We start from the raw sequence: 281,708 nt of genomic DNA on the forward strand, positions 1-281,708 counted from the left end.
TTCACTATGATTGTGGACTGTTCAACAAAACCAGGCTCTATTCTCAGAGATTGACTCATAATACTCTCATAATGGAACTTCAATATGCTGATGACAAAGCAGCACCTGTGCATACATCTGAGCTTGCTTCAAACATCCACCAACTGTTTTAAGGAAGCTTATAAACGATTTGGTCTGACCAACAGCACCCATAAGACTAAAGTACTTGCACAGCCAGCTCCAGGTGGTACTGTCCTTGAACTAAATGTCACCATAGCAGGAACACCTCTTGATCAGGTAGACCAATTCACCTACCTTGGTAGTATTCTAACTACACGCTGCAACTCGGAAAAGGATGTGGAAAATAGAATACGCTCTGCCCATGCAGCTTACAGCCGCCTCTCCCACCAAATTCTTTGAATATGGATTTCAAAATATATACCAAACTAATAGTGTACCGAGCTGTAGTCATAACAACATTACTATATGGATGTGAAACCTAGACACTATACCGTCATGACATATAGAAACTGGAATGCTTCCATCAGCAGAAACTTACATCTATCATAAACATCAAATGGGATGACTACATAAGCAGTGTGGCAGTTCTTGACAATGCACATATGAAGAGCATAGAATCCTTCATGATCACTCAGTCTTAGATGGGTTTGTCACATTCAGCGTATGAATGTTAGCAGACTGCCTAAACAACTGCTCTACAGTGAGATTGGTCATGGCAAAAGGCCTCAAGGTGCTCCTTTGAAACATTACAAAGACCAGCTTAAGAAGACTATGAACAGCACCAGCATAAATGCTAATATCTGTGCAACAACTGCACAAAACTATGTTCTTTGGTGCAAAGCTACTGCAGAAGATGTCTCACTCTTTGAGCAGGCACGTTGCAGGCAAGAAATTGAAACCCATGAAAAGCGGAAACTACTTCAGATCCAACTGCGTCCTCCACCCACCTTTACATCTGACGTGTGGCCGCATGTTTCCTGCAAAGATTGGCTTGATCAGTCATCGGCAACATCTCCACAGAGCCAACAGACTTTAAGAAGAATTGTAGTTGGCCGTGCGCGTAGAGGCGCGCGGCTGTGAGCTTGCATCCGGGAGATAGTAGGTTCGAATCCCACTATCGGCAGCCCTGAAAATGGTTTTCCGTGGTTTCCAATTTTCACACCAGGCAAATGCTGGGGCTGTACCTTAATTAAGGCCACGGCCGCTTCCTTCCAACTCCTAGGCCTTTCCTATCCCATCGTCGCCATAAGACCTGTCTGTGTCGGTGCGACGTAAAGCCCCTAGCAAAAAAAAAAAGAAGAATTGCAGGAGAAAAGCGTATTCTCGGAAACGAGCAGCGGCCGATGACAATGATTATTAGGGTAATATGGATGGTCTGGCCGCATCCGCAATTGTGGGTCGCTCGGCTGACTTAAGCTGAGCTAACCTCACACCTCAGCTAAGAGAGGGGACTTAACCTCACACCTTCACTAAGAGTAGAGCGTACACCCTGACAGGGCTTAACCTCATGCTGACCATGCGTTAACCTAAACCAATCTAACCCAACCATTACTGAGCGAGTTGGCTGTGCAGTTAGGGGCATGCAGCTGTGAGCTTGTATTTGGGAGATAGTGGGTGTGAACTCCACTGTCGGCAGCCCTGAAGGTGGTTTTTCCTGATTTCCCATTTTCACGCCAGGAAAATGCTGGGGCTGTGCCTTATTTAAGGCCATGACCGCTTCCTTCCCACTCCTGGTCCTGTCCTATCCCATCGTCGCCATAAGACATATCTGTTCTGTGCGACGTTCAGCAGATAGCAAAAAAAAGAAAAATCTAACTCAACCCAACCTAACTTGACGTTAGCTAAGATTTGCAGAGTTAACTTCACAAGCTATTTTTTATGCCTGGCTGCCCTTCTCGACTGCGTTTAACTTCACTAAGGCTGAGGCTAACGCTGATCTAACCTGCTGCTCAAAAAGTACTTAATGTTAGTGCGGAGTTAACCTCACTGGCACTTTTTTTTACGTCAGGCTGCCCTTCCTCACACCAGGTTGCCCTTCTCTACACTGTTTTAAAGTTTTGAAGTAAAAATGGACAGGTGGATTCTAAATATGAAGTTTGGTAGAAATATATCCAGTAGTTTTCAATTTAGAAGAACTCAGACAAACAGACAGACAGACACCAAAACTAAAAAAATATGCAGATGGTCATTGTTGTTTTTTTTTTTTGTTTTTTTTTTGCTAGGGGCTTTACGTCGCACCGACACAGATAGGTCTTATGGCGACGATGGGATAGGAAAGGCCTAGGAGTTGGAAGGAAGCGGCCGTGGCCTTAATTAAGGTACAGCCCCAGCATTTGCCTGGTGTGAAAATGGGAAACCACGGAAAACCATTTTCAGGGCTGCCGATAGTGGGATTCGAACCTACTATCTCCCGGATGCAAGATCACAGCCGCGCGCCTCTACGCGCACGGCCAACTCGCCCGGTGGTCATTGTTGTTATTTGAGTTGTCAGTCCATAGATTGATTTGATACAGTTCTCCATGCCACCTTATCTTGTACTAACCTTTTCATTTCTAAATAACTGATGCATCCTACATTTGCTTTAATCTGCTTGTCATATTCATACCTTGATCTACCCCTACCGTTCTTACCCCTACACTACCCTCAAAAACCAACTGAACAAGTCCCGGGTGTCTTAAAGTGTGTCCTATCATTCTATCTCTTTCTTCTCATCAACTTCAGCCATAACGATCTCCTCTCACGAATTCGATTCAGTATTTCTTCATTTGTGATTTGATCTATCCACTTCACCTTCAGCATTCCCCTTTAACATTATCATTACACCTGAAATGGATAACTGAACGCAAATTTTGCCAAAATAGTCAATGTACAGACACACGGTCATTACGATTTTATTTGTATTAATAAGGAATCTGCTCCATCTACAACACCTTTTAGACTATGCCCTCTGGACTTAGGCTGTAAAATCGTCTGTTATTAATCATCTTATCGAAAAAGTGCACATAAGAAAAACTTTTAGAAATGGATTTCCATCAAGGTTGTCGATTCCCATCCACGTTGGTCTGATATTTTTTGTGGGAGAGTAAAATCACTGTTTCAGTTCCCTAAAAAACCCCAGTCCACTCCGGGAATTTTAAATGCTACGGACCTTAAAACCTACCTTTGGACAGAGGGATGCTAAATATGAAATTTGGTTAAAATATTTCCATTAGTTTTGCAGGAATATGCTATACATGCACACACTTTTAGGCTAAGTCTGCTCAAACCTAGACTGAAAAATGGTCCATTAATGATGTCTCCCTTATTAATTCTCATATCGAAATGATGCACATGTGAAAAAAGTTTTAGAAATTGATTTCCATTAAGGCAGATAGATTTCCATTGAGTCTGGTTGTGAGTATTTTGTGGGAGTGCAAAATCAGGCATTCTAAACATGAAGTTCAGGGATTTAGAAACAATATTGGCCCTAAAACCTATCCAAGGACAGGTGGATTCTAAACATGAAGTTTGGTAGAAATGTATTCAAGTTATAAGAACTCAGACACCAAAGCTAAAAAATATGCAGATAGTCATCACACCTGAAACGGATAACTGAACGAAAATTTTGCCAAAAAATTTGATATACAGACACACGGTCATTAAAATCTTATTTATACAGATTGTTTTCTGTGAACTGACCATTATATGGTATAGTTATAATTTTAATTTTGACATCTCTCACAGTTTTAACTCCACTAAATATCAAATATAACTGACCATGGCTAAAAATACACCAAGATAAGTAAATACCTATTTTGTCAGGACTTTGACTCTGTGCTTTGTTAATGGTCATTGCAAAAGCAAGATGTAATGGGAACTGCCTCCTTTTAAATTTGACACCAAATCAATCCTAGGTAGATGAATTACCTGATTCTTGGAAGCACCTGTAATGGTTTCTAATTTTATAGTTTTGTCATACATTTCTCTAACTATCATACACATTTCATTTCTTAAACCAAAGGCCGTGTGCATATTTCTCATAACCATTACATTTACACCAACTTTCAATTTTAATACATGCCGGGCTGAGTGGCTCAGACGGTTAAGGCGCTGGCCTTCTAACCCCAACTTGGCAGGTTCGATCCTGGCTTAGTCCGGTGGTATTTGAAGGTGCTCAAATACGACAGCCTCATGTCAGTAGATTTACTGGCACGTAAAAGAACTCCTGCGGGACTAAATTCCGGCACCTCGGCGTCTCCGAAGACCGTAAAAGTAGTTAGTGGGATGTAAAGAAAATAACATTAATTAATTTTAATACATATGGAGGCATTCCAGATGGCATAATGGAGCGCAGGTATTCTGTGGGTATGTTGCTTATGAAATCTCTGTTAGCATTATCATCTGACAACAGAGTATCAATACTGTTGTATTCCTTAAAACTTTCATGGATTAGGTGAGCATCTTCCTTATTATATCATTTCCTATTTCACTTTTAGTTTAATTATTTCCTAATTGCAGTAGCCATGCTGCAAATTCCTTTTTGGAAGTCTTTGCACCCATATTTGTTTTCAAGTGCAATACTTTTATTTTTGGCCATATTTGAGCATTCTGGATATATGTCTCAGTTATCTGAGTTTTTTCACCTTTGGATACCACAGGAAGAACTTGGTGAAAATCTCTCTCAAATATAAAAATCTTACCACCCAGGAGAAGGTGGTAGTGTTTCACATTGGTACCAACAACGGAAGGCAAGCTGATATAAGTACCAACATAGTTGGAGATGTGTGGGATCTGGTAAATGAAGCACGGGTGAAGTTTAAGAAAGCGGAGATTGTTATTAGTGGAATACTGTGTAGGAGGGATACTGACTGGAGGGTGATTGGGGATTTAAATGAGACTATGGAGTGGGTATGTGGGAAACTGGGAGTGAAATTTCTAGATCCTAATGGGTGGGTAGGAGATAGGGATCTGCGCTCGGATGGCCTTCATTTAAACCGCAGTGGTACGTATAAGTTAGGAAATTTGTTTGGAAGGGTAATAGGGAGGTACATTCAGGGAAACGGGATGGCCTAGGGAGCGGTGATAAGGGAACAGGGAACTGGAAATCAAGTAGGGATGACATAAAATTGTTAGTGTTGAACTGTAGAAGTATTGTAAAGAAAGGAATAGAATTAAGTAATTTAATAGATATATATTTACCAGATATTGTAATAGGAGTTGAATCATGGCTGAGAAATGATATAATGGATGCAGAAATTTTCTCATGGCACTGGAGTGTGTATCGTAGAGATAGGATAGGAAAGGTGGGAGGGGGAGTTTTCATTCTGGTGAAAGAAGAATTTGTAAGCTACGAAAAAGTTAAAGATGAGACACATGAAATTCTAGGTGTAAGGCTCATTTCTAAAGATAATAGGCAACTTGATATATTTGGAGTGTACAGATCGGGAAAGGGTAGCACTAATGCGGATTCGGAATTATTTGATAGGATAGTCAGCTATGTGGGAAATGACATGGAAAGAAATGTGATTGTAGTGGGAGATCTGAATTTGCCAGATGTCAATTGGGAAGGAAATGCGAACGACAGGAAGCATGACCAACAAATGGCAAATAAGTTAATATGGGAAGGACAGCTGATTCAGAAAGTGATGGAACCAACCAGAGGGAAAAATATTTTGGATGTGGTGCTGATAAAACCAGATGAGCTCTATAGGGAAACTGAAGTAATAGATGGTATTAGTGATCATGAAGCTGTTTTTGTGGTAGTTAAAAATAAATGTGATAGAAAGGAAGGTCTTAAAAGTAGGACTGTTAGGTAGTACCATATGGCTGATAAAGCAGGTATGAGGCAGTTTCTAAAAAGTAACTATGATCGGTGGAAAACGGTAAATAAAAATGTAAACAGACTCTGGGATGGGTTTAAAGAAATTGTTGAGGAATGTGAAAACAGGTTTGTACCTTTAAGGGTGGTAAGGAATGGTAAAGACCCACCTTATTATAATAGAGAAATAAAGAGACTAAGAAGGAGGTGCAGACTGGAAAGAAATAGAGTTAGAAATGGCTGTGGAAGTAAGGAGAAATTGAAGGAACTTACTAGAAATTGAATCTAGCAAAGAAGGCAGCTAAGGATAATATGATGGCAAGCATAATTGGCAGTCATACAAATTTTAGTGAAAAATGGAAGGGTATGTATAGGTATTTTAAGGCAGAATCAGGTTCCAAGAAGGACATTCCAGGAATAATTAATGAACAAGGGGAGTGTGTATGTGAGGATCTTCAAAAGGCACAAGTATTCAGTCAGCAGTATGTAAAGATTGTTGGTTACAAGGATAATGTCGAGATAGAGGAAGAGACTAAGGCCAAAGAAGTAATAAAATTTACATACGATAACAATGACATTTACAATAAGATACAAAAGTTGAAAACTAGAAAAGCGGCTGGAATTGATCAGATTTCTGGGGATATACTAAAGACAATGGGTTGGGATATAGTACCATATCTGAAGTACTTATTTGATTATTGTTTGACCGAAGGAGCTATACCAGATGAATGGAGAGTTGCTATAGTAGCTCCTGTGTATAAAGGAAAGGGTGATAGACATAAAGCTGAAAATTACAGGCCAGTAAGTTTGACATGCATTGTATGTAAGCTTTGGGAAGGCATTCTTTCTGATTATATTAGACATGTTGGTGAAATTAATAACTGGTTCGATAAAAGGCAATTCGGTTTTAGGAAAGGTTATTCCACTGAAGCTCAACTTGTAGGATTCCAGCAAGATATAGCAGATATCTTGGATTCTGGACGTCAAATAGACTGTATCGTGATTGACATGTCTAAAGCATTTGATAGGGTGGATCATGGGAGACTACTGGCAAAAATGAGTCCAATTGGACTAGACAAAAGAGTGACTGAATGGGTTGCTATATTTCTAGAAAATAGATCTCAGAGAGTTAGAGTAGGTGAAGCTTTGTCTGACCCTGTAATAGTTGAGAGGGGAGTTCCTCAGGGCAGTGTTATCGGACCTTTATGTTTTCTTATATATATATAAATGATATGAGTAAAGGAGTGGAATCGGAGGTAAGGCTTTTTGCGGATGATGTTATTCTCTATAGAGTGATAAATAAGTTACAAGATTGTGAGCAACTGCAACGTGACCTTGAAAATGTTGTGAGATGGACAGCAGGCAATGGTATGTTGATAAACGGGGCTAAAAGTCAGGTTGTGAGTTTCACAAATAGGAAAAGTCCTCTCAGTTTTAATTACTGCGTTGATGGGGTGAAAGTTCCTTTTGGGGATCATTGTAAGTATCTAGGTGTCAATATAAGGAAAGATCTTCACTGGGGTAATCACATAAATGGGATTGTAAATAAAGGGTACCAATCTCTGCACATGGTTATGAGGGTGTTTAGGGGTTGTAGTAAGGATGTAAAGGAGGGTGCATATAAGTCTCTGGTAAGACCCCAACTAGAGTATGGTTCCAGTGTATGGGACCCTCACCAGGATTACCTGATTCAAGAACTGGAAAAAATCCAAAGAAAAGCAGCTCGATTTGTTCTGGGTGATTTCCGACAAAAGAGTAGCGTTACAAAAATGTTGCAATGTTTGGGTTGGGAAGAATTGAGAGAAAGAAGAAGAGCTGCTCGACTAAGTGGTATGTGATATAGATGTTGATTCCCATAGGGAATCTGAAATATTTGTCCTGAATGAGCAAATTTATAATACCAATATACCAATATAAATGGTCCTACGCAGTGGCCTCCACGGTATGCACTAGCCAGCGTGTTGGTGGGTGTGCTAGGTACCAACTGATGAGCCCACCCTAGCACACGAGGGCGAAACGCTGGCAACCAAGAATGAGCTAGCTGGAAAATTTATAATGTCCAATAACGGACCATTTATATTGGTATTATAAATTTGCTCATTCAGGACAAATATTTCAGATTCCCTATGGGAATCAACATCTATATCATCTGATGGCCAAGCAGGCATCAATTTTTAGTGATGAGACGAAGTCTCTTAGTGCATTGGCACTGCCGGTGGCTCCAGTTAGCCTACGCAGTGGCCTCCACGGTATGCACTAGCCAGCGTGTTGGTGGGTGTGCTAGGTACCAACTGATGAGCCCACCCTAGCACACGAGGGCGAAACGCTGGCAACCAAGAATGAGCTAGCTGGAAAATTTATAATGTCCAATAACGGACCATTTATATTGGTATTATAAGTGGTATGTTCCGAGCTGTCAGCGGAGAGATGGCGTGGAATGACATTAGTGGACGAATAGGTTTGAATGGCGTCTATAAAAGTAGGAAAGATCACAATATGAAGATAAAGTTGGAATTCAAGAGGACAAACTGGGGCAAATATTCATTTATAGGAAGGGGAGTTAGGGATTGGAATAACTTACCAAGGGAGATGTTCAATAAATTTCCAATTTCTTTGAAATCATTTCAGAAAAGGCTAGGAAAGCAACAGATAGGGAATCTGCCACCTGGGCGACTGCCCTAAATGCAGATCAGTATTGATTGATCTTCTTTCTCACATGTCATAGTGTCCTTTAATAGGCGATCAGTGCAATTTATTGCTAATGCAGGAATCATTAAAACTTCATCAATAATAATAATATTGGCTGATTTCCACTAAATGTCTGCTTCTGAGCTGTTATATTTAATACATGAAACTGAACTTTCTGTTACTGGAACAGAAAGATCAGCAGAGACAACTTTCATGGAGCCATCTACTGGTGAATACAGTTAACTGCAATGACATAAACATCGAAGGACTTAATAAAATAAATATTTTTTAAATAATTGTGAGATGGAGACCTTTCTTTTGATGTATAATACATAGGTGTTAGTATCGCAATTTTCTCACAATATTGTGCTACATATTAAAATTTTATAGGTACATATAGATTTTAAATGATACAAAATCTTACAAGCTACCCAAATCATTTATTATATAATGAAGCAGTCAGACAGAAACCATGCCTGTCTTCGTTTGCCAAAACTGCAGCATCTGGAGGTTCAGCGAATACCTGTTCTTTGCAAGTGCAGTATCCTATGAATTAATCAGAACAAGATATTTTTTCACAGTTTTCTCTATGGTTGGCAACAGTGTGCTACACATTGTTTATTCTTAGATCCTTCATCTTCTGTGCATTCTTTGCACTGTGATTCACTGGTAATTAATCTGTGTGATGTTTGTTTTAAATTAAAAATATATTTATTTTGATGTGTGTCACTTTTGAGGAATTTTTGAGGTTTTCTTGTTCAAGTCGTAATACCTATGTCTTTAATGGATGGGACTCCCAGAAAGTATAGTGCAATACTAGCATTATCTCAGAATACTTTTGTGATACAAGTAGAGTTAGCTACTAAATTTGATGTTGGTGTAGGTACTATAAATATAATTATTTAGTTATAAAAACAGACTGGCTGAATTTCACTGAAGAAAAAGGGAAACTATGGCAGAAAAAAAGAAAATGATGCCAACTGATGAACATTTTCTCTTCAGAAGAAGCAAATCAAGCCCCAGGCTCACTGCTGTAGACGTGGCTTGTGAACTGGGGGGGAAAGGGGAGTGAATCCACATGTTTCTAATGTTTGTCATGGCTTCTGGCAGCTGGAAAGAAAAGCCTGCAAATCTGTAAATAAACATCTTCTAGATGAGGTTTCCAGATAGTGACAGGATTTTTCAGCAAGAATTGGCTCCTTGCCATACTTCAAAGAAAGTGAAAAAATTCTTCAGTGAGAACAATATGTGTATCATAAAGAGGCCAGGAAACTCCCCTGACATGAATCCAATAGAATTATGGGTTATTTGCAAAAGGAGACTCACAAAACTTGACTGTTCCACAAAAATACACATGATAGAATCTGTAATTACAGTGTGGTTTCATGATGAACTTAAAAATACGTGCTTAAAGCTTGTGGAATTTATGCTAGATCATATAAAACAACTTATAAAATAGAAAGGACAACGTATTAGCTATAAGCAAAGATTAAAGGTATGTATATAAAATGTGTCTGTTATTGTCATGTTCTGATTAATTCGCACAGGATTGTGTATGAGTGAACAGATAAATAAGCCATGCTATGCTGGCAGGGTTCATGTTCTGGATTCATTCTTAACAGATGTTGTTGGGGCCAGCTATCTTGTCAGTCTTCCATTTTATACTGTGCCTGAGATCAGTGTGATTTTACTTTTTGTAGTGTGACACTTCCCTCTTAGCTAGCATGACTTCAATAATTTTGTTGACTATGGAATCTGGGCTAAGCTAAGTGCATGATTCTTTTAGGTGTTTCTTACCAGTAAGTGCATGTAGTACTCTCCATGCTTTTCTGCTTGTTGTTTCGAAGCCCATACATTCAAGAATTGATTGCCTTCTTACCCATTCCTGTAAAGAGCCTAGTAGCTGTACCCACATCATTGCTGCCACTGTTCTGGTTTTCACAATTCCAGCCTGGCACATATTCCTTCAAAAACCTCTGGGTATACTGGATTTGCATATATTCTTTCCTGAAACCTATGGGTATTCTGGACTGTTCAGCACAGTTAAAATTCCACCTGGGTAAGGGCAATGAGTTCACTAGAGGAATTTTCAAACCAACTTCTTTTTTTTTTTTGCTAGGGGCTTTACGTCGCACCGACACAGATAGGTCTTATGACGATGATGGGATAGGAAAGGCCTAGGAGTGGGAAGGAAGCGACCGTGGCCTTAATTAAGGTACAGCCCCAGCATTTGCCTGGTGTGAAAATGGGAAACCACGGAAAACCATCTTCAGGGCTGCCGATAGTGGGATTCGAACCTACTATCTCCCGGATGCAGGCTCACAGCCGCACGGCCAACTCGCCCGGTAAAACCAACTTCTAGCAGGATTGGCCGGTGTTGGCTGTTTGGGGGAACTAGACAAGACAGTGTATGTGTTACTGAGAGGTTGATTAAGGTCATCTTTGGAAACTTAAGCCAGATCTGGATGATAATCCCTGTTCCAGCATGCTGATTGAAAAGTGCCTTTATCTCTATCATCAAAGACCAGGTACAGATCAGATATTTCAGCGCACAGAACCAATGCCGTTCCATTGCCATCTACAGATTTATCAGTTCTTAATCTGCTAGGATCTCAAGAGGGGTATTTGTCAGTGAAATATGCTTCCCCCATTCTTGTTCATTTCGTACTCTGCCAGGATCCCAAGAAAGTAGCAGAAGGCACAGAAGTATAAGTGAAAATAGAGTACATGCAGATGACATTGGTAACATCCAAAATAATTTCCTAAGGTGATTGTCTCCCAGAAACTCTATAGCAGCCTTTTTGTCTTTCCTCAAATTATTATATGGAGGATGTGGTACATTTTGTTCTCTCAACATAATTTGACACTGTCATATGCTTAATCTCTCAACATAATTTGACACTATCATATGCTTAATAGCTGTTAGCAGCAGAGTTGGTTCAATGACTGGTTTTGACGTATGGAGAAGTGTATTGAGTGTGCTGGAAATAATTTTGAAAAAGTCTAAAGCGTTCATTCACATTGCAAAACTTTCGTAGTGCCCTTTGTACAATTTGTTTGGACCACTCAAACAAGACCTAGGAGGACAGCTGTTCGATGATGATGCAAGTGTAGAAGAGTTTGTGCGCAATTGGCTCCGCACACGTCCCTCTTCTTTCTATCAGGATGGCTTCAAAACTTATCAATCCAATGGAAAAAATGTGTACCGAAGGCAGGACACTATGTAGAAAAGTGATATGTATATGTGTATTTTTTGGTTGATCCAATAAATGTTTTAAAAAATTTCCTGCTTTTATTTGATCCACCCTCGTATTATCAGGCAAGAGAACAATGTCATCTGCATATTAGAAAGGATGCACTTCCAGAGTAGATTTTAGTTGCTAGCATACTACTGAAGCATTTACAATCTGGAACAACAGTATCCAATGTCTGAGAATCCTCACTGACGTAATAATATCCAGACTTACCTTGGTGCATGATGTATGTGAATATTCTTGTTTGGACTGGAGTTAAACCAACAGAGTATATATTTAGCACTGCAAACAATAGACAGACATTGATCACATTACTTTCCAATGTCAGGTAGACCTGATAGGACATTCTAAATAATAATAATAACTCCACCACTGCCGGTACTGGGTGAGTTGGCCGTGCGGTTAGGTGCACGTGACTGTGAGCTTGCATCTGGGAGATAGTGGGTTCGAATCCCACTGTCGGCAGCCCTGAGAATGGTTTTCCGTGGTTTCCCATTTTCACACCAAGCAAATGCTGGGGCTGGACCTTAATTAAGGCCATGGCCGCTTCCTTCCAACTCCTAGGCCTTTCCTGTTCCATCATCGCCATAAGACCTATCTGTGTCGGTGCGACGTAAAGCCACTAGCAAAAAACCACTGCCGGTCCCAAGACCATGGCCTGATCTCGCAAGTGATGAAGAAGGAGGAGGGGAGGAGTAACACCTTGTTGAAAAATCTGGGTCCATCTGGCTCTGGATGGTAGTACCCTGTAACGGCCCCTGCCTAGGGTTACTAAGTGAAACCTGGTCAACGATCTCAAAGGTGGAAGAGGAATTTAAGATTCCCAATGGCGTAGAGAGTGGAAGAGCTGCCTCCAGGACTCATGATCTTGGTTGTATTTATATGGTCTTTGGGCCACTCCACAAATAACTTTCATCAGTCATGGAAGTGTGTGATGTCAAACAATTTACCCCAGGTATACCATCTACCGCACACCAGTACGTCAGCAGACATTCAGATTCTGGGGTGTCTGCAATGTTACACAAAGACAAGTCTGAGTGTCTTGAAATCTCATCCAAATTTCAACATAAACAACCAATATACACTGACTGACAGAGCAAATGCAACACCAAGAAGGAGTGGTTCGAAAGGGATGAAAGTTGGGGAAAAAACAGAGACGGCACGGACGAATAATTGATGTTTATTTCAAACCGATATGCAGGTTACACAATGCGCACGGCATCGACTCAGTAGGATGTAGGACCACCGCGAGCGGCGATGCACGCAGAAACACGTCGAGGTACAGAGTCAATAAGAGTGCGGATGGTGTCCTGAGGGATGGTTCTCCATTCTCTGTCAACCATTTGCCACAGTTGGTCATCCGTACGAGGCTGGGGCAGAGTTTGCAAACGGCGTCCAATGAGATCCCACACGTGTTCGATTGGTGAGAGATCCGGAGAGTACTCTGGCCACGGAAGCATCTGTACACCTCGTAGAGCCTGTTGGGAGATGCGAGCAGTGTGTGGGCGGGCATTATCCTGCTGAAACAGTGCATTGGGTTAGCCCCTGAAGGTACGGGAGTGCCACCGGCCGCAGCACATGCTGCACGTAGCGGTGGGCATTTAACATGCCTTGAATACGCACTAGAGGTGACGTGGAATCATACGCAATAGCGCCCCAAACCATGATGCCGCGTTGTCTAGCGGTAGGGCGCTCCACAGTTACTGCCGGATTTGACCTTTCTCCACACCGACGCCACACTCGTCTGCGGTTACTATCACTGACAGAACAGAAGCGTGACTCATCGGAGAACACGACGTTCCGCCATTCCCTCATCCAAGTCGCTCTAGCCCGGCAACATGCCAGGCGTGCACGTCTATGCTGTGGAGTCAATGGTAGTCTTCTGAGCGGACGCCGGGAGTGCAGGCCTCCTTCAACCAATCGACGGGAAATTGTTCTGGTCGATATTGGAACAGCCAGGGTGTCTTGCACATGCTGAAGAATGGCGGTTGACGTGGCGTGCGGGGCTGCCACCGCTTGGCGGCGGATGCGCCGATCCTCGCGTGCTGACGTCACTCGGGCTGCGCCTGGATCCCTCGCACGTGCCACATGTCCCTGCACCAACCATCTTCGCCACAGGCGCTGCACCGTGGACACATCCCTATGGGTATCGGCTGCGATTTGACGAAGCGACCAACCTGCCCTGACCCTTCTAAGCCCGATCACCATACCCCTCGTAAAGTCGTCTGTCTGCTGGAAATGCCTCCGTTGACGGCGGCCTGGCATTCTTAGCTATACACGTGTCCTGTAGCACACGACAACACGTTCTACAATGACTGTCGGCTGAGAAATCACGGTACGAAGTGGGCCATTCGCCAACGCCGTGTCCCATTTATCGTTCGCTACGTGCGCAGCACAGCAGCGCATTTCACATCATGAGCATACCTCAGTGACGTCAGTCTACCCTGCAATTGGCATAAAGTTCTGACCACTCCTTCTTGGTGTTGCATTTGCTCTGTCAGTCAGTGTACTTAGCAACTTTTAATGTAAACTCGTTGTTAAAAATCAGAAAACTGATACATCCAATGGATACACTAAGGAACCACAACATACTCGTAACAGCCATTCAAGAAACAAGATACATAGATACAGATGCCTTCGATTCTGAAGGTTTTAGGATATACAAAGGGAAAGTGGGACCAAGAGTGATGAAAAATGTACCACACCTTGGGACAGCCTTTATAATCAACAAAAAAATTGAATTCAATGGTTGATTTTGATTCCCAATCTCAAGTCTTACATTCAAAAGCACAAACAAAATCTATACAATTATCAATGCACATGCCCTCTTAAATGAGGATAATAGGATAAACAAAGAAAAAGTGGAGATTTTTTGCAATCAACTAGATGACCTTATTCAGAAAATTCCAGATAGAAATAACATCATCCTTCTTGGAGACTTTAATGCATAGATTGGTAATAGAAAAAAATATAAGAAAATCATTGGAGATTATCCTGCCTACAATAGAACAAATAGAAATGCATCAGGCTAATAGAACATTGCAAGGCATACAATTTGATTCTTAAATCTAGAGCTTTCCAAAATTACCTTGAAAACAAAAGATGTGGGTATCCCCAAATCCCAATCTAGGGGAATTCCAGCTTGATCATGTGGTAATCAAGAAAACCTTTCACAAAGAAATCATGACTGTTAAGGTACTCAGGGGTGCCAATTTGAATTTGGACCACTTCTTCTCTGATGTTAAGTTCAAAGTCATCCCAAACAGCAAATAAAGGGTCGGAAGTACAGTACAGAAAAAATGCTAAGTTCAGATGACTTCACAAAAGCAACGGAAACAATTCAGACCCAAAGATGGGGGAATATCAAGGAAAACCTACTTACTAAAGCTGAACAGATCGCACCTCAAATAAAAATTAGAAAGCATGCTTGGTGGTCGCTAGAATGTGATGCACACCTTGAAACAAGATAACAGGCATGGAAAAATTGGCAAACACAGAAAACAGAAGAAAACAGACTAAATTCCATTACAGTTAAGAAACCGGTAGTTAAAAATACAAAAAGGCATAAGAAGGCACATGAAAACAAAACTCTCCTCCACACTGATGAAGAATTTACCAAAAACAACACAAGAAGCTTCTAAAGAACTTTCAAGCAAAAGTTATCAAGATACAAAGCACCCACTCTCCAATTTAGGGATGTAAATGGAGCCATTTCTCACAATAATATAGAAAATTTCAAAATACTAGCAGAATGCTTTGAGAAACTATTTAATTGTGAACCAATCCTAGAAAAATTTGAATCAATCCCAAATAACTTTGAAAAGCCAGATTCAGAACCACCAACAATTGAAGAATTATAAAAGATCATTTCAGAACTTAGAAACAACAAAGCATCTGGAGAAAACCAAGTAGTAGCCAAATTGTGGAAGAAAGCTGACAAAAAATAATTACATCCCTTCAATGTGTGAAATAATCTGGAAAGAAGAAGAAATACCCATAGAGTGGAAAGCAGCTATCATTCACCCTATTCACAAGAAAGGCTTGAAAACAAACCCAAACAATTATAGAGGAATATCATTGCTGGATGTAACATACAAGATTCTTTCTGAAGTTCTTTTAACAGGGCACAGTCACAATTGGACCCACAACTTGGGGAATACCAGGGAGGTTTTAGAAAGGGTAGGTCATGCTCTGAACAAATACTAAACCTCAAAAACATTATGGCATACCAAAAATCAAGGGCAAAGACATGTGTAATGTCCGTCATTGATTTCAAAAAGGCATATGATTCGATTGATAGAGAATCCCTGTTATCAGTCCTGGAGGAAATGGGTTTGGATAAGAAAACAACTAAAATCATAAAAGCGACTATCACGAATATGTTTTCGAAAGTTAAATTCATGGGTGAACTATCAGATTCCTTCGAAATAAGAACGGGAGTACAACAGGGAGATGGGCTCTCACCGTTGTTTTTCAACTGTGTGCTTGAGAAAGTAGTTAAAGAATGGAACAAAAATATGAAGAGTGGAATTAGACTCGGTTGTAAGAAGAAGAACCTTAGAATCAATTGTATTGGTTTTGCAGATGATATATAACAGGGTAGTGAAGGAAACGATGTTCGCCATACTGGGGGACTATGGAATTAAAGGTAGATTATTAAAATCAATCAAAGGCATTTATGTTGACAATTGGGCTTCAATGAGAATTGATGGTAAAATGAGTTCTTGGTTCAGGGTAGTTACAGGGGTTAGACAAGGCTGTAATCTTTCACCTTTGCTGTTCGTAGTTTACATGGATCATCTGCTGAAAGGTATAAAATTGCGGGGATTCAGTTAGGTGGAAATGTAGTAAGCAATCTAGCCTATGCTGACGACTTGGTCTTAATGGCAGATTGTGCAGAAAGCCTACAGTCTAATATCTTGGAACTTGAAAATAGGTGCAATGAGTATAGTATGAAAATTAGTCTTTCGAAGACTAAATTGATGTCAGTAGGTAAGAAATTCAATAGAATTGAATGTCGGCTTGGTGATACAAAGCTAGAACAGGTACATAATTTCAAGTATTTAGGTTATGTGTTCTCCCAGGATGGTAATATATTAAGTGAGATTGAATCAAGGTGTCGTAAAGCTAATGTAGTGAGCTCGCAGTTGCGATCAACAGTATTCTGTAAGAAGGAAGTCAGCTGCCGGACGAAACTATCTTTATATCGGTCTGTTTTCAGACCAACCTTGCTTTACGGGAGCGAAAGCTTGGTGGACTCAGGATATCTTATTCATAAGTTAAAAGTAACAGACATGAAAGTAGTGAGAATGATTGCTGGTACAAACAGGTGGGAACAATGGCAGGAGGGTACTCGGAATGAGGAGATAAAGGCTAATTTAGGAATGAACTCGGTTGATGAAGCTGTACACATAAAACGGCTTCGGTGATGGGGTCATGTGAGGCGAATGGAGGAGGATAGGTTACCTAGGAGAATAATGGAATCTGTTATGGAGGGTAAGAGAAGTAGAGGGAGACCAAGACGACGATGGTTAGACTCGGTTTCTAACGATTTAAAGATAAAAGGTATAGAACTAAATGAGGCCACAACACTAGTTGCAAATCGAGGATTGTGGGGACATTTAGTAAATTCACAGAGGCTTGCAGACTGAACGCTGAAAGGCATAACAGTCTATAATGATAATGTATGTATGTATGTATGTTGCAGATGATATGGCCTTGTTTGCTGAAACAATGGAGGAAGCAAGGGAGCAAATCCTTGAACTAGAGAAACAAGCAGCTAAAGTAGGCCTTCACATCTCCTTTGAAAAAACAAAATTATGGCAAACAACAAACACCCACATAAATACCTCAAAGTCGAAGAACAAAAGTTTGAAATAGTAAAAGAATTCAAATATCTCAGAGAATGGATTAGTTGGAATGCTGTGGAATGCAAAGCAATGGAATCCAGGAAAAATAAACTTGAACTGGCCTTCCAACTAACAAAAGATACAGACAACAAAAAATCCATTTCATGGGGGTCCAAAATTAAACATTGTAAAACAATGATCAAACCAGAAGCACTATACGCAGCTGAAACACTAAACATGAATTTCAAAGGCCAGATGGAGAAACTCAAGGTAAAAGAAAGGAAAATTTTAAGAAATATCATAGGACCAAAATTTCAGGACAATAAGATAACATACATTAAGAATGAAACGGTCTACAAAAAAATTGAAAAACTCTCAGATACTATGCAAAAAAGAAGGGTGAATCTTTTCGGTCATCTTCTCAGAGTGAACTCTAATAGATTAACCTAACAAATCTTTGACTTCTTCTGTAACTGCAAAACAAAACCCAACTGGTTTAAAGAAGCTGAAAAAGGCCTAGTAGAATTAAAAATAACAGAAAATTCACTACTCGATCTAACAGCTAAAGTAATAACTAAAGACAAAAATATAATATGGTTCCAAGACAAATGTACATTAAAAGCCAAACCTGTTATCTCCGAAGACGAGAGGAAACGAAGATCAGAAAGAATGAAGAAATACTGGGCACTAAGAAAAGAACAGCACACACAGAAGTGATTGATTCAACGTACTCCAAAGAGGGTGAAACAAAAGAAGAAATTAATAATAAATTAAAATTAATGTGCTGAAAGAGGTAGCAGAACAAACAGGCTTGCAGATATCCTTTGAAAAGATGGAATTAATGTCAAACATCAAAGACAACACAACACAACTGAACATCAAATACGGAACAATAAATCGCATGTATAAGTTTAAATACCTTAGTGAGTGGATCCAATCAAACGGACTAGATACAGAGGCCTTAGTGGCCAAACCACCTGGAACGTATATAACAAAAGGTGCTTTTTTATAAATACCAAAATTCACAATTAAAACACTGTCATCAAACTGGTATCTCTCTATGCGTCAGAATGCCATATCCTCTCTCAGAAGTGTGCACTCGCTAAGTTAGAACAAAAAGGGAGAAAGATTCTCCACAACATTTTTGGTCCAAATTATAAAAATGATATGTACATAAGAAAATCCAGATAAGAATTCTACTATAAGATAGAGAAGATCACAGACACAATGCACAAATGCAGGACTTGCTTCTACGGTCACTTACGATGGATGGACGACTCTCGATGGACGAAACATATTTTTAATAATTTTGACTCAAAACCAAAAACAACAATTCCCTGGTACATTTACGTCAAAAAAGTCTTCGAAGAAATGGGTCTACAACCAGATGACGTGCACAAACGAGATCTTTTCAGAAAAAGCATTGTGACTTTTGGGACTTCCTGGAATGTGGAGTGGACAACTGGTGCAAAGTGGTCAGATGAACGCCATGCTTGACACACCAAGCTAACTAAAACCTACTGGACCAATCGAAAGCTGAGTAAACGTCAGAATGTATAATGAAACTTCTCGTGGTCTCTAGTTTGCCAATTAGCGAATAATAAATATAAAAATAAATAAATAATAATAGGTTTAAAATAGATCAAATTAACAAAATAAGATTAATTTATTGTATAAAATTCATATAATTTCATTTACATATAAATGAATCTTTACAAAACAACACCTAATTCACAGCTGTGTTTCTAGGAAGTCATGATACTTGAAAACTCCTCCAGTTCACACACAGGAAATTCCTTCGATTGTTACTTGTAGCTTGCTACCACAGTACTGAAGCAATTGCGATCTGGAATATCAGCATGCAATGTCTGAGAATCCTCACTGATGTAATGATGCCCCGACTTGCCATGGCGCACGATGTATGTGAATGTTTTCCCCGTCATTTCAGTCCTGCCAACAGAAAAATTTCAGTACATAAAGTTGTTTGAAAGTTTGTTTAATAGGATGAAATAGAACTCGATCACGTGTGTAGTTCCTGAGATAGTAATAAACCTAAATTTTGATTCAACATTGATATTCAGACACTGTTAAGACTTTTTATCAATGGCTTTCTAATAAAATTATGGGATAAGAGTTATCTATCTACACTATAGTTTAAAAAACAATCTTATATATATAAAGCCACAAGGCTAACTGACTCACTCACTGACTGACATTAATGTTTGCCCACTTCCAAGTGAGCTAGGAACTTGAAATTCGGCAGTCTGATAGCTATTACGCTGCAACCCAAGGAAAAATTCAAAAAAGTTGAAATTTTTCATATTTAGCCCCCCTTCCGTCCAATCAAAATATCGGTCTGAAATTTCGTGTTCGACCCTTCCAGATGAGCTAGGAACTTGAAATTCGGCAATCTGATAGCTATTAGGCTGTAACCCAAGGCAAAATTCCAAAAAGTTCAAATTTTTTATATTTAGCCCCCCCCCCACCGAATCAAAATGTCGGACTCAAATTTCGGGTTAGACCCATCTGTTCCAGATGAGCTAGAAACTTGCAATTCGGCAGTCTGATAGCTATTATTCTATAACCCAAGGAAAAATTCCAAAAAGTTCAAATTTTTAATATTTAGCCCCCAACCGAATCAAAATATCGGGCCCAAATTTCGTGTTACACCCTTCAGCCCAATCAAATAATTTTACTCAAAATTCATCTTAGACTCTTCCAGCCGGCAAGCCGATACCTATTAGGCTGTAACCCAAGAGAAATTTCCGGTATATTCAAATTTTTCATATTTAGCCCCCCTCCACCGCTCAATCAAATTATCGGACCCAAATTTTGTGTTAGACGCTTCCAGCCGGCAATCTAATACCTATTAGGCTGTAACCCAAGGAATAATTCCAAAAAAGTCAAATATTTCATATTAAGCCCCCTCCCCTCGCCGAATCAAAATATCGGACTCAAATTTCGGGTTACACCCTTCCAGATGAGCTAGGAATTTGAAATTCGGAAATCTGATAGCTATTAGGCTGCAACCAAGGAAAATTTTCAAAACGTTGAAATTTTTCATATTTAGCCCCCCTTCCGACCAATCAAATATCGGACTGAAATTTTGTGTTAGACCCTTCCAGATGAGCCAGGAACTTGAAATACTACAATTTGATAGCTATTAGGCTGTAACCCAAGAGAAAATTCCTTAAAGTTCAAATTATTCATATTGAGCCCCCCACCGAATCAAAATATCGGATGCAAATTTCGGGTTAGACCCTTAGATGAGCTAGGAACTTGAAATTCGGAAATCTGTTAGCTATTAGGCTGCAACCCAAGAAAAAAATCCAAAAAGTTGAAATTTTTCATATTAATCCCCCCTTCCAACCCATCAAATATCGGACTGAAATTTCGTGTTAGACCCTTCCAGATGAGGTAGAAACTTGGAATTCGGCAATCTGATAGCTATTAGACTGTAACCCAAGGGAAAATTCTTTACGGATCAAATTATTTATATTTAGCCCCCCACCGAATCAAAATATCGGACTCAAATTTCCGTTTAGACCCTTCCAGATGAGCTAGGAACTTGAAATTCGGAAATCTGATAGATATTAGGCTGCAACCCAAGGTAAATTTCCTAAAAGTTGACATTTTTCACATTTAGCCCCCCTTCCGACCCATCAAATATCGGACTAAAATTTCTTGTTTGACCCTTCCAGATGAGGTAGGAACTTGAAATTCGGCAATATGATAGCTATTATTCTATATCTCAAGGAAAAATTCCAAGAAGTTAAAATTTTTCATATTTAGCCCCCACCGAATCAAAATATCATATAATAATAATGTTTTTTTTTACGTCCCACTAATTACTCTTTTACGGTTTTCGGAGACGCCGAGGTGCCGGAATTTAGTCCCGCAGAAGTTCTTTTACGTGCCAGTAACTCTACCGACACGAGGCTGACGTATTTGAGCACCTTCAAATACCACCGGCTTAGCCAAGTTCGAACCTGCCAAGTTGGGGCCAGAAGGCCAGCGCCTTAACCGTCTGAGCCACTCAGCCCGGCAATCAGAATATCGGACTCAAATTCCATGTTACACCCATCCGCCAAATCAAATTATCGGACTCAAATTTCGTGTTAGACCCTTCCAGCCGGCAATCTGATACCTGTTAGCCTGTAGCCCATGGAAAAAATCCGAAAAGTACAAATTTTTCATATTTACCTCCCCCCCCGCTGAATCAAATTATCGGACTCAAATTTCGTGCTAGACCATTCCAGCCGGCAATCTGATACCTATGAAGCTGTAATCCTAGGAATAATTCCAAAAAGGTCAAATTTCTCATATTTAGACCCCTCCCCGCCCAATCAAAATATCTGACTCAAATTTCATGTTAGGCCCTTTCAGATGATCTAGGAACTTGAGATTCGGCACTCTGATACGTGTTAGGCTGCTTCCCAAGGAACAATTCCCAACAGTTCAAATTTTTCATATTTAGCCCCCACCCCACCCAATCAAATTCCTCTGCCCCCTTCCCCCAAGCAATACGGCGGACGCCATGATGCAGTGCCCTACAAAATTAATATTTGGCAATGCTCTAGATCCAAGCCTGTAACCGATGAAGAAATTTCAACAAGTTCAAATTTTGAATATTTAACCCACTGTAAAATTGAAATATGAAGCCAAATTTAATGACGTTGCAGACTTTCGTTTCGAGCAATCTTGTGTGTGAAGGGCTATTGCTATCAATGAAGGGATTGAACTTTCTTGCTTAAAATGTTGAGTTCTTCAACTTTGGTCCTATGACGTTTTATCGTATCTCGATCCCTTCTACCTTAGATTGAGCTTCATTTCCCCGGTTTTGGTCAATTTTGTTAAATTTCCACATATTATTTTACTGATTAACACACTCATAAGACAGATAGATGCACTAAGTTCTGCACGATCCCTGGCACAACCATTGGCCATATGTAGACCGACTTTCATTATTCTACTGCCTTGAATGCATGGGAAACTGAAGGAATATGTAGAAACACTAACCTAATTTCAGCATAATGTATGTTACTTAATCAATTTATGGTGAAGACGGTGGAGATACGGCAAAACCTCAAATAACCAAAATTGTAGGTCGTTGCATTGTCGTCCAACGTGGCAAGTTTCAAAGCTATAGCTGTCTGCTAAGTTGGCAAAATCATTTTTCAACTTGTTTAAAGCGGACGAAATTTGACATGAATCGAAATGTTCACCTCTTTTTTTGGTATACGTAGGCAAGATACCAGAAAATGCCTAAGAGAGTAATGTAGACGACTAAAGGGGTCGTCTGATGGCGCAATCCGTACTTTGATAGGACGTACCGTTTTGCCGCAATAAATTTCCAAATGAAAGTCTGCACTATTTAGCGTGCACATTGCCTGGCTCTATATCTTATATATATAAAGCCACAAGGCTAACTGACTCACTGACTGACTGACTGACTGACATTAATGTTTGCCCACTTCCAAGTGAGCTAGGAACTTGAAATTCGGCAGTCTGACAGCTTTTAGGCTGCAACCCAAGGAAAAATTGCAAAAAGTACAATTTTTTTATATTTAGCCCCCCTTCCGCCCAATCAAAGAAATTTCGTGTTAGACCCTTCCAGATGAGCTAGGAACTTCAAATTCGGCAACCTGATAGATATTAGGCTGTAACCCAAGGAAAAATTCCAAAAAGTTCAAATTTTTGTGTACGTAGCCCCCCACGGAATAAAAAAATTTCGGGTTAGATCCTTCAGTTCCAGATGCGCTAGAAACTTGAAATTCGGCAAGGTGATAGCTATTAGCGTGTAACCCACGGAAAAATTCCAAAAATTTTAAATTTTAAAATTTTGCCCCACTCCCCCCAAACGAAATGGCGGATACCGTGATGCAGTGCCCTACAAAATTATTATTTGGCAAAGTTCTAGCTCCTAGCCTGTAACCGACGTAGAAATTGCAAAAAGTTAAAATATTTAATATTTCATCCACTAAAAAATTCGAAATTTTAAGCCAAATTAAATCACGGTGCAGGCTTTCGTTTCGAGCTCTCTTGTGGCTAAACGGTAATTGTTATCAATAAACGGACTGCACTTTCGGCCCCTAAAATGAAGAGATCTACAACTTTGGTCCTATGACTTTTTATCGTATCTCGACTCCTTCTACCTTAGATTGAGCTTCGTTTTCCCGGTTTCGGTAATTTTTGTTAAATTTCCATAAAGGATTTTACTGATTCACACACTCATAAGATGGATAGATGAACGAAATTCAGGACGCTTCTTGGCAACGTCATTGGCCATATGTAGACCGACTTTCGTTATTCTAGCTGCCTTGCAAGTATGGGAAAACGGAGCGTACATGTGGAAACAATATTGAAATTTCGGCCTAATTTATGATTCTTAAGTAATTTATGGCGAAACCCGTTGAGATACGGCAAAACCTTAAATAACCAAATTATAGGTCGTTTCATCGCCAATCTGCCTGCAAAGTTTCAAGACTGTAGCTGTCTGTCAAGTTGGCAAAATTATTTTTCAACTTGTGAAAAGTGGGCGAAATTTGACATGGATCGAAACGTTCACCTCGTTCTATGGCATAAATATGCGGGATAGGAGAAAGCGCTTAAGCCAGTAATGTATACCACTAAAAGGGTCGTCTAACGCCGCAATCCGTACCTCGATACGACGCACCGTTTGTTCGCAATCAATTTCCAAACGAAAGCCTGCACTATTTAGCGTGCACATTGCCTGGCTCTATCTTATCTTATCTTATCTTATATATATAAAGCCACAAGGCTAACTGACTGACTGACTGACTGACATTAATGTTTGCCCACTTCCAAGTGAGCTAGGAACTTGAAATTCGGCAGTCTGACAGCTTTTAGGCTGCAACCCATGGAAAAATTGCAAAAAGTACAATTTTTTTATATTTAGCCCCCCTTCCGCCCAATCAAAGAAATTTCGTGTTAGACCCTTCCAGATGAGCTAGGAACTTCAAATTCGGCAACCTGATAGATATTAGGCTGTAACCCAAGGAAAAATTCCAAAAAGTTCAAATTTTTGTGTACGTAGCCCCCCACGGAATAAAAAAGTTTCGGGTTAGATCCTTCAGTTCCAGATGCGCTAGAAACTTGAAATTTGGCAAGGTGATAGCTATTAGCGTGCAACCTACGGAAAAATTCCAAAAATTTTTAATTTTTAATTTTTGCCCCCTCCCCCAAACCAAATGTCGGATACCGTGATGCAGTGCCTACAAAATTAATATTTGGCAAAGTTCTAGCTTCTAGCCTGTAACCGACGTAGACATTGCAAAAAGTTAAAATATTTAATATTTCATCCACTAAAAAATTCGAAATTTTAAGCCAAATTAAATCACGGTGCAGGCTTTCGTTTCGAGCTCTCTTGTGGCTAAACGGTAATTGTTATCAATAAACGGACTGCACTTTCGTTCCTAAAATGAAGAGATCTACAACTTTGGTCCTATGACTTTTTATCGTATCTCGACTCCTTCTACCTTAGATTGAGCTTCGTTTTCCCGGATTCGGTAATTTTTGTTAAATTTCCATAAATGATTTTACTGATTCACACACTCATAAGATGGATAGATGAACGAAATTCAGGACGCTCCTTGGCAACGTCATTGGCCATATGTAGACCGACTTTCGTTATTCTAGCTGCCTTGCAAGTATGGTAAAACGGAGGGTACATGTGGAAACACTATTGAAATTTCGGCCTAATTTATGATTCTTAAGCAATTTATGGCGAACCCCGTTGAGATACGGCAAAACCTCAAATAACCAAAATTATAGGTCGTTTCATCGTTAACCAGCCTGCAAAGTTTCAAGACTGTAGCTGTCTGCTATGTTGGCAAAATTATTTTTCAACTGTTGCTAAGCGGACGAAATTTGATATGGATCGAAACGTTCACCCCTTTATATGGTATAAATAGGCGAGATACGAGAGAATGCCCCACACAGTACTGTAGGCGACTAAATGGGACGTCCGATGGTGAAATCCTTACCTCGATACGACTTACCGTTTGGACGCAATGAATTTCCAAATGGAAGTCTGCACTATTTAGCGTGCACATTGCCCGGCTCTATCTTATATATATAAAGCCACAAGGCTAACTGACTGACTGACTGACTGACATTAATGTTTGCCCACTTCCAAGTGAGCTAGGAACTTGAAATTCGGCAGTATGACAGCTTTTAGGCTGCAACCCAAGGAAAAATTGCAAAGAGTACAATTTTTTTATATTTAGCTCCCCTTCCGCCCAATCAAAGAAATTTCGTGTTAGACCCTTCCAGATGAGCTAGGAACTTCAAATTCGGCAACCTGATAGATATTAGGCTGTAACCCAAGGAAAAATTCCTAAAAGTTCAAATTTTTGTGTACGTAGCCCCCCACGGAATAAAAAAGTTTCGGGTTAGATCCTTCAGTTCCAGATGTGCTAGAAACTTGAAATTTGGCAAGGTGATAGCTATTAGCGTGCAACCTACGGAAAAATTCCAAAAATTTTTAATTTTTAATTTTTGCCCCCTCCCCCAAACCAAATGTCGGATACCGTGATGCAGTGTCCTACAAAATTAATATTTGGCAAAGTTCTAGCTTCTAGCCTGTAACCGACGTAGACATTGCAAAAAGTTAAAATATTTAATATTTCATCCACTAAAAAATTCGAAATTTTAAGCCAAAAAATCACGGTGCAGGCTTTCGTTTCGAGCTCTCTTGTGGCTAAACGGTAATTGTTATCAATAAACGGACTGCACTTTCGTGTCCTAAAATGAAGAGATCTACAACTTTGGTCCTATGACTTTTTATCGTATCTCGACTCCTTCTACCTTAGATTGAGCTTCGTTTTCCCGGTTTCGGTATTTTTTGTTAAATTTCCATAAATGATTTTACTGATTCACACACTCATAAGATGGATAGATGAACGAAATTCAGGACGCTCCTTGGCAACGTCATTGGCCATATGTAGACCGACTTTCGTTATTCTAGCTGCCTTGCAAGTATGGGAAAACGGAGGGTACATGTGGAAACACTATTGAAATTTCGGCCTAATTTATGATTCTTAAGCAATTTATGGCGAACCCCGTTGAGATACGGCAAAACCTCAAATAACCAAAATTATAGGTCGTTTCATCGTTAACCAGCCTGCAAAGTTTCAAGACTGTAGCTGTCTGCTATGTTGGCAAAATTATTTTTCAACTGTTGCTAAGCGGACGAAATTTGATATGGATCGAAACGTTCACCCCTTTATATGGTATAAATAGGCGAGATACGAGAGAATGCCCCACACAGTACTGTAGGCGACTAAATGGGACGTCCGATGGTGAAATCCTTACCTCGATACGACTTACCGTTTGGACGCAATGAATTTCCAAATGGAAGTCTGCACTATTTAGCGTGCACATTGCCCGGCTCTATCTTATATATATAAAGCCACAAGGCTAACTGACTGACTGACTGACTGACTGACATTAATGTTTGCCCACTTCCAAGTGAGGTAGGAACTTGAAATTCGGCAGTCTGATAGCTATTAGGCTGCAACCAAAGGAAAAATTCCAAAAAGTTGAATTTTTTTATATTTAGCCCCCCTTCCGCCCAATCAAAGAAATTTCGTGTTAGACCCTTCCAGATGAGCTAGGAACTTGAAATTCGGCAACCTGATGTATATGAGGCTGTAACCCAAGGAAAAATTCAAAAAAGTTAATTTTTTTTGTATTTAGCCCCCCACGGAATCAAAATATCGGACTCAAATTTCGGGTCAGACCCTTCTGTTCCAGATGAGCTAGGAACTTGAAATTCGGTAATCTGATAGCTATTCGGCTGTAACACCAGGAAAAAATGAAAAAAAACTGAATCTTTTCCTATTTAGCCCCCCTCCACCCAATCAAAGTATCGGACTAAAATTTCGGGGTATATCCTTCCAGATGAGCTAGGAACTTGAAATTCAGCAATCTGATAGTTATTAGGCTGTAACCCCTGGAAAAAATCCGAAAAGCTAAAATTTTTAATTATTAACCCCCTCCCACCGATTCAATATATAGGACGGCGCAGACTTTCGTTTCGAGCTATTTTGTGGCCGAACGGTAATTGCTATCAATGAACGGATTGCACTTTCGTCCCCTAAAATTAAGAGATCTACAACTTTGGTCCTATGACTTTTTGTCGTATCTCGACCCCTTCTACCTTAGATTGAGCTTCATTTTCCCGGTTTTGGTAATTTTTGTTAAATTTCCATAAATGATGTTACTGATTCACACACTCATAAGATGGATAGATGAACGAAATTCTGGACGCTCCTTGGCAACGTCATTGGCCATATGTAGACAGACTTTCGTCATTCTAGCTGCCTTGCAAGTATTGGAAAACGGAGGGTACATGTGGAAACACTACTGATATTTCGGCCTAATTTATGATTCTTAAGCAATTTATGGCGAAACCCGTTGAGATACGGCAAAACCTCAAATAAGCAAAATTATAGGTCGTTTCATCGTCAATCTGCCTGCAAAGTTTCAAGACTGTAGCTGTCTGCCAAGTTGGCAAATTTATTTTTCAATTTGTGACAAGTGGGCGAAATTTGACATGGATCGAAACCTTCACCTCTTTCTATGGCATAAATATGCGGGATAGGAGAAAGCGCCTAAGACAGTAATGTAGACCACTAAAAGGGTCGCCTAACGCCGCAATCCGTACCTCGATACGACGCACCGTTTGCTCGCAATAAATTTCCAAACGAAAGCCTGCACTATTTAGCGTGCACATTGCCTGGCTCTATCTTATCCTATATATATAAAGCCACAAGGCTAACTGACTCACTCACTCACTCACTCACTCACTCACTGACATTAATGTTTGCCCACTTCCAAGTGAGGTAGGAACTTGAAATTCGGCAGTCTGATACCTATTACGCTGCAACCGAAGGAGAAATTCCGAAAAGTTCTAAATTTTCACAATTGCCCCCCCCCCCCACCAACTACAAATATCGGATTCAAATTTCTGGTAAGACCCTTCCAGATGAGCTAGGAACTTGAAATTCGTCAATCTGATACCTATTACGCTGTAACCCAAGGAAATTTCCAAAATTTCAATATTTTCATACTTAACCCCCCCCCCCCGTGATTCAAAATTTCGGACTCTATTTTCGGGTTAGACCCTTCCAGATGAGCTAGGAACTTGTAATTCGGCAATGCGTCCATAGCCTTTATTAAGGTACAGCCCCAGCAATTGCCTTGTGTGAAAATGGGAAACCACGGAAAACCATCTTAGGATCTGCCGACAGTGGGATTCGAACCCACTACCTTCCGGAGGCAAGCTCACAGCCGCGGGCCTCTAACCGCACGGCCAACTTGCCCGGTACAGTGGGATTCAAACCCACAATCTCGCAAATGCAAGCTCACAGCTACGCGACCCTTACCGCACTGCTAGTTCACTCGGTTCCGTTTGGAAACCTATAATCTGCAAAATAAAGTTTGCCACTGGGAACACGACCACAACGTTGCATACTTTGACACCATGCCTACGGTTTTGATCATCTCATAACCGAAGCCGGGTCATACATAGAGTTCATTCATAACTCAGTCTTTATTTCCTTGTTCTGAATACCCTCCTGCCATTGAAGACATCAGTTTTTACATATAGTTGTTCCAAGGCATTCCCTTGCTGTTTCTACTATGCACGGAATAGCCTACCTGTATGTTACCCATCCTCTTTTCATATCCTGAATTATACTAGGTAAAATTCTGTGAAGTATTACACATTGTCCCACTGAGTAAAATGCTTCACTGTAACGGGTTATGGGACCAACGGTGGCCACTTAACAGTTGCCCGTGGTTCATGCATCAGCAATAACGACAGGCAGTCATACAATCTACAACTTACAAGAAACCGCACGGCCAACTTGCCCGGTACAGTAGGATTCAAACCCACAATCTCACAAATGCAAGCTCACAGCTACGCGACCCTCTCATATTTACCCCTGCACCGCCCAATCAAAATCCTCTGCCCCCCTAGCACCAAACAAAGTGGCGGACGCCATAATTCAGTACCCTAAAATATTAGAATTTGGGAAAAATCTAGCTCCTAACCTGTTAGAGACGTAGAAATAGCAAGATGTTCAAATATTTAACCTTTTACCCACTCAAAAATTCGAAATATTAAGCAAAATTTAATGACGGTGCAGACTTTCGTTTCGAGCTATCTTGCGGCTCAACGGTAAATGCTGTCAATAAACGGATTGCACTTCCGTGACCTAAAATGAGGAGATCTACAACTTTGGTCCTATGACTTTTTGTCGTATCTCGACTCCTTCTACATTACATTGAGCTTCATTTTCACGGTTTTGGTAATTTTTGTTAAATTTCAAAAATGATTTTACTGATTTACACACTCATAAGATGGATAGATGAACGAAATTCAGCACGCTCCTTGGCAACGTCATTGGTCATATGTAGACCGACTTTTGTTATTCTAGCTGCCTTGCAAATAGGGGAAAACTGTGGGTACATGTGGAAACACTATTGAAATTTTAGCCTAATTTATGATTCCTAAGCAATTTATGGCGAAGCCCGTTGTGATACGGCAAAACCTCAAATAACCAAAATTATAGGTCGTTTCATAGTCAACCTGCCTGCAAAGTTTCAAGACTGTACCTGTCTACTAAGTTGGGAAAATTATTTTTCAATTTGTGTAAAGTGGACGAAATTTGACATGGGTCGAAACGATCACCTATTTCTATGGTATAAATATGCGGGAAACGAGAAAGCGCCTAAGACAGTAATGTAGACGACTAAAAGGGTCGTATCACGCCGCAATCCGTACCACGATACGACGCACCGTTTGCCCGCAATAAAATTCCAAATGAAAGCCTGCACTATTTAGCATGCACATTGCCTGGCTAAATGTTGATTTTTGTTATTTTTATTTCCTTTCCCTTAAACTAAATTGTGGACGATGTGTTACCGTGCGCAAGAAAATTAATATTTGTCGCAGTTACAACTTTGGCCTGCAACCAACGGAGAAATTTGAAAGAGTTGCATTGTTTTACGTTTTTATCTCCAGAAATTATCTAAATCTGGAAGCAATTTTCATGATGGTGATAACTAACGTTTCGAGGATTTTGGTGGCTAAACTGTAAGTCGTACCGCCAAATGGACAAGATGTGTTGATCCCATCATGAAGAGATCTACAACTTCGGTCCCGGGAATTTTAGTCGTGTCTTGATCCCTTATGCCTTGGATAGAGCTTCTTTTTTCAGATTTGACATCCATTTTTTTTTACGTTTTCCATAAAAAATGTTACTGTTTTACACACTTATAAGACCGATAGAATCATGAAATTTGGCAGGCTCATTGGACGTTCGTGGATCATATGTGAGCAAAATGCATGATTCTAGCAACCTGTAAGAATGGAAAAACGGAAGTAATACGTAAACACTGTACTCCTAATTAAAGGTTCTCAACCAATCTTCGCTGAACTCGATGCAGATACGACAGAACATCAATGAATGTAAATATAGAACGCTTCAACCACGATAAACCTACCAAGTTTCAAGACTATAACTCCCCGTTACGTTAGGAAAATAATTCTTAACTTGTGAGATTCGTACATAATTTGCACCACGTCCAAACGTTTAACGCTATCCCTGCAATAAATCGTGAATATACGGTACGATAAAATATCATAGGACCAAAAATATATGCAAATAAATGGGCCTTCTGGTGGCACAATCCGTTTTTAGTAACGAAGTACCGGTTCCTCACAGTAATTTTCCATGGGACCACTTCTAATGTAGAGGAATTGGGGGTTTGGGGGCGCAGCCCCCAACGAGCGAAAGCGAGTCTTATATATATAAAGCCACAAGGCTAACTGACTCACTCACTGACTGACATTACTGTTTGCCCACTTCCAAGTGAGCTAGGAACTTGAAATTCGGCAGTCTGATAGCTATTACGCTGCAACCCAAGGAAAAATTCAAAAAAGTTGAAATTTTTCATATTTAGCCCCCCTTCCGTCCAATCAAAATATCGGTCTGAAATTTCGTGTTCGACCCTTCCAGATGAGCTAGGAACTTGAAATTCGGCAATCTGATAGCTATTAGGCTGTAACCCAAGGCAAAATTCCAAAAAGTTCAAATTTTTTATATTTAGCCCCCCCCCCACCGAATCAAAATGTCGGACTCAAATTTCGGGTTAGACCCATCTGTTCCAGATGAGCTAGAAACTTGCAATTCGGCAGTCTGATAGCTATTATTCTATAACCCAAGGAAAAATTCCAAAAAGTTCAAATTTTTAATATTTAGCCCCCAACCGAATCAAAATATCGGGCCCAAATTTCGTGTTACACCCTTCAGCCCAATCAAATAATTTTACTCAAAATTCATCTTAGACTCTTCCAGCCGGCAAGCCGATACCTATTAGGCTGTAACCCAAGAGAAATTTCCGGTATATTCAAATTTTTCATATTTAGCCCCCCTCCACCGCTCAATCAAATTATCGGACCCAAATTTTGTGTTAGACGCTTCCAGCCGGCAATCTAATACCTATTAGGCTGTAACCCAAGGAATAATTCCAAAAAAGTCAAATATTTCATATTAAGCCCCCTCCCCTCGCCGAATCAAAATATCGGACTCAAATTTCGGGTTACACCCTTCCAGATGAGCTAGGAATTTGAAATTCGGAAATCTGATAGCTATTAGGCTGCAACCAAGGAAAATTTTCAAAACGTTGAAATTTTTCATATTTAGCCCCCCTTCCGACCAATCAAATATCGGACTGAAATTTTGTGTTAGACCCTTCCAGATGAGCCAGGAACTTGAAATACTACAATTTGATAGCTATTAGGCTGTAACCCAAGAGAAAATTCCTTAAAGTTCAAATTATTCATATTGAGCCCCCCACCGAATCAAAATATCGGATGCAAATTTCGGGTTAGACCCTTCGATGAGCTAGGAACTTGAAATTCGGAAATCTGTTAGCTATTAGGCTGCAACCCAAGAAAAAAATCCAAAAAGTTGAAATTTTTCATATTAATCCCCCCTTCCAACCCATCAAATATCGGACTGAAATTTCGTGTTAGACCCTTCCAGATGAGGTAGAAACTTGGAATTCGGCAATCTGATAGCTATTAGACTGTAACCCAAGGGAAAATTCTTTACGGATCAAATTATTTATATTTAGCCCCCCACCGAATCAAAATATCGGACTCAAATTTCCGTTTAGACCCTTCCAGATGAGCTAGGAACTTGAAATTCGGAAATCTGATAGATATTAGGCTGCAACCCAAGGTAAATTTCCTAAAAGTTGACATTTTTCACATTTAGCCCCCCTTCCGACCCATCAAATATCGGACTAAAATTTCTTGTTTGACCCTTCCAGATGAGGTAGGAACTTGAAATTCGGCAATATGATAGCTATTATTCTATATCTCAAGGAAAAATTCCAAGAAGTTAAAATTTTTCATATTTAGCCCCCACCGAATCAAAATATCATATAATAATAATGTTTTTTTTTACGTCCCACTAATTACTCTTTTACGGTTTTCGGAGACGCCGAGGTGCCGGAATTTAGTCCCGCAGAAGTTCTTTTACGTGCCAGCAACTCTACCGACATGAGGCTGACGTATTTGAGCACCTTCAAATACCACCGGCTTAGCCAAGTTCGAACCTGCCAAGTTGGGGCCAGAAGGCCAGCGCCTTAACCGTCTGAGCCACTCAGCCCGGCAATCAGAATATCGGACTCAAATTCCATGTTACACCCATCCGCCAAATCAAATTATCGGACTCAAATTTCGTGTTAGACCCTTCCAGCCGGCAATCTGATACCTGTTAGCCTGTAGCCCATGGAAAAAATCCGAAAAGTACAAATTTTTCATATTTACCTCCCCCCCCCGCTGAATCAAATTATCGGACTCAAATTTCGTGCTAGACCATTCCAGCCGGCAATCTGATACCTATGAAGCTGTAATCCTAGGAATAATTCCAAAAAGGTCAAATTTCTCATATTTAGACCCCTCCCCGCCCAATCAAAATATCTGACTCAAATTTCATGTTAGGCCCTTTCAGATGATCTAGGAACTTGAGATTCGGCACTCTGATACGTGTTAGGCTGCTTCCCAAGGAACAATTCCCAACAGTTCAAATTTTTCATATTTAGCCCCCACCCCACCCAATCAAATTCCTCTGCCCCCTTCCCCCAAGCAATACGGCGGACGCCATGATGCAGTGCCCTACAAAATTAATATTTGGCAATGCTCTAGATCCAAGCCTGTAACCGATGAAGAAATTTCAACAAGTTCAAATTTTGAATATTTAACCCACTGTAAAATTGAAATATGAAGCCAAATTTAATGACGTTGCAGACTTTCGTTTCGAGCAATCTTGTGTGTGAAGGGCTATTGCTATCAATGAAGGGATTGAACTTTCTTGCTTAAAATGTTGAGTTCTTCAACTTTGGTCCTATGACGTTTTATCGTATCTCGATCCCTTCTACCTTAGATTGAGCTTCATTTCCCCGGTTTTGGTCAATTTTGTTAAATTTCCACATATTATTTTACTGATTAACACACTCATAAGACAGATAGATGCACTAAGTTCTGCACGATCCCTGGCACAACCATTGGCCATATGTAGACCGACTTTCATTATTCTACTGCCTTGAATGCATGGGAAACTGAAGGAATATGTAGAAACACTAACCTAATTTCAGCATAATGTATGTTACTTAATCAATTTATGGTGAAGACGGTGGAGATACGGCAAAACCTCAAATAACCAAAATTGTAGGTCGTTGCATTGTCGTCCAACGTGGCAAGTTTCAAAGCTATAGCTGTCTGCTAAGTTGGCAAAATCATTTTTCAACTTGTTTAAAGCGGACGAAATTTGACATGAATCGAAATGTTCACCTCTTTTTTTGGTATACGTAGGCAAGATACCAGAAAATGCCTAAGAGAGTAATGTAGACGACTAAAGGGGTCGTCTGATGGCGCAATCCGTACTTTGATAGGACGTACCGTTTTGCCGCAATAAATTTCCAAATGAAAGTCTGCACTATTTAGCGTGCACATTGCCTGGCTCTATATTATATATATAAAACCGTTTGGCTCACTGGCTGACATAAATGTTTACCCACTTCGGCATGAGCTAGAAACTTGAAATTTTGGCAATATGATAGCTATTAGGCTGTATTGTGGAAAAGCTCCAAATGTTGATTTTTTGTTATTTATACTTCCCTTCCCTTAAAATAAATTTTAGACGATATGTTGCAGTGCGTCAGAAAATTAAAATTTGTCGCAGTTACAACTTTGGCCTGCAACCAACGGAGAAACTCGAAAGAGCTGCATTGTTTAACGTTTTTGTCTCCAGAAAATATTGAAATCTGGAAGTAATTTTCATTATGGTGCTAAGTAACATTTCCAGGATTTTGGTGGCTAAACTGTAAGTCCTACCACCAAATGGACAAGACGTTCGGATTCGATCATGAAGAGATCTACAACTTCTGATCCGGGAATTTTAGTCGTATCTTGCTCCCTTATGCCTTAGATAGAGCTGCATTTTTCAGATTTAACGTCAATTTTTTTACATTTTCCGTAATTAGTTTTACTGTGTTACACACTTATAAGACCGATAGATTCATGAAATTTAGCAGGCTCACTGGAACGTTCGTGGGTCACAGATGAGCAAAATGCATGATTCTAGCACCCTGTAAAAATGGAAAAACGAAAGTAAAACGGAAACACTGTACTCCTAATCCAAGGTTCTAAACCAATCTACGGTGAAAACAATGCAGATACGACAAAACATCAAATAACGGAAATATAGAGCGTTTCAACCACGATAAACCTACCAAGTTTCAAGACTAAATCCCCCCGTTACATTAGGAAAATAATTTCTTATCTTGTGAGAATCGTACGTAATTTTCACCACGTCGAAACGTTTAACGAAATCTTTTCTATAAAACGTGAATATACGGTACGAGAAAATATTAGAGGACCAAACATGTACGCGAATATATGGGCAGTCTGGTGGCGCAATCCATTTTTCGTAACGAAGTACCAGTTCGTCACAGTAATTTTCCATGTGACCACTTGTAATGTAGAGGAATGGGGGGTTTGGGGGCGCAGCCCCCAACGAGCGAAAGCGAGTCTTTTAATAAAGTTAAATGTGTTGCAAGATTGGAGACAGCTTTACATATGTAAAGCATGAATTGAATTGAATAAACTTATGAGAATACAGACTGGTACTCAGAAATGAATGATAATTCTGCTAGATTATAGTTAGGCTACATTTTCTATTGTCAGGCCTTGCAGAAACTTTCCATGTACTCTGTTCAGCAGTGAGTAATTATTTCCCTTTTCCTCCCTCTCCTAACTTCAATAGCTGTAAAACATTTGCGTGGTCAGGAAGCTGTTAGCTTGCATTCAGGACATCGTGGTTTGAACCCCACTGTCGACAGGAAAGGTGGTTTCCCATGGTTTCCTATTTTCACTACAGGCAAATTAAGTCCATGGTTGCTTCCATCCTAATACTAGACCTGTCTTATTTCACTGCCTCCATAAGACCAAATGTGTGTTAATGTGATATAAAACAAATATAAAAATATCTGATTCAATTTACATATATCTGAATGTAAATTGTGGATAGTTGTGCTCCTGGATCAGGGTTGTCAGGCTTTTTCTGAACTCAGTTAGAACATTTTCCTGAGCGAAACTAACATTTTGAAAGGCAGATAATAAACATAATACAAGACATTAGTTTCTGGAAAAGATCATGTTTTTATGATTTCTAATTGCTTTCTGAAAATGTCAAGTAATATGCATAACACCAACACAACTTATATACAATTTTACAATTAAATAAAAGCACTACATCATACCCTACTGATATTTCTGCTCACTTTTCAATCTAGTCTTGCCTCATGAGGAAATAATGGAACTCTAGGCATGTAAATGAGAAGTGTGGCTTCACCATCAATAATTTATCTTCAAATGTTGCCACCAACGATGATTGTAATAACAAAGAATGGAAATACTGTACATACCAATGGTTTTTTAAGTGTACGTCTGGCATAAATATTGTGTACCTGAAGTTCCCTACTACGTCAGTTAGCCATGCAGTCTGGGTCACATAGCTGTGAGATTGCATTCGGGAGATGGTGGGGTCGAACCCCACTGTCAGCAGCCCTGAAGATGGTTTTCCCGTAGTTTTCTGTTTTCATACCAGACTAATACTGGGACTGCACCTTAATGCTAGTCATCAACATACGACCTATCTGAGTTGGTGGTTTCTTATTAGATAACACAATATGTTTAATGCTCTTCTACCTCAGTTATTAAGCTTATTTTTATTATTGTAGCTTGCCAATAGATCCTCATGAGGCTAAAAATTCTTTCTAGAGCATTATGCGAATGAGGTATAGAAAACAGGTTTCATGAAGGATATTCCAGGAATCATTAATGAACAAAGGAGGTGTATATATAAGGATTTAAAGAAGGCAGAAGTATTTAGTCAGCAGTATGTAAAGGATAATTTACAGGTAGAGGAGGTGACTAATACTAGTGAAGTACTAAAATTTACCTGTGATAACAAAGATATTTACAAAAAGACACAAAAGTTGATAACTAGAAAATTAGCTGGAACTGATAAGATTTCTGTGGATATAATAAAGACTGTTGGTTAGGATATATTAACATATCTGAAGTACTTATTTGATTAGTTTGCAGAAGGAGCTATACCAAATGAATGGAGAGTTCCCATCCTAACCCCAGTGTACAAAGGAAAATATATAGCTGTTATTTACAGGCCATTCAGCTTGACATGTGTTGTATGTAAGCTGTGGGAAAACATTTTTTTCTGATTATATTAGACACATTTGTGAAATGAATAACTGGTTTGATAGAAGGCAGTTTGGGTTTAGGAAAGATTGTTCCAGTGAGGCTCAAACTGTAAAATTCCAGCAAAGTATAGCAGATATTGTAGATTAAGGAGGTCAAATGGTCTGCATCACGCACAGGTGCTAACTACGGATATGCTCAGTCACTTCAGTCGCTCAAGCACATCCTGAAATAAAAGTGGGTATGCTCAGCATAGATTATTATTATGCGTGAATGGTACCTTTCGGAACACACAAAGCTTTATTTATGATTTTGTTTGCTGTTGACTGAAGATCCTCTTCCTTTCTTCCATCCACTTGGTACCTGACCAAAGATCCTCTTCCTTTCTTCCATCCACTTGGTACCTGCTCTTTTTGGTACTACGTGCCGGGCTGAGTGGCTCAGACGGTTGAGGCGCTTGCCTTCCGACCCCAACTTGGCTGGTTCGATTCTAGCTCAGTCCGGTGGTATTTGAAGGTGCTCAAATACGTCAGCCTTGTGTCGGTAGATTTACTGGCACGGAAAATAACTCCTGCGGGACAAAATTCCGGCACCTCGGCGTCTCCAAAAATCATAAAAGAGTAGTTAGTGGGACGTAAAGCAGATAACATTAACTTTTTAGTACTTCATTCTCTGGAGTAACTTCCCACTTGTCAATTTTCTTTCTATATGTATTTCAATTCAAAATTTCTTCAGGTTGAATTTATGTATTCTTCATGTCCACTTTTGTTTGTTGTATCCAAGGGAAATTCTTCAGTTTATCAACTCTTTCAAGAACTTGGTGGATTAGTCTGGTTTCTGGAAGCCTCTTAACATGTCCATAAAAATGTTGCCCTCTTTTCCTGAGGTCTGCCACAATATTAGATAATTTTTCTGTGGATTTCCGGGTTTGGGGGCGGTACCCTTCTTCCTCGTGTCTTAGTCCTAAAATTTTCCTTGTGATTTTTCGCTCTTCTTTTAGGATATTTTCTAGCTTGCCCTTTTTATGAAGCGTTAGAGTTTCCCCTGCATATAAAGCCTCAAGTTTGATTACAGTATTGTAATGTTTAATCTTAATGTGGAGAGATATACATTTTTTGTTGTAGATTTCTCTTGTTCTCCCATGTGTTCCTCTGAGTTTTTGGACATGGTTGTTTTGGGCTATTTTTTCGTGTCCAGTTGGTTCGAGGATTTCGCCCAGGTATTTGAAGTGAGCGACTCTGTTGATTTGTCCGTATATTGTATTGAGACTATGGAGTCTAGTTTTTAACAGAAAAATTCAGTTTTCTGGAAGGAGATATGAAGTCCAACCTTTCTTGGAGAATTTCAACTTCCCTTATCGCTGTGACTTCATCGCTCGACAAAAGGGCCAGGACATCGGTGAAGGCTAAGCATGGAATTTCAAGCTTGTTCTTTTGTATCACAATGTTTACTGGGTTCCAGCTATTTTGTGCTTTCAGTTCTTTTTCCCATTCCCTCATCACCTTATTTAGGATTCCACAATCCATCTCCTTGCCGGACACGAGTTTTTATCAGAAATTTGTCTGAGATTTCTCCCATGAATTTCATTCTTGACTTCGTGTCAGTGAGGGTCTGTTTGGTCAAGTTTAGCATTTTGGAGTCTAGTCCCTCTTCTTTCAGGATGCTGAACAGAGATTGATGATCAATTGAATCATAAGCCTTCTTGAAATATACGAAGGTACAGATGATTGGAAGGTTTCGGAGAGCCCTGAATTTAAGAGCGGTTTTGAGGTTGAAGATCTGTTCAGTGCACGATCTGTGAGAGTGGAACCCAGCTTGATATTCACCAATCTTATGCTCGAGTTGTTCTTGTATTCTTTTCAACAGGGATGCAGAGAAAGTTTTGTAGCCGACTTCAAGGACATTCCCCTATAGTTGTTGACATCAGTTTTGTCTCCTTTTTTCTGAAGTGGGTGAATCAAGGCACATTTCCAGTCTTTGGGGAGTTCTGGGGTTTTATCGTGGATTGCAGAGGTGAAAGAAGGTGCTGGGGTGAATGGGTCTAACTACAATGTCAAGAATTGAATTTAAAACTTAAACTGAAGGTTATATTTTCCAAAGTCAAACTTAACAATTTTTTCATGACAATATTACAAGTACAAGTAGCAATCATCAAACAAGATTGGGAAAAATCCAAGATTCAGAACCTTAATTCTTTGGGCTTTAAGCCCCTAGCTTTACATTTCCTGAGCTACAAGCTCAAATTTACAAAAGAGCCCAAATTTACTCAAGAGCAGAAATCCCCTAACACATGGAGCACTTGGTCTGTAAATTACAATATCAGGCCTCCCAGAGGCACTTTTACAACACTTGAAAAAGAGCTAACGTGCTCTCAGTTTTCCAAGCGTACTCAAGGCAACATAGCATGAAACTCAAATAAACACTGGCCTTACAAGGCACAATTTAGAAATAGAAATCTTATTACACAGAGGTATCTAGTACCCAACCTACAGGGCCTTAGTGAAAAAGAACAGGTTAAATAAACGGCCCGAGTACAATTTGAATGGAGTCGAAGACTGAGCTCCAAAAATTTAAAACCAATAGGGCACTTGGCCGATGAACAGGGGCTATTCCCAAACTACTGAGGTAGCATGCATGGAGATAACTTTAATACATTGCCGAAACGAAAGGTTACAGAAACGTGGCACCTCATACCAAGATGAAGGGGAGCTCGAGAGGGTACTTCACTCTCTATCCCCGATTTACAGTTAAAGATTTATGAAGTTATTACATTAGCCGGCAGAAGTTATATTATTAGGAAAACTAGGTTACATACTTAATGATTCGGTCCTTTCCCTCGGGTTAAACTGTGGATCTAGCAAGAAACAAAGATGTTATATGGCCATTACCTGGTAATGTACTGCTGCCTGATGAAAAAGGCCTCCTGCCTCCTACTATGACACACACACTTAGTAAGATGATGATCAAATGGCCAAGAGACGTGAAAATCCGCAGTTTATAAACCCTCGGGGAAAGTTCTAAACCATTCAAGATTAAACTAGCCACCCCATCTCATTTTATTGGTTAATTTAAAAGTTACACTCAAAATCGAAGAAGAAGAAGAAGAAGAAGAAGAAGAAGAAGAAGAAGAAGAAGAAGACGACGACGAAGAAGAAGAAGAAGAAGAAGAAGAAGAAGAAGAAGAAGAAGAAGAAGACTGTGATTGGTAGAAAATTAATTACAGAAATTATTGATTGGTTGGATTCAAAACTGGCGGAAAGAAAAGATAAATATTGCCAACCCAAAAATAAATGAACATCAATTAGTAAAAAAACTTATGAATACAAAATTTCTTTAAATCGAAAGTTCTTTCACTTCACACCAGGGTGCATGATCATAGTTTTTAGTAGTGACATCTGTGGAAGAATGTCCAAACTTCTTGACGAATGGCAAACAAAACAAGTAGAAATACAGTCAGTTCAGGAAACTTCACAATAACAAAATTACATCAGTTTTTAGTGGTGACATCTTCTGAGTAAAGTTCTAAGTAGGTATAGCTTCAATTTCACTGTTTCACCAGTAGAGGAGTTCTTTTACGTGCTAGATATAAATGCGCGGCATTGGGGTGTACCTCCCAGTACAGACATCCCCCCCTCCCCAAATGTCCTTCCTAGGGGTGACACAGAAGAATTTAGAAAAAATACCGGTATTATTTCACTTTGAAGAAAATTTTCTAAGTTTTTTTATTTTTTTAAGTTGATAGGTAGAAACTTGTTAAACTCCGGCTTTAGAGTGTCCTTGTAGTCATAGAAGGTTAAATACATGTGAATATTTTTTACGGCAGGTCCTGCCGCCGCAGCCGATGTCCAGTTGAGGTCGCCTGGACCCCTCAAGTACCCTCAGATACACCTCTCCCGCTACTATGAGAGGGGTAGTCGTGGTGATGGACGCCGCAGATTAGAAGTATATATACAGTCCCCAAATGAGTTGGCGATAGGGGCACCGCACTTCAGCCTTTGCAGGGAGATTGACTCCAGCGCGCTGTTCACAAGGAGTGGAGTGGGCCCGTACCCCACTTCAGTTGCAGTACGGCGGCGAACGGCTGAGGGGGCACTGAAACAGTAAGATCTCAGCGACAGAAAAGTGTTGTTGGAGATTTGAGAGTACGATCTTTATTGGTAATGCTGAGGGGCGGGTGGCGTGGGAGGTGCTTGTTTGCCAATGGTGTGGATATGCAGGAAACGGGAGCTTGGTAATGGCCACAAAGAAATTGACAGCAGGAAAACCAGAGGGGAAGATCGTACATACAGATCATATACAAAATATAATACGATAATCTGGGAAGAAGGCCTCGAGAGATTATTTAAAAAAAAAATTAAAATAACCTTCAAACTCCTGCTAAATATTAGCGGTTATGAATATAAAAAAAAACTAATTATACAGGTTTCATCTGAGAGAGGTGGACTCTAAATATCCTCTCTGTGGCTGGATTGCTCACTAATAATGTAACGGGAGTCAGAAAATCCAATGTAATGCAAGGCTCATGAAATCTGGGGGCAAGCTTGCCCGCGGGAACGAAATTCCTAACCATGACTTGATCTCCGACTTTTAAATTGGTGGGCCTCCGTCCACGATCATATCTTTCCCTAACCTTTTCATAAGAAACCTTCAGGTTGTGCTTAGCCTTTTTCCATAGATCTCTAATATTATCGGGATCTATTGTCTCTGGAAGGATATCATTAAGTGACCAAAGGTTAGAGAGCGGCGTGTTAGGCACAAATTTAAACATCAGAGAAGCTGGAGTGAACTTATGGGACCCATGAACCAACGAATTCAGAGCAAAGGCCAACCAATGTAGGGTCGTATCCCACCTGGAATGATCTTCATGGCGAAAAGCGATGAGAGCTGATCTAAGATTTACGATTGACCCGCTCAGCCAGAGATGGTTGAGGATAATACGCCGAAGTAGTTACATGTGATATAGACAGATCAAAGCAGAATTTACAGAAGAGGTTGGAGGTAAAAGCTTTAGCATTATCAGAAACTATGTATTGACAAGGACCAAAAGAAGCAAATATGGTATTCAAACAAGAAATAGTGGACTGAGCGGTTGCCAGCTTAGTTGGAAATAACCAGGAAAATCTTGTGAAACCATCTACACACACGAGAATGAATTTATTGGCGTTCCCCTTTGGTTGGGGGAAGGGTCTGACATAGTTTATATACAGGCGCTCCATGGAGCGCGACGTTTGATGAGAAGATAATAGACTTAGGTTAGTGGACAAGGTGGGCTTACTAAGCAAGCAAGATTTACACGCTTTTATCAATTCACGAATTTCGCCATCCATACCTTTCCAAATAAACATCTCTCGGATCTTTTCTCGAATTTTGAAGATGCCTAAATTCCCCCACCCCCACCCAATGGGGTCTCGTGATAATACTTGAATATCATAGGCACAAGAACAGCTGGAACCACTACTTTCATCTTTTGGTCATGCCCTGACGGGCAACAAAAACCCCGTTCCTCAATACATAAGGGACGACATGTTCCCCAGAAGAAAGGTTTACACGACCAGTACGATGCGGCCTAGCTAAGACCCACCTTAAGGCTTGGTTATCTGTTCCCAAGTTGAACTTGACATGTTCCAGATAGAGGCGGAACTTCTCTAATGCAAATAAAACTGCCAACCCTCAAGTTCATAGATAGAATATTTGGCCTCTTGAGCTGATAATGTCCTAGATGCATAGGCAATGGGTCGCCTTCCGAGTTCAGTTTCTTGAAGAAGCACAGCAGCCACCGCTGACGACGAGGCGTCGGTTTGAACAATGAATTTCTTCGAGAAGTCAGGCATAGCAAGGACAGGGGCGTTGCAAAGAGCTAATTTCAGGTCTTCAAAAGTATCAACGCAGTAATTAAAACTGAGAGGACTTTTCCTATTTGTGAAACTCACAACCTGACTTTTAACCCTGTTTATAAACATACCACTGCCTGCTGTCCATCTTACAACATTTGAGGTCACGCTGCAGTTGCTCACAATCTTGTAACTTATTTATCACTCCATTGAGAATAACATCATCTGCAAAAAGCCTTACCTCTGATTCCACTCCTTTACTCATATCATTTATATACATAAGAAAACATAAAGGTCCGATAATACTGCCATGAGGAATTCCCTTCTTAATTATTACAGGGTCAGATAAAGCTTCACCTACTCTAATTCTCTGAGATCTATTTTCTAGAAATATAGCAACCCATTCAGTCACTCTTTTGTCTAGTCCAATTGCACTCATTTTTGCCAGTAGTCTCCCATGATCTACCCTATCAAATGCTTTAGGCAGGTCAATCGCGATACAGTCCATTTGTCCTCCAGAATCCAAGATATCTGCTATATCTTGCTGGAATCCTACAAGTTGAGCTTCAGTGGAATAACCTTTCCTAAAACCGAACTGCCTTCTATCGAACCAGTTATTAATTTTGTAACCGCGCTTTCGGGACAAGTACGGTTACCATAATAATAATAATAATAATAATAATAATAATAATAATAATAATAATAATAATAATAATAATAATAATAATAATAATAATAATAATAACATTAATATAGAAATAACCAGTAATAAATAATAATGAGATAGGAAAATAATATGACAAAGGAAATAGTTGTAAATAAAGCAGTGGCAGAGTATTGACATCAAAACATAGAAGCGTGACGAGTATCTTTTAAATATGCAAAACTAAAGCAAATAAGTTATATGAAACACTACAGGCCTAAAACTGACAACTAAGACAGGATGTGGAAGCTGCGGGAAGCCCTTATCGAGGTACATGGAACGTATGACGTTATGGGGGAGAAAAGATTTACAAGAAACACCCTCTAGCTCAACTATATTAAAAATGACAAGAAAGTTTTACAAAATACAGTTCCACGACACGGAAACAAGACATACTTAAGTAACTTAACATAAAACTTGTTTTAACAATGAAGGTGATGCTACATTAAAGGTATAGTTTAAAACGAAAGTATTTAATGGATGAAAGACTTGAAACTACGGCAATTGGAACCTAGGGTAAACTCGGACACATCAAATTAAACTTTAAAATGACATTAAGCGAAGAAATAATGAAACACAAAAGGAATTAAACTAAATGAAACGAAACCAGAAAACATTGCAAAAACACTGAAATAACACATACCTCGGAAAGGCAGGAGCTCCCGAGGGTAGCCCTCGAGCGCGAACGCTCGCTAGGGCGGTCGGATGGAAAAGACGCCGAGCTCACGCATCATTTTTCCCAAGCCGGCAAGAAGACCGGAAATGGCCCGATTACAATCAACCAATAAGATCAAACTTACCCTAGATTCCTGGACCTTTTGCCAATAGGAAATCTCGTTACCATATATGGTAATTTTAACATCGTTAGCAATTACACAAGTTCTGGAACATTACGATTACAACACCAAAATTTCATCATAGGAAACCGCACGTGTGGTACAGGTACAGGATGCTCCAAAATAAATCACCTTACAAATTTTACAACAGATTACATAAAAACTACATTTAAAAAAATCACTTCAAAACACTTTTGCATGTTGAAATGTTCATACAGTTCAATGTTTCTTGATGTTTCCATAATTAAAAAAAAAATTTACAAACATATTTCAGTTACACAAAATTCCAGTAGAGTCCAGAGTTGCAAAAAAAATTAAATCCTTCAGACAAATAAAAAAATTAAAATTTACATTTCCAAACACACAGTAGTTTCAGTTCTCCGTCCCACCAACCGGTGACAAATTTCACAAACATGTCTAATATAATCAGAAAGAATGCTTTCCCAAAGCTTACATACAATGCACGTCAAACTTACTGGCCTGTAATTTTCAGCTTTATGTCTATCACCCTTTCCTTTATAAATAGGGCTTACTATAGCAACTCTCCATTGATCTGGTATAGCTCCTTCAACCAAACAATAATCAAATAAGTACTTCAGATATGGTACTATATCCCAACCCATTGTCTTTAGTATATCCCCAGAAATCTGATCAATTCCAGCTGGTTTTCTAGTTTTCTACTTTTGTATCTTATTGTAAATGTCATTGTTATCATATGTAAATTTTAATACTTCTTTGGCCTTAGTCTCCTCCCCTATCCGACATTATCTTTGTAACCAACAATCTTTACATACTGCTGACTGAATACTTCTGCCTTTTGAAGATCCTCACATACACACTCCTCTGTTCATTAATTATTCCTGGAATGTCCTTCTTGGGACCTGTTTCTGCCTTAAAATACCTATACATACCCTTCCATTTTTCACTGAAATTTGTATGACTGCCAATTATGCTTGCCATCAATTTATCCTTAGCTGCCTTCTTTGCTGGATTCCATTTTTTAGTAAGTTCCTTCAATTTCTCCTTACTTCCACAGCCATTTCTTACTCTCTTTCTTTCCACTCTGCTCCTCCTTCTTAGTCTCTTTATTTCTCTATTATAATAAGGTGGGTCTTTACCATTCCTTACCACCCTTAAAGGTACAAACCTGTTTTCGCATTCCTCAACAATTTCTTTAAACCCATCCAAGAGTCTGTTTACATTTTTGCTTACCGTTTTCCACCGATCATAGTTACTTTTTAGAAACTGCCTCATGCCTGCTTTATCAGCCATATGGTACTGCCTAACAGTCCTACTTTAAAGACCTTCCTTTCTATCACATTTATTTTGTGACTTTGAGAAAGAATTGGAGAGACAATTGAATGGACAAAATAATGTGGTAATGGGGGACTTGAATGCCCATGTAGGCTTGGAAAGGGTTATGAGAACATGCTTGGAATGGAAGGATGGGGAAATAGGAATAAGGAAGGAGAAAGGCTACATGATCTATGACTGGGAAATGAAGAGGAATGTTTTAGATGTAAGGGTAATACCATCAGAGGCCCTACATAGTGACCACAGACTACTGGTAATGAAACTGAGAACAACGACGGAAAGAAAAAGAACAGAGAAGCAAGAAAGACTCATCAAAATATGGAAACTGAAGGAAAAGGAAACCAAGGAAGAATACCAGGAAAAAATAAGATTGAACATACCAACAGATGATACAAAAAGTGTGGGAAAGGTTCAAGAGGACACTAGTAAAAACTGCAGAGGGAGTTTGTGAGAGATCTAGTGCCAGGAAAAGATGCAAGGAGACCCCATGGTGGAACGACAGAGTCAAAGCGGCAGTTAGGGAGAAGAATAAAGCTTTCAGAGTGTGGTTTCAACAGAGGACACCAGAGACAAGACAAGAATATAAGACGAAAAAGGAAGAAGCTAGAAAGGTTATCATAGAGGAGAAGAAAAAATGGATGGTAAAGTGGACAGACATAATGGAAGAGGATAGCAAAGGAAATTAAAAAAAAGAAGGTATAGAATGGTCAAGAGGAAAGGCAAGAGGGAAGATGTTATAATGATGGACAAAAATGGAAAAGAAGTGCAGGAAATGGAGAAACTCAAAGGAATGTGGAAGGAGTATTTTGAAGATTTACTAAACCCAGAAGGATGCACTGAGGAGGAAAGTAGAAGCAGGGAAGAAGTAAGAAATATGGAAGAAGAAAAAGACTTAACGTGGGCAGAAGTGGAGCTAGCACTGGACAAGATGAAAGGAGGGAAAGCCCCTAGGTTAGATGAAGTGAGTATTGAGATGGTGAAGGCAGCAGGAGAGGTAGGAAACAGTGGCTTTATTGTGTGTTGAAAGTAGTATGGAAGGAAAGGAAGACCCCCTGAAGATTGGAAGAAGGGGGTAATTATATCCATTTTCAAGAAGGGGAATAGAAAATTTAAGTACTATAGGGGAGTCACATTGATATGCCACTATGTAAAGGTGTTTGAGAAGATTTTGGAGAACAGAATCAGAAAGAGGGTGGAAGAAAAGTTAAGAGAAGAGCAGTATGGTTTCAGATCAGGAAGGTCCACAGTGGACCTTATATTTGCAGTAAGACAACTACAAGAGCATCATTATGAATGGGGTAAGGATCTTGTGATGGCCTTCGTAGACTCTGAGAAAGCTTATGACCGTGTGTGTAGAGAAAACATGTCGAGGAACAGACCGAAGAAAGAGTGAAGGAGATGTATACTGGGAGTGTCAGTTGTGTGAAAATAGAAGGAGAGAGAACAGGCTGGTTTGAGCAAAAAGGTGGATTAAAACAAGGAAGTGCTCTGTCACCTTTGCTCTTCGTAGTAACAATGGACGAGATAATGGCAAGGAAAATTGGAGAGGGAAAAATGAAAGTGATGATGTTTGTAGATGACCTGTTAGTCTGGGGAGAAAAGGAAGAGGATATCCAGGAACAGTTAGATGCTTGGGTAGATGAGATGGTGGTGGTGGTGATTATTGTTTTAAGAGGAAGTACAACTAGGCAACCATCCTCTACATAACACTATCAGAGAGAAAAAATGGAAGGGGTCGACACTTCAAAAAATGAAGGTATCGGCCAAAGGAAGACAAGGGCCATGAAGGTTATGAAAATTTAAAGACTCCCTAGGCCTCCATACGTAATACCGTCGGGGTCTGAAAAGAACAAGAGTTGACCAAGGGAGGTCGGATAGGATAGATGAAAGTGAGGAGCTGGCACAAGTAAGTGGAAGCAATGCCATGACTCGGCTAAGGGCCCTGTGGTCGCCAGCCCACGCTCTGAAGTTGAGAGCCCCTGAGGCCCATTTTAGTCGTCTCTTACAACAGACAGGGGATACCGTGGATGTTATTCTACTGCCTCCACCCACAGGGGGATTGGGTAGATGAATTGGAACAATATGGAATGAAATTTAATGCCGAAAAGAGTGAGATAGTGATCACAACTAGAAAGAAGGAGAGATCTACAAGAGGGATAATGCTTGGAGGGGAACTGCTTAGGAAGGTAGAGAGTTTCAAGTACTTAAGAAGTATCATACAGGAAAGTGGAAGAAATGATAAGGAAATAATCGAGCGTGGTAGACAAGCAGGAGCATTCCTGAAAAGTGTCAGAAGCCTGGTTTGGAGCAAGGATGTCCCTCAGAGAAGCAAAAGGGTGATATACAGGTGTACTATATTACCTATTCTGACGTATGCAGCTGAGACTTGGGTAATGAGGCAGAGAGCCGTGAATAGAATACAGGCAAGTAAAATGGAATTTCTGAGAAGCAGGATATGAGTGACAAGATGGGATAAGATGAGAAATGAGAAGGTTCGAGATATAGTACTGTAAAAGAAGAGCCACTACAGAATAAGATAGAGGCATCTCGACTTAGATGGTATGGATGCATGAAGAGAATGACAGAGGAAAGGATACCGAGGAGGATGCGCGAAATGGAGATAACAGGTAAACGGCCAAGAGGAAGACCAAGAGACAGGTGGATAAAAGGAGTGGAAGAGTGTGTACAGAGAAGAGGACAGGACTGGGCAAGAGTGGCTAGGGAGAAGTGGTGGGAAGGCAAGAGGAGATGGAGAGGCTTACGTTCCAAGCAGACCTGGCCAATAGCTGGAAACTGCAGATGATGATGATGATGATGATGATGATGATGATGATGATGATGATGAATATAATAAAAGGAGTTCCCCTCTTTAAAAATCAATTAAGTCTGGTCACTTGCTAGGACACGAGGAATTTAGAAATTCTGTAGGGTAATTATTGGTTTCTTCGATATCTTCTGCTGTGTATTTTGAGCTATAAACTTGCATCTTGGCACTGAATTTGGAGAGAATAGGTTGTTAACTTTTCCAACTTATTCAGTCATGGGTGATATTGCCCTTTCTTTAAACCAGAAAAGCAACTTGTTTGAAAGGTTATGGATTTCAGGATGAACATTATCAATCAATTCTAGAATGTTGATCGCTAAAACACATAAATCTTGACAGAGATTGATTTTTCCTTCACATATCAGTAGTTCCCTATTCCTGATCGTCAGTAACATCAACAAAAATGTTATTATCCTCTGAACATAAGAGTACTTTAATGTTTGTTCTAAGCACTAACTTTTTTACAGCTGACCACATGTACATTTGTTTCAGAGAAGCATTCAACTCATCAGTTCTTGTTCCTCTCATCACAATCGGTAAAGCTTTACAAAAATCTCCGGAAACAAAACTGTGCAACCAACCATGGGTGTGTTAACATTTCAAAGATCATGCATGTTTCTGTCTAGGGCTTTGTATGAAGCTTGTGCAACATTGTAGCCTCATCCTAAGCTAGTAATTATTATTATTATTATGAATATCCAATACAAATGAACCCTACTTTACAAAGTATTGTACAGTTATAGTTGAAACATACAATTATAAATTAAACATAATGACAGTGATTTATCAAACCAGTTTACAAAATATGTGATGAATGAAAATGAGTGACAGATGGACGCGTTGCCCCCTACACTGCGGGGCCGGACAGTGGCAGGAATAGTCAAACTTAAAGAACAGAGTTTGCTTACTTCAAATAATGCCACAGTTTATCCTGAAGAGGTGTTGGTTTTTTCACATTGGTACAACAACATAAGGCAAGCAGGAACAGGTGCTAACATCGTTGGGGATGTGTGGGATCTGGTTATGGCAGACTGGAGAAGTTAAAGGATTGGAGATGGTTATCAGTGGGATACTGCATAGGAGGGACTTACTGGAGAGTGATCAGGGATTTAGATGAGACTATGGAATGGGTACATGGGAAACTGGGAGCAAAATTCGTAGATCCTAACGGGTGGGAAGGAGATCTGCACTGAGATGGCCTTCACTTGAACTGCAGGGTTTAGGAGGTTTGATTAGAAGGGTGCTGGGGAGGTACATTCAAGGAAACAGGTGGACTAGGGAGTGATGATGAGAGTACAAGGAATGGGAAGTCAAGTAAGGATGAAAGTTGTTAGTGTTAGGAAAGGAATAGAATTAATTTAATATATATATGTTTTCCAGATACAGTACTGTAATGGGAGTAGAGTCATAGCCGAGAAGTTAATGTTTGCAGAAATTTTCTCTTGGAACTGGAATGTTTATCCAAGAGACATGATAGAACTGGAGTGTTTATCATAAAGACAGGATAGAAATGGTAGGAAAGGGAATATTCATACTGTTGAAAGGAGAATTTGTGAGGTATGAAAAGTTAAAGGTGAGAAACATGAAATTCTAGGTGTAAGGATCATCTCTAAAGATGATAAGTAATTTGATTTTTTTCGGGGTGTTAAAGGGACGATGTTAAATTTTTTGATAATAAGCTCTGTGGGGAATGACACAGAAAGGGACGTGATAATAATAATAATAATAATAATAATAATAATAATAATAATAATAATAATAATAATAATAATAATAATAATAATAATAATAATAATAATAATAACAATAATAATAATAATTTATTAACAGTAATACCATTTTACAACACAAGAGAAAAAGAAACACAAGGTAAAATGAAAGGAAAGAATAAGTGAAGTATAAGAAGAAAATGTATAAATTATATCATATAGGTTATAGTGCAAATAAGCACAAGAAAACAGTAATTCATGTATGGGGAATGTGTAAGTTATTTCTCAAATTTGACACTGAACAATTAAATACAGCACATCTACATCCACTTTGTTTAGGGATAATGCCATTCTTTTAATAGAGCCATATGTAATACATAGTTAGTTCTATGCCAATTTGTGGGGGGGGCCGATGACCTAGATGTTAGGCCCCTTTAAACAACAAGCATCATCATCATCATCATCATCATCATCATCATCATCATCATCATCATCATCATCAGCCAATTTGTGGACGGTGTATGATTAAACCTTGTATGCAGGTTTGGAATGTGAAAGTTTATTTTTTTTTCTAGGAGATGTGAGCAGTTCACCAAGGAATGGAACAATTTAAAAATGAAAAGTGTATCCATGAATTCATGGCATTGTGTTAAGACTAGGCAGGTTTGTAATGAATCTTCTAAGGCTATAAACAACATTTTCATAAGAGAGGCCTACTCTAAATGAATATAAACTACTGTAAGAAATTTATGTTGTACTGAATCTTATCTATGATCTGTTAAGAAGGGTTCCATATAGGCATACATTATTCATGTGTAGGAGTACAAAAATGTAGATACAAACAGCAAGCGAAATGTAGCTAAGTTGGAAAACTATTGAATATCTAGTAATGCAACTCCGTCTTTGTAATGATCAAGTATGAAGGAGATATGTCCAATATGTTCATTAAATGATAGATTATAACTGAATAAAACAGCAAGGTTGTTAACTTCTGAGACAGGCAATAGAATATTATTGTCACTAAATTTGTACTGAAATTATATACACATTTTTAAAAATATTATTTTACATTTGTCATGATTTAGTTTCAACTCATTTTGTGTGCAATACTTTTCCAGATGATGTAAATCTTCTTGGAGTGTTAAACAAGCTAGTGGACAATTAACTTAAATATTATTTTTGCACTGTCAGCAAACAAAAGCAATTCTGAATTCTTATGTAATTGTTTTATGTTATTTATGTAGAGAGTAAAATTAAGGGAGCAAGGTGAGATCCTTGAGGAACTCAAATGGTAACAATGATGGGCTCAGAAAAATGATTCCTTATTTAAATGATCTGGATGCAGTTTTTAAGATATGCTGCAAACTAGGAGTGGAAAGGAGAGGCCCACTAATTCCATAACCTGTTAGTTTTTGCTGCAAACTGAGCGAGTGGCTGCGCAGTTTAGGTCACATTATTATTTCATATTTCATATTTCCAAAGTTTTTGACTCAATAATTCTTGATAAGATCACAGCTCTTTTTGGAAATATCATCTTGCATTTGGAGATAGTGGGTTAGAAATCCACTTTTGGTAACCCTGAAGATGGCTTTCCTATGTTTCCCTTTTCACACTAGGCAAACTGGCATAACATTTTTTTAAGCAAAACATTGTATAAATGAAGTTTACCTGAAAATGATTCTCTACTGCATGCCTTAATTAAGGCCATGGTCACTTCCTTCCTACTCCTAGCCCTTTGCTATCCCATTGTCACCATAAGACCTCTCTGTGTTGGTGTGACGTAAAGCAGATTGTAAAAATAAATAAAAAATCTACTGTGTCTAAGAGGAACTGATAGAATAAAAGTAGATTGCTACAAATTAACCATCCTAAAAAGAATTCATGTTGCTCATCAATGATGACAATTGTTTATTTTTACAGTTTGATTTACGTCGCACCCACACAACTAGGTCTAATGGTGATGATGGGATAGGTTAGGGTTAGGAGTAGGAGTAGGAAGGAAGAGACCAGGACACTAATTAAGGTACAGCCAGCATTAGCCTGGTGTGGAAACGGGAAATCACAGAAAACCATCCTCAGGTCTGCCGACAGTGGAATTTGAACCCACTATCTCCAAATGCAAGATGATATTTCCAAAAAGAGGTGTGATCTTATCAAGAATTATTGAGTCAAAAATTTTGGAAATATGAAATGAAACTGTAACAGTTCTATATTGTTTTATGCCAGTTTTATCACCATTTTTGAATAATGGGAAAATTAATCCTTTCTTCCATTCTTCTAGTAAAACACCTTGGTTCAATAAATGAGCAGTTGTTGGGTAGGTAAGTTGAAACACCACAGGTCCTACAGCTTTCTTCAAGAGATTTCAGTTAGTTATACATTTCTGTCGTACTGATGTTGATAACAGATAGAATGACCATAAAAGGATAACCAAATGCCATATTATTATTCTGATATGGACAGTGTTAAGCAAAAACATTGACAATGTTCTTACCAATATCTGTTGTAATTTCATTAAGATGCAATGATGAAGGAATATTACCTGATCTTTCAGAACTTGGATATTGTCAGAACTTCTGGGGGTTGGAACCAGTGGCGGCATATAATGCTTATAAGAATGTTAGCACACGAGTTGTTGAAACATGAATAAAAATAATATTTATGGGTATTAGTGCTTAAATAGAAGCATGCATTTTTAAACTTACATAAATTGATCCTTCCCATACTTCTTCAGATGTTACATCTTGTAACACAGCTCCATTGGGGGACTTTTGGCACTAAAAGTATCTATAACAGAATCATGAAACCCCATATTCTTCTTACAGCTTTTCAGGAGGTTGTTCCCAGTTGAAACTAATTACAATTTTGATAATCTTTCTTGCTTCTGTGCACTTCTTAAATAAGTTTTATCCATTGCATTGCTGAGAAAGATAATTTTTTTGATAGAGGTATTAGTGGCAGGAATTTTTTTTTAAATGCTATTTGTTCAGGGCGTCGACCCATGTGGATCTTTTGCCCCTACTGGCACCATATTGTATGAACCTGCATGTAATTGGAAAGCTGGTAGTGTGGAATGTTGTGTGTGAGGAAAAGAAGATTAATGACGTCACAAACACCCAGTCCCCAGACCAGGGATGTTAATAATTATGATTAAAAAACTCTGACCCAGCTGGGAATCGAACCCAGGGCCGCCGGGTGACAGGTGGACACGTTGCCCCCTATACCGCGGGGCCGGACAGTGGCAGGAATAGTCAAACTTAAAGAACAGAGTTTGCTTACTTCAAATAATGCCACAGTTTATCCTGAACATGTTAAATATTTATAAAGTTCTAATATGCATGACTTCTTAAATTCTGTTGAGCATAGATGGCTAGCAACTCTGTTTTGAGTACCAGGATGTAGAAGTAACTACTTTGTGCTTTAACCAGGGACTTGAATGGCTGTGCAAAAAAAGAGTATGTATAGTTCAAATAAGTCAAAATTCCAAAGAGCAAGAAATTCCAGCTTATTCAGTTTGTAAAAACAGTTAATTATATGTCCGGGCATTGTATCAATTACTTCAGAATACAGTCTGCAGTATGATTTCTTTTCGTCATTTTCCACATCACTAATATGGTACCTTTCAGCGCAACTTCATTTTCATTTGATGAAACTGATGAATGTTCGTCTGTGCACTGCTTCCAAAACAAATCAAATTTATCACTTTTTCATTCAGAATTCTCTTGAATTCACAGACCTTAACAGAACAGTATCTCATGTAATTATTTTTGGTTAGTAAAATGTTAAACAAGAATTTTGCTTGAGATGAGAACAAATTTGTTTAAAATCCCAAAACCCCATGGCACAACATGCCTGGAGGGCCATGGCCTATCAAGTGACCGCTGCTCAGCATGACAGCCTGCAGATTATGAGGTGTCATATGGTCAGAATGACAAATCCACTTGGCCATTATTCTTGGCTTTCTAGACTGTGGCCGCTATCTCATCATCACATAGCTCCTTGATTGTAATCACGTAGGCTGAGTGGACCTCGAACCCGCTCTCAGATCCACGTAAAAGTCCCTGACCTGGCTGGGAATTGAGCCTGAGGCCTTCAGGTTAAGAGGCAGGCATGCTACCCCTACACTGAAAAGAAAAATAAATTCAAAATCTTGTACAGTGGCAGAGACATCTCTTGAACAAATTCTTTTCAGTGTCCCAGTCTTTGGTGTTGCTCATGGCTGATTTGAAGAACTTCTTCAGATCCTCTTTTACTTCTGATATCACTTCAGTCAAACACTCTATATACAGGGTGAAGCAAAATTTGCGCACTCGGGAGTCGCAGAGCGACTCCTCACATGCCAGCCATAAAAAATGTCTCTCACGAAAGTTCGTCCTGCGAGTATATCCGGCAGAAAAAGAACGTTGAAGAGTGGCAATCTGGCAACACTGTAAACACATGTAGGGTAACTACCTCTGTCAGCACGTACTAGTCATGCTGTATGGTTGGTGCAGTGAATAGAGTTTTGGGTTAGCATGCAGGGGGTTGAGGGTTCGATCCTGGGTTGAGGTGCACTTTTTTATTTGCTAATTTCCATTGGACATTACATACTGTAACACAGTAAGACATCGTTTCTTAGGTCACATGTATCCTACATTTACAAAATTTAATAACACTGAACACGTTGTAACGCATCTAGTAGATGAAGTGCGAATAAATTCACGCCCACGGCGTGGAAAGGGCGTTTTTCAAAGCTGACCAATGAAAACGAATGTTCGTGCATTTCTAGGATCGTGGTATGTAAGTGCAAATGGTTTCTAGAGGACGCGCTGCAATCGCTGTTGACGATCAAGATGCCAGATACCATACCACCTGGACTACATTTACGAAATAAAAAACATACACCTCAAATCAGGATCGACCCCCTCGACCTCCTGCATGCTAACCCAAAACTGTATCCACTGCACCATCTGTACGGCACGACTAATATGTGCTGACAGAGGTAGTTACCCTATATGTGGTTACAGTGTTGCCAGATTGCCACTCTTCAACGTCCTTTTTCTGCCGGATATACTCGCAGGACGAACTTTTGTGAGAGACATTTTTTTATTGCTGGCATGTTAGGAGTCGCGCTGCGATGCCAGAGTGCGCGAACTTCGCTTTACCCTGTATAACCAGGAGGTCAGGGCAACTGATGGCAAGTGTTTAGTAATAAAAGTGTCAAATACAGCTTTTCTCTTTGAAGATCTTGAGAAAAAAGTTGTAAACCCAGATAGAGTTTCAAAGAATACTTTACATTTCTTAATACCTGTAACAGATTATTCAATACTGGGTTTAGCTTGTGTGCATACCAGTGCACAAATAAGGGTGACTGATATATACCGTATATTTTTTCTTGCTTATTTGCTTATGTCGCACAGACAAAGATAGGTCTTATGGTGACGATGGGATAGGAAAGTGCTAGGAATGGGAAGGAAGCGGCCACCCTCATAATTAAGGTACAGTCCCACATTTGCCTGGTGTGAAACTGGGAAACCATGGAAAATCATATTGAGAGCTGCCGACAGTGGGGTTCAAACCCACCATCTCCTGAATGCAAGCTGACAGTTATGAAGCCAAGCTCTGCATTTGGCAGACACGTATATAGCTATAAAATGAGCACTTTCACCTCAATAATAGTAGCTGTTTCCTTTGATAAGAAGAATATTTTGTTTGCAGAAGACATAATTAGAACTCATAGCCATCACTCAAGTTCAGATTCACGCATGATAAATCGCAAAGCAAGTATAAGAAAGAGGAAAGTTATTGCTAGCACATGCTTTCAGTGTCTTAATACCACACATTTTGTATCAGCACCTGCGTCGTTCAATTATTAGGAAATGATCATGGTGTTCTTTCCTCTGGTGCTCGTTGGTAACTTCAAGCAATAGAAGTCAGCATCATCACTTTATAGGTGTTCCTCATTTGTACTGAATTATTTTTGTACATTTTTGACAGAATTATGGACCATCTAAAGAAGTTCCTTTACCTGCGGCTGAGAATCCAGCATTATTCATGCATAACTTTTATAATCAGTATATGCATCCAGAAAAACATCCAAGTAATATAAAGGTGTGAATAAGTCTTAATATAAACTTTTACCAGAATCATTAAAGATAAATATCATGTACTTCCCAAGAGAAATAGTATGATCTACTTCTTCATTACTATGATTTATAGCAAAGTCACTGCTGTCAGCTTGTCCACATTCTGACACTGAACCAGTAAAATCACTGAACTTAAGAGGCAAAATTTAATCTATGGGGTCTGCCTCTGTGGTGTAGGGGTTGGTGTAATTAGCTGCCACCCTTGGAGGCCCAGGTTCGATTCCTGGCTCTGCCACAAAATTTGAAAAGTGGTACGAGGGCTGGAACGGGGTCCACTCAGCCTCTGGAAGTCAACTGAGTAGAGGTGGGTTCGATTCCCACCTCAGCCATCCTGGAAGTGGTTTTCCATGGTTTCCCCACTTCTCCTCCAGGCAAATGCTGGGATGGTACTAACTTCAAGCCACGGCCACTCTCTTCCCTCTTCCTTGTCTACCCCTTCCGATCTTCCTATCCTCCCCACCCCTCCCCCGCAAGGCCCATGTTCAGCATAGCAGGTGAGGCCGCCTGGGTGAGGTACTGTTCATCCTCCCCAGATGTATCCTGATCCAGAGTTTGAAGGTCCAGGATACTGCCTTTGAGATGGTAGAGGTGGGATCCCTTGCTGAGTCCGAGGGAAAACCGACCCTGGAGGGTAAACAGATGAAGAAGAAGAATTTAATCTATGGGATCTTCAAAGTCTTCATCACCAGAATCTGCATCTCTTTATCCTCCTCTGTCTTTTGGCAATCATATAGAAATATTGAATTCAGAGTCTGGGTTGTATAGGGGAAACAGCTATTTCAAGCTTCTTCAGAATTTCTTTACCATCAGCAATTTTTCTCTGCTATGTAAACAAACCAAGTAGCAAATTCTAAGTTTATGCAAACATGTATAATCACTATTCATTGAAACTGTAAGTGAATGATAGTTCTTGGGGAACTGCCTAATGGGTCTTTTTTGACCCACACGATATAATAAAAATACTGGAAATTTTGAATAAAGCAAAACAATTAACAGATCTTTTATCTATGCTACTCAAGTTTTAACAGTCACAACAGCAAAGTCAGAAACCTTAACGTGCAGTACAAATAATTCTACTAATATTCTTCTTCCTAGTGCAGACAGCTGATAATCCATATTTATTGTATGGATTCCTGTGCCTCTTCATTGATGCCTAGGCTATCTATAACAGCTGTTGGTGGAGCTGTGGAGGATTAAACCAGCCTTCAGGCTGAATACCTAACATACATACCTAATCAAGAATGATAGCAACAATTAAAGAAACTTCCATGTAATTATCTTCAGATATATATCGAGGGGCACTGGAGTTGACAATGCAACAGGTTTATATGAGACAGCAAAATTAGATAGGTCAAAAATGACCCACCTCGGCATACATGGATTAACAATTACAGAAAATCCCCTTTCCTCGGTAATAACCTTTCACCAAAAGTTATAAAACTTCATAAGAAGGAAAGGGGACTCACGTTTGTTTTGGCAAAGAATTGAGCTCACGAGTGGCCTCCTTGCCCCATTCATCATTGTACTGACGACCATGAGCATTTGTGACAAGCTCTGTGACGGTTACCCCTGGACAAAGTGAGCACACTCGAATTCCAGTCCTCGACTGGTGAAAATCTGCCTGCAAGGAAGGATACAACTTGATTAGCAATCAATGATTATGATGTACTTGAAACAGAAAACAGATAACAATCAAGTTCAAGGGGCTCAACTTTCAAGACATATAATAAGCAAAAAGGTTTGAGCTGATTTTGCAACTGCTTCTCATTTCCTGTGTTTAACTTCCCTTGGACAAATCTTGATTGTAAAGAAAGTAAGGCTTAGATAGTGAAGACTCAAGAATAAAGCTAGATCCCCCAACAAGGCATGAAGTTAGGTTAGCATTGAAATAATTAAAGAATGTTAAAGCAGCAGGTATAGATAATATAGATCCAGAAATACTAAAAGTGGATGTAGAGGCCACCATTAATTTGCTGCTACCATTACTGGGAAAAATATGGAAAGAAGAGAAAATTCCAACTGATTGGAAAGAAGGCTTGATCGTGAAACTTCCCAAGAAAGGTGACACCACAGTGTGTAAGAATTGGAGAGAAATAACACTACTGAGTATACCAAGTAAAATTATTTCTAGAATAATTCTAAACTGAGTAAAGGACTCAATTGAGCAGCGTCTTCAAAAAGAACTGGAACTGGTTTCCATAGACAATGCAGCTGCATTGATCTAATAAATACGCTAAGAATAATTCTAGAAAAAAGTAATGAATGGCAGGCCACATTGTACTTTACATACATAGACTCCGAAAGAGCATTTGATTCAGTAAATAGGACCGAATGTGGAAGACCTTGGTGAAATATAGAGTACCGGATAAGTTCTTGAATCTCATGAAGGGAGAGTGTGAAGGGTATAGATGTAAAGTAGTACATGAGGGAAAACTCTCAGATTATATGAATGTCACAAGTGGAGTTTGCCAGGGATGCGTTCTTTCACAAATAATCTTTTTAGTGGTGCTCAATAATGTTATGGGAAATATGTTGGGTGGAAGGAAAAGAGGAATACAATAGGGAATTGGGGAAAGACTGGAAGATTTAGAATTTGCAAATGATATTTGTCTTTTGTCTTCAAGAATTAGTGATATGAAACACAAGTTAGAAGGATTATGGAAGGAAGCAGAGGTTGGAAGACAAAATATAAATGTTGTTAAGACTAAGGAAATGAGAGTAAATGCTAAAATTGATGAAAGATTGTTTGTGGCAGGAGAAGAGATTGAAGAGGTTAAAACATTTACCTACTTGGGAAGTGTAGTGATGAGAGAAGGAGGGTTGGAAGAGGATGTGAGAGCCAGAATAAGGAAAGCAAATGGAGCCTTCATGCAGCTGTATACAGTATGGAAGAATAACAACATTTCAAGGAAAACAAAAATAAAAATTTTCAATACAAATGTTAAATCAGTCCTTCTGTATGCTTGTGAAACTTGGAAGGTTACACGAACTATCACTAATCTCTTGCAGACATTTAGAAACCATTGCTTACGGTGCATTGTAAACATCAGATGGTCTAAAATTATATCCAATGACGAGCTATGGAGAACAACAAACCAAGTTCCAGTCGCAGTGGAAATCAAGAGAAGGAAATGGAAATGGATAGAATGCACAGCATTGGAGTGGAATCTGCAAGGGGCACGGAGGAGAGGTCGTCCTAGGAAGACCTGGAAGAAGACTGTAGAGGAGGAGGCTCTTGAAGCAGGGAAGACTTGGAAGGAAATTAAAGCATTGGCAAGTCGATGACCACAATGGAGATGTTTCACAGATGCCCTATGTTCCAGTGGTAATGAGAGGATTTAAGTCAAGTCAAGTAAGTCAAGTTCTGCCTCTAGCTACCTCGCAAATGTTCTCATTATAACAGTTATTTGTGTCTAGGTTCCTCCTAGTCAATACAATTCAGAATGTATTATTATTTAAACTATCATTTACTTATATACACACTTATATGCAAACACAAGTACATGTTTCGAGAAAACAAATTCTCTTCTTCAGCTTGTTAGTAAAATCACATGTATCAAAGATTTTATTTATAATGAACTATGTGCTGACAGATTGCAGACAAAATGACAATACAACAATATTAGAAAATTAAAACATGAAAATCCTTTCATAATATATCCCAATTTTATGAAATGTCAGCATTCATTGACCTTATTTAAAATGAACTATGTGCCAACAGTTTGCAGACAAAATGACAGTACGACAATACAACAATGTTAAAAATTCTAACATGGGAATCTTTCATGTTATGTCCCAAATCTATGAAATGTCTGTATATGATGTATTAAAATATAGCTGGTTGGCTGTTGGTCCATTGTATTTAAATGTGGCATTATTATGGTCTTTTATAGTCCCACAGTTTAGTGTTGAGACCGTCTGCTTATTTTATAATATCTTAATGGAAAGTAAATCTGTTAATATGTAGGTCAAGCTTGCCAGGTTAAAGTGGACTTTTTCATTTGTCTGTAAGAAAAAAGAAAAGAACTAAAATGTAATGGTAATAAAGGCAAACATGACAGGCTGAGAAACCAACACTGAAATAGAAAGTAACTTACATAAGATGCAGAGGTCTTGCAGGTGGGAGAGGTGGAGTGGGAGGAGTCTGCAGCATTGGGAGGGGAGTCGTCATTGCACTTTCCCTTTCTTTCTCTTCCTAGGATATTGGATTGCAAGCTTAAATAACTGATTATCATCTGCCATTTGTTCATTTAAACTATTTTCGTTGTCAAGTTTCTGTAATTTATAAATTTCTAATTTCTCAAGAATGTTCATTTGTTTACCCTTATTTAAGGGGTGTAGCAAAACCATGTCATTTTCTATGTTCGTGAACTGTTGATTATTATCATGCATATGTTCACACATGGCAGAGTATCTAGTGCATTTCTTGCGTTGACATACTCTATATAGCATACTGCTACACTTCTACCTGATTGCCCTACATACTTTTTATCGCATTCTTGGCATGTCAACCTATACACTCTCGATTTACTATGAATACTGCTTGTGTTCATGCTATTAGAATTGAACAGGATTTTATTATTATTATTATTATTATTATTATTATTATTATTATTATTATTATTATTATTATTATTATTATTATTATTATTATTATTATTATTCCTAAAAGACATATTAATGTTATGTTTCGTGAACAGTTTGGCCAGACTATATGACTGCCTACTGATATAAGTAAAAGTCACAAATTTCTTCTTTCCTTCCTTGTTTATGAGGAAAGTTTTAGGTTTATTCTTGATCTTATTCTTGATCCTACTGATGTAGCTTTTGGAGTAACCATTTCTTTTGGCTATGCTGTATATGATATTAATCTCTTTATTGAATTCATTTTCCTCTGGTGGTATGTTGATAGTTCTACTAATCATGCTATAGAATACCACCTTTTTGTGTTGTCCTGGGTGGTTAGAACTCTTGTTGTTTATGATATCTGTTTGTGTGGGTTTCCTATATAATTTGTATATCATATTTTAATTTTTTCTAGTTATTGTTACATCTTAGTAATTCAAACTTTGGTTCTCCTCATTTTCCATTGTAAACTTGACATATATACACTACCGCTCATTAATTTCAATACACCCAATAATTGACATCTAGTTCTCTGTAGATAAGATCTATTACCATGGGTACGGTTGAGGAAGCAAAGGAATAGTACAACAGTTGTAAACATGTCATGATTTTTGTTTGTGGTCATCGAGATACAATAGTATCCAACAAACAATGTTGTGTACATAAACGTTATGCATTTATCAGATATGTTTGTTTACCTATTTGCTGACGGATGCTGCATTTGGTGCACCTGTGTTGTGCCCTGTAGGGATGTGATATCTGTAGCGAATGGCAAGCTTTGCTACGATATATAACATGTGGTTCCTGCATGTCAGTTCCTTCATGACATTTGAAGTGTGCACATCTCTAGTACTGTTTGGCAACATGATTGGAGACATTCATAGAAGAACTGCAGCATTTGTAGCACTTAGCCAAGCAGTTTTATCTATTCGCCAAATTGTGAAACAGTGTAGTGTGTCTATAGGGGGAGTTCAATACACCCATCACTGCCAGAAGACTACAGGTAGCAATAAGGACATACCACAACAAGGACGACCTTGTAAAATAACTATAAGCAATGATAAATATATCAGAATTACCAGTAAGAGAAAAAGATTCAAAACAGTGCTCCAAATTCATGCAGAATTGGTAGAAATGAACACGACAACAATATCTGTTGCAACAGTAAAAAGGAGACTGATCGAAGCCGGCTTGTAGGGATGTGTCACAACAAGTAAACCCCTTCGAAGCCCCATAAATAAAAAGAAGAGACTTGAATGGGCTAGAAAACATTGTAACTGGACATTGAAAGAGTGGACGAAGGTGTTATTCACCAATGAATCGAAGTTCGAGATTTTTGGAATCAGAAGGAGAATATTTGTTTGCTGATTTGTAGAGGAAAGGGTAGCCCAGCAGTGTGTTCTACCTATAGTTAAACATGGTAGAGCTTCTATTATGGTTTGGGGATGTTTTGCCGGAGATAGAGTTGGTGACATTGAGAAAATAGAAGGATGTATGGATCAGAAGCAGTACCACTGCATACTTCAGTATCATGCAATACCAAGTGGATTGCTCTTAATAAGGAAAGGGTTCACCTTACAACAGGATAATGACCCAAATCATCGGTCGGCATACTGTACAAACTACATTGCATCAAAGGAAAAACAGAAAGTACTGAAAGATATGGTATGGCCGTCCCAAAGCCCTGATTGTAATCCCATTGAAATGGTCTGGAATGAAGTGGACAGACGTATCAGGGAAGTTAATATATCCAGCAAGGAACATCTCTGGAATATTGTAAAAGGATGTGTGGAATCATATAGATTCACGATACCTACAAAAACTGGTTAACCGCATGCCTCAAGTTTGTGAGGCAGTCATTAAATCCAAAGGAGAATACTTTGATGAAAGTAAAATATAATGATTGTGATTGTATTATGCACTTAAGAGAATGGAAATTGCAACACCATGAAGGCACTGGTTGTTTGTGTTAATTTTCAAGATATGAAACGATGCCGTGCAGGTATGTAAACGATCAAAGTTTCAGACCCATTGGATTGTTGCTACAGGCCTCCCCACGTGATTGGTCACGGAGGAATCAACTCCAGTACACGGAATCTGGTGTAGTGTAGTTGACTTGCAGTCTGTGCAGTGAAGTGTTCCCCGTCAAACATGCCTCGACGACAGAGAAGAGCACGCTATCAACAACTGTCGCCGTTTGAAAGGGCTCGGATAATTGGGCTGTGTGAGGCTGGATTATCGCTAAGGACTGTCACTGCATGTGTTGGCTGACAGGCATCTACGGTACAATGTGTATGGCAGCAGTGGTCAAATGAAGGTACCCACACTCGTAGACCTGGCACAGGCCCAGTGCGACAGACAGCTGTGAGAGAGGATCGCTGCATCATTCGGATGGCCCGGATGGAACCCCCATGCAACAGCAGCGCAAATTCGAGCAGCTGTGGCACCCCACATTACACAACAAACAGTTGGTAATCGCCTGCGTGCAGCTGGCTTACGAGCCCGTGTCCCATTGACCCCACAACAGCGACGTGTAAGGCTGGCCTGGTGTCGAGAAAGATCGACGTGGGTCGACGAATGGTATAGGGTCGTCTTTAGTGATGAATTGCGCTTCTGTCTTGCCTGCAGTGATCGCCGGAATTGTGTGCGCCGACGTACCGGGCAGAGGGGCCACACAGATCTTATTGTCGAGAGGCACACAGGGCCAACACCAAGCATTATGGTCTGGGGAGCTATTGGCTTTAATGTGAAATCACAATTAGTGCTTGTTGAGGGCACTGTGACTGCTCGACAGTATGTTGATAGGGTACTCAATCCAGTGGTTGTCCCTATGATGGCGAACATGGGATGTTTCAGCAGGACAATGCCTGGGTTCACACTGCACGCATCTCCAGAGAAGCTCTCCACGACATCACAACCTTAGAATGGACCGCCAGTTCCCTGGACCTCAGTCCTATTGAGTATGTGTGGGACATGATGGGTCGACAACTGGCCAACCGTCCTCAGCCACCCACAACTCTGGAACAACTGACCCGTGCAGTGCAGCAAGCATGGGCCACAATTCCTCAGGAAGCGATCCAGGGCCTTATTGACTCTATGCCTCGACAAATTCATCAATATATTGCAGCTCGTGGTGGGCACATCCTGTATTGATTGTTGTCCAAACTTGCTGTCAGAGGGACCTGAAAGTATAATCATCGAATCACAACTGAACACTCGTCCTGCATGTTCAATTGCAGCGATGTAGCAGCACTCCTTCTGGGTGTTGCAATTTCCATTTTCTTCAGTGTATATGTGTAAGTTAATATAATTATCTTTTGTGAGAAATAATGTTTGATATGTGTTGTAAATCTGAAATACCAGGGTGTATTGAAATTAATGAGTGGTAGTGTATCTATATTATTCAACTTGTCAAACAAACTATCCAGCTTAACCCTGTTCATTGATGATAACAAATGCATCATGCACCTACCTTAACCAAAGATCTAATCCTTTTATAATGTTTACTATTTTAGTTGATTCTAGGTAGTCCATATATATATATCTGATAGGGTACCAGATGCAGGTGATCCCATAGCCAAACCTCTTATTGCTTATAGATATTATTATTAAATGCAAAAATGTTATTTTCAAGTATGGACTTCAGTAAATTAATAAATTCATTAATTTCCACTTTGCTTAGAGGACTGTGTGTTGTTAAATTTTCTTTGACTATGTTAACTGTTTCATTTATCGGAATGTTTGGATACATATCCTTAACATCGAAACTATGGATAGTATTGTCCTTACACAATGTTATGTTTTTGTTTCTATTACAAAAATCTGTAGTATTACAAAAACTCGTGTTTGCATTATACTGATAATATTTCTTTAAGAACATATGTATGAATTTTGCTGTTTTGTATGTGGGGCAGTTCCTAAAATTGAGTACAGGTCTAATCAGTATTCCTTATTTGTGTACCGTAGGCAATGCCCTCAATGTAGGCAATCCTGGGTTCATGTTTACTAAATAAAAAACTTTGCTTCTTTTGATTCCATCAAAAAGTTGGTACCGGTATTTGCCAAAATTTGTTTTTATTTTGTATCATATTAGTAGGTGCTGAAACCGTTGGAGAATAGGAGGAGGAGCAGAGGATGGTTTAACAATAGGTGCAAAGATGCTATCAAGAAGAGAAGAGCGACCAAAATGTCGTGGCTGACAAACGAAGAAGATGAAAGAATGAGGTTGAAATACATGGATGCAACCAGAGAAACAAGAAAAGTCCTCTGAACAGAAAAGCGTGGGTATATAAACAGAAATATAACCCTAGCAGAAGAGTACAAAATGTTAGGTAATACAAGAGACTTTTACAGAACTGTCAGATACTTCAAGAAAGGATATACCGCAAGGGTTGTTATCATCAAAGATCAAGCAGGACAAACAATAACAGATGAGACGAAACTTATGGAGGAATGGAAAAACTATTTCAAAAATCTCCTGAATGTGGAGGAAAACATCAATAATGCTACAAGAATAGAAGAAGAAGAAGAAGAAGAAGAAGAAGAAGAAGAAGAAGAAGAAGAAGAAGAAGAAGAAGAAGAAGAAGAAGAAGAAGAAGAAGAAGAAATATACAGAGAAAATAGAGCAACAATACAAACAGGGTAGAATAAATTGCCTAGTAGGGAAGAAGTAGGAGAAATCATAAAGATGCTGAAGAAAGAGAAGGCACCAGGAACAGATGGAATACTTGCAGAGATGTTGAAAGAGGGAAGAGATATCTTAAAAGACAGAATGCACCACCTGATCTCTATAATTTGGAGGAAAGAAAGGATTCTGGCAGAATGGAAACAGTCTATCATCTGCCCAATATTTAAGAAAGGAGACCCAATGAGTTACAGCAATTACAGAGGAACCACCTTACTATGTACAGCATATAAAATCTTGAGCATGTTAATGCTAAAACGATTAACACCGTACGTCAAGGAAGTACTTGGATTCCAGTAAGCAAGGTTCAGAAAGGGAAAATCAATAATTGACCAACTGGATATAATAACGCAAGTATTATCAAAGAGCTGGGAATTTGGCAGAGATGCACACTGTCTATTTGTGGATTTCCAGAAAGCATATGATAGTGTGAACAGGCAAGCAATAAGGCAGGAACTGGAAAGGGCACAAGTTCCCAGGAAACTAATAAAAAACTAACACAAGCATATATACAAGAAGCAACATGCTCAGTGCAAGTGATTGGAACGAGGTCGGAGAAGTTCGAAGTGAGGACTGGAGTGTGACAGGGAGACTGCCTCAACCCCCTTCTGTTTAATCTGCTACTAGAAAAAGCACTGAGGAAAGTAACAAACCTAGAGACATGAATTCAACTGGGCAGAAGAATCAACACCCTGGCATACGCGGATGATGCAGTCCTGATAGCACAGAATGAGCAAGATCTTGTTAAAATGTCAAGAGTTTTAAGGGAAGAAGCAATTTGCTTAAAGATGAATATGGAAAAGACCAAATAGTGAGCAGAGAAAACAATAACAAACCCTTAGATGTGGATGGAGAAATCTTTGGAAGAGTGAGAGCATTTAAATATCTTGAGGCAGTACTCAGTGAGAGGAATGAGATAGATCAAGAAATAATGGCTAGAATTCAAGCAGGAAACAGATCAAAGTTTGCAGTCGGAAAGCTGTTCAAGTCCTGGCTTCTATCGAGACACATGAAGTTAAGGATCTACTGGACTGTAATACAACCCGTGGTCCTATACGGAGCAGAGACCTGGACTCTGACCCAAAAGACAGAAAGAAAACTCATGACATTTGAGAATGCTCTGCTGAGAAAGATTTTTGGACCAGTGAAGGACAGAGGGGAATGGAGGAAAAGGAAAAACCTAGAACTTCAGATATTGTACAAATTGTTAGACATTGTGGCATTGATTAAAGAGAGGAGGATGAAGTGGTATGGACACGTAATGCATCGAGAAGGTCAGATAACCAGGCAGGTGGTGGAAGAAAACATCAGAGCCAAAAGACCAAAGGGAAGACCACAATTGAGATAGATAGATGGGGTTAGAGAGGATATGAGCAGAATGGGACTAACCGAAGAAGAATACGCGGATCGGAAAAGGTGGAGGAGGCTAATTGACGAGGCCAAAAACCAACTACGGTTTGTGTGGCCAACCTGGTAAGTAAGTAAGTAAGTAAGTAAGTATTAGTAGGATCCCTTTTTACTTGACTAAATTTATCCCCTGTTAAGAAATCATTCGTTTTCTTAACGCAATCATCTTTATTAATCAAAACTATGGTGTTGCCCTTTTCAGCCCTTTTAATGTTATTGTCTTTAATTTTTATTATTCATCAATTGTAAATTATTATTGATATTAGCATCTGTAGTAGTTCTTTGTTCCATTCTTTTGCAAATTTACTTTCTGGCCTCGAACCTGATTACTTCCTGTTTGCCTATAGGGATCTCTGCAAGTGCAATCTCGGTTTCTGCTATCAATTTTCCTAATTCCCTAGTATGCAAGGATTTATTACTATGTGGCCAATGATGTTTAGGACCTTGTTCTAGAATCTCGACTTCATCTCTATTAAAATCAACATTAGTAAAGTTTATTACTGGTGGCTAAAATTGATGTATTGTTGTATTCTGCATTTCTACTCTTGTGTTATATTTGGCATGAATCAGATTCTGATATTTTTATCTCAAGTTTCTTATTTTTTCTTTAATTTTTTGTTTTTCTTTAATTTCTTTAATTGTGTGAACAATGAGAATTCGATATTAAATTTTGCCTCCTCTCATTCCAAAGCCGAGATTGTTTTGGTGATAAGTAAATGAAGCTCGTAAAGTGAGCTGTTCAGCTTTGTTTTTTTGAGATGCAAGAACATAATTTCATCTCTAATCCAAAGGTGATTAACTTTACGTTGTGTTATCGCCTTGTGATGTTGCAGTCTACCTTTCCTCTGAACGGATTTCAAATGTTTAGGTGTGACATTCTCTTTAAGACAATTAAAAAAAAAAGGTCTTTTGAAATACTAAGGATAGTAACCTTCATGTTCTTATATTTATTAATCAATTTTCTTGCCTGGCTGGCATAATCAATATCTATTAACTTGACCATGATGGCCACTAATGGTCAATACAATTCAGAATGTATTATTATTTAAACTATCATTTACTTATATACAAACAACAAGTACATGTTTCGAGAAAACAAATTCTCTTCTTCAGCTTGTTAGTAGACAAGTATCAAAGACCTTATTTATAATGAACTATGTGCTGACAGATTGTGGACAAAATGACAACACAACAATACAACAATATTAGAAAATTCAAACATGAAAAATCCTATCAAATAATATCCCAATTTTATGAAATGTCCGTGTTCAATGACCTTATTTAAAATGAACTATGTACCAACAGTTTGCGGACAAAATGACAATACAGCAATACAACAATGTTAAAAATTCAAACATGAGAATCTTTCATGTTATATCCCAATATGAAATGTCTGTATATGATGTATTAATACACACACACCCGCAAGACCTCTGCATCCTTCAGACAGAGCTAATAAAATAGTCTCCTTGTTTAACATTTTCACGTTGGAGTTTATCTCCGCAGAAATTGATTTGTGGCACCTTCCTGCGAGATGTGGACTTAATCGTTAATGTAATTTAAAATCATGATCTGCTTCCACCTTTTATATACATATATACATACATACATACATACATTATCATTATAGACTGTTATGCATTTCTGCGTTCAGTCTGCAAGCCACTGTGAATTTACTAAATGTCGCCACAATCCTTGATTTGCAACTAGTGTTGTGGCCTCATTTAGTTCTATACCTCTTATCTTTAAATCGTTAGAAACCGAGTCTAACCATCGTCGTCTTGGTCTCCCTCTACTTCTCTTACCCTCCATAGCAGAGTCAATTATTCTCCTAGGTAACCTATCCTCCTCCATTCGCCTCACATCACCCCACCACTGAAGCCGGTTTATGCGTACAGCTTCATCCATCGAGTTCATTCCTAAATTCGCCTTTATCTCATCATTCTGAGTACCCTCCTGCCATTGTTCCCACCTGTTTGTACCAGGAATCATTCTTGCTACTTTCATGTCTGTTACTTCTAACTTATGAATAAGATATCCTGAGTCCACCCAGCTTTCGCTCCCGTAAAGCCAAGTTGGTCTGAAAACAGACCGATGTAAAGATAGTTTCGTCTGGGAGCTGACTTCCTTCTTACAGAATACTACTGATCGCAACTGCGAGCTCACTGCATTAGCTTTACTACACCTTGATTCAATTTCACTTACTATATTACCATCCTGGGAGAACAAACAACCTAAATATTTGAAATTATCGACCCGTTCTAGCTTTGTATCACCAATCTGACTTTCAGTTCTGTTAAATTTCTTACCTACTGACATTAATTTAGTCTTCGAAAGACTAATTTTCATACTATACTCATTGCACCTATTTTCAAGTTCCAAGATATTAGACTGCAGGCTTTCGGCACAGTCTGCCATTAAGACCAAGTCGTCAGCATAGGCCAAACTGCTTACTACATTTCCACCTAACTGAATCCCTCCCTGTCATTTTATACCTTTCAGCAGATGGTCCATGTAAACTACGAACAGCAAAGGTGAAAGATTACAGCCTTGTCTAACCCCTGTAAGTACCCTGAACCAAGAACTCATTGTACCATCAATTCTCACTGAAGCCCAATTGTCAACATAAATGCCTTTGATTGATTTTAATAATCTACCTTTAATTCCATAGTCCCCCAGGATAGTGAACAACTCTTCCCTCGGTACCCTGTCATATGCTTTCTCTAGATCTACGAAACATAAACACAACTTCCTATTCCTCTCGAAGCATTTTTCAATTACCTGGCGCATACTGAAAATTGATCCTGACAGCCTTCTCTGTGGTCTGAAACCACACTGGTTTTCATCCAACTTCCTCTCAACGACTGATCGCACCCTCCCTTCCAAGATGCCAGTGAATACTTTGCCTGGTATACTAATCAATGAGATACCTCGATAGTTGTTGCAATCCTTCCTGTTCCCTTGCTTATAGATAGGTGCAATTACTGCTTTTGTCCAATCCGAAGGTACCTTACCAACACTCCATGCTAATTTTACTACTCTGTAAAGCCATTTCATCCCTGCCTTCCCACTATTCTTCACCATTTCAGGTCTAATTTCATCTATTACTGCTGCCTTATGAAAATGGAGTTAATTTACCATCCTTTCCACTTCCTCAAGCTTAATTTCACCAACATCATTTTCCTCCTCCCCATGAGCTTGGCTGTTTGCAACACCACCAAAATGATTTCCTTTTACATTGAGAAGATGTTCAAAACATTCCCTCCACCTCTCCAGTGATTCCCTGGGATCTATTATGAGTTCACCTAAATTACTCAAAACACTGTTCATTTCCTTTTTCCCTCCCTTCCTAAGATTCTTTATTACTGTCCAGAAAGGTTTCCCTGCTGCTTGACCTAGTCTTTCCAGGTTATTACCAAAATCTTCCCATGACTTCTTTTTGGCTTCAACAACTATTTGCTTCGCTCTGTTTCTTTCATCTACGTATAAATCCCCGTCTGCATCAGCCCTTGTTTGGAGCCATTTCTGATAAGTCTTCTTTTTACGTTTACAGGCTCACTTCATCATTCCACCAAGATGTTCGCCTTTTCCCATCTTTACACACAGTTGTTCCTAGGCATTCCCTTGCTGTTACTACTACAGCATCCACCCATTCACTTTCTATATCCTGAACCTGCTTACTGTCTAGTGTTCGAAACTTCTCACTAATCATATCCATGTATTTCTGTCTAATTTCCTCATCCTGGAGATTTTCTACCCTTATTCGTTTGCAGACAGATTTCACTTTCTCTACTCTAGGCCTAGAGATACTTTTTTTTTTTTTTTGCTAGGGGCTTTACGTCGCACCGACACAGATAGGTCTTATGGCGACGATGGGATAGGAAAGGCCTAGGAGTTGGAAGGAAGCGGCCGTGTCCTTAATTAAGGTACAGCCCCAGCATTTGCCTGGTGTGAAAATGGGAAACCACGGAAAACCATTTTCAGGGCTGCCGATAGTGGGATTCGAACCTACTATCTCCCGGATGCAAGCTCACAGCCGCGCGCCTCTACACGCACGGCCAACTCGCCCAGTAGAGATACTTAGTTCACTACAGATCAAATGGTGGTCTGTATCATCGAAAAATCTGCAAAAAACTCGTACATTCCTAACAGATTTCCTGAATTCAAAGTCTCTTAAGATATAGTCTATTATGGATCTGGTACCCCTAGCCTCCCATGTGTAGCGGTGAATAGCCTTATGCTTGAAGAATGTATTCGTAACAGCTAAACCCATACTGTGACCGTAAGTATGTCACAGCTGACTGTGTATGTGTTAGTGTGCGGCCCGAGTTCACTTGTCGGCGAGGGTGAGCAAGCGGCCTTGACTCGGTGACAAAGAACTGGTTTCTGACGTGAAGAGGGTGGCAATTCGGCCAATAAAAGAAAACAAAAAGAAAAGTGGACGAGAGATAAAAAGCAACCAGCGCGTGTCACCTGTAATTACATGGAACAAAATGAATTAAATATTTATAATATCTCTGGTGGCGTAATGTGTATAACTATGGAATGCTCATGGATCAGATTATAATAAATTGGATTAGTAATTGCACATATAGATTATATAAATTAAAAACTAAAATTTTTGAATTGATTTCCACGACATTTGGCTAAAATGATGATAAAATGATATAATCATACCGCTGAAGAAAGCAGTACTTAAGCTGACTTCACTTCCGTTCACGAGCGCCGGACATGATATTTTAAGTCAAGTCATACGAGTACATGCACACATGTTGACGTGTTCCTGAACTATTATCATCAGTTACTTCGGAGACCTTGCCAGTGGATTTTCAACACAGAACATCTTGGAATACAATCATCTGGGATAGTGGCTTCGTGTCTGTGCTCTACACTTCTTAAAATTATGTTAACCTACGACTTGGAATAGTTCTGTGATCAGACGTCGAATGTGCAGATATTAATTCTTAATGTACGTGTTATTTCCAGCATACAATTACGTGTGTGTTTAGAATTTATTGTAACACGCTTTGTGTAAGTTTCAGCAATTTCATGAGTGAACGTGAAGGAGGACCTCAACGTAATCATCTCCAAGGAAAGATGGAATTTCATGCTATTGACTACAAGGGTGTCACCATGAAGTTTTAAACCATCGACCACCGTCAGGGGCGGCGGGATGCAGAGTCTTTCACCCTAGAATGGCAGATTGAGGATCCAGACTTCCTGACGTGAAGACATCTCCTAAGTTAAGTCGATTACGTCTTATTTAAATCGGTTCTATGTAGCTTTATTCTATTCTTTCTTTCTTCTTAGATTTATCCTTCATTATCTAGTAATTTATTTTTTTAGGCATTTTTCTGGTTGTCTCTTCTGATAGGATATGTCATAAAATTAGTGCACTTGGATGATTAACGACCACGTGGCAATGAGTTTGACAGCGAGCGTTCTGATAGAGTTATCCATGTGTTATCGAAACCATCCTTGCTTATGGTGTGAATTTTGTTATGAATGTGAGCTAATCTATGTCTGGCGAATTCGATGAAGTAATATTTGCTAATATTTTCGACATTTTTATGGAAATAGGACTTCTACTTGTACCTCACGTTTGAGATAACTTGTCATCAGGATATTAATTCTGGAGTACATGTATGAATTTAATTGGAGTACGTGCATTGTAGCATGTGATAATTAATTGGATTAATTAATCATCGAGACGCATTTGAGGAGGATATGATGTATTTTAGGACGATGGTAGGTCCTTATGTTTCGTGACTACACATGTGTGATATTGGGATACGACAAGTTAGAGTCGTCATTGTGATGTACTGTATGTGTAAATTAGGTGGAATAGTTGCATATGATATGAATCTTCGTGAAACTGAGTTTTTCACATGTTAATGTTGTAATACTGTTGTGCCTGATGCCGATCAGGATGTAATGAAAATATGGTATCTTCCAGACGTTATGCAGTGTGGTTAAGATGATAGTGTCTTCAGATGATAAAATAAAGTCCATGTTTCTTGAGGTACTCCCCAGATTCGTGATAATATTCCAACCGTGTTTAGGAAATGTAATAATTTAAAGTTAAGGTACGGGTTGATGTTCATGAAGACCTTAGGTCTGCGAGAACAGATCTTCAATTAAATATTTTAATATTATTCGGTTCGTAACCAGGCATGCTCATTCTTCAAAGTAGTATTTCGCACTCATGTGGTAACTCGATCTTGTGGAACATATTGGAATGTGTTAACAGAAGAGTGATATGGTTGATCGACACTCGACGACGTGTACATATTGTATATATTTTCTTCTTGATAATTTCAGTAGTTAGCAGTAGCTGTAGTGATTTTCTAGTTGTAGATAATTATTTTCTATGTGTTTGATGTGCTGATGTGTGAGACTTTGACAGTATTAATGGATGATGGATAGGATTTCCACACTGATGATATTTCTCCATTTATTAATTTTTGCAAGCCCAGAAGGCGCGTTATTTTGTTCAATTTATAACCAAATGATCATAGGTTCAGTATTAGTTCTCACGAAAGGAGATGTGAGACGACATGAACAGATATATCCGACGTCTCGGATTAACTTGGAAAAAATAAAGGCAAATTCAACTTTTCATATTTTTTTATGTCAACCAAAATTTTGATAAAACGAATTTCAATCTTATATTGCCATGAAAGTAAAACTAATGAATCTTGGATATTTCTTTTTTGTACACGTTATTTAAAATTAATGCATTTTTCAGATTGTTCGAGGAATGTTTGGTCAAGACCTCATTTTTTGAATCACAAATTTCAATTCGACTTTACTACTTTAATAACATTAAATCGAATAAATGGAAATAATGTAAAATACTCTGTTAGAATGGTAGGGAAAACAACTTACGTGTACCATCCCATTTGCTTGCATTTGATTTTGTTACATCAAGAGCCACCGTAAATTATATAAAGTAGTGATCATATCCATTATCACAGACAGCAGGATGGCCAATATCTCATTTTATTCAATAAAAATGTCATATTTGTTCTACATTTTGAACATACTTATTTTCGAACTGAGCACCCCTGGGGTGTCTCGTGTTCGCTGACTGACTACGTCGGGGACAATACTAGCACAGAAGTCCAGCAAACGCTTCCCATTCCCATTAGCTTCCATATCTTCCCCACATTTACCAATCACCCTTTTGTATCCTTCAGTTCTATTCCCAACTCTCGCATTGAAATCGCCCATTAGCACTATTCTATCCTTGCTGTTGACACCGACCACGATGTCACTCAATGCTTCATAAAACTTGTCAACTTCATCCTCATCTGCACCCTCACATGTTGAATACACGGACACAATTCTTGTGCTAATTCCTCCAACTGACAAATCTACCCACATTATTTGCTCATTTACGTGCCTAACAGAAACTATGTTGCGTGCAATGGTATTCCTGACAAAGAGCCCTACCCCAGACTCTGCCCTTCCCTTTCTAACACCCGTCAAGTACACTTTATAATCTCCTATCTCTTCTTCATTACCCGAATATCACTTGCTCCTAGCACATCCAGATGCATCCTCTTTGCTGACTCAGCCAGTTCTACCTTCTTTCTTCCATAAGCCCCATTAATATTGATAGCTCCCCATCGAATTCCATTTCGTTCGCCAAGTTGTTTCCAAGGAGTCCCTCGCCTGTCAAATGGGAGTGAGACTCCATTACTCCCATAGGTTCGAGGCTTGCTTAAAATGTTCTGAGCTTGGTAAATTCATGAAGCAGGATGCTACCGTACTTGCACACAGTCCAAGTGAGGATCTCTCCTCTAACGGGTTATGGACCACTGGTGAATTGTATAGTCCTAGCCGCCTGAGCACAAGGAGAGCCATGACTCAGAATATGTCCGAGATGCCCACTCCCATTCCATAGCAACTGGTATCCTGACTCTCAGGATCACTTACTAGGCCACTCAGCCGTTGCCCATGGTTCACGAACTAGGACATGACTACAGTAACCCACAAACATGAACCATCTCCTTCTACATATGAGGATAAATTACTATTCATTTGAAACTTAATTATATGCAGCTCCCTGAAGTTATGTTGCGACTGTAAGGTCCTGTCTAAGCTACACTCTACCGGTAGATGACCGAGTTCCCTTGCCGGGCTGTAGCCTATTGCGCAGTCCTCTGGCGCATAGCTCTCAAGGCGTGTGCAAGCCAACTTTTGCTTGCCATTGGAGAGGAAGAGAGAGGCTAAAGGAGAACAATAAAACTTTGATTTCCACCTATTCAATACATTAAAAGCAATTATAAAATTAGGATCTCATCCTTATTTTATTGCTAAATTATTAAAAATATAGGACATGTTTCGTTCAAATTTTGAACATCTTCAGCTATAAACATTCTTAACAAGGTTAAAATTGGTAACATTATTCTATAACTTACACTTATTGTTTACTGTTAACAAACTTAACCATAATAACTATTAAAATTCTCTTGAATATAAAGCTTTATATATTACGTCGTCTTATTAAAACAATATAACTATTTGTTGTGTTTGAAACTTTAAAACCTTGTTCTAATATTTGAAATACAATGTCACTAGTTAGTCATGTATAAATATATTTACATATCTGTTGAAGTTGTTGAATATCTTAAAATTATTTGTTGGAATACACATTAAAATCATTTTATTACTATTGGCGTGAGCTTTTCCACATGTTGTACCTTATGGAAATGTGCACTCTCAAAACAGCTGAGTTTAGGCGTGACTAACATTCTTTTTGTCCGTAAAATAACAAACTGAAGCACACTGTTGATTATAGGTTATAAATTTGTCGTACTTTAAATATTTAATGTCCAATTTTTCAAATTCACAAATTGCTTGTAGACATTACCAGTGTAGGGCAATTCTACAGACGTTAGCAAGGACTCAGTCAAATGGTGACAGTCAAGTTTTGATGATAAGCAAGTGGTAACTTCATCGAATTTTACGTAAGTAAGTCTGTTGACATCTCTCTAACAGGAAAATATTTTTGTTAAAATATGTTAGATGGTTTAAAAGTTGAGGAAGCTAATGTTGAAGGATCAGCACTTACCCTTTCTACTTCTGCCTGCATTTACGTTAGTGCACTCAGCTGTTTGATGACTGCTTGTGCTCCTCGTGTTGTATGTGTGTCTCCGTATCTGCGGGGCATTGGGAGGCGAGGTAACACAGGGCGGCATTCCAGCGAATGGCGTGATTCGTGGAGGGGAATGTTCAGACGTTGTGTGGAGGGATGTTTGTATATTCGTAGATTAACTACTATTATTATTTAGGATAAAATTATTTGTCAATTTTGTGCTATTGAGTTTGAATGTTTGTATTAACTTCGGAATTTGTTCTATTAACCCCTCAGCGCCGACCTCTATACGTGGTATAGACCCCCTTTTCTTCTGTATCCACCGACCTCTATACGTGGTATAGACCCATACATGGTTTCGCATTTACGGCTATAGCGCGAAGAGTTTCAGTGTTATGGATATGCAAATTGTTTTGTTTCCAAGAAGACATTTTCGGGTTTATCAGTGTTCTAAATAAGAATTGAAAATCGTTAAAGTGTAGTTGCTTTTGCAAGGATAAGTATTTGCCAATTATGTCTGAGCACCAATCCCTGCTTTTTTAATAGTCCGTTTGCTTCATTCTTTCCCACAGAATAAAATAAAGAAATGATGATCTGAGAAGTTTGTCTTTTCGTGTGATGTTGTTTGCTCTAATTTTGTATTAAGAGTGCAGTTTATTTATTATATTTGTCTTTATTTCTCAGCTTGTAGTCTTTTCGTAACTCTCCACGAGTGCTCTGTGTAGGCATCAGTTAGTGCTGCTTTCTGTCATACAACACGAGAAGCACTTGTGCATGGTATATATATCGTTTGAAAGACGATGTATTGACCTTTTAATCTGAAATATGTATCGAGTTGGTTTGATTCGTCATAAATGTTATTCCCCTCATTCAGTTTCGTCCTGCCGCTTTCGGTCCCACTGCAGCTTCATCAGCTTGTGTGACGCACCGCGCTCAATGGCTAGCTCCTGCTGAGAGTAACGTGCTTGACATATTGTATAATTCAAATGAAAGTTTAGTCGGAAGTAGTAGTGACAGTATTAGCAGTAGTGATAATGAAATAGATGATGTGGCTGTGGCCGATGCAGTGGTAAATGCTGAGAGTGACGATGAGGAGGAACCAGTACTTGGAAATTTCGTGTAGGAGACTATAGATACGCATGCAGGTCAAAGGGAAGTTTTCAACAGTGAATTATGATTCCTAGATTCTCCTATAATATTTAGACAAGTCACAGGGACAAACATTGAGCAGTTATCTTATCAGTTTCAGCTGATGGAAGGTTTGTTTACGTAATACAAAATACGCTTCTCGGGCGGGAAATGAAATATTCAAGGCCGGCGCGCATCAGATAATACAGTTCCATGGTTGCAGGAAATACATTTTATCAGGAAATTAGCACCCAAGAGTGAGAAATCCAAACCTCAGAGACGTTGTATCGCGTGTTCAAAACACGGTGAAAAGAAGACATCGGTGTACTGCTACCAGGAGTGTGCCTTGGGTCTCTGTCTCGAAGAGTGCTTCGAACTCTATCACACGGAACTGAATTACTAAGGAAATGTGAAACAATTATGTAATTATCTTCATGTACATAGTTCTACCATAAGGAATTCCAAATTTCGTGAATATCGGGCTACTCTTATACTAGTAGTAACGCTTTAAGTGAATCAATGTATTTCAGTCGTGCGTAGTGGAAATCTCCTCTGGCCGCGGGGTAGGAAGCTCTTTAAACGGCTGCGACGCTGAGGGGTTAATGGGTTTTTGATTTCTGTTTCATCGTTCAGGTTTTTATCTCTATTGAAGTATTTGTCTAGGTAGATATGTATGTTCTCTAGCTCATTCATTAATTTTCGTTTATCGACCTTTCTGATTATTTTTAAATCTTTTCCTATTGTGGTAAAATGGTGTCCTTTTTTCTTGCATATGATTACTCATTGCAGAAAATTTGTTATGTTTGGCTGTGTTTACATGTTCCAAATATCTAGTTATAAAACTTCTGCCAGTTTGGCAAACGTAAGAAAAACCACAATCTGAGCAAATTGACTTATAGATTCCTGAACTTTGGTATTTGTTGTTAAGTGAATTTACACTATTATGGTTGAAAAATATATTTCTATTTGCATTTTGTGTTCTAAATGCAATATTGATTTGCCGTTTTTTGATCGGATTTGTGATTTGGTATACTGCTGGGTTAGTGAATGTAAATGTTGCGAATTTTGGTTTGTCAGTTTTGATCGAAATAAGGTTAGTGGCTAGTTTTGATTTCACTCTATTAATGATTTTGTTAACCACATCTATTTTATAACCATTGACTGAAGCTAAGTCTTTTATAAATTGAATTTCTTTCTTTAAATTATTATCAGAAAGTGGCATTTTGAAGGCTCTGTATATCAGACTAAAAAAAGCAGCTTGTTTCTGTGATTTTGGGTGTAGGGAATCTTTTAATAGCTATTGGAACGTAAGATGGCTTTCTATAAATCTGAAAGTTACACATTTATTTTCTGTTCGTGTTACTGTAATATCTAAAAAGTTTAACAAATTATTATTTTCTTCCTCCTTAGTGAATTTTACTTTTTGGACTAGATTATTTAAAATGTTTAATATATTATCACTGTCATTAAGTTTGCTATCTATTATAACAAAGGTATCATCTACGTATCTCAACCACAAACATAGTTCTTTTATGCTTGTTTTGTCTAGATGATCCATGTAAATATTTGTTAAAATTCCTGATGTGGGGTCACCCATCCCCTCTGTTTGTAAATTTTATCGTTGAATGTGAGATAATTTTTGTTTAAAACAAAATTTAATAGATTTATTAACTCTTCTATTTTGTACATACTTAACTTGCCCTGTTTGGTTAGATTAGATTTGATGATTTCAACAGTTTCTTTAATAGGTATGCTTGGATACATATTGGTTATATCATAGGAACATATCCTGTGATGTGGTTGTAAGCTGAAACTATTTAATTTTTTGCAAAATTCAATTGAACTGTTTATCATTGAATCGCTGTTAAATTTGTAATGTTTCCTTAAAAATTGGTGTAAGAAATTTTGAGATTTTATAAGTAGGACTCCCTCTACTATTGATTATAGGTCTAACAGGCATATTTGCTTTGTGGATTTTAGGTAGAACTTTAGCTGTTGGTAATTTGGGATTCATATTAATCATTTTTTGATACTCTTGTTCGTTATTTAGAAAAGTGGAATTTTTAAGTATATTCTTTAGATTCCTCTGAATTTTATTTATAGGGTCTTTGTTAGTTATTACATAATTATTATTTAAAAAATTGCTTTGTCTGCTTTCATTACTATAACATTGCTATTTTTAATTTTGGTTCTTAAACTATTGATTTGTTCAGATTGAGTAGAATCTGAATTGTTAATTAATTCTTCAACTAAGGTAGGAAGCTTCTTTTTGATATCATACCCAGTATCATTTTGTGAATCTACTGGTACTTGTCTTACATTAGATTGGCTCTACCCCTCCTGGGGTGAACATTCATTGTTGTTGTTGCCATGGCAGTGTGGTACTGAATGTTGACTCTGAATGGATTTTATGTTCCGGTGGGATGCTGTAATGTTGTTTGCTAAATTCATTTGACCTTATTTTTCAGCAGATTATTTGAGTGTGATTTGATTTATTTCTCGACATCTCTGTTTATCCTCGGGATATTATTTTTCTGATTTTTCCCTGACTTATTTGGGGGATTTTCTTTGCTTTACCCTGCGTGTAAGTGGGTGTGAAAATCCTTGTGATAACTCCTCACAGAGTAATTTAAGGAGATTTTAAACTTACTTTGTGTATTTTCCAAGAGAATGTAACAAGGGTTTAAAAAAAATTAATTCAAGAATTGAATACCTCAACTGATAATTTTGTATGGATTTAAGCAAAGCCAAAGGCATCAAATTGTGTCATTATTTATTTGAAGTTCATTAACCAGGAATGTAGGTTAGCTTAGTAATGTCACTAATATTGGGTCCCAATAATATAGGCCTGATCGATCCGTAGGGTAGATTTTTGATTTTTCTTGTTAAATTTCTATTTTAATTCCTGTTGATGTTCTATTTTCCAGTTGTCCAGAGTTTTTGTTTTCTTCCTTTCTTTCATTAAATTTACATATTTATTCCAAAAGTATCTGGACGTGTCTTTTTTGTAGTCATTTGAATCCATACAGTGACAGTTTCATTTTCTTTCCTTCCACGGGTTATGGTCACCTGGTCTATTTGTGGTGCTTCCACTTTGTTTTTCTTCTTGCCTTTTATGTCTTTGTTGCTACCAGTGCGGACACTGCGGACATGGGTGTTCGTGCGGGTTATCCTATGTAAGTTACTTTCTATTTCAACATTGGTTTCTCAGCCCATCATGTTTGTCTTTAGTACCATTACATTTTAGTTCTTTTCTTTTTTCTTACAGACAAATAAAAAAGTCCATTTTAACCTGGCAGGCTTGATCTACATATTAACAGATATCCTTTCTGTTAAGATATTGTAAGGTAAGCAGACGGTCTTAACACCAAACTGTGGGACTATGAAAGACCATAATAATGCCACATTTAAATACAATGGACCAACAGCCAACCAGCTGTATTTTAATACATCATATACAGACATTTCATAGATTTGGGACATAACGTGAAAGATTCTCATGTTTGAATTTTTAACATTGTTGTATTGTCATTTTGTCCGCAAACTTTCAGCACATAGTTCATTATAAATAAGATCTTTGATACATGTGACTTTACTAACAAGCTGAAGAAGAGAATTTGTTTTTTCGAAAAGTACTTGTGTTTGTAAATAAGGAAATGATAGTTTAAATAATAATACATTTTGAATTGTATTGACTAGGCAGAACCTAGGCACAATTAACTGTTATAATTAAGTCAGTACAGACCATTAGTGGCCATCATGGTCAAGTTAATAGATAATGTTCTCATTCCCATGACGTGAGCTATAAAAAGGGAGGCTAGTTGTGGACAGTTAGGCAGAGTTGGGCTCCATGGTGGAATCAGTGTTGGACTCCGTGGTGGAGTCAGCGTGAGATTTAGTGTGTTGGGGTTTGGTGACTGGGCTGAGAGCGACAGAGGTGTTGGCTGTCACTGTGTCCCACCAAGGTCTGAACGAGGATCTGTTGTTGGTGTGTCAGAGTGTCAAGTTAGTAGCTGGACTGCAGATGATGTGCAGAATGGAAGACTGTGTACTAACTGAGAGTACTGTGTGTTTGTGTATTCTGTGGATTGAAGATCGCTGTGAGTCAGTGAGGGAAGCTGCTGTTGTGAGTGTGAGGGTAAATGGACCTGTGTTAATATTCGCTTTTGTGAGTATCGTCCTCCTGCTGAATACTGTTGAGCTATTGCTATTTAGTTGTTCACTGCATGTAATTGTGTGAATTACTGGATTGTCCCCGGAGTCAAGTCAAGGAATAGTCATCATGTGTTGTGTAGCCCGTAGCCCTGTGTTCAAATCCAGCGGTCTGCACACATTTGCTGTATGAGGTGACTGGACTTGGGGAAATGAAAGTAAGGATTAACTGTCTCCAGTTACAGCCATGGGCTGGACCGCATGCTGTGCTGTAAGGAAGAGAGACTTGTAAATAGACAGCAATTAGTGAGTGTGGTTGATCATAAAAGAATGGACTTGTGTGTATGTGTGTGTGTTATTGGGTCATCCTGAAATAAATTAGAATAACAAAACAGGTGGAGACTTCATTTACTAGGCTGCATATGTTATAACTGGACTGCCTGCGCATTACCCCAGTCGTAGTGCTGTGAGGCAAGGGAATGAAGTGTGACTGATGTTATCCACTTTTCCACTACAACTGATGGAGATACTGAGCGAGATATCTCTAACTCTTTCCCTAGTGGTGCTAAGATTTCTGATGAAATTCAGGAAGTTTATAATGATTACTTTCCTTCATGTTTCAATTCCAATAATGATAGAGAATGTGATAAAGGAGACACTGCGAATGTAATATTTGATGTGCTTTCTAATATTCCACTACTTGACATGTCTATAGTAAGTGCAGATATTTAATGCATATCGATAGTCTGAGGTTCGATTGCAAAGGCTGGAATTAATGTGCCAAAAAATTCTTCTCATATAATTTCTTGTAGGACAAAAATTTTCTTCAGCATTTTCTTTTTTACAATTAGTCAATAAAATGATTAAGAGAGTGAAAACCTTATTACAGAATTTGACAATATTGACAATTTGGTCTACCTTTAACAGGACCGGACTATGGTTTTGAAAACTCTGATGTGGATGAAAACTGAAAGATAAACAAGATTTTGAAGTTGAGGTGTGGTTGTGAACAGATATACTATGGGAGTTAGTGCAGTGTAGAATTTTCTTTTGATGAGTATAAGCAACTGAGTTGAGTTCCTCAGATCACATCTTTCAATTATTTTACTGTGAAAAATAATATGCCTAGGGTCATTTTGTGTTAACAAAAGTTGGTTTGACAAACTGTAATTGTGAAGATTTGTGAGGCAGCTAATCTCCCTCAGACCCTAGCTAAAAGGTTGGAACTATGAAAGCATGACTGCACAAAGGACAAAATATCTGTTCAACAAGGTTCAAGAGTAATGTACAAGAAAAAACAAGGGATTTGTTGTGCCCACAGCCAGGCGACATTAAGGACGCTAAACCTGGGCCAAGTAACGAGACGGATTGTGTGCACAAAAGGAAAAGGTACACAGTACATAATTAAGAACATTCCAGAAAAAGAGCAACGATCAATATCAATCAGTCCCTACTGATCTGCATTTAGGGCAGTTGCCCAGGTGGCAGATTCCCTATCTGTTGTTTTCCTAGCCTTTTCTTAAATGATCGCAAAGAAATTGGAAACTTATTGAACATTTCCCTTGGTAAGTTATTCCAATTGCTAACTCCCCTTCCTATAAACGAATATTTGCCCCAATTTGTCCTCTTGAATTCCAACTTTATCTTCATATTGTGATCTTTCCTACTTTTAAAGACATCCCTCAGACTTATTCATCTACTGATGTGCTCCCATGCCATCTCTCCACTGACAGCTCGGAACATACCACTTAATCAAGCAGCTCGTCTGCTTTCTCCCAAATCTTCCCAGCCCAAACTTTGCAACATTTTTGTAACGCTACTCTTTTGCCAGAAATCACCCAGAACAAATCGAGCTGCTTTTCTTTGGATTTTTTCCAGTTCTTGAATCAAGTAATCCTGGTAAGGGTCCCATACACTGGAACCATACTCTAGATGGGGTCTTACCAGAGACTTATATGCCCTCTCCTTTGCTACAACCCTTAAATACCCTCATAACCATGTGCAGAGATCTGTACCCTTTATTAACAATCATCTTTATGTGATTACCCCAATGAAGGTCTTTTCTTATATTAACACCTAGGTACTTAGAATGATCCCCAAAAGGAACTTTCACCTCATCAATGCAGTAATTAAAACTGAGAGGACTTTTCCTATTTGTAAAACTCACAACCTGACTTTTAACCCCGTTTATCATCATACCATTGCCCACCGTCCATCTTACAAGACTATCGAGGTCACCCTGCAGCCACTCACAACCTTGTAACTTATTTATTACTCTGTACAGAATAACATCATCTGCAAACAGCCTTATCTCTTATTCCACTTCTTTACACATATCATTGATATCATCATCATCATCATCATCATCATCATCATCATCATCATCATCATCATCATCAGTTTTTCACTCCAGTTGCCCGGGTGTGGTTTACGAGCACTCTCCACTTCTGTCTGTCCATGTACCACTCTTCTCTCAAGACAACATCCCAGCTGACTCCTCTTGTGCCTATGTCCTCTTTCACTTGGTCCAGCCATCTCTTCCTAGGTCTTCCTACCGGTCGTTTTCCAGCCACGACTGTGTGTAGCCATTGTTTTGCTGTCCTTCCATCGTCCAATCGTTTGACATGGCCAAACCATTTCAAACGGGCCCTTGACACTTTTTCATACAGGGATGGGTACACACCAGCTTCCTCCCTTATTCTTTCATTCCTTACCCTGTCCCTTTTTGTCTTCTGTACCATAGTATGTAGGAACTTCATTTCTGCGGCTTGTAGTTTGCTATCCACTTGTTGGGTTGTTGTGCAGGTTTCTAGGCCATATGTTAGTATGGGGGTGAAGTATGATTGGAATAGAATCTGCTTTGATCTTAAGGGAACTTGTTCGTTCCAGAGGAGAAAACATAAAGGTCCAATAATACTGCCTTGAGGAATTCCCCTCTTAATTATGACAGGGTCAGATAAAGCTTCACCTACTCTAATTCTCTGAGTTCTATTTTCTAGAATTATACCCACCCATTCAGTCACTCTTTTTTCTAGTCCAGTTGCACTCATTTTTGCCAGTAGTCTTCCATGATCTACCCTATCAAATGCCTTAGATAGGTCAATTGCGATACAGTCCATTTGGCCTCCTGAATCCAGGATATCTGCTATATCTTGATGAAATCCTACAAGCTGAGCTTCAATCGAATAACATTTCCTAAACCCAAACTGCCTTCTGTCAAACCAGTTATTAATTTCCCAAACATGTCTAATATAATCAGAAAGAATGCTTTCCCAAAGCTTACATACAAGGCCTGTAAATTTCAGCTTTATGTCTATCACCCTTTCCTTTGTACACTGGGGCTACTATAGCAACTCTCCATTCATTTGGTATTGCTCCTTCAACCAAACAATAATCAAATAAGTATTTCAGATATGGCACTATATCCCATTGCCTTTAGTATATCCCCAGAAATCTTATCAATTCCAGCTGCTTTTCTAGTTTTCAACTTTTGTATCTTACTGTAAATGTCATTGTTATCATAGGTAAATTTTAATACTTTAATTTTAATACAACACAGTTCTTTTAGTACAGGATACAAGATAGATTAATAATGTAAATCCCTAATAGGATACTGACTGTGTGTAGTTTAAGAATGATATTTTAAATATATCCATCATCATCATCATCATTATTATTATTATTATTATTATTATTATTATTATTAACATTGTTACTATTAGTATAATTATTGTCCTAATCTTGTTTGAACTTCTTAAGATAGAACTTCAGCATGTATGATCATTGCAAGACTGGAACTTTTTGTTTCACTTCTTTAAAATTTTGAACAAGTTTACATACAGTATTTCTATATTTAATTTTCAGAGAATAAAACTCTTACATATTTATGAAAATTATTTTAATAAGAAAAACTGATATTCCTTTATCCAGTGAAATAGTCAGATTTTCTTAACTCCTTAATAAGTTATTGGAGTACTGTACTATATCGTATTTTCCAAACAATTTTTTCAAAATTCAATAGATTTTGTCTTACAGTTTCATAGTTACATGAAGTTTTTAAGCTAGAGACTTCTAGTTTTCATGAAAGTAATTGAAAATTTACCTACTATCAAAATATAAAATAACCACAAATGAAACTTTTCAGCTTAAGGTATGGTTTCCTGGAGAGCATGACATATAAACATAAAGTTGAAATTCAAGAGGACAAATTTTGGCAAAATTTAATTTATAGGATGAAGAGTAAGGGATTGGAATATCAAGTCTATTTTTGATCTATTTGGTCTAAAGCCATATTTACCTTCCTCTAACTGTGTTTCTATTATATCCCTCAGTCTTTTTTCTATGACTTTCTCCATAAATTATAGCCCATGTGATAATAGGCTTATACCTCTATAATTTTCACATTTCTTCCTATTTCCTTTTTTGAACAGTGGTACAATGCTTCCTTGTTGCCAATCTTCAGGTATCCTTATATCCTTTCATATGGCATTGAGGGCTCTGTATAGCCACTGTAGTTCAATGCTTCCTGCTGCCTTAATCATATCAGCATTGAATTGATCTTTTCCACTTGCTTTACCTTTGGTCATTGCTTTCACTGCCCTTTCAAGTTCCAACCATGTTATCGGGTTCTCTTCTTTTCTCCGTCTGTTATTTCCATTTTCTTATCTCCTCCTTCCTCTGAGCAGTTATCCTCATTATAAAGTTTTTCAAAATACTTTACCATCACCTTCTGAAGACCCTTTTCATTATGCACCATCTTCTCTCTCTAATGAGTGGAATTTTTCCTGATATATTCTTTTTTGATTTTATAACTCTGTATAATAGTTTCTGATTTCCTCAACTATCTTGCTCAATTTTGTTGGGTTAACTCTGCCCAACATTTCTCCTTTTCTTCCTTGATACTCCTCTTTACTTGTAGTTTCAATCTTTTGTATTCCACGTGTAACCTTTCTATCCTATTCTCATCCCTCTGATACATTTTTTGCTTTTCCTTATCCATTTCTTTCTTCACCTTGTTCCTTTCTTTTATTTCTTTTTTTATTTTGTCTGTCCACCACCGTGTCTCCTTTCCCTTGACCTTTGCTTTTGTTTTCCCACATATCTCAATTGCTGCTTCCATAAATGTCTGTCTTAAATAGTCCCACTCTTCTTCTCCTCTTTGTATTTCTGTGTTAGGCAACTTCCTTTTTATACAATCTTGGAATGCCATTCTTTTAACCTCCTCCTTCAATTCCCAAATCCTGATCTTTGGTTTGTTCTTCAATACAATTTTAGGGATTTTTACTTGTTTTAACACGTTCCCTGCGGCAGTGAATTTCGATGACTTAATGTTACGTCGTATCAGCCCACCGGTGACCCGATGCTGCCTTTAGTTATTATCGGTTCGGGTCACCGGTGACCTGACGAATTTGACTTTGTTTACTCCCTAGTATGACGTCCTAAACCATGCATGTGCACTTGTTGTGTGCGTTATTGTTGAGGAGACATTCCAGCGTATTTACCTGTGCGACAGTGTTCCGATTCAACAATTGCGTGAAACAGAAATGACCCCGGAAATAATTGGGTCACTGGTGGGCCGATCAGAACTAGCAGTATGCCTCGATCCTTTACTTCCATTGGAACACTATGTTGTCGATTAGTTAACGGAAATTCGTAACTAGGACGTAGTTACTCACTTCGCAATTCTGGGAAGTTCGCACCGACGGATAAGAGTAACATATTTCGGGGCACATGGTGACCCGAACCGCACGGAACGTGATATAAGCCTACCCCAGTGCTGTCCTAACCCTCTTTCTTTTCCGTGCCACCGGTGTGTCAGAATGTGAAAGCTCCATACCTAAAAAGGACGTGAAATTGCTTGTAAATATTATATTCGGAAGATAATAAATATATCAATAACTACTCCAGTAACCTCTATAGGCTTTCCTAAGAGCAATGTAGAAAGCAGATATCAGAAGGGTTACTCCTTAAACAACAATCTACCATTTGCGGGAAGCAACACTCTAGGCTTCATTCACCGTAACCGCGCTAAGCGATTCCCGCGAAAAAATATAGGTCAGACAACAATCGGGACTCAGGGTGACCCGAAGCGATATGAATGGAAGATGAAAAAAACTTCCTTCGGGTCACCGGTGGGCCGATCAAAACTAGCAGTATGCCTCGATCCTTTACTTCAATTGGAACACTAGGTTGCCATTAGTTAACGGAAATTCGTAACTAGGACGTAGTTACTTACTTCGCAATTCTGGGAAGTTCGCACCGACGGAGAAGAGTAACATGTTTCGGGGCACATGGTGACCCGAACCGCACGGAACATGTTAATTCCACAATTAATAATCTATGATCACCTTCCATATTTTCACTACGGATTATCTTCGTATTCACGACATATCTTCCCCATTCTCGGACTACTATTATAAAATTGATGAATGTTCCATACTGTCCATCCCAACTATATCAGCTGATCTTATGGCCATTCCTCTTCATAAACCATGTGTTCCTTATTATCAGGTTATTTATTTCTGATACAAAAGTCCAGCAGTTTCTCTCCATCTTCATTTCTATCGCCATGCCATGTGGGCCCAGAACATTCTCATGCCCCATTCTATCAGTTCCCACATGAGCATTCACATCTTCCATTATCATGATCCCATCTCCAACAATATGTGTTTCCAGTTCATTGAGGAACTCTCCTTTTCGTTCCACGCTATGTCCTGTCTGTGGAGCATACACCTTAACTATCTTCAGGTGTATTATTATAATTCTTTCATTTACAAACTCAACACCAGCTGTAGACATCTTTCTGTTGTTCTTGGTATTCCTGTAGAAGGACTGTTAATCTGAAAAGAGCTTCACAAGTTGCAAAACCATTTCTAAATCCAAACTGTTAATAATGCTATTGATTTTATGCTCCTCTAACTTCTTTGACCGTTTTTGGAGAAATTCAAACTATGTTTCTTCGATGTTTGCACCATTCTTATTTCAAGCATGAATGAATTTCAGAAATGAGTTTCTTCTTTTCTGTTTGTTTTTACATCACACTGACACAGACAGGTCTTATAGTAACAGTAGAATAGCAAAGGGCAAGGATTGGAATAGAGGTGACTGGGTCTTAATTAAGGTAATCCTCAGCATTTGCCTGATGTGAAAATGAGAAATCATATAAAACCATCTTCAGCGCTGCTGACAGTGGGGTTCGAATCCACCATCTCTTGAATGCAAGCTCACAACTAAATGACCAAAACCTCATGAGCAACTTGCTCTATAATTTAAGGTCAATGGCTATTTGAATTTTTAAAGCAAAATTCACTTACTCCGAAACATCTTGTGATGCCGATGACGGCATGCTTAGTGCAGCAGTAAACAGGAGCCCCTACAAGAGGTTGAAGACCTACGATGGAAGCGCAATTCACAATAAGACCTCCGTTGCCACACTGATCCTTACCCATATACTTGAAGGCCAGGAAACAGCCTCGTAGGACACCTTTCTGTCAACAAAGAAGAAATGAAGGAAATTTTATGAATATTAAGATATACCAGTAATCTACAAGTTTTTGTATGTTAATGTTTATCTCTATATGTGATGCTCTCTAAGAAACCATAGCTTAAGTTGGAAAATCTCATCTTTGGTTTATTATACATTTTGATCGCTGGTAAATTTGCGATCAAAAGCAAGGTCATCTCCATACAGGCTATGAAGACCCTTGGAAGGGTGGAAGGTAAAGGTTTCCACTACCCGTAACCTCGGCACTTGATGGGGTAGAGTGGTTAGCTCTACGCCCGGCCGCCTTTGCCCCCAGGAATTAACCTGGTACTCATTTCTGGTGTAGGCTGAGTGAACCTCAGGGCCATATGCACCTCCGGAAGTTAAAATCTCGTTTCTTAAATTTTACGATTTCCTGGTGTAGTACATTCTTATCAGCTTAAATTTGCATTTTCGTGAAAACTCGAAGTCTCCAGCTTAAAAACTGATCACTTTATGTAACTTTGAAGTTTTAAGACAGAATTGATTGAATTTCAAGAACATCAGTTGGAAAATGGGGTATAATACTCTGAAAATACATTAAGGATTTAAGAAAATTTGGCTGATTAAATATGTAAACATGTTCAAAATTAAAAAAAGAAGTGAAGTGAAGTGGAACAGAAATTTTTAGTATTGCGACTCATATATGCAGACATTCTGTCTTAAGATTTACAAAGAAGATTAGGATACAATAATTATAATATAAAAAAATAAAAAGGAAAAATATACACCCACCTACAGTAAAAGAAGTTGAAACAGTGCTTAAAGAAATGAAGAACTACAATATGTGTGGAGAAGACCAAGTTTTTGCAGAGATGTGGAAATATGCCAGCAGTGCAACTCAAGACATTCCTCCATAAGATATTACAGAAGATTTGTATATCAGAAAAATTCCCAGAACAATGGACAACAGCTATAATTAATCCAAACTGAAAGAAGTAATCCAGACAACTGTAGAAATATTTACATCCTTGACTGCACGTATAAGATTTTCTCTAAGATACTATATAATTGGATTAAAGAACAACTTGATCAAGAGTTAGGTGAATACCAGAGAGACTTCAGACCTTGGAGAAGCTGCTCTGAACAAATAATAACTTTGAAGCTAGTCATGGCATATTACAGAAAACGAAGAAAGGTAACGACTCCAAGCACAGACTATCATCTTTAAAAATTTTAAGACATTTCGGACTTCACCAAAGCTAATCACATTGATTGAACTTCATCTAACTAATACAATTTCTAAAATTAAGTTCAGAGGAGAACTTTCTGAACCATTCTTGGTAACAACTGGTTCAAGACAGGGTGACGGATTGTCACCTCTTCTTTTTAACTGTGCACTAGAGTACGTTATGAGGGAATGGCACAAGAACAACTCGAAAAATATAAAAATGGGAATCCAGAAGGATAACATACATTTGAACTGTCTAGGATTTGCTGATGATCTAGCTCTTCTGGCCAATGATATTCAGGAAACAAAACAACAAATAAAATCTTTATAGGAAATAGCTCAAAATATTGGTTTGAAAATTTCATTTGAAAAAACAGAAATAATGTTAACTCAACTTCTGCTTGTGAACAAAATTAAGCTGGGAGACCAAGAATTAAAAATTGTAGGAAAGTGTAAATATTTAGGTGAAATAATCACATATAACCTGAAAGAGAAACCAGCATGGCAAAATAGAACAGATAAACTGGTTACAGCATGGCATATTACCAAGAATACATATAATAAAAAGTGTCTCTTAATGGCAACCAAATTGAAACACTACAAAACAGTCACCCAGCCACAAATTACATATGCAACATTATTCAAAACAACAAACACAGCTGCAATAGACAGAGTAATCAAGTTAGAAAGGAGAATAGTGAGAACCTGTTTAAATAAAAATTATCAAGTAAACAGAGTCTGGAGACTAGCTTCAAATGAGACAGTTTATAAAGAAATAGAACCTGTGACTAGCACAACAAAAAAGAAATGAATATCATTCTTAGGCCATCTAATATGGTAACCAGAAAATAGAATCAGTAGAAAAATTATGGAAGAGTAAGAGTAAGAATAATATTAGATGGATCACAGAACTTAAAGAAGAATTGAGAGAGGTGCATATTACAATAGAAATTACAATACAAATACACTCAACATACTGAAAGATAAACACACTAGACTACAGACAAAAATCAACAAGCACAGAATAGGAAGAGTTTCCAGAAGCAGAAAGAAAATTACATTCAGAAAGGATGAAACAGTATTGGGCTGACAAAAAGAAGGAAAACCTCCATAAACCTATGTTGACTTAAAAAAATAATAATAATAATGGATATTTTAACCCTCTTGCACTCAGCCTATATGCAAGGATTTTGCTCTATGGAGCTCAAACTAATTTTTGTGTTTTTGCAACCACATTACAAAAAATCAGCACGTAAATATTTTAACACATATTAAAATCAAATAAATCACATTAATATAGGAAAGTATGAGCATTTCAGAAGTGAATATGCCTTGAATCCATTATTATTGGAAAAGCAGAAAAAATATTAAATTTTGAAAAATAACTTTTTTTTTTTTTCAATGACGGAAATATCAGACATTATTTCATCTTCTTTACTCTTAAAACTGAAAGAAAATATATTTAATTCTGAGTAATTTGATATCAATATGATTTTTATGCTGCAATTGGTAAGAAGCTGTGACTGCACGGAAATCTTCAGGAGTAAAATCATCACTTCCCACATAATAGGAATCACTTTCGACAAAAAAAAAAAGTCGCTATTACTGTCTAAATCATCAGAAAATTCAAGGATATCGGAACCATTCAGCCTTGAACATGGCCCAGCCATTGTGAGAAAAAGATAAAGTAAGCACATGCAACAAAGGAGTAATGAGAAGATGTATAATTATGGTTCAGAAAGTACAGCGAACACACGATATACCAAAGAAACAAACTAAACTCTAAACTAAACTGAAATTGTTGTATTCATAACCCAACCAGAAACAGATTCACACAATAATAACTTCGAACCACAACATAAACATCCATGGTCAACAGATTTTGTTTGTTGAAAATAAAAATATTTCGTAGGGCTGTTGAGTAAAATGCAAATTTAGTGCTCCAAGTTACTGCACGATCATCTGTTACCATTTAACAGCCACACGAATGACCAAAATCCCTAAATAGGACATAGCCGATGAATCGGCTCCGTAAGCCTTCTTGCCATAACCTCTCACACCAATAGTTCGCCACACTGAGTGCAAGAGAATTAAAAGTTCATTCAGAAACTACACACAGTCAGTATCCCATTATGGATTTACAATATGGATCTAACTTGTACCTCTATAAAGAACTAGAGAATCTGGGAAATGCCTTTTGGTCTCAGTATCAATCCAGACATTCACCTCCCCGTGGTAGAGAGGGGACAACGGTTGTATATATATAATATATTGGTGGCTAACGAATGCAGGGACCGAGTACCTCCTGGTATAAGGAGACCACCTTCTACCAAATGCCAATGGCCTCCTAGGAGGGTGGATGAGCGGGTAGAAGGAAGGGCACTCTCTTGTCCTTGGGTGAGAAACTGCTCCCAAAGATGGAAGAAGCACTAGATGGCCAACGGCGTAGGATGGGGAAGAGAATGGGAAACCACTCCATGAAAGACCTGAATGGGTACAGTATCCCAAGCATCGGCTGGTTGAGAACCTTGGAGGGTGCACCCTTGTCGAATAAGTGTACCTGCTAAAACTCCAGTAATATTTGGCTGACGGACCACCTGCTATACATTATAACCAGCAAATCCTATTCTAACAGAAGGGGTGAGGGCGAGTACCTGGCACCTTAAAACTGGGACTACTCGGCTAAGGTATGGCAACCCTGACAGAAAAGTCTCTGGCCCTCCAGGTAGGGGGTTGCACATAGGGTCGATGGCTCTATTGCGTTAAAAAAAAGCTTGTTACGAATAACTCACATTTGCCTCGGATGAATAAGAATGGATATCAAAATATGACAACCCTGCAATGGAAATCGGCTTTACAAATAGGAACTTGGAATGTAAGAACCATGTATAAACCTGGATCCTTCGAAATCCTCAGTCAACAGCTGAAGAAGTATAGAGTGTGAATTGCTGCAGTTCAAGGGACTAGGTTATTAGGTAAGGGTGTACAGGACATGGAGAAGTATACACTTTTTAAGAGTGGTAAAGAAACTGGACCCCACAAATATGGTACTGCATTTTCTGTCCAAAATTCACTAGTATCGTCAGTGCTGTCCTTTGAACATGTGAATGAAAGATTACGCTATTTGAGGATACATTCTAAATAGTTTAACGTATCACTGGTGAACTGCCATGCCCCTACAAACGACAAGGATGATCAAGACTCCTTTTATGAGGATTTATTAGAACTGTGGAATGAATTACCCAAACATGATGTCAAAATGATTTTGGGTGATTTCAATGCAAAAGTTGGAAAGGAAGAAATTTTTGTGCAAACAATAGGAAGGGAAAGTCTGCATGACAAAAGCAATGATAATGCCATTAGACTAATCAATTTCGTTACATCCACAAACATGAATGTACGGAGTACATAAACAAATACATAAGGAAACATGGTATTCGTGTGATGGTAAGACTGCCAATCAGATAGATCATGTACTAATTGATAATAGTCATAGAAGCTCCCTGAAATCAGAGCTTACAGAGGAGCCAAGATAGGAACTGATCACAATATGATAATTGCTTCTGTTAAAATCAAATTGAAAACCTCTTGTAAGTCATAAACTGAGGAATGATGCAAATTTGACACTGAGAAACTGAAGGAGGAGGATGAAAGTTTAAAGTATAATGGAAATTGCAAACAGATTTGATACTCTGGGAGAGGATCCTACAGAAGGCATTGATGAAACAAATAGCGGTTTGTGAACGAATGTGGAATAACGCTAAAGAAATCATGACAACAGTAGCAATGAAAGTGATACCCAAAGGTGATAGTAAGAAAAAGAAATGCTTCAATGAGGCATGTCAAGATGCAGTTAATGAAGTGGCAATATGGCATAATACGTGGCTGCAGTCTAATAAGAATGTAGCTGTTGAGGAACTATACAGAGAAAAACAGAAAGAATGTAGTAAATTAATTCATAGAAAGAAAAAAGTCCACCTGAGACAACAAATAGAATAAATCCAAGATGACTACAGAAACAGGAACATCCGCAAGATATATGGAACTGTCAACACAATTAAGAAAAGCATTTCAACCAAGATCAAGTATTATGAGAGAGAAATATGGAAATTTAATTGCTGATCAGGACAAATTATTAAATTACTGTAAGCAATACTTCGACTCCTTGCTGAATTGTGATGATCCAGAAATCTGTATTGGTAAACCATCTAGTTCCCCATCAGAAGAACAAATATCAGAGCCATCATATCAGGAACTATTATTAAGTATTATACATTTAAAAACAATAAAGTTTCAGGTAGTGACAACATTCCTGCTGAGCTTATTAAATACGGTGGAAAAAGATTACATAAATACATTTAAAAGATCTTTTGTAAGTTTCCTAACTGTCTGACTCTAATTTTACAAACATATAAAACTGGATTAAATTGATATTGAAAAATCTGAATATCTGCATTTAAAATGGAAAATCTAAAAATTAACATTCATTAAGGTATGTTTTAACGTTTCGAAGGAAAATCCAAAATTCTTAACCGATTTTTTTGAGTTTCGTACCATAAAACAAAAAATATTAAACTAACAGTTTTGTATAATGCAATCAAAATTTTGTGCCTTATCTTCACCCAAAAAATTAGTTAAATGAAAAAAACACATAAATTTTCAAAATGTCATAAAATTTCCAAAAATGTTATAATCTTGAAATTGTTTTCACCAAGTTGAAGTATTTCATTCATAGAATGTTGTGAACTAGGATCTTCTATTTATCAAAAACAGAAAGTGAGCTAGACATAATTTTTGACAAAAGTTTAAAAATAATTAATCACCCGTGTTACAATGGCTATAAAAATAATAATAACAATAACAATATTCACAATATTAACAAAGTACTAGTTTACAACATTCCCACATTCATTAGCTTTAACTTAATCTATCATTGAATTTTCTATCTCAGTTTTAAGGATATTTAAATTTATTTGAAATGTGGGAAGGTGTGCAAAAAATTACATTCAAGAAAAACAGCACTGAAGTTCTAGGACTAAGTTATGAACATAACCCACTTATTTGGGCACCTAGAAACTTGCCAGCTCCATTGGTTGGACCCTCTTTTAGAAATTTATTGTTTTCTTTTAGTTTTCTTCTGCCTCTCAAGTACTGCCTCCTCTGCTTTTGTTCTGCAGTACTTTGATTTGCACCTTTGTGTAATGGTACTGCATCAGCTTCAAGTACACCAGATGATGTGTACTTGCCAGGAGCAATTCCCATCTTATTCAGTATTTCTATTTCCACTCCGTTCTCCCAGTTGAAATGGCAAACAGCATCTATCATTCCTAATTTTAAGGTATCAAGCCCCACATTTATGTCTCCTTAGGACACCTTCTCCATACCATGGTATTGAATGACTCATTATTTTGAGTCAATCCATGCAAGGACTTAGCATTTCTGGGTCAGTGAGTCGCTCATATATAGGCTTCACTGCTTGAAGAATGCCAAAGGACAGGCCTGGTTTGAATTAACTGTTCTATCTCATTATTTGCTTTAGCTCACTGATATGAGCACAAGCTGTCAGTTCCTACAGGACACCAATGGTGGGTGGGACGGTCCTTTGTTGCTGTCAAATGGTACAATGTGGCCCATATGCCATTTGACATGACGTGAATACCGCTTGTGTTGGAACGTAAAGCAATTTCAAATAATTTTGCATCTTATCGATGAGTGCTCCTGTCAGTTGGGGAATTCATAATCACAGTTGCTGCAAAACAATGCAAGGGACATTCACTAACCAAATCTCAGAATTTCTAGGTTTTTTACAAAAACTGTATTACAGATGAAGCAACTAGGGAAAGCTAATGCAAATAATATACATGTAAAGCACTCTATGTCAATAATGGTATTGTAAATGTCACTAACACTATCAGATTCAATATTTACAGATGAAAGTTTGGACTGAGAATCACTAGCAAATGATTCCCTTACATTAGGCCTACCTTCCGTCTCACTATTTATACTGATAGCACAAATAACACTGACATTCACCATGCTATGTCCGTTTCCATGAAATTTTCTCTTTTTCTCTGCTCTACATTGGCTTTTAGAACCCATTTTATACACACTCTCACAGAGAAACAAACTCTTTGGTCACAATATGAAAGACCACTTGGCCACAAGGAAGATTTGTTTATATCCGTTGCCTATCAATGGAATAAAAGTCTTTGGAATATACAAGTATTGACATCTGTTAGTCAGAACTATGAACTATGTACTCAGGAGGCATGTCACACCAAATAGGTAAATTTGAATAAGAAAATCTGACAAGATGTTTACATGTAAGCAGGACACTGCAGCCACGCCCCTTATCACGCACGCACGTGGCTATTTAAATCTTATTTTCGGATACTTACAGTTGGAATATATGTATGAATTATATCTCATTTTGAAGTAGAGACTTCAAGCTTTCGTTTCCAGTGAAAAAATTAAAATGGCATTTTTGGGCGAAAAAGGCGATTTCGAACGTTAATACATACCAATACACACTCGTCGGACCTTGTACTCACACTTACTTGTTACCTGCTTACTTACACATACGTTATTTGAAGGGCGCCAGCTGCCACTCAGTGCAGCAATAATAGAATGAGACTCTTGACTATCTCTAGGGTGTGGGGTAATAAGCTTACTTTTGACAACATACCATATAAGTTCTGGGAAAAGGAGATTGGCGTTCGGTTTCCCCATTAATTTTGAGGTTAAGATATTTTACTGTAAATGAAATAAAACTATGAATTCGTTTGATAGAATATATATTCTTTAAATAATATATCAAAAAATAGTGAATCTTGTTGCGATAAAACAGATGAGAATATGAAATTATGACATTGCAACTGAAAGAAACTAGGCATGAATTTGAATTCTTCTTGACCGGACATTTAACAATTTATACGAAATATTTCCCTCACTGATTCACTTGACTGTACCTTCAACACTTTTAGTGTAATTACGATGTATTCCTTTGATCTGGTGTTTACTGTAGATGTGTCACGCCTAACTTGGTGATACATCCTTGTGACTGCTTCTTCTCCATATCATCTGACTTCTTTGTAAGTCAATATGGTATTACCTCTTGGCAGGTCCAGGGTTGCCCTCTCTGACTTCATGGTAAGCCCTTGCGTCTGTGTCTTCCACTAAGTGACGGACCAACTTTGGCCTCCCTCTCTCAATAATCAATAATTAATGGCTCACTGAGTCTTCTCCATCTCTCGTTCACACTCGTTGACTGACCGACTGAGGTCTCTTCATCTCGTAGACTTCTTCACTGTTCTGCTTCCGTTTAACTAATGACTGATGCTACAATATGGAGCTACCTTATATAGACGTTGGTTGACACAGCTACGTAATCTCCAGAAATAACAATGACATACTCCCACCTACGCGACAGATATTACATACAATGGTGAAATCGCCCGGGGCGGCTGACTCTCTGAGCGCATATTCTAAAAGCTCACGATGATGTAGCCATGACTTGGCAATGACTTGGCAGAATCGCCACCAATCTTGCACAATGTACCAACGTCACATCCAATCTCTGATATATACAACAATTCTCACTGTACAGGTATTGAGTGTTATTCTACACATACGTATATATGCATACACCTAAGTACAATCTTGCAAGCAACAGGCATTGCAAAATCGAATTGAATAAGACTGATGATTGTAATAATAATAACAATATCACAGATGACATAATAATAATACTGACATAATAATAATAATAATAATAATAATAATAATAATAATAATAATAATAATAATAATAAAATACAGATAAAATCATACAATAATAAAAATACAGATATCCTCTTGTAACGGGATTTGAACCGTTGCACTTTCTAAGGATATGGTACTGTGAAGTTATTCCAGAAGAATGGCAGCAATCATTTATTGTCCCAATTCATAAAGGAGGGGATAAGGGAGAACTTCAAAATTATCATGGCATATCTCTTGTAAACATGGCCTACAAAATTCTGTCTTTTATTCTTTTACAGCGTTTAAAACCATTTGCTGAAAATATTATTGTGGACTATCAGAACAGTTTTCATAGTAACAGATCCACTACAGACAACATTTTTGCAATTAAAAGACTATTAATGATAAGGTGTGGGAACACAAGGAGTCGGTTCATTATCTCTTTATAGATTTCTTTAAGGCATATAATTCAATCCATAGAGAAGGGCTGTGGAACATCATTATGGAGTTTCCCATAAAATTAATTACTGTGTATGGATGGTAATTTAGCTGTTTTTTGCTCAAGGGAAAAAAATCAAGTTCCTTCACGAATAAAACTGGTCTGAGACAAGGGGATGCACTATCTCCTCTTCTATTCAACATTGCACTGGAGAAGATTATCAGGAAATTAGCTCTTGTGCCTGCTGGCATCATATTGGGGAGACAACATAAAGTCCTTGCATTTGCGGATGATATTGTTCCTATTGGCTGCAATGAATTAGAAATTAGGCAGTTATTTGTCGAACTAGAGGACATGGCAGCAATGGCTTATGGGTAAATGATAAAAGCACACATTACCTGGTTACGGAGACCGAATAATGAGGAGGTTGACAGATTGCCTTTGAAGATTGGGAAATTTATATTTAAAAGAGTAGAGGAGTTTAAATTCCTTGGTGTATTAATTGATGAGCAAAACCGAAGGCAACAGGAACACCACGCTAGAATTAAGAATGCAAATAAGGCATTTTACTGTATGAGCCCTCCATTAGGCTACAAGTTTTTATCAAGGAATGCAAAAATGATCATCTACAATACAATCATTTGACCAGTACTTCTGTATGATTCCAAGACAAGGAGTATAACCAAGAAAGAGCAGCAGCACCTGGAAGAAGGAGATCAGCAAGGTATGGCAGACCCTCCAAATGGATAACTGGGAAGAGCAGGCTCAAGATCAAAAAGGATGGAAGAGGATTGTGAGATCGGCACGGGAACTTCACATCCCTCAGAAGCCTATGGAGTGAGTGAGTGAGTGAGTGAGTGAGTGAGTGATCTATCTTGTATCCTATATAGTTTATAGAAAAAATATTGGGCCCATGGTTCGATCCTATCTCTCAAAGCTGGCAGGAAAGATCTAATTATGAGATTTACACCCTCTCTCAACAACACACTATAATGTACTGAGGATGCGGGATAATGGAGCACCATTAGATCTATACAAGGGATCTCTTAATGGGAAAAAAACCTTCAGGAAGACCCTGAAGCACCTGGAAGAAGGAGATCAACAAGGTATGCCAGACCCTCCAAATTGATAACTGGGAAAAGCAGGCTAAAGATCGAAAAGGATGGAGGAGGATTGTGAGATCAGCATGGGAACTTCACGTCTCTCAGAGTGAGTGAGTGAGTGAGTGATCTATCTTATATCCTATAGTAAAAAATCTGAATTATTGCTCAGTTTTCTGGAATGTTCTTAATTACGTACCATATGTCTTTCCCTTTTGCGCACATATTCCATCTTTCTACTTGGTCCAGTTTCAGTGGCCTCAATGTCACCTGGCCATGGGCATTACAAATCTCTTCTTTCTGCTGTGCAGTACTCTCGAATGTTGTTGAAACAGATATTTCATCCTCTCTGCAGTCATGCCTTTTACTTCCAACTTCTTTGGGAGGTTCTAAGCGAGATTGTCTGCCTTACGAATATTCACAATTACAATTGGACAGTCCAATTTTTGTTGACACATAATGACCCCGAGCTTATCCTTTTTTTACAGTAAAATGACTGATAGATGTGATCTAAGGAACTTTTTTCTTACCATGAGCAGTGAACCTATGTTGCCAGTCATATATATTTACTAACAGCTCGCCAGATTCTTTTCTGATGATGACAGCTTTGTTAAGTTTTGACTGAGGAGTGCTATCTTCAATGATTGAGATGATATCTGTCAGAGAAGAAGTATGTGTCACATGGTATTTCTTTTTTTATGAGACCAAAAGCCCAGTCAGAAAAAAAAAATTCATATGACCCACTGGCAGAAAAGAAATTGTTATTACTTATTTCTTCATTCAAATCTGACATAACTATCCACATGATAATGTTATTTTTATTTTGTGCAGCGCAGTTGTTAGGATGAAGAAACAAATCACAGCACTATGACTGGACCCCTCTGCTGAATGGAATTACCCGTTACAAAATATGCAGCCCACAATGAAGTCTATAGTTGTAACCATACATTATCTTGATGCACAAGCTGGTTATTTCATATTTTGGTACAAGAAGAAAATGCAGAACCTCCATTGAAGAAACCATACCTTTAGTCGCCAATGTTAAATTTCCTTTGTGACTTAAGGTATGGTTTTATAGACTGAACAGCATGTTTCTAAGGTTATTTTGAAGACTTTTCTGTATGGTGAAATCGTTGTCCCTGCTTTTATCACGTAGTTCAAGAATCAGGCCAACAGTACTGAAATAAAAAAATCAGTTTTTCTTGCCCTTCTCACCTTTTTCCTTTATAGCTTAAAATTTTATTGTGCGACTTAATGTATCATTTCTTGGAGAGTGTCACATATAGAGAAAGTAGTACTTTTGTCTGTACACTTAAAATTTTTAATTATTTTTTTTCCCCCCTGACACTTTAGTTTTATGTAGGTGGCTGCCTTGTGGCCATGATCATTATTTCATCAAGTCTATATGGTCTGATGCAGTGGTTAGCCAGCTCTAGTCCTGTTGGTCAAAAAATTTTCACCATCAGAATATTGGTCGTCAGCATGGGAGAGGTGGGGATATACAATTTCTAATCACTAGATTGTGTATAAAAAGATTGCCGCCAAAGCCAAACCGTTCCACACTGTTCATTCGGAGTGAGGGCGAATGATGCTGTTGAAGGAGATTTGTCTGCCAGATGGGGATGTTAAGCCTTGAGCAGACCCCTTGGTGCTATTCGACAAGAGTAGGCTTGTGCTAGCACTGGGTTTCCCCATCTCCCTACCTCCTTATCAAATATCATGTCATTCATTTCATCTCATTTACTCCTCTGATGAGGTTGATGTCAGGGAGGGTATCCAGTTGTAAAAACTCATAATGAAAATTCAATGTTAATCAAATGGGTGAGATATGTGGACAACATTTTCATTATTATAGACGAACAAGCCGGTAGAAGTATTAAGAAGGGTGAATGAAATAGACAAAGATATCAAATTTACAATGGAGTCAGAGGAAGGAGGATTGCTGAACTATTTAGACATCAAAATAACGAGAAATATTAGGAAATTAGAGTACCAGGCTTTTAGAAAAGAAACAACTACTAGTATTATTAGGAAGGACTTCAACCATCCAGGGCAGCAGAAGAAGGCAACATTTTACAGTATGATCAGTAGAGCCCTTAAATTCCCCTTAAAAAGACAAGCTTTCAAAAAAGAAATTAATACAATAGGGAGATCATTAAGAGAAATGGATATTCGAAGAAATATGTAGACAAAATAAAGAGCAAGTTAGTATATAAACACAGATCAACTTTGGAAAAAGAAAAGAAAAGAAAGAAAGAAAGAAAGAAAGAAAGAAAGAAAGAAAGAAAGAAAGGAAGAATGTGGCAGTAATAAAATTCCACAACGGACACTTGTATGGAATAAAAAAGATTATTAACAAAAAGGATATTGACATTGCATTTAATACAAACAACAATAATAAGAGAATTTTATTCAATTCACATAAGGTTAATTAGTCAAGTAAGTTCAACAGATCAGGAGTATATTGCATCAAGTGCCAAAGTTGTTGAAAGAAATACCTAGGACAATCAGGTAGGAGTTTGGAGATGAGATACGAAGAGTACGTAAATGCAGTAAGACAAAAAAAGGTTCTCAGCAATGGGTGAACACATGGAGGAGTACAGTTATGATTTTATGGAAATAGATAAAGATATGGAAATACTGCACATGACAACGAAAGGAAAATTAATGAATGCTCTAGAGAAAATATGCATATGTGTAGACCAGAGAAGTAATAATGAGAATAATTTAAATGAACTGCTGAATACAGAAAATGCGACGTGCAAATTAGCATACAATCACATAAGGAAAAAGGAGAGAAAGAGAGACCGAAAGAAATAGTTCCAGTCGTTGACATGCTCCCCCTCCCCTATATTATGTAACCGGCAGCATGGCAACAAGTAGCAGTTTACCTTGTATGGTCGTTGGCAGCAAGCAGAGGAGCAAGGTTTGTTTGGTTCAGACAAGTGTAATGTTGTTTTAATTTTGACAAATTTGGTGCGAGCTGAAACTGAAGTAAGTAAAAATAAAATTTTCTAGTCGTCTGAGTTGTTGTCTTTTTCATAAAAAAAAGTCCCTAAAGTTGGTTTTGTTGGTTTTTTATTTTAAAGGAACTTGGCAGTTAAAAATGGTTCCCATGGTCAGACGAGATTAAGAGGAGAAATTCCAATTCATATGAAAGGTCTTAGAACTATAGCAGTAAGTTAATTGACAGTTATTGGAATAACATATAGCCTACAAATAAGATATTTGAATTGCAGATTAGAAATTTAAATATACTGTTTTTTTTGGGGGGGGGGGTGTGTAAATAAGGATTTAAAGAAAGGAGAAGTTTCAAGAGCAGAGCAGAAAGCATTTTAAATTTTAGTATATAGTGACTAACTTAATAGGTTTTTATTCATTTTATGATTTGAAAATTATTCTATTTTTGAAGTTTTTTCTAAATGACTTAGTAAGTGAACAGTTTAGCCACAAAAGAAATATTTAACGATTTCAAGATTTATGAATAATTTGTTTTGTTGATTGCTGTATTGTACAAATGTATCAAGTCGAAGGATTTTGTTTGATGTTTTGGAACCACTGAGGAAGAGAGCAGTAGCTGTCCAAACACGTACGGTAGATAATTATAATAAAATGCAAAGTATTGACAAGGTGGAAAAGTGTTTCATAGAAACCAAATGCTTCAATACATCTTATGCATATTCATCTTTTTCAGCTGTCTCTACTTACTTTAAAAACTTGCTGAACTGAGGTTTCTAGAGTTACACGATTCATCAATGCAAAAACATTAGAAGTACTAAAATCAAACCGTTTACATACAAATGAAAACCTACAACCTGTTTTCCAGTCTTTGACCAGGTCAGAGGTGTAATGAATGAACCACATATAGGCTATTAGTACAATGGGGTCGCTACTCCCAAAGTACATACAGTAGATAATGAACACAAATCTCATAGACATGTTTAAAGTCATTTTCACAGACCTTAACTTTTCCAGTAAACAAATCAATCATAAGTGTGTGAGTTGCTTTGTTAAATAAAAGTGATTCCCCCAGTGTTTGCATGCTCTACATGTACACTAGTATTGCTAGCACACTGCCAGAGATGGTGTTCTCATCTGTGATCACTGATCTTTGGTCAGAATACAGAATATTTTGTACTTCATCATAGCCACACTGTTTTTCAATAAGTTACTATACTACCGTCTAAACCACAATATTTTAAAATACGGAACATTTGGTATATGGTTTAAAAACCTGTAATGTTCTGGGTGAAACCATATATCTGGCAACCTTAATTATGTGTACAAAGTTCAAAAGTAGGTTCAGTTTAGTATTTGTCTGTCTATCTGTCTATTTGTCACATCATGGGAAAATGGAAAAGCAGAATATTGTAGATATTCAGTAATTAAAATGTTTACTTCTAAGTTCATCAACAATGAACAATGTTGATATGGAAATATTGTTCTGTGGACAATGATAAGTTAAAGATTAAGGAATGACTACTTGAAAAATGAGGGATAAACTACTTCTTTCTCACTGCTCCCTTCTTTCTCTTGATGTCAGGCCTTCCAACCATCTTTGGTACTCTGTTCTGTCCTGTGCCAGTTGCTTTATTTCATTTGAGTCTTGTTTTGATACTTTGCAGTTTCACTGACCATATGATCCCAATTCATTGTGGACATCCATTTTTTCTAGCTCCCACACATCTAGCCTCAAACACTTGCTTGGATTTCCTCTCAGCAACCATATGGACCAGGTGACCAAACTATTTAAGTGATTTCTTGTCAATATCATCCACTATAAATATTATTCCAAGCTCTTCTCTTCTCCACTAGTCTTGTTGACAACTCGATATAGATATTTCATTTTTGAGCTGTTACTCTGCTGTCATGCTTCTTTCCTCTAATCTAAGTCTCTGAGTGTAGGATGCTAAATAGTTTATTATGTCACCTATTCAATACATTAGAAATTTTAAATATTTAGGAATTTATCATTATTTCCATATGAGACATGTTTCGCCCTTCATTGAGGGCATCATCAGTCATAGTATGACCTCAGGCCATAATTTACAGCCAGCAGCTGATATATTGTTATTTATATCATGCATATGGAAATAATGATAAATTCCTAAATGTTTAAAATTTCTAATGTATTGAATAGGTGACATAATAAACTATTTAGCATCCTAGGCCTACATACAGTATCTTCAATATGGATCAATAATGATATTTATCACTTCTAAGTCTCTGAGCCATACAATAAATTGGGGAGTCTTGTAGATATGAAGCTTGGTTTTCCATGACACTTCTTTCTTGGTGACTAAGCTCTCACTCAGCTGGTAATAAATGACATTGGCTTTCCGAACTCTGTTACAGATTTCATGTTTAGTCTTCTCAGGAATTACTGTGCCCAAATAGTTGTATGAACTGACTTGCTCCAGTTCTCCTTTCCAGTTGATGTTGTTATCTTCTTCCTTGCCTCCAACCTTCATCACTCTGCTCTTAGAGTTATTAACCTGCAAACCTTATTCTTCAAGTGTACTTGCCCACTCTATTAGTGCCTCCTGTAGATCTTGAGAATTCTTGTTATTTAAAACAATGTCAAGCTCTGCAGGTATACAGGACATAACTGCAAGTTGCCTTCTTTAAATTTCTTTCTTCTTTTACATTACTTTATCACTTTGTCCATGAAACTGTTGAATAACAGAGGACTCCATCCCGAAGGTCTTATTTTTCTGTCCATTAATCCTGACCATTTCAAAATCATACTTATAGACGTTCTGATTTACTCTAACAATCTTATCTGTAGCTTGAAGGTTCCAAAGGCTTTCATACTTCTCCCCAGGCACAGAAACAAATGCTGCAGCTAGATCTAAGAATGCTAAGTATACCTCCTTCCCTTGGCTTTCATCTTCTCAATCAACATTAAAATGCAACTGATATGGTCCTGAGTTTGTCGCCCAGTTCTAAAACCAACTTGTTCTTTTTCCAACTCTTGTTCAACATATTGCCATAGATGCTTTTAAACAATCTGTAACTCAAATAAAATATAACTGACGAAATGAATAACAAAATTCGTGATGAAAATGGGTGCCATCTGCAAACTTGCGTCATTACCTTGCCTGCTACTCCTTAACATTGAAAATAAATCTGGGTAGCATGCCAGATTTTTTGCTCCACCAATAAGAAGATTTGCTATAAGTTCAACCATGTGAAATTACTCCCAAAACAACACAAACTGAAACAAAAACAATCAGCATCTGACAATACCAGCTCATCTTGCCACTTAAACAAACCCATAAATCCAAAATCGACAAACTACAAATGTACAATATACCCACAATTTAGATTCACTCAATCTTGATGTACATATTTACAGTTACTACATACCTTGAGGTAATAGTCCAATAGACACTGCCTGATGCTACTAGAATTTCACTTTAACTAGTAAGGATAGGTGCAACAACCTTCCTTACACTTGGAAGCCCCTTTTTTGCAAAGGTCGTCGCTAACCTTAATTACATACTTCCACTTCACTGACGCCTTGAGTCCTGCCAACTTCCAACAAATATTTCCAAAGGTTGGTCAGGCTCTTCACATCGCTCCAGGACATTAATATACAGTACATGAATTATCTCCTTGGTTCAAAGATGTATGTGCATAGTTTTGAAGGCCAAGCTTCAGAGTGATGATTTTGTATTGTTGAGCTTTCCATCCCAACTCTATCTTGTTATTTCATGACTCTCCCTCTTCTGGTTCCATGTATTTTGTATGCTTAAGAAATCAACCAAGTTGTCTCCTTCAGAGTTTCTGTTCCCAAAGCCATGAGTTTTGATGATGTTTTCACAACCTTCTCTCTCAACTTCAGCATTCTACCGCACAGGGAGGCTGCCGTCTGAGCAATGGAGGTTCTTACTATTTTATTATTAGGGCCTATTAACTTTATTGGCCACATTGGACTTCCATGTACACTTTTTCTTTGAAGGTTGTACTGTTTGATTCTTCTTATCTGCCCAGTACTTCTTCATTTGTTCTGATCGCAGTGTTCTTAATTTGTTTGAAATGTCTACAGGCCTTCTGTGCATCATTTCAGTTGAAAATTTGTGATTCTTAAGAAGGGTGGTAATTTTATTTTATTCTTGTTCTCTGCATCTGTAATTTCGAGTCCAACTGTTTGGAGATCCTCTTGAATTTCTTTGATCCAATGCCTTCCTGTCTTCTTTCCCAGATTTCTCATCACTAGTTGTTGTAATATCCTGTTTTCTGGTCATCGTAAGATGTGAAAGAAATAAGAGCTTCTTTTCTTCTTCATCGTGCTGGTAACTGAGTCAATCCGATAGACAGTTTCATTGGGGAGGATACTCCAGACTCCTTCAACCTGGTACTTTTTATTTATGCAAGTTCTAAATAATTCTTCTTTCAGTTTTGAGGAACTGATCAGTTCTTCTATTGACAAGCATATTTTGTTATAAGTTGACCAGGTTAGAAATTGTGCTTTTTTCATTTTGTTGGTTCTAACCTCAAAATTAAATGAGAAAGCAACATGGAATTTAGGTGGGTTTTCTTTTTGCCAAAGTTTCATGCTGTAATCTAGAGGCACATTGAAGAGCAATGGGGATAATCCATCACCTTGTCTGAGTCCTGTATTTATTGTAAAAGCTTTTGACATTTCTCCCCTGAACTTAACCTTTGAAATTGTGTTGGTTAAAGTTAGTTCAATAAGTTTTGTTAATTTAGGAAGAAGGCCATATGATCTGAGGATTTTTAAAAGGGGAGGTCTGTGTGTACTATCATAAGCCTTTTTGAAATCTATGAATGAAATAAACAGCTGTTTATTTCTGTATTTGTAATATTCCATTATTAGTTTCAGGCTGAGAATTTGGTCTGGGCCACTTCTGTATGGGTGAAATCCTCCTTGATATTCTCCAAGTTGTGGTTCCAGAATGTTTTGTAAGTGCAGTTCAAAAGGGTTATTCCTCTGTAATTGTCTGTAAGGTATTTTTAAGATGTTTGCATTTGGTTTGTCTGATGATTTTATGGGTTGACTTTCTTTGTTTTATTAGTTCTAAAATGGATTGGTTTGATTTTTGGGCTTGATTATTTATCCAAGCTTGGTGTCTTCTCTCAATTGCTTGGTCACATTCTTCATTCCACCATTCATGTTTTTTCCTAGGATTTGTTGGAGCTAACTCTTCTGCTATTGATTTCAGTTTGGTGGTCAGTTCTTCTAATGTATTAGTGTTGACAGATCCTTCTCCTGTTTTCCTATAGTACTCCCTATTATTTATTAAGGTGGTAGGGTCAAATTTTTTCTATTTTTATTTGGAGGTCTTTTCTTAACCTTTGGAGTTAATTTTATTTTGAACTGAAAAACATAGTGATCTGACCCAGAGTCTTCCCCAATAGGACTTTGACATTGTAGATTTCACGATGGTAAAATTTATTCATGCATATGTGATCCAGTTGCCATGCACCTTTTTGGAAATCAGGATGTTTCCAAGGTTTTAATTTGTGAGGTTTCCTTTTAAAGTACCGGTATGTTGATTTTGAGATAAGATTGTGGTTTCTGCATAATTCAACCAATCTTTGACCATTTTTATTCATCCTCTTATGTGCTGCCCACTTTTCGATGATATCTGAGTACCTTCTTTCTTGTCCCAGTTGTGCGTTGAAATCGCCAAGGTGAATTTTAACGTGTGATGGAGGTATGTTAATTAAAGTTTGATCCAGGAGATCCCAGAATTTTTGTGCTTCTTCGTTATCCTTTAGAGTGTTATTTTTCTGATTGGTGGGAGCATGTACATCAATAATTGTGTAGATTTTATTTGCAGATTTCAGAGTTAGTGTTGCAAGTCTGGGGGATTGAGATTTAAATTCCACAACTGAATCTATGATTTTGAGATTTATTAGAAATCCATTACCAAACTGTGGACAGTTTTTCATCACTCATTTTCCAGGGATTCCTTTATACAGTTGGTACCCATCTGATTCTGTTGGGTCTTGATCACTATTTTACATATTACTAAGACAATTTTTGTTCAAAATGAAATGTATTCATTAAGCAAGAATTTTTCTCCAAAATTTTAAGGGGAAACTTGGAGCACATATATTATATGGTCATCCTACCCAGCCCACTGGAAGGATACAAAGATGATGATATATGGTGGCATCCATTACATGAATAAGTATGAAATTAAACCACTTTTATCATGAGCTTTGTTGGTCTAGGTAACCTTTAATTATGGAGAAAATGGAGTAAAGTTTATTCAGAATAACCTGCCATTATAATTCTCTTGTATTGCACTAGTATGAACTACATCTTAGGTGCGTCTGTACATAGCGGAGTGAATCCCAATCTCTCTGACCTGGCTTCATATGAATAAGATGAGCTGATCATAAATCTACACTACTCAAAATGGAAATTGCAACACTATTAGTGGGTGGAACTGCAAAGATGTAATTGAGCATGAAGGATGGGGATTGGACATTAATGTGATGTTATCACTTGCATGCTGCATCATGATGGTCAATTTTGGGGTGGCTGAGGATAATTGTTCAGTCATTTATCCATCATATTGCTCATATGTCAATAGGGCTTCAGCCTATGCATTATATTGTACTTGATGCATTTCTTTCCTTTCTTTTGTAACCTATGCTTTGAGGACTCTGAACCTTTCAGAACTAAGCTTCTTATCTTGGATTCCTATATGGCACTGCATGTTCTAATTGTATGCAAATTTAGCTTCAAATGGAGCACTGCTTTTGATTTCTTTATACATACTAATAAATGAAAATAGATGACACCAGCAAATTAATTTATATACTTACTACATTTGTGTCAACTGTGAGCTCCCACCGTTTGTCATCCAACATGCCTGCATTATTGAACAGAATGTCCACGTGCTCATACCGAGAGATGGTTTCCTTGAAGATATCTATCAAGAATATAAAACATAATGTCCTCAAGTTATGGACTTCATAATCTGTACTGATTATATTATTTTTTGGGGGGTAATATTCTTTTTCATTTACAGGTACCTATTTTTAGGTAAGAAAGAACCATTTAATAAACCAAATTTAACAAACTGTGTTTGGTGATCTAGATGATATAATAAATAAATTCCTCAGAAAAGTATGCTATCCCAGTCTGTGCTAACCTTTTCATTATAACTATTACATCCTACATCTGCTCTAATCTGTTTGCCACATGCCTTGGCCTGCCCTTACTGTTCATACTGTCTGCATTTTCCTTAAATACTAATTGAACAAGCCCTGGGTGTCTCAGGATGTGTCTTATCTTATCTCTTCTCCTTGTCACATTTTGTCAAATCGTTCTCCTCTCACCAACTCAACTCAGTATCTCTTCCTAAACACCTTTCTAATATGCATTATCTATGTTTCATTTCAGCAATTTTTTTACTTTAAGAAAGGCCTTTCTTGCTCTTGCTAGTCTGCATTTTTATGTCCTCTTTAATTCTACCAATAATAGTTATACTACTACCTAAAGTAACAATATTCATGTACTATAAATGAGGGTGGTTCTAACTTTCCTGCCTTTATATATCATTATACATTTTTTATATGCAAGGCTTTCGGATACAAATGCTGCCAGTCTCAGAGACCTCATAAGAGCTCTCGGTCAACTCAGTGACCAACTGCCACTAAGAAGGCTGACACTTCCAGAACAGTCTTGTACCCCAATCCCACTCACTGTGTCGACTAGGAGGAGCTCACTCATTAAGAGGTCTCTGCAGCTGGTAGCATTTTAATTTGAAAGCCTTGTATTTACTTTTACTAGCATATTATGCACAAGAATATTAATAATATCAACATTTAACATGCATTCTCTTTGATGATTATGCTGGTCAGAATAAAAAGTTCTTACTTTGTAGGGTGAATTTGATACTTGGAGAAAATACAAAAGGAGAGTTGGGCCTGACGGAAGATATAATTATAACCCTGTATACCTGTCTAATGAAGTGAATTCTGTGAAGTCAGGAAAGTTAAGCATCTGAAAAGCTTTGGAACAGTCCAGTGTATCCTAATTTTTTTTTTTTTTTTTACAATTTGTTTGATGTCACACTGACACAGACAGGTCTTATGGTGACGATGGGATAAGAAAAGGTTAGGAGCAGAAAGGAAACAGCTATGGTCTAAATTAAGGTTGCCGACAGTGGGGTTTGAACCCTTTATCTCCCAAACGCAAGCTCACAGGTGTGCGCCCCTAACTGCACGGCCAACTTGCCCAGTCAGTGGATCCTATACAACCCTGGATGACAGGATAAATAATAAATACAATCTTAAAAAGGGGTGGTGGTGGTGGTGGTGGTGGTGGTGGTGGTGGTGGTGGTGGGAGGGGAATGTGGGTTGCATGAAGTTGAAGAAATAACTTTGACTGAAGGGCTATTGATGTATGCAAAGCAGGGGTTTCCTTCTAAGAGATATTGATAGTCAAAAGTAGTTCAGAGCTATCTTGAGAGGATAAGAAGAATGGAAAAATGATTCACTGACAACAGGCTGGGAATGGATTGGCTCCATGGGTTTCTTGGAAGAAACAAGGAATTAAGCGTGCAGCCTGGTGGAAACAAGAAACCACATGGGTAAAAAGGGTCAGAGCAGCTGTCACATATGCTTCGTTGCGTGAGTATTTCTCCATCTCGGAGAAGTCACTTGATGGGGCTCCACCAACTAATGTAATTAATTACAACCTTGTTAATCTTAAAACTCTTGGTTACCGGTTGTATGCATCTACATTTACTTCAAACGAGTTTCAGTGAAAAATAAATAAGTAGTCACCATTACGGTTCTGATGAGACTACTGTTACTTGAAACCAGTATTGTTTAAAAATGAAGAAGATAATTAATTAAATATCAAGGATTGGATATTCCAAATGTCAAAATCGTAAACTAAAATAATCCCATAAAAATCTTTAAATATTATTTGCAAACCTTGAATGGTGTCACCTGTCTTTAGGTACCTCCCTTTAAGACTTAATTTCCTAATATAATATTTCCGGCATCCACTGACTTTATTAGACTGTATTCCATAACTTTTGTTTTGAAATGGTTTATTTTCACCTTGTATTCCTTCTCCAAGACTCTGTCCGTACCATTAATCAATTTCAATAATAATAATGTTATTTGCTTTACGTTCCACTAACTAATCTTTTACGGGTTTCGGAGACGCCGAGGTGCTGGAATTTTGTCCCGCAGGAGTTCTTTTACGTGCCGGTAAATCTACCGACACGAGGCTGACGTATTTGAGCACCTTCAAATACCACCAGACTGAGCCAGGATCGAACCTGCCAAGTTGGGATCAGAAGGCCAGCGCCTCAACCGTCTGAGCCACTCAGCCCGGCTCAATCAATTTCTCCAGGTTTTCTAGTGATACAGATAAAATAATATAATTGGCAAATCTAAAGGTTTGGATTGCTTCTCGTTGAACTTCAAATGCTTTTTTCAAATTCCTCTTTGATATCCTTTACTGTTTGTTGTATATAAACATACTGTATCTCTGCTTCACTCCTTTCTAGATAGCTCTTCTTCTTCATAACCCTCAGGTCTTATCATTGCAGACATATTTTTGTATAGATTGTAGATAATCTTTCTTTTTTGGTATTGGATTTTGATTACCTTCAGAATGTGTGGCGCCATAGCTGAGTGGTCAGTGTGTTGGCCTCTGGTCCTCAGGGCCCCAGGTTTGATTCATGGCCTGGCTAAGGGATTTTGAGCTTAAACACTTGATTTACTTGGCTCAGGGATTGCTGTCCACAACATCCCTGCATTTCATATGCCACACGACACTATCATCCACTACAATAACACAAAGTTTCTCATGCACAGCAGATATGCCGCCTACTCTTGTCGGATGGTCTGCCTTGAATGAGTTCCACCAGACTAGCAATAGCACAGGAAATTATTACTTTTGATGATGATAATTATCATTTTAAGAGGCCTAATATCTAGGTCATTGACCTTTTATTCTTTTTCCTCTTTATATATTTAGGAAGGCTCAGCTTGTGCCGGTAACATAATGGACTGACTCGGCCTAAGCAAGGAGTCCCCCTCTTGATTATGAAACTATCCAGTTATCTACAAATATTTACAACATAAATAATTACAACATACTGTACCCTCTAGCTGGTACTGGAATTTGATTCTCACTATCCACTCCTGATATGCCACGGCGATGAGAAACTGTCACAGGTCTTTATAATTGGAGTAATTAAAATGAGGAGGGTTAGTGGAGAGGTGTCCATCAACCTATTGAATGAGAATTCTCAACTATATCTTAAAACAACACATTTGATTTATTTAACTAAAATATGGCACAAAACAAACAAACAAACAAACAAACAAACAAACAAACAAACAAACAAGCAATAGAGCCCTATACAAGCATCAAACCCGTGGCAACAAACTAGAACAGGATCAAAGCCCATGCCGAGAACAATGAGGCCATGTGGAATTGACACCCACCATCAATATTATCTTCCAGGTCTAATTTACTTTTAATTCCCAATGGACAATTACACAAATCATAAGACTTATTATCTTAAATACACTGAAATTATATGCCTCTCTCAATTAGATATGTTACCAGTGGATTCACAAATTTCTTTTATTTACATCTGACCAATTGGGTTCTCAAACTCATATCTAGAGGTTTATCAATAACCAGTCATTAATTGAAACATTTTGTTTACTTATGCACATTTTATTAATTTAAAATATTTTGCTTGCTTGCTCAAATATTATTAATTTGCTTGCTTGCGTATGGTTTCAGGATACCAGAAAGTACTAATTATCCCTCAAACATCTCTGGCGGTGGTGTGAGTGTGCAAACAACCAGGTAGTAATCAGGCATTGATCCGATTAGCGGATTTATCATAAAAGCATTCAATACAATAAAATTAAAATAAGACAAAGTGCATTTCAGCTACTTACTCATAACACATAATCCAATGCATAGTCCTATACTCCTCCAAAACTTACAACTACACTGAAGTTAATGAAGCTGCTGAATTAAGAAATCAGTAATGAGCAACATAAAATGAAACCACACCGAAATTCAGACAATGCAACAACGTAAGTAACACAAAATATGAGGGAAATCCCTCATTATCCCTGGAAAAGAAACAAATAAAACCTTGATTTTAGTCGCTTTCATTCTACACCAGTCGAGTATCGACGGGCGACCTCTGCAAAACTTACAGCTACACTAAAGTTAATGATGTCGCTGAGATAATAACTCAGTAATGAGCAACATACATGGGAATGAATCCACAAAGAAATTCAAACAACACAACAACATAAGTAACACACAAATATGAGGAAAATCACTTTTTATCCCTGGAAAAGAAACATAAATAAAACATTGATTGCAGCCGCTTTCACTCTGCACCAGTCGAGTATCGATGGGCAACCGCTGCACCACAAAGGAGAATTCGGGAGACCACTGTCTTCTCACAAACGGGAAATGTTAATTGTTAAGACCCTGTCATCTGTCTAATTAAACTCCTATACCAACGGCTGATGCCTGAGATGACTGAATTATGAAGTTAACCGTAAAATGGACCAGGAGCCCCCAAGAACCAACCAATAAATTACTCTCAGCTTTCATTCCCTTTAACTCTGTGGGTTAGCATTCAACAGAAAAAGAAACAACTAAACATCCCCTGTAGCTCGGTAGCAGTCAGCTGAGGGGACACACACATTTCTGGGGTAAGTAGGGTCAAGCCTCTCTCGGCCTTCCCTTTCTTCTGCAAAGTTTTCTCTCTGCTGGCTAAGTTACAAATATAATAGCCCATCCTCAATATACAATTACAGCACCTAACGGCTGTCCCTGTTTTTAAGTCTTTGTAACGTGCAGCTTTCCATGGCTGTTAACACAATTAACTCTCAATGTAAAGCACTTCTGGACTGTTCTCATACCTCTCAATCTTTATGGTCCTGGTTTGAAATCTCATGGCGATCCTGTCCCAATTAATGTTCAACCTGGAGATTTTACAATCTCTGAATTTAGATCAGGGCTCTTCCTCTGCTCTCTATCAACTGCTATGAAAGTGATCTCTATCCCATTGCCTTGTTCCCTCAAAGAACCAAGGTTCATAGCCCCAATGGAGCAGGTGCCTGAAGGTTCATTGACACTTCACACAGTGCTGAAAAACATGGAACACTCATGCATAAAATTAATGAACTGGGTGCTGCTAATCTCCCTATACAAATACTGTCTGTTTGGAAGTAAATTATCTTATGGCTATACAATGTTTGGCTTTCCAGATTTTACACACTGCTAATGACCCCATCATGTAGATCTACCCTATCTAGAGCCCAGGCAACCCATAAATAAATAAATAAACTACGAAATTTGGACTCACTTCTCTACTATCTAACTTATGAAACCTGTTAATTCCAGGCACTAACTCTCTGCATTTATTTACATAAAAAGCCTGAGTACTTCCTCAGTTCTTCATGTACCCAAATAATTCATATAATTAGTACTTATCCATCTCCTCTCCGATAAGATGTTCGGGAACCCATAGCTGGCTTCAATGAAATGCCGCTTAGCCGATCATTATATCCCCAAGGTTCACCAAGGGAAGAAACTCCATGCAGCTGGTTGGAAGTCCATAGTTCGGCTTTTTTCTCTCTTGAACTCCCAGGAACACACTGGTTCATTCATCGCAAAATCTTGTGATTCTCTGGGGGTAACTGTTTCACACGTCACCAATAATGATGTACTAATTACTTCACTCGCATCCCATGTTCAAATATTTTGAGCCAAGGTATTTGCGCTGTTGAGACGGATCCCAGCAGAACATAGCTCTGTCTCCAAGTTTGCGACACGACTGTCTGCAGTCCAGTTTGGGGTAGGGGTTTATATTATCTAACAAGTGTCACGTGATCATGACGAGAGTCAAGGATTGAGCTCCGGTTGTACGTGCCTAGAAATACTGTATGTGTCTCTATTTGTAGCTCTTCTTTTCCTGCTTAAATTGATACTTCTGTGACTTCAAACCAATCGTAGGTTTACCGCAATTAATTGGGAAGTTTTAGTGTTCCTGCCTGGTGCCACCCTCACACATTTGCTGACTGCAATGCTGAAGTGGAAGTTTTGATCTCATTTAAGATGTTATTATACCATTTGACTTTAGTTATTGTCAATATTGTCATGAAAATTCATTATTAATTCGCCCAGTGCCGTCTCTGAAATTTAGACACGGGGGAATGTCTCGAACCAGTAAATAAATGTCATTTTCAATCTTGAAACCCTGTTTGGCAACCCTGTTATTCACATATGGGTTATGGGTTGTAAAATACGACGTAAGTAAGTTTCTACCACGCATACAAAGCAGGTAAGTCTCAAGGTTAAGTTTGTGTCTTAGATTGAAGTATTGCTGCATGCTGAGAAATGAGTGCTTCCGGCATGAAATTTGAAGTGCTGAACAAAGATAAATTTCTGATTCAAGCAGTCCTTATCAAGAATAATCCATAAGGCTATGTCAGCAGGACAAAAACAAAGCCTGAAGCGATGGTCGACAATGTTAAAACTGTGTGGAAATGGGTGGAAGGTGACTTAAAAGCACAGACAGGCATCATTCTCACCATGCACCCATCCAAAATCAAAGAGGTAAAAGAATTTGAAACCTTGTGTACGGTATTGGTTAGCTTGGAGGAGATTTAAAAATCTAAACAACCAGCATCGATGGTGGAACCTCTAAATTAGTCTAATCAAAAGTTCAGGAAGGTGATTACAGGAGCAGTGTTGTCAAAGTTTTGAAAATTTCTGTTGTGTCTTTTCATCTGAGGACAATTTGCCAACTCCAAAGATTCTACAAATCAACTCAGCAAGGAGTTTGATGCGCACAAAGATGCCAGTCAAAGTTCAGTGCCAAACGCGATGGTTGCTGGTATGGCTGTGAATCATCAAGTCATAGCAGAAAAGTCAAAGGAGAAGAAGATACACACACCAAAATAAAAGGCAAGCAAATGAGATGCTTTAATTGTAGAAAAATCGGTCGTTATAAAAGAGAATAAAGGATACTGAAGAAAACTGGTGAACAATCTGCCAACAGTGCTGACCACATGTGTTTTGTACGTTCTGAAGGACATGACATTGACTCAGATGCTTCAAGTTAGGAATGATGCAGATTGTGATACTTGATGCATTGACAGTGGCTTCACATCTCATATGTGTAAGGACAATGTTTTTGTGAAAATCAACGAAGAGGGACGTGGAAAACTGAACTACACCAGCTGTCCATGTGTTGATATTGAGGAAGAAAGGTTCTGTTTCAACCATCACAAAGACAAAGGTAAAAGTGATCAATTTCCAAAATACTCTATATGCAGCCGATTTGCATGAAAACTGAATATCAGAGAGTAAAATCACAAATAAAGATTATGACATCATATTGAAAAAATGAAAGATGAAGCTCTGGACACCAATGGGCATGTACTCCTGACATTTTTTCAAAATGGCGCCCGGTAATGACGACGTAGTGTTTTATTCTCCGAGTAAATTAACCGTAAAATGTGACGAAAAGTGCGGAAAATGTCGAAAATTAGTGAAAAATGGAATGTTGTGTGATTCATGTGATCGATGGTGGCATTATAAGTGCGGAAATTGCCCTAGAGACGTAAAAACTAATGAAAATGTTGACTGGATTTGTGAGCAGTGTGTTCGGAATGTTGTTGTTGGGGACGGCGTTGACGAAACACCGAAAACAGTCGATGAGGAATATAAAAGTGCATTAGAAATTATAAACATTCTAAAAAAGGACAATGAGACTCTTAAAGTTGAAAATCAAGAATTAAAAGAAAGACTGCGATCGCTAGAATTTGGGACTGACCATTCTTCGAGTGATATACCGGTACAAGTAACAAACTCGAGCACGTGGTGTCAAGTAGTTCGTGGATGGCCGGCTAAGAAGAAATCTACAACTGAATTTCCGGAAATAAACATTAGAAATAGGTTTTCTGCCTTAAATAATTTAATCCTGGAAGAAAGTGATCGCGCGCGTGAAACCAAATCATCGCGATCCGTTGCCGTGCCGAGTTTGAAATTTAGGCCTAGAATTCAGATTCAAGACCCAGTTAGGCCTAAATCAGCGAAGGTAGCTGTGTTTGGTGATAGCCAAGGAAGGGGAATTGCGGGAGTGATTAACGACGAGAATATAGCAGCAACCGGAGAAATATATCCAGGAGCTTCTATCAGCAGGGTTGTGGAAAACGTAGAAGCAGCAACTAGGAACTTCGGGAGCGGCGATGCAGTGCTTATCATCGGTGGGACGAACGACGTAGCTCGCGACGACGCCAAGAATGTAAGATCACAACTTAAACATACACTAGGGAAGCTGACCCACACTAACGTTTTTGTAGTGAACGTGCCCCACAGGCATGATTTGAGTAGAGATTCGTGTGTGAACATTGAAGTGGACAAGGTCAATACAGATATTGTTAAAATTTGTAAACATTTTCGGAATACTCAGGTTATTGAATGCAGCAGTTTTGAGAGATACTGTTATACAAAACATGGCCTCCATCTAAACAATTCAGGTAAACGAAAGATAGGAAATATTGTTCTAGATTTTATTAATCTTAAGATATGTACTGTAAAACAGGCAACTCCCTTGAGTTATAATACTGACCAGGAAAACTAGCAGAAAGAGCCAGCTATAGCCTACTTCAAGCTGGCTCAGTCAACTAGAAAAAGAAACTCAGGATAGTAAGGAATTTCAAGTTACCCAATTGCAACAGTCAAGTTTTAGGGAGGAAGGGGGTCTGAGATTGCTCTTGGTAAACTGTCAAAGTGTAGTAAATAAACAATTAAAATTCGGTACATTGATGGAATCTTATGAGACTGATGTGGTGATAGGAGTGGAATTGTGGTTGAAAGAAGGGGTGGGTAATAGAGAAGTATTTCCAGAAGGGTACACAGTCTATCGTAGAGACCGAGGAGATAAAAAGGGAGGGGGGGTGTTTATTCTGGTGAAGGAAACTTACTGTTCACATGAATGGTTTACCGATGAAAGGGATGAAATATTAGGGATAAAATTAGTTTGTGATAATATGAAGGAGGTGGGAATTATAGGAACATACAGGCCTGGAAGAGAGGAAAGAGACATGGAAATCTTTGAAAAAATAATAGATTATACTTGTAAAAACAATAATAATGATATGGTAATAATTGGGGGAGATCTAAATTTGCCTGAAGTTGAATGGAAAGGAGCTGCAAGTGAAGCCCATGAACAGAAACTGGCAAATAAGTTAATTTGGGAGGAAGGATTTACACAAGTAGTACAAGAACCGACTCGTCTCAATAACTTACTAGATGTATTCTTGGTTAAACCATGGGAAATTGTTGATAAAACTGAGGTAATTGAAGGAATAGGAGACCATAAGGCTGTAATAATGGATGTAGGACTCGTACCAAAAAGGCTTAATAAGAGGGTTACACAAGACAAGAAATTGTACAGAAAAACTAAAGTTGATGAATTTGGGACTTACCTTAACTCACAATTCAGTTGTTGGATAAGTGAAGGGAGTAACGTGGATACACTTTGGGCTAAATTTAAAGGAATTATTTGGGAAGGAGAGAAGAGATTTGTACCTGTTAAGAAGGGTAAAATGACCTCAGACCCTGTTTATTATACAAGGGAAATAAGAAAATTAAAAAGAAAATGTAGAATAGTAAACAGGAAAATCAAAGAGGGTAGGGAGAGTAGAGAAACTAGAAAACAGCTAATGAGGGAACTGAATAGAGTGAAAAAGGAAGCAAAAGAGAATTATATGAATGGCATACTTCAAGAGGGTAATGACCACAAAGGGAAATGGAAAAAGCTGTATTCATATATCAGGAATCAAAAAGGAAAAGGAATCCAAATTCCTACAATGGTGGGAGAAGGGGGTGAACACTATTTAACAGATACTGAGAAAGCAAACCTCTTTAGTAGGGAATTTAGAGATTCAGTAGATGATTGTCAAGAGTTGGAAACCGAAACAGAAGATAGAGAGGGAGAGAGACAGAGGGAAACAAGAAGCTTCTCATTCACAAACGAAGATATTTTCAGAGAAATCCAACTGCTTCAGCAAGGAAAAGCAGCAGGGAGTGATCAAATTACTGGGGAGGTATTAAAGACAATGGGGTGGTACATAGTGCCTTATTTAAAATTTCTCTTTGACTATGTCATAAATAATAGTGTAATACCAAAGGAATGGAAGGAATCTATAATAATACCAATTTATAAAGGAAAGGGTGATAAAAGGAAACCAGAGAACTACAGACCAATCAGCCTGACCAGTATAGTTTGTAAAATTCTGGAGAGTTTAATATCGAAGTACATCAGAGGGATATGTGATGATAAAAATTGGTTCATGAGGAGCCAGTATGGATTTAGAAAGAAATTTTCTTGTGAGGCACAACTGGTGGGATTTCAGCAGGACATATCAGATCAGTTGGATTCAGGAGGCCAGTTAGATTGCATAGCCATAGATCTTTCCAAAGCCTTTGATAGAGTGGAACATGGAATATTATTAAAGAAATTGGAGGGAATAGGATTGGACGTAAGGGTTACACGTTGGATAAAAGCATTTCTAAATTCAAGGGTTCAGAAAGTCAAAGTAGGAAATAATGTATCTCAGGAAGAGAAAGTTTGGAAGGGAATTGCACAGGGTAGTATAATCGGTCCGTTACTTTTCTTAATATACGCAAATGATTTAGGGAACAATATAACATCAAAAATAAGATTATATGCAGATGACATAATTGTTTATAGAGAAATAAACAACATTGAGGATTGTTCAGAATTACAAAGGGACCTTGAAAGTATCCAACAATGGGTTGAAGAAAATAATATGAAGGTTAATGGAGGCAAATCAACTGTTACAACTTTTACAAACAGGAGTTTTAAAACTGAATTTGAATATACTTTGGATGAGGTAGTTATCCCAAAAGATGGCAAGTGCAAATACTTAGGTGTGAGATTTGAAAGTAATTTGCACTGGAAGGGTCATATTGATGACATTGTTGGGAAAGCATACAGATCATTACATGTCATAATGAGGCTACTTAAAGGATGCAACAAAGAATTAAAAGAAAAAAGTTACTTGAGTATGGTTCGTCCATTATTGGAATATGCAAACAGTGTTTGGGATCCTCACCAAGAATACCTAATAAAAGAAATAGATAGTGTGCAGAGGAAAGCAGCAAGATTTGTAACAGGGGATTTCAGGAGAAAGAGTAGTGTATCAGAAATGTTAAAGGAACTTGGGTGGGAAACTTTAAGTAAGAGAAGGGAGAAAACTAGACTTACAGGATTATATAGAGCCTATACAGGAGAAGAAGCATGGGGAGATATCCGTGAGAGGCTTCAGTTGGAAAATAATTATATCGGCAGGACTGACCACAAATATAAAATTAGAAGGAATTTTAGCAGAAGCGATTGGGGTAAATTTTCATTCATTGGGAAGGGTGTGAAGGAGTGGAACAGTTTACCAGGGGTAGTGTTTGATCCTTTTCCAAAATCTGTACAGATATTCAAGAAGAGAATAAACAGCAACAGAGAAAATAAATGAAATGTTAGAGGGCATTCGACCAGTGCAGGTTATTGTATATAAAAAAAATGTGTGTGAATAAATTAATTCCATCCCCTGGTCTAAGGAGTTTGGACAGCCAAAGTAGGGGACTGCCTGTAGGGGTGAAGTACATTGGGGACTTCGAGGGCCCTGGGACCGCTACGGTAGCTGTGAAGGCCCTTCAGGAACTCTGAAAAGTGGTGGCAAAAGGGGCTCTGGTTAAGACGCAGCAGGTCGTTATGCTACTTAGGATCCAGAACGGGTAAAAAAAAAAAAAAAAAAAAAGTAAATAAATAAATGCAATGTAAATATTAATGTTATACCAGTTGTATAGTATCATTTGAAGTAATTCCACATACTGTATATCAGTTGACTATATTTGTAAGTAGGACAGGATATATTATAAGTAGAATTTTGTAAACAATATAAATTTATTAAGGATGAGCTGTGTGTTTAATAGAAAACATTGTTAGCGTAAATTGTATAATATTGTATTATAGGAAAAATTTTCTTCTCTTGTTAATTTAATATTTAGTGCTTGACAATAATGTATTTTAGTGTACCATTTGCCACCGAGGTAGACACCTCATTTGCAAATAAAGAGATTTTGATTTTGATTTGATTTTTGAACTTGTGAGAACGGCCTGTACTATTTTTGAGGACAAAGCCACGCCAAGTGCAAGAACATCACTTGAGGACAACAGGGTAGGGAATGTTCTAAGGAAGAATTCCCAAGAAAATTGGCATATCTGGCTAGGACATTTAAATATTCAAGACCTCCATGAAGGTGTGATGATAGGGAGTCTGTCAGGGATAACAATAAAAAATGTCGTGGAATGCGACTGCAGAGTCTGCTTGCAGAGAAGATGAACTGACTGTTGTTCTGAAATCATCTGAAAGGAAGTTAACCATGGATGACCAAGTAAATTATGATTTTTGTGGCCCAATGTGCATTCCCTTAGAGGGCAAAAATAGATATTTTTGAACATTCATTGATAATTATTCCAGTTGGCAAGAGGTAAAGCTCACGACACAGGAAAAATTGGGGACTTAAAGAGTTTAACATTTTAATATCTAATAAGTTCACACAGTAGGGGAAGAAAATAATGTGTTTCCAATCAGATATCATCATCATCATCATCATCATCATCATCATCATTTCCCTTTATCCAGCTGTAGCCGGGTAGGGGCAAATATGGTTCCTCTCCACTTTCTTCGGTCTTTCCACCACTCCTCCTCCAACACTGTGTCCCAGTCCAGGTTTCTTTCTATAATGCTGCATTGGATGGTATCCTTCCATCTCAATCGTGGTCGTCCATGGCCTCTCCTTCCTTGGACTTGCATTTCCATCACCTTTTTTGGCATTCTTTCGTCGCTCATTCGCTTTATGTGCCCAAACCATCTTAGTCGGCTCTTCTCTATTCTATCTTTCATTTTTTCCACTCCAATTTATTCCTAGATTTTCTCATTCCTTATTTTGTCTCTTCTACTCTTCTATATCATATTCCTCAAGAACTTCATTTCGACTGCCTGTATTCGACTCTCATTCTTCTTTGTCGTTGTCCAAGTTTCTGCTCCGTAAGTTGTTATGGGTACGTAATACATCTTGTACATAGTATCCTTTGCTTCCGTTGGCACATCTTTGTACCATAACATGTTTCTTACACTATGATAGAAACAACTTCCAGCTTGAATCCTTTTACTAATCTCAGCATCCAGTCGAGCATTCTCCATTAATTCACTCCCCAGGTATTTAAACGTTTCCACTACTTCCAGGGGCTTGTCTGCAAGTCTAATTTGACCTTTCCCTTCTCTCTCCCCTCTAATCATAACAAGAGTTTTACCCTTTTCTACACTTATTTTCAGTCCACATTCTTCGATCTTCCCATTCACTACATTCAACTGTTCTTGAACCTTCCTGTCGTCTTCTCCCCAAATCACAATATCATCTGCAAATAACATCATGTTCATTTCTCTTCCTCCATATGCTGCTTTTGCTGTTCTCATGATGTCATCTATTACTATTGTAAACATAATTGGTGACAGAACACTTCCCTGTCTCAGCCCACTAGTTATTTTGAACCAACTTGTCCTGCCAACTTGTGTTTGCACGCAACTACAACATTCCTTATACAATGCCATGATCATTTTTATTAATCCCTGTCCAACTCCTTTTTGCACCAGACTGTCTCAAACTTTCTTCCTGGGGACACTGTCATATGCCTTTTCAATGTCAATGAATGTCATCACCATATCATTCCCGTACTCCCAATGCTTTTCCATTAGTTGTCTCATAATGAAAATGGGCTCTATTGTTGACCTTCCACTTCTGAAACCAAACTGATTTTCCTGTATCTGATTCTCAACCCTCAACCTTATTCTACTTTCCAGTATCCTTTCCATTATCTTAGCAACATGGGATATTAGAGTAATTCCCCTGTAGTTCTTCAAAACTTTCTTATCACCTTTCTTGAAAATTGGGATGATTATTCCTTTTTGCCAATCCTCAAGGACCTCCTTATTCTCCCAGACATTCCTGAGAACCCGATATGTCCACTGCAGGCCTACAGCTCCAGCTGCCTTTATCATCTCCACTGAAATTTCATCTATTCCAGCAGTTTTTCCATTCTTCATCTTTCTTACTGCCATTTCAATTTCATTCATTGTAATTTCTTTATCCATTTCTTCATCAACTAATTGCCTTTCCTGGTCGTCCATTGAATGACTGTCATCCGTTCTTATGTTCAGCAGCTTCTGAAAATACTCTCTCCATCTATTTCTTATTTCTTCTGGCTTTGTTAAAATTATACCACCTTCATCCTTCACAAATCTGGTGTTTACTTGATCTCTCTTTTTGTTTCTTAAGATACCATACAGTAATTTCTTGCTGCCCTGCGTATCATCTCTCAATTTCTGTGTGAATAAGGCCCAGCTTTTCCTCTTTTCTTCCTCCACTACTTTCTTGGCCAAATTCTTTGCCTCCACATATTTTCTTCTACTTTCTTCAGTCTTAGATGTTTTCCATGCTTTCCATGCCATTTTCTTTTCCTTCACTTTAATCTTTACCCTATCATTCCACCAGTGTGTTTCTTTGTCTTTCATATTTCTTGATGTTCTACCACACACCTTTTCTGCACATCCAACCAGTGCTTCGTTAAATCTTTTTCATTCCTCTTCAACATTCCCCACCTCTGTCCTGGGTACCAAGGGTATTATTTCCCTTTGAAATTCTTCTTGTATGCTTTTCTCCTTCAACTTCCATACTTTAATTCTTTTCTCTCTTCTTAATTGGGGTTTTTCAATCTTTCCAACTTTCAATTTTCCTATCACAACTCTATGATCTCCACCAAAGGCTTCTTCAGGCATGGCTGTTACATCTACAAGGTTTTTCCGGTGTTCTTTCTCTATGATTATATAATCAATCATGGTCTTTGTTCGTCTGTCTCTCCAGCCATACCTTGTAATCTTCTGACTGTTCTTCTTCCTAAACCAGGTGTTTCCAACAATCATTTGATTCCTCATGCAAAAATCCACCAACAACTCGCCTTCTGGATTTACATTTCCATATCCAAAGGGCCCTACAACATCTTCCTTTCCTTGTCTTTCCATTCTAACTTGTGCATTTAGATCTCCCATCAAAAGTACTTCCTTATCTTCTATCTGTCTCTCTACTTCTTCTAAGAAGTCCTTAGATGTTCATCTATGCAACCAGTTTGTGGGGCATACAACTGAAATAGATCTTTCATGCCATTTTCAAACTGGAGTCTCATCATCATCATCCAATCAGATAATGGATTAGAAATTCCAATATACTTTGTCTGTTATTGAAAACCTACAACCTGTTTTCCAGTCATTGACCGGGTCAGGGATGTAATGAATGAAACATATATATAGGCTGTTATTACAACGGGGTCGCCACTCCTAAGGTGATTTATTAATGAGTGATAAATGCTACGAAATGATAATGGAGAGTGTTGCTGGAATGAAAGATGACAGGAAAAACCAGAGTACCCGGAAAAAAACCTGTCCCGCCTCCGCTTTGTCCAGCACAAATCTCACATGGAGTGACCGGGATTTGAACCATGATATCCAGCGGTGAGAGGCTGAAGCGCTGCCGTCTGAGCCACAGAAGCTCTTTGTCTGTTACTGGAGATTATAAATTTTCCAGTGAATTCATTCTTGGTTGCCAGCATTTCGCCCCAGTGTGCCAGCTTGGGCTCATCAGTTAGTATCTAGCACACCTACCAAGATACATGGCTAGTGTCTATAGTATAGGGTGTCCATTTTCCTGTTTTTCCCTGCTGTTATGGAGATACCGTGGTGGACAGAGGTGAAACAAGGTGCGGGCATGAATGGGTCGATGTACGGCAATCAGAAGATTAATTTAAAACTTTAAAATTAAGGTTATATTTCCTTCTCATTTTTCTTGTTTCTTTTCAAAGTTAGACTTTACAATTTCCGGTACCAAAATTTGCTTTCAAGTTAGGTTACAACATTTAGAAAATTGGAACAATCAACTGACGACAAATTAACAAACTTGAGCTTGCAGCTCACTAATTACCAATGTTGCATGAGTACAACTGCCCCGATTAACAAACAGTGAAGGAGACGGACCTCCTAATTTCTTTTACACCATGGTAAGAGCCTCCTTGCTGTACAAGTTTGTCTAGGAGACCACTCTCTAAACCTTATAACATTACAGTCTTCCAAAGGCACCATTTACACCATTTTCGAAAAATGTCCAGGCCTATCACAGGCACAACCTGTTGTTGTTGTTGTTGTTGTTTGACTCATCAGTCCGTAGACAGGTTTGATGCAGCTCTCCATTCCACCCTATCCTGTGCTAACCTTTTCATTTCTGCGTTACTACTGCATGCTCTAATCTGCTTGTCATATTCATACCTTGGTCTACCCCTACCGTTCTTACCACCTACACTTCCTTCAAAAACCAACTGAACAAATCCTGGGTGTCTTCAGATGTGTCCTATCATTCTATCTCTTCTTCTCATCAAATTTAGTCATATCTATCTCCTCTCGCCAATTCGATTCAGTATCTCCTCATTTGTGATTTGATCTATCCATCTCACCTTCAGCATTCTTCTGTAACACCACATTTCAAAAGCTTCTATTCTCTTTTTTTCTGAGCTAGTTATTGTCCGTGTTTCACTTCCATACAATGCCACGCTCCACAGGAAAGTCTTCAAAAACATCTTTCTAATTCCTATATCAATGTTTGAAGTGAGCAAATTTCTTTTCTTAAGAAAGCTCTTCCTTGCTTGTGCTAATTTGCATTTTATGTCCTCCTTACTTCTGCCATCGTTACTTATTATACTACCCAAGTAACAATATTCATCTACTTCCTTTAAGACTTCATCTCCTAATTTAATATTTCCTACATCACCTGCCTTCGTTCGACTGCACTCCATTACTTTTGTTTTGGACTTATTTATTTTCATCTTGTACTCCTTAACCAAGACTTCATCCACACCATTTAGCAGCTTGTCGAGATCTTCTGCAGTCTCAGATAAAATAACAATATCATCGGCAAATCTCAAGGTTTTAATTTCCTCTCCTTGGATTGTGATTCCCTTTCCAAATTTCTCTTTGATTTCCTTTACTGCCTGTTCTATGTAAACATTGAAAAGGAGAGGGGACAAACTGCAGCCTTGCCTCACTCCTTTCTGGATTGCTGCTTCTTTTTCAAAGCCCTCGATTCTTATCACTGCAGACTGATTTTTATATAGATTGTAGATAATTCTTCGTTCTCGGTATCTGATCCCAGCCACCTTCAGAATCTTAAATAGCTTGGCCCAATCGACATTAGCGAATGCCTTTTCTAGATCTACGAATGCCATATACGTGGGCTTGTCCTTCTTGATTCGATCCTCTAATATCAGACGTAAAGCCAGGATTGCTTCACGTGTTCCCACATTTCTTCTGAAGCCAAACTGATCTTTTCCCAACTCAGCTTCAACTTCTTTTTCCATTCTTCTGTAAACAATATGTGTTAAAATTTTGCAGGCATGAGATACTAAACTAAAGGTGCGATAGTTTTCACAACTGTCAGCACTGGCTTTCTTGGGAATAGGTGTAACAACATTCTGCCAAAAATCGGATGGGACTTCTCCTGTCTCATACATCTTTCACACTAAATGGAATAACCTTGCCAAGCTGGTTTCTCTTAAGGCAGTGAGTAATTCAGAGGGAATGTCATCAATTCCAGGTGCCTTGTTCCTGTTTAGATTGCTCACAGCTGTGTCAAACTCTGACCTCAAAATTGGGTCTCCCATTTCATCAGCATCAACAGCCTCTTTTTGTTCCAGAACCAAATTATAGTCCGCGCACCTTTTAGCGATATTTCTTTGTACGGGGTGGTGGAGTAAGGAGGGACCTCTCACGGTTCCGGTAATACTGCCAACTGAATGAAAATGAAATCTGAATTGAATCGATAATATGATCGATTGATATGAATTTTCTAAACCTTTATTATCTTAAGCCAACAACTGTGTCATACACACTTTCATTTCATTTCATTTATCGATTTTGGCCAGCTGTGGACCACGTAAATAACTCCTCATGATTTAAACTTTCTTTGGCGCCAGTACTCCTTCATCCTCCTGCTTGCTGCTTCTTTTCTTTCAGCCGTCCATTGTTGTTTCTTCTTGGTCGCTGTTTCTGGCTCTAGGGAACCCTTAAATGATTGTAACCTTTTTCTGAAGGTGGTTCTATTGCGGATGTCTTGATGTGTGATGTTCATTTCTTGCAAATCCTTCTTCGTGTTAACAAACCATTTTTTATAAGAGCTGCCTTTCCTATTGGGCTTATTGAAGTGGTTAAAGATTTTCTTGGCAAGTCTGTCATCAGGCATTCTTGAAATATGTCCAAAAAATTTAACTCGTCGCTTTTGAATGACATCTGAAATCCTACTGCATGTTTCATATATTTCTTTGTTACTGCGTAATCGATATGTGTCAGTACATTTCTTTGGACCGAGGATTTTTCTTAGAATCTTTCTTTCCTTCTTCTCAATTTCTTCAATGTCTTTCCTGGTTGTTAATCCCAGGCATTCTGAAGCATACAAGCACTCTGGTTGAATTATTGCCTGAGAGTGGTGTAGTTTTGTCCTAATAGAGATCACTTTCTTGTTGTATGTGTTTTTTGTAAGGTGGAATGCAAGCTCCATTTTTCTGGCTCTCTCGCGGTTTGCTTCTTTATCAAGCCCATTAGGTTGTATAATCTCACCAAGGTATTTGAATTTAACAACTTTATCTATCTTATCATTGTTTGTTGTTACTATGTATCTTGGGGCTTCTTTAATGTTGGTCATGAAATGTGTCTTTTCAAATGATATCTGCAGGCCAGTTTTCATTGCTACCTCTTTTAAAGTGTTAACTTGTATTATCGCCAATTCAATATTTTCTGATAGCAGTACAAGATCGTCAGCAAATGCTAAGAAGTTGATAGTGATGTTCTCTTTCTTGTATCCTATCGTTATTGGGTCTTTAATGCCTTTTTCTGCGAGTTCTTTTTCCCACTCTTTGATGACTTTATCCAGCACACAATTGAACAGTAGTGGGGATCGGCACTCTCCTTGCCTAACGCCTGTCTTGATTTCAAAGGGTTCAGATATCTCTCCCATAAACTTAACCTTTGAGTATGTGTTTGTTAAGGTCTCCTTTATTAGCTGTAATGTCTTGTTATCTGTACCCATTTCTCTAAGGATGTTAAACAATGTGCTCCTATCAACTGAATCATACGCTTTTCGAAAGTCAACAAAAACTGCTACATACTTCTTGCCCCTGGCAACTCTGTCCTTCAGTATTGTTTTGAGGTTCCAAATTTGTTCCACACATGATCGTCCCTTCCGAAAGCCTCCCTGGTATTCGCTGATTTTGTGTTCAACTTGTTGTTCTAATCTTGATAGCAATGCCATAGATAGTATCTTGTATGTCTCTTGAAGGAGAGATGCCTCTGTAATTGCTGCCATCTGTTCTGTCCCCTTTCTTGTGTAGTGGGTGTATTAAGGCTAATTTCCAATCATCAGGAATCTTACAAGTGTTCCAGATTTCTTCATCAGGAATCTTACAAGTGTTCCAGATTTCTTGCATTAACTGGCATAGGTTCTTGATCATTTGGGAGCTCACATGTTACCATAGTTCACTCGTTATTGAGTCTTCACCAGCTGCTTTGTTGTTCTTAAGCTTCTTGATTAGATTTGTGATTTCTGTTTCATCTGGCAGTGTGGAGTCTGGGTTCTGTTGCGTATGTTCTGTGGCGAGCTTCTCCTCTGGAACTGGGCAGTTAAGTAACTGTTTAAAGTATTCTGCTAACAGTTGGCAATTTTCTTCATTGTTTGTTGCGATGGTGCCATCCTCTTTCTTGAAACACAAGCTCGGTGGTTGGTATTTAGAAAGGCTCCTCTTAAATGTCTTGTAAAAGTCCCTTGTGTTATTCTTTTGGAAGTTTTGTTCTATTGCAGCCAGTTGTTCTTTCTCGAATTTTCTTTTTTCGCATCTTATGATTTTTGTGGTTGATTTTCTTTGTTCTTTGAAGCTGTTGTAATCTTCCTCTTTCTTTGATGAGTACCACTTCTTCCATCTTTGTAGTCTGAGTGATATTGCCTGTTCACATCTTTCATTCCACCATGGATGTTTTCGTGATTTCTTGAGTAATGCTGTTTCTTTGGCTGCTCCTATCATGGTCTGCTGCATTTGCTTCCATTCAGTTGTTTCAATGTTCGTCAGTTCTTGGTACTTGTTGCTGTTCTGTTTTAGCTTTTGAGTGTCGAATCTTAGTACTCTGTTGTTTGTGCATTTCTTCTTGCTGCTGGGAATAAACTTTATCTTTATGATTGTTAAATAGTGATCTGTTTCTATGTTGGCTCCTTTCTTAACTTTAACATTCATGATTTCATTTTGACTTCTATGGGAGATTGCAACGTGATCAATTTGATATTCTTCTGATAGTTTGTTTGGTGATGCCCACGTCGTTTGTTTCCTAGGAAGCTTCTTGAAATGAGCGGACATCAGTTTCAAATTAAAGTTCCTACAGAACTCTATAAGTCTTTGCCCATTTCTGTTGGTTCTTCTTGAGCTGGGAAATCCCCCATTATTCTATTGTAGACTTTTTCTCGTCCTACCTGTGCGTTGAAATCCCCAAGTAGTATTTTCACATGATTATCAGGAATTTTTGATGTCACGAATTCTAATTCTTCCCAAAAGTCGTCTACCTTTTGTGGGTTAGTTCGATTGTCATCATTAATTGGTGCATGAGCATTAATGAGGGTGTATATTTTCTTTGCACACTTAATGGTTAGTAGTGAGAGCCTTCCATTTGGAGACTGGAAGTCTATAACCGAATTTAGAATCTTTTTATTGATTACAAATGCTGTTCCTAAGTGTGGCATATTCTTCATGATCCTTATACCAACCTTGCCTTTCAGGATTCTATAGTTGCTTGATTCCATCGCGATGTCATCCGTGAATCTTGTTTCTTGAAGTGCCATGATCAGAATATTTTGCTGGTCCATTACGTCTGTAAGTTGTTTAAGTTTTCCTGTTTTCAGGAGTGAATTTATGTTCAGCGTGCCAAAAAAGTGTTTCCGTTTAGGTCTTAATTTTAGTGTATTCAGTTTGGATGCATGTGATGGGATTGGGTTTCCTAGATGCTCCGACTCATCTATGCATGGTGGTTTGGGCTCTCCAGAATCCGATGGCCCAAGTGCACTGCTTGTAGCAGTGGTGGATTTCCTCTCGAGGCTGCCACCTGGAGTAGTTTCCGTAAGAAATGTTTCCATCATGCGCGTTAATGGGAGTTGTTGGGGGAGCCGACCGGGGTCAGCTCAAGATACCACTAAAGTTGTAAGCCTTAGGGTTGCTCCTTTTACAGCAGATGTGTTTGGATTGTAGCTCAACTGTCGGGGATAGGTTATTCTTCACCTTCAACACCGTTGAGGTTAATGTATTCTATTTCTGTGAAAGCTGTTGGTCGCCTTCTTCGTCTGTAACCCAGACAGGGATCCTTACAGGGTGCTATCATCCGGAGCCAGATGAACCCTGGTCTTTTTACGAGGTGTTACTCCTCCCCCTCCTCCTTCCTCATCAGTTGCGAGATGAAGCCCCGGGCTTGGGACTTTGTATAACATTATATAACATTTCTCAATGTGAATCTTGTTCCCAGCATGAATTCTATAGTTGGCTTTGCTGTGTAAACAACAACAGTACTAGTACGTAAAGTTTATGCCAGATGTCACACAGCGATGCATAAGCGATTCATAGTTTGTGTTTCAAAGGTTGCCAATACGAATCTCGAAGATGCCCGAGGTCGACCTATTCAGCACTAGGGTGTCCATGTATCACTGAAAGGTGCGCGTAGGGTATCTACATCTTCACCTTAATACAACTGTTGGATATGTTCCTGCCATCTTTCTGCTTTGTCTTCTTTCCCTAGAAGTGGCTTTCCATCTGAGCTCTTAATATTCATACTCCTAGATTTCCTTTCTCTAAAGGTTTCCTTGATTTTCCTGTATGCAGCATCTACCTTTCCTAGGACCATACAACTTTCGACATCCTTGCACTTCTCCTTCAGCCAGTCTTCCTTTGCTACCTTGCACTTTCTGTCCACTTCGTTCTTTAATCGCTTGTATTCTTTTCTGCCCTCTTCATTTCTAGCATTCTTGTATTTTCGTCGTTCATCAATCAGGTCTAGTATCTCCTGAGTTATCCACTGATTCTTAGTTGATCTCTTCTTCCTTCCTAACATTTCTTCAGCAGCCCTACTGACTTCATTTTTCATGACTATCCACTCTTCCTCTATTGTGTTTCCTTCAGCCTTAATTTAGTCCTTTTGCAACATGTTCCTTGAAACAATCCCTCACACTCTTTTCTTTCAACTTGTCTAGATCCCATCTTTTTGTATTCTTTCCTTTCTTCAATTTCTTCAGCTTCAGCATTTCATGACCGACAAGTTGTGGTCAGAGTCCACGTCTGCTCCTGGGAAAGTTTTGCAATCCAACACCTGATTTCTGAATCTCTGCCCAATCATAATGAAGTCTATTTGATACCTTCCAGTGTCTCCAGGTCTCGTCCACATATAAAGCTGTCGTTTGTGGTGTTTGAACCAAGTAGCGCAGAATTCAACCAGCCGACTTCCTCTTTTGTTCCTTTGTCCCAATCCAAATTCTCCTACTGTATTACCTTCTCTTCCTTGGCCTACCACAGCATTCCAGTCTCCCATCACAATTAGATTCTCGTCACCTTTTACATATTGTATTAAATCTTCTATCTCTTCATATGTTCTTTCGATTTCCTCACCGTCTGCTGAGGTAGTAGGCATATAGACCTGCACTATTGTGGTGGGCATTGGTTTGGTGTCTATCTTAACGACAATAATTCTTTCACTATGCAGGTCATAGTAGCTTACCCGGTGAGCTATTTTCTTATTCATTATTAAACCAACTCCTGCATATCCTCTGTTTGATTTTGTGTTGATAATTTGGTAGTCATCTGACCAGAAATCCTGTTCTTCCTGCCAACATACTTCACTTATACCAACTACATCTAACTTTAGTCTATCCATCTCCTTTTTCAGATTCTCTAATCTATCACAGCGATTCAAACTTCTAACATTCCACGCTCTGACTTGCAGAATGTCCTATCCATCTTCCTGATGATCGCCCCCTCTCGTGTAGTCCCCACCTGGAGATCCGAATGGGGGACTAGTTTACCTCCAGAATATTTTACCCTGGAGGAAGCCATCATCAGTACATCATTCGTACAGAGAGAGCTGCATGTCCTCGGGAGTTAGTTACGACTGTAGTTTTCCGTTGCTTTCAGCCGTGCAGCAGTATCAACACAGGTAAGCCATTTTGAGTATTATTACAAGGCCATATCAGTCAATCATCCAGAACTGCCGCCCTTGCAACTTCCGAAAGGCTGCTACCCCCCTTTCGATGAACCTTTCCTTAGTCTGGTTTCTCAACAGATACCCATCTGATATGGTTGCACCTGTGGCTCGGCTATCTGCTTCATTGGGACACGCAAGCCTCCCCACCACGGCAAGGTCACATGGTTTGCAGGGGAGGCACAACCTACATTTTACAATTCAAACAGTATTTGCTGTCTTAGATGCTCAACAGTCTTAACATCTTAACATTAAGGGAATGAAAATGTTTAGCAGGGATATCGATTACCCATCCTACCAAGCCTTTGTGAAAAACAACAGGTTAAGTTACTGGCCCAAAAAATCAAAATGGTGAGGAGGCAGACACTTGCGCTCCTTGAAAATCGAAATGAAAGTTTAAAACTCTATTTGGTCTTATAGCCCGAAGTTATAGAGGCTAATCCTATACTACTGAGGTGACTAGATGGAGAAAATATTTAAGTTACAGAGATAATAAATGGTCACAAAAGCATAGTCATCTCAAAATTAAGTTGATAGGTAACACAAGAGGGTATCTCACTCTTTATTCCCCGATTTCAGCTAAGTTCTTTTGACTTGTTTGAAATTTACATTTGAACTTGGAATTTACACATCTGAAAATTAAAGTTACATAGTCAAAGATCGGAAACCTTCCCCTCAAGCTAGCTATCAAAGATTATTACTTAATAAAACCAGGACTGCCATTACCTTGAGCTGATGGGCTACTCGATGATGGGCGTGGCACCCCCAGCTCCTTTGTTAACACACACTCTGTTGACTGGAATGATCAATAAGACGACCTAGTCAAAAATGTGCCAGCTTTTATACCCAAGAGGAAGGTTCTAGAGAGCTCTGGACTAAGGCACAACACACCCCTAATTCTTACTGGGTAATTAAATAAAAACTAGACATAATTTGATTGGCTGAAAAATAAATATACAAAATTTTCTATTGGCCAACATCATAAGTTGGCAGAAAGAGATCAAAGTGTTGTCAACTTTAACATACCAAAAACAAGAATAATCAACTCAGTGTAGTAAACCTTAAAATAAAATTACTTAACAATTTTAATAATTCCTCTTCACACCAGAGGGCATAACATCAGTTTTTTACTAGAGATATCTGTAGACAAAAGTCCAGACTACTTGTATTAGTTGTTGCAAACTTCATATATCAGATGGCATTCTTCAAGGTACTTCTTTTGAATGAACAGGGCGGGTGTACCTCACACCCGCAACAGTCTTGGGTTTTGGCAAAATGTCCCGCTGTCCTGAAAGTTTTATTGGGGATGCTCAAAAGTCCCGCTTTTTTATGATTCCGCTTGGTCAATATATCTTATGCTGCATTGTTTCCTCTCATTGTATGCCAGGAAGCACCATTTGTACAACTTGCCTAATACTCTTTGCCTTTTACTTTTAATGTTTTGTGTTATTGGTAACACAGGTGTGATTTTCACTTGCATTTTCACCGGTTTTGTTCTTGTGGTAGCTGCTGAGTTTAATTTTTAGATCTATGAAATTATTGTTTCAACATGCTGAAGCAAAGGTGTAAATAAAATAAAAAGTGAGTTTCCTTTTATCATCGGTAGTGGTGTAGAATGCATGTTGTGCAAATCAAAATTTGATAACGGACATTGTGGATGGTCTGACATTGTGAATCACGTTAAAACGAAGAAACAGGTTGTGAGTTTTACAAATAGGAAAAGTCCTCTCAGTTTTAATTGCTGCATTAATGGGGTGAAAGTTTCTTTTGGGGATCATTGTAAGTACCTAGGTGTTAATATAAGAAAAGACCTTCATTGGGGTAATCACATAAATATGATTGTTAATAAAGGGTACAGATCTCTGCACATGATTATGAGGGTATTTAGAGGTTGTAGTAAGGATGTAAAGGAGAGAGCATATAAGTCTCTGTTAAGACCCCAACTAGAGTATGGTTCCGGTGTATGGGACTCTGACCAGGATTACTTGATTCAAGAACTGGAAAAAATCCAAAGAAAAGCAGCTTGATTTGTTCTGGGTGATTTCCGACAAAAGAGTAGCGTTACAAAAATGTTGCAAAGTTTGGGCTGGGAAGACTTTGGAGAAAGGAGACGAGCTGCTCGATTAAGTGGTATGTTGCAGGTTATAAATTTCATTTTCTTTGTCCGTATTGAAGATCTACTTGTGATACAAATTCTTATAATATTGTTAATTACCACCTATTGTATTGAATAGGTGGTAATTAACAGAATTATAAGAATTTGTATCATAAGTGGTATGTTCCGAGCTGTCAGTGGAGAGATGGCATGGGAGGACATCAATAGACAAATAAGTTTGAGTGGTGTCTTTAAAAGTAGGAAAGGTCACAATATGAATATAAAGTTGGAATTGAAGAGGACAAATTGGAGCAAATATTTGTTTACAGGAAGGGGAGTTGGGGATTGGAAAAACTTACCAACGGAAATGTTCAATAATTTTCCAATTTCTTTGCAATCATTTAAGAAAAAGCTAGGAAAACAACAGATAGGGAATCTGCCACCTGGGCGACTGCCCTAAATACAGATCATGATTTATTTATTTATTTATTTATTTATTTATTTATTTATTTATTTATTTATTTATTTATTTATTTATTTATTTATTTATTTATTTATTTATTTATTTATTTATTTATTTATTTATTTATTTATTTATTTATTTATTTATTTATTTATTTATTGATTGATTGATTGATTGATTGATTGATTGATTGATTGATTGATTGATTGATTGATTGATTGATTGATTGATTGATTGATTGATTGATTGATTGATTGATTGATTTATTGATTGATTTATTGATTTATTTATTTATTTATTTATTTATTTAAACAAAATATGTAAATGAAAGTATGAGTGACTATCTAACCTTCTAAACGGTGACTGAAATGGACAGGTAGTTAGTTGGCAGCACAAGAAGCTTTCTTTCGCATATCACAGTGCAATGTGTGACCATAGTTTTAGGTCAATGGACTGCACCACAACAGTTGTTAGAAAACTATTCAATCCAAAATTCATGTGTGGTCATGCAAAATGTAATGCAATCATTTCTAATGTTATTGCACCCTATGCAGCTCAGCAGGTTTTAAATGAACTGGAAAGTGCTCAGTTCATTTCAATAATGATTGATACATCTGATCATCTGGTTAGTTCCAGTCCTTGTGAGATATTTTCTTTCTGAAAATGGTATCATGGTGAAAGTGCTCAAACTGGTTAATTTATTTGGAGAAACTTCAGATTTACTTCAGAATTATGTGTTGGAAGTTTTGAAGAAATATGAACTTGAGGAAAAGGTAACTGCAGTTTCTGCCGATAATACTAATTTTGGTGGTAAACAGAGGAAAGAGGAAAACAATTTTTTCTATAAATTGCAGTACAACACAATGAACAGCCTAATAGGTGTTGGCTGTCATGCTCATGAGGTGTGCAATTCTTTACAAACTGGTTCTGATTGCCTACCTATTGACTGTCCACTATTTCCACATATAGGAAGTGTGCATGGTACTAGTAACAGAGTGCTCTGGCAGAGTTCCGAGAATTAATACTGTGAGAGTGCATTCCGCTGGAAGATTTGCTCATAGTTACGGCAAAAAATATCATTGCATTTTGTCGTCAAGATAAATATGAAGTAATGCTATGGAAGTTGTAATGCTATACATATAAAAATACATTTAAACCTGATATTGTTGTCACAGGGCGAAGTTAATAACAATATTGTAACTACCTCATATCTATGAATCTGTGAAAACTCAAATTTCACGAGTGAGATTTTTGGCGAAATTGACTGTGTTTTTGACAAGCTACTGACAGGGAGCATCTGGTAAGCAAATAAACAGGAATTCATTTGGAATAAGTAAATAGCACGTCAAGTTCTGATAAGATAGATTTATACGAGTGGATTATGTGCAGGTGTTACAGTTCTACGTTCTTTATTATTGGTGGCAAGAAATTTGCTAGCACACAAGCTACGTAAACAATGTCGCTGATATACGAAATATTTTTCATGATCTTGAAAATGTTCACCCTCTGTATGCATCTTTCAACATGAATTTGCACATTTGCTACACTCTGAGTTTGTAACACTTCATCTTATGTAAATCTCCCCTTGTGAAGAAAAGGCAGCATAACAAGTAAAGAATGAGGTGACTGTGTTTTAAAACCTGGAAATCCCTTGTCAGCTAATATAATGTCCCATTCACTCAAAAGATGTAGGAAGCCTGAATTGTTAACAATAAAAGTATCACTAGTTCTTCCACCATAACAAGGGGAAACAAAAACAATAGTTCTGTTTGGGGCCACAGCTAATAAAAATTTAAATGTATAACATGACTTGTACGAAGAATACATGTAACACCTCTCATCTATTCTTGCTGGCATTTCTGATTTCATTTCTGTGCAATCTATTAAAACTCGTACATCAGGATAATATGTTTGAAAAGCGCGAGGCAAAGTATTTTGCACGGATAGTTTGCTAGGCCAGAAAATAAAATTAGAAGTGCGTTTCTTGACTACTCCGAGAGCAGTATAAAATATTCGTGTAGCAGTAGTCCGATGTACACCAAATATGACTGCCAAGGAAGCAAAGGTCCAATTTCATTTTCATTAAAAAGAGTAAAGAAACGTTGTTACTTATATATATAGACACTTTGGAAACAAAGAAATAAAGTAAAAAAACTGAATGTTTCAAATGAAAGACTTCTTAAATCCTTCAACACTGCCTCACTTTTTATGCTCTGGTATCCATGAAATCCTCTGCATATGTCCAGAGGGGGTGTTGGGACCACAACTTTTATCCAACCTTTTCCGAAATACTTAAAGATACTGTGCTTGAGTTGCACTGTGTGCCTACATCATACCCACTAAAAACACAAGTGCATTTGAAAGTCGTTGCTTCAATTTCAAATGCTGCTTGCACCGACTTATGTAGTTTTTCACACACTCATTTTTAACAATAAATTCATGAGTTTCCTGATTAGAAGACATATGTATATTTGAGCATTTCATTCGCTCTTAAAACCAGAATACATCATATTTTCTTTTCGGTTTCTTCTTATAGCTCTCATGAAACACAGATGGTATATATGATGGATGATTTTCAATATTACTTGGCTTTCTTCCAATGAAATGTTCACTGCAAATGACAGAGCATTTGGTGGGTTCTGATGGAGTTATATCTGCACTGAAATGCAGGAAAACATTTATTATTATTATTATTATTATTATTATTATTATTATTATTATTATTGTTATTATTATTATTATTATTATTATTATTATTATTATTATTATTATTATTATTATTATTGTCTGACTCGTTGGCTGAATGGTCAGCGTACTGGCCTTTGGTTCAGAGGGTCCCGGGTTCGATTCCCGGCCGGGTCGGGGATTTTAATCGCTTCTGATTAATTCTTCTGGCTCGGGGACAGGGTGTATATGTCCGTCCCAACACTCTCCTCATCATATTCAGACAACATACTACACTACCAACCACCACAGAAATACGCAATAGTGCTTACATCCCTCCATAGAGGGTTGGCGTCAGGAAGGGCATCCGGCCGTAAAACAGGGCCAAATCCACACGTGCGACGCAGTTGGCACCCGTGACCCCACAGGTGTGGGAAAAGCGGCAGGAAAAGAAGAAGAAGAATATTATTATTATTATTATTATTATTATTATTATTATTATTATTATTATTATTATTATTATTATTATTATTATTATTATTATTATTATTATTCAGCATAGTCAAGACACATGCACATGGAAGGACATGAATGTAAACATGAACCTGCTGCAATGCACAATTGAAATGAAATGCAATATTTCAAAGTGTACTTAAATGAATGTGTTCTTGACTTGGCATACCTGGTATGTTTGAAATGTATGATATGAAATGTGTGATTTATGTCACAAATGAAATAAGGTAGCCTACTGTACTTACTTTATCCTTCCCACAGCTGAAATCCACTTCCTGCATCTGCCCGATTCCTATGGACGACCAGGAAATGTGTGAAATGTAATTCCTTTTCCATGCGTGTTTCTTTGTGTGTTGAGGCAGTGCACTGCACAACAGTTTCTATTTGATTTAGGCATTTTGATACACTACTACTACCACAATTTCACACGCACAGTTACACAGCCTGGTCTGACCGCTCAAGACAAGATCATCAAAATGTTACCGATTTCTTCCGCTAGAGGCGCTAAGAGCGTCCGTGCATGCTCCCTATAACACAGTAAGGGTTGAATCTCCCAAATCGTTCTGTATTTTCACTGGAACTGAATACAATACTGTGCTTGGGCACAGCCAGACTGGGTCGTTATCCTTGTTACCAGCATTGGAAAGAATTGTAGAAATATTTCCAGCATTGAAATCTTATTTTCTGTCCAACTTTAAGTGTCCTGTTATCTTCAAACAATTCTTTGAGAACCCTCTTTCTGTTACTCTTTTACATTTTCTTGTTAGTCAGCTGAAACCTTTTGCCACAACAGTTAAATATGTTGAGAAAAAAGAAATCACAGTAGTGAAAATCTATCAAGAAATGAGCAAGTTATTGAACAAATTACAATGCAGAAAGTCTGAAAGGTTCCTCACTTCTGTTGTACGTGATCAATTAAGAAAGCTGGAAGAGGAGGGGAAATCACTTTAGAAAAATTACGCAGTTTCTATGACACTTGCATTGAGTATATTATTGAATGGTGTTTATAATTTCTTACACCTTTTAAACCATTTGATTGGGTGACTTTCGACCAAATTTTCTGCTGATGAAGATGAACTGTTTGATGAATTTTCATGGGTACAGAACTACTTAAAAAATGAAACTGAAAGCAGTAATGCAAGAAACAATGACACTATTTGTGGAAAGTGGTGTAAAATGATTGCCTATTTAATAGTAAAAACATTAACATGAAGAATTGTTTATTTAGTATGGTTTTGTCTTTCAGTTCCTGGGTCAAATGCTGCTGTGGAATGTGTTTTCTCTCCAGTGAACTCTTTGTGATCAGATGAAAAAAAAAAAAAAAAAAAAAACCAGAATGATAATTGCTAGTGAAGGTCTTGCTCATTGTCAATATATACTTTAATGTGGTATCGTGTGCTGATTTTTATGACAAAATATCAGAATAACAGACACTTCTTGATAAAATACATAATAGTGAAAAGTACAGGGTTGAGACATCTACTACTTCTGTGGTATAAATAATCTACTGTATATCAGTCTGCTGAACAAATTTAAGTAATTTCATATTATTTGTATGCATGATATGAAGATTCATTTAAAATATTCACTAAATTTTATCAACAAAATTTTTGTTCTCCTTTTTTTCTTAATTGTCTCAGGTTTTTCTTTTTTTTTTTTTTTCAGATATCCTGTTTTTGTATAAACATTATGTGGACACCCTACTATAGAAGAGGTCACTGCATAGGCTACTTAGAGCCACAGGCAGTGCCAATGCATTATGAGAAACGAAGTCTGATGGATTAGAATTTGTGAACCGAGAGCTGGACTCCATAGTCAGAGAACATGGGTGATACAAGTGGGCCATGTAACACTAGAAATCAGATGGCTGAACTTCAGTAACAGCTTACATACAGTATATCAGCCTATGTCTGAACGTAATAACTAAGCCAACAATTTACAGATATTAGTAGAGCTACACCAGGGGACAACAAAAACATTGAAACAAAAAGGCCTCCAGCTAAAGACTGTTTTATCGATCACTACTTCACAGTTTTTAATTTTGTAACTGATGTTTTTAATTTATTATATATGTCTTACTCAGGATGACCCTATGTCAGGTTGAAACATGTCTATGTTTTCATCTTAATTGGCTGTAAATATCATAGTATTGACTAGGAGGATATCAGCGTAATTTTGTACAAATTTGTAAGAAGTTCAACCGTCAATACAGATCTAACATGAGATTCATAGTCTGTAACCAAGATTTTGATGGACTACTTGAGAAACATGGCATATCTCAATGACTGATGACCCCCTATATCCTGAGCAGAATGGCATCTCCAAGAGATACAATAGAATGCTCATGGAGATGGCAAGGTGTTTTCTACTACAATCAGGGTTGCCATCAACATTTTGGGGGAAGGCAGTTAACACAGCAAGCTTCATCGGAAACAGGTGTCCCACGAAAATGTTGGAGGGGAAGATACTGTAGGGGCTTTGCATTGGTAAGCTGGCCTATGTGACTGACTTCAAACCTTTTGGGTATGAAGTGTTCCTCATGGATAGGTCACCAGGAAGATATAAGCTCAAACTTTGCTCCATGAAAGGAATGTTTGTAGGATACATGGAAACAAAGAGGTGTCAGGTATGTATTCTGAGCAAGGGTAAGATTGAAGTGTCAAGAGATGCCAAGTTTCTGGAGAAGTTGCCTGTGCAGCCAAGCAACAACAAATGTGGAGATTTTGAGCCAGAAGAAGTGACTGCATGAGAACTGTCCAGTCGGCTGATCGACAACAATGTAGCAGCGAAGTTGTCACAATTGCTCTGAAGGAAAAATCATAGATGCTGAAATCTTAGATCAACAAGACAACTTTGTAGTAGAAGATTCCCTGCAGAGAAACCATCCAGACAATGACCTGGAAAACGATGCAAGAGATACACTAGATGACCAGGAAGGACCTGCTTTACCGGGCGAGTTGGCCATGCGCGTAGAGGCGCGCGGCTGTGAGCTTGCATCCGGGAGATAGTAGGTTCGAATCCCACTATCGGCAGCCCTGAAGATGGTTTTCCGTGGTTTCCCATTTTCACACCAGGCAAATGCTGGGGCTGTACCTTAATTAAGGCCACGGCCGCTTCCTTCCAACTCCTAGGCCTTTCCTATCCCATCGTCGCCATAAGACCTATCTGTGTCGGTGCGACGTAAAGCCCCTAGCAAAAAAAAAAAAAGGACCTGCTTTGATAATGGTGACAGAACACCAATAAATCACAATGTTGAAGAGAAGGCAGACTTCTCATATCTGACTGAGGTCTCTATCTCACAGGTTTTGTCCAGTGCCCAATCATATGAATGGCTGGAAAGTTTGGCAAGTGAAGTCAGGTCAGTGCTGAAAACAAGATGTCAGATGTGGTATCAAGATCAGTAGCCAAGGATGTGATTGGAAGCCAATTTATTCTATGAAAAAGTTTGAGAAGGACGGACTTTTGGAGAAGAGAGAAGTCTGGATCATCACAAAAGGGTTCTCCCAACATTATGGGAAGGACTGTCATGAACCTTTTGCTGCAGTTACTCAATTGGATTCAATTCGTTTGGCCATCACATATGAAGCACAGAACAGGATGAATATTCATCAGTATAATGTCGTCCAACTCGTTGGCTGAATTGTCAGCGTTGAGGCCTTCGGTTCAGAGGGTCCTGGGTTTGATTTCTGGCTGGGTCAGGGATTTTAATCACCTCTGATTAATTCTTCTGGCTCAGGGACTGGGTGTTTGTGTTTGTCCCAAGACTTTCCTCTTCATATTCACACAACACCTTACACTACCAACCATCACAGAACCATGCAATAGTGATTACATCCCTCCATATGGGCTTGGTGTCAGGAAGGGCATCCAGCCGTAAAACAGGGCTAAATCCACATGTGCGACACAGTTCGTATCCGTGACCTCGCAGGTGGGGGAAAAACGGCAGAAAAAGAAGAAGATTCATCAGTATGATGTCGCTACAGTCTATCTGAATGGTAGCTGAGACAAAAATGTGTTCATTGAGTTGCCTAACGAAATGGAAGAAGTATTCAAATACATCATCAGGAAGAAGAATCACGATCAAGAATTCACCCATGAAGCTGAGGACATGTTGCAAAGATTGAAAATGGGGGACTTCATCTGCCACATGAAGAAGGTGTTATATGGCTTGAAGCTGGCTGGTCAAGCTTGCCATCAGTGCCTTGATTAACAATTACACAGTCAAGGAGCAGTACTGATGAAAGGAGATCAGTGCATGTATGTGAAGAACCAATATGAGGAGCTATCATCATAGTATATATTGACAATATTTTGGTTATGTGTTGGGCCGTAAGTGTATTCAATTCGAAAATCGTCAAAGTCACGTTTTGGAATTACAGGATCTCAGTGAATTGATGTGCTACCTGGGATAGACTTCTACATAGACCATAAGATAACGTTGAATCAGAGGATGTACAAAGAAGACATCCTATGTTGTTTCAACAAGTCAGAATGCAATCCTGTCTCATGCCTGCCACTGCTGGAACAAAGATTACTAAGACCAATATATGGACCAGTTCAGATGGTGACAAACTACCCTATCATGAACTAATTAGATATCTACTGTATCTTTCAATAGCTACACGTCCTGACATAGCCCATAGAGTTAGTTTTCTCAGTCAGTACAATGATTGCTTTGTAAAGTGTCATTGGATGGTGGAGAAGAGAGTTTTTTGCTATTTAAAGGGCACCTAGGACCTGGGGATCAGTTACAGATCTGGAAAGGGATCAGTAGTGAGCTACATGGATGAAGAGTATGGAGTATAGCGAGCTACATGGATGAAGAATATGGAGTTTAGGTTCTTCTACAAGCCTAGGTTATGTTCTTGATCGATTCTTAAAATTTTGTTCCAGTACTCTTAAGATTTACTAAAATTTAAATAAAACAATGTCATAGTCAGTACCTATTGATTTGTGGTTGAAATTATTATTACTTGCTATCTGTATTTTTGAATGCCTTCCTGCAGCTTTTCATGTTCATTTTGATTAATTCGTAGGTAATATATTATGAACCATCTGTTGATGCGTGCAGTCATGTTGGCAGTTTACTATAGTGCTGGGAGTGGAGCAGTTTCTCCTGTGATTACAGTTGGTAGTGACATCAGGTATTATCTGCCAAACTGTTTCTCAGGAACCAATCATTACTCTGGAGAAGGATGGGAGGTTGGAGGAACAGTAATGCATGTTGTGTGCTCAGTTGCAGTTGTAGCAGTGGTATGGATGGGGCATGTTAGTGACATGGTAAGTATTGTTTGACACATTTGAAGATGGTGAATATATGAACTATATGTAAATATGTGCATTCTCACCACCATTATTGTTTAAATTGTAGATAACTGGAACACAGATAAAATGCCAAGACAGCTGTCCAAAACCTGGCATTTTTTGAAGTATGTGAAGGAAAGTAATCTGTAAGCTGTGTGGTAACGTTTATTCCATAGGTGGTGGAATATCTAAACTAATGCACCATGTGGAAAAGGTGAAGTGAATTCACAAACTTGTAGTCATTATGATACCCCTATTGCAGTATACAGTCATAACTCTGTGGAAAAGAAGGACTTAGACCACCCTTTGGTTCTGTTTGTGGTAACTGGTGTACGACCTTTGTAAATTGTGCAGGACAAATGGTTTAAAACGTTCGTATGTAAATCAAACCCTTGATACGAACTTCCACCACGCTGTACTTCTATCCAACCAGATAGTCATTTTGCAAACTTTTCAAATATAATCTGAAAGAATGCTTTCCCAGAAGTTACATATAACACGTGAAGCTGACTGGCCTGTAATTATCCGCAGTGAGTTTATCACCCTTTCCTTCGTACACTAGGGTTACTGTACCAACTCCCCATTAATTTGGCACAATGTGTATGAGACCAGAAATCATTCTGGCTGATTGTGCCAAGTGAAGAGGGATGGAAAATGAAGTGAATAAGTGGCAATTAAGGATCCAAAATAGATTTAGTACACTTGCTACAGGAAGTTGTGTTTACAATGAAATGCATGTATGTCCGACTGTTGTTCTGTTGCTTTACAGGGTCAGGTATGAAGTCAGGTGAATATGGTTACAATCAAATGAGTATGTATATTTAGTACCAAAACAGGGAAGAATGAAATCAATCTTAAATTTTGGTATTATTATAAAATTTTGCATTATTGAAATGTTCTTCATAACAACAGACTAGAAAACTGTTAGAGAAAGAAAATATTTTCCCCATTTTCCATTTTGGTGGCATTGCAGGGTACAAATTGGAGGTGTCCTTGTACTAAAATGAAGAATACTCACTATCAAATTCACTCTCACAGGTGACATCACATCTGATGAAGATAGCCTTATCCTTGCCAAACTTCTCATTGAGTTTCTTTATTGCTTCCTCACCTTCCTTTGGGACTATTCCACCAATCACTACATGCTAAAACAGAAACATAATAGGGTTTGATAGACAAGATGAATTTATTATGGGATGTATAGTATCAGTAGTAGCAGGTGAGTATTGCACTTGAGAGTGTGCACACCCAGCACTTGAATTGCTCAAAGGTTTGTCGTTTCCTTTCCTATCCTGATCAGAGATACTCTTTAAACAAGCACAGTACTATCTTGTGTACGCACTGCCTGAAACTTTCCTTGTACAGAGCACATATCATGCTTCCCTATTGCCTGGTGCCATTTGTGAAATCTATATATATATAAAATAGGAGTTTTGTCTGTACATTGCTCAGAATTTGAAAATCATGATATTTCTGTATTGGTCATGTCCACAGTAACAAGGAAATGCACTTTTTACTTTTCCATAATTTCTATCTGTCTGTCTGTCTATCTGTCTGTCTGTACATGCATCACGAGAAAACGGCTGAAGATAATTTAATGAAAAGCAGTATGCAAAGTCGGGGTAAAAGCCACTACAATATAGGCTATAAATCATTTTATTCATACTGAGTGAAATGGTAGTTTAGGGGAAGGCCTAAAATGTAACTCTCAAATATTTACATTATTAGTGGTCCTGTTGATAAATACAACATAACTTAAGTTATATATAATTAAATTTCTGATCATTTATGTCTTATACACTTTTACCATACCACCTATGATAACAGAGATATTCATGAATTTGTATTTTTGTTGCTAAGTCCATATCAATGCCGAGCCACGAGAAAATGGGTTAACAGAATTTAATGAAAATCGGTATATAGAGTTGGGGAATAAGATACTAAAGTCTAAGCTATAAACAATTTTATTCACCCTGGATTGAATTGTAGTTTAGGGGAAGGTGCCTAAAATTTAATTTTTAAATACCTACCTATATTATTGGTTCTATCGAAAAGTACTACATAACAAAAGTTACAGAGAATACAATTTCCGATCATTTATGTTTTATTCAGTTTTACCGTACTGACTATGATAAGAGTGATATTTTAGAGTTGGAAGAAAACTAAATGTGAAGGCCTACCATATCGAAAACGCATAACAGTGATCAACAATAACATTACAATGACCACTGTTTGTTGTGATGTTCTTTGTCTCTTATGGTGCCACTCACCTCCGATAGATAGGACTACTGCTGCGTACCGAGTATAACAGCCTGCCTGAATATTGGCAGGAAATAGCTGAAGAGTTAGAAAAATTTCTTCTTTAGCACGCCATTCTTCCGATTCATACATTTCCTCATACTGCTGATACGTAACACACTGGTTCATCATAGTATTCTAGCATTCGATCCCTACTCTGACACACTGTTTTGAATGAGCAGTGTGCACATTTGAGGCAGAGGTTCACGTAGTAGTAGTAGTAGTAGCAGTAGCAGCAGTAGTAGTAGTAGTAGTAGTAGTAGTAGTAGTAGTAGTAGTAGTATCTGGTCTAGAATTACAGTTTAGGCCTATTGCAAACTATAGCACCACAATTCACTAAGTAACTCAAAATTCAACCCTGGAAAGAGCCGTTACTAAAGACAAGCTTCTTCCTCTTCACTTTCATTAAATTCTACATTCATTTTATTTCAAATTAGCAGTGAAGAGGGGATTTCTCCTCTGGCTTGGAGTAAGAATTTGCCTCCAAATCAGATAGTTTTTTCTGCCGCCAGTGTAGTGAGCTGAGATTTTCTCATTCATTGGGTACTCCTAGGAAACAGATTAGTAAAAGGGCATAGTTTTTGCCCTGGGACTCTCAACTATTTGACCCCCCACTCCCCGCCGATAAAGGACAAAGATTGTTCACTCATCACGGCTATCTGCAGTTTGGTCATTCCAGCTCTGGAACTTTGGATTGTTAGATCGGATGCGTAGTACTGTGGTTTTTCATTTGGTCAAGTATTTCATGTGAAAGCAGTGCCTTCAATTGTGCCATTCCTACTGACGTCATTGTAATGACCTAGGTACATTTCAGTTGGGGAAACTACTAAGACAGTCTTTCTGAGGATGTAAAAGGCAGGTGGAGATTGAGTGTCTTCCATTATAATGAAAACTTCAAACTTGATTGTGACTGATGGTAGGCAAGCAGGCCTACTGTTACAATGAAAATTCCCCAACCCAGTTTTCATATGAGAACAGACGTTTGGTGACTTCCCCGTCGCGTTTCTAGGGTAATGTTAAGGGCTATGCAATTTAATACAATCTTGCTGTCTGTCTATATGTATGTACATGCATCACGAGAAAACAGCTGAAGATAATTTAATGAAGAGCAGTATGCAAAGTCGGGGTAAAAGCCACTACAATATAGGCTATAAATCATTTTATTCATACTGAGTGAAATGGTAGTTTAGAATTCCATAGCGAAGCACAGGTACATCAACTAGTTCACTATAAATTGTATACTTAGTTCCATTTCTTGGATTGCTAACTTAACAAAACTGAAATTATATAGTTGCCAGCAAAGCTGACTGATGAAGACTATCATGAGAGGGGGTAACTCTATTGATAAATATGATTGAAGAAAGCTGGTTTGCTAGATTGTTTTAAGGCTGTCTAATGGTAATTATTTTGATGAGGCAAACTATGTAACTAGCTCTGGTTGATACATAAATTTAAAATTGCATGGGTTTGTTCTGCCTATGAATGAAAATATTTGGTGCTTCTACAATCAGATTTTTATTTTTGAAAAAGTTGTGAATGAATCATACCTATTTTTATTATTGTCATCTATATCTCTAATTAGGAATGTCTGTGAGGTAGACTCAATGATGCCCATCGGACAAAGCATTCCAAACACACATATCTTTGTAGGCCTAAATGAGACAGTGAGCATAATATATTTTAATATATAAAGGTCAGCTGCTCTGCATAACTGTTATACATAATATGATTCCTCAACAGTGTATAGCCACTTTATAGCCACTAAGGCTACCATGTGGATAAATATATTATCCAATTTGAATAGTTTAATTGACAAATATGAATACAATACCAATAATAGTGCTGTAGTCCCTTCCTGAAATGATAACGTCTTATAATTCATTCTGCTGGTAAGGGTGCCCGGTAGAAAAATAGGTGTAGCGAAGGAGTTACTGGTAGATTTCGTTCATTTAGGTATCAATGTGAAAATCATATCTCCCACTACATGATAAAATGTGCTTCACTTGGGGAGGAGGATGGGGGTGTATGGATAGCTGGGGTATAATTTTGAGGGCAGACACAGCTCTGAGAAGACCTAGTGATTACACATGTTGTTTGATTCAGATGTTATAAACAGAATTCATCAGTGGCAAATCTACTTGGGGTCATTTGAGGCAGTGTCTACCCTAAGAAATACGATTAAACATAAATATCATAACATATTGTGTTAAATCAACAATAATCTCTATTTGATATGTGCTACATTATAACAGCAGATGATGTGGTTCGCTGATTGCCTAGATGGTGATAGCAGACTATTTGTTCAGACAGGGAGGCATTCTGTAACTTGTCTCACCCAGGACGTTTTGTTTTGTTTCCCTTCCGTCAGCTTGGTAGAATGGAGTGGGGTGGTAGAGGAAAGATAGGTTACCGCCCGTGCTCCTCTCTCCGCAAGGTCTAGACCCCAGACAGGCATGCCTCCTCTGCTATTTGAGAGAGTGGAAACTCTCTGCGCGAAGGTGACAATGAACTACCTTATTGTTAATTGTGTGTTACTCTTTCGAATTAGTACGGTAGGCAATCAGTTAATTATTGGCTTTAATTGTGATAATTTAGAAATGGACTGTTAGTTGTGTAAAACAAGACTGACATCACCCGTTTGAAACTCGCATTGAAATAATGAGTGAAGTAGACCCCTTCGGGAACATAACGAGTCTTTTTAACTCTTTACAACATAAACCGTTCTCGTCTTGGACTTACGAAGAGAAATGTGAAGCCAAACAAAAGATGTATGCCTAATTTGGATATTAAGTAGTTTGATGGTAAAGTAGTGAGAAAATTTCAATTTTCTTGGTATACACGATATTCATGGTTCTGAAAACAAGAAGCTTTTTTTATTATATGTGTGTTTTGTTTGGCGGTGAAACGGAATGGACTTTAAATGGGGTAATTGTTACAAAAATCTTTCTTAGAAAAGTAGAGAAGCATCAAAATTCAAATAAACTTATTCAGAATGAAGAGAGATTCCATTTACTGGGGTTTGGGAAGATAGAAAATTCTTTATGTGAAGGTGCAAGAATTCAAGTCATTAAACATAAGGAAGACCAATATAGTTGGTCCGTTATTGGACATTATAAATTTTCCAACTAACACAACACAACACAACAAACATAATGAAATAATGAAACAAAATCAGTTTGATCTTGAGAGACTTGTTTACATTGTGTGTTTACTTGGAAAACAGGAGCTTGGATTTCAAGGTCATTTTGAAGGGGAAGACTCGATCAACCGGGGCAATTACCTAAAGTTGTTAGATCTTCTTTCAAAACAAGAACAGTATATTCAAGATCATCTCCAGTCCACATCGAGCTTTAAAGGCACATAAAGTGAAATACAGAATGAATTAACTGAGTCTGTAACTGTCATAATTCAGGAGACAATCAAAGCAGAGTTAGATCCTTGTGATTTCATTAGTATTCAGGCAGATGAGACCTTAGATGTATCAAACAGATCTCAAGTTAGTGCAATATTCTGGTTATTCTCAGAACATGGTCCCACAGAAAGATTCATAGACTTTTATGCTGTTTCAATTGATAAGACTGCATCAGGCTTATCAGAATTAATTGTCAACCAGTGGCATATACTGAGGGCTACCAAGGCTATCAGTGAACCCCAAACCTCAATTGAGAACGATGGAAGTATAAAGCACATTATAATATAAGCATCTGACACATTGTTCCATTTTCAAAACTTTAGTGAGAAAAAATGTTGCGCATATTTCTGAGAGCTAAGCATCGGCGACTGATATCGCAGCCCAGACTCTCGTCCCTCTCCCCTCTACTCACCCATAGCGGCTAGCTGCTGTATATCAGGCAGGAGCGGGGACCGGTGGGGGGGTGGGGGGTGGGGGGGATAGGTGTGCTAGGCTTCGGTCCGTCACATCGCTACTTTCTATCAACCATGCGTTACTCATTGTATATACTTCCTCATCTCATACTTCTGACTTAATCATGTAGATAACAGAGTGCTGGTATTTCACTCCAGTTTCCTTCTACATCCTTGTAGGAAGACACTGCAGGGCTGCTGTTATAGGAGCAATAGAGTTTTATTTTTATAGGTACAGCTGCTAAAATGAAATGCAATCTTTCAGGTTCTCTTTTGTTTGTTGGAATTGAACCCGTGATCATGGGTCAGACACCAGCACTGATCTCCCGAGGAAGCTAAAAAACCAGTGAACGATGGGTACAACCGCTGTAAAATTCAACATTTGTATTTAATAATAATAGTAATAATAATAATAATAATAATAATAATAATAATAATAATAATAATAATAATAGCCGGGCTGAGTGGCTCAGATGGTTGAGGCGCTGGCCTTCTGACCCCAACTTGGCGGGTTCGATCCTGGCTCAGTCCGGTGGTATTTGAAGGTGCTCAAATACGTCAGCCTCGTGTCGATGAATTTCTTTACTTTGAAGGAAGATTCCAAATACAAATTTTCATATCTGTAACTTCTTCAGTTTTTATATATAAGTATCTTCATAAAAAGAATTGAACTCCTTTATCACCCCACCCGTTAAGTTGATTTCCCCCCACCCAAAAAATGCGAGCTTTATTTTTAAAGGAGATTCCAAATACCAATTTGCACATCCGTAACCTTCAGTTTTTGAGATATAAGTTTCTCCATAAAGAGAATTACATTTTTTTCACTTATTTTCACACTCCCCTCTTAAGTGAGTGTTCCGAAAACAAAAAAGTGTTTCTTTATGTATAAAGGAGCTTCCAAATACCAGTCATCATGACTGTATCATTTTCAGTTTTTGAGATATATGTATCCTCTTAAAAAAAAAAAATCAACTCCGTTTTCCTCCTCCAACCCCACCAAGTTGATTTCCCCCCCAAAATCCATGTTTCTTTATTTTTAAAGGAGATTCCAAATACCAATTTTAATGTTTGTAATATCTTTAGTTTTCTTAGTATTCTTATTCAAATAATTCAACTAATTTTTCAATTCTTTCACTCCCCCCCCCCTTTTAGGTGGATTTTCTGAAAACAAAATAATACGCATTTCTTTATTTTTAAAAGAGATCCAAAATACCAATTTTCATGTCTGTAACTTGTTAATTCTTGAGATATACTCTAGATATGCTCATTTAAAAAATTCACCCCCTTTCCAGTTCCTCTAAGTGGCTTTTCTGAAAACAAATTATCTTTCTTTACTTTTACAGGAGATTCCAAATACCAATTTTCAAGTCGGTAATATATTATGTCTAAGATAATTTTCAGATATAATCTTTTTAAAAATTCACCCTGTTTGTCACTCCTGTTCACCCCCTATTCATTGAATTTTCCAAAAACACAAAAATATGTGTTTCTTTATTTTCAAAGGAGATTCCAATGATCAATTTTCATGTCGGTAACATCTTCAGTTTTTGAGATATATGTACCCTCATGAAAGGTATTCAACCCCTTTTCCCCATTTTCCACCCCCTTAATAGGATTTTCCACAAAAAATGTGTTTCTTTATTTTTAAGGGAGATTCAAATACCAATTTTTACGTCTGAAAACTTTTAAGTGTTTGAGATATAGATATCGTAATTGGAAATAATCACTCCCCCTTTTCACCCCCTTTAGTGATGGAATATCCAAAAATCCTCCCTTAGTAAGCACCTACACCCTAATATAAATGTATCCTCAAAATTTCATTTCTTTATGTCCAGTATTTTGGATCGGTGATGATGAATCGGTCAGTCAGTCAGTCAGTCAGTCAGTCAGTCAGTCAGTCAGTCAGTCAGTCAGTCAGGACTTGCTATTATATATATATATGCGCTGAATGCAGAACAGGATTGATTGATTGATTGATTGATTGATTGATTGATTGATTGATTGATTGATTGATTGATTGACATATGAATCATAAATAAACACTCAAAGTGGAATATAATAATTAGGCGTATTGATTATTTTCCACTTATTCTCACCTACTTTGCACACAGATGTTGCTCTCATTGAAACTTGGAACAAACTGCATTGCAAAACAAAGCCAGAACTCAGTTCTCTCATGATCCCCTCCCACCCACACAGCTGTTGGCTTAGTCACTCCCAACTGCTCCGGTTCCAAGAAAATTGGATGACCCAGTATTATTTCTTGAATAATAAAGTATGCTTATTTGATGTGTACTGCATAACCTAGTACCAGAGTACTGTCATTTGGTTGTTTCTATCACACTAAAATAACATTTTAGCTTAACTTGGACTTGTCAGATAGAGTTTTATTTTTAAGCTGAAAGATGGTTATATTAGCCTATATTTATAGCTTACTTAAAAGGAGAAAAAGAAACACATTTCTAACATTTATTTTGCATCAAATTTACAAGAGTGGGAGAACAAATATGAATAAAAATTGAAATAATGGAAAATGCTACTCATATCAAAGAAGAAAAATTTCTTGCACAGAAGCTTTTGAAAATATAGAAATCATTTTGTAGCCTTCTATCTCTTGTAACCTGATTGACAAATCAGCATTCTAGTCAGTATGTGGGACACAATAAATTTGTTTCCCAGCTAAATAAGAGTGTGCAGTTTCCTTATCTCATAACTTAGAAACATAGTTACTTGCGTAAGTGGACGTTAGTGAACCCTACATACTAAAGGAAAATAAAACAAATGTGCAAAGAAATGAAACAATGACATTTTAGCCATTGTGACATTTATGTGCTGACTGACACCAATATCTCTGCCTGTGGGTGGGGGCAGTAGATTGATTGATTGCCAGTAGCAAACTCTAAGTAACTGTATACTCCTTAGACCATGCAAACCTAAGTACATCAAAAGTATCAAGAATAAACCAAAGGATATCAGAAAGATGAAAGTAAGGTGGCTGACAAAAGTAATTTGAGACAATGTCTGACTGACCTAGGTGCCATGTGGTCACAACTGTGTGCTCCCAATTTCAGCTCCTAAGGTATGGACAGTGGAAGATGGGATGCATCTCACATGTCTCTGGGCAGGGGCGTAACGAATTGTTATGGGTCCGGCTGCCAAAATAAAAATTTGGGCTCCCTCAAGTAAAATGTAAAACCTATGAATAACTTAATATAAATTTAATTACAGCAGGTAGAAGTAATGCAATATATTATATGAACAAAGTGATTATTAGTTAATGTAAGATTATTAAAAAATAATGTTTAATTGGTTTTATTTGACTGCCTCCATGGTTTATAGGGTTAGCTGCAGAACTGCCAACCATGCACCACGTAGATGTCCATACTTAACTTTAATTGGTCTCATCTTTCAGTAAATACAGAACTATTCTCTATAACTGATACCAAAGTCTTGGTTATTTATTTGATTACAATACAGAAAAATACACCAACAAAATTAAATCAAATACTGTTAAAATAAAGTTTGAATATCAAACTGGACAACTGATAAGCCTATTATTAACTTATGCAAAAAGAGCTCATTCGAAACTGGGTTGACTGATTATTCTACACCAGCTTGTTATTGGCATTATATACTGTTGTCGAACAAATCTGTGACAACAGTTAAATGTTCTGCAATAATTGTGCATAAAACACCTCAGGTACACTCACAACAAGAAAGTAATCATTTTCTAACTAAAATATGAAATTTCAGTATCAATTTTCATTGCTGCAATTATTAATAAATAATTTGGTGCTGGTCTTTTCTAAAGAGCACATTGTGGTGTTGCTGTGCTGTGTTACATTCAACACGATATACTGCTGTTATAATAGATGCAATCAAGTGACACTGACTCTGCGAACAAATTGTAAAAAGAAGAAAACCATTTTGACTCATTCTAAAAAATCGCCCTGATCATTTACATGCAGAGAGTCATTAGGCTAGATATGTATTATTTCTATTTTTTCGCAAGGAGTCTGCAGGGCCCCTGAAAGGTCCGGGCCCGCCTGCATTGCAGGCCCTGCAGGCTATAACATTATGCCACTGTCTCTGGGTGAACAGTCCAACCTAATCCAAGGCAAGTATACAGTAAATCTGGAAACACTCATCACTCTTAGGATCTTATTAAGGAACCCCTGTTGGTGGGGGTAGTGGAATATCATATGAGACGACTAAAAGGGTCCCCAGGGGCTCTTAACTAGGGAGCGTGGGTAGGCAACCACAGGGCTCTTAGCTGAGTCCTCACATTGCTTCCACATCAAGCTGAAAATTACAGGCCACTCAGTTTGACATGCATTGCATGTAAGCTTTGGGATAGCATTCTTTCTGATTATATTAGACATGTTTGCAAAATTAATAACGGTTTGATAGAAGGCAGTTTGGGTTCAGGAAAGGTAATTCCACTGAAGCTCAACTTGTAGGATTCCAGCAAGATATAGCAGATATCCTGGATTCAGGTCAAATGGACTGTATCGTGATTGAACTATGTAAGGCATTTGATACGGTAGATCATGGGAGACTACAGGCAAAAATCAATGCAATTGGACTACAAAAAGGAGTGACTGAATGGGTTGCTACATTTCTAGAAAATAGAACTCAGAGAATTAGAGTAGGCGAAGCTTAATCTGTCCCTGTAGTAATTAAGAGGAGAATTCCTCATGGCAGTATTATTGGACCTTTATGTTTTCTTATATTTATATATATCAATGATATGTGTAAGGAAGTGGAATCAGAGATAAGGCTTTTTGCAAATGATGTTATTCTCTACAGAGTAATAAATAAGTTACAAGATTGTGAGCAACTCCAAAATGACCTTGATAATGTTGTGAGATGGACAGTACGCAATGATATAATGATAAACGGGGTTAAAAGTCAAGTTGTGAGTTTCACAAATAGGATAAGTCCTCTCAGTTTTAATTACTGTGTTGATGGGGTGAAAGTTCCTTTTTGGGTTCATTGTAAGTACCTACAGGTAGGTGTCAATATAATGGAAAGATTTTCATTGGGGTAATCACATAAATATGATTGTTTATAAAGGGTACAGATCTCTGCAGATGGTATAATAATAATTTCGTGTGGCTATTTCTAGCCGAGTGCAGCCCTTGTAAGGCAGACCCTCTGATGAGGGTGGGCGGCATCATGTGTAGGTAACTGCATGTTATTGTGGTGGAGGATAGTGTTATGTGTGGTGTGTGAGTTACAGGGATGTTGGGGACAGCACATACACCCAGCCCCCGGGCCATTGGAATTAACCAATGAAGGTTAAAATCCCCGACCCGACTGGGAATCGAACCTGGGACCCTCTGAACCGAAGGCCAGTACGCTGACCATTCAGCCAACAAGTCAGACTCTGCAGATGGTTATGAGGGTATTAAAGGGTTGTAGTAAGGCTGTAAAGGAGAGGGTATATAAGTCTCTGGTAAGACCCCAACTAGAGTATGGATCCAGTGTATGGGACCCTCACCAGGATTACTTGATTCAAGGACTGGAAAAAATCCAAAGAAAAGCAGTTCGATTTGTTCTGGGTTATTTCCGACAAAATAGTAGTGTTATAAAAATGTTGCAAAGTTTGGGCTGGAAAGAATTAGAGAAAGGAGATGAGCTGCTTCACTAAGTGGTATGTAATACCAATATAAATGGTCCGCTATTGATCTAATATTACACCATTTATATTGGTATTATAAATTTAGACATTCGGGACAAATATTTCAGGTTCCCTATGGGAATCAACAACTGTATCATAAGTGGTATGTTCCGAGCTGTCAGTGAGAAATGGTGTTGAATGACATCAGTAGACGAATAAACTTGAGTGGAGTCTTTAAAAGTAGGAAAGATCACAATATGAAGATAAAGCTGGAATTCATGAGGACAAATTGGGGCAAATATTCGTTTATAGGAAAGGGTGTTAGGGATTGGAATAACTCACCAGGGGGAATATTCAATAAATTTCAAATTCCTTTAAAATCATTTAAGAAAAGGCTAGGAACACAACAAATAGGGAATCAGCCACCTGGGCGACTGCCCTGAAGGCAGATCAGTAGTGACTGATTGATATGATTAGTACTCGTGCCAGGCTCTTCATTTTCATCTATCCTATCCAACCTCCCTTGATCAACTCTTGTTCTTTTCCGGACCCCGCGGTATTAGGTTTACGAGGCCTAGGGAATCTTTAATTTTCATGCCCTTTATGGCCCTCTTCTTTCTTTGGTTGTTACCTTCAGTTTTTGATGTGTCGGACTCCTTCCGTTTATCCCTCTGATTAGTGCTAACAGAGGATATGTAGTCCAGTTGTACTTCTTTTTAAACCCTCCCCCATCCAGGTCGCCAGGTAATTAGGCCCAAATAATATGCTTCCTTCCTCCTCTTCTTATATCTATGTATATAAAATAACTTGTCCTGACTGACTGACTGACTGACTGACAGATTCATCATCGCCGAGCCAAAACTACTGGACATAAAGAATTGACGTTTTGGGGATACATTCATATTACGATGTAGGTGCTCGCTAAGAGAGGATTTTAGGATGTTCCATCGCTAAGGGGGTGAAAAGGGGGTTGAAATTTTAAAATGAGTGTATCTATATCTCAAAACTTTAAAAGTTTACAGAAGTGAAAATTGGTATTTAGAATCTTCTTTAAAAATAAGGAAACACGTACTTTTTGTTTTCAGAAAATCCCAATAGGAGGGGTGAAAAAGGGTGAAAAGGGGTTGAATGCCTTTAATCAGGATACGGTACTTATATCTCAGAAACTGAAGATATTACAGACCTGAAATTTGGTACTTTTGATCTCTTTTAAAAATAAACACGTATTTTTTTGTTTTTGGAAAATCCAATTAATGGGAGGGTGAAAAGGGGGGTGAATTTTTAAAATGAGTGTATCTATATCTCTAAACTTTGAAAGTTTACAGATGTAAAAATTGGTATTTAGAATCTACATTAAAAATAAAGAAACATGTATTTTTTTGTTTTGGGAAAATCCCAATAGGAGAGGTGAAAAGGGGTGAAAATGGGTTGATTGCCTTTAATGAGGGTACTTATATCTCAGAAACTGAAGATATTACAGACCTGAAAATTGGTGTTTGGGATCTCCTTTAAAAATAAACACATATTTTTTTGTTTTTGGATAATACAATTAATGGGGGGGGGGAGGTGAAAAGGGGGTGAATTTTTAAAATGAGTGTATCTATATCTCAACACTTTTATAGTTTATAGATGTAAAAATTGGTATTTAGAAACTCCTTTAAAAATAAAGAAACATGTATTTTTTTGTTTTTGGAAAATCCCAATTGGAAGGGTGGGAAAGGGTGAAAAATGGGTTGAATGCCTTTAATGAGACTACTTATATTTCAGAACCTGAAGATTTTACAGACCTGAAAATTGGTATTAGGGGTCTACTTTAAAAATAAAGAAACAGGTATTTTTTCGTTTTTGGAAAATCCAAATAATGGGGGGTGAAAAAGGGGGTGATTTTTAAAATTATTGTATCTACATCTTAAAACTTTAAAAGTTTACACATGTAAAAATTGGTATTTAGAATCTCCTTAAAAAATAAAGAAGCATGTATTTTTTGTTTTCGGATAATCCCAATACCAGGGGTGAAAGAAGGGTTGAATGCCTTTAATGAGGATATATATATATCTCAGAAACTTAAGATATTACAGAACTGAAAATTTGTATATGGGATCTCCTTTAAAAATAAAGAAACACGTATTCTTTTGTTTTTGGAAAATCCAATTAATGGCTGTTAAACAGGAGTGACAAATTTGGGTGAATTTTTTGAAAGACTATATCTACAGAATATCTGAGAAACGTAAAATGTTGCATACGTAAAAGGTGGTATTTGGAATCTGCTGTAAATGTAAAGAAACATAGTGCGCCCTGGTGGGGGTCTGATAAGCGTCATGCAATTGCAGTTATTTATGGAGGAATATAAAATTTCATTTTCAGAAGCGAGAAGATCGTACTTTGTATATTATAAGTACAGACCAGGCCGAGATGATGTTGTGAAACCTACCCCAGACTGTTGTCTCCACTGAGATTAACAAACACAATGAACAGCAGAATTAGAATTCTCAGAAATTGTGACGGAGGGGAATGAGCGAGGCTAAAATTGTTGACAAGTTAGGGGACACATTCCTCGCCTCGAGCGAAATAGGTAGTGGCAACAGCGCAAAGAGCTGGGTGCAGATTTCTTAGAAATGATGGCAGGGTATCTCCATGTACTAGCGGGAGTTGAACGCGAGGTTGGCACTTGAAGAAAAAAATATGAGCCTTCCCGGTCCCGTGGTTTATGTGGACCAATAGAAAAATTCATCGACCAGTCGCAGGTACGCCAACTTCGTATTGTAAGAAGCACGAGAAACCTGAACTCCACGGATTAAATTTATAAACGTAAGTGAGTTATAAATTCGGAATAAGGTGGAATTTATAAGCCTAACCAAGTAATAAAAGTTATTCAAAGTCACTAACTGAGGGAGATTGATTGGCGTAATTCTGAGAATTCATGGACGCTATTCGCTGACTGGCTGGAGGCAAGGGACGCCACAATATAGCGCGAAATCCCAAGCCGGGATACAGCAGCTAAATTCGCAAATATATCAATTACCAGCGAACGATAATAGTTGAGAATTGGTATAGAGCCTTTGAGAACATAATTACATCATTGAATCCCATATTTAAGCCACTGGCAAAGGAGCAAATTGTCGTATGAAGATATCGGGGCTGCGCGTCCTAAGATGACCTCCCGTGAACTCGGAAGAGAGGGGATACAAGTATAAATATGAGGTCGTGGACAAGGACTGACTAAAAAGGACGAGTTCGACAGGTGTAGTGGAAGGACGTGTTCCTCCCGCTCGCTCTCTCTCTCCTTGCCAGGCGCTCTGTACTTTCCCAGTACTAGTCAGGCAGCTGTACTTGTTAGTACATCTTCGAAAGAGCATTGTCTGAGCTGAGCACTTCTCAGTGCTCGCTCTTTCTCTTTCAGAGTTTGTTACAGGAGGACCAGGATGGACAACCAGGCGGATACGATGACGACCCAGGAACGGGCGGTGGCGATCGGGCACTTGCTCCGAGATCTCTTCACCGGCATGACACCGACACCGGAGAGCAACACGGAGCCGCAGACGCTGGAACCTGTGCCGGAGACCCCGGCACCCGAGCCGGAGCTGCCACAGGAGGACCCGGAGATCGAGGTGGAGACGGAACCTTACAGGGACGGGTGTGACCCCCCTAACGGCTTCTTCTTCTCCGAAGGCTACACCGACCCGGCGCACGAAGCGCTGCTCGTGTACTACAGGCCGGGGCGCCCTGTAACTTCTGAACGGGGCCTCGTCCTGGACAGAATGCGGCGCCCTCGCCGAGGAGGCAGGATCATCTCGACAACCATGGCCGTCGAGAGCTTCCTACCAGGAGGCCTCATCATCAGGCATCACGACCAGGAGTGGATGCGCGACGCAGAGAGGGAGCTTTCTTCTCTATTCCAGGTCATCCGTCTACCAGGGAGGGACGGAGTGCCAGGGATGAACACCGGCGCAGTCAGGGCCGCGACGGAGACCAGGGAGACGCCGAGGAGGCTAAGGAATAGGGCGGTTAATACCGACCTAGTCCTGGCCACCCAGCCGGCGACCAGCGACGCCACCACGGAGGTGGGGCATGACGCTCCCTGGCGTCGCGACTGTGCGACTTCTGTGGAGGAGGACGCCCCCTGGCGTTCTGAGGTTGCTGTCCAGGCCCAGCCTGACAGCACGTCTGTCGAGCTGCAGACCTCGATGTGCGCCCCACAGGACAGGGAACGCAGTCAAGCGTTAGCAGCGACCGACGCCGCCGCCGCCAGCCAGGAGAAGGAAGAAGACGGCGACGCAGCGGAACCACCAGCTACCCTGGGGTCACCAGGCCGGGAGGAGGGCCACCAGGACGAGGCCTCTTCCCCCGCCGAGAAGCAACCCCCGGGAAGAAGAAGAAGAAGACGACGCCGCACCAGGAAGCAGAAGGCGTCGCTGGCTCACCAGGAGAGGACCGCCAAGCCGCAACCCAGGACTGCTCCCAGGACAGCAGTCAACCGAGGAGCCAATCAGGAGAGGACCTCAGCGGGTAGCGGCAGTCAGGTGAGAGTCAAACGTCCCCCTCAGCAGCTCTTGCAGTGTTTCCGCTGTCTGAGGTGGGGCCACCGTCAAGTTAGCTGTGGACTCCAAGTGAAGTGCAACCGCTGTGGTGGTGATCACCACTACACGGCCTGCGCAACACTTAAGGAGGCGCCGGTGTGCGCCAATTGCGCGGGGGGCCACCCAGCCTCCCACCGCAGTTGCCCAGTCTACAGGGCCATGGCGCGGGCAGAGAGGAGGGAGGCCCGGCGCCATGACCCACCCCATTCCAGGAGGCCCCCGCCTCGGCGGGCTTGGCCTCATTCTCCGGGATCGGAGACTGGGTACGAGGTACCCCAAGGAGGTGGAGTCGTGCGACAGGCCCTAGTGGTACTTGACGCATGGCTCCGCAGCCGGCAAGGACCGCGCTAGTCCCAGCAGTGCCCAGACGGACTGATCCCCAGGCGATGGAATGGCGAGGAATTGGTTTATGTTTTGTGCATGTTACCTGTTCCTAACTAACACAACCTCTGGTCTTTTTCCAGCCCACATCCTTGCATGTGCTATCACAAGATGTCAGGTTTTACATGTAGGCTCTTTCTTCTTTCTGCCTATGTGGTTTTTCCCTGACCCTTCAATACCATACCTTAACACTATCCAACCAACACAAACTTTGCCGTGGTAGCGAGTCTGACTCGGAAACCGGAAGATACTCCTTGTATCACTTCCCACTCTTCCCTGCTATCTCTTTCTTCTTCTTATGTCGGAGGCCATGTAGATTGAGTCGTTGGTCACGCGGGGGGAGCGGGCTTCGGGGGCCCCCCCGAAGAAAAAAAAAAGTGAAGTGTTACAAATAGTTACAGGACTCAGTAAAGCATAACTTACGGAGTGTGAGATTCTATACCAACAGATTAGGAAGTACGTTACGTGCGAACGGTCACGAGTGTTCGATGTATTTCAGCTAGTAATAGTCGATTATAAACTGATACCTGGTCAGCTACACAAACGTGAGACGGGAAAATCAAGTGCGCGCCGGGCCGTTTGAATGTGATATCGAGGTGTCACCAGTTCCTTAGTGCCGGGGAAGGAATGAAGAATATGTGTATGAATTAGGCGGGTTAGATAAAGGCCAGAAGTGTAAAGTTTCAGTTCAATATTAGTGTGTGTAAATTTGTTAAAATGTTAAAAATGTAAATCATGAAAATTAATATATGTAAATCTGAAAAGTGCATTGAATTACTTCTTCAAGCTGGCATGAAAACCAGTAGGATGCAGGGCTAAGACTGGACGGGGCCTGTGCTCCTCGTCCGGCTTAGCAGACTACAGAAAAAGAGATGAGTAACCATTTGAGATATTTGTAGATTGCTATCGTTAGGGGGGGAAATCATATTAATTTATCATGTAACTTAATTGTGAAACGAGCCGTTTCCGGCTCGTATAAATTCAGAGATAGATAGACAAAGGGACAAATTAAAATGTACATAATTAGATCAAGCGCTCATCATAATTTTGATTACTAAATAGAGTAGAGTAGGGTTTATTTGTTCATTCAAGTGCTTGAGTTGTTTGACATGATATGGAGCACGTTTCACGTAAAGATAATGTTCATATTCATTTAGAAGTGCTTCCAAAGTGTTTTTATGTTATCGGAAATTTTATAGATATTAAGGCATGTTGTTAAGATAATCCAGAGGTAGGGTTGCCAAGTGATTTAAATTGTTGTGGGACGGAATGCAGTCCATTGATTTGTTTGTAAATATCGCGAAATTTGCCAGTGGACAAAATAATAATAATAATCTGTACAAGTGTCGAAGTATTACATTAATATTGGGTAATGTGTAAAGGCGTGTTTAATAATAATCTTTGAGAATAAAGGCACGAGCCTAGTTGGATAGAATGGTTGCAAATCAAAGTAATTTAAATGTGGAGATAATATGTGGCATGAATATTTTAATTTGGGCAGTGAATCCGATTTTAACACTAATTGTTGATTTAACGTTTTTGGACTCCATAACAATCATAAATAAATTTTGGTAGAAACGAGATAGGCACTTTGATAATATGGTCACGCTATGTTTGAGGCCCAGGGTGATTTGAGCCAAAAGTTGAGATTTGAAGTTTTGTGGGACAGAAATCCGGCCCGAAATGAAAGTGAATTGTACTAATGTTGATGAAGAAATATATGGATCTTAAGGCCTACATAGAGGTTGTATTTCTATACCGGTGATATGAGTGGCAGAAGAGAGTTCACGCACCGAGGGTTAATTAATCAAAGTGTTTTGAAGAGTTCCGATGAATAAATGGACTTCAAAATGGAAAAGGAAGGAATAATTTAACACTTGCAGAGATTGGAGGTATTTGCTCAACTGCGAGGTGTTATGGGATTTGAGAATCGTCTTAGGAGCATATGGTCTCCATGAATTAACGACAGTACGAAAATAAGGCTGCGGGTTCGAACACTATTATGTCCCGACCGATGTGAATTCGGATCTTGGTGATTTCTGTTTGGGAGAGAACGTATGTGACTAAATTATAAAGATGGGGAATAAAAATAAAAATTCTCGAAATAATAATAATAATAATAATAATAATAATAATATTTGAACAATCAGAAGAAGAATTTTTTAATTTTTTATTTATGAACACAATAATGATGGTGGGAATTGAATTGAAAATATTGAAATTTTCAAACCACTTTAATAATAATAATAATATTTGAAGTATAAAAAAAGGAAGCTACTTTTTTATTCAGATGAGAATAATAAGAGCGAGAAGTTGGAGTATTATAGCGAGGATGATTACGGGTTACGATAATAACGATCTCCACTATTAATAATAATGTTGATAATAATAATAATAATAATAATAATAATAATAATAATAATAATAATAATAATAATAATAATATTTTTTATTATTTTAATTTTATTTTATTATTTCGGATGCTGATGATGAATGATACTAGGGAAGTCAGCTGGCGAATTAACGTAATAATGTCACGTTGTTGTGAATAATAAGTTAAGTTAATAGTTGTAAAATGAAGGCAAATCTCTACATCTGGACCATTAGGTTAGAGTCCCTTTGTCGTTTCCTTCAACTAACGATTAGCATATCTTGGTTAGGAACCCGGGGAGAGTTTGTAGTTTCGCGGGTTGGTCTCATCTCAATCAAAGTGGAGGCGATAATATGGTCCATGTGATCGCGCCCACTTAGCCAACAGGTAATTGGTCCATGACCATATAAGGTCATGGTGTTAACGAAGGTAAATCTGATACCTACAGATATCAACGGTTCCACCACCCAAATGGAAGGGTGGTCAAAAGTGATAAATATTATGCAATCATTTTCAGGAATAATTTGCCAAATTACTGGCAAATCAAGGGTCAACAGATTTTGTTGTGTGTAAAAATTATTTTGTTTACTTAAATAAAATGCTCCTTTAGCATTTGCAAGGAAACAGTTCCAGGTTCTTGTTCTTGTAGAATAGTAAACCCTCGGTGACCGTTTAAATATCCGTCCCCATTCCTAGGATGGAGCCTTCATAATTTCCCTTTGATCTGAATATATATAATTTGTGTGGTTTATGATGAGCCTTAAAGTTAAAGATTAGAGTGTCCCGTTCAACCGTGTAGTACTGATTAGATAGCGCCCTTACATTTAGTTTGAGATCTTATATCTCAAAATAATTTTTTTATTTGTGTATTAGTTGCGATAGATTCGGACCGTAACACTCCCTGAGATAAATGCTGGTTGGGGCTCAGGCTTTGAGCGGGTACAATAGGTGATTTGTTATTGGAAACTCCACATAAGGGGAATTTAAAAGAGGGTGACATTTTAAAATGAGAATTTCTACATTACAGTATATCTAAAAAAAAACTTAACATGTTACAAACGTGAAAAATGGTATTTTTATCTGTATTAAAAATAAAGAAACGTGTATTTTTAGTTTTCGGAAACACCACTTGGGTGGAGGGGGGGGGGGGGTAAAAGTGACTGAAAATGGTGTTGAATTTTTTAAATTAGGCTACTGATATCTCAAAAATGAACATGTTACAGACGTGAAATTTGATATTTGGAATCTGCTTTAAAAGTAAAGAAACACGTATTCTCGGAAAATCCAATGAAGATGGCGGGGTGGGGGGGGGTGAAAGAATTAAAGAATTAATTAATTAAAGAATTAATTGTATGAGAATAGTTACATCCAATAAAAACTAAAGTTGTTACATACGTGAAAATTGGTATATGGATCTCTTTTAAAAAACAAAGAAAAACGCGTATTGGGGGAAAGCATCTTGGGGGGGGGGGAGTGAAAAATAGTAGAATTCCTTTCATGAGGACACATAAATCATAAACTGAAGAAGTTAGAGTCGTGATAATTGGTATTTAGAAGATCCTTTACTGTTAAAGAAGCATGTATTTTTGCCGGAAAATTCACTTGGGGGGGGGGGGGAGGAGTGTGAAAGAAAGTGCAAAAAAGTGAATTTTTTTTAAATGGGGATACTTATATCTCAAAACTGAAGGTAATAGACGTGAACATTGGTGTTTGAAATCTCCTTTAACCATAAAGAAACACGCCTTCTTGTAATTTTTTGGTGGGGTGTTAAATAAACTTAACGGCGGTGGGGTGTAAAAAGAGGTGAGACCAACTGATTTTACTATTCATAATGTACTTACACGGAGCCTCCGTTGTTCAGGCGGCAGCGCGCCGGCCTCTCACAGCTAGGTTCCATGGTTCAAATCCCGGTCACTCCACGTGACATTTGTGCTGGACAAAATGGAGCCAGGACAGGTTTTTCTCCGGATGCGGTTTTCCCTGTCATCATTCATTCCAGCAACACTCTCCAATATCATTTCATTTCATTTGTCATTCATTAATCATTGTCCCAGAGGAGTGCAACAGGCTTCGGCAGTCGGCACAATTCCTATGGTCGCGCTAGATGGGTGCTTTATTCATTCCATTCCTGACCCGGTCAATTGACTGGAAACAGGCTGTAGATTTGCGATGTACTTATTCTGATCATAAACCGATCATTTTTAATATTGCCTGGGTTCGTTTTCAAGAGCCATCTTTTCCTTTGAAGAACGTTTTTAGATTACAGTTGATTCTCCTGGCATATAAATAAAAATTTAAACACATTTGAAATAAACGATAGGAATGAGATTGACCGTCCAATTGTTCACCTCTATAATACGGTCAATAATGCACGGAAGTATTTAATTCGTATCGCCAGAAATCCCGCACACTTGCCTACGCGCGACAATGGTGCTGGTCACATTGTCAACAATGACAATGGGGGCAGATGTAATTTACCGCCAAGTAGCGGTCTTGCATCTTGTTGTGGGGTCCAAAACATCTATAATAATAATAATAATAATAATAATAATAATAATAATAATAATAATAATAATGTTCTGGACCGTCGTCAAATGTGCGGACCACGCTGGAAACAGGTCCTGGATGGGTAATGACTAAGAATGCAGTCCGGCCGCGGGTTCAGTACCGCCAAGGCACCCAAGACGACACCACGCCGGATCTTCTGAAGGATTTGATCCATGTTAAAAATGCTTATAGGAAAAGATGGCAAAGATTCAGTGACCCAAATGACCGGGTGGAATACCTGGACCTAGCCCGCGAAGTACAAAATCGATTGCTGGAAAGAAGGATTTTAAAATGGGAGGAAACTTGCCGTAATCAATTAGGAAACGAGTCAGATCGCGAATGTTGGCGGATTCTCTCAGAAAACGAGTCAGATCGCGAATTTCGGCGGAGTATATATAAAACAATAAGCATTCAATTATAAATTTCAGTATAATACCGTAGCGAAGCACGGGTATCTTGCTAGTATATATATATATATATCAGTCACTACTGTTCTGCATTTAGGGCAGTTGCCCAGGTGGCAAATTACCTATCTTTTGTTTTCCTAGCCTTTTTTTAAATGATTGCAAAGAAATTGGAAATTTATTGAACATTGCCCTTGGGAAGTTATTCCAATCCCTAACTCCCCTTCCTATAAACAAATATTTGCCCCAATTTGTCCTCTTGAATTACAACTTTATCTTCATATTGTGATCTTACCAAATTTTAAAGACACCACTCAAACTTACTCATCTACTAATGTCATTCCACGCCATCTCTCCACTGACAGCTCAGAACATACCACTTAGTCTAACAGCTCGCCTCCTTCTCCCAAATTTTCCCAGCCTAAACTTTGCAACACATTTTCAACATAAAATAATTTAGAAGCCTCCACCTTATCAATACAATATTTATTTACTATAAAGCAGTAAATTCAGTCAGTACCGATTTCGACCCCTATGGGGTCATCCTCAGCTGACACACATTAAATTGGTTTCAAAAACATCATATGTAAAACATTACACCTTCATATAACTGACTCAATTAAACCAAACATTAAAAAGTTGCTTATTAAAATAGTAAATGGATCTTATTCTTTGGCTTGAAAAGTACTTGTTATGTGAGGCATATGACCTCATGTACCTAATCTATTAAACATCAAATGTTTACACTAGTGTTTGTAAAATTGTTACATATTTACAGCATTATCGTCTTCAAAAATCACCCAGAACAAAATCAGGCTGCTTTTCTTTGGATTATTATTTTTCCAGTTCTCGAATCAAGTAATCCTGGTGAGGGATCCGTACACTGCAACCATACCCTAGTTCCGGTCTTGCCAGAGACTTATATGCCCTCTCCTTTACATCCTTAGTACAACCCCTGAACACACTCATATCCATGTGCAGAAATGAAATGTTGTATGGCTTTTAGTGCCGGGAATGTGTGAGGACATGTTCGGCTCACCAGATGCAGGTCTTTTGATTTGACAGCCGTAGGTGACCTGCGCATTGTGATGAGTATGAAACAATGATGAAGATGACACATACACCCAGCCCCTATGCCAGCGAAATTAACCAATGATAGTTAAAATTCCCAGCTCTGCCGGGAATTGAACCCGGGGCCCCTGTGACCAAAGGCCAGCACGCTAACCATTTAGCCATGGAGCCGGGTCCATGTGCAGAGACCTGTATCCTTTATTTACAATCCCATTTATGTGATTACCCCAATGAAGATCTTTCCTTATATTAGGGTTTAGGAAAGGTTATTCCACTGAAGCTCAACTTGTATGATTCCAGCAAGATATAGCAGATATCTTGGATTCAGGAGATCAAACGGATTGTATTGTGATGTACCTGTCTAAGGCATTTGATAGGGTGGATCACGGGAGACTACTGGCAAAAATGAGTGCAGTTGGACTAGACAAAAGAATGGGTGTCTATATTTCTAGAAAATATCTCTCAGAGAATTAGAGTAAGCAAAGCTTTATCTCACCCTGTAATTTTTAAGAGGGGAATTCCTCATGGTAATATTATGGGACCTTTATGTTTTCTTACATATATAAATGATATGAGTAAAGAAGTGGAATCAGAGATAAAGCTTTCTTGGCCTTGTCCATATTTTTCTTGAGGACGGCACTTATCAGTACAGATTTTACCCCATTTTACGGTCAGATGCTCTTCCAAACAGTGGAGGGATATATTCAGTATTACTATGCAATAAAAATCCATGACTTGTCCAAGAATTGAACCTGGGGCCCTTTGAACCAAATGCCATGACAGTACTGTTCAGCAAAAGAGATGGACATAATTGTATCCATCCCTAGACAAGAAATATAAATAAGTGCTCATTCAGTTATTAGGGCAGTGGTGATTCTTATTTAAGGGGGGAAAATATCAAAGAAAATGTTTCCTTTTTTATATTACATTATCATTACTCAGTGAGAGCAGTATGGTCAAATTCTTTTAAATTATTTCATTACAATTTTTGTTTTGCGGTAGATACAACAGCATTAAAGATTACTTTGATCAACTTCTGAATGTGAGAAATGATGCAGAAGACAGATTGTAAATGAGGATGATCCAGAAATGGAGAGATATATTGCAATATCAGAGATGGAAAAGGCTGTTAAACAAATGAAAACAGGAAAATCAGCAGGGATGGATGAAATATATGTGGAAATGATAAAGGCAGCGGGACCTATTGGTCTATGTTGGTTATATAGGATATTAAGGTGTATATGGAGGTAAAAGCAAGTACCTGATGGTTAGTGTAAAGGTGTAATAAAGTCCAGCTCCATGGCTAAATGGTTAGCATTCTGGCCTTTGGTCACTGGGGTCCCGGGTTTGATTCCCAGCAGGGTCGGGAATTTTATACTATAATTGGTTAATTTCGTTGGCACTGGGGCTGGGTGTATGTGTCATCTTTATCATAATTTCATCCTCATCACGATGCGCAGGTCGTCAAAAGACCTGCACCTGGCAAGCCGAACTTGTCTTCGGACACTCCCGGCACTAAGAGACATACGCCATTCCATAAGTGTAATAATACCAGTATTTAAGAAAGGTGTTAGGAATGTGTTTGCCAATTATTGAGGAATTATACTGTTGTCACAAGTAGCCAAAATATTGGAAAGAATAATGGAAAGAAGGATGAGAGGAAGTGTGGAAAGAAATTTAGAAGAGCAGTATAAATTTTGACAATGCAGGTCAATAATATACCCTATATTTACCATGAGATTATTGATGGAGAAATAGTGGGAATATGGAAAATATTGATGATGGTATTCATTGATCTGGAGATGACATACAATAGTGTTAATAGAGAAAATCTGTGGGAAACCCTGGAAAGAAAAGGATGTGGAAGGCAATCAAGAGAACTAGTGAAAGCAGTGTATAAGATTTGTTCCAGTTGTGTCCACACTCCAGTGGGGAGAACAGATTGTTTTAGAAACCAAACTGGACTAAGACAGGGAAGTACATGATTTCCAATGGTTGTGGATGAAATTCTAAAGGAAACAAAGGCAAGATATTGAGGGGATATGAAAATATTGTTGTTTTCAGATGACATGGTGATCTGGGGAGTCAAAAATACAGTGCAAATCTAACTAGAGGCTTTAAATGACAATATTGAGAAATATGGCATGAAAATCAGTGTGGAGAAGAGCAAACAGTGATGATGACAAGAGGAGAAAGAGAAGGAATTGTTAGTATCAGGAGACAAAACCTTGAGGTTGTTGAATACTTCAAATAGTTGGGAAGTGAAATGATGCAAGGTTGGATAAGGAGAAGGGCAGAAGGGTACAAGCGAGAAATATGTTCTACCAGAATGTAAAGAGCCTGGTGTGGAACAGAGAAGTTCCTATGAAATGTAAAGAGACAATGTACAAGATGTACTTTACCCCTGTATTAACATATGCATCAGAGACTTGGACTTCGACAGCAAGAAATGAGAGTAAAATTCAGGTCAGTGAGGTGAAGTTCCTGAGGAGTATTGTAGGGAAGACAAAGAGAAACAGAGTAAGAAATGTTGAGGTCAGAAAAGAGATAAGGGTAGAAACACTGAGTGATAGGATGGAGAAGAATAAATTGAGGTGGTTTGTACATGTTATGAGGATGGAGGAGGGAAGGATACAAAACAAGTGTTGCAAGCTAACATAGAAGGAAAGAAGGCAAGAGGGAGGACCAGAGCAAGATGGATGGACTCTGTCAAGAACAGTATAAGAAAAAGAAGACTGGACGGGAATACAATTAATGAAGAGGAGTGGTGGAAGGAGAGGCAACGGTGGAGAAGTACCATCAACACCCCGACCTGGCAGGAGCTGGACAAGGGGAAATGAAAATGATGATGATGATGATGATGATGACAGCAGCATTATTATTAGGCCTATATAGAGGGACTCCCCAAACATATGTCAATGAACTTTTAAAATTAAAAAGAAAAAGCTCATGTAATTGTAATAGATACCACTAGAGAAAAACCTATACAACAAGTAAATCAGGACAGTTAATCAGAGCATTTGGAACCAGTCAACTGAAGAAGAACCCACAACTATTTTTGAAGTATTTTGTTTATTGCCTAGTGTCTGTGATTGGAATGACAGACTACTCCATTGGTGACACTTACCGCAGCTCCTTCACAGAGCAGCTGATAGCATGCAGAGTAACCAATGCCAGTAGCTCCTCCTGTGACGATGGCTATTTTACAAACTGGATCCATTAGTTCTTTCTTATCTCCACTGAAATGGAAGGCACAGTCAAATTAGGTGAAAGTTATATTTGTTATGACGAAGTACAAATTCTTATAAACCTAACTACATATATTTCTGTTATTATGAATGAAGAAGTGAAGTTCAGAGAGGAAATGAAAATTAATACAACTTCCTGTAAAAGAAAATCCTATGTATTCAGCTCAAATGTTAATCCCTATTGAATTTAGATATATCATCCCCTTTATCAGGAGACAATGACTGTTCATGTCTGTACTATTCCTTAAGCTACACGTGTCTGCTGGGTGGTGCTAAAGAAGTCACTGCAGGTGCACAGGAAGTGCTATCATCTGCTCTGATGGGTACTCTGCAGCATTGGTTATCCTGACCTGTCTCTTGACTTCTCGGATAAAGTGATACGTGCACACATTTATGTAATGCTCTTCTTGTAAGTAACAAAAAAGATACAATTTTATAGTTATTCATTTGGATATTTCCTCTTAAAAATCTCTTTTTTACAGTCTGGGTAAATTTTTCTATGTTCTTGCACACAATGTAATAAGAACTGCTTCTGTTCTTCATCTGCGGTAATCAAACAATGAAAGTCTGTCATTAATTTAACAGCTCTTTCAGCTGTGTCATTAACTGCTTTTAAGGTAGAAACCTTCTTTTTAGCTTCCACAAATGCCATGTTGTATTTCCATGAAGACACAATTTCTTGAAGGAAACCACTGTCAAGTTTCAGTCGTGAAAATAAATCTTTACTCTTGACAGAAACAAAATCACTCAAAGATTGCTTTGAAACAAGATAAAAAATACTTTTAGTGCCTATAAATGAAACAAATAAGTTCTAAATTAAACACCAGAGTAAACACTGCTAGTCTACTACGTACCATATAGAGAGCCAGACATCTCTTCTTTTAATGGAACATATCTCTTTCCGGAATCACCAAAGCTTTCTTTTTGTAAGTTTTCTACAATGTTTCCTTTGGTCTGCTCATCAACTTCATCATCAAAAGTTGAAAGGATGGCTGTTTCCTCTGACAAGTACCACAAGTGTTGACTGAAATCAACTTGGTCAACTTTCTCGTAATCTTTTAAGGTCTTTAAAAAACAAAAATCTTGATTCGGCGCTTTTATCGCCAAACTACATCCAAGCCAGCACTTCATGTAAACTGCCACAATGAATAAACAAACATTTTGTAAAGCTTGTTTGTCCTTAGCGCTCATTTTAAACTGGGACTGCAGTAAACACATTTTTAGGGAGTAAATAGCTCTTGCCATCCATCGTGCTTGATGCATTGCACCAGGTGGTCTGATTTATATTTTATTTTTAAAGTCTCCACCCAGAAAAACAATAGCGACCTCATAATAGCGAGCTCAATGAGCTTGCAATAATCATCTCGTACAGTCGATTTTGCCAGCTCATTGTTAAAAAATGTCATCAATTCAATAATATTTGCCTCACAGAGATGTTGTTGGACAAAATCAGTACACGGTTCGATGGCAATAGGATTAATATTCTTCCAGTTGTCTCTAAACTTTTTGAGCAGCGGAATATCAGGACTGCTAATGATTTGTTGGATCTTTGATTCAAACACACTGTTGAGCACCAGTTCGTAAATATGATGGTGGCAAGGAAAGAGTAACAACTCTCTTTCTAGTTTTTGCTGTAAAAGCACACAAGCTCCGTTCAAGCATCCTGTATTAGATGCTGTCATATCACAGCACATTATTGGTACCTTATCATCCAGGTTCTAGTCATGAAGGGCATTTGATACTGCTTTCACTTGCTCTTTGCCGGAAAAGTTGTCTAACTTCGGCACAGCAAGAAGTTGTTCTTCCTCGTCATATGAAATAATAATTGGTAGGCGTTCTTCTTTAGAACTTCTTACGTCCAGAGCTGATAACAATTTTCCATCCCAATGAACCGTAACTACTTCGGGCACATTATTCTGAAAATCGGATTTAATGGATCCCGCTCTATCTTTTCTTATTTGTGTTCGAATGCTTTGAATAGAAGATTTGTTGATCAGGTAATTGTCAGAACTAAGACCAAGTGCTTCTACTACAGACTGAATTATGTAATCAGAATCTCAGATGCTTAGTTGACATCCGTCTAAAGTTGCAACTAATTTAGATGTGATAAAATCTTTTCTTTCTCTTCTTGTCGATGTAGCTAAAGAACTTACAGACTGAGATGTGGATGGCAGAGATTCTTCCAGGCTTTCTTCAGAGCTACTACATCTTCATGTGTATCAAAGGTCTGTAAAGTTGCAGATTCCAATGAGCTCGCGGAAGGCATTTGCTTTAGTCTCTTTTTATCTTCTGTGAGTTTTCTCAGCCTGGCCCTTTCTTCAATTTCAGCCAATTTTTTGTCAACACCTGATTTTGCTTTTGCAAAAATATTTTATCTTGTTCAATTTTTATTCTTTCAAGAGCATCAGCATATGCGATATTGAATAAATGATCTAATTACAGTTGAAAGTTCTCCTCAAAGTGCCTATGTAAATCCTGAATCTTTTTGCTATTTTTTTGCAGTTCTCGCCAGACCTGATAAAGATCCACTAACTTCTTAACACAATTAGGCACAGCTCTGGTAGGTATTCTAGCCTTTTCTCAGAATATATTGCACTCCCGAATGGCAAGATTTGCGCTTTCACTAACAGTCAACTTAACCTCACCTATGTTGAAAAATAGAACTGCGAGAACTTGACGATTAGATGGTAATTTTGCACCTGTTATTTCGTGATTTACTTCACCAACCAAGAAAATATTTTTTTTATTGCTCCTTAGTTCCACTGACATCCTTGAAATATAACACAATCCGTGCTAGCTACCCGATAAGCGAAAACTAAGTGACAATAATAATGAGAGCGTGCCACTCTTGTGACGCAACTTGTATGGACATGTTTGCGCTCAAGTCGGCGCGAGTCGGCACGAGTTGCACTGTTCCAAATAAGGAAAGAAATTGTTTTTGGGTGTTTTAGGCCCAAATGAATAAAACAATAACCCATGCATTGCAGAATTAAAACTTTGAAAAATAAGGGACACTCTAATGTAGGGTAAGCTATAAGTTTTATTGAATAGGTGGAACCTCAGGGTATCTGTTAAATATTTCAATAACAGCAACCTACATCCAAAAGTAAATACAGTGAAACCTCAGAATGCGAGTAACTTGGTCTACGAGTGTTTTGCAAGACGAGCAAACATTTAAAATAAATTTTAACTTGATAAGTGAGTGAGGTTCCGCAATACGAGTGTCACGTGTGCCTACGTTTTCCCCTCCCGTGTGCCTTTGTTGAATGGATGAACGTGGTCTTAGTGAAGAAATACCTTTCAGAAAATAATCTGCTGCTCAGTCTTGCTGGTTATGGACAATGCTCCTGCTCATCCTTCAGGCCTTGAGGCCTTGAGGACGTCTTAGTGGAGGAATTAAAGTTCGTTAAAGTTAAGTTGCTTCCTCCCAACACTACTCCACTACTCTAGCCTATGGATCAGCAAGTCATTTCGAACCAAGAAGCTATACACCAAAGCACTATTTCAGCGATGCTTCGAAGTGACCGAATATCAAACGTTACCCTCTGAGAGTTTGGGAGCAATCATTTCCCCATCGTGAACTGCCTGAAGATCATCGATAAAGCCTGGGATGCAGTCACCAAGAGAACTCTCACTTCCGCGTGGGGGGAAAACTGTGGCCTGACTGTGTTCTTGGACGTGACTTTGAGGGGATTGTTGGTGACAATGAGCCACCGATTGTTGATGAAATTGTGTCCTTAGGGAAGACTATGGGGCTGGAGGTGAATGATGTGGACATTCAAGAGCTAGTGGAAGAACATAGCCAGGAACTGACAACCAACGAACTGATGGACCTCCATCGCGAACAACAAGAGGAGGTTATAGAGATATCATCTGGGGAAGAGGAGGAAAAGTCAACGGAATCTCTGACTTCAACTGAGATTCGGGAGAAGTGCAAAATGTGGGAAACGGTGCAAACTTTTGTAGAAAATCACCACCCGAATAAGGCTGTAGCAGAGCGAGCGGTGAATTAGTTCAGTGACAATGCAATGCCACATTTTCATGAAATCCTCAAAAAGAGGCAAAAGCAACAGTCATTGGACAGATTCCTCATTAAAGTTGCACGAAAAGAATACAATTTGAGTAAGCCAACAGACAGCAGTGATTCCATTAGTGAAATTCTTGATACACAGTAACTCTTCTCATGTCATCTCTCGTCTCCCTCACACCAACAATGATTTTATTATAAGTAAAAGTGCACTTTAATTTGTTTTACATTATGTTCTGTTTTAGAAATGGTATGCAAATAAATATTTTTGTGCTGAGGACAAATCATCCGCGTTTCAATTGTTTCTTATGAGAAAACTTGCTTTGATATATGGGTGCTTTGGATTACAAGCATGTTGCCAGAGCGAATTATGTTCGCAGTCCAAGGTTCCACTGTACTTAACGCCCAACTCATTGCAATAAGCTCTCACAGTGACTCCTCAGTGGTAACAATCAGAATGGGTAACTTCAGCATTATAAATATCTACAAGCCACCCAATGCATCATGACCTGATGGATATGTGGCAGTTGGCAGAAAACAATCATTACCAGCATTTTTAACAGTCATCATACCAACTGGTGATACAGAAAAGCTAATTCACATTGTATTGAAGTGATCAATTGTGCTGAAGCCCACAATCTACACCTTGTGTATGATCCTAAAGATAAACACACATTCTGTTCAGTTAGATGGAACTGTGAAATGAATATGACTTGAGCTTTCTCACTATTCTCTGCCACCCACCAGATCCATTGTTGATAAATTTTCACACGGTCAACACTGGCCCATCATCCTAGAAGTAGGAATGCAGATATAAGTAATTGGAAATTCACCATACCTGCAATGGAATTTTTCCAAAGCCAGCTGGGACCAATATTCTCAAGATCTTGATAGTGTTATCTGATGGATTACTGCTATTCCTGAAAACTATCAGAAGTTTGTCTGGATGGTAATCACAACTGCCAAAAAACACAAAACTAGAGGTGTTCGAAAATGATACATACCATGTTGGAGCAATACTAGTAAGCTTCTGTATCAAGATTTTCTACAATGTAGTCAGATAAGTTGCAGATGATCTCATTAACAGTCTGCATAAAGACAGAATGGAAAGATAAACAAAAACGGTTGAAGAACTATTTTAATCTCAAGTAAAAACACTAGGAGCCTAATAAAGAAGCCAGGAGGCCATTCCCACAAACTGCAGGCACCTCACAAAGTCAAAACAGATAGAGTAGCAGATGGAACTGTTTAGATGTCCAGGGCTACATCACACAAAATACATTTTAAAATAATCAGAAGAAACCTGCAAAACCAAGGAAACACATGCCCTTGTATATGGGAGCTAGCATCACCATTCATGGCAGATTAAGTTACAATAGCATCCATCCAATACACAGGACAACTGCCACTGGAATTCAAGAGATCAAAGATCCTTGCTTTCTTGAGACCAGGAAAACTGCTCAATGCTCTGAAAAGCTCGATCGAAAGATCCCTGCTTACTGGCAAATTTCTTTTAAAAGTGGTGCTTGATACCTAGCACAACCAAAACAGAAACATTTTGCCTTCATCTGAGTAACATACTGGCCCAGACCACCTTAAAAATGGCTCTCTGTGACAACATTTTATCATATAACCCAAACCCACGTGTCAGAAAAGATATGATTGCCATCTAGCGCCGAACAATTGAACTGATACATACACAAAATGTTTCCAATGTTTCCGATCTGTGACACATGTTGACTGCAGTGTTTGAAGGATAAACTTATCCAGACTGGGTGTCAATGACCTTCAGTGCTATAATGAGAGTGTGTCCTGCTTGGTGTCATGCACTGTTTGTAAGGAAAAAGTAACTATGCTAAATTACAGTCACAAATTACCTACTATTTCAACAAATAATCAGTAAAAGTATAATTACAATTACTTCACAGGAAATCATCAACTCGGTAGATGCAGAGTGTGTTTCGGCCCTTGGGTTTCGTCCCTTAAGTGGCCACGGCTGGTCCGTGGTCTAACAGCTCTGTACTCTGACCGGCCAACCGAGCAGAGGAGAGGTGGCCACGGCTCTACCGTGGCTCTATTCCTCTGCATTCAGGAGACGAGACTGGGCTGGACCTCACGGCTGGCCCCAACCGTCGGCTGTCCTGAGAAGGGTTTTCCGTGGTTTACCATTCTCCTGCACTAAGGCGAATGCCAGGAAGGTTCATAGTATAGGCCACAGCTGCCCACCCTCTCACCTTTTCCGCACATCTCCTTCACCGTAACAAATCATCCGGCCTGAGAGATGGCGTCACCGTCTGAGAGGTCCACCTCCCCCTTCAGGGGAGGAATGAAAACGTTTAGTAGTAGTAAATCATCAAATGTTTTCTCATGGGGCTGGAATAATATACAAGTTTGCAAGGAAACTATATACTTCACTTTGCATTTTTTTTTTAGCATAGAGACATTAAGTGGCTATCATCACTAACTACAAGTAAGGATGAACATGACACCTTGGAACTTCGGAAATTAGATAATGACTTTTAGCACTTTAAATAATTTGCCATTTACTCTACAAATAAAATAAATTTTTTAAAAAATTCTCGTCGCTAATCCTCAATTTCTTTGGGGGAAAGTACATCTTTGTATTTGCTGAGTATTTTTTATTTCACTGACACAGATATTCTTATTCTTACAGTGATGATGGGGCAGGAAAGGGCTTGGAGCAGGAAGGAATTGACCATTGCCTTGATTAACACATTGAGGTCTAAGGCCATATGCTGTATGGAGTGTGTCATTTATTACAAAGAATGAAGCCTGCATGGTGTATGCTGTACTATGTGCATTAATCGGCACTGCAGTGAAGATGTGGTTCGTATAGTTCTTGATGAAAATATAGATGGCAGCAAACTTAAGCTCTACACATCATATTCTTCCTTTCAAATCATGTCAGAGCTGTGTTGACTTGAAAGCTGTGAGTACCGCGTGATGGTGGCCGCACACAAACATAGACTGAAGGAGAGTGATATACAGCAACTGAACAGAACTAACAGGTCACACATAATATTTACTAGCTGATGTACCCGTGCTTTGCTATGGAATTCTACATTATATACAGAATTGCAGGTTAGGTAGAGTACACGTTGTGAGCAAGACTGTATTAAATTGCATAGCTCTTAACCTTACCCTGGAAATGCGATGGGGAAATCACCAAACATCTTTTTTCATATGAAGACTGCATTAGGGAATTTTCATTGCAATGGTAGGCCCGCTTGCCTACCATCAGTCACAATCAGGTTGGGAAATTGCATTATAATGGCAGACACTCACTCTTCACCTGCCTTTTTATATCCTCAGAAAGACTGTGTTCATGGTTTTCCCAACTGAAATGAACATAGGTCATTACAATAATGTCAGTAGGAATGGTGTGAGTAAAAGCAATGATTTCACATGAAATACTCACTTTTAACGATCAGTATTACGCTGCCGATCTAACAGTCCAAATTTCCAGAGCTGGAATGACCAGACCGCAGATAGCTGTGATCCGTGAACACTCTTAGTTTTTTTGGAGGGGCCCTTCTACTACTACTACTACTACTACTACTGCTGCTGCTGCTGCTGCTGCTACTACTACTAAGCGAGCCTCTGCCTTAAGAGTGCACATTGCTCATTCAAAACAGCGCGTCAGAGCAGGGATCGAATAGCTGGAATACTATGTTGAACCAGTGAGTTGCCTACCAGCAGTACGGTATCAGAAAATATATGAACCAAAGCAGTGGTGGTTTGTGCATGAAGGGCTTTTTGGGAGCCGCCCCGCCGCCTTTACTAAAACACAGTGACATAATTTCACTCTAGCTGATCATATAAAGAGATGGACAAATGTAGCAAAGTCTAACTTATGGTGGTGTGTTATTCAGTTATACAATGTTATCTTTATTGTTTTGGCTGTAAATGTTTCGCTTTTCTATTTTCAAAGACATGGCAAAGGCTGTCTGACCGTGGCATCCGTTCAGCAAGCACGATGTTTTCTCTTTAGTCCAGCACAATGTTTTCTCTTTAGTCATTAGGCGGTCGGGTGCTGGCAGGAGAGCCCTCAGTAAGTTCCTAGAGTTTAACAAGTGTGAAGGGTGCGGGAGGAGCCTTGGAAGATGATATGGGCTTGTCAGGGGAAGGAAGAATGCTTAGAGCATTTAATACTTGAAGGGTATATGGTCTGTCCGGCAGAGCCCGTAGCAACGTCGCCAACCAATTTACAATGTACCTAGGCCTTTTCCCCCATGTCTTACATTAACTGTTGTTAGAGGTTAATTCCAAAACTGTTTACAAAACAATGGATTCCATTAGACTGACTTTTTAAACAATTCATTTCTAAAGATAAGCTAAAATAAAGATTTAAAATCTAATCATAAGGTGACGGCACTATTGTACGTTGGTCACATTGCTTTGAGATTTGAGGAAGACTAAAGGAATTCGGGGCGTACACTGTTTATTTGTTCTCATGAATGTCATTGTCATTTGTGATCATTGAAACAGGTTGAATGCCATAGTAGCCGTGATCAATTGCAGTAGCTGTTTGCCGGCTAATGTGTGTGTGTGTGTGTGTAAATGCCATTGTAGTGTAGTGTTGTTGTGCAAGTGTTCAGTAGATAAAACTGCGGTACCATAATAGTTTAAATAATATTGTAAATTCTACCTTCAGTTTTAAGTGTCGTGTTAATATCTCCATTCGTATGTTTAGTACTTACCTGCCCATTTGAAAACTAAATGTTACAGTCTTAATTTAGGAAGACAAGGAAGATGAATTCTGTAAATAATATTTTAAATAGTGGCAGGAATTTAAGTTTTGAACATAGGATAGAATTAAAGAAATTAGGGCCTCCTCAACCAAATTTAAATATTGCACAAGAACAGAAGAGTTACAAGAACAAAAATGCGTATACTAGGAAATTCAGTCCGTCACTTTATAAGCAGGCTGACTGGCTGTGCGGATGTGAAATAAGGAATGCGTTCTTCTGTTACTCTTGTTTAGCAATGAATGTTGTTGACGCTCCATGGACATCAGTTGGGGTATCAGATATAAAACAACTAGGTGAAAAAGTGAAAAAGCATAAAATGAGCGAGAAACATATAAATGCTGGTATTGAATTTCCTATGCTTGGTAGAGTAAATATTCGATGCCAATTAGACAGTGCATACAGACTTTAAACAATCAAATGAACAGGTTTCGAAGAATCGATACATTCTTAGTAAATTAGTTGATGCTTTTAAGTTCTGTGGGAAGTTTGAACTAGCGCTCAGGGGCCACGATGAGGCATACACGTGTGATAACCCAGGTATTTTTCGAGATTTAGTCAATTTAATGTCAGAGCTATACTACACACTGAAAGAACATATCAAAAGAGCAAATAACAGAGTATTTTTGGGGTTATCTAATACCATACAGAACGAGCTTCTGAATTCAATCTATGCCGTGTGCCATCAAATGATTTAGGAAGAAATCTCTCAAACAAATTTTGTGGCAGTTCAAGTTGATGAAACCACCGATTGTTCCACCTTATCTTAACTTTTTGTTGTTGTACGGTACGAGCTGGGTAGCAAAATAAATGAAAGATTCGTAAGTTTTGTGTTGTCTGATAATCACTCAGCAGAAGGCATTACAGTACCTCTGCAGTATTTCAGGAGTTGGAAAAACTTAAGTTGGACCAAACTCCGGACAAAGTCATTGCGCAGACGTACGACGGTCATTCAGTAATGAATGAAAGGCAGACTGACGTTCAAGCAAGGGTCAAGGTCGTTTACAAAAACGTTCATTTTGTGCACTGCTACGCACACAATTAAATGAGTAGTCCAGTTACAAACATGGCCACCTCCATTTCTTAAAATTTTTCAGGAGAGGCAAAAAACTGTTTAATACATTTCCTACTTACCTTCTGAGTTATCAGCAATATCAGAAACATATTTACATAAATATTTTTATACGATATTCCATTGTTAAGTAGAAAATCACTGTTGAAATATGGAGTTGGCCAAGTTTGTAAGTAAACAATGGAGCTGGCCACCTTTGTAACTGAACTCCACGCCTAATGCACTGATTTAACATAGTAAAATGGTCAGTAATTCTAAAATTTATGACAGATGCACTCAACAAACATGTAATATGTAAAATTGTCAATTTTAATGAAGAAAATGCGATTATTTTATAAATGAGACAAATATAAGAAAGTTGATCTTTCATACATTTTATGATAGTTTTCAGTTTTTTGAAACTGCACAATCACTTCAACAACTTCAAAATCACCCTCAGTATTCTGAATGAGACATTCACAACAATCAGCCTCTGCAGGTACCTCTGGCTTGGTGTCATTTTCGTCAATAATCTTTTGAAACCATTTCAGTTTCTCATGTTTGTTCCACTCCTCTCCATAGTGTTTCTGAAGCAAATTTCTCACATCTTGTATCTTCAATGGCTTTACTCTGATGCCAGGAACTAGTTCTGTAGGATTTATATCTTTCGGTCGTTTACCTTTTACCTTTACCGTTTACTTTTTTTCGTAACTGACAAAGACTGCGTAATCTCAAAATTATAGTTGAGTTCCCCACTAACAGGAATCGAGTTTGACTTCCTTGTAAGCACAAGTCTTTTAATTTGTGAAATTTTAAAGTGAAGTGCTCCAGAATCTTTCACACATGTTTTAGCTTCAGCTTTCCAATCAAGAATATTCCAGTGGGTTTTCAGGAGCTTTACCATTCCATGTTTCCTAAAAACATCGTGGTGGTTTTCTAGTTGAACAATTGTACCCACTTTCTTTAAATCTCTTACAATTGTTCCAAAAACTCTATCGCTCGACATGTAAGAATGGCCAGTGATATTTTTCTCCGTATCACAAAGTAGCCTTTTGATGTATAATTACCTAATTCCTTTTACGGTACAATAAAACTATTAACAACAGCTAAAAATTTCTAGTACAGCAATCGTTCATATCACACAATGTCAACAACCACTGTTTACTTCCAGTTCCCACAAAAATCTGTGCCAGTCACGTGATTACATTGAAACTTATGATTGGTCGACGTGGAATTGGTCGATTTTGTTACCAATGCCTTAAGGAGTTAGATGTTTATGTAACTTAGGTTGATTTTATAATGCTAAATTAACACTGTTATGGCCGATTTTGATACTAACTAATCTCGTAATGAGATTCCCCATATTCTTTACTGTATGAATCAGCAATAACCCCGATTTAAAAAAAATGGAGTTGGCCATGTTTGTAACTAGTTTACTCAAATTTAATTGCTGAGCGATGCGCTGCTCAAAACAAGCAGGTCAGGATCTTTTTTAGTAATTTAGAAGGGTTTTCATCATTTTTTTTCAAAATCTGCGAAATGAACTGCTGTTTTGGACGAAGTGGTAAAAAAAGCGCATCCCAAGAAATGCTGCCACAAGGTGGGACTTCAAGGCACGATGTGTAAGTACGGTTTTTATGTACAGAAATGAAATATCGGAGTGTCTCGAGAAAATCGTCGATGACAATGATGACTATTCGACAGTGAGAAAAGCCGTAGGCCTAGGGAATCTACTGAAGGATCCCGATTTTCTATTCTGGCTAGAGCTATTTTCTAAAGGTATGCCTCGCTGTGACTTTCTATTCAACGAGCTTCAGCACCGCGAAATTGTTAGTATAAAAGCTCAAAAAACATATCTGATTTCAAGTTATCGGTGCAACGAGTCAGAAACTCTCTCGATTGCGACCATCACCGGCTTAATGGCACCGACACCACCGATGGAAATCTAGCAGGCTCAAGTCAGAAACGCGCACGGTTTGAAGATAATAGAAGGATTGCAGCGAGAGAGGTATGCGATGTTATTTTATCCGGGATAGAGGACCGTTTTTTTATTCAGTGACCATCTTGTCTGTTGCCAAACTCTTCCAGCCTAGTTTATTTCGAGGTGTAGGATACTGTTCCGCAAACTGAATTTGAAATTGCTGCTAGATTATTTCCTACTAACCAAATTGAACTAAGGTATGAACTCTCAGTTTTATACGGCAGAAGTGCTCTAACTCTTCTGACATGTATTTGGGATAACAACCTGGAAGTACTTCTTCCCGAGTCAATTAAGTTATTACGAATTATTTGTACAATTCCGATGACAACGTCAGAAAATGAAAGGTGCTTCTCTTCTCTAAGTGGTTCACTAGGAATACCATGGAGGAAGACCGACTTAACGCGAGAAACAGCTGTTGGCAGTCCCTAACTTAAACCAAATAGGTACAGTTTAAGTCTCTACTTCTTTTCCGCTTCGCGATATTATCTATTTTCGCTACGTGGTCGTTCTGCCTCGGAAGAAGATACCTATTTAGCCATTGTCATTGGATTATTATTATTATTATTATTATTATTATTATTATTATTATTATTATTATTATTATTATTATATTTCATCTACTTATCGTGGTGCTGGGCAGTGAAAACTGGGCCGTTGGAGGGGCGAGGGGGTGAGGAGATGACGGCCACAGCCCTGCCAGAGTAAAATGTGTCACGAACCGCCACTGAATAAGAGGAACGACATGCTAAAGAAGAAATGTTTTCTACTCCCCAGCTATTTCCCGTCAATATTCAGTCAGGCTGTTACAACGACATTAAAGATATAGACTGCTAATCTGATGGCCATCTTTGAATCTACTTGAACCACTGGCAGCCATGACACTTGTAGGCAAAACATATGCTTATTTCCTCTAAATCTGCCATAGAAAGGCTCTGCAGAAGTTGTTGTGTGATGGAGTACGGTCTTTGAGAAGGTGTGCAAGGTTAAAATAAATAAATAAATAAGTAAATAAATAAATAAATAAATAAATAAATAAATAAATAAAGGCTATGAATTCAGTCGAATGTGTCAGGCGAGGTTTGACCAACAGAGGTACGGTAGAAATATTAAAGTGGTAAAGCTGGTAGGATACCACATGTGGAAGGAATGCTACACTCAACCAAGGGTCAGGTGTTCTCAACTTTAGAATCAGGGGTTACCCCATTTAGTGGCCCCTTACGACAGGCAGAGGATGCCGTAGAGATATTGTACACCGCAACCAACGGACGTCTGTGCTACATGTCGCACAGCAGTTCTTAGAAAGTAGCCATAAGTAGCAAAAAGCATAAAACGTAACAAACCAGACAAAGAAGCAAAATTCAAAAATGATAGCAGAATGACACTGAAGGTATGTCATGAAAAGGCGTGTGAATTCCTCAATGAACTGCTGTACGTATAACATGTCTTTCTGTGGTGAATTACTTTATTGTTAGTGCATGACGCCGAATTATCCATTCTTCTACATACGTACTTCTCGTTTTAACCAAGCAAATGCTCACCATATTCACTGCGCTTATTTCATTATAACGTCAATGCAACATTAAGCATGTTTGAAAATGTCGTGTTTATTCTTAAATATATCTTTAATTTGCAATAACGTATAATCTCATCAATTCATTGAACTGATATGGGCTAACTGTCAAGACCAAGAAGTGGCAGCCGCCATGACAGTTGTAGGCAAAAGTTAGTTCGCTGTGCTTCAACCATGGGCGCTGTAACGAGTATGTTTAGCAGTCTATATATCTTTAATGTCGTTGGGCTGTTATACTCGGTACGCAGCAGTAATCCCATCTATCGGAGTTGAGCGGCAGCATAAGAGACAAAGAACATCACAAAAAATGGTCAATGTAATGTTATTGTTGATCAATGTTATACGCTTTCAGTATTGTAGGCCTTCACATCTAGTTTTTAGTTTTCTTCCGACTCTGAAATACCACTCTTATCATAGTCGGTATGGTAAAGTCGAATAAAACATAAATGGTCGGTAATTGTATTCTCTATAACTTTTGTTATGTAGTACGTCTTTTCGATATGACCAATAACATAGGTATTTAAAAATTAAATTTTAGGCGCCTTCCCCTAAACTACAATTTCATACAGGGCGAATAAAATTGTTTATAACTTAGACTGTAGTTGCTTATTCCCTGAATCTATATACCGACTTTCATTAAATTCTGTTAACCCATTTTCTCGTGGCTTGGCGTTGATATGGACTTGGCAACAAAAATACAAATTCATGAATATCTGTGTTATCAAAGACGGTACGGTAATCATGTATGACATAAATGATCGGAAATTTAATTCTATATAATTTTAATCATGTAGTATTTATCGATACGACCACTAATAATATAAATATTTGAGAATTCCATTTTAGGCTTTCCCCTAAACTACCATTTCACTCAGCGTGAGTAAAATGACTTATAGCTTAGATTGTAGTGGCTCATCCCCGACTTCACATACCGATATTCATTAAATTCTCTTCAGCCATTTTCTCTTGATGCGTGTACAGACAGACAGACAGACAGACAGACAGACAGACAGACAGACAGACAGACATTACGGAAACGTAAAAAGTGCATTCCCTTGTTGCTATGGACATGACCGATACAGAAATACCATTCTTTTCAAATTTTGAGCAATGTACAGACAAAACTCTTATTATATATATATATGAATGTATTAATTAATTATTATTTATATTTATCTCTTGTACAAACAATTCTGAATGACCTAAAAACCAAATAAACTCAATATCATACACTGCTAATTTAAATCCACTATTTACATGGCAAGGGATCTATCAATTGTATTACAGTTTTTACAGATATAGGCCTCAAGTAGAATGTATGAACTCAAATAGGCTATAGTGAAGTAAAAAATTACCGAAGTTCAATTATAGTTGTTGCTGTTGTTTGAGTCATCAGTCCGTATACTAGTTTGATGCAGCACTGAACTTCTCATTTCTACGTAACTGCTGCATCCTACATCTGCTCTAATCTCCTTGTCATATTAATACCTTGGTCTACCCCTACTGTTCTTACCCCCTACACTTCCCTCAATAACCAATTGCAAAAGTCCTGGATGTCTTAAGATGTGTCCTATCATTCCATCTCTTCTTCTCGTCAAATTTAGCCGAAACGGTCTCCTTTCACCAATTCGATTCAGTATCTCTTCATTCGTGATTCGATCTATTCATCTCACCTTCAGCATTCTTCTGTAACACCACATTTCAGAGCTTCTATTCTCTTTCTTTCTGAGCGAGTTATCGTCCATGTTTCACTTCCATACAATGCCACTCTCCAAATAAAAGTCTTCAAAAACATTTTTCTAATTCATGTATCAATGTTTGAGGTGAGCAAATTTCTTTTCTTAAGAAAGGCCTTCTATGCTTGTGCTAGCCTGCATTTTATGTCCTCCTTACTTCTGCCATTGTTAGTTATTTTACTACCCAAGTAACAATATTCATCCACTTCCTTTAAGACTTCATATCCTAATCTAATATTACCTGCATCACCTGACTTCATACGACTGCACTCCATTACTTTTGTTTTGGACTTATTTATTTATTTATTTATTTATTTATTTATTTATTTATTTATTTATTTATTTATTTATTTATTTTCATCTTGTACTCCTCACCCAAGACTCCTTCCTTACCATTCAGCAACTTCTCCAGATCTTCTGCAGTCTCAGATAACATAACATCATCGGCAAATCCACCAGATGTACGCGTCCTTCACTTTCCAAGTAGCTTGGGCACTTTTACACCCCCGACCAATGATATACAACTGCTTTTTCTCTAGCCTCAAAATGGGCCGTAAGAAATATTCTCAACTCACTCGTCTTTGATACACTTGTCGGTATCGTGCTCATTAGCTTCTTCAAGAATGCGCCTTGTCTAGGGGGATGATATTTGTTCGCATGCACCCGTGCAGCCTATTATTTCCGTGTTAACCAGAAGGAACCGCCCTTTCCTTTTATTGTTTCCTCTAGTCTTGAATCCAGGTTTCTGTTCCGTCCACCTCATAGGAACTCATACTGTATATCTAGGCTGCCAGGGAAAACGAATAAAAGTAAAAAAAATGTTCAACGTAAGTCCGCGGTGTGAGTTCTGGAAGGGATTTCAATCTTTGGTCTAAGTAGTATAAATGAACTAAACTATATGTACAGTATTTCATTTGGTCCTAATGGTACAGGTAAACGTGTTGTATACAGTATTTCAAGGGGAGAAGAGTACGAGACATTTTCTGACACTATCGGTTACTTTTGAAGAGACGGTGAATGTTTCCTTACCTGACATCGTCTCACTCCACAGACTTGCAAGCACAAAAGTTGGCGTTACGAAAATCACCTTGTTTATCAGCGGCTGTTTCTGGCAAACTATAAGTGTTCTTTTCAGTATTTTGATATCAAGAGGTTTCTCAAGGCCTCGTATAAATTTCAAAGAATGAATTTAGCACTATGATCCATCCTCTCTCCCCACAGGGTCCTCGTGCTTTAAATACTCGATTACGCGCACTCAGTACACTTCGGAGAGCCGTAGTGAATGAATGAGACGACTGATTTAAATGATTTTGGCCTCATTTTGTTCCAAAATAGACAAGCAGTTACAAATATTGTAAATAATATTGTAAAATGTATTGGGGTTCATTGTAAATCTTTCTTTTTTTCTTAATCTGTTTACCCTCCAGGGTTGGTTTTCCCTCGGACTCAGCGAGGGATCCCATGTCTACCACCTCAAGGACATTGTCCTGGAGGGTGAGACTTTGTCGGGGATAACAACTGGGATGGAGGACCAGTACTGTGCCAAGTCAAGTCCACTTCTGCCTTTATCTGGTTTGGTTTACGGACGAACTACTTGTGTACTCATTGATTTCGATATCGTGCCCGACTCTTTGAAATTTATTGTACACTCAAACTTAGCTCAAGGAGATCACAGATGTCACCTTTGTCGTCCTGTGACTTTACGACGTTTGTTCCCGATCATGTCTATCTAGATTTTTTCTCCATGGCTTTTCTTCAAAGTCTTCATTCTTGGTGAAGGTTTATGGCGGGCGACACAATGTTCGCCAATGTTTATTTTTACAAGCGTTATTTTAAATGCTTTAAGAATATACATATTGTCTCGGAGGTTACCAACGTGCCTTTGCACATATATGTATGGCCTGATTAAAGTAACGTAAGTACGTTTTATTTTAATTTTTCACCCTCTTCTTTTTTTGTAGTTGACCTTGTGTATCATGTCAGTTTATATCACCTCATGGAGTTGTGGTTGGCCACTATCACCACCCCAATCCAAATCAACTCAGTACAAAATTCATCCAACCAACGCGACCTTCCTCCCCCCTCCTCGCCCACACCCCCAACCGCAGAAATTGGCTCCCAAACAACTCTCCAAACCATAGACACTATCCAGGCCTCTCACCAAAATCAAACCAAAACCAAATATACCCAGTCCAAAATAATCAAAACCCGCCCAGAATCCATACAAGCAATCCCACCCACCATAAACTCAGAAGCACAAACCACTCCACCTCCACCCCTACTGCCCCCAGCTCCATCTGCCACCATGCCTCACTCCCCCCACGACCCCCACGCCCCCACCGCCCGCTACCAGTCCAACACAAATAGAAGTCAGGACAGAGGCAGAACTACCCCCGAAATCGGCCCAAAATACGACAACACTAGAAACAAGCACATAGACTAGGAGAAGGCATAACAAACCTCCTTCTAAGTCTCGTCTACAGCCAACACACAATTCTCACACAAAGACACGTGCCCTCCCATCCTGGTATACAATGCTGACTGCATGAAACTCTATCACTCTGCAGCTTACTGCTCAGAACCCACCCGCTGCAACAGATGTGGTGGCCCTCACCAATACTCTGTCTGTAAGGTACCACGGGACCAGCCGAAGTGCGCCAATTGCCCAGACAATCATGCCGCTTCGTTTCCTGGCTGCCCTTATCTTAAACAGGCAATTAGGAGGCACTACAGACAGCAGCGCCACTTCACCCACAAGAACATACAGTACATCCTCCGTCCCTCATACACCTCAAAGTCCCGCCCCCCGTGAACCCAGCACCCCCAATAACTCCCCCACCCAACTTAAGTCAAGATCCCAACAACTTACTCTTGCTCTTACTAAGCCTCCTCACAACCCAGAATTGCCCAGCCCCAGTCCCACCCACCATAAATATAATACAAGTCCAAAACCAGCGCCCCTCCGCCCCCCCGCTGAGTCACCTGGTAATCTCTCACATTCCAACCAACACATAAACATTCTTCTTTTAAAAGTATTGGAACTAAAGCACAGCAGTTACAGACAGTTAAGCAACATCGGGCGTGGTCACTCACTGGATGGGTGAACTAACATTCGAAATTTTGCTTCGCTCTCACAGCACCACTACTAGATGCTGAACTAGCACTAACAGCGCACATGCGCCCGGCCATATTCTGGTCAATAAATGATTAAAATTTACATCGTATTCCAATTCATCAGCAGCGTTAGAAAAATGGGAACAGCAACGAAATACATAGCACTCAAGACCGAATAAGATCGATGGGCTAAAAAGTTCAAGCATTGACGAACATGGGGATGGCATGGCGAGAGCGTTAGTTATTTGTGCGATTGGACGGAGTGACTGTGATCGGGAGTTCTGGTCTGGGGAGCAATTTCCTATGACAGCAGGAGCACTCTCATGGTTATCGCACGCACCCTGACTGCACACGTGTACGTCCGTCTGGTGATTTGACCAGTTCATGACGATGAAGAGGCCAGTATCAATAGCTCACTGCGATTGAACGAGGCCAAGTAATAGAGCTACGTGAAGGTGGATTTTCCTTCTGCGATATTGCAGGAATGTTTCCACTGTGCATTCGTGCTGGCAGCACTGGTCACGAAAGGGTACGCTCGAAACACAGACATATAGTAAATAGACTGGCAGTGCCCTATCTCGTAACATTGGTGCAGGTGAAGCCGAAAGCTTGTGCCGCCGCCATCTTACGTCACTACAGAGCCACTGTAAACATGCATGTTACTGTGTTATGTGCAGATTTGTTTTATGTTGTTTTGATGCACATTTCACATTAATGCTTCGGCAAACTACTGTGTGGCAGAATGGTGAATACCTGAGTAGTGTTTCGGTGAGGTTTTTCCTATTTACGAAGAAAGAATAAGGAAGGAATACGAGTTTCAATACACCGGTAAGTGGCGTACATGTACTCATGTACACCTGTTGCCTATTTATTCATACAGTTTTTTTTACTACCGCACTAGCAAGATACCCGTGCTTCGCTACGGTATTATACTGAAATTTATAATTGAATGCTTTTACGAGTTTTGTCTGTACATTGCTCAAAATTTAAAAAGGATGGTATTTCCGTATCAGTCGTGTCCACAGTAACAAGGAAATGCACTTTTCACTTTTCCGTAATTTCTGTCTGTCTGTCTGTCTGTATGTACACGCATCACGAGAAAACGGCTGAAGAGAATTTAGTGAAAATCGGTATGCAAAGTCAGGGAGTAAGTCGCTACAATCTAGGCCATAAGAAATTTTGTTCACGCTGACTGAAATGGTAGTTTAGGGGAAGGCCTAAAATTTAATTCTCTAATATTTATGTTATTAGTGGTTGTACTTTAAGGAAAATCGCATGCAAAGTCGGGGAATAAGTCGCTATAATCTAGGCCGTAAATAATTTGATTCACGCTGAGTGAAATGGTAGTTTAGGGGAAGGTCAAAAATTTAATTCTCAAATATTTATGTTATTAATGGTCGTATCGTAACGAAAATAGGTAGGTGAAGTCGGAGAATAAGTCTCTACAATCTAGGCCATAAATAACTGTATTCACGCTGAGAAAAAATAGTTTAGGGGAAGGTCTAAAATGGAATTCCCAAACATTTATGTTATTAGTGGTCCTATATTAATGACAATCGGTATGCAAAGTCGGGGAGTAAGTCGCTATAATCTAGGTCATAATACATTTTATTTACGATGAGTGAAATGGTAGTTTAGGCGAAGGCCTAAAATTTATTTCCCAAATAATTATGTTATTAGTGGTCGTATCGATAAATACTACATAACTAAAGTTATATAGTATTAAATTTCCGATCATTTATGTTTTATACATTGTTACCGTACGGGGTATGATCACAGAGATATTCATGAATTTGAATTTTTGTTACTAAGTTCATATCAGCGCCGAGTCAAGAGAAAATGGCTAAACAGGATTTAATGAAAATCGGTATGTGCAGCCGGAGAATAAGGAACTACAGTCTACGCTATAAATAATTTTATAAGACATCCTAATATCACAGAGTCGAAAGAAAACTAAATGTGAAGGCCTACAAAATAGAAAGCTCATAATATTTATCAACAATAACCATTACATTGACCATTGTTTGTTGTGATGTGCTTTGTGTCTTCTGTTCCCACTCATCTCTGATAGATACGATTACTGCTGCCTGCCGAGTTTTTTTTAAAATTTGCCTTACGTCGCACCGACACAGATAGGTCTTACGGCGAAGATGGGATAGGAAAGGGCTAGATGTGTGAAGGAAGCGGCCTAGGCTTTAATTAAGGTACAGCCCCAGCATTTTTCTTGTGTGAAAATGGGAAACCACGAAATACCATCTTCAGGGCTGCCGACAGTGGGGTTCGTATCCACTATCTCCGGGATGCAAGCTCATAGCTGCGTGCCCCCAACCACACGGCCAACTCGCCCGGTCGTACCAAGTGTAACAGTCTGCCTGAATATTGGCGGAAAGTAGCTGAGGATGTAGATAACTTTCTTCTTTAGAATGCCATTCCTCTGGTTGATAAATTTTCTGATACTACTGGTACATAACACGCTGGTTCATCATAGCATTCGAGCTGTTCAATCCCCACTCTGGGGCACTGTTTGGAATGAGCAGTGTGCATATTTAATGGAATAATGCCAGATGAGTCTTCACGGCTGTCTGCGGCCTGGTTTCCCAGTTTTGGAACTTTGGACTGTTAAGTCGGCACCGTAGTACTATTTGTTAAAAGTGAGAAAATGTGCGGTTTTTAATTTGATTGAATATTTTATATGAAAACATTGCTTTAATCGCTACTTTCCTACTGACGTTTCTGTAATGACCTATGTTGACTTCAGTTAGGAAAACCACAAATTCAGTCTTTCTGAGAATCCCGTAGCGAAGCACGGGTACATCAGCTAGTTTTATATATAATCCGCCAAAATTCTAGATCTGATGGAAAAGGTTCTCTCATTTTTCAATCTTTATTTCCAGCATTCGATTTAGTACTTCCCGGGCTAGCTCCAGGTATTCCGCCCGGTCAGTTGGGTCTCTAAATCTTTGCCATCTTTTCCTATAAGCATTTTTAAATATGGATCAAATCCTTGAAGAGAGCCGGCGTGTTGTCGTCTTTGGTGCCTTGGCGGTACTGAACACGCGGCCGGACTGCATTCATAGTCTTTACCCGGCCAGGAGCCGTTTACAGAGTTGTCCGCACATTTTGACGACGGTCGAAAACATTTTTTTAAATATTATTTGGGTAGGTGATATTACTTGAATTATTATTATTATTATTATTATTATTATTATTATTATTATTATTATTATTATTATTATTGATGTCCTGTACCCCGCAGCAAGGCGCAAGACCGCTACTTGACGCTAAATTACATCGGCTGCCATTGTCATTGCTGACAATGTGACCAGCAACATTGTCGCACGTTGGCAAGTGCGCAGGATTTCTGGCGATACTTCCATGCATTATTGACCTTATTAGAAGTGAACAATTGCATGGTGAATATCATTCTTGTCGTTTATTTCAAATGTGTTCAAATTTTTATTTATATGCCAGGAGAATCTACTGTAATCTAACTTTAAGTTTTCCAAAGGAAAAGATGGCTCTTGCTATTTGCTAATATGTCGCACCGACACAGATTGGTCATATGGCGACGATGGGGCAAGAAAGGCCTAGGAATGGGAAGGAAGCGGTCGTGGCCTTAATTTACAGCCCAGCATTTGCCTGGTGTGAAAATGGGAAACCACGGAAAACCATCTTCAGGGCTGCCGACAGTGGGGTTCGGACCCACTATCTCCCGGATGCGAGCTCAAAGCTGGGCGCTCCTAATTGCACGGCCAACTCGCCCGGTAGGATGGCTTTTGAAAACGAACCCAGGAAAGATTTAAAATGATTGGTTTATGAATAGAATAAGTCAGAGTTCAGCTTTAGCCACGGTCGAGAGCGGACGTATTGCGTGGAGGGTCCCGGGAGTGGGAGTAGGGAGAGAGAGTGTGGAGTGCTGGAAGGTTGTGTGGAGTTGTAACGACAATGATTGGAGTTGAACAATACAGAGCAACTATAGGAAGATGGCAGGGGAGAAAGAAGAAAGAAGAAGCGAAATCAGGTGGGTGTAAAATGGAAATGGAGATTAAAAGAGAATCATTGCTTGCAGCGGCGGTGGTTATGATATTGCTATGGATTGGGGGGGGGGGGTCGAGCTGAACGCAGGTCCGACATCTAGTAGAAATGAGGAATGGGCAGACTTTGAAGAATTCAGAAGCCTTGTAAAAGAAGTGGTTGAAGAAGCCTGCCCCTTTGAGCAACTGAAAAATTTGATTCAAGAACAAACCAGGGAGTTCGAGAAAATGAAGGCATGGTTACGGGAAAGGACTGACGATATAACGTCTCAAGTGAGGAGTAATGCCGAAGAAGTGGCAACACTGAAAAAAACAGGACGAATAGAAGAGGAGACGCAGAAACTGAAAGCAGAAGTGGGAGCTTGTAGCCACTCTTCATTTCTTAAAAAGTCCTTTGAATACACCACAATCAGTCCTGTAGAGCCCGACTCGTTGGCTGAATGGTCAGCGTACTGGCCTGTGGTTCAGAGGCTTCCGGGTTCGATTCCCGGCCAGGTCGGGGACTTTAACCTTAATTAGCTTATTCCAATGGCTCGAGGGCTGGGTGTATGTGGCGTATTCAACATTCGAAACCATCCTAGGTAGAGCCCTCATCTTCACAGACATGCAGGTCACCTAATAGGCCGTCTACTAGAAAAAGACCCAGGCCTCTCCAGAGGCCATACGCCATTATTATGATTAGTCCTGTAGAATGTTTCTTCATTCACTAGGATATTACCACACCTTTTGATCACCATTCTGATGATTGGTACTTAAAATGCCAAAAGCTTAATGCTTTCAAGCTTGCATTTATTTGACACTTCCAATCGCACACTGGCACTGCATCTGAACGAAATGTGAACAAAGTACCATGATCAGAAAATATTTCTTTATAATCATGCGGGTTCATGCAGTGTTTACCTTCCTAATAAATGTCTTTATGCGAGCGAATACTCGGTACGGTGGAATAAAAGTGTGACCGGTAACTGGGAAGATAAGTTTTATAACAACACTGTAATAATATTAAAAATTAAAATACAGAGCACTTCTCGTCTTGATAAAACGTTCAGCCTGAATTTTCACCTCATTTACCATATACCTTGGCCTCCGTGGCTCAGGCGGCAGCGAGCCGACCTCTCACCGCTGGATACCGTGGTTCAAATCCTGGTCACTCCATGTGAGATTTGTGCTGGACAAAGCGGAGGCGGTACAGGTTTTTCCCCAGGTACTCCGGCTTTTTTCTTGCTAGGGGCTTTACGTCGCACCGGCGACGATCTTATGGCGACGATGGGATAGGAAAGGCCTAGGAGTTGGAAGGAAGTGGCCGTGGCCTTAATTAAGGTACAGACCCAGCATTTGCCTGGTGTAAAAATGGGAAACCACGGAAAACCAACTTCAGGGCTGCCGACAATGGGATTCGAATCCACTATCTCCCGGATGCAAGCTCACACCCGCGCGCCTCTACGCGCACGGCCAACTCGCCCGGTGGTACTCCGGTTTTCCCTGTCATATTTGATTCCAGCAACACTCTCCAATATCATTTCATTTCATTACATTTCATTTCATCTGTCATTCATTTATCATTGCCCCAGAGGAGTGTGATAGGTTTCGGCAGCCGGCACAATTCCTATCCTCGCGGTTGGATGGGGGCTTCATTCATTCCATTCCTGACCCGGTCGAATGACTGGAAACAGGCTGTGGATTTTCATTACCATAGATGTCAGCTGTCCATCTCACAACATTGTAGTGGTATCTTTGCTGTCATTCACAATTCTGTATCTTATTTATTACTGTATACTCTTCTCTAAAGTTTTGAACACTCTAAAGCATGTGCATCATGACCAATCAATCAATCAATCAATCAATCAATCAATCAATCAATCAATCAATCAATCAATCAATCAATCAATCAATCAATCAATCAATCAATCAATCAATCAATCAATCAATCAATCAATCAATCAATCAATCAATCAATCAATCAATCAATCAATCAATCAATCAATCAATCAATCAATCAATCAATCAATCAATCAATCAATCAATCAATCAATCAATCAATCAATCAATCAATCAATCAATCAATCAATCAATCAATCAATCAATCAATCAATCAATCAATCAATCAATCAATCCTGATCTGCATTTAGGGCAGTCACCCAGGTGGCAGATTCCCTATTTGTTGTTTTCCTAGCCTTTTCCTAAATGATTTCAAAGAAATTGGAAATTTATTGAACATCTCTCTTGGTAAGTTATTCCAATCCCTAACTCCCCTTCCTATAAATGAATATTTGCCCCAGTTTGTCCTCTTGAATTCCAACTTTATCTTCATATTGTGATCTTTCCTACTTTTATAAACGCCATTCAAACTTATTCGTCTACTAATGTCATTCCACGCCATCTCTCCGCTGACAGCCCGAAACATACCACTTAGTCGAGCAGCTCTTCTTCTTTCTCTCAATTCTTCCCAACCCAAACATTGCAACATTTTTGTAACGCTACTCTTTTGTCGGAAATCGCCCAGAACAAATCGAGCTGCTTTTCTTTGGATTTTTTCCAGTTCTTGAATCAGGTAATCCTGGTGAGGGTCCCATACACTGGAACCATACTCTAGTTGGGGTCTTACCAGAGACTTATATGCCCTCTCCTTTACATCCTTACTACAACCCCTAAACACCCTCATAACCATGTGCAGAGATCTGTACCCTTTATTTACAATCCCATTTATGTGATTACCCCAAAGAAGATCTTTCCTTATATTAACACCTAGATACTTACAATGATCTCCAAAAGGAACTTTCACCCCATCAACGCAGTAATTAAAACTGAGAGGACTTTTCCTACTTGTGAAACTTACAACCTGACTTTTAACCCCGTTTATCAACATACCATTGCCTGCTGTCCATCTCACAACATTTTCGAGGTCACGTTGCAGTTGCTCACAATCTTGTAACTTATTTATCACTCTATAGAGAATAACATCATCCGCAAAAAGCCTTACCTCCGATTCCACTCCTTTACTCATATCATTTATATATATAAGAAAACATAAAGGTCGATAATACTGCCTTGAGGAATTCCCCTCTTAATTATTACAGGGTCAGATAAAGCTTCACCTACTCTAATTTTCTGAGATCTATTTTCTAGAAATATAGCAACCCATTCAGTCACTCTTTTGTCTAGTCCAATTGCACTCATTTTTGCCAGTAGTCTCCCATGATCCACCCTATCAAATGCTTTAGACAGGTCAATCGCGATACAGTCCATTTGACCTCCAGAATCCAAGATATCTGCTATATCTTGCTGGAATCCTACAAGTTGAGCTTCAGTGGAATAACCTTTCCTAAAACCGAATTGCCTTCTATCGAACCAGTTACTAATTTCACAAACACGTCTAATATAATCAGAAAGAATGCCTTCCCAAAGCTTACATACAATGCATATCAAACTTACTGGCCTGTAATTTTCAGCTTTATGTCCATCACCCTTTCCTTTATACACAGGGGCAACTATAGCAACTCTCCATTCATCTGGTATAGCTCCTCCGACCAAACAATAATCAAATAAGTACTTCCGATATGGTACTATATCCCAACCCATTGTCTTTAGTATATCCCCAGAAATCTGATCAATTCCAGTCGCTTTTCTAGTTTTTAACTTTTGTATCTTATTGTAAATGTCATTGTTATCATATGTAAATTTTATTACTTCTTTGGCCTTAGTCTCCTCCTCTATCTCGACATTATCCTTATAACCAACAATCTTTACATACTGCTGACTGAATACTTCTGCCTTTTGAAGATCCTCACATACACACTCCCCTTGTTCATTAATTATTCCTGGAATGTCCTTCTTGGAACCTGTTTCTGCCTTAAAATACCTATACATACCCTTCCATTTTTCACTAAAATTCGTATGACTGCCAATTATGCTTGCCATCATATTATCCTTAGCTGCCTTCTTTGCTAGATTCAATTTTCTAGTAAGTTCCTTCAATTTCTACTTACTTCCACAGCCATTTCTAACTCTATTTCTTTCCAGTCTGCGCCTCCTTCTTAGTCTCTTTATTTCTATATTATAATAAGGTGGGTCTTTACCATTCCTTACCACCCTTAAAGGTACAAACCTGTTTTCGCATACCTCACCAATTTCTTTAAACCCATCCCAGAGTCTGTTTACATTTTTATTTACCGTTTTCCACCGATCATAGTTACTTTTTAGAAACTGCCTCATGCCTGCTATATCAGCCATATGGTTCTGCCTAACAGTCCTACTTTTAAGACCTTCCTTTCTATGACATTGATTTTTAACTACCACAAAAACAGCTTCATGATCACTAATACCATCTATTACTTCAGTTTCCCTATAGAGCTCATCTGGTTTTATCAGCACGACATCCAGGATATTTTTCCCTCTGGTTGGTTCCATCACTTTCTGAATCAGCTGTCCTTCCCATATTAACTTATTTGCCATGTGTTGGTCATGCTTCCTGTCGTTCGCATTTCCTTCTCAATTGACATCTGGCAAATTCAGATCTCCCGCTACAATCACATTTCTTTCCATGTCGTTTCCCACATAGCTGACTATCCTATCAAATAATTCCGAATCCGCGTCAGTGCTACCCTTTACCGATCTGTACACTCCAAATATATCAAGTTGCCTATTATCCTTAGAAATGAGCCTTACACCTAGAATTTCATGTGTCTCATCTTTAACTTTTTCGTAGCTTACAAATTCTTCTTTCACCAGAATGAACACTCCGCCTCCCACCCTTCCTATCCTATCTCTACGATACACACTCCAGTGCCGTGAGAAAATTTCTGCATCCATTATATCATTTCTCAGCCATGATTCAACTCCTATTACAATATCTGGTGAATATATATCTATTAAATTACTTAATTCTATTCCTTTCCTTACAATACTTCTACAGTTCAACACTAACAATTTTATGTCATCCCTGCTTGATTTCCAGTTCCCTCTTCCCTTATCACCGCTCCCTAGGCCATCCCGTTTCCCTGAATGTACCTCCCTATTACCCTTCCAAACAAATTTCCAAATTTCCACAACGAGGATGAACAAGAGATCCTTTAGAAGAATACTTGTAACATTAAAAAAAAATACAGAAATTTCAGTGGAAATCTCTTTAACGCTATCCGTGAACTAATGTTCAATTCTGAAAAAAAATGTTTTGAAAATTAAAGATTAAGTAATGAACATAGGGACTATTTAGACAAGCTGTTGGTATTTCGTTACACACAAATAGTACCAGAGACCTTACATGTACAATATTTTCCTGTGTTTTTCCAGTTATTTGGATCTCTGGCTCCTTTTCTTCCCCTTCCTGGTTGCTGGACCAATAGATTACTATTTACCTGCTGTCCGACAATGCTAAATAACTCTCATTATTAAATTGGCACTTCATTGCCCACTTTTTCCAACGACAATACTATTGTAGGTACTTCTACCAACACAGGGGCAAATAATATAGAAATAACAGTCAATAATGTGCAATAAAATTAGAAAGGCGCACACTTCAATAACAGCGACCGCATTAACCAGAGAAAAGGACCATTTTGGAACAAACTGAATAAGGTACATTTTGGAGCGAATGGGATGTAGGATAAGGGATTATTTGGAGCAAACTCCTATTTTTATTATACAATTACGTTTAAATGGGTGAATTTTGCAACATGCTCCATGATTTTTCATGAAAGCTTTCAAGAGGATGGCGCTAGTATCATTAACTCAAAAATTATAAATTTTGGAGAAGGCCAATTTTGAAACTATACGACTTATTTCCTTACTTCCCTAAAACGAATATTGATATTACTCGTAGGTATGTTAAGATTTATCCGTGTATACTACCGTACTCTCTTCATTGACAATGGTGAAATTTACCATTTAGCATTGCATTGATTGAAGCGGTCATTCCTTGCTGTAATGGCTGGACGTAGCAGGCGTTGCCCACAACTGCCTCCAACTATAGATCCACTCCTAAATAGATAAATCATTCTTATAGTATCAACTGAATCATATACAATAATCTTGGCAGGTTAAGACGGTTCACAGACAGGTTACACTTTTCAAATAACAGTCATATTACACGAATACCTTCGCAACGAATTTGACACTTTAGCAAGAGCCTGAAAGCTTTGTTTTCCCAATCCAACCAACATCTTTATAAAATAAATAACCTATAAAAAGGTTATCAAATAAATACGGGTGGTTGTCATGAAAATGGAACTATTCGGGAAGTATCATTATTGGTGATGCGCTAAGAATTCTGGGAAATGCATCATTATTTCCATTAGATGCGATTATAGGGCAGTGGCGAGGAGCGGCACGGCGTCGAGAGCAGAGAGGGCGAGAGCGGAGGATTCAAAATAATGTAATAATTGCGTGTGTAGTTTTATAATGGAGCGGAGAGGAGAGTGACGAGGAAAGATTAATAAGAGTGCACAATGAAACAAGATTATTTGTTTCTCATAGTGGTGAACCAGTACGATCAGGTAGGTCCAGCAACCCTCGGTCGCTTTCTCCGGACACATGGTTGTCAGTTTCCGTAAGCACAATCACTTACACCATCTCCAGACGAGGTTTCGGTCTTGATCTTAGTTCGGCACGAAACTTGTAACTAAGATTTTATCCTTCTGGACTGCATGTCCTTTCTTGAAAAAGGAACAAATCACAATTTGGACTGAAGGTATTTTAATATTGGTTTCAGAAATCTAACTTAATGTTTATTTCCTCCGTCTCAGGTTTTTGGCTCTCACATTTAAACCCGGGGTTAAAAATGTAGAAAAGATAGTGGAGTCACCAGTAAACTTATTGTGGGAATGCTTGCACCATCTTCATATGAAACGTCTAACAACGTAAGGTGAAACTTACAAAAGAATTTCCGAAGAGTTTTTGGACATCTAAAACTTTCCAAATACAATTATCTACTGACATCGGACAGTCTCTTTTCTGACCTCGTTGCGCACGACACCGCTCTGCTATAAACACCGGAATCTTCACTCTGGCACTCTCCACGCCGGTCGACTTTGTGTTATCATACGCTAAATAAATAAATCGGTCGACTAGAATTAATGAATCATTTATTTCAGAAACAACTTAAGTCACTTTTTTGGTCATTTTGAATAAGCAGTAAAGTTGCCGTCTGTACACACTTACAGTACATTCATCATTTGAAATATAAGAAGCAAAAGTTAGGTTACGCCTGGTGTTTAATTCAGGTGTCACATAAGTCATCGTTGTTTCTGCACTTAACAGCCCATACATGGAGGAAGTAAACACCTACTTGAATTACTGATCCGAGATTGACCCGACATAAGGACTTCAAGTGTTGGTGGCGAAGATACTGTATTGCAAGAAAACTGTGACATATCTTGAGCATCAGGAAGAGAAGTACCAATGCAAAATCAGCCAGTATATACACTTCAGCCACGTTGTGAGTTATGACGGTGTTGTTATTATTGATGGCCCACAGTATCGTATGTTCCGTATAAAATCAGATCCTTTAGAACAGGGCCTCTCAGGGTGCATGCGCGTGGTGCATGCACTGTGCACGGTACAAAAGACGACTCGCTTGGTTGACCAGAGTGCAGACCCCCCAATCCTCTCTCCCTACACCTGTCTCCCCGTTCGGCCGGTCTCCGCGTTCCTCACCTTCACTGCTGTTTCTCCCCCACTGCGAAATGTTTACGTGTGGTGAGCGGAGACGCACAGTTGTATGGGAGAAGGTTACCAGTGTTATTAAAAAAATTAAAAAAGTGAATTAGAAATACACATACATGTTTGAGAGGAATGTAAACATAATTTAAAAAAATGCAGAACCCGTAACCAAAATGAAAATGCTACAGTACTGGAACAAACCTCATTTGTGGATATAGAATGCTCTTCTTCAAGCTGTTTCAACTTCCTCAATTCTTTCTCTCTGACGTCTCCTATGATTTCACAATAATTTTCCGAATGTAGTCTGTTGTAGTGTCTTTCAATAGACGATTTTCTTACGCACGTAATTATCGTCCCACAGATTAAGCATTTGGCGTTATCGTCACGACAAACAAACAAAAAAATACGAAAGTTCCCAGTTCGATTGAAATTGACTTTCGGAAGTCTTTACTTTCTTCGAAACAGGTTGCTCCATTATTATGTTGTTGTCGTGCGCTTATCTATTTCACTGATAAACACGTCGTCTACCACCAAACGCTTCGTCGCTCTCAGCACACTTCACCATCCGAGTCAAGCCGAGTTGAGGCGAAGCGTACCGATGCACAGTGCACAGAGCCTATGCACCTCGCTCTGCACGCGTGAGAGTTTGGGCGTTTGAGAGGCCCTGCTTTAGAAGAATACTTGTAACATAAAAAAAATACAGAAATTTCAGTGGAAATCTCTTTAATGCTATCCGGAGGAAAAAGGACAAGTGTTGATGATATTCTCAAGCTGATGGAGGAAAGAACTACAACATAATATGAAGAAATATTACACAACTGCCGGTGTGTAAGTAATTACATTTTCACAACGTTTCCAGGGACCGGAAAAATCAATGTGGAGAGAACAATATGCTAGTTTTGTATGTACTGTATTTTTCATTTAAGTAGGTTATCAGTCACCGAGTTAAATTATTGTTTATAAGACATCACCTCCTTAGTAGAAATTTGTCTTACAAGTGTATTGGAGTATGCCCGATTCAGCTTTGATACCAGACAGCATATACCGCACATAAAATCATACACTTGCTTAAAAAAATAAACATATCTGATTGGTAACAGTATTTTCTATAGTGTCCGAATTTTGTCCTACAGGAGTTGTTTTAAATGCTGCGAGGATACGCAGGCCAGCATAAAGTTGGGTGACGGTTTGACTCGTGTCTATGAAGTTAGCCGAGCTGGGTATCAAACATAAGCTTAAAATGTTTAAAATTGACATGCAGGCTGCATACGTGATTCAACAACTCTACACAAGCATTGCAGTATGCCAGAATTAGGTTATCCGTCTTCGAGTTAAATTATTTACGTATAAAAAGATCACCGCCCTAGTAGAATTTATCTTACAAGTGTATTGGGTATGCTAGACTCAGCTGTGACACAAGGCACAGAATATAATGCACATAAAACCCAACACTTATTTTCAAAAATAAACGTAACTGACTGACTGATAATAGTATTTTCTATAGTGTCGGAATTTTGTCCTACAGGAGTTCTTTTACGTGCTACGAGGATACACAGGCAAGCATAAGTTAGGTAACGGTTTGATTCATGTTTATGAAGTTAGCCGAGCTGGGTGTCAAACATGAGTTTACAATGTTTAAAATTGACACACAGGCTGCATAAATAACTCAACAACTCTATACAGGTATTGAAGTATGTCAGAATTAGGTTATCAGTCTCTGAGTTAAGTTATTTACGTATAAAAGGATCACCACCCTAGTAGAATTTTATCTCACAAATTTATTGGAGTATGCCAGACTCAGCTATGATACAAGACAAGACACAACAAATAACGCACATAATACTTCAAAACTTCAAAAAATAAAAATGTAATAGGAACTTCTGGCTTAGTGAAGGTACCTACACTAGCTGTGGGTATAATCATTATATGGATATACGCCACATTTACAGAAGTCGGAAGCGGATTTTTCAGATTTAATTGAAGTTGTGTACAACGTACTGCAGTAACTTTGCTGCATCTTGATACAATCTCGTTTACAATACTGAGAGAACGGAAACCTAAATAACAAGTAATTAACAGATACTATTTAAAACGTTAACTGTTGAAAAACCAAAGTAATCCTATGAATAAACAACATTTCATTTCTTGATCTCTTTGTGGTATACTTTGCTCAGTTTTACACTCAGTTGGCCTTCTCAACGCGAACCCTATTAATACGGATGTAATCGCTATTGGGTGTTTTTATAAAAGACGGTAGTGTAGTATGTTTCTCCTACTCTGGAAACCCCAAGCTCGATTCCTGACTCTGTTACAAAATTTGAAAATTGGTAAAAGAGTAAAAACATCACCTACACGCTTTCTGAAAGTCAACTGATTAGAAGGAAGGTTCGATACCCCAGAGAAGGTTCAATACTTACTTCAGGTATCTTAGATATAGTTTTATAGTTTTATACTTTTTCTCTAGGTAAATGTCCAGATAGTATTTAGTTTAAGACTTTTTCTTCTATCGCTTCTAATTCTTCTTTTATATGAAAGCCGTTTTTCAGCATGGCAAGTGAAGCTGCTTAGGCGATTGTATCCTCTATTTGCTTTCAAGGTAAACGAATTGTGATCTTTTGCTGTGTTCAAAGAAAAACTAACCTTAAAGGGCAAACAGATTAAAACGTTATAACGTTATTCACTGGTTTGCCTCTGCGGTGTAGTGGTTAGTGTGATTAGCTGTTACCTCTAGAGATCCGAGCTCAATTCTTGGCTCTGTTATTATTATTATTTAATAAGCTAATGTTACTCTTTTTACATCCTACTAACTTTATTTGACGGTTTTTCAGAGACGATGAAGTGCCGGAATTTGTCGCGTTTTTAATACCACTGGGCTGAGACAGTATCGAACTTACCAAGTTACGGTTAGAAGGCTAGCGCCTCAACCGTCTAAGCCACTCAGCCCGGCTATTTATTATTATTATTATTATTATTATTATTATTATTATTATTATTATTTGCGAATACGACCTTGTCAAATAAGCACTGGCGGATCAACTGAGGTGAATAGAACTGTGGTCAACGGCTTCGATGGCAGACGAGGTATGTCTCAATGGGAGAGAGGGCGGAGGAACCAAAAATGAAATCCGCTTCGCGTCTGACTTTGAATCGAGCGGCAATGTGGTCAACGTCTGTTTACCTAGTAGGTACGGCTGCATAAATTACGTTCCAGGAACTAGCAATCCCTGGTCTTAAACTCTCAGTGGAAAGACTGGACTAATCCTTGATTACAAGCAATTATGATTCGTGAGAGCAATTACAGAATTACCCCAGGTGGTAACCAATCCATCCGTCGAACGGCAACCAGGTTTTCGGATTCTGGGGGACTTGGGCTACCACGATCACAGAGAAAATCGGAGTTCCCTGGCAAACTACCATCAAAGAAACCCATATACATCGGGTCCTTCAACATTAACTATAACCAGGCAAACTACACTCCTTAACATCAGAAGTAGATAGACAAAGGGTACAGATACTAGCTCTTCAGAAAACATGCCTAACTGATGAAAGCACACTAGACTATGGTAATTACCGTATTTTCAGAACTAAAAAAAGACAAACGAATAGGAAGAGGTGGCACCTCTCTCTTGGGTATGGCTTTTGTAGTTCACAAAAGTATAGTTGATTCGATAAAAGAAGTCACTCCCATAAGTAATAGAGTAATGACGATGCGTCTACACTGTGCGAACAAAAAAATACACACTAATAATTAATGCACATGCCTCCACGAACATTGAAAATAAGAAGGACTTGCAGAAGGTAGAAGAATTCTGGTCTAAACTCGAAAACATTCTTGGTAACAGTCCCCAGAGAAGACACAAAGATGTTACTAGGTGATTTCAATGCACAGATTGATAGGGAAAACGAATACCAAGGGGCCGTAGGCAAATGCCCAGCTCATGAATAGTTCAACAAGAATGGCATAACACTTACTGAACTGTGTCAATAGAACAACCTGAAGATAATGTCCACCTCTCTGAAGAAGCCTCCTCAAAAACAGAAGACCTGGAGATCACCTTTACAATCTCTTGGATAATATCAGATCGACCATGTGACCATCACACATCCTTTACAGAAAGAAATTCATGATGTACTACTTCGAAGAGCAGCTAATATTGATTCTGACCACTATTTAGTGCGTATCAAAGTGAAATTTATCCCGAAAAGAATCCACTACAAGAAATCTCATCTTCAGGAGTTCGACAGGAAAAAGATAAAGGAAACTAACATAAAAGAAGAATGGGAAAAGGAAAAGGCGGACACCTGACAAATTTCCATGACAAGATCATTACGAGAGCTAAAGAGATGATTCCACTGAAGAAGAATACCAAACACCCATCGTGGGACTCTGCATGTAAAGGAGCACTGAAAAAGCGAATGAGAGCTTTTCAGAAAAATAACTGTAAGAAGACACTCGAGACTCAACAACACTATCTTCAGACAAGGAAGGAAGTGTCAAAAGTAATCAGACAAACGAAGAGGAGATACATGATGGACCAATTGGAATCTATAGAAAAATATTTTCGAGATCACAATATGCGAGACTTCTACAGGACTTTTGCAGGAAGAATCCGAGGATACACCCCAGAGAACGTATGCTTCTGAAAACAAGACGGAAAACTCGCACTGTCTAACCAGGATAATTCTAAGGAGTTGGCTCGATATTTCTCTGAATTACTCAATTGCCAGGAGCCAACATTACGATGGCCCAAAGAAACTCCTGTATACGTAAACCCTGTATCTCCACCACCTACCAATGAAGAAATCCAGAGACACATCTTCAGACTCAAAAATAACAGGGCGTCTGGAGAAGATGGCATAGTTGCAGAACTCTTGAAGAACATAGGCCCAAATACACTTGAGGATCTCACACTAATAATCATGGACGTCTGGAAAAAAGAAAATCTACCTGAAGAATGGAAATGTGCACTTATCCATCCGTTACACAAGAAAGGTGACAGAACGGATGTAAATAATTACAGAGGGATTTCTCTCGTTCAATTCACCAACATGATTCTCTCCGCGTGTCTTCTTCAAAGAGTACAAGAACAGGTTGAAAAAAAATATTGGAGAATATCAAGCCGATTTCCAACCTGGGCGTTCCTGTGTTGAACAAATTTTTAACTTGTCGTCTAACTCGTTTGTTCTGAATTGGCTATGGCTTTTAGTGCCGGGAGTGTCCAAGGACATGTCCGGCTAACCAGATGCAGGTCTTTTGATTTGATACCCGTAGGCAATCTGCGCGTCGTGATTTATTTCACTTGACGACCGAAGACGGTACACATCCATTGATATTCATTATGAAAATAACCCCAACCACTTTTTCTGTTACTTTTAAGTGTATATCATACGTAAGATAAGTACAATGTGTTTAAATACCGTACTATAATATGATTGAAGTGCGCCGATCATTAAACAAATTCGTGTTCGTGGCGAATTTAAGCTCTGTTAAGTGTTATGCATCCGTAAATGCGTTGTTTAATACCTATATGAAGTCTTCTAGAACCACGGATTTTTAAAAAATTAGCGTGTTATACCGGGTGGTACAGCTGCCCCTATTTTTTCCCGAATATATGCAACCAGCTAGGACGTAAATGCCTCTTAGTCCCATCTTGCGCAACACCTTACAGCAATGTTATGTGCAGTTAACCCGATGTAGACTTCTCCGCACAATGGAAAAATGGTACAAGAGGCAGTAAGTGAGGTCCATCTCAAAAACACTGTACCATTGTATGTAGAGCGGTGTCCAATACTCTACTAATTTTTACGAAATGTTACTATACTGTACAAACCATAAACACGCCTATAGCTGTCGGTAGAGAATTGCGCACCTGATTGGTCCAAGAGGCCATTTTCTTTTGATAGAAAGGGCGGTCGTGGTATCATAGAAAACGTGATAGGGTAAGACCAATTACAGACATGTCAATGCACCACCATTTTGTACAGTCTCATCACATCGAAATTGATAGAAACGTGTTTTGCACTGTAGTTTATAATCTGTGGCACGCAAATGCTGTACAGCAGATGTGATAGCTTACGCCATGTAATTACTACCGTTAGAGCGATCAAAAAAGGCATAAAACGGGACCATAAGGCTGTAACTCATCAGTAACTTGTCGAAGCGGGAACTTCCGCTCTCCTCGTGAATACAGTGTTACAAGAATGGCGCTTGCACGTTGCAAATAGCTGCGCGGAATTACGTATGGAAGACGTACCTCGATAGGTTACTTGAAGCAGGAAAGGCTCCAACCATTCTTGAGTCATGCATTTTTTAATGTCATTTCGTATTCGCCTAGGCATCGTTTACGAAGACCTTTCTGAAGTCTCCGATATTCTTCTACGGAAGTTATAATAAACAGGTATCATAAATATCGCCACATACGCACCGATTGTGAATACCACCTGAAACATAACGCTGGACTCATTCAACCAAGTAACGCGTAGAAAATGGTTGCAACTATCTGGGCGTAAGAGAGACGCGATTCTTTAGTTCACTGTGGTGTTTGCACATTCGAGTTCAGAACTTTTAACATCAACGATCAGTATCGAAGCGATAGCCTAGGTAATTCCATTAGTACAGAGCTACGAGACCAATTCTTTGTTGCCTGCAGTGGCTACATGGCACCAATCGCAGCGAGCATACGATATGTTAGCAGGCATTTAGAGTTCGAATCTAGTTACGAGCTTTTCAATTTTATTTTTATATTATACTTGTAAGGCCATTCGTAATAAATATTTAACGTTCTTAAGTCTCAAAAGTAATTTACCACCTTTACAAAGAAAGCATACATACGAAAGGAATAATAACATGCGACTTCCATATGGCAAACGACTACAGGGAATGAAGCGCAGTGCACGTGTTGTCAACATTCTGACCCACCCATTCAACCAAGCAACTGCGCACGTTCGACTCGAAGACCAACTAACAGCGGTCTAGCAAGGCAAAATGCACGGGAAACCAGACGCTTGTAACAAGAACGATTTCCTGGACGAAGGCTGCCAACTGCAGATACATTTCGACGTGTTGAAAGACGGTTGCGTGCAACGGGGTCATTTCATACATTACCCCCCGTTCGGGATGCTCCAGTGACGTCTGGAAATAACGACGAAGCTGTTCAAAATGCAATTGCATACAACCCGCACACAAGCTCACGGGCCATAGGAAATGAACTGAACATCAGTCATGTATCTGTACTGCGAATATTGCACCGCCATAAATTCCACCCTTTCCATCAACAGCTGCACCAGGAACTTCACGGAGATGACTTTCCAAAACGGATAGAATTTTCGCAATGGATATTACAAAGAGTTGAAGCTGATGCGAATTCCTTAATGGACATTCTCTTTAGTGATGAATCCAGATTTCACAACAACGGAACTGTTAATCGTCACAACTTCCATTACTGGAGCGTTGAAAATCCTCACTGGATCAGGGGAGCTCGATTTCAGGTACAATGGGGCGTCAACGTGTGGTGCGGGATACTAGGTGACAAGATAATTGGACCATATTTCTTCGAAGGAAACCTCACGGGACGACGCTATCTAGAGTTTCTTCGTGAGTACCTCCCACTCTTATTGGAGGATGTGCCCCTTATGACAGGGTTACGGATGTGGTTCCAGCAGGATGGAGCTCCCCCACACTGGTCGTTGGCAGAACGGAACCACTTGCATAGGACATATCCTGGACGATGGATTGGACGAGGGGGTCCGGTCACATGGCCGGCTAGATCACCTGACCTTACTCCACTCGACTTTTTCCTCTGGGGTTATTTAAAGGAAAGAGTCTATAAGCAGGAGCCTGAGAGCCCGAATCATTTACGGCGGCTCATCACGGAAGCCTGCAGGCAGATTCCACCACACATGTTGCAGCAAGCAAGAATGTCTCTCCTCCACCGTGCTCAGATGTGCATTAACGAAGCAGGTGGTCATTTTGAACATTTGCTTCATTAATCGAATGGCCATGCATAAGCCCATCGCACCGCTGTCGGTACAATCTCACTTTATTGCAAATAGCTCTTTTAAGAGCCCCTTAAAAAACAAACATAGCTGAGTACCTGCAATATGAGAACTGATCATGATTTAGATTTGTCGTCAACAACACGACTCTCACGAACATCAACAACGCAATAAAAATATTCGTCGTACACAGGACTCGAACCGCCTACTAACGAACACCGGCACTCACCTCTAACTTTTAGCAAGCTCGGCTATCACGGGTTGCTGTTAGGTGTTGTGTTGCTGATACTTCTAGTCATTCACCAATAATATTCTCTGTACAGGACGTTTCTGCGACACATAATTTTCACGATTCTTTGCCATCAATCGGTATTTTATCATTAATGCTGATTTGCTTGACACGAATAAAAGAATTATGGAAGGCGTTGTAAGAGCAGACATTGTAGTGAGTAGTCAAGGTCAATATTTTTAGGCTCGACTATAATCTGCGGGTTGCATAAAACTGCGTGAATAGGGGCAGCTGTACCACTCGGTATAATGAGTCGTGAGCTGATTTTGACATAGGCCTACTGCAATGCATGTGTAGAGTTGTTGAGTCACTTATGCAGTCTGTGTGCCAATTTTAAACATTTTGTTTGTTTGTTGTTTAAAGGGGCCTAACAGCTCGGCTAACGTCATAGACACGAGACATACCACGGTAGCTAAAAAGAGACGGTAGGTGTTACGCGCAGCCGGCCAGGAGCGTGTGACGTCAGCGGACCGTGGACCGTCTGCCAGGCGCTGTAACTTACTGCAAATCAGCGTGCCGAGCACCCCGCTTATGTTCCTTGTCACAATTACGTTTATGTTGTAATAAAAAAATCACACCAAGACCACTAAGATATTGCATAGAACTATTATTTTTATTATTTTGTTTGTGTGCTTTCGTAAATGTTGTAGATATACTTTGAAATCCAAAATAGAGACCTTTTGCTAATATGTTTAAAAATCATTTTTAAAAGTTCAGTTATACCGGAAATGTTAGTATTTACAGTTCCCAATCCTATGCACGTACAGATAAATACATCAGAGCCTAACAAGAAATAATATTAACCGAAACAGGCTGTGGATTTTCAAAGTCTAAATAAAATACACAAGATTAAAATACTGCATGTTGTTACTTTTCCTGAAAATAGCAAGTACTGTACTAACATTATTGCTTTTTTATTTCTAACAAAATAAATAAATAAATAAATAAATAAATAAATAAATAAATAAATAAATAAATAAATAAATAAATAAATAAATAAATAAATAAATAAATAAATATCCAGTAGAGCATGAAGCCCTATTTGACAAAAGTATATTAGGGCTGGGATTGTTTGTACAGCCTGCCACCGCACAGCACGGCATTTTAACACCACAAACACGACATATACACTGGAATTCACTTCATTCACGAACGATATGCACAAGTTCACGACTTTCAAAACATTAGCAAGCCTCGAAAGTAATCAAATAATTAAAGAAACAATGTGCAGACCACAGACGAACAGCAGTGCACCGAAATTCTCTGCTTAGAATGAAATCACCGACATCAAAGAGTATGTCTACTGATATTAACGCGCCAAACAATGCGTAATGTAATGGGAGCGACGGTCCAGTGACGTCACGACCACGGCAGTCTACTGCGCATCCGTCTCGTGACACCTACCGTCTCTCTTCTAGCTACCGTGAGACATACCGTCACCCAACTTTATGCTGGCCTGCGTATCGTCGCAGCATTTAAAAGAACTCCTGTAGGACAAAATTCCGACACTGTAGAAAATACTGTTATCAATCAGATATGTTTATTAAAAAAATGATTGATGAATTTTATGTGCATTATATGCTGTGTCTTATATCATAGCTTAGTCTGGCATACTCTAATACACTTGTAAGATACAATTCTACTAAGGCGGTGATCTTGATATACATAAACTAGCTGATGTACGCGTGCTTCGCTATGGGATTCTCAGAAAGACTGACTTTGTGGTTTTCCTAACTGAAGTCAACAGAGGTCATTACAAAAAGGTCAGTAGGCATGTAGCGATTAAAAGCAATGTTACCATATAAAATACTCGATCAAATGAAAAACCGCACATTTTATCACTTTTAACGAACAGTACTACTGTGCCAATCTAAGAGTTCAAAGTTCCAGAGCTGGAATGACCAGGCCGCAGACAGCCGTGAACACTCCTCTGCCATTATTCCGTTAAATATGCACCAGAGCTGGAATGACCAGGCCGCAGAAAGCCGTGAACACTCCTCTGCCATTATTCCGTTAAATATGCACACTGCTCATTCCAATCAGTGCCTCAGATTAGGGATTGAATATCTCGAATGCTATGATGAACCAGTGCGTTACGCACCAGTAATATCGGAAAATTTACGAAACAGAGAAATGGCATGCTAAAGAAGAAAGTTATTAACTCCCCAGCTACTTCCCGTCAATATCCAGGCAGGCTGTTACACTCTGTACGACCGGGCGAATTGGCCATATGGTTAGGGGTGCGCAGTTGTGAGCTTGCATCCGGGAGATAGTGGATTCGAACCCCACTGTCGGCAGCGCTGAAGATGGTATTCCGTGGTTTCCCACTTTCACACCAGGCAAATGCTGGGACTTGAAACATGCTCGTTTAGCATGTTCATAATATGTAAGCATACCCGTAATTGCTAAGAGTTTGTATCAACTCTTGACTGACTGACTTAACTATTTCCCAAACTGTACCGCAGAGGGCAGCACCCTGCTCTGAACACGGATGGTCCTTCTTTCGGCGAGTCTTTGACTTTATCTCCTTGACTTGTTATATTTGTTGTGGTGATGACGTGAGGAATACAAAATGTTCTGCATGCCTTATGCTCGCCTCTTTCTTCCCGTAATTGGTACTTATATAGCGTCAAGTATCTCTTATATATTCTTACTCGTTCTGGCGTATACGTAACTCTGGTTTGGGTTCCCAGTCACTCTGGTATCATCGGGAATGAGACTGTTGATCAGCAATCTCCCCCTCTTTCTCTAGCAATCCCTCCTTCTGATCTCATACATGAAGTGCGGGCTATATCTTATCAACAATGGCAGTCTGATTGGAATGAATCGTCACGAGAAAAGGGGCATTTTTATCATCTATTACAACCTGTTATTCCTCATAAACCGTGGTTTTATTATGGCACGTACTCTCGGCGCCACATCACATCTATTATTCGTCTACGTTTTAATCATGGTCTTATTCCCCAATATAAAAATCGATTTCATCTTTCTCCCCCAATTTCCTGTGTTTGTGGCTTGCCTGATACTGACAGTAATCACCTGCTGTTACAATGTCCTGCTTTTGATGTTCCCCGTCAGCGCTTCCTATCCTCTTTTCTTAACATGAACATCCCTTTCCCCACAAGTATTTCGTGTTTACTATCCTCTCTAACTCCTACTCTTGTTAACAGCATAAATCAGTTTCTTGATGATGCACATATTGTATTATAATCCTTTAAAAGCCTCTTTGTTCTCACTCTTCCATTGCAAAATGTTTGTCATATTTTTGGCGGGATATAAATCACGATAACCTGTGTGTTTTTGTGTGAGTCCTATTTTTTTATCAGCTATACCTTTAACGTTTCATTACGAGTGATATATGTGTCAGTGTTGATGTTATTAATCTGGTTTCGTGACTGGACGATAACAAATGAGTCCGACCACACCATTTTAGGAGGAGAAGAAGAAGAAGAAGAAGAAGAAGAAGAAAAATGACGTGAGAGGAATAAAGAAGATGGAGTCATCTCTGATCGGTGTGGCATTTCTCAATTACCGATGGGTATTCATTAGGTTTAAACTCTGCCTGTACTCCCATTCGGGTTTTTAATTTATCAGCTTATACTGCATGTACTGTGAGCTGTGTTTTCACTTTGATTTTATTTTTATCTCGTGGCTATTTCTTGTGCCTCAAATCGTAACTGATTGGTATTCGCCTTTTTGCTCCGTGATATGAATGGGCTGTGTGCTTGATGACATTATTGTGATGGTGGTGATGTGGTAACTGGGTCTCTGCGAAAAATTCTGATTATATGCACGGTATTGTGATGTATTTTACCACCAAATGCTCTGGGTGTCGACACGGAGATCTATTCGAGTCGTACCCAATGCGTGAGCTGGTGAGCTTGTACGTGAACCATGAGTCCATATCATCCTGTTTATGAAATATTTGCGTTGTGCACGTCGCTCCGTCGTATATGTGGCCATTACTTATGACCAGGTGACTCATGTTACATGTGTTTGGAATCTGTTTTTGAACGAGTTTATTGACCCTATTGTTGCCCGATACCGGTAATGTTTGCTGAATGTGTGTGTGTGTGTGTGTGTGTGTGTGTGTGTGTGTGTGAACGCAAGCGAGGAGTAAAAAGATCAGTTAATATTTCTTTTCTTTAATCCTTCCGAGCTTGGTTTTCGCTTCGAGTACGATGTTTATTAATTTCCCTTGGTCTATATATTGACCGTTTTTGCTTGCTGTCGTGGCCGCCATTGTTGTTTATTTGAAATACGGGTGATGCGCACACCTGCTTCTCTTTGCCTTACGTATTATTCTTTGGTGCAGAGATGTTCCATTCTCGGCCATCCCAATACCTGCATACTTCCTTTATATCCGGATTTGCTCTACTCCATGATGCTTTGTAATCCCTTATCTTCGTAATGGCTATTGTTGTCATGATGATGATGGAGGCTTGATAAATGCTTGCAAATAAAAATGTAATTTACCTCGTAGATAGAGACGACCGAACAAAATCCGTGTGGTTTGTTTTCTTTTCAAGATATTTAAATATGTTGTGAAAGTATTACTCAAATGTTGAGCACGTCGTAAGGTATTATTTATATTAATGTTTGAGATATGCTGTGCTCGCAGACTTGCATTACTACCTCGCACAAACCTGAAGGACAAAAGTATATAGGCCTATGCTTTTATTGTTTAATTTTCATTGGTGGCTTCGTTTTATTTTTTTCTGATATGTTTATATAAATAAACCCTCATTCAATTTTATTCGTATTTCATTGCTATTAGTTACTTCCTTGTCATGCATTAATAATGAGGGACATCTCCAGTTCGGGGCCGTTATCTGCCTTTCCTGGTCGGGATACACGCCCTCGAATCTCCCGTTGTGTATTATGTTTTCCGTCGTATATCTTTAGTGAGGGAGGGGTACGGTTCAAACTGCACCTTAATTTAGGCCAAGGCCGCTTCCTTCTCACTCCTAGCCTTTCCTATCCTATCGTCGCCGTAAGATCTATCTGTGTCGATGCGACGTAAAGCAAATGAAAAAAATACTCGGTAAGCAGCAGTAATCCTATCTACTGGAGATGAGTGGCAACAGAGGACACAGAGCACATCACAACAGACAATGGTCAATGTAATGTTATTGTTGATCAATGTTATGAGCGTTCTATATTGTAGGCCTTGTCCGACTCGTTGGCTGAACGGTCAGCGTACTGGCCTTCGGTTCAGGAGGTCCCGGGTTCGATTCCCAGCCGGGTCGTGGATTTTAACCTTAATTGGTTGATTCCTACGGCACGGGGTCTGGGTGTATGTGTTGTCTTCATCCTCATTCCATCCTCATCACGACGCGCAGGTCGCCCACGGGAGTCAAATAGAAAGACCTGCACCTGGCGAGCCGAACCCGTCCTGGGATATCCCGGCACTAAAAGCCATACGACATTTAATTTCATTTCATTGTAGGCCTTCACATTTAGTTTTCTTTCGACTCTGTGATTTGTAAAATTATTTATAGCGTAGACTTTAGTACCTTTTTCTCCGACTTTACATACCGATTTTCAGTAAATTCTGTTTACCCATTTTCTCGTGACTCGGCGCTGATATGGACTTCGTAACAAAAATACAAATTCATGAATATCTTCGTGATCTTAGCCGGTACGGTAACAATGTATAAGTAATCAATGATCGGAAATTTCATACGTACTATATAACTTTACTTATGTAGTATTTATCTATACGGCCGCTAATAACAAATATTTGAGAATTAAAATTTAGGTCTACCCTTAAACTACCATTTCACTCATTGTGAATAAACTTGTTTATATCCTAGATTATAGCGACATATTCCCCGACTTTGCATACTGATTTTCATTAAGATAGGACCACTAATAACACAGATATTTGAGAATTAAATTTTAGGCCTTCCCTAAACTACCATTTCACTCAGCGTGAATTAACTTATTTATGGCCTAGATTATTGCAACTTTTCCCCGACTTTGCATACCGATTTTCATTAAGACACTAATAACACAAATATTTGAAAATTAAATTTTAGGCCTCCCCTAAACTACTATTTCACACAGCGTGAATAGCATTATTTATGGCCTAGATTACAGTGATTTATTCTCCGACTTTGCATACCGATTTTCATTAAGATAGGACCACTAATAACATAAATATTTGAAAATTAAATGTTAGGCCTCCCCCTAAACTACCATTTCACTCAGCGTGAATACACTTATTTATGGTCTAGATTATAGCGGCTTATTCCCCGATTTTGCATACCTATTTTCATTAAATTCTCTTCTGCCGTTTTCTCGTGATGCGTGTACAGACAGACAGACAGACAGACAGACAGACAGACAGACAGACAGACAGACAGACAGACAGACAGACAGACAGACAGACAGACAGACAGACAGACAGACAGACATACAGACAGACAGACAGACAGACAGACAGACAGACAGACAGACAGACAGACAGACAGACAGACAGACAGACAGAAATTACGGAAAATTAAAAAGTGCATTTCCTTGTTACTGTTGACATGACATACATAAATGCCATCCGTTTTAAATTCTGAGCAATGTACAGACAAAACTTTTTATTTTATATATATAATTTAAGTCGGAGACTTACAGCCTACTTAGTCTAGCTGATTTTGGCATTCTGCAATGCATGTGTAGAGTTCTTGAGACACTTATGCCACCTGCATCTAAATTTCAAATATTTCAAAGCTTATGTTTGACACTCGCTCCGATAACTTCATAGACACAACTCGTACCGTTAGCTAACTACAGTACATGTGCTAGGTGAGAGGGAGGGGAATGAACTAAGTACGTCATTTTACAGTATAGCTGAGTCTAGCTGAGTCTGGCATAATTCAATGCATCTATGTGCAATCTTAGCTGCTAGAGTTGCAGAGTTTCTGAAAAGGTGTCATCTAGCTAGCCTGCGTATCAATGCATCTACGCAACACGTAAAATAATTCTTGCGGGACAAAATTCCGATTCCACTGAAAATACTATCTTCAATCATTTATCGTATATTGTGTGTTTTTACCTTAAATAGTATGGGAAGTATTATTTCATACCAACGTTTGAAGAATATGTTCCAGTTGCAAGCCTTATCTATGACGTAAGTATAATACGTACGTATATCAGATTTGTGAGTGTTAAAAGAAAAAAAAACTAACGTAGTGTGTGCTTTTCTGAGTTTGAAGATTTAATTCTTGTAGACTTCAGCTACTTCTGCTACTAGAAGGGGTTCAAGTCGCTCAGGTCACAAGCCCTTCATGTGCCTCCTTCATGGAGCAGAATTGGTTAGGTAACCTGCAAGAAAGCCAAACTGGTTAAATCACGAGCCCCTTCCGAGGAGCCAAATCGGATGGGTCCACGTGAAGGAACTGAATCAGTTAGGTTACTCGCAAGTAAGGTTAACTAACACGTGTGTTAACCAAACCTTAAGCATGAAAGCTAATCTAATCTAACCTCACACAGGCTCCTTACCGTCTCTCCTTGAAAGAGCCCATTCAGTTAGGTGACTTGTAGTTGAGGTTAGGACGTCATTATGACATGGTAACCTAACTTTGCTACCGGAAACGCAAATCTAACTTCACACATGAGGTCACTTGTAGGTGAGGTCAACACATATGTTAACCTAACCTTGCCTATACACGCTAATCGAACCTTACACAGGTTCTTTATCCTCTTCCCTCAGAAGAGTTCAATTACAGACTCATCTTACAAGGCCTGAACTAGTGAAGTGTTCTGTAAGTGAGGTTAACACGTGTAGTAATCTAACCTCACCCTTACAAAGCGGTAACTTAACCTTACACACAGGCTTTTTACCCTCTCCTCTTAGAAGAGTCCATGAAATTTATGAACAAGGTAAGATAACAACCGACAATCTGTGCATGTGTGTTCTAAACACAACTATAGGTTGTATGCATTCAATATTGGCGGGTATGCCACCATCTTGCTTACTTCGACAAAGTATGCGTAAACCTTTTTCTTTTTTACTCTTGGCCGTTAGAGTGAGCAGTAAAGTCTGTTCTCACAGGCGGCCATCAGATTTCTCAGCCGATCTAGCCACACATGCATGCCACCCATTCCCCTCCACGTTGCACTCCGAGCACCCGTCCACTCCACAAGCATAATGTTAGTTTCTGTTTACAACACAACAGATTGTATGAGGACTGTTGTAAACTTTCCTGTTCATTACATAATACCTCTAGATTTTAAATTTATGAGCGGGGTTAGATAACGACAGACCATGTGAGTTCTGAACACCCACATACAAATGTTTAATATTGGCGCGTAGACAGACGCGTGTCAGCTATCTTGCTCCATGCGTTACGTAGCAGCGGTGCGGCTAACAGAGTGCATGCGTGAAACGTTTGTCATTCTTTATAGTGACTCATAAACTCGCCCGCAGAATGTACCCCAACATTTCTTCTTTCCTCCGCCAGCCGTTAGTGTGTTCTGGAATCTCCCTTGCGCATGCGCACTAGCTATTCCCACCCCATCTCCCACATCTCCACCCCCACGACCACACAATAAAACACGACGGCGAGGTGCGCTCTTCGCCACTTTGCGCACGGAAGATGGCTATGCCTGGCTTCTTCCTAGTCCCTAAGAAGCCGGCAATAGTTCTGGTCGAGAACCGGAATTTGGTCCTCTGGGATAGAGAGCAATCTCTCCCCCTTCCCCTACTCTAGGTTGGAGGTAGGGAGATGGCCCCCAGGAGGTGTAGGAGAGGACCCTCTTCACCCTCCCAAAAAACTCTCGGTATTTAACCTGACCCAATGAGGTTAGGTGAGTGTCCGTTGTTGCAGGGTTAGGTTATTACGTCATTATGACGTCATAACCTCATCTACGTGAGGTTATGCCAGCCCACGTAGGTAAGGTTTGACGTCATGATGACGTCATTGACTAGGAGTCAATGATGTTGCCTGCACAAAAGGTTCTGACCCAGCAAAAAATCAATATCCCGCCAAAAGCGTGGGAAAATGTTGATGTAGGGCCCATTGTTTTAGAACCGCCGCCATGTAGATACTCTTATACTGCCTGTTCTGTGCCACTAGTTTAACACAGGAAGGCGCGAATACCAATATTTCTTCAAGTCGCCGTAAGAGTGCAGTCATAGACGTACAATCTTCGCGGTCAGTGTGGGTGTAGTAGCTTTTGCATTATTGGTGCATGTATGAGTGCGAAAAGCTTAGTTATTTCCTACAATGAGTAATTTTGCCTGTTCGTTTCCGTTTGTACAAGTGATATCTTGTATAGAACTGTGAAATGAATTTATCATATTATGCTTATAGATATTTTAAACGTTATTTTAAAGTGCACTTGTTTTCTTCCGTTCGTGCAAGTTTTTGGTAGAAATGAAACTTCAGATTCCCCCCACCCCCCGAAATATTCAACTGTTGTGTACCATTTTGCAAATCTCGGCAAGGTTGATCGCAGCCAGAACACATACGATTCTTTGAAATACCGTCTAGAAAAGAAAAGAGAAAAGTGTCTGTAGGCTATATCTTTTCAAGGACCTACCTATTAAAGGAAGTAGTTGAAAATCCTCAGATTACTCTCGCATCTGTAGCCTTCACAGCTTATTTCAGACGGTGATTAAAGTTGTGGAGGATAGTGAATTCCTTGTGGTAAGATATGTGACGGAAAATCACAAAAGCAAATGTCTACATGTTTCGACATTTTGGACAACCTCAAGTATCCAAATGATAATGTCCCAATCAATCTAGAAACAGAGCATCAAATCCTAATTTGCGGGTACTTGGTTTGTGTTGTTGAAGAGAGGATGGACTATGGCATTTGCGTCAGCAACATCTCACTGTCTGGAGCGGTGGTGGTGGTGGTGGTGGTGGTGGTGGTGATTATTGTTTTAAGAGGAAGTACAACTAGGCAACCATCCTCTATATAACACTAATCAGACGGAAAAATGGAAGGGATCCGACACTTCGAAAAATGAAGATATCGGCCAAAGGAAGACAAGAACCACGAAGGGCGTGAAAATGAAAGACTCCCTAGCCCTCGCAAACCTAATAGCGTCGGGGTCGGAAAAGAACAAGAGTTGACCAAGGGAGGTCGGATAGGATAGAAGAAAGTGAGGAGCCTGGCACAAGTAAGTGGAAGCAATGCTAGGACTCAGCTGAGGGCCCCGTGGTCGCCAACCCACGCTCCAAAGTTCAGAGCCCCTGAGGCCCCTTTTAGTCGCCTCTTACGACAGGCAGGGGATACCGTGGGTGTTATTCTACCGCCCCCACCCACAGGGGAACTGTCTGGAGCTTCCACACTACTAAATGGAACTGATAATGCATCAGGGCAGATGCGGACTTCGATATATAAAACCTTGTTTTGTTGCTCTGATGAAACATCTACAGGAATTTGTTGAATCTACTGTGTCGTACTGTCGTAAATCCTTCAAAATTACGAGCGTAATACGAGGACTTGCTACTTCTTCCCTTTCGAAATGTGTTCTGTTACAGTGTAAGGTCAAATAATATCAGCAACCTGTTAGTGATATTATCCCAACCAAGTTCGAAAGACCTCTATTAACTAATATTGCGTTGGTAAGAATAGAAAATGTTAGCCCCCGACGCATCACTCCACGCCTTCGTCCGGGAATGTCTTTAAACTGCAACATGAAGAGGCCGACTACGCTTCATATAGGTAGTATTACTGATATTTAGTGTTTTGTAGGCTGTTGACATAACAATGCGTTAATAACTATGTGCGTCTATTCCTGCCATCTAGCGGAGAATTTTGTCGCAGCCTATTGGCAAAATGCCTCGCATAGAGCAGGCAGTGTAGGAGGATTGAGACGGCGGTCTTTAGAACATACTTTGCCCTTCTAGTAAAATGACGTCGTTTGGCGCAACTATATTGTACAGGACAATTTCATATCCACTTTCAAAATTCAAGGACAAATATATATCATTTAGTAGGAGTGCTGTTACGACCACAGGATGCGGACCATCAATTCTTACAAATTTATTTTATGGGCAATTTGGATGCGGAAGTTAATCAGCGTTGTGCTCACAAACCCATAACCAAGCGAGCCATTGTCAGGGAATTGCAAACGTTTCTTTATTAGAACAATGAATTGATCATATTGTTCAAAATTGCGTTGGATCGGATGCCATCTGACAACCATAATATCGTCACCAGAGCTGACAAAGCGCTTGCTGGTGAACACGTCAGAAGGTTCAATTCGCCGACAATCGAAGAAGTGGCTGTTGTTATTATCGGAAAAAATTTACTGTCTAAAGATATCGTGATTCATCCTCGGAACAATTAATTGAAACGCGTGTCCGAAGTGCACATGACTTACGACGCGTTAAAATATCCACATTTGGCAGGGCGAGAACGGATACCATTTCAACATCAAAATGGTTAATCAAATAACAGGCGCTCAAACCAATACAAAGTCAGTGCTATGCATTTTTATTCATACAGAATATGATCCTTGAAGGTGAAGTAAATCACATTTTGATGTGTCGCCCTCTTTTCCATCAGTTCGCGGTTGACATGTTTAAAAATTGAGACTGAGCGAATGACATATGTTCGTTTGAACCAAAAGCAGCTCCGATCTGAAGAATACATTCATCTTCGCGATGCGATTAATGCCGACGGCGATGAAACAACGTGGGAAAAATGACAATTTTGCCGGCCACTCATATTGGAAGTCCGCGCCACGTGCACGTGTACGCGCAAGATGCAATGTCGTATGTTAGACGATATACTTACTTACTGGTCGGCGCTACAGTCCATGTAGATCCTTGGCCTCCTTAATCACCTGCCTCCATTCGTCCCGGTCCTCTCCTTTCCTTCTCCAGCATTTAACTCCCGTATTCCACGTTGCTACTATGATATCATTTTTCCTTCGCTTAAGCCGTTTTTCTCGCCGGGTTTTAGATGATATGGCCGCCGATACCTATCCATAACATTCACCTGTAAATCTTAATGGATGGAAATCAAGGAGGAAATCCTACCCAGCCAAACACCAATTGACAGACATGCCATCACTGCCAGAAATTTTAAACAAAAATTAAAATCTCTGAAGGATTTCATCATAACGCACCATGTGTGTGGCCAAGTTCGTTATTGGATGCACTCCGTTGAAAGCCAAAAGCGTGGTCTGCCTCGTGGGCACAGTTTGGTTTGGTTAGTTGACAAAATTAGGCTGGATGAAATCGATTCAATCATCTCACCCGAAATCCCAAATGAAGCTGTTGATCGGAAATTGTATGCAGTGGTGACTAAGAATATGATCCATTGACCTCGCGGAGTTTTCAACAACGACTCGCCCTGTATGGTCGACAGTCACTGTTCCAAGCGATACCCGAGAAACCTAATTCCTGACACCATCAAATGCAATGACGGATACCCATTGTATCGACGGCGATCAGTTGCAGACAATGGGCGATCTGCAGTTGTGAAGATCAAAGGGCAAAATATTAATGCGGACAATCGTTGGATTGTGCCATATTCACCAATATTGTCCAAGGCTTTTGAGGTTCACATTAATGTGGAATACTGTAACACCGCAAGTCGATCAAATACATATGCAAATATGTGAGCAAGGGCAGCGATAAGGCTCTTTTCGCTGTGACAAAAGTTGACGACGAAGTATCTCAGTATAAGATTGGTCGCTATGTCAGCAGCACGAGGCGATTTGGTGCATTTTTCCTTTCCGATCCACGAAAGAGACTCCCTACATTTGTAAATTTGGCATTGCATCTAGAAGACGGACAACGAGTATTTCAATACAGAGAACGCAGCGGATATAGCGGCACTGCCACTGTCGATAACATTTACAAACTTCTTGTAGGTTTGTCAAGCAGATGCTTTCAGTTGCACTTTGCTGTATGCTGAAATGCCACGCTATTTACACATGGAACGCATCATCGAAATCGTTTCAGGATCGGAAACAAGGAACACAAGTTGAAAGACATCCAAATGTATTTACCTCAAACACTCTGGGTCGCATCTACACGCTGCATCCAATTAACGACGAATGTCACTATTGAATGTTCGTGATCCGACGTCTTTTCAACAGCTGGGAACCGTTAATGGGCATCCGTGTGCGACTTACAGTGATGCGCGTCAACTCTTACAGTTGCACGAGAACGATTTGCATTGGGACAATACCCTCAAAGATTCCGTCATATCTCCATCACCGCATCAAATTCGCATATTATTTGCGATTATCATATCCACATGTTTTCGTTTGAATCCCAATGATTTGTGGGTCAAATATAAGAACGACATGTCTGAAGATGTTTTCCATCGTGTGCATCACCAAACTTTAAATCCGACATTGCTAATGACTGCAGAAATGTGCAATGAGGCATTGATCATGATAGAAGACATGGGTTTATTGATGGCGAATAAAGTATTGTCGCATTTGAGCATGATATCTCCCAATCGTCCAATGTACGATGCATTTAACCACGACTTACGAAGAGAGCAACAATACAACACCGAAGTATTAACCGGAGCATTCGTACACATGTTTCGCTATTGAATCAACAACAAAAGACTGCGTACGACTCTTTAATAAAAGCTGAAAACAATGGAACTGGTGGAATTTATTTCCTGGACGCTCCCAGAGGGACTGAAAAAGCGTTCTTAATTTCATTGTTCTTGGCGAGGATTCGATCGCAGAATCAACTGGCCCAAAATTTGCTTCATCTGGAATAGCAGCGACTTTGTTAGAAGGCGGATGAACTCTTCATTCTGCCTTGAAATTGTAACTGAACATACAAATCAACGAGATACAAGTTTTCAACATCGCCAAAAGCAGCGCAATTGCGAAGAATCTACAGATATTCAAATTGATAGTTTGGGACGAATGCACGGTGACCCACAAGAGGTCACTGGAGGCGCTGGACGGAACGTTGAAATTTCTTCGTGACAACCAAAACATTTTTGGTGGAGCCATGATCCTGTTGCTCGGTGATTTTCGTCAGGCTCTTCTAGTTATTCCACGATCAAGTGTAGCTGACGAACTAAACGTATGCTTAAAATAATCAAATTTGTGAAGACACTCCGATTGACGACTAACATGCGAGTGTTTTTGCAACAAGATCGAAATGCAGAAGTGTTTTCGAAGCAATTGTTGTACATTGGTAATGGGAAAATCGCAGTTGACGTATCGACCGGTTTCATCAAATTGCTCACTGATTTCTGTCAGTTGACCGAATCAAAGGAGTAGCTCATTCGGCGTGTTTTTTCCAACGTAGTGCAGAACTATAAAAACCATAATTGGCTGAGCGAACGAGCTATACTGGCAGCGAAAAATAAACATGTCGATGATCTCAATGCGTCTATTCAAAATTTCCTTCCGGGACAGTTATTTTCCTTCAAATCGGTTGACACAGTTATCAACAAGGATGAGGTAGTCAACTATCCCACATAATTTTTGAATTTACTGGAATTGCCTGGATTACCACCCCACAATTTGCAATTGAAAATAGGCTCAGGCATCATATGTTGCGTAACATCAATCTACCTCGACTATGCAATGGAACGAGACTGACTGTGATAAAGCTTATGTACAATATCACCGAGGCGACGATTATCAAGGCAAAGTACAAAGGAGAGGATATTTTGTTTCGCGCATCCGGATGATTCCAACGGACGTGCCATTCGAGTTTAAACGGTTGCGATTCCCCATGCTTCTGGCTTTCGCGCTGACCATCAAAATGTCACAAAGCCAGTCGATGGAAGTTTGCGGAATTAACTATATGTCGCGTGATCGCGTGTCGGAAAACCATCGTCTCTGTTTATTTACACGCCGGAAAACAAAAGTAAAGGCGTAGTTTACCAGAAAGCTTGCATTGAATGTTATCTGCATTTATCTTTAATGTAGAAAAAAGACATTGAATTCATTTCAATTTCAAACGAGTTTCATTTAATAACCAAACAAAACTCAAAGCGTAAAAGATACGGCTGATATTATCGATCTCAATGAATTGGAGTTGGAAAGTTGATTAGGTTTAATAATCGCTTATGAAGAGTTACAGTCAAATCCATTTTAGGTGGTACTAAGTTCAACGGCTCATATTATCGATCTCAATGAACTGGAGTTGGAAGGTTGATTAGAATTAATAATCGCTTATGAAGAGTTACAATCAGATCCATTTTCGGTGATACAAAGGTTACCGGGTCATCTAGTGGCCGTCAGTACAATATGTACCGTTAGTCAAGGCTTAAGCTTCTACACTTACGACTGGGGTGTATTGACCAAAGACTTTATAATACTTATTTGTATGAGCGGCGCCAAATTACCGCAGTGTGTAAGGGGAATGAAGGAGGCCATGGATCTATTATTTTCCTAAATCATTTGGTAAACTGTTTATTCACCAAAATATCTTCTTAGAGATACTAAATCTGTTCCAAAATTACCTAGTACAGTGTTAAAACAGCCCATTATGTTACAGAGGGTCCTGTCACAGCTAGTATTCTCCAATAAACCCTCGAAATCGGCAGCTAAGTAAGTATACTGCAGCAAGAGTTTGGTTAGTACCACTTGTAGGGTACCCATGGGAGTACTTGCATTGTGAAATACTTAGTGGCTTTAAAATTTCTGGTTCGTTTCAAATTATTTAAGCTTTCAACGAAAAGGAATATAATGCATCATCAAATAGGTGTGCTGTTTCTACAGATATTTCAGTTGTGCTATCGGTACCATAAACTTATTCCATAACCATGCACAAAATAAATTGATTACTTTGTAGATATTGCTGTTTCCGCTGTTATAGTTCTTTACTTCCTCTTTTTTATGATTATAGCAATAAGAATCATATTAACTATTTCATGTGATACTTGACAGATTACGTGCACGTAAAGATGTTTGCAAAAATCAAGAGTTTCACGGTACTCCATTACATCCTGGGACAATTAAGCGACCTATCCGACAGCATCAAATGTAAGATATACAACAAAATATCTGTTGGGATGGTTAAAAGTGAGTGATGTTTTTCATTCCATCGGTAAGCTTTGAGTATTTACTTCAATATAGGGTAGTTTATGCAGTAACGGAGCATTCACCAGTGGATGAACAATTTCAAATTCCTGTGTATATAATGTAATATGAGATAAGGAACAGGTTTTGATAGGTGTGAATCTTATCATATCAACTTCAGCTGTGTTTTATTGTTTGACTGACGACATTCGCAATTTTCAGATGCAATCATAGTTAGATCTACTGCGTAGAGTAGTTGGTTAGACGATCGCCTCCTTCCTTTAAGGTTGAGGAATCACACGCCGGCGCAGTGATTGTATGCAAGAGAGTTTAAATGCAAGAACTACAAATAATTAGACTTACCGTTCGGCTCCATGGCTAAATGGTTAGCGTGCTGGCTTTTGGTCACAGGGTCCCGGGTTCGATTCTCGGCAGGGGCGAGAATTTTAACCATAATTGCTTAATTTCGCCAGCACGCGGGCTGGGTGTATGTGTTGTCTTCATCATCAATTCATCCTTATCATGGCATGCAGTAAGAGCGTCAATTCAAAAGACCTGCACCTGGCAAGCCGAACTTGTCCTCGGACACTCCCGGCACTAAAAGCCACACGCCATTTCATCTCTTAGTTAGATTTACCGACAGGTTAAGAGACAGGCTTTCATGGCAAAAATTCGGCACTCCAGTTAATCTTAAAATCAACGGCATTTGAATGGACTTTAAGTAGATAGTCTAACATTATTATTATTATTATTATTATTATTATGATTATTATTATTATTATTGTTGTTGTTGTTGTTGTTACCGTGTTTCCGTGGCTCACAGAGGAATAGGATGCGCCTTGGTTGAATGGGCAGACAGGCAATATTCAAAGTACGGTATAAGTTAAACTAGCAGAATTCCAGAATTTTTATACTTTCCTAATAGTCTTTGGTTTCAACACAGTAAGTTTACAATTCTTGGAAGAGCAAACTTGGTGGATGAACCCCTACCACTTAGAATTATTACTGGAGCTCATCAGCTCGAGAAAACGAAATAAGAGCTGAAAAGCTCTGACACCGATACAGCATGAGCCTATTGGCTCCTAACAGGTACAATTATTAAGGGATTGAGCTCTCCTTTACATGAACATGACCATGATAAGGTCGAGTTGATTCATTCTCAATTCAGAGAGAGGATAGCTTTAACATTTGATAAAGAAACCACGTTTCACAATCCCATGAATAGAACCAGCTTTTGGGTGGTTAGGCCGTGTGCACACCACACAAAAGCTGGTTCTGTTCATGTGATTGTAAGATCTGCTGCCGTGAAAGCCTTTTTTGAAAAACCACGTCTCCTTCATTACACTTCCGAATATGGGTCACAACCCATTTCACAAACAATATCGGCCTATAATGTGCTATTGATACAGTCTTTCAATTTACATTAGTGATCATAAATCAATCTTTTAGGTTGAAGAACACACATTTAGCTTGCTTACTGAAGTTAACCTTCAAGAAACTTCTATACAGAGGCCAAAGGCCTATACTACTTGGTCACAGCAAAACAAAATTAGGAAAGGAAATCTGTACAATAGGCTGATAACTAATTAAAAAGGAGGCGGGCACAAAGCACTCCAAAAAGAAAAGGATTCGAACCCTAAGTGGGCTGATGGCTTGATAAAGCAGAGGCTAATCCCATACTACGGGGTGACTTAAGTGTGAGAAACTTTTAAAGCCGGAAAAACGTAAGTTCAGTTTTAGAGGTACAACAACTTAGTCATCCAGTTTAATGCGAATGGAAGAATTACGAGGGTAACCACTCGCGCTCCTTTAAAATCAACCAATTTCCCATAAGGGAAATCGTTATTTAAGTCCAGAGACCACCCTACAATACGGTGCGAAAAGAAAGCCCTAACAGTGACATTTTAAATGAAAGCTGCGAAACTCTTCCCTTCACTTCACACGCAGTTAACTATACTTGGATAAGTTTATTCCGCCATACCTTACTAGTTGGAACTTCTTTCAGGCCGTAACCCCCGCCTTCAGCGATTCCATGAAGGGAACTCTCCCTCTTCCACGACGCGCACACAATCACAACAGCAATGCAAGACACTGTGGGTAAAAATGTCTCAGCTTATATAGAGAGATAGCCTGGAATATCTAGATGTTTACAATCCAAGGATTGGATTGGGCGGCTTCCATTAACCAAGAGAGATCCAGATTTGTTAGAAATATTACCATTCTAGCTTAAGATAGGTAGATAAAATTATAGGAGATAGTAGAGGAAGTATGGGCAACTTCGGAACTAAACATGATAACAACAGCATGCTGTCTCGTTTACACTCATACGGATTACAAACTTTATTTTAGGATTAGTTAGGGTTTCACCCTCAAGATGTATCTTATATATCGATGGCATAGCCATCCGACCATAGAAGAAAAAACTATTACAATATCTCAAAGTTCGGAGTAGCAGAGTTGAACATAATATAGAACAGCTCTTGGAATACCTAAGGAGAGACACTATGCCCCCGGTACATTATTATTATTATTATTATTATTATTATTATTATTATTATTATTATTATTATTATTATTATTATTGCAAATCAGTACTGTTATTAGTCTCACATTTAAGGTGTGATGCGGTGCATTAGTTGACTTGAAATCTGACCCTTTGATAATGTTTAATGCCCGTTTCTGTACCGGTATGAAGAGGTTGGGCGTTATTTGTGTTACTTCATTGCTAAATTAATAGCAGAAATATTTCCAACGTGGGGAAAGGGACGAACAGTGAAAAATAATTTCATATGATAAGAACAAAGCCAAGTCATCTCCATACTGGCCATGAAGGCCGCCGGGGGGGGGGTCCATTCTACGTCCGACCACCTTTGCCCCCAGTAATTAACCTGGTACTCATTTTTGGTGTAGGCTGAGTGAACCTCAGGGTGTTTTTCACTTCCGGAAGTGGAAATCTCGTTCCTTAAATTTTTTGACTTTCTGACGGGGAATTGAACCAAAGCCCTTCCGAGTAAACCGAGTACGCCTTTACCGCCCCGACCAGACATACCCTTATTTGAGGTGGCGAGGGTGATTGTTGTTTTAAGAGGAGAAGCAACCGGGCAAACGTCTTCTCTTAACTCTAATCAGAAGGGAGAAAGGAAAAGATCCGACCATTCGAGAACTGGGAAAAATCTACAACAAAAAAGCAGCTCGATTTGTTCTGGGTGATTTCCGACAAAAGAGTAGCGTTACGAAAATGTTGCAAAGTTTGGGCTGGGAAAACTTGGGAAAAAGGAGACGTGGTACTCGACTAAATAGTATATTCCGAGTTGTCAGTGGAGAGATGGCATGGAATGACGTTAGTAGACGAATCAATTTGAGTGGTGTTTCTAAAAGTAGGAAATATCTCAATAAGAAGGTAAAGTTGAAATTCAAGAGGACAAATTGGAGCAAATATTCATTTATAGGCAGGGAAATGTTCAATAAAGTTCGAAGTTCTTTGACATCATTGAAGCAAAGTCTAGTCAAGGAACTGATAGGGAAGCTGTCCGATTGATTGATTGATTGATTGATTGATTGATTGATTGATCGATTGATTGATTGATTGATTGATTGATTGATTGATTGATTGATTGATTGATTGGCTACCAGAGAGCTGTTTTGGAGGGAGGACAGGGAACATCGACCGTCAGCCCTAGTGGGTATGAAAAATTGGCAGCAGGGGTTCCTACGTTTCGTAAGAGGCGACTAAAATTGCCCGAGGGTCTCTTAGCTTGGAAGCGTAGGTTGCAACCGCGGGGCCCTTAACTGAGTCCTATCATTGCTTCCACTTACTTATGCCAGGCTCCTCACTTGCACCTATCCTATCCGACCTCATTTGGCCAATGCTTGTTCTTTTCCAACCCCAAAGTTTATAGGTTTCATGAGGCCTAGGCTATTTTTCATTTCCATGCCCTTCGTGGTCCTGTCTTTCTTTGGCCGATACCTTTATTTTACGAAGTATTGGACCTATTCCATTAATTCACTCATTAGTGTTAATAGGGGATGGTTGCACAGTTATACTACCTTTTGAACTAGTAATCACCACCACCACCGACTTCCGACAATCCCACAACAAATTTGACCTTACTCTTTGAAAGTGTTTGAAAGTGCTTCTAGACGCCGGAAAGTAAATTAATGCATTTGTCAATCAGTATGCTTTGTTCATAAATAGATGTATTAGACCTAGTGGCAAATTTCAAGTAAAATAATAACTGAATGGCGTCAGCCACCAAGTGCCGTCATATTCAGATGACGCTATTTAGACTGCCTGCATGTCAATATCGACGTTCCGTTTTACTCAGCAGATCGCAATAGTGAATGGAAACGCTATTGGGTGCCCTATAACTGAGTTGTTTAAAGAGTTTTGTCTGGTAGACACCAAATGTGCCTCATTTAACATGACGACATTGAGCGATACTGATTCCCGAGGATTTTTTTTTTTTCTTTTCGTAGACTTCAGAAATCCGACGCCACCCGATTAGGGTGAGAAATATGCGAGGGCTTCCTGCCTAAAGCTGAAGCAGATTAAAAGAAGCTAGGCAAAATGACCCGACTTGCGATGTTCAACTTTGGGAGCATGAATGGACGCAGCCGCGAGTTGGCCCGATCACTTGAGCTACGACAGATAGAGATTGCTTGCATCCAGTAGACAAAGTTGTTAATGGGATCACAATAAATAATCTGCCATATTCAGATTATATAGTTTTGCTTGCAACAAGTTCCGAAGATTTGAAGACATTACTGAACTCTGTGGGTGAACACAGTGCTGCAGCAAGTCTGCGTTTAAACACGAAAAAGTTCAAAGAAATGGACATAAACAAACATGTCAATCAACCTGTTGACTTGACAGTAGCTGGCACATCACTGGAGCAAGTCCAACGCTTTAAGTATCTCGACAGCGTACTTGATCACATCCGGAACATTGCTGTTGAAATTAGGTCCCGGATAGAACAGGCAAGGACTGCGTTCAAGAGAATGAGCAAACTTCTCTGTAACAGACACTGTAAGATCAATCTCAGTCTCAGTTTACTTCGGTGTTATGTATTTTCTGTCTTATTTTAGGTGCCGAGACTTGAACCCTAACAGAGAACACAACCAAACAACTTCGACCTTTTGATATGTAAAGGATATAAGCTCTTGTACTATGGCACAACATCCTGCCGAAATGGCGAGATAATTGCCGTCTCTGAGAGATTGTGAGATAATATCACTTACGTAGACCATGCTTGCTCAGAATATCATGGATTGACAAAATACGTAACACTGAAGTACTCCAACGCCTGAACAAAGAGCTAGAGGTCATGCACAGCATCAAAAGAAACTTGAGTACTCGAAATGATAAATATAAACTCCTTCAACTTATCTTACAAGGTAACATTGAAGGAAGGACAAGTAGGGAGATTAAGGAGAATAACTTGACTACGGAATCTACGAGAATGGCATGGGCTCAGTAACCCGACTCCTTTCCGAGTTGCTGAGAACAAGAACCAGATCGCCCTGATGACAGCCAACATCTACTGAGGATGTTGGAAGAAGAAGCAGACAAAGTGGAAAGGTGCGAAAGCATTCGATATAGGTAAAGGATATAAGCTCTTGTACTATGGCACAACATCCTGCCGAAATGGCTAGACAATCGCCGTCTCCGAGAGATTGTGAGATAATATCAGCTACGTAGACCGTACATCCGATCCCTTGATTGGCATCCGAGCTGCCAACGGGTCAAGAACAGTACGCATCATCTCTTGTTATGCACCACAGATAGGATGCTCAGCAGAGGAACGAGATAAATTTTGGACAGAACTGCAGTCACACAACAACTCTATCGACGTTCAAACATCTGTTAATCGGTGGAGACGTCAACAGCCATGTTGGCTTCTCAAGGGATGATTTCGGGCTTGGCGTGCATAATAGAGCTGGCGAACGCGCCTTGGTGGTGGTGGTGATTTTTATTTTAAGAGGAAGTACAACTAAGTAATCATCCCCTCTGAACAAATTAAGTGTTAAAAAGATTAAAATAAAACAATATTATTTATTCAACGAATAAATTTCGAAATGAATTACAAAATAAAACAAAAAATATTATAATAAGCCGAAAATGTGGTTATCGAATCAAAATGAAATGTAAGTTCTCTGAGTAACAGAACATTTCACATGCATGTACCCTTGATTAACCAACTCTTTTGTCTCATAAGACGTATCCGTGTCAGAGCGACGTAAAGCAAATAGCAAAATAAATAAATAAATAAATAAATAAAAATAAAAAAAGGAACCAACTCGTACACATAAAGCGAATGACGAGATCAGCAGTAGTCGCGTCATCGGCTAGTATGAGTCCGAATGCCTCCTGCAAGCCAAGGTTCCGTCTTACGCCAGAGAGATTGGCGCACCCTGTGAGGACGTGGGCCACGGTGAAGTCGGCACCACAAGAACATACTGGGGGTGGGGTCTTCCCTCATTAGGAGATAAGAGTGCGTAGATCGACAATGATCTGTCTTCATCCTACTCAAAACTACGGCCTCTCTCCGTAAAAGCCAGAAAGAGGACCACGACACGGAAGTAGTCTTCTTAATTGCTCACAACTTGTTGGGAGTTCGGATAGCTAGCCACTCCGATTCCCAGGATCCAGTATTCAGTATTCGGGAGATAGTAGGTTCGAACCCCACTGTCGGCAGCCCTGAAAATGGTTTTCCGTGGTTTCCCATTTTCACACCAGGCAAATGCTGGGGCTGTACCTTAATTAAGGCCACGGGCGCTTCCTTCCCACTCCCAGTCCTTCCCTCTCCCATCGTCGCCATAAGACCTATCTGTGTCGGTGCGACGTAAAGCAACTAACTAGCAATTCCCAGGACACCAAGATGGTTCGACGTAACTGAGAACAAATATCCCTATCAGGTACATTAGCATATCTAGAAGGTAAAAGTACCGCTTATTTTGCAGCTACATCCGCAAGTTCATTTCCCGCAATCCTAACGAGGCTTGGAAGCCATGCGAATGTGATTCTGGTGCCAACATCACTCAACCTGGCTAGATCATGAATCCGCTGCACCAGTGGGTGTTGAGGGAAACAGTGTGATTTTTTGGGTCACAAATACATGTAACTATGTATGGAATGACAATCTTGAATATCTCTTGGATGTAGTGTAATAAGCTTACTTTGACAATATAACATATAGGTACTGGTAAAAGGAGATTGGCGTTCGGTTTCCCCATTAAAATGTGAGGGTATCTGATCTATTATAGAAATGGAACAGTCAATTATATTTGATACCAAACAAAATATATTCTTTAAAAATTGACTTTAACGAGTGAGATTTACTGCGATAAATCAAAAGATAATATAAAACTGTGACATTATAACTGAAGGAAACTGTAGGCAGAAAGTTTGAAATCTTCTTGACTGGATATTTAAAATTTTTACAAAAATTTATTGTATCCCTCACTGTTCATTTGACTGTACCTCGAACACTTTGAGTGTTATTACGATGTATTCCTTTGAGTTGGTATCAGCTGTAGGTATCTCAAACCTAATTTGGTGATGTATCCTTTTAGTTTCACAAACGAGATATAGCCTGACTTGAAATTATATTCACACTTCACAATTAATTTTACAAGTAATTCACTGATAACTGTTAGTCTGCATTACGACGACTCAATATTCGGCTGTCACCAAACTGACACAAGAACTCGACTAAACAGATGTACGAAACACACTCCGAACATTTGGTTACTGACGATTACGTATCCATATCACTGTTCCCCATTTGTCTCCTTCCAATTGACTCCAATTGACTTTATGACAAGTCTCTCCATTCATCTCTTTCCAACCAACTGAACTATCCAACTGACTACTCCAACTGAACTCACTGACCATCTGTGGCCTCACCATCCAAATGACTCCTCACCCCATCTCACTACAACACTCCATGGCAAGGCTCTCCATCCAAACGACTGCTGCTATAATATACAGCATATATATATATATATATATATATATATATATATATATATATATATATATATGTGTGTGTGTGTGTGTGTGTGTGTAGCCATTAGTTGGCACATGGTATAAAACCTACGTCAGAGCTCAGAATAGATACAATATCACTCCCGCCCAGCAACAAATGTTACATATTATGTTAAAATAGCATAAGGCAAATACGGAACTCCCTAAATATGATCTCATCGGTAAATGCATACAATGACAGAGCGATGAATCGCAGTTACTGTAACGGTATTTCACCATATGTTGCAATGTGAAAGGTTTCACAAAACATATTGTAACAGGAACGCCCTTACTTTAGTTCAGTGGAGAGCATGAATTGACGCCGGGCGAGTACGGTCCATGCTCAGAGAGTCAGAGAGAGATGGGTAGTATAATTTCTTATTAAGTTGAAATTTGTGTTTATTTTTTAAAAAAATCGACAAATTATATCACCTTTTACAAACGAACAGTTGGGATTTTGAATGTCCAGATAAATGTAGGGAGAGACGTTGTCCCTCGGCGTCGGCATCGGTGATGTCCCACGTTGACGATCTCCTTCCCCCTCACCATAGAATTTCCTCTCAGCACCATGGCACCACGTTATCCCATGGCGGTTGACAACCTTCGAAGTTCGAATGGGACTCGAACCTGGGAGTCTGACGTCTGGTGACATCTGCGTCCGGCGTAGAATATTTAATTAGCTTTTATTCCACCGAAATCCCATGAAGGGAGTAGAGAAAGGTGCGGACTTCGCACAAAATGTCAATGAAATCTGATACGACACTTGTCTACCGCACTACACTAAAGATTGTTTCACGACACTGTTCGACCTATGTATTACACACTCGAGAATATTCAAGAAAGTAGTTTTTTGTAACGTATCTTTCTGGAAACCTGGCCAGGGACGATCTTGACGGTAAAGTTAGTTTTAAGTTAGTTGTGGTTTGGAAGTTATTGGAAAAGAGTTATTGTCTAGTAGCACGTGGCTGACATGCCGAGCCAGGCAGTCTCCTTGTTGAATTGATCGGTATTCATCTGTTTTCAACGGTGTTTCAAAGTGTAACCTCTGTGGTATTCGGTGTAAGTTGTCAACTTTTAAAGATCGCGGCTTTGTTGATATCCAAGTGAAGTGTTTTTGTTTTGTGATACGGTCCTTAAGGTTATGTATGTATTAATTTGTGAATATCTGTAAATAGAAGTATTGTACGAACTGACAGCATCTCGTGTGCGTCTGTGTGGCTACGTTAGACTCACAGTTAAGTTCCCTTAAATACCAACTGACTGCTCCGGGATTAGATTCTGTAATATTAAGAGGGTATACAACTCATCAAATTACGCCACTCAGACGATTTGTTTATTTATTTATTTATTTATTTATTTATTTATTTATTTATTTATTTATTTATGAAACTAGTTTCATATATTCTATCAAAATAATCAATTACCATGTATACAGGACTTGAAAACACCACTAAAGATCAAATATAGACCTATTAGCGGCTACTAATGTAACACAAATATAAACGTAATGTTATTTTCCTCTTTAGTTTTTAACTGATTAGTAAGCTGTGTAACATTGCATTTCTGAATCAACTAATTAATCTCCACTGTTGTTGTCCAGGTGACAGATTCCCTATCAATTCCTTAACTAGACTTTGCTTCAATGATGTCAAAGAACTTCGAAATTTATTGAACATTTCCCTGCCTATAAATGAATATTTGCTCCAATTTGTCCTCTTGAATTCCAACTTTACCTTCTTATTGAGATATTTCCTACTTTTAGAAACACCACTCAAATTTATTCGTCTACTAATGTCATTCCATGCCATCTCTCCACTGACAACTCGGAATATACTATTTAGTCGAGTACCACGTCTCCTTTTTCCCAAGTTTTCCCAGCCCAAACTTTGCAACATTTTCGTAACGCTACTCTTTTGTCGGAAATCACCTAGAACAAATCGAGCTGCTTTTTTGTTGTAGATTTTTCCCAGTTCTCGAATGAAGTAATCCGGTGAGGGTCTCATACTCTGGAACCATACTCTAGTTGGGGTCTTACCAGAGACTTATATGCTCTCTTATTTACATCCTTATTACAACCCCTAAATTTCCTCATAACCATGTGCAGAGATTTGTACCCTCTACTTACAATCCCGTTTTTGTGGTTACCCCAATGAAGATCTTTCCTTATATTAACAAGTAGGTACCGGGTGTCTACAATTAAAGTTATGTAATCAGCGCCGAACAGCACGGGCTGTTATGATCGTAGGAGTCTGAAATTCCGTAGATGTGCTAATTAAGCAATGCGCTCGCGAATTATCCACAAAAATTATTGGTTCCAAGGTTTGCCGCCAGGCGAAAATATGACGCTGTAAGCAATGGTAGGGGTCACAGAAAGAAGGCAGGAAAGAGAAAACACACGATAAAGGTGTTTCTGGGAGGTTTATTAGCATTTATGTTTACAAACACTGTTGAATATGGCCTCCGAACTCAGGAACATGCATCCGTAACATGGCATAGTCGACAGTTTTCTGCAGCATATCGGTGAAATCAGAGTGACATGTCGTCGTGTGCTGGTCTTTAGATCAGGGAGAGACCGACATGTCCCTGATAGACATGACCTTTCAAATATCCCTTCAACCAGAAGTCACATGAATTTAGGTCGGGGGACCGCGAAGGCCATGCAAACAAAAATGCCTAGAGATAATGCAGTCGTTACTAAAGGTTTCTCGAAGCAATTCTTTCACCTGGCGAGCGATATGTGGTGTTGCCCCATCTTGCATGAAAATAACGGTGTGGTCACAGTTGTGTTCCTGTAAACCTGGAGTCACGCGTTGCACAAGGAGGTCCCTATAACGTGCTGATGTCACTGTACACCTAACATGCCCACGAGGGGCCATCTCCTCAAAGAAAAACGGAGCGAGAATGAAGGAGTTTCTAAAACCACACCAAAAAGTAACGTGAGCTGAATGCATGGTTGTTCCTGCACAACGTTTGGAGGAATCGAGCCCCATATCCGAAAGTTTTGTGGATTCACGGCGCACTCCAGAGTAAAATGTGCCTCGACAGTCCACAGAATATTCCCCGGCCACGTGTTGTCCACCTCCGCGCGCCCCACAAACAGAAGGGCAAAGTCACGGCGTTGTGCAACATCATGGTGTTTCAATTTGTGAACAATATTAAGTTTATAAGGATACCAGTGTAAAGCGCGCCACAAAATCGTGTGAACTTTCGATCGGGGTAGCGGCAGTTCACGTGACACAGCTGGAGCACTGGTTACAGAATTGGGAGAATGTGCTGCACGGTCTGCTACAGCTACAGCACCTTCATCAACAACATCCATGGAGATGGGCTGCTGTCCTCTCCCTGGTACGACACCTAATTCACTTCTTTCCTCGAATTTCTTAATCATTTTCTTCAGCCCATTACTTGTCATGGGACCTCTTCTCTGCAGTTTCTGTCAGAAATATTCCTGCAATGCAGCACTGCTATTGCTGCCACTCTGATAAAACAACTTTCACTAGTAGTGCACGGTCTCTCTTCCCAGTAGGCATTGCGTTTTACACGAAAAAAATTCAACTTCCTTACGTTACAACGAAGATTCAGTTCACAAAAGGAATCAACATGCGTCACCAAGTAACTGACACAACGCAGTTCTACCGGAGGAATATTTTGACGGCAGGGTTACGGAATATTGCATGTTCTGACCGTTTAGAGCACCGTGTTTTCGCCTGGTGGCAGAACTTAGAACTAGTATTTTTGCGGTTTAATTCACGGAAGCATTGCTTAGTTAGCATATCTACGAAATTTCAGACTCCTACGATCTTTACAGCCCGTACTGTATCGCACTGAATACCATAACTTTAATTTTGGACACCCGGCACTTACAGCCATAAGGAAATTTCATCCCCTCAACGCAGTAATTAAAACTGAGAGGAATTTTCTTATTAGTGACACTCACAACCATTAACGACATATTATTATTATTCTCTCTCCATTAGGGTCTTCTAGGGACCACGTGACACTTTCAATGCTTCAACCTTTGTTGTTCCTTCTTCTTCCTCCAATACTCCTTCATCCGCTCACTATGCCTCCTTTTCCTCTCTTCGGACCATTTTCAGCCCATTTTCTTTCCGTCCCGACCTTGGAATCCTTCCATTTTTAACATTTTCTTTCTAAAAATCTCTCTCTGTTTCTTCTTCTTTTTCTTATGTTGTTTCTTTCCAAATCTTTCTTGACTTCACGAATCCAGGTTTTTGTTGACTTCTTATTCCAAAGATATGTGAAGATCTGTTTGGTTAACCTGTTGTCATACATTCTGTATAAAAGTCCAAAAAATATCAATCGCCTCTTCCGCATTGTATCTGTTATGTTTTCTATGTTCTGGTTTATTTCATCATAACTCCGTATAATTTTTCTTTCCAGTACTAATTTATTCAACTTGTAATTCAGTACTAGACATTCAATCGCGTATAGGCATTCCGGTCTGACTACTGTGCTGTAGTGTTGTATTTTGAGGTTTTTGGATATTCCTTGTTACATCGTATTCTCTTTCGCTCTTGTGTATCCTTTCTTCTACAGCGGATTTTTGCAAACCATTTTCTTGAATTCTTTCTTCCAAATATTTGAAAATCTTTACCTTCCTTATTCGACCAATTTCTGTTATTAGAAATTCCGGAAATTATTATTATTATTATTATTATTATTATTATTATTATTATTATTATTATTATTATTATTATTATTATTACTAAAAAACATGTGAAACTATGGATCATAGATAATAAAATTACAGTTTAAATGTTTGTTCATGAATGAAAAATGTACCAAAGACTTTTTTGAGTGATAATTTCAGGGATTAAGAAAAACTCACACCACAGGACAAAATTACAATGCTAATGTAAATATACATACCTTATTAATGTTGTAAACAGTAAGGATTGCAACATTGTATACAAATGTGAAACAACTACACCAGCAGATAAGCACATCAAGTGCTTTGCAGGTGTAAATAATTGCAAAGATAATGTATAATATCCTACTGCATATTTGCAAATGTATTTTAGATAAGTTATAAAAAAAAAATTAAAAATTATTATTATTATTATTATTATTATTATTATTATTATTATTATTATTATTATTATTGTTACGGGCTACCCGTGGAGCAGAAAGAGGTTAAATAAGGTGCCGGGGTGAATGGGTCTATCAAAATTAATTTAAAACTTGAACTGAAGGTTATATTTCTTTTAGAACTTCAAACTTAACAATTTTTTATAACAATGAAACATCAGGTACAATGACGATCTTGAAACAAGTCTAGGAAGATCCAAGATTAGTGAACTTTACAGATCCTGGGCTTCAAGCCCCTCGCTTTACAATTCCTGAGCTCCCAGCTCAAATTTACAAAAGAGCACAAATTTATTCAAGGGCAGAAATCCCCTAATTCACAGAGCACTCGCTCCCAAAATACAATTTCTAGCCTTCCAGAGGCACTCGTTAATCTTACAAAACCTTTGAAAAAGAGCAAACAGGCTCTCAGTTCCTTACTACCTACTCAAGGCAACATTACCGGTACATCAATCTCTGGTCTCTTAAACCATCATTTACAAATTGAACTTACTTTTAGAGGGGTATTTAATACCCAACCTACTGGGCCTTCATGGAAAAAGAACAGGTTAGATAACCGGCCCAAACACAAAATGAATGGAGGCGCACAGTGCGCTCCAAGATAATGAACACTTAAAATCCTACAGGGCTCTCGGCCGATGAAGCAGGGACTATTCCCAAACTACTGAGGTGACTCGTATAGAAATCACTTTAACACATTACAGAAGGAAAAAACAGTCACAAACGTAGTCACCTCAAACCAAGATGAAGGGGAGCTCGAGAGGGTAATTAACTCTATCCCCGATTTACAATTAAAGGGTTTACGAAGTTTTATTCATTAGCCGAAAGAAGATTTACATTGTAGAAAGGTTTGTTACATAACTAAAGAGTCAGACCTTTCCCTCGGATTAAACTGCGAAGGTAGCAAGAAAGAATGATTTATGTGGCCATTACCTTATAGATGTTCCAGCTGCCGACGAAAGAGGCCGCCCGCCTCCTGCTTAAACACACACACTCAGTAAGACCACGATCAATTGGCCAGCAAACAGGAAAAGCCGCAGTTTATAAACCCTCAGGGAAGGTTCGAGATCATTCAAGATTAATCAGGACACGCCCTCTTAATTTTTATTGGGTAAACACAAAGTGAATAAGAAATGTGGGATTACTTGAAAATTAATTACAAAAAATAGTGATTGGCTAGGTTCAAAACTGGCGGAAAGAAAAGGAAGTATTGCCAACCCAAAAATAAATGAACATAGATCAGTTATGAACAACCTAGAAATACAAAACTTCTTTAAATTATAAGTTCTGTCACTTTGCACCAGAGTGCATGATCATAATTTTTAGTAGTGTCATCTGTAGAAAAATGTCCAAACTTCTTGATGAATGGCAAACAAAACAAGGAGAAATTCAGTCAGCTTAGGAAACTTCACAACAAACAATTTCTTAGTATTTCATGGGTGACATCTTCTGATTAAAGTTCCAAGTTGTTGTGTTATCAATTTCACTGTTTGACCAATAGATGAGTTCATTTAGGCGCTAATTTTGAATGCGAGGCGTTGAGGTGTAGCTCCCGGTACAATTATTATTATTATTATTATTATTATTATTATTATTATTATTATTATTATTATTATTATTATTATTATTATTATTATTATTATTATTATGTCGGGCTCCATGTCTAAATGGTTAGCGTGCTGGCCTTTGGTCACAGGGGTCCCGGGTTCGATTCCCGGCAGGGTCGGGAATTTTAAGCATCATTGTTTAATTTCTCTGGCATGGGGACTGGGTGTATGTGTCGTCTTCATCATTTCATCCTCATCACGATGCACAGGTCGCCTACGTTCGTCAAATCAAAAGACCTGCACCTGGCGAGGCGAACATGTCCTCGGACACTCCCGCCACTAGAAGCCATACGCCATTTCATTTCATTATTATTATTATTATTAATAATAATATTACACCGCAGATGGAAGAACAGTACACTGCATACACGCCGCAGACTACATGATACAATAACATCGCAGCGGCTGGGATGGCATGGACATATGCGACGCATGGATGCTGACAGATTACCGAAACATTTATATCATCTGAAACTGGGCGACAAACGAGCAAGAGTGCGTTCTAGAATCAGGTACAAGGATGTGAAAACTAACACTGAACAGCGAGAACATACCTTGGAAAACATCGAAGATGAAGAGTGTTTCAGAGACCGGAACTGGTGGAGAAGCCTCGTTCGACGACCCATCGCTTAAGATGGAACGACGTGGAGTATGTATGTACGTACGTACACTCCGCAGACATGTCTGCCTGGAACAACGAAAGATGGCTTGTGGAAGATGCTTGAAGAGAAGACCGCGGAAGTACCTCTAGAATACCTCATTACAGCGAACATGTAGATCACAGAAAGGAAGATCATGCAGCCCACGATAGACATGGTTTTGGGGAAAATAACGGCGATGGCTAACGGATCCTTAATTATGCAAAAGCCCATGAACTGGTCACCACGAACACCTGGTTTGGAAATCGTGTTTCGCATTTAATTATACAGTACAGCGGCACAAAAGCGACGGAGATCGAATACATCCTCGTCAGGGATCGAGATCTTAACGACGACTTAGACACAAAGTTTGTGCGATATGAAGCTGTCGCGACGCAAAAGCGACCAGCTGACTGCAAGTTGTGTATCAAGTCGCCGAATGCTGATCACGGCTTTCGGACAGGACCAGCGAGAAGTAAGTGGTGGCACTTCACGGAGAAAGAACAGATGTTGCTCGAATAACATTGCCGCCGATTACTACAGTCCAAGAGATCCGGATCAAATTGACTGAGGCTTCTCATGACAATGCACGCACTGTTCATGGAGCAAAAAATCCATCACGGTGAAATATATTGATTAAGATACATGGCTATAGAGTGTAATAAGAAACTCGGTACGAAAGAAAAAATGACTTTACCAGGAATTATTTGTCGAAAATACATCGTCTCATTGGAACGCCTACAAGATAGCCCGCAGTGATGGAAACAAGATCATAATTACAACAAAAATTGCGCATTTTGCAGATTTTTTTGCAAAGCTTGACACGCGTGAAGACGAGCGGGAATTATATCAAAGACGAACCCCAGTGTCGGCAGCTCTGAAGATAGGTTTCCGAGGTTTTCCTATGTTAATACTAGTCAATTTTTTGGGCTACACCTTAAACAAGGCCACGGTCGATTCCCTCCCACTCCTAGCCCTTTCCTGCCCCACACCGCCGTAAGACTTATCTGTATCGGTGCGACCTACAGTAAATTAATATATATATCGACTAACCAAATCGAGGCATCGCAAAAGGAAGACATCCTGCGCTTGTATGGCATCAGTGATGTAACAGGGAACTTATTGGTTGACTAGCTGATGTACCCGTGCTTCGCTACGGGATTTTCAGAAAGACTGTCTTTGTGGTTTTCCTAACTACAGTTAATTTAGGTGTAGGAGTTGTTGGGGTCTTCACTTTTGGGCCCCAAGAGTAGGGCCGGGGGTGTCATCCTTGGGAGGGCTGCTCCTTTTCTCACCATGGGGATGATATGGCCGGACAGTAGTTATAGGAGTGGCGCCTTACACGTGGACAGGTTTCTCGCCCGTGTAGAGGGCCAACAAATTAATTTTAGGATTATAGGGTTAATTTAGATGTAGGGATGCCCTAACGTGTGGAATGGTCATCCACACATGTTAATGGCAGCTTAGTAGATTTACTTTAGGGGTGGTGCCATGCATGGAGACTGGTATCCGCCCGTGTGTAGGGGGGGGGGGGGGGCACCTAGTTTATGGTAACATATAGGGTTCCAGGGTTGGCCATTACATGTGTTCTGGTCATTCGCCAATGCAAGAGCCACTTAGTAGATATAGTTTTAGTTCTGTTTATAAGTGTTCAGTTTCGTTGGTTTTAATGGCTCGTTCTGTTTTATGTAAGCTGGCATTGTGAACATGTATCTGGGCGTAAAGCCTGTTATTTTCAATAAATTACAATGTTAAGTTAACACAGGCCATTACCAAAACGTCAGTAGGAATGTAGGGATTAAAAGCAATGTTACCATATAAAATACTCGCTCAAATGAAAAACCGCACATTTTCTCACTCTTAACGATCTAACAGTCCAAAGTTCCAGTGCTGGAATGACCAGGTCACAGACAGCCGTGAAAACTCATCTGCCATTGTTCCGTTAAATATACACACTGCTCATTCCAATCAGTGCCTCAGGGTAGGGATTGAATAGTTCGAATGCTATGATGAACCAGTGCGTTACGTACCTGTAGAATCAGAAAATTTAAGAAGCAAGAAGAAAGTTATTTAACTCCTCAGCTACTTCCCGCCAATATTCAGGCAGGCTGTTATACTCGGTACGACCGGGCGAGTTGGCCGTGCGGTTAGGGGCGCGCAGCTGTGAGTTTGAATTCGGGAGGTAGTGGGTTCGAAAACCACTGTCGACAGCCCTGAAGATGGTTTTCCGTGGTCTTCCATTTTCACACCAGGGAAATGCTGGGGATGTACCATAATTGACGACAGGGCCGCTTCCTTTCCACTCCTAGCCATTTCCTATACCATCGTCGCCATAATACCTATCTGTGTCGGTGCGACGTAAAGCATATTCAAAATACTTGGTATACAGCAGTAATCCCATCTACCGGACATAACTGGCAACAGAAGACACAAAGCACATCACAACTTACAATGGTCAATGTAATGTTATTGTTGTTCAATGTTATGAGCTTTCCGTATTGTACCTTCACATTTAGTTTTCTTTACACTCTGTGATGTTAGGGCATCTTACGAAATTATTTATAGCGTAGACTGTAGTTCCTTATTCCCCGACTTCACATAACGATATTCATTAAATTCTGTTTACCCATTTTATCGTGACCGGCGCTGATATGGACTTAGAAACAAAAATCAAAATTCATGGACATCTCTGTTATCAAAGCCGGTACGGTAAAAATGTGTAAGACATAAATGATCGGAAATTTAATACTATCACTTTAGTAATGTAGTATTTGTCGATAGGACCACTAGTAACACAAATATTTGAGAATTAAATGTTAGGCCTACCCCTAAACTACAATTCCATTCAGCATGAAGAAAATTATTTATGGTCTAGATTGTAGCGACTTATTTCCAGACTTTGCATACCGATTTTCATTAAAATAGGACCACTAATGACATAAATATTTGAGAATTAAATTTAAGGCCTTCCCTTAAACTACTATTTTTCTCAGCGTGAATAAGATTATTTATGGCCTAGATTGTAGCGACTTATTCCTGGACAGTACATACCGATTTTCATTAAATTCTCTTGAGCCGTTTTCTCGTAATGTACAGACAGACAGACAGACAGACAGACAGACAGACAGACAGACAGACAGACAGACAGACAGACAGACAGACAGACAGACAGACAGACAGACAGACAGACAGACAGACAGACAGACAGACAGACAGACAGACAGACAGACAGACAGACAGACATAAGGGAAAATTAAAAAGTGTATTACCTTGCTACTATGGACACGACCGATACAGAAATACCATCCTTTTAAAATTTTGAGCAATGTACACACAAAACTCTTATTTTATATGTATATAGATTGGAAGAAGGCAAGGAGCGCTGGAGGAGCTACTTCGAGGAGATCTCAACTGAGGAATTTCCCCATCCACCAATCCCACTCACTGCAGTTGTAGAAGGACCTGTCAAGGACATCGATGTCGAAGAGATCAGGGCTGCTTTAAAGGGAATGAAGACGGCGAAAGCCACTGGCCCAGATGATCTTCCAACAGAGCTCTGCTACTCTCAACAGTGGGATGTGGCATAATGGTTAGCACTACTCTTCAAGCAGATGGTCAAAAACGGCCGACCACCGACCGACTGGCAACGGAGCATCATCGTACTCATCTTCAAAACGAAAGAGAACTAGTTAAATATGCTAATTACCGCCAGATTCAACTTGTGAGTCACGCAATGAGGGTTTTCGAACGTGTTCTTGATTTTTTAAAAATATTCGCGAGATCGTAGAGCTTTACAGAAAACCAAGACGGATTCTTGAAGAATTGCAAACCATGCTGCATGGCACTTGGTTGTAAAACATCGTGAGAAGAACGAGCTGATCCATCTCACTTTCCCGGACCTTGAGAAGGCCTTTAATTGCGTACCGCTTGAACTCAGTCATGCTAGAACATGGCATGCTAGAATATCTTGTCAAGCGGTGCAGCTACTTTATGTAGACACAAAAAGCTACGTTTTAGCCACCGAAGGAGCATCCATCGACTTTCCCATCACCGTCGGCGTTCACCAAGGTTGAGAGCTGTCACCACTCCTATTCATTCTAGTGATGGAAACTGCAAAAGCAGATTTTTACCGTCTTTTACCATGGTTGCTTCTCTACGCTGACGATGTCACGTTGGCCTTTGAGACCCAGACTGAAGTATAGTATGCGATGCGAACCATTATAAGACGGGTGGAAGCCAGGCAGACCACGCAAAACATGGCGTCAGGCGTTCAAAGAAGACCTACGAATAGTTAACATTAGGTGGGACGATATCGAGGACACCACTTCAAACAAGACTCGTAAGTGGAAGCTTGCTGCCCTATGCGCTTCGCGGCGAAGGAACCAATGGTGATGAAAAAATGAAATGGCGTATGGCTTTTAGTGCCGGGAGTGTCCGAGGACAAGATCGGCTCGCCAGATGCAGGTCTTTTGATTTGGCTCCCGTAGGCGACCTGCGCGTCGTGATGAGGATGAAATGATGATGAAGACGACACATACACCCAGCCCCCGTGCCAGCGAAATTAACCAATTAAGGTTAAAATTCCCGACCCTGCCGGGAATCGAACCCGGGACCCCTGTGACCAAAGGCCAGCATGCTAACCATTTAGCCATGGGGCCGGACACCAATGGTGATGATAATCATGATGACGAAACTGTATGCTATCCTATCCCGCGCTGTCTTATCCTGTAATAGTGCAATTTAAACTGCATTTCCCAACTACAGACAGTAGCCTGTATGCCACGTACTACGATGCGATATCTCATTATGATTCCTATAGTGAAATGTATTTCCGTCACCGATTCAAAATCTGTTATAATAATAATAATAATAATAATAATAATAATAATAATAATAATAATAATAATAATAATAATAATAATAATAATAATAATAATAATAGCTGTAAAGCCCATTTAACTATTGTCTTCTTTAAAATGATGCCGGATGACCTGGGAAAGGATACTTTAACGTACATCCCTCGCATTCGAGCATTTCGAAATGCCAGCTAACAACGTCGAGACGAGGGCGTAACTAATTAAGCTGCATTTTCTTAATAGCTGCGACTAGACAGTAATTCCGTTTGTGTCAGAGAAGACCCTCTGCACCGAAGTGAACATGAGAGATGTTCCTGATAATAGTGTTGTCCTTTAAATGAAACATTGAAATGGTAACACGTCGTTAGTTCATGAAAGGATTTGGTTTCCGATTAAGGTAATCACAACTATCGTCTTTTACGTACCGGTACTAAAAGTATCTCGACAGTCCTTCGCTGTGGTTCAGATTTTTAATTGAAGTAGGCCTGCCCACATGCTAGAATTCTGATAACCATGGTAGACAATTGATAACGGAAAGAAATTCTAGACCATACTTTAAAACCTTCTTTACAAAGCGAGCCAATATCTACTTGCCGACACTCCACTAAAAGTACCGGATAGAGTAACTTAGAGATGAGGGTTGAGGAAAATGAGTAGGAAAGATGTGCGTTTCTTCCCCGGTCGTGCGTCGCATCTAATGGTAGCAGAAGGTCAACATCCGTAGTTTCTGCCATCTGGCGGAAGGGAGGTCCATTATCAAGTCGCTTCCTATTCCCGAACGGGAAGTGATACTTAGTAACCCTTGTTGACTTATTCTGTTATCTCGGTGATCAGATTTCTTTTTAAGTGTGTAAATAGTTGTCGGGGTTCACGGTTTATTAATTCATTAATTGATTACCTGTGACCTTGAGATTAAATCCTTCAATCGATACTCGATAGCCATTGTCCATTATTTGTTCTATTGTTGGTTGTCTGTTAAGTTCTTAGCATATTGGACAGGTGTCCATGTTAGCATTCTGTAGATGGTCACAGTGTTTGCAGACTCGTGAAATATATTACACATTTCCTCAGAGCCGAATTTAACTACTGCAATGCTTCTGGGCCCATATAATTTTGAACGGGCGAGTTGGCCGTGCGGTTAGGGTCACGCAGCTGTGAGATTGCATCCGGGAGATAGTGGGTTCGAACCCCACTGTCGGCATCCTTGAAGATGGTTTACCGTGGTTTCCCATTTTCACACCAGGAAAATGCTGGGACTGTACCTTAATTAAGGCCAGAAAAGAAAAAGAAGCATATGATTTTGGGCCCCCTCCCCTCCTTAAACATGATAAGACGAAATTGCAATCACTATTATTTTTATATAAATAATAAAATAATACAGTAGAATGCCTCCAAGGTAAAATACAAAATATTAATACCACTAAATAATAATAATAATAATAATAATAATAATAATAATAATAATAATAATAATAATAATAATAATAATAATAATAATAATAATAATAATAATAATAATAATAATAATAATAATTCAACTGAGAGGGCAGACGGCTGTCAACTCTGCACATTTCAATACCCCGTCTTTTAAACATTAACATGTAATCACGATGAGAGTGGAAATTCTCATGTTCCGTTAACCGCTGATTTCAGTTCTTTCAATCGAAGCCAGTTGTTGCAAATTGGGATGTCCCTCCAAAAAGTTTACAAGGAGCACAAAACAGATCGTTGGTTGCACGAATAAACCAGATACGTTTCTTAATGTCTCCATTTAAAAGGTTTATTTCAAGCAGAACTTTTGTTAGAAATCAGTAATTGTCTCGATATATCCGCACAGAATTACACAAATTGTCCTGATTCTGTTCCACTCAACTTTTAGCATAGTAGTCTAGTAACATTATTCATAAGCCAAAAATAAGGGTAATCGTTTGGTTTAAAAAGTCTTCTCTTTGTACTAGATCATCTTCACGATTTTCACTTACGGTTCCAACAGCAGATCAATGGAAACGCAACTAAAACTGGGCGTACACTCTTCAAAGTTTTCTGTGCCAGTACCATCACTTTTACTTTTGTCATTGCACGAGAGGAAGTTGTTTGATTTGTAGGTTGTATCATGTGGAAAAACAAGTCTAATTTTGATGCCTGAGACACAATTACCTTTCCCTCCTTTTCTTTTCTTCTGCTAATCTGCGACAATTTGCGCCACTTAACGTAATCATTTTCGACCATTCGTGTTGTGTATGTAACACGAAAAAAATAAAACTCTCTCACAGTGAATAAAAATGACTTTCACTTTCACGGACTACTTCGGAACTCTTGGTGTTATGGGAAATTAGCGGTCTTCCCGATTCACTCAACACCACGCGGTTGTCTCTAGGTTCCGTTGATTCGCCGCCCGCTTGAATAAGTTGCAGCCTGAAGTAATCTTGATAACTTTATACAGAACCGAGGGGGCTGAGTTTCAACTTTTGGTGGTATTTATAATATTATTACAAACAGCTTTCACATAAGCGGAACGATAATTCCGTTATTTATGTCGGGAGCTTTTGCTTTTTAATACTACGAAAGTGCGCGCATTCTAAAAATTCGTTTTCAAACTATTAGAGTTTTTCATTTTTGCCGTCCTGGTCCCTGGCCCACAAGTCCATGCCTAAATACGGCTCTGCATTTCCTACGCAACTTTGACGGCATATCTTTGTAAATTTCTGTTATAAGGAAGAGCAATGAGCTTAGAGCACGAGACAAGTGGCATTATTAGTCAAACAAAGAGAGGACTGTACCTATTAAGGACGCGGCCACTTCCTTCCCAATCCTAGCTCTTTTCCATCCTTGCTTCGCCGAAAATCGTCAATGTGACGTTAGCGTGACGTTAAACCACAGGAAAGAGATGAGGTTGACACTGCATGACATGTAAATATCACGGAATCAGTCAATCGATAGTTGGGAGAATATCATTATGTTCTTTGGTAAAATGTATTACGAGCTACTCCCCTACAATCTGACGAACAATTCGAATATTGGAGCAATTACTACACTGCTCGTTTGACAGAAGAGGCCAGAAGTAATAAATAGAAAAGGTGTCATGTTACACAAACAGGGAAATAATCAATGTCGTAATGTCGATTGTCGTATTCAATTGTTGTTTCTACATTTAGGATTTATCAATAGAAGTCAATTTGCAAAATTTTAGAATCGAGACGCACTGAAAGTTAGAAATAGAAAACATCTGCCATTTTTGAGGAACATTTGTGTGTTACGATTCAACTTCTGTATCGGAGTGCTACCAGCTCTGTCCGATGAGCTACTGGAATGTCTTCACCATTTCGTGTTTAAGTTGGTGTTCATCAGGGATCAGCTCTATTTCCGCTTCTGTTCAACGTCTGTCTCGATGCCATCAGCACAGAAGTATTAACACCACACCCGCCCTCAACCGCACGGCCAACTCGCCCGGTAGGGATTAGAAAAGGCTGCAATCTTTCAGGTTATTGTGGGGTTTAGAGGACAAAAGAGAAATGTTAAAAGTAGTATAATGGGAGAGTTCGGCGGCCACCGCCACCTCCGGCTCCCAGTTGCCACCTCCACCTCCACCTCAGCCAGAGGCCTCCCAGTGGCCACCTCCACCTCAGCCAGAGGCCTCTTCCAGTGCTGCCAACTTAACCTAACTAGCGCGAAATTTGAATTTGTAAACAAAGCCACGTGCTTTTTGACAGCTGACATCGACAACAACGCATCGCTAACCTCAGTACTGCCATCTTGACGGGCCTAAACCTCAGTAGTGCCAACTTAACCTAACTAGCTCGAGATAAACAAAGCCACGTGTTTTTTGACAACCACGTGCTTTTTGACAGATTTGTAAACAAAGCCACGTGCTTTTTGACAGACAACAACGCATCGCAAACCTCAGTACTGCCATCATGACGGGCCTAAACCTCAGTAGTGCCAACTTAACCTAACTAGCATGAGGTAAACAAAGCCACGTGTTTTTTGACAGCCACGTGCTTTTTGACAGATTTGTAAACAAAGCCACGTGCTTTTTGACAGACAACAACGCATCGCTAACCTCAGTACTGCCATCTTGACGGGAATAAACCTCGGTGGTACCAACTTAACCTAACTAGCGAGAGGTAAACAAAGCCACGTGCTTTTTGACAGCCACATGCTTTTTGACAGCTGCCATCAGCCATCTTTGAGCACCGTGCTGCCCTCTTTCGTCACCTGTCATCGGCAGTGCTGCCATCTTGACGGGTCTAAACCTTAGTGCTACCAACTTAACCTAACTAGCGCGAGGTAAACAAAGCCACGTGCAGCTGTCATCCGCCATCTTTAATCCATAGAGCACAGTGCTGCCCTCTTTAGCTACTTACCTTTGAAATGTGGTGGCGGATAATTTGAAAAATGCTTTTTTTGACAGCAGCCATATTGCATCGCAAACCTCAGTGCTGCCCTCTTTAGCTAGATACCTGTGGTAGCAGACAATTCTACGTGACAGCAGCCATCTTTAATCAAGAGAGCACCGTGCTGCCCTCTATGTGGTGGCGGCAAATTCCACGTGCTCTTGTTTGGAAACAAACTCACGTGCTTTTTTGACAGCTACCATCCACCATCTTTAATCAACAGAGCACAGTGCTGTACTCTTTAGCTAGATACCTTTGAAATGTGGTGGCGGCAATTTGAAAAATTCTATGTGCTCTTGTTGGGGAACAAAGCTACGTGCTTTTTTTGACAGCTGTCATCCGCCATCTTTAATCCAGAGAGAACAGTGCTGCCCTCTATGTGGTGGCGGCAAATTGAAAAATTCCACGTGCTCTTGTTTGAAAACATACTCACGTGCTTTTTTGACAGCTGTCATCCGCCATCTTTAATCCAGAGAGAACAGTGCTGCCCTCTATGTGGTGGCGGCAAATTGAAAAATTCCACGTGCTCTTGTTTGAAAACATACTCACGTGCTTTTTTGACAGCTGTCATCCGCCATCTTTAATCCAGAGAGAACAGTGCTGCACTCTATGTGGTGGCGGTAAATTCCATGTGCTTTACAAACCTATGTGCTTTTCTGACAGCTGTCATCCGCCATCTTTAATCTAGAGAGAACAGTGCTGCACTCTATGTGGTGGCGGCAAATTCCACGTGCTTTACAAACCTATGCGCTTTTCTGTCATCCACCATCTTTAATTTAGAGAGAACAGTGCTGCACTCTATGCGGTGGCGGCAAATTCTACGTGCTTTACAAACCTATGCGCTTTTCTGTCATCCACCATCTTTAATCTAGAGAGAACAGTGCTGCACTCTATGTGGTGGCGGCAAATTCTACGTGCTCTTATTTGGAAACAAATTCTACTCGCTCTTCAGCTGTCATCTACCATCTTTAATCAAGAGAGCACCGTGCTGCCCTCTTTGTGGTGGCGAATAATTTGAAAAAATTCTTTTCGACAAGCAGCCATCTTTAATCCAGAGAGAACAGTGCTGCCCTCTTTAGCTACTTACCTTTGAGGCGGTTAATTTGAAAAATTCTTTTCGACAAGCTGCCATCTTTAATCCAGAGAGAACAGTGCTGCCCTCTTTAGCTACTTACCTTTGAGGCGGTTAATTTGAAAAATTCTAGCTGCCATCTTTAATGAAAAGGGCATCGTGGTGCTATCTTGCGGGTAATATTTTACGTCACAGCTGTCATCCACCATCTTGCATTGCTAACCTTAGTGCTGCCCTCTTTAGCTACTTACCTTTGACAAGCTGTCACCCGCCATATTGCATCGCAAACCTCAGTGCTGCACTCTATGTGGTGGCGGATAACTTGAAAAAATCTTTTTGACAAGCAGCCATCTTTAATCAACAGAGCACCGTGCTGCCATCTTTAGCTACCACCATCTTACATCGCTTACCTCGCTGCTGCACTCTATGTGATGGCGGTTAATTCGAACAAGTTTAATCACGCATCGGGTAAGCTAGAGTAAGCACGTGCTGTTGTGATGACATCATCATACATGTTTAGACTTGTCCGTTTTCTTAAGAGTAAGTCGATGTAAAGGAATGGTAGCGGTAAATTCGAACGAGTTTAAACATGCATCGGGAAAGCTAGAGTAAGCAAGTGCTGTTGTGATGACGTCATTGTGCATGTTTAGACCTGATCGTTTTTCTTAAGAGTAAGTCGGTGTAAAGCAATGCAATAAGTACAACATTTTTTGAATGCGATCAAATATTTATTTACAAATGTACTACAACAGTGTTCGTTTTTGCTGCTGACAAGGTTGGTGTGCTTCTTAACAACGTATGCTTCCGAAATGCCTCCTGCAACATTCAAATTAAACAAAGCATTTAGAAATATATTATACTAAGTATGTTATGCTTTACAGAGAAGATCATGTACTTCTTACCTTGCTGTTATTCCTTTTCGGAATCATCATCATCATCATGAAGTACTAGAGAAAGTTCATTCATACACTGTGTACAGTGTTCAATCCTCGGATTTGGTCCATCCCAATCATCATCACCATTTTCTCCTCGATGCTTGTAATGTCGCTCACAAGTTCTGCATAAAGCTACTTCGATTGACATCTTACTGTGTAGAGGAAGGATGTCCCAAAAATTATGTACGTAAGAGGCAGCGTACGTATATAAAAATCCTGGTGGTAAGTATTGAATAAGATGTTTCGGCATCGATGATCTACGTTTATAGAACATCTTAATAGCCTCACTCACTCGTGAAACATAAATAAGATGTTGCGTATGAGCATGCAAACAGCATGCACATTTACAGTTTTGTTCCATAGCGTACGATGTCGAAGCACACACTAATGAAAATGATAAAGATCTATTCTTATTTATAGTCTCGTAACAATATTCGTTAGCGGATGGTAAGTAACATCACTCATATGAATAATAAGACAATAGGCTGCTGTGTTAGCAGGAATGTTTTCAGATGTTTCAAATTCTAAACGAATATCAACTGGAGATTCTTTTATAGATTCTTCATGATAAGAGCAGTCTATAACTACAATCGGTGCTTTATTTTTAAATTCTTGAGGTGTAAATAGCGGACGATCTTCTTTCTGATAATACGATGATTGAAATTTACAAAACATGTCATAGAGCATCCCAAACTTATTTTTCTCAAAGTTAATGTCGATGTTTTCGTAGGGATACGTAATTCCATTGAGATATAGTCTAACGTGTCTTAATTTGCAGTGATCAAACAGTGAGCTATCTTTTTCGTGATTGAATTTACGATTAGTTTGAAATCCAAAAATAATGTACAAGGGCTTCTCAGTAAAACGTGATGTTTTAACTGCCCAGCTATGCTTGTTTGTAGGTGGTAACACAGGATATTCATGCAGCTCCCAACTTCTAAAACGTATAGGTAATGGTGTATCATTTTCTACAATCTTGAGCAATCGAAGTTTTTCACGATCAGATAAGGTTACATGTGGGATCCGCCACAGTATACGATGCAGTGTTATTTTCGATTCTACAGGTGTTTCTACTGCTTTAAGAGAATTGTAATCACTTCGATCACGGATTAGAATAAGCTCTTGTTTTACGTTGATTATAATACGTGTAAAGTCTTCTGCGAATCCAAAAATATGTTTCAGTGATAACATACCCGTAAAAGTTCCATCCTCATTAATCATCCAGTTGTTAGTAGATTTTGGACACCATCCAGCCATCCGCAAAAGATTACTTTCTTCATCACAGAAAGAAGGGTAGAGTTTCATTGCGCTTGTAATACCAACATTCTTCGTTCGATCTATTTCAACATTATTTACTTCATATCGCGCTTCAGAAAAGAGAAAAGCTAGAGCATGGTTGTTTAGTTGTGAAGTGCTTGGTCCACTTCCATCAGACTTTTCTAATCGTCCTTCAATATAGAGGTAGCTTTCGTGTGGTAAGGTGTAAACATCTTGTTGATTAATAATAAAATGAATTTCATCATTGTTATTTAATCCAAACGTAAAAGGTTGATAAGAATGAAGCTCACTTCGTACTACACCTTCACGACTTTCTACTGTATTCGTAATGTCTAGCATTTCTTCCATTCTGTTGTAGTAGTGTATATCCTAAATCTTGGAGTATCTGCTTATGGGTATCTGTTAACTCGATGAGTCTCTGCACACATGTAGTATGCCTTCGGAATGTACACCGTGTTTTATAGATGGTTTTCATACTGGTTTAAGATGTAGTTTGTAAGCTACGTACGCGTGCTGATCTAAATGAATAAGCTGATTATGTTTATTTACAAGTCTAAGAGTAATGTTGCTAATGTGTTTTACAGACACAGGATGATAAAGAACTACTGCTGGTTTCTCACAAATAGTATATCCACGTTCCTCTGTAACAATAAAGTCGTGCAGGACGTGCGAAGGTTGTAGATTACTATTCAAGTCTGTAATAATATTACAAGTAATGTTCACATTATAATCATCGAAGAGTTTTATAGGTTGATCAGACTCGTAACGTACGTTCGGTAGGAGCTCCCTCGATGAAAATCCAAGCAGTGGTCCAATCGAATCAGGTTGTGATTTGAAGTCAATCTTAAATGATGATTCAATAACACATTTGTGCGTAATGTTGCTTATAGTGATTGAGAACTTGTAATTATGATTACTAAAACTATCTTCCCCAAACTGATCAATTAACGTACTTTCAATATAGTCGTGAATATCATCTACTGTATAACTACCTGAGGGTAGTGTTAGCACATACTCATCGTAATAGAACTTGTTTAAACCATCACGCACATTATAGATTTTATTGTAGCTTTCAAACGATACTAGTCCAAGACTATGCGGCTGATAACCAAGTTCGATTGGTGGATTAAAATAGACGGTTGTTTCAGGTCCTTCTCCACGTACAGCAAACGTTCTTTCACTGTTCGTCATCACGCATACACTAATGCACTTTCTCTACTGTCTGGGTTTGATATAAGAACATAAGACATAATCGTCCGCACATGCGTGTATTAAAGTTTTGCACACGGTTTTTATTGTAAACAATGTCTGCACTGCTTCCGAAATAACGTATGAGCTCAAAAGGAGGAGGTAAATCTCCATAGCTATCAAAATACCATACTTTAGATTTACGTTTTACATAAGCAACGTAATGAGTTCCAGGTCCACGACTGTCGTCCAAGTTAATTACGGCACTTTCACGTTCACGTGGACGTGCTGGTAGTTGATCACGCATATACACTCCTCGAAAATAATGAATTCCTAGTTGTTTAGCAAACGTAAAAACTTCATCATGCGTTAGAGCTCGATATGGCAGTGCATTCAGTAGAAGTTTTTTGGAGAAATGTAGATACCAAGCCCTTTCTTGTATGGCGCTAGCTTCATGTTCACACCTTTGCCTCGTAACGCAATTGCCTCCATCGTCTTGTTATGACGTTCACTCTCTTTCAACTGTTGTTTCGCTTCTTCTACAGCTTTGACAGTTCTCGCTACAGCACTAGCACCACCTAGCAATGACCCTAAAGCTGCTAAGCCAGCAAACAGCGCAGGAAGAAATCCTCCTCGTTTTGGTACAGGAATAATTCGCGCACGTTTACTAAATATTGCTCTGCACTTTGGAGAAATTCTCGCTCTTGCTGCGCGTAACGCCTTAGTAATAGCTACACGAGGATTGTATTCCCCTCGAATAGCTTTTCGCGCAGCCTTTATAACATCTTTCCATCCAACAGTTTTTACTTTCTTCTTCTTCTTCATGTCGTTTGGATATCGTTGTTTCACCATGCTGGACACGACTTTACTAGTCAAGAGCAAATCATAAACTAACCGTTGCCTCTTGTTTCGTTTAATATATATATATTACTATTACGTACTTTATGATTCAGTTATCATGAAGATTATAAAGCAGCAAGACACGCTACCTGTTACCGACATTGTACCACATCTCTTACCTAGTTCTAGTACAACTACAAGAAAACGTCATGGAACGTTGTTTCCTTTTACTGTGCGATGTATTATATCAGGTCCGTCGGGATGCGGTAAAACAAATCTTTTACTCACACTTATTACTTCTGTAAATGGTATACGCTTCGAGAATATTTACGTTTTCGCAAAGTCACTCTATCAGCCGCTATATACTATTCTACAAACTGTAATGCACGATCTAGTTAAAGATGGAATAAGATATTTTAAATTTAATTCACATGAGCAAGTACCATCACCAGACGATGTGCTTCCTAATTCTCTAATGATCTTTGATGATGTCGCAACAGAACAGCAAAACGTTATTCGTGCATTCTTTAGTATGGGTCGACATAAATATGTTGATTGCATCTATTTGTGCCAAACCTATTCTCGTGTGCCCAAGCAGTTGATACGCGACAACGCAAATGTTATTGTGCTTTTTCGGCAAGATGAGCGCAACATGCGACATGTGTATAACGATCATGTTAACACTGATATGACATTCGATGACTTTAAACGTATGTGTGCTAAATGTTGGTCATTACACCGTTACAGCTTTTTAGTTATTGATAAAGAAAGTGATGTACAGCATGGACGATATCGCATGGGTTTCGATCATTTTATATGCATTAACACAGAATTACAGTAACTACTTGATTAAAAACCACCATCATGTTAACATCTAGCAAGGAGATCACAAAACATATCATCCAAGCTCGAAACAATATTCGACGGAAATTTAAAGAGCTTAAACGTATTCAAGCAGACACGGATTTATTTTTAAAAACACAACTAAGTACACCACTCAAAGAAATTTTTAATTCTACTTCATTACCGCAGTCTACTTCAAGTTTTGCTTCTATGCAAACATCATATCATAAAGAGAAGCATGAAGAAGAAAAGCATGAAGAAGATACGGAAGAGAAGAAGCAGGATGTAGATCAAGAAGAGGAAGATAAGGAAGAAGAAGAAGAAGAAGAAGAAGAAGAAGAACTTAATGATGCATCACCATCTAAGCGTGTTGAGTTTTTAACTACAGATGTTATTGCAGAAACACCTTCTACATCGACGCAAAATCTACCATCTTTGTCTGAGGTTATGATTACACCAGAATATCGCAATCAGTTTAGAACTTTTATTCAAGATACCTATGGATCTCTCTTTGCACCTTATATAGAAAAACTTTTTACAGGACAAACTGACACTACCTATGGTATTCGCTACGAAGATGACTGTTTCCGGATAGGAAATTCAAATGTTAAGATTAATAGCAACAAACTCATTGTAAAAGGTGTTACCTATAAACCTACGAAAGGACTCTTAGAACTTCTTTTCTCACGAATACCTGACAAGGATATAATTTTACAAGATGATCTTAAAAAGTATAAAGCAATACTTTTTGCTACCGATGCAACACGACGTAATTACAAGAGAACAGAAGCTGTAAATGCGAATAAGAGTTACAAGTATCGTGAGTTTATTTCTAAGCTGTTTCCGACTGCACGTAGTCTAGACGTTATCTACAAGCCTTTGTTGCCGTATGTGGATGTAAGATACTGGAATGACCCAAACTTACTCGTTGAACGATTACAACTTTTAAGAGCATCGCAAGAGGCTGGTCACACTGGTCACGGATCAGAAATTCTAGAAATAGAAAGAGAACTACGTTATGCCGGTATTATTTTATAATGGCTCGTCAAGAGAAGATCTCACCTGTAAAGGTAAACATCGCACATGAGTTACATAAACCAGCACGTCGCACCTACTGTCGCAGACGCGTTATTACACGAGGAAAAGATGATCTCTGGCAAGCAGACTTAGTAGAAATGATTCCATATGCTTCTAGTAATAAGGGCTATAAGTATCTACTTACTGTTATCGATGTGTACTCAAAGTTTGCTTTTGCACAACCCGTGCGTTCTAAAACAGCAGCTCAAGTTAAAGAAGCATTTAAACATATTGTTGAAGAATCGAAACGCTGCCCAAGGCTTCTTCAAACTGATCAAGGTAAAGAGTTTTACAACAAGTATTTTTCTTCTTACCTCAAGTTACTTGGCATTCAACACTACTCTACGTTCAGTAATCTCAAGGCATGTGTTGTAGAACGCTTTAATCGTACACTCAAAACAATGATGTGGCGAGAATTTACAGCGCAAGGTTCATATCGTTGGATTGATCTGCTACCTAGACTTTTATCTACCTACAACGATACACCTCATCGCACTATCGGAACAAAGCCACGTCTTGTTACAAAGAATACACCTCGTCTAGATGCTATTCATCTTGTAATCAAAACAGCTGATCCACGTCGCTATCGCTTTAAAGAAGGTGATTTCGTTCGCATCAGCAAACACAAGTCTATCTTTGCAAAAGGATACACACCTAACTGGAGCACTGAAATTTTTCAAATCAGAAGTGTTAAGCTTACTAATCCAGTTACGTATTTACTTCGCGATCTCAGAGGACAGCCTATTGAAGGAGGATTCTACATCGAAGAACTGCAGAAAACAAAATATCCTGATCACTATTTAGTTGAACGTGTTATTCGACGTCGTGGTAATAAACTGTATGTTAAATGGCTTGGTTTTAATAACAGCTTTAATTCATGGATTAATAAAGAGGATGTACTTTAAATCTTATGTGTGTTTTCTTTTAATCCTCTACGTTTCCTTTCTTCTAAGTCACTAGGACATGCTGTAGGATTAAACAACACCTGTAATATGTTTTGACAATTCATATTTATTTTAGACTATATACATACATTTTTATCCTTTGTTCATGTTACGGTCTTTGTCACTCAGTTTTTCGTTTTATTGCACCAACAACGACAAGTGCTGCTATATTCTTCTGAGCAGCTAAAGCACTAGGTAATAACACATACACACACACACAGCATAACTTTACGAAGCAGATTTTAACAGCTACACTCTATTCAGGCAGCATGTAACTACGTATCAGGCGAACGTGTTCTAGGGCCGCAGGGGAGATGAAGCACGAAGAAAAGAAGATCAATCACTCTATTGATGAGTCCACGCCCAACATGCTTCCTCATCTTTCTCCCAGCACGTTTCTTCACCTTTTCCTTGTTTACTCTCTCCACAGCCATGATAAGTGTTTATAAGCGAAGACAACTCGTTAGTTTTAGGTCCGTGATACAGTTTAATTAGTTGACATGTACGGCACTGTCTCACAGAAGGTCTTCTAGCTAAACTCACGTGTTCATGATGTAAACTACACGTTTGAAGCTCTGACAAAACAGGATCTTGAGTCCACTCACGAGGCACCTTATCCCAAATCTTCTTTACAGCATTCGCAGCTACATTGACCAAAAATGCCTTTGGTAATGCATTTAACTCTTCTTCAGTAAAAGTGTTTAGTTTCTTTTTGCATGCATAAAACTTTACGATCGCCTTTTCAACTGCGTTACACTTAGTATCTGTTAGAAATGACATGATGTCTTTACTCTACAAATGTTTCTTTTACACTAAGGTTATTTCGACACTGCACTTTACATATGTTGTTCACTTCCCGACATGCACTGCGACACAACCAATCAAAGAGCATGCATACATGTTGTAAAGACTGTTTAGTTGTTTCTCTACTATGCTCTTTCGGAAGAGTTTTAAATGATGGGCACCCCAATTCATGCATGTCGATAACTTCACATGATGATGGTAGAAAATCACGCAACCATTCTTTCTTTTCACAACCCTTTAAAAGAACAAGATCTGCTCTTGACAAATGTGCATTCATCATTAAAGGTAGAAAACGATAAGGTATTCCTTTTTCTTCCCACTTCAAACCTAAATTGTTTTCAATCCACTGAGTCTGCTTTTTATCTTCATCTGTTTGCAAACAGTAAGGGAACGGTGGACTAAATACTAAACTAACAAGTTTTGGTGCCCACAACACACAGCAATCTAACACAGCCACCTCTTTAAACACAAACTTGTTTCCGTTTACTTTAAAGCCTTGCACATCAACTATTAATGTTTTCGTCATGTTTGCACTCCACACTCTATCACTGTTTCCCGAAGACTAAAGCTTTTAGTCAACGAACGGGTTTAAACATGCATGATAACGTCATCACTGCAGCACGTGCTTACTCTAGCTTACCCGATGCGTGATTAAACTTGTTCGAATTAACCGCCATCACATAGAGTGCAGCAGCGAGGTAAGCGATGTAAGATGGTGGTAGCTAAAGATGGCAGCACGGTGCTCTGTTGATTAAAGATGGCTGCTTGTCAAAAAGATTTTTTCAAGTTATCCGCCACCACATAGAGTGCAGCACTGAGGTTTGCGATGCAATATGGCGGGTGACAGCTTGTCAAAGGTAAGTAGCTAAAGAGGGCAGCACTAAGGTTAGCAATGCAAGATGGTGGATGACAGCTGTGACGTAAAATATTACCCGCAAGATAGCACCACGATGCCCTTTTCATTAAAGATGGCAGCTAGAATTTTTCAAATTAACCGCCTCAAAGGTAAGTAGCTAAAGAGGGCAGCACTGTTCTCTCTGGATTAAAGATGGCAGCTTGTCGAAAAGAATTTTTCAAATTAACCGCCTCAAAGGTAAGTAGCTAAAGAGGGCAGCACTGTTCTCTCTGGATTAAAGATGGCTGCTTGTCGAAAAGAATTTTTTCAAATTATCCGCCACCACAAAGAGGGCAGCATGGTGCTCTCTTGATTAAAGATGGTAGATGACAGCTGAAGAGCGAGTAGAATTTGTTTCCAAATAAGAGCACGTAGAATTTGCCGCCACCACATAGAGTGCAGCACTGTTCTCTCTAGATTAAAGATGGTGGATGACAGAAAAGCGCATAGGTTTGTAAAGCACGTAGAATTTGCCGCCACCGCATAGAGTGCAGCACTGTTCTCTCTAGATTAAAGATGGTGGATGACAGAAAAGCGCATAGGTTTGTAAAGCACGTGGAATTTGCCGCCACCACATAGAGTGCAGCACTGTTCTCTCTAGATTAAAGATGGCGGATGACAGCTGTCAGAAAAGCACATAGGTTTGTAAAGCACATGGAATTTACCGCCACCACATAGAGTGCAGCACTGTTCTCTCTGGATTAAAGATGGCGGATGACAGCTGTCAAAAAAGCACGTGAGTATGTTTTCAAACAAGAGCACGTGGAATTTTTCAATTTGCCGCCACCACATAGAGGGCAGCACTGTTCTCTCTAGATTAAAGATGGCGGATGACAGCTGTCAAAAAAGCACGTGAGTATGTTTTCAAACAAGAGCACGTGGAATTTTTCAATTTGCCGCCACCACATAGAGGGCAGCACTGTTCTCTCTGGATTAAAGATGGCGGATGACAGCTAACGAAATTGCCCGCATGATAGCAGCACAGTGCTCTATTGATTAAAGATGGCGGATGACAGCTGTCAAAAAAAGCACGTAGCTTTGTTTCCCAACAAGAGCACATAGAATTTTTCAAATTACCGCCACCACATTTCAAAGGTATCTAGCTAAAGAGTACAGCACTGTGCTCTGTTGATTAAAGATGATGGATGGTAGCTGTCAAAAAAGCACGTGAGTTTGTTTCCAAACAAGAGCACGTGGAATTTGCCGCCACCACATAGAGGGCAGCACGGTGCTCTCTTGATTAAAGATGGCTGCTGTCACGTGGAATTGCCTGCCACCACAGGTATCTAGCTAAAGAGGGCAGCACTGAGGTTTGCGATGCAAGATGGCTGCTGTCAAAAAAAGCATTTTTCAAATTATCCGCCACCACATTTCAAAGGTAAGTAGCTAAAGAGGGCAGCACTGTGCTCTATGGATTAAAGATGGCGGATGACAGCTGCACGTGGCTTTGTTTACCTCGCGCTAGTTAGGTTAAGTTGGTAGCACTAAGGTTTAGACCCGTCAAGATGGCAGCACTGTCGATGACAGGTGACGAAAGAGGGCAGCACAGTGCTTTGTGGTTTAAAGATGGCGGATGACAGCTGTCAAAAAGCACGTGGTTGTCAAAAAGCACGTGGCTTTGTTTACCTCTCGCTAGTGAGGTTAAGTTGGTACCACTAAGGTTTAGGTCCGTCAAGATGGCAGTACTGAGGTTAGCGATGCGTTGTTGTCTGTCAAAAAGCACGTGGCTTTGTTTACAAATCTGTCAAAAAGCACGTGGCTGTCAAAAAACACGTGGCTTTGTTTACCTCATGCTAGTTAGGTTAAGTTGGCACTACTGAGGTTTAGGCCCGTCATGATGGCAGTACTGAGGTTTGCGATGCGTTGTTGTCTGTCAAAAAGCACGTGGCTTTGTTTACAAATCTGTCAAAAAGCACGTGGTTGTCAAAAAACACGTGGCTTTGTTTATCTCGAGCTAGTTAGGTTAAGTTGGCACTACTGAGGTTTAGGCCCGTCAAGATGGCAGTACTGAGGTTAGCGATGCGTTGTTGTCGATGTCAGCTGTCAAAAAGCACGTGGCTTTGTTTACAAATTCAAATTTCGCGCTAGTTAGGTTAAGTTGGCAGCACTGGAAGAGGCCTCTGGCTGAGGTGGAGGTGGCCACTGGGAGGCCTCTGGCTGAGGTGGAGGTGGAGGTGGCCACTGGGAGCCGGAGGTGGCGGTGGCCGCTGAACTCTCCCATTATACTACTGTTAAAGCAAATTATCTGTAGATTTAGTAAAACGATAATGCAGTTACCGCAGTGTACAGCAAATGCCAATGTATCTGAAATCGAAAATCTATTGAACCATCATTAGACCAGTGGTACTGTATTAATTTATTTATTTCCACCAGATCTTTCAGTGATTAAACCATTCGATCATTACGGAGAACACATTAACACTCCAACCCAAGCAATATAGAAAATAATGAGTTACAAAACTAACAAAAACAAAACAAAATTAAGCTCCTAATCGGATAAGTAAATTGAGAAATATTAAAAAGAAAATACATGGTGTGTGTAGATTTATGTGTTGTCTAATAACAGTGAGCCAGTTGTGTAAAGGAAAATGAACCTTAAATACATCATACTCTAGGAGCGGGTAAATTTTTTCATGCAAACACACATTGCTACAGTACGGTACAGTAAGGTTCATTTTCCTTTACACGTTAGCATATCAATCAATCAATCAATACTGGTCTGCATTTAGGGCAGTCACCCAGGTGGCAGATTCCCTATCTGTTGCTTTCCTAGCCTTTTCCGAAATGATTTCAAAGAAATTGGAAATTTATTGAACATCTCCCTTGGTAAGTTATTCCAATCCCTAACTCCCCTTCCTATAAATGAATATTTGCCCCAGTTTGTCCTCTTGAATTCCAACTTTATCTTCATATTGTGATCTTTCCTACTTTTATAGACGCCATTCAAACCTATTCGTCTACTAATGTCATTCCACGCCATCTCTCCGCTGACAGCTCGGAACATACCACTTAGTCGAGCAGCTCTTCTTCTTTCTCTCAATTCTTCCCAACCCAAACATTGCAACATTTTTGTAACGCTACTCTTTTGTCGCAAATCACCCAAAACAAATCGAGCTGCTTTTCTTTGGATTTTTTCCAGTTCTTGAATCAGGTAATCCTGGTGAGGGTCCCATACACTGGAACCATACTCTAGTTGGGGTCTTACCAGAGACTTATATGCACTCTCCTTTACATCCTTACTACAACCCCTAAACACCCTCATAACCATGTGCAGAGATCGGTACCCTTTATTTACAATCCCATTTATGTGATTACCCCAGTGAAGACCTTTCCTTATATTGACACCTAGATACTTACAATGATCCCCAAAAGGAACTTTCACCCCATCAACGCAGTAATTAAAACAGAGAGGACTTTTCCTATTTGTGAAACAACCTGACTTTTAGCCCCGTTTATCAGCATACCATTGCCTGCTGTCCATCTCACAATATTTTCGAGGTCACGTTCAGTTGCTCACAATCTTGTAACTTATTTATCACTCTATAGAGAATAACATCATCCGCAAAAAGCCTTACCTCCGATTCCACTCCTTTACTCATATCATTTATATATATAAGAAAACATAAAGGTCCGATAACACTGCCCTGAGGAACTCCCCTCTCAACTATTACAGGGTCAGACAAAGCTTCACCTACTCTAACTCTCTGATATATATTTTCTAGAAATATAGCAACCCATTCAGTCACTCTTTTGTCTAGTCCAATTGCACTCATTTTTGCCAGGAGTCTCCCATGATCCACCCTATCAAATGCTTTAGACATGTCAATCGCGATACAGTCCATTTGACCTCCAGAATCCAAGATATCTGCTATATCTTGCTGAAATCCTACAAGTTGAGCTTCAGTGGAATAACCTTTCCTAAAACCGAATTGCCTTCTATCGAACCAGTTATTAATTTCACAAACATGTCTAATATAATCAGAAAGAATGCCTTCCCAAAGCTTACATACAATGCATGTCAAACTTACTGGCCTGTAATTTTCAGCTTTATGAAAATGAACTCAAAGAAATTGGTGCTGATGGACTGCATATCAGTATGTGGCTGGGAGACTTGACCAGTCGTAAGGAAAATAATGGACAGGAAGGGCATTGTCTCATTCATAGTTTTGGCATAGGAGTGGGGATATGAGCACTGTATAGCGGTTTAGAATTTAATCCAGGCTTTTGGCTCGCATTCTAGAGATTAGAAATTGTATACCACCACTCCCCTATCCTGCCGGTCAATATTCTAATGGTTAAAAAGGTCAGTTGACGGGACTCGAACCGGCTAATCACGGTTTTAGACCATATAGACTTTTCACCGTAACGATCATTGCCATCAGGTGGATTGCTTTAACCTTGCTTATCGAAGGAGATAATGTGTCTTCATACCCCATAATATATATATATATATAAAAGCATTCATTTTATCGTGGCAATCGTATGATGATAAACGGGGTTAAAAGTCAAGTTGTGAGTTTCACAGATAGGGGTAATCCTCTCAGTTTTAATTACTGCATTGACGGGGTGAAAGTTCCTTTTGGGGATCATTGTAAGTACCTACTGTAGGTCTTAATATACAGTAAGGAATGATCTTCCCTGGGGTAATCACATAAATATTATTGTAAATAAAGGATACCGATCTCTGCACATGGTTATGAAGGTATATAGGGGTTGTAGTAAGGATGTAAAGGAGAGGGCAAATAATTCTCTGGTAAGACCTCAACTAGAGTATGGTTCCAGTGTATGGGACCCTCACCAGGATTACTTGATTCAAGAACTGGAAAAAAAATCCAAAGAAAATCAGCTCGATTTGTTCTGGGTGATTTCCGACAAAATAGTAGCGTTACAAAAATGTTGCAAAGTTTGGGCTGGGAAGATTTGGGAGAAAGGAGACGAGCTGCTCGATTAAGTGGTATGTTCCGAGCTGTCATTGGAGAGATGGCGTGGAATGACATCAATAGACGAATACGTTTGGGCGGTGTCTTTAAATGTAGGAAATATCACAATATGAAGATAGTTTGAATTCAAGGGGACAAATTGGGGCAAATATTCGTTTGTAGGAAGGGGAGTTAGAGACTGGAGATGTTCAATAAATTTTAAATTTCTTTGCAATCATTTAAGAACGGGCTAGGAAAACAACAGGCAGGGAATCTGCCACCTGGGTGACTGCCCTAAATGCAGGTCAGTAGTGAGTGTTTGGTTGTAAGACAATGCCTGAAAATGAAGCGTAAGGCAACAATGCGAGTGGTGGTTCAATCTCGTTCCACATTCATCGAGCTATGCTACTTGGCAGTGATACAACATGCGAATGTTACTTTCGACCTTAAGTTTTGCACAACAATGTATTTTTCATTAAACAGTTCAAGTATGATTGCCATTATTACATTGTTCTTGAAACCTATATCTGGTACCAGTTTGTCTCTAAAACTTTCATATATAGATAGATTTTTCTATCAGAATATGTTATTGTCCGCCTCCGTGTTGTAGTGGTTAGTGTGATTAGCCGTCACTTCCAGTGGCCAAGGTTCGATTCCCGGCTCTGCCACGAAATTTGAAAACTGGTACGAGGGTTGGAACGGGGTCCACTCAGCCTCGGGAGGTCAACTGAGTAGAGGGGGTTCTATTCCTATCCCAGCCAACCTCGAAGTGATTTTCCGTGGTTTCCCACTTGGCTTGCAGGCAAATACCAGGATGGTACCTAACTAGGGCCACAACCACTTCCTTCCTCTTCCTTGTCTATCCCTTCCGATTTTCCCATCTCCACCAGGTCCCTGTTCAGCATAGGAGATGAGGCCGCCTGGGCGAGGTACTGCCCTCCTTCCCATTTTCATTTCCCGACCCAAATTCTCACGCGTTAGAGGTGGTATCCTTCGCTGAGTCCGAGGGAAAACCAACCCTAGACCGTAAAGAGATTAAGAAAGAAAGAATACATTCTTATTCTTATTCTTATTCTCATTCTTATTCTTATTCTTATTCTTATTCTTATTCTTATTCTTATTCTTATTCTTATTATTAGGTTTGCCAAACGGTCACTGCTCAGCCCGAAGACCTGCAGATTATGAGGTGATCTGAGGTTAGCACGACGAATCCTCTCGGCCATTATTCTTCGCTTTCTAGATTGGAGCCGCTACATCACCGTCAGGTAGCTCCTCAATTGCAATCATGTAGGCTGAGTGGACCTCGAACCACCTTTCAGATCCAGGCGAAATTCCCTGACTGGACCGAAATAGAACCCGGGGCCTCCGGGTGAGAGGCAGGCATGCTACCCGTAGACTGCAGGGCCTGCTATTATAATGCACAATAATGTGTCAAATAATTGTAAAGTACTCCAAGCACCAGCCGGTTTTTCTGTTTTATGTTATTGAAGTTCATAATGGGGATTATTTAAAAGTATGTTGTCGGGTTATATTATTATTATTATTATTATTATTACACTAAAAACCATTATCTCGAACTCACCTGCGACGAACACTCGGTTAACATGAACACTATTTTGGTCCCGGCAAGGAATGTATTATTACCTGCCAGCCCTGTGGTAGCCCCTTTTATTACTTCCTGGAAAATATTCTGGTAAACATCACCCGAGCTATGAAAAGGAGGGTAGCCACAGACAATCAGTATTAGAGTCAGTGTGGGACTTCGTGGTGGATCAGTTTTGGAATCAGTGTTGGAGTCATTGTTGGGATCGGAGTTGGATTCGATGTGTTGGGGTTCGGTGGCAGGGCTGAGGTCGACGGAGGTGTCGGCGTTACTATGTCCCACCGGAGTCTTAACTATGAGTTTCGGTTGTTGTTGCGCCAGACTGTCGAGTGAGTAGCTGGACTGAAGAAGGCTTAGGCCTACGGAACGGAAGACTGTGTACTGCCTTAGAGTACTGTATATGTATGCTTCTGTGGCTGAGGACCGTTGTAGAGTCAGTGACTAGAACAGGTATCGTGAGTGTTATTGGAACAGTGTTAATTGCCGTTATTGTGCGGCGTATTGCCTTGCTGTTTATCACTGTTGAGCTGATGCTGTTTATTGTTACTGTGTTTGACTGTATGAATGATTACCTGGATTCGAACCAAGGAACAGTCATCGTGTGTTGCGTTCAAATCCAACTGTCTGCATGCAGCTGCTGTGTAGGGTGACTGGACTTGGAGAGTGAAAGTAAGGCAAGCCTGAGAATAGAATTATAGCCCTCTCAGGTAACGCCAACTAGCCTGGACTCCCTGCTGTTCCAAAAGAACGGAGACTTAGACAGCATTTAGTAAATGTGGCCATTTGTGCGTACATGTGTGTGGGTGTGCATTTATTGGGTCATCCTGAAATTTCGGTTACAATGGACTAGTGTTTTCGTTTTTTAGCCCTCTGCATTACTGTGTGTCATTTAACGTGAACCACTGTCACTATTTATTGTTTCTTCAAACACAACCTCTTGATTTTCCGGTCCCTTGGATTTCGAGTTAACGAGGTGTCACTGTATTATTATTACCATTGATGCATTCACGACCCGTAATTGTAGAATGACATAAGCCTGTACCATATATATTAATATTATTATCTATGAAAATAAAATTGTAGGGGGTCCGCTGTCTGTAATGTCTTTTGTTTTGCCAATTTTTCAGATATATATCCGTTTTAGGTCAATTCAAGTCCGAATCGGTGGTTTTTACGTTTCGTGTCTGTTTGTTTGTCTGTCTGTTTGTCTGTTCCACCATCACGTCGAAACGGCTGGATAGATCTCAACCAAACTTCATATTTAGAGTATACTCATCCCGGGGAAGGTTTCGATATGCATGTCATTTTAAAATCTTTGAATACTCGGGAGGTTTATAGGAAAACCAGAATGGTTTTTCCATCATCACGTCGAAACGGCCGGATACATCTCATCCAAACTTCATATTTAGAGTATACTCATCCCGGGGAAGGTTTCGATATGCATATTATTTTACAATCTTTGAATAAACCGGGGGTTTATACGAAAACCAGGATGGTTTTTCCACCATCACTTCGAAACGACTGGATAGATCTCAACCAAACTTCATATTTAGAGTATACTCATCCCGGGGAAGGTTTCGATATGCATATCATTTTAAAATCTTTGAATAGACGGGGAGTTTATAGGAAAACCATTCATTTTCTCTTATACTAATGATTTTCTGTAAACTTCGTTTACCGTACGTGAAACGTCTCTTCATTATAAACAACTTTCGTTATGTTCATAATTTACCTTACTCTTCACATGACGGAGAAATTTACAATTTTCCGCTGGTATCATGCTCTGCATTGAGTGACCGACAGACCGACAACGAACCTACAGGTTACCATGGCAACGTCTCTGACTGCATGCCAGCAGGGAAGTAACGTATTGCCATTTTCCTCATCATGCTTTTAAATTCGTGGTTGTTCCTTGTGTAGAAGGCAAGCGAGGCGTCAATCGGCCTATCTGCGGGATATTGGCGGAATATCGTTGGATGTTATAACCGCCCTCGAATAGATTAAGTAATAACACCATTAGTCATCTTCTTATTATTTGTTTACCTAAGAATCACTGGACCTAAATTTCTCCTCTGTTACCGCTTTATTATATCCAAAACTCACACTAGCATAATTTATTGAGGGGCATTTGATTTTCCAATACATTCACTTGACATTTACATATTTGTCGTTATCCGGCTGTCCTCAGTTATAATCCATTTTCTATTACTTTCAACTTTCTTAACTGTATTATTTCTTCCTTAATTACGCCGTATGTACGCGAGTGCTACAAACTACTGGATGTATTTCTACCAAGACTCATATTTAGAATACACCTGTCCTTGATAGGTTTTAGGGCAAATATTGTTTCTAAATCCCTGAACTGACTGGGGGTTTATACGAAACCGAAACAGTGATTTTGCACTTCCACAAAATATACACAACCAAACTTAATGGAAATCTACCTACCTTGGTAGAAATTAATTTCTAAACGTTTTTTTTCTCATGTGCATCATTTCGATACGAGGATTAATAAGGGAGATATCATTAACGGACCGTTTTTCTGTACAAGTCCCATCGGACTTGACTCACGAGCGGGTGCGTGTAAAGCGTATTCCTTGCAACTTGAAAACTACTGAAGACATTCGAACCAAAATTTATATTTAACATCCACCTGTCCAAAGGTAGGTTTTAAACGTAAATAACATTTCATCTTTCGGAATGGACTGGCGGTTTATAGGGAACCGAAATGGTGATTTTACTCTTCCACAATATATACAGAATAAGACCAACCTGACTGGAAATTGACCAAACGTGATGGAATTCCACCTCTAAACCTTTTTTTTTCATGTGCATTTTTTCGTCAGGAGGATTAATAAGGGAGATATCATGAATGGTCACTTTTGCAGGTTAAGTCCAGCGGACATAGCCCAAAAGGTGTTTTACATGGAGCAGATTCCTTATCTATATAAATCAAATCGTAACGACTGTGTGCCTCTACACTGACTATTTTGGCGAAATTTTCGTACAGCTTTCCGTTTAAGGGGTAATAATGACCATCTCCATAATTTTTGGTTTAGTTTCCTGAAAGTCCTAATTTTTACCCGCCTCGCCCAAAATCCACATTGTGGCATAATCTGCCGGAAGAAAAAGAAGATAATTGAAATTTGACAAAATTATACGTTTTAGCCTGTAACGAACGGAAAACATCCTAGATCATTAAATTTTTCACTTTTTATCCCCGAAGAATATCGAAATATGCAGGCAATTTTAATGATGGTGCAGACCTTCGGAAATTCCTATCACATAACGGATTGCACAATCTCCGTTCAATTTGGAATGATCTACAACCTTGGTCTTATGACTTTTTGCCGTATTTGTATCCCTTTTACGTTTGATTTTTCTCTATTAATCGATGTTAAGTCAATTTGGAATTTTCACATGCATAATTCATACTTTCAATTACTTATATGAAACACAGAATCATCAAACTCTTCACGAAAATTGGCCCACCCAGTAGCCATATGTGAGCCAAATGCTATGTATGTAGCTGTCACATAATTATCCGAAAAGTAATGTAATGTGAGATAATCTTACAAAACCTTTACCCTGTTCCACGTTTCTAACTCAATCTGACCCAAGAATAGATGACATATCATAGGACGTGTCTTATGGTATAATCCTTTGTCGATATGACGTACGTTTAGTAGCAGTTAATCTGTAAATGAAGGTCTTCAATATTGTAAACACGCATATACTTTCGTATGTAGATCTATATATATTCACTGATGTCGATTTGTAGCGATCGAGAAAGGGTGGGTCTGCTATTGTAATCAGTAGGCTACTCGCCACACCGACTTTGACTGGCAGTATGAAAGGGTTCCTTCTCCAACTCTTGTGTAACTATCATTAGTAAGGAAGGCCTACAATTGTAATGAATAGTTCACTTCTCGATTTGACTTGCAGAAGGCAAGTGAGCATGCAGTTTTGTTTAAAACTCCCGTACCCGATTGTGTTTGGCAGTAGGCAAGGGTGCCCGCCATTATAAAGTAATGTCCTCATTTAAAATGTGACTGGCATTAGGCATAGTGGCCTGCTATTTTGATGGAAACTCACCAACTTGGTGTGACTGGCAGTAAGCTGGCTGGAAGTAGGAAAATGGGCCTGGCATTATAATGATAACTGCACAACTCAATTTCGAGTGATAGTAGGGTAATTGCCTGCCATTATAATAAAAACTCCTCAACTGTAATCTGTCTGGAAGTAGGAAAGGGGGTCTGCAATTTTAACGAAAACTCCCCAAATCGATTCTGTCCGCGTAGTAGGCAATGGGGCCTGCAGTTATAATGTAAACTTCCCAACTCGATTGTGAATGGCAGTAGGCAAGTGAGCCTGCCGTTATATCAATAATCCATAACAAACACTTTACACTGGATACAACGTACGGGGACCTCCCCCTGCTCTTTCTCGTATAACGCTAAGAGACATGCAATTTTAAAACAATCTTATTTACTGCATGTACACTATTTACTTCGATATTCGAATACAATGTAGAATACCGTAGCGAAGCACGGGTACATTCGCTAGTCATTATTATTATTATTGTCCCGGGGATATCCGTGGTCAGCATAGGTAACGAAGCGTGTGGGGTGAATGGGTGGAGAGTGCACAAATTAGAGTACAATTTACCCTAATAAGATTTAAGAAATTTTAATTTTGAAATATTTTTGACATTAAACAATAGCCAACAAAAGAGCATAGGTGCTCAACAAAATGATAGCATAAATACTATTGTAGCTCGTCAGCTCTGAATAAATGAAAACGAGCTCGTAAGCTCTGAAGCAGGTACAATAGTGAGCGTACAGCTTCAAATAGGTACAATAATCAGGGAAGGAATTCCCCTTTTGTAACGTATTAGGGAGCATATTATCTCTTTATAGGCACAATCTGCAGAGTACAAATTCGTATTTATAAATAATAGTTTAACCGCCATTTAAATGGAATGTTTATGGTAAAAGAGAGCCTGTCTCTTGGTACGCTTTTAATTGAAATGTCACCACATGCCACCATCTTGGGCAGAATAATTTTAACTGGGGAAAATATCACAGCATATTTATTTTTTTTGCTAGGGGCTTTACGTCGCACCGACACAGATAGGTCTTATGGCGACGATGGTATAGGAAATGCCTAGGAGTTGGAAGGAAGCGGCCGTGGCCTTAATTAAGGTACAGCCCCAGCATTTGCCTGGTGTGAAAATGGGAAACCACGGAAAACCATTTTCAGGGCTGCCGATAGTGGGATTCGAACCTACTATCTCCCGGATGCAAGCTCACAGCCGCGCGCCTCTACACGCACGGCCAACTCGCCCGGTACAGCATATTTAAAGTCAAGGTTACCCTCAACAGATAAGTACGTGCAGAGGCATATGGCCCATACTACACGGCCACAAAAAATGCGAAAAAGAACCGTTTAATAAAGGTCGGGATCAAAATTTGAATGGAAACGGAAAACACGCACTGCGAAAAATACAAGAAAGAAAAACCTTAAGCGGGCTTAAGGCCCAAAGACACAGGGGCTAATCCCGCGCTACCGGGTGACTAAAAGGGAAATCGTTAAAGGCCGAGAAGAAATTTTAACTTTAGAATATGAGAAATTTTTGTCACCCAGTCTGAGGGTAACCACTCCTGCTCCCTTACATTTGATTAACTTCCCAGTAAAGAATACAATTATTGAAGTCCGAAGACTGTGCAGAAAGTCCTACATTACTAGAAAATGAAACGTGGAACTATTGCATACTAAACGAAAAACCGCTGAAGTCTTCTCCGCACTTCACACGCCGGAATAGTCACTTATTTAAATTTATTCTACCATACCTTGTTAGACTGAACCTCCTTCAGGCCGTGAACCCCTGCCTCCTTAGCTGCCGAGGGAGCCTCTCTCAATACTCCTTCACGATGTACACACTATCGCAGTGGCCAAATAAGACCCGGGGTCCAAGAATCGCTCCTCTTATAAAGGGAGAAATGGAGATACAACTAGATCTTAACAATCCAAGGATACGACTGGGTGGCCAAAACAGGCCCATGATAGGAGAATGATTTCACTTTCTACCTTGTAATCGGCTTGTAGAATTAGAGGAGGCGTCGGAGAAATTATTGATAACTTTGGACACACAAAATAAAACAAGCATAAGGATAGGTTTACCACCTTCAACAATGAAACTTTCTCATAAAGTAATTTTGGGTTTTGTCCTCCAGAGTTTATTCGAAAATATATACGCTAGAGTTATCTAACAATCGAAGGAAATACTTTTACAATATTTCAAAAGTTCTTAGTTGCTATTAGAGATGGCCATAGTAGATAAGGCGCACAAAAACAGGAAAGGAATGTGTACTTCCGGTATAATTTTTATTAAAGGTTAATGGTGTGGGTTACTGTAGTCACGTCCTAGTTCGTAAACAATCGGCAACGGCTGAGTGGCCTAGTAAGTGGTCCTGAGAGTTCGGATACCAGTTGCTATGGCAAGGGAGTGGGCTTGTGGGACATATCCTGAGTCATGGCCCCCATTGTGCTCAAGTGGCTAGAAGTATACAATCCACCGGTGTCTCTAAGGCTCTATAAGATGGGTATGCTTAGCCGCCATTTTGGTTCATACATGCGCAATGAGCCATGTGATCAAACTCTAGTTTCTCCTACGTGTGCTCGCTTCGTCACATCGAACGTATTGCTTTAAGCACCGCGTGCAGGGACAGCATAGTGCTATATTTGTGTGGATATTTATTACATAACGGTGGGTTGTTCTGCAGCTAATTGCAGTAATGTCTCTGCTGTGGGATACAGGTTGTTTGGATTCCCTTCTGGTCTGCATTATGCCTCCACTGCCTCTGCTACACCTTCTACTTCAACTGTTGACTTAAACCTGCATCCAGCTCCCAATGACATTACTACACGCCTTAATTCAGTCAGACTGATCATTCCATATTCAGTTCTGCCCACAAAGTCCTGCAACAGGAGTTCAAATTCCAAACACCACAGTTGCATTACTGTATTTGTCAAAACTGACTTCATATGACAGAAATAATTTGTTTAACGTCGTTGGCATTGCAGCAAATGCATTATTGAAAACCGAGATCTGTGGTTGGCCTAGATGCAGACAGAACTATGAGTTTTCTGACTCAAGCTCTGAAATATTCGTATTTTTTATTTGGCTTGCCTAAAGAAACCAAATTGTGAAGTTATGAAATTAATTTGCAACTATGAGGACTTATATAGGGTCTATAAGCATTGTATAATACATAATTCAAAATGGTGCAAATCTTTTTTTTTTGCTAGGGGCTTTACGTCGCACCGACACAGATAGGTCTTATGGCGACGATAGGATAGGAAAGGACTAGGAGTTGGAAGGAAGCGGCCGTGGCCTTAATTAAGGAACAGCCCCAGCATTTGCCTGGTGTGAAAATGGGAAACCACGGAAAACCATTTTCAGGGCTGCCGATAGTGGGATTCGAACCTACTATCTCCCGGATGCAAGCTCACAGCCGCGCGCCTCTACGCGCACGGCCAACTCGCCCGGTGGTGCAAATCTTGTAAAGGGGATAATTTTCAATGACAAATGTACCAATACATGTTCTCCAACATGCTGTAATTTAAAAGAAAAATTGTTAGACACTTCTTCAAAATTCGATAGTATGCTGTTGTGTACTTTAACAAAAATGTACGGGATGGAATATTATTGTTTTTTAAATACTGTAATAAAAGGAGACAGTATATTTGTAAAATATTACTTAAATATATTTCTTTTTAAATGTGCTGCCTGGACAAGTTAACCAATGTTGCAGCCTTTTGAAGTATAATAAGGTGAGTTATGTTAAGAAATAATACTACTTCTTCTCAAACCAGAGGAATCTCTGTAAAGAAAAAAAGAAGTACTCTTAACTTTTTCAAAGTCAAAATTTTTCAATATTCTCCACACCTCATGGGTCACTCCCCTTGCAAGTCACTGGTAACTGGTTATCAGTGCAATATTTCAGGTTGGGAGAGAAGATTCAGCTATAGAAGTAGTTACTCTATTCCTGCTTACTTCCCGAATATAATTTATAATAACATAACATTTGTTTCATGAATGTTCGGTTGAATAAACTAAAATCCATTTTTTTTTTTTTTTTTGCTATTGGCTTTACGTCGCACAGATACAGATATGTCTTATGACGACGATGGGACAGGAAAGAGCTAGGACTGGGAAGGAACTGGCCGTGGCCTTAATTAAGGTACAGCCCCAGCATTTGCCTGGTGTGCAAATGGGAAACCACGGAAAACCATCTTCAGGGCTGCCGACAGTGGGGTTCGAACCTACTATCTCCCGAATACTGGATTCTGGCCGCACTTAAGCGACTGCAGCTATCGAGCTTGGTAAAATCCTGTGTTCATTACAACTGCATAAGTAGATGAGATTCATAACACTCTCCAAAAATTAAGTTTATTTTACACATAGAATGTCTTTTTTAAAATACTGGTAAATAAGAAAAGGGACTAAATTTTAGAAGAAAGAAATAAACTTAAAGAATCCCAGTTACTTGCGTGTGTTCATCTTCGTACAGCACGTTTCAGCGTTATTTTTGTTCGAAGAATATTTTTCTTATTATTTCGACAACATTGAAAATAGCGCTGAATCAATTTCACGCAAGTATGAAATACCGATTGAGATCATATGGTATCACAATTTATATATCTTCGACACTGACCGATTACCACGTCAAATTCCACGATTTAAGAATGACAGTAGACTATATCAATACCACGGTGTCCCTCATTTCATTTGACGGTACGGCGGCGCATAGCGTACGAACAACTTATTCTACTTATCGATAATATAATAATAACCGATTTACTAGTAATCTATTTTTGCTAATATTTATCCAGTGAGAGTACATGCCTAGTTTGTTTGTTTATTAAAAGGCAAATTATCAACGACCTTGTTTTTACAGTCACCGTCTCGAGTAAAAATTACACAATAATGTACCAAATATACTAATATTTATGATGAGTAACCGTATGAGTAATACTGAGAATGAGTATTTGTATAATATGTTTGTTTAGCATTACTTTCTAGCGTGGTGAACAGTAAAAAAAGAGGGATATACAAGGCTAGGGCGGTCAACTGCCTTACCAACGCAGTGCAGGAATGAACCATAATGGCGGGCGAGCATACCTGGTCTTTAGAGAGCCCTAGGTGTCTCTAACTCGTCAGAGGAGAGATCCTCACTTGAACTATGTGTAAGGGAAGCATCCTGCTTCACAGAATTTTCACCGAGCACGCTCAGAACGTTTTAAGCAAGCCCACTCCCATTCGATAGGCATAAAGCAGCATGAATAGACGAAATTAGGCCTGAAATGGTGAAGAGGGTATAGTGGGAAGGCAGGGATAAAATGGCTTCATAGAGTAATACGATTAGGATAGAGTACCGGTAAGGTAACTTCAGATTGGACCATAGCAGTAATTGCACCTATCTATAAGGGAACAGGAAGGATTGCAACAGCTATCGAAGTATCTTATCGATTTATACCAGGCAAAATATTCACTGGCGTCTTGGAAGGGAGGTTGCGATGGGTGGTTGAGAGGAAATTGGATGAAAATGAAGTGTGGTTTCAGACCACAGAGGGGCTGTCAGGATCAGAGTTTTAGTATGCGCCAGGTAACTGAAAAATGCTACTCGAGGAACAGACAGTTCTGTTTCGTGGATCTAGAGAAAGCATATGACAGAATACCGAGGTAAAAGATGTTCGCCATACTGGAGGACTATGAGATTAAGGGTAGATTATTAAAATCAATCAGAGGTATTTATTTTAACAATTGGGTTGCAGTGAGAATTTATGGTAGAATGAGTTCTTGGTTCAGGGTTCTTACAGGGGTTAGACAAGACCATTAATATATCATTCAATAAAACTCCATTGTCACTCCATTCTGAGGCATTAAGGACAACCCTTAACTTAGTTTTTGAACTGGTCTCCTTTATGACACAATCGTGTGGCATGTAAAGTGGTCGGGAAAGTGTCATCAGGAAATACTTCATCCTTCTTGTCAACTAGTGACTATGACCCAACTCTTCATATTGTTGCAAGAACTCCTGGTACTTTTCCTTCATATCTGGTAGGCAATTTAATTTCCAATCCAATCTCAAAAGCTTTGATTTCGCATTGTCAAAGGACCTCCCTAATGATTAATGATTCTGTTTCAGTGGTAGTCTAACTTCATACTGACCATTCTGTAGACGTCTCGTGTGTTGTTGGAAGAGGGCTTCACAAGCTTTCTTTTCCTGAGTAATTCTACTTGAAATATCTCCTACTGCCCAGAATCGCTCCGTTAGTGGATGTAATGTCTCTGTCAATACGAAGTGAACATGACTTGTACGTTTGCAACTGTGAACATATGACCGGTGGATTTTCCCAGCAAGTATGTAGCCTTTTTTTTTTTTTTTTTTTTGCTAGTTGCTTTACGTCGCACCGACACAGATAGGTCTTATGGCGACGATGGAACAGGAAATGGCTAGGAGTGGGAAGGAAGCGGCCGTGGCCTTAATTAAGGTACAGCCCCAGCATTTGCCTGGTGTGAAAATGGGAAACCACGGAAAACCATTTTCAGGGCCGCCGATAGTGGGGTTCGAACCTACTATCTCCCGAATAGTATGTAGCCTAATTGTGTGTTCTAGACGACTGGCAATCCTCTATATTCAAACTTCCCTTCTAACATAATTTCAAAGAACAGTGAGGAGGTCGACATCAGCGGGCTTCATCTGCAAGTTTTACACCAGGAGAGGGGAGGTCCATTTACAGACGTCAGTGTATAGAGTAGGCGTATGATTAGTAACTTGTGGTAGAACCAAACACGTTATTTTAGTTAGATAGGTACCGGGTAGTCCGGCCCCACGGTGAAGGGGGAAACGCGTCCGCCTGTCACTGGGAGGCCCCGGGTTCGATTCCCGGCCGTGTCAGATTTTTAATTGTAATTGATTATTATCCCTGGCCTGGGGACTGGCCGTCCTTAGCGTTCCTTGACTCACATTCAACACTCTACACTTCCGCAATCTCACACGCAGGTTCCTCTCAAATGGTGAAAGTAGTGGCAAAAGATCTCCATAGGTCGACGGCACGAACAAATACCAATTTTATTATTAGGTGTGCGTATGGAGCTTACAGTAATTCCAATTTGAACAGTGTGAGTGATTGTTGATGTCACATTGAAAATACCCTTTATTGGTATTTGATTCCTTGTCTGACGTTGATTTAAACCTAACCTTCTAACGAGGCCTTCTGTAATGAAATTAGATTGCGAACCACTGTCAAGAGGAATCCGAGATGATTGCTAAATGTCGAAGTTTATAATTATCTCTAAGTATTATGATAGGAATAATGGAGGTTTATCTGGAATAAGATAAGTTTATTACATAAAGTAACCCGAATCATACTACAACCATAAGTAAAAATCAAATTAACAAAACGGCTAGAGACTGGCTTTGAAATTAAATTTAAATCAGCAAATTTAAATGTAGAAAACAAATATTAATAACGCAAAACAAATGAAATAAGAAAATGGAAATTCCAATTACAAAATTTAATATTAATCAATTTCGAAATTACTCCACATTATAGTACAACGTTCTTGTTCACATGGAGTAACACCATTATAAGAATCATAATTATACCGATTGATATTCGGGAAAGTTGCCGCGATAAGCACATTTAAACGTGATTTAAATTGGACGAAGTGGGACATGACGATATGAACTACGAATAGTACTAGTGGCATTTCCCTACGCTATATTTACAATAATTAAAATAAGCCAAGGTAACCCAAGTATTTACATTGGATCAGGTGGGAGGAGTATTTACACACTACACTGACTCGACGTGAAACGCGGTTCACCAAAAGATCTGGTAAGAACTAAATTAACCATAACCTTCCACTCAGCACTCGTGCTGTTCACCATTAATCGACAAGACAACAAATCAAAATCACAATGAAATAACAGAAATATACAATCCTGTAAGAGAAAACAAACAATATAATTCAATAAACACATGGAAAGCAACGGGCAACCATCGCGTTCATCTTGCTGCATTGGAGCGCAGTGTATCGCCCATCGTGAATTGCATATATCCTGCTTGGCAGTGAGCTGAAAAGAATATTAAAACTCGAGACTACTCTTGGAAATTGGTCACTGTTTTGACAAGATTATATTATGGAAATTGCTCCTCACTTCACAACTACAGTATAACCTTGGCTGATAAACTGACCTGCATAGCGAGCTAATATTTCAACAATTGCTCGGAGATTCACACAAAAACGTACATATTGCCAGCATGCTACTATATCTCAACACAATGTAATATTCAGTGGCCTGACATTTACTTCACGGCAATACTACTTCTCAATAATATTCCAGAATACATTCACAGGCCTATTCTCACTTCACACAATTCTCATAACATTTCCAGGCATGCACTCTGCCCGCATCATTGACTATATATATTTCAGCATGCACTACATTCTCATGTATATCCTATCATCTCACCGGCCTTTTTCATTACATATCAGGGTTCGATTCCCTTTCTAATCATTGTTCAAAACAGTTTCCAACTCACATTAAAAGAACCTACTCTAATCAACGGTGCACGTACAGCTCCACACGTCACACAGCACCTGTAATGCATGCAGCAAGCGTCCTATCTGTCACTAATCTCTCTAAATAAATAAATAAATAAAATTTAGTCTCGACGCTGCGAGTGCATACCTCGGGAGGTTGATGATTTTGGCAATCTAATCCTTGTATATCTATCAAAAGAACACAGGAATAATCTTAAGCTAGATAACATTCATAATTCACACCAATAAAATCAAAATAAATCCTAACATTTCCCTCAATATCCCATCTAGCTAATTATAAAGTAAAAGAAATAAAGAGAATACATGCAATCCCAACCTATCCATATTTACAACATCAGAAATATAAAATGAACACATGCCGTCAGGCAAGAATTATACTAAAGAAAATCCCTAATCTAAGCCTCACTAGTATTAATTGTAATTCAAAAAACATGCCATTTAAACATAATACACGCGTCTTATCTTGGCAGCTCCCAGGAGATCTGTAGCGGATCACATCCCCGCTACTATGAGGATCTACTCCATGGTTACTGGTGTTTCAATACGTGGATCCAATCTTCTTTCTTCTATAGGCAATGCCATCTTCTTGAAGTTAGTTCCTGTATCACAGCAACACACAAGATTCTGGTCAGTATTTTTTCAACGCTCTCCGTGCACATTTACCGAACAAACCCTCTGTCAGCTATAATTAAAGGCCAACGTGAATAAAATGACACCAACCACACGTTCACAATATACAGTAAATATTAAGGGTTTAAACACAGTCACTAGGAGCGGCTCACGGATCGATACGAATAGTCTCTCGCGAAACGCGACCGGCTCGAAAATAATCCATGGACGAGCGTCTCTCACTCGATTACCAGTCTGCGGCCGATAATACCGTCTGTTCCTTTAATACAAGAACTTGTGACATAACTCACTTAGCGAATTACAACTGTAGCCAGTTCACGTAACACTGTTCATAAGAAAGAAATTCACTGTCTTGGGTCAGTACGACTGTACAACGTTAGACTCCTGCCCACGTGGCAGCGTTTACGCGTCTCGCGCACACTGTAGTATGACACTGATGCTTACTTTCTGACAACACACAGTTAAAAAGGACTACGGAGCGATGCTCACTTCACGACAACACACCCAGAAAGAAGAAGTACGGAGCGATGCTCAATTCATGACAACACACACAGCAAGAAGAACGTTCCCAACAAGTGGGGCGCTTAAGTAACTAAGCAGACGCCGTTATGGCTAGGGGATTCCCTGAATATTAAAATATTCAGCCAATCAGAGCTCTTGTTACACACAATGCCTTTGTAATTTCCTAAAATTAATATCAGATGCACACATGATAACCAGATTACGGCTCAGAGAATAGTTATAATTTATTCCTTACTATTTCTCACTCTCAGACCTGCGGAAAACCCTCAAATAACAGAATTGACCTCTCTTTCTCGCTGAACACATTACACATATAACAATGTTGGTCATCCTGAAATTTTAATTCTGCGCGATCCAGAATTCGTAGTAGCCACGCCCTCGCTTTCTAATAGGCTGAACACACCTCGTGGCCTAACGATTTCTACACGTGCTGGGTTGCGCTGACTCTTGGTAAAACTGAACGTTTATCACGGTCGCAGGCAAGCTTCGCGAAGTATCCAGCGACATTCTGTCTCCTGGACTTCCGGTCTCAACTGTACTGCTCTTCTAATGCCTGACTACAGTCCACGTTTATAATATTGTTTAATATGCCAAAAATATGATTTAATACCTCACATGGGCCGTCAGGGTACGGCGCACTACATCCGCTGAATCTCCTTTATTTAACCATGTGTTCATTACCAAGACAGTTTATGGCGTTTAACCATTTCATACCTGGCAGCAGTCTGTGAAGCTTTAAATTCTGCATACTGGTAGACAGCATGGGAATTATTACATATAGCGCATTGATCTGGGGCACTAATAAATGATTGTGACTGGTTCCTGGTAGGACTTGCCCTGTTGTTGTCAAACTTCTGGTGTTTAACTTTGATCCTTGCTTGTGAGTTTTCTGAAACATTGGATTTATTTTCTAAAAATTAGTGCGGTTGCTGCAAAGTTGTTAACTACCTATCTGAAATGTGAAGTTCCCATTCCTTTCTTCTTCCACTATCCCGCTTTTGCACTAAAACATGTATGATAATTGCATCTCAGCTATCCATATTTTGCTTCATAGATTTTAGCGCCTTTAATTTACTTATTGTAACATCTATGAATGGTCGCAGTTGACTTATGCTTTCATTTAACATGGAAGGTAGTTTTGTTATAGTCATATCATTCTCGTATCTCTCAAACAGCAATTCCCAAGCTATATCAAAGCCTTCTTCAAGTAGGCCTAATTGAACGTGCCGAATAACTCTTCTAGTATCTCCCTTAATAGCACCTTGCAAATAATGGAGTTTCTGAATATTTTAAGGCATATTCGTATTGTTACCAACAAGAGATATGAACGTTTCTTTAAATGCAACTCATTTTTGAAATTGGCCAGTAAAATATTATCTTAATCTGTTTACCCTCCAGGTTCAGTTTCTCCTTCGGACTCAGCGAGGGATCCCACCTCTACCGCCTCGAGGGCAGTGTCCTGGAGCTTCAGACTCTGGGTCGGAAGATACAACTGGGGAGGATGACCAGTGCCTCGCCCAGGTGGCCTCATTTGCTATGCTGAACAGGAGCCTTGCAGGGAGGATGGGAAGATTGGAAGGTATAGGCAAGGAAGAGGGAAGAAAGCGGCCGTGGCCTTAAGTTAGGTACCATCCCGGCATCCCCGTTCCAGCCCTCGTACCACTTTTCAAATTTCGCTACAGATCCGGGAATCGCACCCGGGCCTCCGAGGATGGCAGCTAATCACACTAACCACTACACCACAGAGGCCGATGGCCAGTAAAATTAGGAATAAGAATTTGTGATAGCTTAACTTTTATTAATGGATCCGAGCTACTACGTTGATTACATTCGACTTTCTTCATTGTAGTGTGAAAGAAGCTAACGGCAATGTAATACATATCTTCCACTTGAGCCCATTCAGTTTCTTCACGAAGACCTTTAACTGCTTCCAATTCACCTTGAATTTCATTATATTTCACCCACTACTCCCCTAGCAAGTTTTTTTTTT

The 281,708-nt window shown here is 39.1% G+C and overlaps 1 protein-coding gene across 1 annotated transcript; it reads right to left on the reverse strand.

The window, feature by feature from the left end:
- Positions 1-19,320: 19,320 nt before the first annotated feature.
- LOC136874863 (alcohol dehydrogenase 2) lies at positions 19,321-200,973 on the reverse strand. The gene is made up of 7 exons (XM_068227919.1): positions 200,846-200,973; positions 170,586-170,697; positions 145,341-145,467; positions 109,632-109,738; positions 89,166-89,339; positions 58,219-58,373; positions 19,321-19,538 (listed from the first exon to the last, which is right to left on the reverse strand). Exons 1-7 carry the CDS (start codon positions 200,848-200,850, stop codon positions 19,394-19,396), a joined length of 825 nt encoding a protein of 274 aa, XP_068084020.1. The 5' UTR covers positions 200,851-200,973; the 3' UTR covers positions 19,321-19,393.
- Between the last annotated feature and the right edge of the window lie 80,735 nt (positions 200,974-281,708).

This window comes from Anabrus simplex, chromosome 5 (assembly GCF_040414725.1).
Source record: "Anabrus simplex isolate iqAnaSimp1 chromosome 5, ASM4041472v1, whole genome shotgun sequence".
Lineage (NCBI taxonomy): Eukaryota > Metazoa > Arthropoda > Insecta > Orthoptera > Tettigoniidae > Anabrus > Anabrus simplex.

What these genes read in the sequence shown, in the direction of transcription:
- LOC136874863 (XM_068227919.1), bottom strand. An exon ending in TGCTCTGTGAAGGAGCTGCG is followed by an intron (nt 145,468 to 170,585) that starts GTAAGTGTCACC and finishes TTTCTGTTTTAG; the next exon opens with CATGTAGTGATTGGTGGAAT. An exon ending in CTGTGAGAGTGAATTTGATA is followed by an intron (nt 109,739 to 145,340) that starts GTGAGTATTCTT and finishes TATTCTTGATAG; the next exon opens with ATATCTTCAAGGAAACCATC.